This window comes from Triplophysa dalaica, chromosome 16, assembly GCF_015846415.1.
Source record: "Triplophysa dalaica isolate WHDGS20190420 chromosome 16, ASM1584641v1, whole genome shotgun sequence".
NCBI classification, from domain to species: domain Eukaryota; kingdom Metazoa; phylum Chordata; class Actinopteri; order Cypriniformes; family Nemacheilidae; genus Triplophysa; species Triplophysa dalaica.
Window position 1 is genome coordinate 7,629,833 of NC_079557.1, and position 288,358 is coordinate 7,918,190.

General features: G+C 38.7%; 12 protein-coding genes and 3 non-coding genes across 25 annotated transcripts; 9 read left to right on the top strand and 6 right to left on the bottom strand.

Moving 5' to 3' along the window:
* Nucleotides 1-2,956: 2,956 nt before the first annotated feature.
* Nucleotides 2,957-21,067, bottom strand: bcorl1 (BCL6 corepressor-like 1). The gene is given in 13 exon segments (XM_056769833.1): nt 2,957-4,733; nt 5,052-5,226; nt 6,224-6,301; nt 6,768-6,913; nt 7,011-7,177; nt 7,327-7,593; nt 9,170-9,378; nt 10,849-11,292; nt 11,687-11,822; nt 14,317-14,465; nt 14,468-16,850; nt 16,947-17,028; nt 20,929-21,067. Coding segments are annotated over 12 exon segments (4,473 nt in total). The 5' UTR covers nt 16,953-17,028; nt 20,929-21,067; the 3' UTR covers nt 2,957-4,420.
* A 7,046-nt stretch (nt 21,068-28,113) lies between these two features.
* trnav-uac (transfer RNA valine (anticodon UAC)) lies at nt 28,114-28,186 on the top strand. Its single transcript has one exon. It is a non-coding gene; the product is annotated as a tRNA-Val (tRNA).
* Nucleotides 28,187-30,544: 2,358 nt separating this feature from the next.
* On the top strand, nt 30,545-39,243 carry cstf2 (cleavage stimulation factor, 3' pre-RNA, subunit 2). Of its 4 annotated transcripts, none has more exons than XM_056769872.1 (15): nt 30,545-30,704; nt 31,005-31,083; nt 32,741-32,910; nt 33,036-33,172; nt 33,274-33,393; nt 33,834-33,956; nt 34,474-34,576; nt 34,659-34,721; nt 36,120-36,179; nt 36,860-37,004; nt 37,091-37,248; nt 37,343-37,467; nt 37,553-37,591; nt 37,793-37,919; nt 39,031-39,243. In XM_056769872.1, exons 1-14 carry the CDS (start codon nt 30,623-30,625, stop codon nt 37,913-37,915), a joined length of 1,527 nt encoding a protein of 508 aa, XP_056625850.1. In that variant the 5' UTR covers nt 30,545-30,622; the 3' UTR covers nt 37,916-37,919; nt 39,031-39,243. The 4 variants fall into 4 exon arrangements, with proteins under 4 accessions (XP_056625850.1, XP_056625851.1, XP_056625852.1 ...); XM_056769873.1 differs by lacking the exon at nt 39,031-39,243 and adding an exon at nt 38,030-39,015; XM_056769874.1 differs by lacking the exon at nt 36,120-36,179.
* nox1 (NADPH oxidase 1) lies at nt 39,170-44,204 on the bottom strand. The gene is given in 14 exon segments (XM_056769870.1): nt 39,170-39,945; nt 40,142-40,266; nt 40,361-40,507; nt 40,691-40,853; nt 40,985-41,226; nt 41,314-41,406; nt 41,490-41,533; nt 41,536-41,615; nt 41,696-41,877; nt 41,980-42,131; nt 42,903-42,987; nt 43,082-43,192; nt 43,816-43,911; nt 44,009-44,204. Coding segments are annotated over 14 exon segments (1,692 nt in total). The 5' UTR covers nt 44,054-44,204; the 3' UTR covers nt 39,170-39,818.
* Nucleotides 44,205-44,842: 638 nt separating this feature from the next.
* Nucleotides 44,843-54,251, bottom strand: xkrx (XK related X-linked). The gene is made up of 3 exons (XM_056769458.1): nt 53,490-54,251; nt 46,391-46,656; nt 44,843-46,307 (listed from the first exon to the last, which is right to left on the bottom strand). The coding sequence occupies exons 1-3, from the start codon at nt 53,834-53,836 to the stop codon at nt 45,505-45,507; spliced, it is 1,416 nt and encodes a 471-aa protein (XP_056625436.1). The 5' UTR covers nt 53,837-54,251; the 3' UTR covers nt 44,843-45,504.
* Nucleotides 46,672-62,189, top strand: arl13a (ADP-ribosylation factor-like 13A). 3 transcript variants are annotated; one of them, XM_056769461.1, is made up of 10 exons: nt 46,672-50,764; nt 59,405-59,518; nt 59,606-59,676; nt 59,767-60,016; nt 60,116-60,221; nt 60,403-60,608; nt 60,725-60,821; nt 60,937-61,201; nt 61,279-61,392; nt 61,614-62,189. In XM_056769461.1, exons 2-10 carry the CDS (start codon nt 59,460-59,462, stop codon nt 61,676-61,678), a joined length of 1,233 nt encoding a protein of 410 aa, XP_056625439.1. In that variant the 5' UTR covers nt 46,672-50,764; nt 59,405-59,459; the 3' UTR covers nt 61,679-62,189. The 3 variants fall into 3 exon arrangements, with proteins under 3 accessions (XP_056625439.1, XP_056625438.1, XP_056625437.1); XM_056769460.1 differs by lacking the exon at nt 46,672-50,764 and adding an exon at nt 54,820-55,219; XM_056769459.1 differs by lacking the exon at nt 46,672-50,764 and adding an exon at nt 57,147-58,488.
* Nucleotides 62,190-62,305: 116 nt separating this feature from the next.
* Nucleotides 62,306-65,115, top strand: tmem35 (transmembrane protein 35). The gene is made up of 2 exons (XM_056769462.1): nt 62,306-62,527; nt 63,332-65,115. Exons 1-2 carry the CDS (start codon nt 62,408-62,410, stop codon nt 63,692-63,694), a joined length of 483 nt encoding a protein of 160 aa, XP_056625440.1. The 5' UTR covers nt 62,306-62,407; the 3' UTR covers nt 63,695-65,115.
* An 885-nt stretch (nt 65,116-66,000) lies between these two features.
* Nucleotides 66,001-76,788, top strand: cenpi (centromere protein I). Its single transcript, XM_056769734.1, has 20 exons — nt 66,001-66,257; nt 67,022-67,159; nt 67,279-67,397; nt 67,496-67,603; nt 68,008-68,056; nt 68,165-68,211; nt 68,334-68,423; nt 68,521-68,652; nt 68,960-69,085; nt 70,445-70,565; nt 70,710-70,804; nt 71,017-71,134; nt 71,350-71,414; nt 71,693-71,802; nt 73,041-73,176; nt 73,328-73,452; nt 74,758-74,806; nt 75,278-75,496; nt 75,898-75,939; nt 76,027-76,788. Exons 1-20 carry the CDS (start codon nt 66,095-66,097, stop codon nt 76,168-76,170), a joined length of 2,196 nt encoding a protein of 731 aa, XP_056625712.1. The 5' UTR covers nt 66,001-66,094; the 3' UTR covers nt 76,171-76,788.
* A 514-nt stretch (nt 76,789-77,302) lies between these two features.
* drp2 (dystrophin related protein 2) lies at nt 77,303-184,236 on the top strand. Of its 4 annotated transcripts, none has more exons than XM_056769486.1 (23): nt 77,311-77,829; nt 129,971-130,139; nt 141,115-141,271; nt 144,694-144,814; nt 145,256-145,524; nt 147,800-147,946; nt 149,906-149,984; nt 151,212-151,272; nt 152,482-152,543; nt 152,939-153,013; nt 154,815-155,016; nt 157,200-157,285; nt 159,288-159,445; nt 163,162-163,328; nt 164,366-164,477; nt 165,552-165,688; nt 165,923-165,988; nt 172,242-172,307; nt 174,476-174,616; nt 176,068-176,305; nt 179,276-179,393; nt 179,577-179,710; nt 180,157-184,236. In XM_056769486.1, exons 1-22 carry the CDS (start codon nt 77,673-77,675, stop codon nt 179,669-179,671), a joined length of 2,883 nt encoding a protein of 960 aa, XP_056625464.1. In that variant the 5' UTR covers nt 77,311-77,672; the 3' UTR covers nt 179,672-179,710; nt 180,157-184,236. The 4 variants fall into 4 exon arrangements, with proteins under 4 accessions (XP_056625468.1, XP_056625465.1, XP_056625464.1 ...); XM_056769489.1 differs by lacking the exon at nt 77,311-77,829 and adding an exon at nt 106,308-106,445; XM_056769487.1 differs by lacking the exons at nt 176,068-176,305; nt 179,276-179,393; nt 179,577-179,710; nt 180,157-184,236 and having other exon boundaries at nt 77,304-77,829; nt 174,445-174,610.
* Nucleotides 184,237-184,335: 99 nt separating this feature from the next.
* LOC130437850 (aryl-hydrocarbon-interacting protein-like 1) lies at nt 184,336-191,926 on the bottom strand. The gene is made up of 8 exons (XM_056769491.1): nt 191,795-191,926; nt 190,989-191,168; nt 190,490-190,678; nt 190,062-190,238; nt 189,813-189,954; nt 186,519-187,060; nt 185,769-185,910; nt 184,336-185,168 (listed from the first exon to the last, which is right to left on the bottom strand). The coding sequence occupies exons 1-8, from the start codon at nt 191,888-191,890 to the stop codon at nt 184,489-184,491; spliced, it is 2,148 nt and encodes a 715-aa protein (XP_056625469.1). The 5' UTR covers nt 191,891-191,926; the 3' UTR covers nt 184,336-184,488.
* A 458-nt stretch (nt 191,927-192,384) lies between these two features.
* Nucleotides 192,385-199,020, bottom strand: taf7 (TAF7 RNA polymerase II, TATA box binding protein (TBP)-associated factor). The gene is made up of 13 exons (XM_056769067.1): nt 198,608-199,020; nt 198,438-198,473; nt 198,183-198,259; nt 197,610-197,688; nt 196,867-197,000; nt 196,589-196,712; nt 196,409-196,467; nt 195,897-195,969; nt 195,455-195,565; nt 195,158-195,343; nt 194,013-194,125; nt 193,479-193,538; nt 192,385-193,128 (listed from the first exon to the last, which is right to left on the bottom strand). The coding sequence occupies exons 2-13, from the start codon at nt 198,457-198,459 to the stop codon at nt 193,084-193,086; spliced, it is 1,083 nt and encodes a 360-aa protein (XP_056625045.1). The 5' UTR covers nt 198,460-198,473; nt 198,608-199,020; the 3' UTR covers nt 192,385-193,083.
* Nucleotides 199,021-199,051: 31 nt separating this feature from the next.
* Nucleotides 199,052-199,123, top strand: trnae-uuc (transfer RNA glutamic acid (anticodon UUC)). The gene has a single exon. It is a non-coding gene; the product is annotated as a tRNA-Glu (tRNA).
* An 82-nt stretch (nt 199,124-199,205) lies between these two features.
* On the top strand, nt 199,206-199,277 carry trnae-uuc (transfer RNA glutamic acid (anticodon UUC)). The gene has a single exon. It is a non-coding gene; the product is annotated as a tRNA-Glu (tRNA).
* Nucleotides 199,278-199,806: 529 nt separating this feature from the next.
* elf1 (E74-like ETS transcription factor 1) lies at nt 199,807-239,493 on the top strand. 3 transcript variants are annotated; one of them, XM_056769065.1, is made up of 9 exons: nt 199,807-200,405; nt 227,809-228,149; nt 233,517-233,685; nt 233,883-233,987; nt 234,177-234,329; nt 234,786-234,869; nt 235,460-235,652; nt 235,747-236,097; nt 236,752-239,493. In XM_056769065.1, exons 2-9 carry the CDS (start codon nt 228,078-228,080, stop codon nt 237,542-237,544), a joined length of 1,920 nt encoding a protein of 639 aa, XP_056625043.1. In that variant the 5' UTR covers nt 199,807-200,405; nt 227,809-228,077; the 3' UTR covers nt 237,545-239,493. The 3 variants fall into 3 exon arrangements, with proteins under 3 accessions (XP_056625043.1, XP_056625042.1, XP_056625044.1); XM_056769064.1 differs by lacking the exon at nt 199,807-200,405 and adding an exon at nt 207,735-208,057; XM_056769066.1 differs by lacking the exon at nt 199,807-200,405 and adding an exon at nt 220,114-220,227.
* Nucleotides 239,494-246,258: 6,765 nt separating this feature from the next.
* Nucleotides 246,259-278,332, bottom strand: tnmd (tenomodulin). The gene is made up of 7 exons (XM_056770028.1): nt 278,238-278,332; nt 275,846-275,986; nt 259,935-260,075; nt 257,217-257,324; nt 252,687-252,846; nt 252,047-252,153; nt 246,259-246,590 (listed from the first exon to the last, which is right to left on the bottom strand). Exons 1-7 carry the CDS (start codon nt 278,283-278,285, stop codon nt 246,381-246,383), a joined length of 915 nt encoding a protein of 304 aa, XP_056626006.1. The 5' UTR covers nt 278,286-278,332; the 3' UTR covers nt 246,259-246,380.
* Nucleotides 278,333-288,358: the final 10,026 nt, after the last annotated feature.

Genomic DNA, 288,358 nt, shown 5'->3' on the forward strand with positions numbered 1-288,358 from the left:
GAAATGCTAAAAGGGAAGTTCTTCTGGTGTTTGACAGAAGTAAAACTGCCGGCCCGCCCCTTTGTGAGAGAACTCTTACATAATCTCAGCGTGAACAAAGACGAAAAACCCACTGACCCGTTCAACACAGATCTTGAAGTCAGGGATTTGAAGTCTGTACACTTATAATGTAATCACACTTCTTACTTTAAGACTGTATCGCTCCGTTTTAAGTATTATCTATTGAGATGCAAAGAGGTTCACAATCAAAACTGTGCAGTTTATTTGGCCTAGTAAAGCAGATAGAAAATGGTTCGTCATTTTACAATTAGCCTGTTTTGTTTCCTCGTGGTATTTAAATCACTACAGTTATTGCCATATGGTAACAGAGTTACTTGTGCATGCCTAACTGTCAGTATGTCACGTTGAGACTTGCCCTAGATTTAGACCAATGGCAGTGAAGCTCCAAAAGAGTCGGCCAATAGCAGATAGGAAATCTTGTGGGTTTGGTGAAGGAGTGGCTCTGAAACCAGAGTCCATACATGATGCAATGGCGTTTGTCTCAGAGTAAGAAACAAAGCCATGTGGGGTCATCCTGGTTCATTCTGTCTACATATAATCAAATAATAGCTGTTCTGTCAGCGACCCGAGGTTCAAACTGTTAAAACAGTTACAGGATGATTATATAAATCACATTTCATAGTCATTATTGTATTCTTTTATGATATTGGTTAGGGTTAGTTTTATAATATGATAATGTTTAGAGAGGGAATTGAGTTGGTTCCTGTGTACCTTTAGCTGTAAATTAAAGATTACAGAGTTGTTTGCAAAAGTGTTTTTTGATGGCCTGTGTTGCTGTTAAGGGAACAGTTTACTAAGATGAAATTCTGTCGTCATTAAATCATCTTCTAGTTTACCAAATCTGTATAAATGTGTTCTGTCGAACGCAGAGGAAGATATTTGGAGAAATGCTTGTAACCAAACAGTTCTTGGCACCCATTGACTACCACATTAGGAAAAATTGCTTTATAAATTTCTTTGCTCCGTTAAACACTAAAGAAGATATTTTGAAGAATGTAAAGTCGCTTTGGATAAAAGCGTCTGCCAAATGACTAAATGTAAATGTAAAGCAAATAGTTCTGGGATACTTTTGATCACCATTGAAATTTTCACTACTATGGTAGTCAATGGCCAAGAACTGCTTGGTTGAAAGCATTCTTCCAAATATCTTCATCTGTATCAATCAGAACAAAGAAATGTATACAGATTTGTCAAATGATTTTTATTTTCAAACTCAATCTCTGACTGACTGCTGTCTGTATAAGGCTTCCATTTTAAATGAGTTACAGTTATTGTTAACTCAAGCATGTCTTGAAGAAGCCTACAGTCTGCTTTGGTCTCACTCTGTCCTCAGGGGCAACCTTGACTTGTCTTTCTCACAAGTCTGTCTCACCTCATTGCTGTACAGAGCAGTAATTCCCATTCGCTCTTTTGCATATAAAAGGCCTCCGGCCACTCAGGATTCTCTTCAATCCCAGTGGTTCAATTCAGTGCTGGGCAACCAAACTAACCAACCAACCAGCAAACTAGTGAGACTTGATTCGAGCTAATGCTTGCAGCAATGATTTGGGTTTGAAAACATCAGAATAACTGGTGTATTTTAAGGTATGGAGATTTAGGCCTGAGGATAGGAATTTATAGACATTCCAAAATAACTTACTCATGTTAAGTTCATGGCTGAGATCAACACGAGTGAAACATGGACTGCCAGTAATAAAGTGTCAAAATGCCAAACCATTATCATGTTTTCAACATATTTCTCCACAAGCCAGTGATAACCATTCTTAATACTCTTGGTATGCCAATTGTTTATAAGGAGTTTCATTGATGGACATTCATGGGTTGCTTTATCTTCAATTCACACAATTTGTCCAACTTCACTCCAAAAATAATAATGAAAAAATGCTAAAACTTTGGAATTTATGCATTTGTTTCAATGTTTTTTTTTTTAAATGTTTTATTACACAGATGTGTAACAACTTGAAAATAATCAAAACTTAACTTAAGCATATTGATGAACTCTTTAAGATGTAAATGAGATCTGACATATACTTCTTGTAAAATGTGTATATTTTCCTGTTTATTGTATTGTACTTCATTTATTGTTAAGCACTAGCAGGTTAACACGTGGCACATGGCAATAAAGGTGATTCTGGCATACCATACAGACAGCTGTTATCTGTTGGGTATGCACTAATCGAAGTCTAGAGGGCAGGTTTATTGTTTGATAACTTTGTTACAGTTAAGCATGCATCCGTGTTGCGGAAAAACACACATTTTTTATCTGACCCAACAATTGGTCCTCCTTTGGACTTATGCAGACAACTCCAGTTTCAACATGTTGTCTCGCTTATTTTCCCATGAGCATCATCCGTTTCTCAACTGTAGAGTCTGTAGCTCTTAAAACCCACATCATACTGGTTGAAGGATATTCAACCACTGTAAACTTCCCAAAACTAAAAAAATAAATTGTGACACCACCAGCTGCTGTTGGTCAATTCAATATTTTATTGATCTCTAAATTTTATGATCACTAAATAATTTGACAGAGGAACTAACACGATTAAATGAAATATCCTCTTCAGCTTCAAAGTTGTGCTTTGATTAACTTCAGGGGTCACAGCGCAGTAACAGTAATGTTACTATCTAGTGCCCTCTTGAGGACTTTATTGCTCTCTTAGCGCAGGACAAATGAGACTGTTGGCTGACCTGCTGAGGGTTCTTTTAAATTAATATGTCGTTTCTATTCTGATTAACAGCAATTCGGGTTTTAGTTTTGATCTTTTCCTATGTTGTTCAAGAAGACTGTAATGTATGGATTATTGATTTTTTTATTGTATTGCAGCTGCCTGGTTATTTAAAAGAAATATGCCACTTGATGCCGTGTGATGTTACAGAAACACAACAGATGACAGGCAAGACTTGACAATCATGCTTTATTCTGGTTGATTTCTTTAAAAAAAAGAATCAAATAAACAGCTTTCCTCTTTGAACAGAGATCACTTAAGCAATAAGCCTTCTTCAAAACCAAGTACTTTCTCCATGACTTGCCGTATTTCCATAAGTAGTGAAACTAAACTCTATCTTTACATCTCTCTGTCTCTTCATTTAAATATCATTTATTGGTTTCAGTTCAAACAAAACTTCATTGATTGTCAACACAAAATCTAGCTTAGCACCAGTACAATAAAACTGTACTTTAGCCTGTTAAAATACTGTTCGCAGTGTGGGAAAACAAAACAACCTCAGGATAAAGGGATTATTAATTGTACATTTCAAATAAAGCACCAACCACACAAAGCAATTTTCAATATATCATTTGTCTGATACACACAAAAAGGGCAAATATATTAATGACTATTAAATTAAGCACATACAACGATCAGTGTAAATAAAACACACCACGCGCCACAAAGCACGCCAATATCTGCTACACCAGGAAAAAATGAGGGAAGATCGGAGAGGACTTCCGTATGCCGAGCACTGGAAAGTAGACTCTAGAAACGGCTCTAGAAAAATCGGCCAAAAAAAAGCACTCCACAGGCTTGTTTCTCAGTTTACCACTTCATAGGTGGATAAAACCAGAGTAGCTGGCGATTTCAGAAATGAAGCAATCAGCCGATTTAATGTCTGCTGCCATACAAATGAAACAGAATAAAGAGTGAGAGGCAGGTGTAATGTTCTAGGCAGAGCTGCAGTGCGATGAGAGTTGTGGTGCTGAGGTATGGAGAACTGCGGTGAGGAACATATGCTGTATGTTAGGGGGGCTTCATGAGGCCGAGAGACTCTTGAAGGTTTACGTAGGAACCATCTGGCCCAAAGGCATTCCTGCTGCTGTTAGCTTGACGTAAGCCTCTTAGCTACACGCGTTTAGTTTACCAAGATAAAAAAAGACTTGGATTACCTCCTTCTAAACGGCTCGCACATCAACGACAAACAAACGTAAAAGCATGTTAATGATAAGTTACATCATACGTGTTCACCCTGATGTCAAGATATACATATATTTACTTATACATATAGGTTTGTTAAAAAAACAAAATTATTTAATTGTGAAAAATACCAACAGAAGTAACCTGAAAGTTGCTTCCCAGTGGAGTCCGTCCTCAGCCTGAGGGGAGGCATGGCAAAGCGGCCCCTTAGGACCCTTTTTCTTTTTTGTTACTGAGAGGGAAAGTGGCCTGTTGAAAGAGTGTCTTTGAGAAAATAGGACCGCTGACACTGAAGATACAAATTGCTGGTAGTGGTAACAGGCCATCAGACGCAATGGAAAGGACCCTCACACGACTGGACGGCACCTCGCTGCTCCCTGTTCAAAGACAGGAGGGAGCATGGAGGGACTGTCGTTGGAGGCCTGGGAACGGATGGAGGGCAGGAGTCGCTATCGACTGCATGGCCTGGCGTTGACCTCTGAATTCTCATCTTCATCTTCTCTGAGAAGTTGTATTGTTGAACCCAGCAGTCCTTGTAACTCCGGCACGCATCGCACCAGCTCCACAGTCTCCTCCCCTTCGTCTTCTTCAGCCGGCCGGAGCTCGTCTGGTGCCGCGCACGTCTGACTGACGGAGACCTGCTTCCACAACTCTGCCAGTGGGATGCCCGTCACCTCGAACTGAGGGTACCGAGCCCGGAAAATCCGTGAAGACATTTTAAGCCGCTTTAGCACGTCCGTTAGCAAGAACCAGTTACAAAAACTGTTAAGAGAAACACAGAGTTGAGATATGGAGCCGATAATTTCGCTGGATTGATTTACTTTAAACTTGAAATGCTACCATCATTTACCTCCCCCATCCACTATAAACCTGAATGACTTTTCCCACATCAGAAATGCATGATGAAAACTGGCTGTCAAGCTTTCTTCATGCTAAATAAATATTAGCAAATACATGCTAAAATATCTTAAACTTACGAAACTAACTAGCAGTAATTAAGCGTTCCTTTGGTCTTGTCTATGGTATTGAGTAAACTAAAATGCTATTAGTGTCCCCTTTAAAACAATTGCCGTCACTCACCCCTGCGTCAGTGATACTTGAACGTGATAGCAGGGAAGCAGGGGTTCTGAAGAGAACTCAAAGACAAGACAGTCTGCATCAGCATCTCTATCCTTCACCTGCTCCCTTGAGTTCTCCCCGCAGTCCTCCTCAGGCTGAGACAACAGAAAGTCCCAGCAAGGTTCCTGCTCTGTCTCTGTAAGACAAATTAAGACATTTATTATATCAGAGGTATCACATTTAGGTGGGGGAGGTAATTTACAATTACAATTGTAACATCATATATCATGTCATGCTACATCATGATACAAACAATAAGATATGTATTGTAGGGCTGTGGTGATTTTTTAATGACAATGTCTGTTTGGTCCCATTGGTTGAGCTGCTAACATGTGACCTGTGGAAACATACTGTATCTGATGTTTTTTTTAGGGTTTAGCTTTCACAGCTCCTTTATTAATTTAGTATTTATTTTAAAATGCTGTTTTTATTTCTCAGTGATGGATAATTTAGTTTTTATAAATGTATATTTGGGTTTAATTAAACCTTGAATGTTGTCATTCTGTATGTACAACACAAAAACTGTTAATTGTTTTGGTATCAAATCATGAGATGGGTTTATCATTATACCCCTTATTATAAAAACATTTTTTAGACAATTAATGAATAGGGTTAAATAAAAATGTAAATTTCTTTATTAAATTATATTTCCATTAAATCAATATTATTTGCAACCACTAAAACATAGACAAAAGAGTAGCAAGGGTCTTTAATTGTATATCACATTAGTTTATTTTACATTCACCTTGTGGTTGTTTATGCACAAATCTTCAGGTAATGTTTTTTCAAGTGTGAAAACTCCAGCATCGGTTAGTACCAAGAACCACCCTATACTTACAAACAGTTTATGATTCGCAACTCTGGTGAGCCATTATTAACTTTCATGTTTTACTAATAAATTATTACTAACAAATCCGTCTGAAGTTAGGCACAGGGATTCACCATAGTGTGATTACTATACTACTTATACTGCCTTCTAGTGGACAACTGTCACAAAATACTTGAAATGTTTTCAGCTTGACACTTGATTTAACAAAGCTATCATCAAGAAATTTACAGGAAAAATCATTTGCCTAAATGAACTTTAATTAAAGCTGTAGAAATGTATCAAATAAATCAACCCAATATCTTACCAAACACAGAGCTACTGTGGAAATCCCACTGTACACTTGGATCTTGATCTGTTCGGCCTTCTAAATCAGCGAAGTATTCTGGGTAAAGGTGATACAAAAACAAAGTGTTGAAAAAATGAAACAGGCTTCCCAGATTTGTGATTGATGATTCCTGTGACTTTTCCAGTTGTTTGTGATTCCCATAATAACAATTTTTTAAACCACGCAAACTTAATTGGAAACCATTATCTAACCAATATCGCATCATAATAGAACTAGAAATATATTTATTCACTACAGGAATGACATTCAGGCCTGGAATACACAATTTATTTCATTGCCATGGGAATCCTAAATAAAAACCAACATAAAGTTATGAATCTGACTAAAATCACCTCAGGAAAATAAGGATATTATGTTAATATGTTTGAATAAGATCTTCAAATAATTAAAAGAAGCCAAGCTGAGGAGGACTGGGAATTACTGATGAAGCGTGTTTACAGAGAAGACACAAATAACATGTTTATTAAGATCATCTAATAATGAGAAAATTAAGCAATTTTACCTTTGAGGAAAGCTTTCATTCCGGGACTCTGTGCTAGTTTAACTGCCGTCTGACCAGAGTAGGTTGCCAGCGTAGGATCCGCCCCGTGATTTAACAGCATCCAAACTGCCGGCAGATTATCAGCTGCTACTGCATCATGAATAGGGCTGCGAAAGGTTAAAACAAAATCAATTCACCATCCTCACGTGAGCTTTTGATTCTCTCTGTATCGCACTGAAACATCCTTACTGTAACACTACTCACCGCGTTCCATCCTGTGCACTGCAGTTGACATCTGCACCGTGCTTCAGCAATATCTGTACTATGTGAGTCCAGCCGCGCGCACAGGCCTCGTGCAGTGCCGTGTACCCTGCGTTGTCACGACGGTTCACCTCTCGTATGTCTTTTTCCAAGCAATATAAAACTACATCCTGAAATTGCCAAAAACACACTATTAAACAAACCAAATAATTTAAGTGAATGAGGACTTTGCTGTTCTTACATTGGTTAGATATCTTGAGGAATAAAACAAGACACACATGTACAACTTCGTATAAACAGTGTGGTGTGAAAGCTCTACCTGGTAACCTAGTCTAGCAGCCCTCTGTAACAGCGTCTCTCCCGCATTCTTATTCACGATCAGTCGACGGACTTCTGGAGGCACTGGACGGCTTGGAGTAGATTCAGGGATATTTGATTTCCCGCCGGCTGCTTTCTTACTAGACAGTGGTGAGGTGGACTGCTTAGGAGACGCATAAGGAGTAGAGGGTTTCTTGGCGGTTTGAACATCCTCATCTGGCATGAGTGTCCCTGTGCGTTTGCCCAAGCTGCTTTTCTTAGTCTTGAGCTGAAACAAACACAATCAGAGCGTCATGCATGAAGGATGTGACATTGAGAGGACAAGCAACTGGTCCACGTTCCAGCTCAACAGAAACAGCTGTTTTGGTCACCCAAAATACCACTAGGGGGCAGCAATAGCCTAACTGAAAAATAGATTTGACAGTACAAATCAGTCTTAAAGTAGTGCTTAAATTGAGCGTTTCCAGCCCTTTTTTACTCTCTCAGTTCCATGGATAAAGCTTATGTGCCCTTTAATCCAAACCAGAAATTAAAAACAATTATATTAATTATAAGCATTATTATAAATTTGATCAAATTGGTCAGAAGTAACATTATTCACTTTTAAACTAAAAATCAACTTGATACTGCAGTAGAAAAACACCCTCATCGATTTGATAAATCTCAAACTAATATAATTTCCCCCACAAAAAGTATTATTTTAGACATGCTTTAAAAGGGTGATTTAATGGTGTTTAATGCATTCTGACTTCATGCTTAACTTCGTCAACTTGCCAAAAATCGAGTTGGACATATTACACAGTATCTCTGTGCTTGATACACTCCCCTGAGGTTCGTATAGGTTTCAGAAAGTTTTTTTTACATTAAAAACCGATACGTCGCAATTTTTCTTAGTCCCTTATTGGGCAATTTTCCCGGAAAAGCACGCCCACGGCAAGGCAAAAGAAATAGCCCACCGACGCGTAAATCAACAAGCGAAATGAAGACCCGCTTACCATCACGATCGCATGCACTGCGGGCCTGCAGCTGCGGCGGTTACTCTTGCGATAGTGAGAGAAGTTGAGGTGTGTTTGTTTGTTCACAGCATTTTAGTGATGTAATATATATACGGTGGAGATAACGCTGGATTTGCAGATTGTTTGAAACTGATAGATGAAGCGGTCGCAGCGCTAAAAGATGCCGGACATGTACCGCACGCAATAAGTCGAACTAAGTCATATGCCTGATTTTTGTTGGCAATCGGTGTGAACGTGCATGCTATCAACTATACAAATTTATACTGAATCAACAGTTATGCAGGGATAATTTGATGATGTATTGTGTGCTCTTGATTTAGTTCCTACTAATCCACGCACACCTCCAGGAGGTCTTCTGTTTTCGGAAATAATCGTTTCAGCTGTATCTATCTTGTATGAATGTGATCAAACCAAATAATCTTCGAAGATATGAAGTATGCAATACAACTCTATAGGTACTCAAGATTAATATGAGATTGGCAGAAACTGTGCGTTCAACCGGACCTTTAAGTTTTACATTGGTTTGAATGGGCAACACACTTGATGGGATGAAAATATAAATTAGAACTATGTAAATAAAATCTAACTTAACCCCAAAAAAGACTATTCTGCCAATTGACTCACTATGCCAGTAAATGAGGGATGAGATCTCTTTGGTTACTGACATTCTTCCAAATATCTTCCTTTGTGTTGGGCAGAACAATGCATTGTCAGGTTTGAAACAATCCGTTGTCAGCAACTGATGACAGAATTTTCATTTTTGGGTGAACTATCCCTTTAAGCCACATTTAAAATCGCCAGCAGGTTTTAAAAGATGCTTCAGCTCACCTTCTTCTGATCCTCTGTATCACATAAGTGTTTACTTTTGAACTTCCTCTTTCCCGAGGGTTTGTCTTTGGGAGGTGGGGCAGGAGGACTTTCTTGAGGTCGAGTTGATCCTGAGCGTGTGAACAGTGTCCGTCTAGAGCTGATATCTGGGCTGGACACTCCACTTGTCAGCGTTGCACTGAGACAAGGATACACACCAATCTTCTCATCTGAAAAAGCACAGCCCGACTTAACTCATTGGCTAGATCATAATTATTTCAACTTAAACCCTTTGATTAAATCACTCATTAAATAATGGATGGACAAATGGAAAGCTCAAGGGGAATGCCGCAACAAATAATCTGCAACACAAAGACAGAGCTACATACAGCAAAGACAATTTCAAATTTCGAAAACAGTTTTTCTGAATTAACTATTTAAAGGTATGTGTTTAGCTAAACTGATCGTTAAGTTTTATTCTGTGAACTACGAACAATATTTCTCCCAAATACAAATATTTCTATTGCATTTATTTGTAGAAATTGAAAATCAAAGAAACAGGTCAATATAAAGATGCTCTGAATTTTTCAGACCTCAAATACTACAAAGGAAGCAAGTTCATGTTCTAGGAATGTTCGGCAACCAAAAATATTTTGGCCAAAAATAGCAAAAAAAAACATGCGATGAGAAAGAACGACGTGTGATCAGCAACCAGCGCAGGGAGAGAGAGAGAGCTACGGGCGCACTTTATCAATAAAGAAAACATTCAGCGTTTGTGTGGATCATTTTTAAGTGCTTTTTAAGTAAATTCGTCTTTAACAGTCGGTAACTTGTGTACTTCAGACTGGAGCGGGCGGTCGGACAGTAGCCACTCGCAACATCCTTTGACATCATTTCCTGTACTAAATAACTTGTCAACGTATGTTCTGTGCATCCCGGCCACAAATGCACCTTCTGAGAGAACAGTCAGCATTTGTGGGCGCAGTTTGGAGGAGAGACGTCAACTGAAATAGTTGTCAATCAGAATTGCTTGCATGGATGATTTCTTTTCTTTAAATCTTTTTGCAGTGTAGCCTATAATAATCCAACAGTTTTTGTTTATTCATATCTTTATCTTATAATGTTAAATGACACTTTTAATAGTTTTGTTGCAGGGGTACAGAGTAGCATACATTCTTTCAGCTGTCAGTTATAGGCCTTATAAAGGGGACTCCAGAAGGGAGGAGGCTAAATTTTAGCCTACTTATTCTGCTTCATTTTCTTTTAAGTTATACTCTATTATCCTACAAGCAAGACAAAATATAAAAAGCACATTTTGACCATTCAATTTATGCAATAGTGAAAGAATTGGCTAAATAAATAGAAGAAATACGAAAAGCCATGTTCGGTATTCGGCCTTCGTCGAGTGTTTCATTTTTATTCGGCTTCGGCCAAGAATTTTTTAGGTGCATCCCTATCATATTCACTTTTAAGCAGAAAAACAGTAATTTTGCACATGTATTTAGGAAAAAATTCCACCCAAAAAGTCTTTCACATTCCTGAGATTTGATTAAATGAAAATTTGGAATGTTTCATATTTTTTTAGCGACTGTACACAGTTCAGTCCCTATTTTCACTTGCGAATATCAAGTTAATGCAACTCAGTGCTAAACCTCAATATTTATCAAGCCTTAAACATCTTTACTCACTAGTCGTCTCACCGTCTTCCACGCCCAGCTTCTCCTCCTCCCCATCTGCCACCTTTTCCTTCTCTGTTATGTATTCCCCATTCTGATATTTACGATTCTTGCAACGTTTCCTTTTCTTTATTGACGAGGCGTCTCCACCCTCACCGGGCCTGTCCTTGTCCGCATCCACCTCCTCAGGCAGAGGATTGATCCGCGGCCTGCCACGCGGCCGGCGGATTGGTCCAGGGGGTGGTGGGGTAGGAGGTGGTGTAGAGGGAGCATCAACTGGGGGAGGAGTAGGTGGAGCAACGAAGCTCCAGTCTCGGAGCAACGCTTCATCAGTTCGCCTGCGTCCTCGCCTCAGCCGAGGAGAGGTCTCCTCATGGGAGTGTGATTCCTTACTAGGCCAGCCTGTACTGCTGAAAGAACTCGAGTCTCTCTCTACCGGAGGACTTCGACACGGACTGCTAGCAGAATCTGGGAGAAACATCCATGAAAGAATTCTAGTAAACCTCTGATGTTCTGTTAACTATTTAATTTTCTAAAATCATAACTTGGTTACATGAGAAATAAACAAAACTATAGCATTTAATATAAAGTTTTTTATACCTCTTAGATCACAAAACTTCAGGTTAGTTTTAGAGAATCCTCTGCCCATCTGCCATTGGTATGACAAACTTATAGTCCTGCCCCCAAACTAACACCATAGGCTAAATCAATGTTGCTATGCTGAACAGGTCACTTTTTTTGGCAAGTCCAAAACCAATGGCTTACTTATAGTCGGTGCTGCATATTAAACTGGGGTATGTGAACGTATTTAACATTAAACAAAACTACACACTTCACACTTAAATACAAGCTGGGTTAGTACCTATTTTGTTCAAGATGTTGTCCTCTATATTAGCCGGACTGCTTTTCCTTTTGCGAGTCTTTCCTGTGACTTTGGGAGCTGGTTCCGTTTCATCCTGAAGAATACTTCTTCCCACTCCAGTCGATGGATCTTTCTTCTGATGAAGTACAAAACACTGTAACTCATAACGTAACTCAGCATTGTGTCTTTCAATAACATACATATTTATAATTAAGATTAATGGCTAGTTAAGCAAAAAATCTCAGGAAAATCTAATTTCCTATAATCCCATCACTGGCTCATATTCCTAATGCCATCATCTCTCACCGAGCCGTTTCACTGGGTTTAGGCTCGCGGAGCTCATTGCACAGCAGAACTCTCGTCACGAAGTTACTCCCACAATACTGTAAGTTAAACCATTTAAATTTCCTACCAGAACACCATCAAATGTTCTGTTATGTAGCCGAACTACACAGGTTTCATTACTGGAAAACAACCTGATGGTGAAGCGCTAGTAGGAAGCAGACCGAGTTAAAACTGTTTCTGAGGTAAAATGAAAGAATGTTCTGCTTTAATAAAAATGAAACTATGTCGACAGCATCTGTGAAGCCTGTTTCAGAGAAAATTATTTTCACCCGACCCTCAGTTCATAATAACAAACACAGAAATGTGTTTACAGTAAGCGAGTGTAGCCCCGAGACAGCTTTACCGTGGCTCAGTGGTTAGAGCATGGCACTAGCAATGCCAAAGTCATGGGTTCGATCCCAGGGGATTGCACATAGTCAGAAACAAATGTAAAATACAATGCAATGTAAATTGCTTAGGATAAAAGCGTCTGCCAAATGCCTACATTTAAATGTAAAATTTAACATGAGACTAGGGTGATAAAATCGCTTATCAAACTCCTTTTAGAGTAAAATAAAATCCAGCAAATTTAATAATTCAAACAACAATCCCAGAAAGAAAAAACATCAAAATAATTAACTTCTACTAGTCCCACCTTGACAATGACAAGCTTAGCAAAGATTATAAGTGCAGTGGAATATAAAAGTGGCATTCTACCGCGTTTGAATGTTATTACGACATGTAAACATATGAAAGTATCATTTGAAATACGGTAGAACAGCACTTCTATATACCTCTGCGGTGTGCTGGAATGTACAGCATCTGCAAAAATGTAACTATTTTCTCAGTTTCCCATTTATCTCTGCTTTAGTCTCCCAAACCGGAAACTGCCCAGGGTTCTTCTCGTGAACCGGATAAGTAACACGTGCATAGTGCATACAGCCAATTTGTTTTAAACCCGGAGCAATATTTATATTAGACATCACTGGGTTTGAACAATTGAAACTATAACCCATTGTAGGGTCACATATAAACCATTTGATGAGTTTATTTAACCCAATAGTTGGGTTCGTCCCTTTTTGACCCAATGCTTGGTTGAAAATAACCCAGCATTTGTTTGTAGCCTCGTGTTCACTTTTTACTCAAATATAGCAAATAACGTGTTACTCTGTGTTACTTTGATAAATAAAACGTGTGAACATCCTTAATATTTGTTAATCACAGATCTTATTTTTTGCAAGCCTATGGGAAAAATACATGGCGCTAAGACTCTGGTTGGTCAACAAAAATACGTCATCTCTGAGGTCCTCTATTATAGGCAAATCTATGGTTTGTTTTATTATGTTAAAATATAACAGTTCAATTAGTTTATAAGTGAATTTTCTTTAATCAAAACATATTTCAAAATGTAACTCACTCAAAGTGAAATTTGTGTTATGCCATAGGCTTTATGTAAACATAGATAAGTTTACTACTTAAAAAGGGACTGTGCATATTCATTTTGTATTTATAAACATACACATATTTAGGAAATATTTACATGAATTTATTTATATTTTCCAATAATTTAGATTATATATAAATGTTCATAAATGTTTATATTTTTCTGAAATATAGGCACTGTATGTGTATGTTTTTATTCAAAATGAATATGCACAGTTCCCAGACATATTTTATGTAAACACAAACATTTCTCTGGATGCAATAAGACCTTTGACAGCCATAGAAAAAACAGATGTGTGACCCTGGATAAAAACACCAGCCTTGTGGGACATTTTTAGAAACTGAGATTTATACATAATCTGAAAGCTGAATAGTTAAGCTATCTATTGATGTACAGGGTTGATAGGATATGACAATATCTGGCAGAGATACAACCGTTTAAAACTCGGGAGTCTGAGGGTGCAAAAAAATATATATATATTGAGAAACTTGCCTTTAAAGTTGTTTATCAGAGGCACTGTAGCAGGCCATCCACTCACATAAATAAAGTTTTATATATTTAGGGTAGGAAATTGAGAAAATATCTTTGTGGAACATGATCTTTACTATATATCCTAATGACTTTTGGCATAAAAGAAAAATCGATAATTTTGATCCATCCAATGTATTTTTGGCTTTTAAATGCTCCCATGCTACTTAAGACTTGTTTTGTGATCCAGGGTCACCACAATTTTAAGACCACCCACCCATAGTCCGCATCAAGAAAATGTTATTATGATAAGTCATGATGTGCAGCTGAAGCAGATACATAACAAACACTCTTAATAAAAATCCACATCAATTGGAGTCGAAATGAATCTTACCCTTTTATGAGAGGAGCCTTGCTTGACACATGGACTCTCTTTATCTTTCTGCTTCTTAGTTATTGACCCAGTCTTTTGTGTTTCAAGATGCTTCTTCTCCTTGGCTGGCTTTTTGACTTTTTTCTGTTTGACAGCTGATGCCTTTCCTTGGAAGGTATAACTTCTTTGGCTCCATTCATTTTTTTCTCTCCCTCTGCCTGTACAGTCTGAAGGAGGCATAAGGCCTCTTCCTTAACATGTTTCTTTTCCGATGCCTTTTCCTCTTTTACCATTTCATCCTCTAACCGTTGAGCCAATTTCCTCTCCTTCCATTCTCCTTTGACACCTGAAGCACTCTTTTTACTAGGAGTACTGGATTTCATTTTTTGATAACCATCAGATGGCAGATTTTCACTCGGTTTCATTTGTTTCTCTCGTCCTTTTTCTCTGGCCGCAGAAATACTTGTGACCTCCTGTCTACTCAGAGCTGCTGTGGTCTCCATTATGGCCTGTCCGTCTATGGCTCTGAATGTTGGAGAGCCAGCAGTAAGGGTCTGCTGCAATGTTGAGTCCTGAAACCGGTCCGAGCTGGCAACCTCAGGCCTTTTGGATCCCACAGTAGACAGACAACAGTAGTTCCCCCCTGTAAGGGCAGTTGTCTCGAGAGCTTTCTGCTTTACGATTGACTCTAGGTTGGATAAGGGGGATTTGTCTTTCTCCCACTGACCATCTTCTACTTTAGTTGGGTTTAACTTGGAATTATGGAACAAAGATGTCTCACAATTAGGTACATTCTTAGTCTTTGGGGTAGGAGTCTGACTTGGCCTCTGCAATGATCCCCCTTGGGAAACACATGGTGGTTGCCATAATGATTTAACCGGAGATGTGAACAGGGTACCTCCTTTTCCACAAGCTGACTTTCGGTGGGGTTGTGAATTAGCTGTTGCTGACAATGGGTTGGATGAAATACATTGTGCTCCAGGTGAGCGGGTACTGCTTGAGAGCTTGCCAGCTTTATTATACTGCGGACCCTTTCCAGCAATTGGTGTTTTCCTGTCTTTGCAGACAGGCTGCTCCCCTTGGTCAATAATGGATATAGTTTCCTGTTTAGCAAATGTCTGGATGTCTTCAACAAAAGCAGCACTTTTTCCATCTTTGCTACGTAACGTAGATGCTAAAATGGGACTTGCCACTCCTACATACGTACAAGGGAGGTTGTTTATAGACCCGGGTGATGAGACTTTGGTCCAGGATGCCGTTGGTTCCAATGCATGGTGATTTGTTAGTTTTGATTTCTGAGTTGTGCCATTTCTCTGAGTCTCCGGATGTTGGGCATACCTACCGGTCGAATCAAACGATGCCGAATGACCCTTTTTCGAGCCAGTCATGTTTTTCTGATGAGGCTCGACAGAATGATGTTCCGTGGAAACAGTAGGTTTGTTCTGTGCGTCTTTAATGCTTTTTGAACGTTTGGACTTTGCAGACAGATCAAGAGGCACATCTCTTGACTCAATAGGGCAAGACACATTGTGCTCCTCGGGAGTGGACAGAGTTTTGGGTTTTAAATACGCCAATGAGGTCTTTTCAGCACCTCGGTACGTTGAACCTTTTTCGACAAGGTTAAGCAGCCTGCTTTGAGTGGTGATATTCGCTAGAGCTGGGCTGCAGCAGATGGCAGCGGTGGGCGAGATAGTGTACCGGGTTGGTTGAGCCGAGCCTTGTGAGGCCTGCTGTACTGGGAGGGCTATGGCTGGTGCTGCTACAGACGACATTGTGGACATATGTTCAGCTCCACCTTGAAAGCCCTTAGTATTGGACAAAGAGACTTTAGATGCTGCAGACTGGGACTTCTTCTCACCGCCAGGCCCTCTCCCCACTGAGAAGTGATAAGGGTATGTTTTCAGCATGGATGCCGTGCTTGAACAAGGGTTTTGCGCTGTGCAGTCTTTTTGAAACTGGCTAGCTGTAGCTTCTCTTAGCGCTGCGATCTGACCTAACGCTGGAGGCAGGGTGATCTTACAAAGAGGAGATGAAAAGTTGGAGGAGGGAAGAAAAGCAACAGGCTGGCCAGGTTTGAACAGCGTGGAACACTGGAACCCTAACGGTATGCTTATCACAGGTTGGGTGGGTGCTGGTGTGTTAGTCTTTTTATTTGGGTTTACACTACTGCGAATGGAGTTTACAGGCTCCTCTGCGTTGACCGTTTTACCACAGGTCCACTGGTGAGCAGTGTAAATACCAGTACCATCAACTTTGCCTTTGGAAACCTCTGTTCTGTCAGACAACAGTGCGCTCACAGGAGCAATGCTGTGAGGTTGGGAGGTTGGGACTTGGGGACAGTTGCTGGCCTTGCTGGCGTCGGAGCAGCCGTCGTTTGTTTTGCAGTCTGCGGTCGTCCTCAGCTTGTTCTGCTGACTTTGAGGTACATCACCTCTGAGTTCAAGAGGCAGAGTCTGCTGTGGATTCCCCACCATGCTCTCAGACACCTGGGTAGGGGCACTGCTCTCTCTACTCACCGTCCCTCCATCCCCTACATTCATTGGGGAGGGATCCACCTGGGGGAGATAGAGAACAGAGGCTTTGACTTAGGAAGGAAAAATAGAAATAATAACGTAAGAGTCAGAGGGGGAACTATAACAATGAAATGTTACCTGCATAGGCGATTTCTCAACACATTACTCAGTGTGTGTGGATGAGTGATTTTTCACAGAATTTGCCTTTGAGCGTGCAGTGCTGTGGCAAAAAAGACAAATCATTTTTGACAAACTGAGCATTTACATATATTTTTTAGTACAACAACTCTGAAATTTAACCCCAATAGAATTTTACTTTAAAAACTTTGTCAGTGGCCAGGTTTCCATAACCCTGGTGTTATGCGCATTTTAAAGTTTCGCATCAGAAACAAGTGATGGAAATGAAATTAAATCTCTTAATTCCTCAAAATAAAATTTATGCTCGCTTGAGGTGGCTTTTATTTTGTTTTATGCGAATATTGGGAGATGGAAACGCATTAGCTGAAGTTATTCTAAATAGTGTCTTTCTGGTTTCCAGATCTTTTTTATTTACTGTTGGTCACTAGGTTACCAATACCACTGTGATCCGCTCGAGAAACTTGATGTAAACGCACCAATTACGCATGAAGTTTTCCTTCTTTTATTGCAAACTTTAAAAAGATTTGCATCACGTTTGGATGGAAACCCAGCTAGTGAAACTTAAGAAATAAGGAACAAATAATTCATTCATCCGATAACAATTTTACACTGTTTAATCACATTTCAATTATAAGAATTAAAAATACAAATAAATATTACTTTTAAAACAATCAAGCCAATTTTGTGAAAAAATGTTTTGTTCCATTAAAAAGAAACTAAATAAAGCTGAGCAATGCCGTTACGTCTTCGCTTTAAATCACTCTTCCCTTAACATACCTCTTATTAAACAATCTATGTCAAAAGCAACTTCATTAGGTAAATTAAAATGAAGGATACAGATTTCACTCTAATATAGTACACTAATACGAGACATCTTGTAAACACATTCATTAAGTTTCTAAAAAATTTGCTTAGCTGGTTAAACATTTATCTGACATTCCAACAAGATGTACTAACATCAATGACAATTCCTTTTAGTGCAGAACCATGCATGTTAAAACTCATTATTAAATTATTCTGGATCACATTATACTTTCTAAATTAGACCACTTGAAATGATTCAAGCAAACACTTCTAAAATGAAACTTAACAAAAAATAAAAGGATGATTCTGATAATATATTCTTGTTTGACGTGTCTCTTTCCCTGTTATCTGACAAAACTGACACTCTAACCATAAGGCCACACATCTAGTTATTTTGTTACACACAGTGATATGAGCTGGAAACTTCCTGTGAGTAACAGAGGTTTCCTTAGTCAAGATGTCACAATTTCCTTCAGATCATGACCTTTGTAGGAATAGAGATGATACCAACAGCGTTCAGATGCAACCATGTAAAATAATACACTGATCTACTGCTCAGTGTCCCAGTAATTTACATTTTTAATTACACATTTGCAAATGCAAGCTGTCATCCTCTGCCTCTGACACTGGGCGATATAAAGAGATGGATTTCAATTGAATGACCAAACTCACTTAAAGGGATAGTTCACCCAAAAATTTAAATTCTGTCATCATTTACTTTCTTAACCTGTTTAAATGTCTTTGTTCTGCTAAACACAAAGGAATATATTTGGTAGAATGTCAGTAACCGAACAGATATCTCCCCCCATGGACTCCCATAGTATTTATTTTCCCCAGTATGGGAGTAATTGCGGGGAGATCTGCTCAATTACGGACATTCTTCCAAATATCTTCCTTTGTGTTAAGAAGAACAAAGAAATGTATACAGGTTTGGAACAATCTGAGGGTGACTAAATGATGACAGAATTTTCTTTTTTGGGTGAACTTTCATTTTAAAATCTATAGGGCAAGCACCTTCTCTAACGCAAACAGCTGAAGGGACAGTTTCAACTTCAGCAACATTGCAGCAGAGCTCACAATGCTAATAAGATCCCAAACCTAAAGAAGGGGCTGGTTGCGGGCATGGCAGAGATCACAAGTTTTGTGGGTTGAGGATACAGAACTCAGAGTCGTGCAAAAGTTGATGCTTGTTTGTCTCATTACGTCTGTGGGACAAACCACAATACATCAAGAAAACAGCAACAGTGTAGAAATAACAGAACCATAAAAAATCATCTGGTGACTGAACAAACTCTAACTTTGGCTTTACATCTTCAAACTCTAGCTTTACATCTTACGTCCACAGACAGACTGTAACACGCTATAGATGTTTAGTTATAATGAGGTGGTCAAGCTGTGATTTAATCTAATTCCAATGCTGCTGTGATGGGCATAACAAGATAAACAGCTAAACATGTTTATAATAGCCAAATCAATATCGAATCAAATCGAATGCTCTCAACTTAAACTGAGGATGAAGTTTTTGCATTCAATGTGGACGTAGCACTCAAAAACATGTTCTTAATTAGAAGTAAACAATGAAATTATTAATTTTACACAGGCAAAGAAATTAGATACCACATAGATTTAACTTCTATCACAATCGACCAACATCTTCACAACACAAACATCGTTAGCTGCTCGATTCGCATCAGAATGCGGGTGAGCGCAGCAGCAGCACCACATTGTCGATGCAGGTGACAGCTGTATCTAAAATATGAAGGAAAACTGGACATCTTTCTGACTCTAATATAAAGTCCATCTGATTTCTGAACCTGTCTGATGTGTAAGTTCCTGTCTCGTATAGGCCTTAAAAGTCTGATGATTAGAAAGTTTATGAGATGATTCCCTGCTATGCTGCTGCTAAACAACAGATCTGAACAATTACTTCGGTAAATACTTAATCGTAATTCATTCGGATTATTAAATCGGAAGATTAATCGCGTAGAAATTGTATTTTTCTCTTTTGAATGTGGTAACCAGCGCAATGAAAGACGGAAAGGCAGAAATAAGCATTGTATCCTCTCCAGACAAGAGCTCCGCACACTCGCGATCCCCCGGTCAGTCTGACGGAGCTCCGCAGCCCGAAGCTCGTATGCACAAAGGAGACAATTCTACCGTAGATGATGCCGAAATGCCTCCATAAAGCAGTCGATGACCAGCCAATGTTTACATTTTCACGTATCACACTTATTTACATATTATCCCAAAGCATCGTCCAAAAACATAAAAAATGTTTCAACTCTGACCAGCCCCCGTTATAGCTGGAGATACCAAACCCCCCGTATCACACAATACAAGTATCTCAGGTGATACGAAACGCCCCGTCTGCCGAAACAGGAGTAGCCTAAATGATAAATATCGTCACATTTTCAGGGACACAACACGACGTTTAAACCCACAAACAACACGATGTAGGTCCTCTTAGCGGGGATTAGCCGAAATAGAAATTTCCTTCGCAGAAACAAGCGAAGGCTACACGGCTGATACTCCGTGCGGCCACAATGTAGCCAAACTAACCGACACGTTCGCGCGGACGCATCGCGCCGCCCGACAACATTCACTGGCCGAACCGTGTCAAACTCAAGTGACCGTTTATGTTTCACTGGCGCGAGGCGAGCTATGACGTCTTTCCCGAATAACAGCTTTAGAAATGCACGGGGACAGAAATGTCACGCGCACGTTTAGGGGGACGATATCTCCTTCACGAGGAAGCATCGTACTTTGACTGTCCCCGCACGTTTGCCCTCTCGGAGTGTTTGGAAACTAATAGCGTCGGCGAGTTGTGAAAACGTCCCCCTGTTATTATCGTCACTTCTGCAGCATGGCACGAGGAGCGAGCGTTGCAAGGTGTACTAAACTGAAGGAGCGATTTTCAGATCCCTGCGCAGCGAAGTCTCCCCTATAAAGCAACTATAGGTCTGCATTACTCTGCTTGGAAATGTTTCGACCAGCCGCACGACACTAAATGTTTCCGAGACGGTCTGGCATCGGCCCGTGTCAGAGCAGTCCGACGACCAAAATGTTATGACATGCCACAGCCCCGGAACCGACTCCTTGGTCTATCCAACGCTGAATTATTCCAAAAGGTAATTAGCGAGCCGGATAACGATGTCAAATCGAACAAACGTGCACTAACCCGTTTGACCGACATTTGGAGGATGTCTGCGCATCAAGATCAATGCTTTAATCCCTTCTTCCGTTCTTGTCGGTCGCAGTTCACTAATCTCGACGATTTTCGGTTCTGAAAGTCCGGGGGGGTTCGTACCGTATCTCTCTGTCTCTGGTCTGGCGAGAGAGAGAGAGAGAGAGGGGCAGATGGAGCAGCGCTCGAGTGGGAGTTGTAGTCTTCCGACATCCACGCCCTGAACTCCTTCGTTCTGAGAAGGGAGGAGCGAGGACTGCAGGTCCCAGCATGCACCTCGGGAATCCAGCCGCTCGAGGGGAAAGGGGATCGCAACGGTGCGCTAAACTGAAAACCCGTACCCGAGTAACAAAGTGAAAATACACCCTCTCTCAATGAAACCCTTGCGTATCTCGAGCGCAACACGGTAGGGCCAGTGACAAACACGTGTATACTGGCATGATATCGCTATAAAATGCACACATTTAAACTACGGCGGGCAGGCACAAAAAGAGTTGGAGACGACGTCGGTAGACAAACATTGCTGCGGTATTGATACACGGCACGCGGAGTTAAGACCCTAGCTGGCGGGTGCGATGAAAACTATTCCGACAGAGCCACAAGACTGATATGATAGGTCCTATGTGTCCACCACAGCCTTTTGAAAAGATCACCAACAGTCTAAGCACATGGACAGAGATACGACCTTACTACAAACGTGATGGGTTCAAATGTTTATTCCTATTTTAAAGATCTACAATGCTATGCCTGGTTCACCGTGTGCCTGTTTCTTGTACCAATGGTTAATAAAATACAGTTTAGTTACAGTAGAGGCCTGTGACATGCTTGCTATATTTAAATAAAAAACAACCTAGCCAACTGAGAAAAATGTCACATCTGTGTTTTTACGATTATTATGTTTTAGAGAAATTTAATATATTAAACTGTAGACTTCCTCTAACCATTCTTACTTTTCTCAGTTCTTTAGAAACATGCCAGCGACATTCACCGTCAAGTTGTATGTGTACTAAACCAAGCATCAAATGTTGCAAGCTTTCTCTGGAGCCTCAACATACCGTTTGTTTCAAATAGTGGACAGAAATTATACAGTTACTTTTAGGCAGTGGTGTATTGTTTTTTGTAGTTGAGTATACTCCGATTTCCCCAAACAGCTTACTGACCAGTCACAGGTCGACAACCCCTGAGCACCACCACAAATACATTGAGTAGCTGGGGTACTTGCTGTTTTTGTTAATCACTGTCTAACTCAGCCAGTTAAGAGTTTAATTTAGCCTTAGACGGTATTACACAATCCCTAAAGCACAGGTTTTATCAGCTGGAAATTTTCAATGCATTTGTGATCCATTTGAAAACTCAGCTATAAAGTCATTTATTTGTGATGTACTGTTTCTACATAAACACACAGCCTGCTAAAAATAGTATTACATAAATTCTAGTGGTTTCCATTAAAATACCATCATGAACCACACATTTTTCTATTACAAAATTTAAAAAACAAAAAAAATGTGGGCATTAATGATCTTTTGATTCCCATCTGCATCTATTGTGTTTTGGGCAGGGTTCTTTTTTTCTAAAAGAAAATGTAAGGAATATCCTGTGAAAGTGTAATTTTCAGATTTTTATCTACTTTGATTTTGACTGACTAATGCCATGTCAAAGACTTGCAGTAAATCATATTGAAATAAATGGTTAAGATCAAACTTCGATGCTCGTCACTAATAATTGTATTTTTAGCCTAGTTTCCACACTGGGTCACACTTATGAGTGCAAGTTGCGCATACTATTGACATTGATAGTTAACTATAGTAATCAACAATAAACATTTGTGCAGTTTTATCAAGCACCCGTTGCACTCATAGATGGCTGGCAGTGTCTATAGCCTAATTTCACAAGGCTGGCCAGGAGTTCTCTCATCATACAAAACAATTATGAACATTGTAGTATGTTTTCTCTCCCTTTCTCCCTTATTTATTGGTTCACCACACAAAGTAACCTTTGTGAGGTTGGCTAGTTAGATACAATTTAATATGCCAACAATCCCCTTACAGTTATGTTAATGATAAATATGCACATTTTATTAAAGAATAGGCAGTGGTTTGTGGGGGTGAGTTATGGTTAGAAAGTATACACCGGCGAACAGAGAAACACGATTGCGACCCCGAAACACTAGCTAAGTGACTCCATGTACAGCGTAGCAGGAGCCTTGTCAGGCTCATTTTCTGTAACACCGGCTGCAGCGTCACCTGAAGGGGCAGTAGCTTCAGGGGCAGGCTTAGTGAAATAGTGTAGTTTAAGCGCTTGCCTTTCATTATCTTATTCTGTTTCATATATCTTTTCTGACACAAAACTATGTTGTTATGTACAACACTCCATTTAGGCAAATATTATTGTATATTTACGTAAGACGCCTAAAGTGCATCGAGTACCTGTTTATTCGCCTCTGTTATAGGTCAAATTGCTGCCCACAAAAGCACATAGTAACTTTTTTGTGCAGCAGTATTTAAAACAATAAAACAATATAAAATGTTTACAAAATAAATGTTTTAAGCAGTATAAATCCCACTCAAAATATTGCGATGTAACATTATTGTAGTAACAGGATCAATTGGCATGGCATACGCCAAATAAAAAAAATCCCAATTTCGCTGTATACAGAGTTATATGCTTTTAATAAATTCACGTGTAACAGGTCGAGTCTTGCTTAAATAGGACATCTTTTTTGACCATCAAACAAGATTTATAATCGTCATTATTTCTTTATTTAAATATCCTTTGTTTGTTTTATAAATATCACAATTAATTCTGATCATTTTGGTATCCCCTAGTATTAAATAGCTACTGCTAGAATCTTTTATGTTTAGATCTTTTCAAACAATTCAAGATTTTTCTCTTGTTACGCATGTTTAACTAATAAGTCCTTTTATCAACAGTGAGGCACCTACATCTCTATCCTCTATTCCCCTTGTATCATAAAAGACACGATAAAAGCGAAATCAGAACCATCAGCTGTCCAGTAGCCAGGCTTCTTTAATCTCATATCTAATAATCAACCCTTACTTTTTCAGTCTCAGACACTATCGTTAGCTACTCAGCACTCTTTATTACATCCTAATGGTCTTTCTTTTTTTTGTTGCTCCATTCAACCTTATATGAAAACATGAATTTAGGTCTGTTGCCTCCATGTTTATGGGAGTACAGTATCACATTGGATTTTGCTTCAAAATAATTGCCAACACATACACAACACTAAGCAAGTGATAATATATTACGTTTTGAAAAGAAAATTGGCCCTTTCCGTCACCAGTCAAAACACCAGACTTTCCAAAACTTTAAAACAGGATCAATCATTTTTAAGCACCACATGTAGGCCTAGGGGATCAACTTCACTTAGAATGTGCATTTTTGTGATCCAAATAATATTTGTGTAGCCTTTTCTGTGACCATCAAAGAATAACTAACACTATCTTCCTCTTCAAACCCTCATATTTCTGCTTGCCACAGTTTTAAGTTCCATACACGAGTTGCATTACATCAGCACCTTGAATCTATCACATGAATATCTCACGACCTAATCGCTGACAAATCAGTGTCATTTCCCCCTCCATCATTCACATCTAAAAAATCGAGTCTTCTCAGTATCATCATCAGCGTCAGATTATATCATACACTGACTTGCAAAGTTGACCTACAGACGAGCTGGCATTTGAATATGTTTGGCATCAGGTTAGAAATCGACAGACACCGGCATTATTAATCAATCTGTAGTTTTGCTCAATGACGTTTACATACTATTAGTAATTAAATATAACGAGTATTTAGGTCGGACAGTTAATCAAACTGTTTTTCCGCATTGACCCTCGTGAAAAAAACATCCTTTGTAAACAGATGATGAATTTGAACATTTTCTGAGCTGATGACCTATTTTTGTCGTAACTGCTCCAATGCAAACAGACGCTGTAGATTGAGATGACACCACGGCTTCTTACAGCTTTAAAAGACTGGAAAGAGACAGGTTATGACGCAAAAATTAGAGGGCATGAATTGTAAAGGTAACGTATGATTAAAGCAACTGTAGTGTTTACATGGTCACAAATGCAATGTCAACGAAACCAGGACTAACCCATCATTTCACCACTAAGCTAGAGCACTAAGGTTCGCAAGCTCGTAAAAACGAGACGTTTTTAACCTTACCTAAATTTATCTAGATAAATGAGAGATGTCAGCGAGCGGACCCTTCCCGTTACCGCCGAAAGAATCGGCTATGCAAACTGATGGAAGAGCGCTCTTTGGATTCGATATCGTTTGTTATTAGCGGGCCAAGAGAAAACAAAGCGGAATATGGAAATGCACGGAAAGGTCCACTGAGAGTTTCAGTTAGCTCGGAGGAAAATGAAAAGTTTGACTTATTACGATCCCAAATTACAAACGCCATTAGCTTCTTTGAAACAGGCCCGCGATCAGACCGCAAACACACGGGAAGGAACGTCACTGCTTAGGCAACTTAGTTTCAAAGCACAATAAAAAAGAACTGGCAAGGGAAATGACAACAGAGAGGCCGTGAAACTTCGTCAACAGTGCAGACTGAGGTATAATGCGTCTCTGCATGAGTGAGGTCGTGTCGCAAGAGTACGAGAGCACATGAAGTGGGCAGGTTGAGGGGATGCACATATCCAAACTTATTGAATAGTGCATTACGCGGTTAATGCGTATATAAATGCGTGCATAGGAGCAACAGCCCATCACTTTAATTCGCAGGCCTTACAGCATATAATGACATTGCTCTTGTAATCGCGTGGGGGTCAGTTACGAACAACATTGTGCACATATTTTAAAATGTTTGTGAAACTACATTTAGGCAATAAACCGTTTTAGACAGCGCACATATCCTCGTGCTATGTTATTAGGACTTTAATACACTGATGTACAAGTGCAAAGTTTAGAGAGTTGACTGTCGCCCTCCATTGCGTTGTGCAATGCCCCCTTTAATGCCCCCTCGCTCGCCAGTATAGCGCCTTTGTTATTAATCGCATGGAATCGCGCCGCCTTACCTTAACGCCCCCAAACTGCTTTCCTGTGCCTTTGGACTTGACGTATTCTACGAGAGGCAGGGGAAGGTGGCTGTGCCTGTGTTCTTTGTTACCGTCCAAGAATATGATGAAGTGAAGGATTTAACACTGTGAATTTTGGGTTTCTCCCCGCGATCTTCCCTCATCGCCGCAGCAGCTGGAGAGGAAAATCGCGCACCCTGGGTCCTAAAGCCGGCTGTCTCGCACAGGTGACAAGGCTCCGATACCACGTGCACTACACTCTTCTCCCTTCAAAGTCCTATCTGGTCACCACTCACAGACAGGTGAACAGGCTTACCAAGGAAAGGCAATATTTTCCATGAGTTTAATTTTTTCTATTAGTTTAACTTATGATGTTGATTAATACGAACGGTGTTTTTACATTTGTTTGCTTTCATGTGCAACCCTTCATAAATATAATATTCCTGTCAAAAAGTTATTATTGTTGCTAACTTGTTTGTTTGCATGTGTTCTTGTCCTTGCGGTACACATGTAGCCTGACAAACTGCACTGCAGGTTAATTCAACTGTATTGAAAATGTTTCTTAATGTACACATAATATATATTTTTCTTAATATATGTATGCGTACCAAATAAATCAACAGAGTTATTAGTAACTCTAACGATGGCTTAATCAGTTACATGAAAAAATATTAGCATAGTGACTAATGGTCTTTTTCTAGTGCATTGAGATTGCATTATACAGAAGGAAACAAAGAAGAGAGAGCTTTAAACATTACATGGCTCTGTGGTAACAGCGTAATTGCTTATCTTTAAAAAAAGAGAGAGGCATTAAAGGAATAGTTGACTTCAAAAGTTGCCCCCATTCACTTTCCATAGTATTTTTTATTCTACGGAAAGTCAATGGTGGCTAATTTTTAAGTGAACTCCTTAAAAGGCTTCAAACACTGTAACAAACAATGAAATAAATTGCCATGATCCAATGAATGACAAAGGCAGTTTTTAAACTCTGGTCTATACCAAGCTCCTCTGTTTTATATGTCTCCGATAGCACAATACTGTAGCCTACATACAACATATAAGGGACAATAAGAGGCCTCATCAGGTTTTTATTAGATATGGAGGAGACAGAACAACATAAGTCTATGCTGATAGTAAAATAAGGAACTGTGATGGGATTTTAATTAAAAGATTTTCCATGCTTTATGCACCCAATTTGCCTGTAGCAATGAAAAGAATGTATTGAGTTGTTTGCATATTAAGCCCACATTATTATTCCTGAAAAGCACAGTGATATTTCCAATCATGGATCCATCCCATCAGATAGATAGATAGATAGATAGATTATGTTATATAACTGCTATAGAGTCTGGCTTAATCATGCATTGGTTGAATTGATCCATTTGTTTCACACAAAGTAGCTAGAACATTTTGCGGACAGCCAACAGAAAATAACCACAAGGTACCGAAGACTAATAATGCAACAATGGCAATAACAGTCAAAGGCTTAAAATGAAAGCAATGAAAAGCTAATGGCCTTTTTTTACATCAAATTCTTACTGTGGTGACATAAGGTGGTCAGACATGCCTATTTTCTCTTGTGATAGGACAAGATGTTAAAAACCATAAAGAGATCAATAAAAAAATCCTTCATCGCTCACCTTCAAACCCTGTATGACTGTCTTTCTTCGACAGAACACAACAGATGATATTTTGAATGTTACACTACACCGGACGCGGCGCGATACGACCCGACAAAAGACAACAACGCATTAGAACGCACTGTAATGTTAAATTGAACCAAACAACAAAACCATGAAGGCATGGTTTGAATGACATGACGGTGAATAAATCATGACAGAATGTTTATTTTTGGGTGAACTATCCCTTTAGAAGTCTCGTTTTGGTCCAATATTTGCCTAATTATGTTACATTACCTCTCTTTATTAACCATTGTTTTAATTAAGTAACGTTAAAAGTGTGACGTTAGCAACCGTTTTAAGTTGTACTGGCTTCACGAATGATCGTCAAATGTACAGAGACAATACATAGACAATAATAATACCTTACATTTTGAGAGTCGTTTGAAGCAAAAGCAGTGAACAATGAATCTGCCTGCTGTTCTCTATTCAGGGCAGGTCATTCAGCATCTGGTTCCATAGTGTAGTGGTTATCACGTCTGCTTTACACGCAGAAGGTCCTGGGTTCGAGCCCCAGTGGAACCAAGTGTTTTCCTGCAGCCGCGATATGTAGCATTTGGCGTCGTTACAACATCGTGGCAACTAACTGCGGTCATAACGTTTCCTGTCTGGTTTGTCTTACGCCTTCACGAACAGATTTATAACCGAACAGTACAAATAAATGACGATGTATCACCAAACAGTACAAATGAATGACAAGCGCTCGCGGTATTTGCCGATATAGGCTGTCGGTATAAGCAGTTATAGCCTAGATCGATCGACCTTAATACAGTGTGCAAATGGTGTGTAAGCAAATACGTGAAGAGACTCTAAATAAACACATGTGCCATATTTGTGGCATTTGTTGGAATAATGAGGCAGATTGCCACGCTGTTGACCAAATCGTAAATAAATGACCGTTAAGGTTAATGACGGTGAACAGGAGACATACTGGCGGAGGCAAAAATGACGAGGTCAAAATTAACGTTTGTGCGACCCCTACTGTCAACTTTAATTTGTGCACATGCAACAGATATTTCTGGTTAATTACAGCTCAAACAGCAATCAGTGACAGTAGACTGTATAGTTATAACATATTTATTCCGTTATATGTGTTTATCTATCTTCAGCCAAGCTTCTTTTTCAGCAAAGTAAATAACACTGTTTCTGTTTTCAATGTTTTTTTTTTGTATTAACAGCTTTTTTATTTTTGAATGCACATGTTCATGCTTGCTCATATGTGCAACCATGCATCTCTTGCACAATATTGCTATTGAGTAAACATGACCATTAAACAGATGCTGAAAGGGCTGAACTTAAGAAATTGTCATCATATGGATCATATGAAATTCTGAGTAGGGGCAGAAAGCACATTTATTTTTGGGAAATTATATTTGAAGCTGGCTATAATGTCTAAAATAAATTTCTACTTTAATTGAGCAATATCCAGATGAATGTGTGTGGCAACATACAAGAAGGTTAACCTAAATTTGTTCGCTTTTTAGTATATTATGATTATGTCATATATTACATAACATTTCTATTCACCATAGTGATGAGAAAAGAAGGCGTACAACAGCCAATTCCGATATTGTTCGTGTTTTGTACATAATGTAAAGAAATTGAAGAAAATGAGACTGATTTCGTTAAATTGGTTTTATGGTAGGCAGTTAAATGTTGCCTTTTAATAGAATTGTAATATCTTAATTTTATATTACAGTACGAGCTGTCCAAGGTTCTGAATGAACAAATATTTATTGATCTGAAATATGTGTAAACAATAAACAGCACAACAAAAACAACATTACCATCCTCTTCCTTTTAACAGAACAAATATGCCAACCCACACAACCACATTAAAACACATGACAATCAGAGGCTGATAGATTCCTACAAAAGAATAAAGTCAGATTTAAATAATTTAAGTGTCAAAGAAAAACAAGAACACTTGATATAAACATGATTACATAAAATTTTTACATAAAGACAAAGTCGTTAAACAGTTTATTTGTTTAGGACTGGATGCAGAACATGCTGAATGATTGTTTGATATGATATTCATTGAGATGTGAACTTTTCATGCACAGATTAAATTAATGTAGAGTATAAATTATCAAGACTGTTTCGCAGCCTTAAATTACTACGGTAATGCATTTGTCTTACAACATCCAGTGAATAATTGTTCTTGTAAAGCTAGGTTATACACTGCATGTATTCCAAATCATATTACCTGTTCAATTAAATAATTAGAAATTCACATATCCTGAAATCACTATCAAAGTCATATGTTAATGTTACCTATTTAGTTGTCATCAGCAATTACCAAACTAATCTTTCCTTAACTTTAATCAGGTCTGCAATACTGAAAATTAGCTCGTTAAAAGTTCCCTAGTTGACGAGTGAGGGGTTGTATTATTTCCTAAATGTTTCCGTTATGTTGAAATAATTTGCCTTTTTAAATGCTAAAATCTCTACAGACCAAAACCCTGTAAAAGGATGTTACATAATTTATACACATAAATTAAAATAGCAGGAAATGCTAAGCTTCTAAGATTTTTTTTTAAATATATTTTCTTATTTTTAGAGTTGTAAACAAAAATATATAAGTTGTTATTTACTGAAAAAAGATTATTATTTCTTATTGTTACATAACAATGTGTTAAAATACATTGTGCTCCAGGTCGATTGGTATGAACCACCATTGTGCAGAGCACTGAATACTGTGCATTCATTTAAACTTCTAACTCACTCTTGTGTTCTAGAGAAGACAGAAAGTCAAACGAGTTGAGGGTCAGTAAATATCTACAAATTTTAGAGAAACTATTTCACACGTGTTGGGACTCGTATTTTGTCATCTTTGGGATACTTTTATTTTGAAGGACCAATGTTCCGCCGACTTTTATTTCTCCCTACGGTGTCCGGATTCACAGCGGTCTGTGTTGAATCTTTTGTCGTGTTCATTGCGACTGGATTATTAAAGTTATGGCGAGTTTAGCAGCCGCCGCCGCTGCCGCTGCAGCTGCACGGGATCCAGCAGTGGATCGATCTTTGCGTTCAGTCTTCGGTATGAACGAGATGACTCGTTTAGTTTGTGTGTGTTATCCTGTGCTGCATTAGTGGCTAAGCTAAACACAACTCACCTGCAGTAATGTTGTTCTAACGTCATAATTTGGTTCTAGGCAGCCAAATAGTCGCACGGTGGTTTGTACCATTTCACAATAATCGGCTGGTTTAATGCCATATGAACACATGAGTTATAAACTAAGAGAAACTTTGATGCCTCCTTTATTAAGCATGTGGACGGATTAGTATTGAAGTTTGAGAATAATTTGTTTTGTTTCTTATATCTTTGTTTTGTTAACAGTGGGAAACATCCCATATGAGGCAACGGAGGAGCAGTTGAAGGACATCTTCTCGGAGGTCGGACTTGTCGTCAGTTTTAGGTTTGTATGGGCAGAAACATGCTGGTGCTAGGGATGGGCGATACCACCTTTTTTTGATGCGATGCGATGCGATACGATACCGATACTTTTTCTTGAAATTGTATCGATACCGATATCGATACTGATGATGGAGATTATTTTGTATGTATATATATTTAAAATAAAAATATAATTACAATTAAAGAGAAATCACATGCTTGTACTGGCTATTAATAACACATTTACTAAAAAAGTCATTTAAAAAAATAAATACAAGGTTTTAACAACCTTCTTACAAAAATATTGATTAAATAACATAAATCTTAATAAAATAAACAAAAATACCACCAGCAAAAAATTGCATATTTTCACTGCGTCTTATTTTTAAACAGGCCATTTTTCTTAAGCTTTAACATTTTGTTTGTACTGTAGTATACTGTATTTTGAAGGAATAAATATTGATTAGCTAAGAAAACTCTTAATACAGTTAATAAAATTACAAACAATATAAACTGTGCATACATTAACTTAACTTTTACGCTTCCTCTAAGCCATCTTGCAATTCTCTCCCCTGTTTAATGCGGAAGTGTGCAATGCATGCGTGTTGTGTATGTGTAAGTTACGTAGCTAAATAGCACGTCTATGTGACCGCGCTGCGCAGCCGGAGACCGATCCGTGTGTGACGTCAAACTGTCGCGAGAGCTAGTACTTTCATATCATAGTGTCACTGATCGGCATGCACAGAGCTAACAACATTTAGTTACGCTGAAACTATTAATGTAATTAACCAGATAATCGATACTTTTCTGAAAATATCAATACCTAAATAGCATCTTTTGAGTATCGATATATCGATACTGCAGCATCGATGTGCACATCTCTAGCTGGGGCTTTTTGGGCTAACGTTACTGTGACTGTAGTGGGTAAAGTTTCACATATACTTTAGTTAGAAAGTTGAAAAATAATTTCTGTCATCATTTAGGCCTGATGCACACTTTGACTACGGTTGTTTTTTGGATTGGATTCAATTTATTGTCATTGCACATATACAAGTGCAGTGTAACGAAATGGATTTAAGAAGAAAAATACAGCATAACATGAGGAAAGTGGTGAGAAAAACAGATACACATAATACACCATAGACGAGACTTGCAATAGGGTAAAATAATCCAGCTACGGCAAACAGCCATCCGGTCCAGTGCCATTACGGCACCGTTCACAGAACCGCTTGTCAGGCTGGGGAATGTAGCTTGTGAGACTCTATAAAGTGGTAATCTGGAGCATCGTGCCAAACTGAACATTGTCTTCTCAGACATTTGGATTTGACTGGGTGTTTATGTCATCAATCTGTGTTTACTGTATATGTTGACCTTCATCGTTTTGCATAATGTGCTAACTGCTAATGATATTTTCTATAGTACCCCTTAACCTCACCTTTGAATCACACACATCTGTGCATGTAACTACATTCATGCAACTACATGTGTTAGACAGCAGTCACGCCATTTCTGATGCTGACATAACTTTGTCAATTACTTTTTGATTATTGACAATTTTGCATCTGTTTTTAACCCTGAGATTCATCACAGATGACTTATCACAGTTTGTATCAGACTCTACTCACCCTCAACCCTTATTTGAAAACCTAGAGCTGATCTAGAAAAATCCCTTTATGCAGGTTGGTGTATGACAGAGAAACAGGTAAGCCGAAGGGTTATGGCTTCTGTGAGTACCAGGATCAAGAGACTGCGCTCAGTGCCATGCGTAACCTAAACGGCAGAGAATTCAGTGGAAGGGCTCTCCGTGTTGACAACGCTGCCAGTGAGAAGAATAAAGAGGAGCTGAAAAGTAAGTTTCACTTTAGAAGTACACCATCCCTCCCAGAGGATGCTGCGCTTTTGTTTGATCTCTCTACATCTTGAGTTATGGTAATGACTTCAGGGATGTTGAGTGACGCATGCTCCTTTTCACAGGTTTGGGAACTGGTGCTCCAATTATTGAGTCCCCTTATGGAGATGGCTGCATACCAGAAGAAGCCCCGGAGTCAATCAGTAGAGCGGTGGCCAGCCTGCCCCCTGAACAGATGTTTGAGCTAATGAAACAGATGAAGGTGAATCGTTTTTTTCAATCGATAAAAAATGTATTGTTCAGAGATGCTGGATTTGAAATTGTAAACTAAAAGCAATATCATTACTCTTGTTTCTCGTACAGCTTTGTGTGCAGAACAGTCCACAGGAAGCTAGGAACATGCTGTTGCAGAATCCTCAGCTAGCTTATGCCCTGCTGCAGGCACAGGTCGTCATGAGGATTGTGGACCCTGAAATTGCTCTGGTAAGATTATTAAATGCAGCTGATGGAAAGCTAAGTGAAGAATGGAGATTAAAGTTAGAGTTCTCCCAAAAATGAAAATTCTGTTTTCACCCTCTTTTCATTTCAAACCTGTATGATATTTTTCTTCTTCTGCAGAATACAAAGTAAGATAGTTTGAAGAATGTTACGAACCAGCAACCATTCACTTGCATTAGTTTTGTGTTCATACAACAGAAATAAATTGGTGTCGGTGCTGTTCTCTTACCAACTTTCTTCAAATATCTTCTTTTGTGTTCTGCGGAAACAAGAAAGTCATACAGGCTTGTAATGAAAAGAGGGTGAGTTACTTGTGACAAGTATATGTATGGAACAGAATGAGGATTAATGAACCTGCACACACATTTAAACTGTATTTGAGGTTATGTAAGGTAATCAAGTGATAAATGATCTTCTTATCTCAGAAAATGCTTCACCGTCCGGCTGTGGTTCAGCCCGTAAACCCAAATTCTCAGCCTGGGGCAGTGCCTGTTACTAACCAGCCCCTGCCTCAGCCCACTGCCCCCGTCTCTCAACCCCAACAGATGGTAAGCACTACCAGTTTCACCCTTTAAAGTCCACAAGCACGCTTGTTCTTCTTCCTCACTGACTCTTGACTATTCAAAGTCATTGTCATTCATTTCAGAATATTTTTTAAAGTGAAATATTAATGTGGGGTTACGTACAGTTTTATGAAACTGACATACAGTATAAAGGGCTTTCCTGTAGCTTTTGATTTTGTAGGTTTTGATTTTGATATTCACCCCCAAATTAAAAAAGCTGTCATCATTTACTCACTCAAAATCAAAACCTCATTGATACACCCAGATTTTTGCCTTATATCTGTATACAGTATCAGCTTATTTAATGGGTGGTTATGTTATTATCTTGCAGTGTATTGCATCTGAACTCTCTAGTCTGTATCTTATAATTTTTTTAATTGAGTTTGTTGTAAAGGCTCTTTTAAACTACTTGGTAGACATTTCTGTAAACAGAAGCTTGTTGTAGGTATTAAAGGTTCATGGACAGTTCACTGTGCTAATGAATCATCTCTGTGATTCACAGCCAGGCATGCATGTGAACGGAGCTCCTCAAATGATGCAGCCTCCACAGATGGGAGGTGGAGGACCCGGACCAATGCCAGGACAGGGACCAATGGGACCAGCTGGTAAGCTTAGCTGTCTCTACACTGCTTCTGTGAAGGTGTTTCTGTGTCCATAGCTCTTTTCCTCTGGTCCCCTCCCTTACAGGCGGGATGCAGGCTCAGATAGGAATCCAACCAGGAGGTCCTCTGCCCATGGATAGGGGACCAGGTACTCACTTTAGGCAGATAGCAGGATTATTTTATTTAGTAATAGTGTTTGGTTAAATGTGATAGTTGTGGGTGTTTTTTTGCATTCCATAGTACATTTTCCTAATGGCACTGAAACTGCATGATTCCTATTTATCAACTGCATTTCCAAACCTGTCCACAGAGGAGTGCTATTGGCAAACTGATGTTGGGCTTTAGATGATTTGTTGTTTCATTTTCACTCACATCTTCAACTAAAATAACAACTAGGCTGATTAATCCGCTATTATTAGATAATCCACATTAGGCAATAACTGTATTGTCATTCCTTCTCTTTTCAATTCCATAAACTTTCTCCTCATCTGTTTTTAAAGGTTTAGTACATTTTGAGTGAATCCTGTGTAAAATGTCTTATTTCAGCCAGTTGTGCTAACATTTAAAGGTGAAAAATGTGTTTTCACAATTTGCTGCTATATAGTATTATATGTGATAGATGTGTATGCAAATGTCAAATTCAACCACTCCACTCCAGATTTGTGAACGTGTCCGCCATCTTAGAACAGTCAACCTTTCAGTTCCTCAGTTGGTCATCAACTACAATATAAATCAATGAGTTTTCCAACATTCCACAACGTAAAACAGTTTCTGGATTTAGAAACAACAGAGATGGGATAACCTTTCACAGGTGGTTTTTTTTTTACGTATGACTTAATATTCATATACCCATATGCAATCATAACTATAGTTGCAGACACATAGCCAGCTTGCTCTTGACTGTTCCAATTTGGCGGATTACTTGCTTATAGCAGCTCATTGAATTGAGCGATAAGGTAACTTACAAGCTAAACTGGTTTCTTGAACATTCTCACCGGTAGGACTTATAACACAACGTTATTGCCACAGTTGAGCGTACGTTGCTGTGGTTTTAAAAGGTCATGATTCTCAGACAAACATTTTGCTGTTTTTTTTTAAAAAAATCTATTTTTATTTTTGTCTGCATGTTAGTCAGGGTTGAGACCAAGTTTTCAATGACACTTCACCTTTAAATATTAGCATTAAAATACCCATCTTGTTCTTTAGATATCATTATTGACACAATTAAAGAAACATTTTCTTAAAGGAATAGTTCTGATGAAAATAAAAATTGTGTCTTCATTTATTAACCGTCATGTCATTCCAAACCTGTGAATGAATGAGGCTGTGGAACGAAAAAGAAGATATGTTGATATATGTCTATTGTTTGGCCACCACCGTTTTTCACCATTCAGAAGTCATACAGGTTTGGAATGACATAAGGGTGAGTAAATGATGAAACATTTGAACCCATTACCATCAGTACACGAGTCTGTCCCTGGGCAACATCAGTAAGTGCTGCTGTGCACTCAGTTCTCTCTCTTTCTTTCACTCAATGCTGACCTAGGAAACCTTCAGGACTCTCCTATAGGAGCAGCTGGGCAGGCTGCTATCGAGCGGTCTCCAGGTATCTTGGCTGTACTCTGGTCTGCTCAGAGCAGAACTGTCAACACTATCGGCCGTTTAACACTACACTGCAGATCACACAACAATGCTGATCATTTTGCCATCAGTTTTTTTTTGGTGTTTGCAATGAATAATGTGGAACTCACACTTGAGAGATTGTGAAATGCTACAAACATTTGGGGGAGAAAAAAGCCTTAAACCGTCAGTTCAGACGAATTATTTGAAACCTTGTTAAAAGCAAAGTTAGGAAATCATGAATGAAGGACTAGATTTAGCAAGTTTGTGTGTCTAGTAACTTGCCTGGTGAACAAACACTGTCTGCATTCCTTAAGCACTTTAGTTTCTGTTTTATACATTTCTTGTAATGCATCCAAATCTCAAACAATGAAGTTTTGTCACCTGTTCGGATGTGTCAGTTCAGCAGAATAGATCAAAGTATTAATGAGATGTTGAAATCCTCTTCCAGTTATCAGTGTCAGACGAAACAATATTCTTTGTTTGTGAAACTGATATTTCCAATGTTCTCATTTCCTTGACGGTCATGGAATTGCATTGTTGTGACATACCTGAAAATAGGTATTCACAATAGCCTTGCCAAGCCCAAATTCGCAATGTTTGTGTAATACACTTGGATGTTTGTTTTAGTTTTTATAAACTCTTATGCTGTTTTTCTGTGCACAGTGCCAATTGTAGACCCACGTGCACCTATGCGAGGGGCCCCGCCCGGCCCTCAAGGGATCCCACCCAGAGGTCTTCTCGGCGATGGCCCGAACGACCCACGTGGCGGATCATTGGTCAATGTCACTGGAGATGTTGTGGAACCAGGGTAATGCCTTGTGAAATGCCTTATTGTTTTGCCTTTTTATAAACTAGCTTGGATTGCTTTGCATTGAGTGGTTGATTTACCTTTAGGCGTGGTTATATTGGAGGCCCTCCGCAACACCAGGGGCCACCTATGCATATGGCACCCCCAGACATGCGCGGCCCTCATGACATGAGGGGAGGACCAATAATGGGAGAGCAAAGAGGCCCTATGATGGAACCGCGTGGCCCACCCATGGAGGCAAGAGGTATTTGAAGACATATCGTTTTTGTTAACTTGTAGTCAAAAATCCAAAGACAGATCTTTCTTTAAAGCTATGATTTAAAAATCTATTCCTTAAGGTCGTGATCCACGGGCTGTTGATGCTCGAGGTCCGATATCAGGTCAAAGGGTTCCTGGGGCGGCTGGGATGCAAGGTCCTCCCCCCCACGGCATGGGACAGAGTGCACCTCCCGCAGCAAGACCAGTAAGATAAAAGCTGCAGGTTTTTGTGTCGTTGAATTCAATTTGCAGTATTTAATTAATTGAATCCTGTTTGATCTTTGTAACAGGGCCCTACTTCGGATGTATCATCGCAAGACCATGAGAAGGTAGTCTTTTTTTTCCTATATACTATTGAATAGTAGGTGGTGGTGGGCGGTTAGCCACAACGTCACAGCCACACACATCATGATGGGTCAGATCTACATGCATCCCTGCATGCTCACATGAACATGTTATCATGCTGCATGTTGTATGGATTTCTCCACGTTTTCCATGCTAATCTGTCTGTTGTGTGTCTACATTCCCAGGCTGCCTTGATTATGCAGGTCCTGCAGCTGACTCCAGAACAGATTGCCATGCTGCCACCAGAACAAAGACAGAGCATTCTCATACTAAAGGAGCAGATTCAAAAGACAGCAGGCGCACCTTGAGAAAGTAAGTTTATTATGATGTTATGATAGGTTTTGGTGATTAAAAGGAATGTTGTTTTCAGTATTGTTAAAGATAATGACAAGGTAATTGATTGATATGTTGATTTTCTTTAGGGATGCACCGAATGTTCGGTAAACGAAATGGCAAAAAAAGCAAAGCAGAATAAGTGAAATGGACCAATAAAATGCAACTGAACATTACGTGTGATTTGATCAGCCCATTGCGCATTGAGTCCGAAACTTGCGTCAGAAAATCCCACACTTTAAAATGTAAATACGACCTCACGTTGTGTCCATCACGTTTATACACTGCCTCCGACATCTTCGTCCGTCATGAAAAAGTTCGGATCGGGCCAAGTACGGAAAAACATTTTCGGACTGTATGTGCAAATTCCTTTAGAGAATGAAAAGCGTCTTTACTGGTCGATAACTTGTGTACTTCAGACTGGAGCGGGTGGTCTAACAGTAGCCCGCCATTCACGTCTTCTTTTGATATCATTCAGTGGTCGCGTGCGTGCACACCGTTTCCTGTACTAAACAACTTGTCAACATATATGTTCTGTGCATCCAGGCCATGAGTGCACCTTCTCAGAGATCAGTAACAGTAAGCTTTTGTGGGCGGAGTTTGAAGGGGAGATGTGAACTGAAATGGTTGTCAGCCAGAATTGCTTGCATGACTTTTTATCATTTAAATCATTTTGCAGTGTAGCCTATAATAATCCAACAGTTTTCATTTATTCATATTTTTAGCTTATAAAGTGGAAAAACACTTCTTATGAAGATTTTTGTTGTAGGGTAGAGTACAGTACATTCTTTCAGCAGTCATTAGCCTAATATAGGCTGTTCAAGAAGGGAGAGGGCTCTATTTTTATTTTAAATTGTATTGTGTTATATTGAAAAGCAAGACAACATATAAAAAGCACTTTTTGACCATTCAGTTTATGCAATAGTGAAAAAATTGGCTAAACAAATAGAAAGCGAAGAGCCATGTTCGGTATTCGACCAAGTGTTTAATTTTTATTCTCCTTCGGCCGAGAATTTTAATTTCAGTGCATCCCTAATTGTCTATGAGAATGTGAGGAATCTGACTGTACAACTACATTGTGTCATTCCAGGAATGAACACAACCAAATGGGCAACCATCACCCAGCTAGACCAGGATCAGACTCCCACAGCTGTAACTTTTTGTCATTGTCATGTTTTGTTTATATAGTGGTATTTTCATATTTGAAGTAAAACAGTTCTGAATAGCAGTGGTACAAAACAAGTTTATTGCAAAACAAACAATAAATATGTACATTGATTTTGAAATAAACAACTGGACATTTTATCATTGCAGGTGTTTTCTTTCCTGCCCTGATATATACTTCATAAAAAAAATCTAAATGACTTAGAAAAATGTAGAATACAAATGTTTTGTTCTTATGTGATAAGAAGTTTAAGGATTGCACAACTGTACACAATAGATTACTATGAAAACTACTGTCACAACTTCGCAACTAATACAGAAGAAATGTTTTCCTTCCTTTACTTTGTCCCACGTTAATAGAACTGGACATATTTGCACAAAGGAGACATTTTATAGACAATACATTCAGGTGTAATTGTAATTTCCGTGAACCTTGGTGATTCATTCCGTGAACCTTGGTGATTCATTCCTAACCAGGAACTCCAAGCCAACCTAGATAAAAGAGTACAATGATTGGACTTTTGACTCTGCCTTGGAAATTGTGTGTTCAGGCAATAGAATATAACGTCCTTTTTCAGTCAGTCACACAATAGCATTATTGTTTAGATATGAAGATTTGAACCAAGTCAGCTGGTGAAATTGGTCTCAAATCATGGTATTATATTGATACCCTGTGAGTGCACAATCTGAAGCAGTCCTAGAATTAACTTTCTTTCAAAAGTTCTCTTTGTTAAAGTAAAACTTGGTCCTCCGTGGGTCCACGTCGGAATATTTGACACATTTCTTCTCCAAGACCTTAGCTAAGGCTTGTGGGCCACACAAGAATGTTCCGACCTCAGACCTGAAGAAAACGATAAAGTTTTAGTGTAAGCAGAAGTAACTTTTATGGTTAAGTGACAACCCAACAGGGAAGATTCTCAAAAGTGTTCTGGCATTTCTTCAACGTTGTCTTTGCTAAATGTTTTAAAAACTTTGTATATTGTCATTTTTTCACAATGTAATGGGAATTTAGCAAAACATTAGCTGGGAAAACTTACGAGGGGTTATCTTTCCTAACTTCTTCAAATTCCTTATCCCAGTTCGGTCGGCCGTAAAGAGTCTTCTGTTTTAGACCTGTGATGATATCTGTATCCTTATCAAAGTGCACCATCGCATGGTCTGCCTGTAAACACACAGATCAAATGCAATCCATTATCCTCAGTTCTTGTTTAATTCATATAATTGATATCAAACACAACCGGTCAAACTGCACATACGTGGCTCTGATCCCAGCCGGTTAGGTAGAGTTTATAGGTAAGGAAGTCTTTCATTCCCCTCTCTTCCATTTCTTTCTCAAGGACCTGGAGAAGATCTGCGAACCACTCAAAGGCGTGCGTCTCTCTACACAACCAGTAGAAGTAAATCTAAACACAATTCATTAAGAGAGAAAGATCTCAGACTTTATGTGCACGAAGCTGACTTGAATATCTGATGAACAGTAAGTTTATGCACCTACATTTACATTTAGTCATTCAGCAGACGCTTTTATCCAAAGCGACTTATAAATGAGGGTAACATTTGAGTTTCAACATTTGAGAAATTCTTACCCTCTTGGTTCGCAGATTGGGGTTGGAGTCTTTAAATTTGTACCAGATGGATTTGAGAATAGATGCAAATGGCGTGACTCCAATACCAGCACCTACAAGCATGCTGACCTCGTATTTAAACACGTCTTCACTAGCAGTTCCTAATGGGCCATCCACACTAATGCTAAAAAAACAGTAAATGCCCGCATATTAGTTCTCATATTGAACTACGGTGGCATTTTAGGAATTCTGGATTTCCTTAAGTTGTTGTATACTGATGGAAATGTGTATAAATACACGGGAAAGGGTACTAACCTAGGTCCTTGTGCACCCTCTGGTAAATTTTCAACCATCTTGATGAGCTTCTCAGTCCAGTCTCCAGCTAAGCGGATGTGCACACTAAAGAAATCTTCTTCAGGGGCTGATGTCATGGTGAAAGGATGCCACTCTAGCCTGGAGATAGCTGGACAATTCAGAAAGACGTACTGGCCTACCTCCATCTTGAAACCGTCCTTTACCAGCTGTAGTTCTAACACTCTGGATGGGCGGATTACAATCTAAAATGCAAAAAAAGTTTGTCGTTACAAATAAGTTGTTATGCTGAACAAGTTCTTGGTAATCTCAAAAGGGCCTTGGAAATATACCTTTCTATAACTGACAGGCTGCATGAAGCGAATGAAACGTAGTATCCGTTCACAAAGGTAGATTATCATTGGTCCAATTACCCACATCCACGTCTAAAACAGGATTTAGTGAAATTTGTAAGCAGTTCAAAATAAATCTACGTTTCTTTTTTTGTAAACAAGTTCTTAACTCTTACCTGAGGAAACCCTCCTGCAAACTGAGGAATTGGACATTGAGGAATTTTCCCCAGTTCTCTGGTTGATCTTCGCAGAAGGAAGTATTGTGAGGCGGGTCTGTCACTTGCTGACTTCGCACGATGCGACTGCATGACAGCAAATAATATATTCTTAGTAATCCACTAAAAACACATATTAAAACTTAACGGGTAAACAAGAATCTTACCCTGCACCGTGAAAAACTAAGCCGATGAAGAAAATAATGAAGAGGTGGTGTGTGTACCAAAAGACTTCAAAGAAACTTCGGCGGATGACTTCCATAGATGAAGTGATAATGAGAATGAGGGCGAGAGTTATGACGACTCCTGTGAGACCTGCTATAGTGGTAAATACGAATAGAGTTGGAGTCTGAGGAGTAGAGAGAAAGGACAGATCGAATCATTTGAAATTGGATAAATATTCATGTACATTTTAACTCAAACTCTTGACTAAGGCTGTTCAAGGACTCACAGTAGAATGAGACCGAATGGGATTTAGGTAGGTGGTATTTAGGTAGGTGGAGTCCCCAAGCATAGACAGATTTCCAGCAAGAGGTCCATATAGACCCGCTAAACTGTTGCTGTACCTTTCAACATTCAGCAAATGAGCAATAGTATGAACGGCTGTGGGAAAAAGGGTTTGAAGAGGTCACGATCAGTTTTAATGAAACCAAATTCTCGCTGATTCTGTGATCTCGGTTTTTGAAAAGCAAATCATTAGCTACATTAAAGGGATAGTTCACCCAAAAATAAAAATTCTGTCATGAATTACTCACTCTTTTGTTGTCCCAAACCTGTATACATTTCTTTGTTTGTTGAACACAGATAAAAAAAGATATTTGGAAGAATGCTTGTATCCCAACAGCTCTTGGACCCCATTGACTACCATAGTAGGAAAATTTACAATGGTAGTCGAAAGTGCACCAGAGCTGTTTTCTTTCCTACATTCTTCAAAATATCTTCTTTTGTGTTCATCATAACAAATAAATGTATAAAGTAATTTCCCACTGTGATAGTCAATGGGATTCAAGAACTTTATGGTTACAAGCATTCTTCCAAATATCTTTCTCTTTATTCATCAAAACAAAGACATTTATACAGATTTGGAATGAGACAATGATGACACAATTTTTAATTTTGGGTGAACTATCCCTTTAAGACTTTTCCGGTTACGAATTTTACACCAAATCTAGTTTTATCATTAAACCAAACAACATTACTTAAGTGAGTGTCTATATACCTTTATACCCACTGTATAAAATGTGATAACGTGTACAGAAAAAAAGGCTGGCTGCTAACACGTGTCATAACTTTCATGTAAGTGTAACTTAACCTACTTTGTAATATCTACAGTGATTTCCTTATCAAAGTAGGACAGCATTAGGTTTCATTTACCTGTCATGAGGGCAATCATATAAGCAACCAGCTTGTGGAAAGTCAGATTTTTGTCTAGTTGTTTCCTCATTGTTCGTTCACAGCACTAAAACATGAAGATTCATTAAACATCAATATTCTTGCATTTAAAAGGTTTGTGGGACAAGAGGTCAGCAGTCATACATTAGAAGGTAACTCACCATGAAAGAGCCACGGAGCAGAGAAAGCAGGTTGCGGCATACTGGCAGCAGAATAAGCATGCAGTTGAAGTTGAGCACAGCAGCGGGTGCTCTGGCCCAGGGCAATGCGTCCTGATAGAGAATATATAACTTCAGTAGCTTCTTTAGCTTTATTGTATTTTCACATTGAATATTTTTTTTATTCTATTATCTCTTCGATTTATTCATATTTATTGTAGTTCTTTTCTGATTCACATTTTATTTCTTCAATACATCAAATAATAAACTTTAATAAATATAGGTATACAAAGAATTCTACTAACCCTATACCAACAAGTGTCGGTCATAATAAATATAAGTAAATTGCTACGATAAAAAAACGTTTGAAACAAATAAACGGAAAAAAGGTTATGATAGAATAAACGAAGTTTAATCCCTAAGTGAGATAACTCAATAAAAAAAAACATGTTTTTTATTGTGCATCCCAATTAATATCAATCAAACTTTTGTTTTTTTGTTTTGATTTTAGCCATAATAACTAAAAAAAGAAAGCTGGCTTACAACATAAACACTAAGTTATCTCATTTTGGAAACATAAAAAAAAGATATATTGTATTATTATTCATATATTGTTATATATAAATATATTATCCACACGAGTTCTTAACTTGAGAAAATGCATGTCTTATATGAGAAAATAGTAGAATACAAGATATCTTTATCATATCTTCTTTTTTTAATTTTCACAAACTTACCCCTAAAAGTTCACGAGTGTATTCAAATTGTGGTCCCAAATCATAAAAGGTGTAATAGTAAACAAACAGGAAGATGTTGATGCCCATCCACGCCACCTACAAATTCAGGAAGATTGATAACCTGTTATGCACTTATTTAGCCAATACGTTTATAAAACTCGATGGCTAAAAGAAAAGTCAGTTTTTCACTTACCACGATCAAAGCGCTCAATCCATGATTGATGATCCAGTTTCCCATGTTGACGTACAGCGTTTAGTTTCCGAATAACCACGAGCTCCGTACAGATGAGCGATATATTACTCACCTGTCCTTTTTCTGACTCCGCCCCTCTAATGTCACCAGGAAGCGGATGAGAATACATGAAAAAATTCCCACGAGGAAACTATTTTAACGACGTTAGTGTGTGAAGTATTAGATAAGTTTGGTACTTGACGGGAAACTATTATATAAATATTGGGCTTGGCAAAAAAAATGGGTTGTGTCAATTAATCATCGTTTTGCGAACAAGCAGTTCTTTAATACAGAACAGAATGTCAAGATTGGGTCACATTTAACCCCCGTCAACAAAAGAAACATTAAGCATTTGGACAGCTTAAGCTGTAGTTTTAATTCATGTTTTGTGACATTGTTGAGACAATTAATTATAATTCTCATTATTTTACAGCTTGTGGTTTAATATGCTAATACCTCACATTGTAATTCTATAGACATTTTTATTGCATTGCACTAATTTGAACCTTTTCATTATTAGAAGTCTCTATAGTGGACAGCTATAAAAAAAAAATATTGCGTTTGCATATGTTTTGATGGAAATCGCATATCAATCACTAAATCATTCTATACGCGGTCACCTCTTCAGATGTCCACTCAAATGGAGTTAAAATCTTGTTTTCATGCCATAAAAGCAATAAAAACAAAGGAAGTTAATCCTAAATGTGGTTATCATAATTCATACATGACATGGTTAATATGTTGCCGTTACATGAGATTCACTCAAATATCCACAGCATGAATTTTGAAACGAAATGTAAGCATTGCTTTATTCATATATCCCAAATCAGTAGTAAACAGAGACATAACACAAAAACACAGGTAAACATATTCCCATACAAAATAAACATCCAGACCTTTTTTTCAGTTTAAAGTTAAGAGCACGGTTTACTTTAATATTCTATTTAGGCAAAATGTCTCACAATATTAAGGCAAAAGTATTCCAGAGTTCAGTAAGTAAGTTAAAGGCGGCTTTTCCAAATAAAAATAAAACATGGGTCTCGAAGCAAATTCAGAAAAACTTTAAAGGCTTTCCCGCTTTTCAAGTCTTGTTTTCCCCTAAAAGGAGTAGTGAAACGGGAGCCAAAAATAGCTTCTTTCAGTGAGGCACGCTTGGCACATTTCCCACACACCTGGTCTGCAGACTGGCCATGCAACTATTATCAACAGAACACATTCTTTGGACTTCGGATCAGCGCTCCGCAATTAATAAATGATGAGCAACTCTCTATACACAACTGTTACATACCTCCTTGAGGAGCATTCCAAACTACATAAAAGATTCCTGAAGCTTTTAGGACCTAATAAAATCAATCATTTCTTCACAAAGTACAATAGAGCGTCACTATGATACTCCTGAGTCAGGATATGTGCAAATATGCCTAGCATGGAACAAAACAGCGACGGTAACACGCATATCATGCTGCATCCAAAATATCATCCACGATATCCGTCTCTCTTTCCGTTAGATGGCTAGTGTGGTCAGGAGGGGACAGATCCTGAGAAGCAACTTCCGAGTCGGTAGGTGGCAGCGATTCCCTTTTCTTCCAGCAGCACGCACATAGGAGACAGTCCTCGACGTTGTAATGTAAGAGTCTGCGGCATGGATGGCAAAACTGATGGAAGACGAGCATGAAAAGCACAGCTAGGCTATAACACACGATCAGTTGCACCACTAGCAATGGCGTGCAGACGTATTCATAGAAGTCTGTCTTGAAATGGTACCACAAGATGATGAGAGTCACGTTCTCCCCGAAACGCAGGGTGTAGTAAATAGCCAGGCGTCTCCAGCGGGTCTGTTTCTCTACAAGGTCATGGTCTGCGAGGTCCAGCTGCACGGCCGACCAACAGAAAATATTGATGCAGGCGTAGAGAAACGTGACCATGCAGAGGACCACAGTGGTCCCCAGCTTGCTGAAGTTCGTCTCTACGTTCTCGGGCAACGATGCCCTCCTGACCCAGAACTCCACCCAGGGTTGGAAAAAGAAGACCAACAGGTTGATCAGGCCCACTAGGACCACCCAGTGTGTGAACACTGTGCTGAAGAGCACCAGGGTGGTGACCCGTGTGGCGATCTCTAACCCTCTCCAGAGGATCATGCACAGGTAGGCAACGGGTTTCATTCTTATTTTGTAGTCGTCATATTTGATCTGTATGGCCAGCACGCTGCACACTAATGCCCCGTATGTGATGGATATCAAGGATATGATCATCAGAGCGACTGTAAAAATAAAGCGTGTTCGATTTTGTTAAAAAAAGACCAAAATGAAAATGATGAAATTTCCAGGAAATAGTCATACTCACATCGTGCAGGAAGGATGTATTTTTCCTGTATGGTGGCATAGAGCTGTAGTGTAAGCTGAGGGGTGGACCCCAGGAAGGCCTGAATGACAGCTGTGCGTTTGAAGGCATTGCGGTGGACGGCTAACTTGCGTTCGGTGTGTCCGATCTCCCATTCTAAAGCTGGGCCCAAACCTCTCCCGTGCTTTAGCTTGATCTTTCTTGAAATGGTGACATATGGCTCCTCTTTCCTACCTGCCTGACAGTAAACAATCAGAGCTTCAATGCACCTAAAAGTGGAGGGAATCAAAAGGGAAATCAGTCAGACGGGTAAAGAGATTGGAATTAAAGTTGAAAAACGACTTGGAGATAATTTGCCAATTTAAGAAAGCAAGCACATTTGTCCCTTATGAAAACGAACTGTTTTACGACAGTAGCCACAGTTTAACTATGGTATTTGTAGTAAAACCACAGTAACCTCAAATGTTTACATTGTCTTACTATAATACCCATAGTTGAACCATGAGAGTTTTAACTATAGTAGAGGGTCAATTGTCTAGTAAATCATTGCGATTATAACTATTAATTGTCTGTTTTATGCCTTTGGCATTTAATTCTCATAAATTTTTGATAGCCTTTTGAAACCACCATATTGTTATGAATATAAGACCATAATTTATTTTCTATTAGATAATGGAGTCATCATATATTTAAGGTCTAGGCTTTTACATATAATAATTCAGCCGCCAATTATGTGTAAAATGAGTTTGATCAGGAGTGAATTGAAGCCAGCATTCAAATGCTATCAGTCAAACTTCTAGTCTGTTTTTTCACACTTGCGAGACTTCAATAAAATGTTAATTCTATGTTAAAGAAATTTTGATATCCTGATTTTCACATTGAGATGAGCTTGAATACAATTACATTGAATTAAAACAGGTTTTTTATGGAATATATACGTTTATATAAGTGATTGTTGGTACATTTGACCATTATTATCATACTTAAATTACAATATATACACTAAAATATGCAATATGCAGGCACTGTAGCTCCCCCTTGTGTCCTCTACAGAGATGTACAATAATTGCGATGATCTGAAACCATTGCGATGAGACAGCCACAGTTAATAGAAAACAGGGAGATGGTTCACCCAGGAATAAAAAATGATATACATTTTTTACTCTCGTGTTATTTCAAAACGGTATGACTTACTTTCCGTTGCAGAACACAAAAAAGATATTTAGAAGAACCTTGGTAAGCAACTTTGGCCCTAGCCCTGTACTACTACTGACTTCCATTGTGTTCCACAAAAGAAAGAGTCATGTACAGGTTTTCAGGACATTACAGTGAATAAATGATTTTATTTTGGTGTAAACTATCTCTTAAATGGTTATTTGACATATCCTTAGCGGCCACAAGGTGGCACTATAATCTAAGAAATGTAACCATTCCAAAGCAATTTACCAACCTACATTTTTCAGAAACATGAGAAATATGTCAGTCAGATCCGTACCCAATCTCAGACAAACACTTTACAACATTAGAAGATGTTTAGATACCTACGACATTCGTTTGAATAAAGGATTGACTTTAACCTACAGTCAATCTGACTGCATTTCATTAGTTAACAAGGATAATATCTCCCCAGTATCGATAAAGACCTTTTAATAGGGATGCACCGATGTATCGGTCCCCGATGTTGGATTTATTTGATAAATGAATTGCATGGAGGCAATGAGTTGCATGTCAGAATAATCCAACGTTTTTTACGAAGAAAATAATTAAATGGGAACAGCACAGACTTTATTTAAGTTTATTAAAGAAATATTCAATGTTAAGACAAACTTGAGCTACTGTTGTTAATAAAATAAATATTGGAAGATTTGTAGATTGTCATGTTGTCTAGCTGTATTTTTATCTTAACTTGTTCCTCAATTAAAATGTTAAATGGATCCAATTCATGTTCAATACAATTAATTTAATGCAAAAAAAAAACTATCAAGTATTGTAAAGTAATGCAATGCAATCAAGCAATTGACCAATATGGGTATCGGACGATAAAAAAATCATATCGTGCATCCCTATATTTACTACTCTGCAGTAAACTATAGGCAAATGTGTGTTTTTTAAATCAGTCCACATACCGCCATACATTTAATGTGCTGCTTTTTACTTCCTTAAATTCAGAGCTTCTTTTTGTTGAGCTAAAACACCCAAAAAATTGCTTAAAAAGGCTGCATTAAAAACCTAAAATTACATCTCTTTATTACATAACACTTGCTTTTATTATAGGAATGTGTTACTCACAAAATAAAACGCGCATATGACAGTGCCATAGGCAAAGTAACATTCATATGGGCTGTTTACATTGAAAGTGATGAAATCAAATATGCGGTTGGCAAGTCGCTGTACTGTAAGTTTATAGTTGTTGCTAACTCGCCTGCAGTATCAGGTGCTTTACTGAGAACTAAAACGAGTCATTCATCCTGTACTGCCAATATATGTTATCCCTTTACACCCCCAAGAAGAAAATGGGCTTGGAACATGTCAGTGAGTAAACAATAATAGGATTTTCATTTTTCGTGAACTATAACCTTAAATCTAAAGTGTTGTATTTTATGATACAACTGAACATTTGTTTAAGGTTGCATTGGAATCACAGTAAACAATTAAGGGAGCTGTTCCCGGCCATCCCCCTCCTCAGACTCCACGCTCACAGGAGTTACCAGACATTTACAATTGTGTAATGGAAAGCATAAACTCTTACGCTAAGTTTATCTGATAATTTATACAATGGCAGTGGTTTTATTGTTGGCAAATATAACTCAATCAGCAGTTTGTTTCCGAGGTTGCGTCCTCCTGAGGTTGCATTTTATGGGCCATATTGCGGTCTCGTTTAAGCGTAATAAATTGGTATATTACTCCTCGTAAGTTGTAAAATAATATAGTAATCCTTTTTTTGAAGTTTGCAATGTAGTCGTACCAGAAAGGGTAGAATCTGCTCTGACCAAGATCGTTTGTCTGCTGCAATATGCAGTGATTGTCACCAATTGGCAACCGAGCTGTCCAAATACACTAGTGGGTAAAATTATTACATACAGCTCCCTTAAATCCCTTTAAACTTCTTTGAGTGATGATAATGGAAAGTAAATTCAGCTAATATATTGCCATTATAAATGCAACCCAAAGCATTCACAGGAATTATTAAAATAAGGTTATTACAAATATGGCATAATCTGAATTTAATATTGTGAGAACTTTCTGCCATATTAGAAAGCTTGGCCTGTGTTGCACAAAGCAACCAGATCCACTAAAATGCTATTTAAAGCTTCATACATTCTCCTAAGCAACAACTGGGCAACTACGTTTTCAAAGACACGATAACGGTGGCTATTTTGATCTTGATATGTGATACCTACCAACAGATAAAGCTTTTTTTCTATCTATAGCGATCCATCATGCAATCTTTGTGTAAGCAGCCAAACCAAGATGTTATGTAGTAACTATCTGAAAAATTTACTATATGCGGTTTCATTTAAATTACATTTTATGCTGAAAACAATTTACATGAATCCACAGGGTAATTAAAAATTAATTTAAATATGCCAACATTATCATTTGTCAGTTAATAAAGAATCATCATTCAATCTCTCCGTAGAGTCAAGAAACTTTGTGAGATAACACTGGTATAAACAGGATTGAGTTTCGTAAGGAAAATACATTTCCTGTAAATAACCAGAGTTTGACATTGTGTAAGATATTTATAGTGTCGTCACTCACCCTTAACCCTCTTTTCTATTTACAATTTACTGCTATCTTACTGACCTCAGCACAAGGAGTTACATTACATGCTGGGACTCGGAATTCCTCCAGCATATTTAAGACTTGGCAAAAAGAGGGGAAACAGATGTCTTGTTGCATACAGCGTATGCAGTACATCAGTTAAATCATTTTAAAGGGTTCAAATGACACGGCTAACGCGAATATTATTGTTTGTTTAAGATGTATTGTAATGTGTATACACAATTTAATTTTCAAAAACACTGTATTTTCCACATACCGTGCATGTTTGAATCTCCTCTTTGCCCCGGCTCTCTGAAACATGCTAATATTTTACTTAGCTCATCGCTCTGAAAAGCAAGGTGTGCTATGATTGGCCAGTTAACCAGTGCGTAGTGATTGGTCGAATACTGCAAGCGTTTCACAGAAATGTAACCCCTCTTATCCTATTCAGAACATCAGGTTCCAAAGAAATTGTACGGACACTGACAAGAGATAACATGTCATCGGTACTTCCTTATATCAATTCAAGCCTGAATCTGATAAGGAATATAAAGATGATCAAGCCGATACATCAACTTTGCCAGCACGACTTAAGCAGGATTTAAAGCATTGGTAAGGTTTTATAAAAAAATATTATGTTAAATAGTTAAAAACTATAGCTAACTGTTTTACCTTTTATATACAACGTTATAAAGATTATAATATAAACAAATAACCATTTACATCATACAGAGTTTGTGTGAGATAGAAACAAGTTTGCATTAAAGCAGGGAATGGTAACATAATAAATAACGCGAGTGCGTTGGCCCTTCTTGATCAACCAGTGTTACGCCAAGTCTCGTCGCGACTCCACAAAGACAATAAATCCATTATAAACACGACATTTGTTGCCTCTTGTTGGAACATTATTACTGATTATTAGGACTAATGTGGTCTTTCTTTTTGAATCTGAAGCGCCTGTCATTGCGAAGTTTTTATGGTAAGAATGGCCCCACTTTTAAATAAAGCTTTCGTGCATTGCCGGTCTTGATCTCTCCCAGGTTCGTGAAGCAAGCTTCGGTGAAATGCGCTGCACAAACTTGAACATTCGGATTGTACTTTTCTTGAACAGTGTTGTAAATAAAATGTAACCATTCGCTTTTACTCGTCTCATCTTTAGGCAGGGCAAACAACGAGTCTTTCTTTTCGCAACGAAACACACAGCGTCTCCACGATATGGCTGCGGCGGTGACGATACAATGAGATTTACAAGTGCGCCCACCTTAGTTGCATTTAGATTTGGGCGGTCTTACTCAAGTCATGTTACGAAGTGACGTACATTCGCCGGGGTGTGGTTACACGAGGCGTTTCAGGCATGTCTGGGTGAACATTCGCTTTGAGATAGAATGCATCTTCTTTCTGACACTTTAATTTTTGCAATTTTACATGTCTAATACATGCATAGGTAACTTATGACACACCAAAGACACAGAAAAAAACACGTATTCACGCCATATGACCCCTTTAAGTAAAAAAATAAAAACAATTTGTTGTTGAAGCTGAACTTGATCTTTATTTCTCTCTAGCTGCAGACAAAACATGAAGTATCTGTTCTCAGAAAGAACACGTGCCAAGCAAATAAATGTAAACTAGCTCGCACACAACTACTACAAGTGTACATTTACATGTACCGCCCTCATGTTACTACACCTATGAAAGAAAAATCAACTGTTGTGCACAGATGAGAGAATGAATCTGTTGCCCACTCTTTACGACAACTTGACATTGATTTGTGCTGTACAGGTGAGCCAACAGCCTATGAAAATATTTGAATACGTTTCAAAACATGACTGCAGCCTAGATAGTGTATGTCCTTAAATGACCACGCACAAATTCCTAGAGTACGGTGTAGTTTGAACTGAGTGACATCTGAATACAGCGTGTGCTACACCTTTCGATTTCAAATCCAACCTACAAGACTTTGTTTTCCACTCACATTCAATTCCTATTCTCCACAAACTCCACCTTTCGACCTGGACTGTATGTTTGCTCAACAAGACTGAACACATTTTGAAATTCAACACATGGGCGTCAGAAGGAATGGGAGTATCCGAGTGTCTAGTGAGAGACTTTCAAAGCACACACTACCACTGTGGACTTTGAACATTTTTACTCATATCCTCACGGTGTATTCTGAAATGATATACGGCTAAAGAACAAAACTACAACTGGTGGAAACATGTTGTGAAAGAAACTATTACAAGATCTCACTGGCATTTGGGTGGTGTAAACCGACAAATAAAATTCCCCAGTGCTTAAAATGCTCAAAGATTTCATTCATATCAAGTAAGAAAACATTATAGGTCAAAATTATAGGTTGCACATGATCGGTCAACGGTCTGGGTCTCTTGATTACTATTTTTCAGGTGTCAGATTCAGAATAACTTATTTGTTATCTGCATGGGCCAAATCTCCCATTGAATTAATAAGTTACATTTAAATAGTCTTACATTTCCAATCAAATTGTCAATATTGTAAGAAAAACTTAAGAAAATGCACAATGTGTATTTACCCATTCAATTTCGAATGTAAGACTATAGCTGTTTATATATAAGCATTCATAAAAAACGATTGCACTATAGTTAACTATACTAAAATGCTTCCATTTTGCATTTTTATAATTAGCTAAAGGTATTTTTATCATCTTCATAATAAACCAGGAATTATCACTTATTCCTTCATTCTCTTAAGTTAAATGCACTTATTAATGCAAGTGTGCAAAACCTGATTCTTTATATCTTCTTTGTAATAATGAGTGAGAATGTTTAACTAGACTATCTTCAGTGCAACACGGAAATGGCCTTTTGAATAGATTAAACATGGTCAGTGTTACACACTTGTTTACGATCTTTTGCCGTGATATAATGTGCAAACCAAAACATTTCCTTCTTTAAATGTATCGATCCATCTAAAGCCACAGGTTTAAACAGCACTTTAAAAGATTAAAGATCAATTTTATGAATATAATGGTTATATTGGGAACCATATTGGTTTTAATGGGCTCTATGCTGTGGTAACATGTTGGGTTTTGGTGGTCTGACACCGGTTCCCATGTATTTAGTGATTGGGGAACAATACAAAAACCTTAAACACAAGGTTTAGTGTTGGTTTTAACCTATTTCCCCGTTTTGAATTATGAATATTGTACTGTGACTACACCCAGACCAACACCAACACCCACACCCACACGAACACCAACAACCGCACACACACACCCGCCATGTCGGACTGCATCTGTTTGTCAATATTTTGGTCATGTGATCAGCCTGCGATCAACATGTGATCGTCACTGTCATACCTTATGATAGGCCCCATCTGAAGCAGATGCATGAAGAGCACAAGCGGCCGGTCTTTCCCGAGATCTCGGTGCACAAACGTCAGGGTGAGCTGGGTAAGCACCGACGGCACCAGCATGAACGTGATGCTCAGTCCCATCCACACGACGTCGTCAGTCTTGTGGTAAAAGCTGCAGAGCACCGCAGCGCAGATGAACTCCGCGCAGTACAGGACCGTCGTACACACCACGCTAAAGGGTGGCCTGATCCTGCTGTGGTTGATCACCGTCATGAATCCGTTCTCGTTCACTACGGGCGGCTGCGGCGCCACCTCCGTGATGTCGTGGTCGGTCTTGTTGTTGTTTTCCATCTTACATTAGTACTTTTAAGAAGAAGAATATAGATCCCCGTTCATGTCATGCTCCCAACGTGTTTCTGAGCGATCGCCTACATAGTGCGCTTGCGGATCATGCGCGCGCTGCCACATATGCAGCACTTAGAGACAAATCGGTGATGTTGAATCTGACGAGCATAACGGAGCCGAATCAGCGCCGATCCAGCCAGCATCCAAGCGCGCGAACACAGACGAGCTTGTAAAAACTGCTTTAAGTGAGTAAAACACAAGGTAAGGCATCGAATTATTTGGTCGGCTCACGTTGTCGTTGCGCTTTAAAGCACGTATCTGAACACCTCGATGTCGCCGGCAAACCGTCGCGTCGTTTCCATTGTGTGAAGAGTTTTGGCGAAATTAGAAGCGTTGATCAGAAAAGCCAGGTGTGTTCTAACATGCATCGACGGGCTGTCTGGTGTCTCATGGGTCCTAGCGCACACCGGATGTGGGCGTTACATGTTTGTGTGAGGTGGCAGATTAATCGTATATACTCTGTTGTCACTTTTTTTACAAGATGCATAACCTGTTCCGCCTGCTCTTTGAACTAAATACGACATTTTCCATAAAATATTTAAGTCAAGACAAAAGTGATTCAAATGTGTACATACCCTAACCTGTAGATCGCTTGAGGCAGTTTCAGTAAACGCCCTGTTCTGCTTTACATAAAACGACTTTGAAGAAATAAACGAACTTGATACCAGCACACTTTGTTGTCTGTATCTCTGAAAACATCACCCACAACATAGAATAGAATAATGAAATCCAGTTTAGCAGCTCGTCTGGATGACAGTTGTTACATACATAAACAAACAAAGGTATATACACACAATTTTATGCAAAATATAAATCCTCTGAGGTACTTCAGTGGCAGAGTAATAAAGTAGGGGAGGGTTATTGCACCTTTAAGGAGTTTTTATTGCACATTTTAGTTTGGTTGGGAGTGTGTAAGTGGTTATGTATTTACGCATCTACCTGCTTGGGGATAGAAACTGTTATTCAGTCTGTTGGTTTTGGTTTTTATCAGTCTGTAAAAAGGTAAGGGGGAACACATGATGTCCAGGGTGAGCAGGGTCTTTTTAAATGCATTTGGCCTTCTTATGAAGTCGGCCAGTGTAGATGTAATGGGTAATGGCCAGTGACATATCAATGACACGCTCAGCTGTCCTCTCTACCCTCCGCAGGTCCTTCCTGTTCTCTTCTGGACAGCTGGAGTACCATACTGTGCAAATTCGCGGGCTCTCTATTGCGGAACGATATAAGTCGTTCACCAGCTTTTGAAGTAGGCGAGCGTGTTTCAACTTCCTAAGGAAATAAAGTCTTTATCAGGCTTTCTTCCCCTGATGGGAGATGTGTGTGGACCAGGTGAGATCGGACGAGATGTGTAGGCCGAGGAATTTAAAGCTCTCTACCCTCTCTATCTCCTCTACGTGTATTCAGAGGGCGGAGTGTTCTGTACGTTTTGATTTCCTGAAAGTCCAAAATAAGTTCCTTGGTTCTGCTGATGTGTAGGTCCAAGAGCACCAATCTATGATCCAGCCGAAATTGGTTACAGAATATTGGAGCTCAGTGGTAAGAGCATTGCGTTAACAACGCAAGGTTGTGGGTTCGATCCCAGGGGATTGCATATACCTAAGTATAAATGTATAGGTTACTGCAATGTAAGTCGCTTTGGATAAAAGCGTCTGCCAAATGCATAACTGTGAATGTGATCCGACCACGGAAAGATACGAACGTAAAAATCTTACACTGTGCAAATGCAGTCCGAATTATGGGCGTTTTATGTACATTTGCTCTGGAAAATGACACCTGCCACCTGCCTGGTTTCACATTTGTGTAACTCCATTGTAAATAAACCACTGCCTCAATGTCGGCTGTGTGAATTACTAGAAATGCAAGTAGCCAAACTGAATATCACCAACAAGACACATTCAAATTAATCTTTAACACAGACTTTTGACCCATATAGAAACGCAGTAACATCTGCAGGATAAAGCACCTGGAAATTCGTATGATTCTTCTTTCATGTCTAGACTTGAGTACAGAAATTACTTATCTATTAATTTGGATGTGTTTAAAATACGAGGAGACACACTGGTGCTGTTGTTTCTGCTCTGCAGTCCCCACCCCCACAGACTCATTGTCCAAACTGTGCTAGTGTCTACCATTAAACTGACAGCATGATCTGTAAAGGCCCACTGTAGGGATGGGTCAATGTGGTCACTGAGCTATTTCCATTAGTGTCATGGCCAGCTGACAGGGGGCTGTGTTTACGGTTCTGTGTGAGTGTAGTCAGCAGATAAGTAAGCACCTGATTGGTTACGCCAGTAATTACTTAATCAGATCAGACTCGAGAGAAGAAAAGAGGATGTTGCATTTCTTTTGTTTTGGGATGGCCTTACATACAGTTTTTCTCGATTGCTAATGCACAATTCATGAAACAATTCACCATTTTCTCACGACTATAAACACATTCTCAGAACAAAACACCAACTTGCACAAACCCCACACAAAAACGTCCTCATTTTGCGAAGGTTTAAACATGTTGTCATTCCGAAAACACAAACATAATATACTGTAGTGTCAAGATGTAAACTCAAGTAGCACACATTTATCTATCAGTAAACATTCAGTGGCAAAATTAATGACAGATCAATGAGAATCCTCAGGATAATATCAATAGGAGCACAGGTAATTGTGCATCCTAGAATCATCTACTGGGCTTTATTCTATTTACGGTTCAACATAATGTATCAGTACACACTTTATATAAGAGAAATGTCACTATTCTGTATACAGTAAACGGTAGCACACCCTTTTTACCGGTTCTGTATTTTTGCAGTAATACTTTTACGAATTTGGATAAAAGAATCTGCTAAATGCCTGAATATAAATGTTATTTGTGCAGTTGTATACTGTATTGTGTTGCATGATCAGTTTATATTGTTCTTTGGTTTTTGACCTTTTCTTGTCTTTTTCATCTTCATCTACGTTATAGTTTTTTTTTTTTAATTTTCCTAAAGCTCATTCTTGCAATTCTCTCTATGTGCACTCTTTTATGTTGTATATTCTAATAAATGCTAAGCTGTCAAATTATTCTTCAATCCCAATAAGAGGTATAGTAGCAGTGTTTTCAGATCTCACCAGTGTCTAAGACTATGTTGCAGTTTGGGTGATTTTGACGGCTTGTGTGTCATATCTGCAGGAAAAGTTTTTCCAGCAAGTGTGAATGGTTTTGAGAAAAGAGCTTAATTTTGACCTGAAAATAGGATGTTTGGGGAATTGGGTGAGATGTTATGGATTTGTGCTTACTGTTTTGAGAATGCGAGGCATAATTTCAAGAAATGAGAAAATGACAAAAGAAATGTGTTAGAAGAAACTGGATCTTCGATAATTTGATCTCCCGGAGAATTATAAAAATATAAACAGACCCAGGCACAGGGGCATGTCTTAAAGGCATAGTTCAGCTTTTACGCCACCTTCATGTCATTCTAAACCTGCAGAACACAAAAGAAATTTAGAAGAACAATGGTAACTGGACACCGCTTGCCCTCATGACTTCCACTGCATGGACACAAAACCACAAAGACAATTTCTCAAAATATTTACTTTTGTGTTTATAAGTAGAAAAAGTCATATACAGATTTTAAATGATGTGAGGGTGAATAAATGATGGCAGAATTGTTTCTCCTTAAGTGCGACTATCCAGTGTCTCTGGAAATCAAATGCCAGAAGACTAAACAGATAAATATTACTTCAATTAAACTTTAGAGACCTCTGGTGGTAAGAAGTATACCACACACACTTCAGAAGTCTCAATGCTGGTTTAACTCACCTTAGCTCTCTATCGATGTAAATAGCTCATTTTTTAGGTGTTCTCGGGCTCATCTTTTAGTGCCTATGTGACCTAATATTTTTTTCACTATTTAAATTAATCTGGTTTTACCAGATTTACCAGAGTTTGTTTATTGTGCTTGCTTGGTTTGATTTGGTATCACGTGAGAGGGATTGACGCAAGCTTTAATGTGGGTTAAGCCTGAAACTCCACCCTAATATTTATTCACAATGATTCCCTAATCTGAAGAGGTTTAGGGTTAATTTACTGATGTTAATTTGACATGAGATAAAATGCAGACAGGACATTTAAGGTGTGGTTTGTGACTGTCAATGATTGACTCCAGGGATTGACTCCAGGGATTGACTCCAGGGATTGACTCCAGTGGGCAATTGCTGATAAACTCAAAATGTAAAAAAAACACATATGAGGTTATGTCATTTGAAATAAATATGGTATCTGATATGGTCATGGCATGCCATGCCATTTACTGTAACATGCAAACAATTGGGCTGTAAATATTGTTTCCAAGCAGATTTCCTTAGCAGATTTCTTACAATGTACAATGGCACTAGTTTAAAAATAACTACATTTAAAAAATACCTGAGACCACAGCAGGCATCGAGAGATCTTACTTGATCGGTTGAATGGCTTTGGTGACATTTCGTCACTAGCTCCTCCCATATGAGGTGACCGGATTAGAGGAATAAGTAGAGCCAATTAGTTTTAATAGTTGCCCTGTGCAAAATGTCTCTGGAGAAACAAACAACAACACACGCATGGACGTTGACATACAACTGTAAGTAACTATTAGTATTTTGAGAGATGACGTGATTATGTAGCGGAATGTAAGGCAACATACTAAGACCTAATAAAGACTTTTATTGACTGGTATAGGGAGGGCGTTTAAACTCAGATTTACATAATCTGTACAACCCTCAGATTTACATAACCTGTATGTCCTGCATATAAAATGGCAGGAGAACAGCTAAAGTTTTGATATGTAGCAATAACCCTGCTTTAATATGTTAATAACTTGTTTAACATAACTTGTTTTAAAATACAATACATTATTTGAATTGATAAGCAGGCTGTCATCATACATTCTAGTAAAAATGTTAATTTGTTTACGAATAAGAACAATAACCTTGACTCAGGCTATTCTTCAAAGGCTTACGGGGCTGAACAGATGTACAATGAGCTAAACAAAGAGATCACTTACATCTCAGACACCTGTAAATGTAATTAGACTACTGCGTGTCTACACCAGAAAAACAGCTGCTACTTAAGCATGACTGGGAATAGGTGGGTAGTTGGGACAAATCTATGTCAGCAATGTTTGAATTCCTAGTAATCTTTTTGCTATATTTCTGATTGAATTACCAAGCAATCCTTAACTTTGTTCGTTAGCAATTAAATGAAAAACACGTATGCAAAACATGGTCCTGCAAAGTGTCAGAATAATTTTTAATTTAATCCATTTTACTGGTACTTCACTGTATGAAGAAATTTGATTATAATATGTCACAGTTTACTGTATTTTGCTGTCCTGCACCCACTAGTAAATTGATAGTGTCTCGTGTCTGAATAAATTTAGGTTTCGAATGTAGATCACAAACAAGTCCCTAATTCTCAAAGGTTAATGCTTGGACGAGACACAACAGAGGTTAACATGTATCCAAAGGCCATGATGTCACATGACTGTTTGTTCTCAGGTACGAGTTAAGGGGACGATGGTGCTCTCCTTGGTGCTTTCCTTCTCAAATCAACATGTTCAATCTCATGAGCAACTGCTGCAGTTGGGTCTCCAAACTCCAGCAACCTCTGAGGTACAAATCCACAAGTTTTGCCTGTTTTGAACAAAAAACATTAGAAGCCTCTGGTATATAGCTATCCTTTGTTTTCCATTTCATCAGGAAGGTCACAGTGTTAGTGGTTGGCTTGGACAAGGCTGGAAAAACTTCTTGTGTCAGAGGGATGATGAGAGGTGATTTGGCTTGTTATAAATGCGAAACATATTCAGAATGCAAATATATTGCGATACAATGAGTTTCTGATGTTATGCATCTTTGTCCAGTGCCTCCTGGAGAAGTAGGTCCCACTCATGGATGTGTCAGCACTGAGCTGAGAGTGGAGAACTACCTGGTTAACATACTAGACATGGGTGGAGCTCCTGAGCTTCGAGCGTCCTGGAGAGAGCGTTATGGTGAAGCTCATGGGATCATCTTTGTGATCGACTCCAGCGACAGACAACAAATGAAAGATGTCAGAGAAGCTTTGGTGGACTTGCTGAAGCACCCAAGAGTGGCTGGGAAACCTCTTTTAGTGTGAGATGTATTCTCCATGTAAAAAAATAGATTTCCTGATTTTTTTTACTCAATTACTTTTTCACAATTTTTTACTTATTTTGATCATCTTCATAACAGGCTTGCGAATAAGCAGGACAAAATGAACGCTTTGCTGGGAAATGAACTTATTGAGATTCTTTCCCTTGAGAGGCTGGTAAACCAGAGCCGATCCCTCTGTCACATTGTGAGTACTGCGATTCAAAAACCTCTATGACACAAATTAAACATGCATTAACAGAGAAACCTCAATAATTTTCATTTTTTAAATGTTGAGGTATTACAGCATCCTGACTGGATGCTAATAGGTTCATGTATTTTTAATTCTTTATATTTAAGAGTGAAACTGATACTGTCTAAATGTGCAGGAACCATGTTCTGCCTTAATGGACCTGCGTCGCTGGTCAGACAGAAAGACCCTGCGAGGTCTCCGATGGTTACTACGAGCCGTGTGTCTGGACTACCCAGACCTCTGTGCCCGTGTGATGAGGGATGGAAAGCGACCGATAGGCCCAGAGGATAAAGACTGGAAAGGAAAAACAGAGAAGAACTGCAACAAATCTAAAATGGAGAGGTGAGGACTGGGTTTATCTTGACAGAGGATACAGTATAAAAACTATTACTTAGAATCATTTATGCTGTTCTCTCTGCTGTTATTATGCAATGCATAATAATTTATTTTATCTTCAGAGCCCGAACAAGCAAAATAGATATTCGTCAAGAACAGCGCACAGAAAAAGTGACAAAAAATGGGAGGCTGCAACCAATCAGAAATATTCTGAATCAGGTCACACATGCTTGATGTTTATCTCAACCTCATTAATATTACGGAAATGTCAACATCACTTTGTTGTTGTACAGTTACTGTACTTGTTGACTCACATTTTGTGGCCTTATTATAGGAAAACTCTTTTAAAAAGAATCTAAAGAAAAAGAAGAAGGTGACGATTAAGATTAATAAGGGGAGTGCAAGCCAAGGAGCCGTGAAGGAAGAAGAGTTTGAGGAGACTGAAGCAAATGAAGCAAAACAGGACCAAAATGCTCTGAAGGATAAATCCAGCAATATAAACGGGAAACATGGAAAGCTGAAACTCAAAGGCAAAGTGAAAGAGGAGACTTTGGTTTCACCAGAATACCCCCAAAATGAGGTCCCCAAAACCCCTAAAGGTACTGAGATTGAAACGTATGTGTCAAAGAAAACAATTGAGTATTGCAGCCTCTGACCTCTGAAGCATTTATTACAGAAAAAGGGGAAAGAAAAAGGAAGAAGACGGTTAAAGGAAAACGAAAAAACAAGATAAACACAGAGGAAGTTCCAGCTGCGTATATGCAGCCAGTTGATCTTTCAACCACTTTCGGTATGCATTAGTGCACTCAAAACATTTGATCACGGCTGTTTTTGGGGTAAATTTAGGCATTTTTGGAAAAAATGTATTATATTACTTACTATCAATGTCTTTTTATATTTTGATTTAAACAATGAAACTGAGAAATAAAGCATTTGCACAATGTCGATAGCCCTGATCTGTAGAAAAGTAGAAGATTAATGAAAGCATTTCGTTTGCCTTTTCCCTTATAGACCTTTACAGAAAAGCAATTTTGGCTCTCAAAGCCCGACAGGAACAGGAGGTTGCGAGGCGGTGAAGAGAAAGGATCATCATGGCAGATCTCTGCAGCAATGGATGGCTTCCAAACATTTTAAACCATTTATTATTATTGTTTTATTTACTGGGCATGAGCTCAGCCTATATCTAAGCTACAGTAACTGTTTTGTAATGGTTAGAAGTGTGGATTCATGTTTGGTTAAACACGTAAGCAGTATCGTTTTGGCATCCGTGCAGGAATTTCTGGAATGAAAATGAGTTTTTGGTTTTTGGAGAGAAAAAACATGCATGTGTTTTGCATGTCAGTGGCATTCAATTTGATAAATAAACAGAATAGCTTACTATGGTAAATATTAAAAAGTGTTCACCTTGATTTTTGAAGGAATTTTATATCTTTTTTCTAAACAATCTATCCATTTCTTTTTTTAACCAGTTTATACTTTTTATAGGTCTGTGGTTGTTTTATATAGAAAACGAAATGCATGACGGGATCCTTATTCAAGTGCACAAACACAAAATAATTCTCCCCGATATTCCCCTGTAAAGCAATAAAAGATGATTTGTACTGTTCTGTGATGAGTGGTACTGTTTTACTGCACATCGACAGCGCACTCTAGCGGTGCTTTCTGGTACTGTAACGGGATGACAGGCAGCCATATTTGACTCCATTCATTTCAAGCCCTTCCCCCTTCAGCATCTTCGGCAGCAGGACAGAGAAGAAAGCTGGAGTGGGACAGCGGATGCCAGTCGAAGGGATACTTTACCGAAGATGGCTTCGCCCAGGACAATAACCATCGTCGCCCTCTCCTTTGCACTGGGTCTCTTTTTCGTGTTCATGGGCACAATTAAACTCACTCCAAGATTAAGCAAAGATGCATATGGTGAAATGGTGAGTGGTCGTTGTTTTGCAGCACCGATATTCATCATCTGCAGCAACGGAGGAAACGGCATTGTTTTAAGGCGTTTATGACGCTGATTATTCTCTGTAAAAGGTCTTCCGGGATATTTATTATTTTAGATGTAGGCTACACTATGCATCGCATATTCTTAAACGTTTAGTCTTTTTGACTTCATCTTCAATTCCTAAATGAGTTTTAAACCAAAATGTAACATTTTTGTACAATAAGGTCACGCTTGGATCATTAGTGGGATTAGGAAAAATAATTGAATCAGCCGAACAGTGTGCACTGGCTCAACATGGTTTCATTATACCGTAAAAAGGTCGGTTTTTGAATCACTATGCAAAATCTTTACGCATTACATTTACGATCTAGACAAGAAACGAATCATATATATTGTGACTTTAATCCTTAAATGTTGCTTTCTGAAGCATTCTGCGTTTAGGCAATGGCGGCGCTTTCCAGCGAATTCTTTATCTCATCTGCAGGTGCAGCTGCTGCTGTGCTGATGTCATCATGACGTCATAAATTCGAATTTTGAACCGAATTACGCAATTCCTTTTAAATGTTAAATGCACCGTATATGGTATAGATAATGGTGTGATTTCAATGGAGTTTATTATGAGGCCTGGATCTGAGTGCGATAGGGGGTTGTCGTTTTTACACGTAACTTAATATTACTGCATCCAGCTCTGCGTTATGCAGTGCCCAGCACTTGAAAAAGGAATGCAACTGTTCATTGTAATATTACACTTCAATTGACTCTATTTTACATGTCTTTGTTCACTTTTCAGAAAAGAGCGTATAAGAGTTATGCCAAGGCACTTCCTGCACTGAAAAAGATGGGCATTTCTTCTGTTCTTCTACGCAAGATCATCGGTACCCTTGAGGTTGCATGTGGCGTGGTTCTGACCCTCGTACCAGGAAGACCAAAAGACGTGGCAAACTTTATCCTGCTATTGGTCATGCTGGCTGTGCTTTTCTTTCACCAGCTGGTTGGAGATCCCCTAAAACGCTACGCCCATGCCCTGGTATTCGGTATTTTGCTAACTTGCCGGCTGCTTATCGCTCGTCAGGGCGAGGACAGGCCTGAGAGAGAGGAGAGACGAGAGGAGCAGATCAATGCCCAGGAAAAGAACAAGGTCAAAATCTCTTAGCTCCACAATTTTAAACAGAGCACCTGGCAACAGATCCCTATGTGTGTCTCTGGATAGTAGAGAAGGTGCTCGGAAAAACAGACGGTGGTCCCGAAAGGTGATTTCTGTCCTTCAACTTAATATCAGCAGCCCAAAAGTGTGTTCTTCTTTTACTCTTACCTCATGTCCTCTGAGATTGTCGCGTCGCTCGGAGCTGCATCCATAGTGGACAAAAAATGTAATTATAATAATGCGTTCTATTGTCTTTTGTTGTGCCCCTTCGCGCTGCGTCCAATGTAGACACGATGTAAGAAATACCACTTTTAAAGTCCCCATGAAATCAAACATTAAAGTATTTTACACAGTGTTGCAGTGATTATTATAAATGATTTATCCGTCCAAACCATTAATTTTTTTATTTCATTTACAACAACAGTTCACCACATGACATAAGCAACAAAATAGAGGTTGGACGATACTGAGTGTCCAATGGCCAGGCATTTTTAGCCATCAGCTCCAGGCCTAACTCACAACAAACCAATCAAAAAAGTGAAGGCCAAACAAAGCCCCGCCCAACCTTTTTTTCTTATTTCAGAAGCTGTTTCACTCGGATGCATCACGATACGGAAAAAGTTGATCGCAATTTCCGTTTCATGGTGACTTTAAGATTATACTGTGATACAGATAACTACAAATGATTATGTATTTGTTGTTTTACTATTGTTTGGCCTACTGTAGATTGACCCTATTTAAAACTGAATGTTTTGAATACATTAAACGTGATTATCCTACACATTCGTTTGTTAAAACTATAAAAAATAACTCCTACCAATGGTGATCTAATAAGGCTGTTAAATGTCAAGTAAGGAAAGTAAAATGGATTTTATTTGTTAGTTTCACCTCACCCTTTGAATCAGATGGACGTAAGTGTTTAACGTAGCCTGAAACCAATAATTAATATTGTTTATCTGTTATTTATATATTTTTTATATTATTGCTGTATCTGTTGTTTTCTATTTTTAAATGATGAATTTCAGAAGTTGGTCTTTGTTTCTTACCAAATTTGTTTTTCTAGCTGTCCAATAAAAAATGTCCGTTTAACCTAATGGTTTCTTGCTCCTTTTAAAATCTACAACTACATGTTTGTTTCATCTTTATAATACTTTGTTACATTTGCCAAAACTATGGAAATTACAGCAAATATTTTTCTATGTTGTTTTTAATTTTGGTAATCTGTTAGGCTGTATTGGTAATACTTGTCTGATACTGAACAAAGAATATGGATGTGACCTACAGTATACTCGGTTTTCAGGATGCCATGAACTATTTAAAGAACAGAAGGTTTACACATAGGGTCATGTTATACTCTTGACAGTGAGAAAAAAAAATCTCTGATATGTTTGTGCATGCAGATGCTGACAATAAAACATCAGTTTAGTAAACAGGAGTTTTATTGAGTTTCATTAATGCCAGTGTTTTATTTTATGTTATCACATAATTAACATACAGAGCTGTGGATAAAAAAAGAGACTTTAATCCGCATTTCTGTATCGAGACTTTTTAACAGACTTGTGTATACAAGTATTTGCATCTTTTTGCATCCAATATAGCTAATACATGCATCTAACTTATTTGAAATTTAGGAGAAATGTCAGTAGTCAACAAAATTAAACAAAAACGATATGTCTCTAAACATACACATACTGTACATACACTAAAGGGAAATTAATTTATAAAAACCGAAAGCTAGCCACTCGCTTCACTCAAAGATTATAACAATCATGAAGATGCTGCACTCGTGGTACACTGAATTTGAAAAAATGCAACGCGGTTCATGGCCGCTCGAACAAAGATTCGTCATCGGACATTCGCAGAAGTCAAAAGAAGTAAACAAGTCTGCTTTATTGTCAATTCTGCAACATGTACTGTACATACATATAGAAGATTGAATTTGCGTTACTCTCAGACCCATGGTGAATACAAATAACACTATCACAAAATGAAAATTAATAACAAAAATAAAATAAATACAAATTATTATATATATATATATATATGTAAAATACAACTTCACAAGCAGGGCTTGTAACAACATGATATTAAAGTTCCAAAATTTGAGCTTCGAAAAAATAATATTCGCTATGGTTGATAACTGATATAATTGTTGGTCTGTTAAATTTAGCGAGATAATTTATTAGGTAGGATTTGGTCTGCCTAGTGAGGAGACCTTACTGAAAGGGTCTTTGGTATCGCTAATGCCCCCTTCTGGCCACAACCAAGGCCTTCCTGTTAGTACCGGAAGTGATCCAGTGCGCATGTCTAAACGGTCGCGTTTGGTTTGGCGTTTGGTTTGAATGGTGTTTCGAAGAGAGTGAGACGCACACTCGAAAACACAATAAATAATATTATGTAGCACAAATAATGGCCGAATTATCTAACCCGACCGGGTTAGCGCCGGATCAATCCGGAGGAACAGATTCAACCGTATCCACTGCAAGCAACCGGAGTTTACGTTTGGCGGAAAAAGAAAAGAAGAAAGGCGAGGCGAATCCATTTGGGCTTGCTGTGAAGTATCTTTCTCGGGGTGAGTGAAATAGAAAATAACAATACAAAACAAAACAAACTCTCAAAATAAACAACATCCATATGCAGCAGCGTATATTAACCCTAAATACTATTTGATCTTACACTATACAACCACAATATGCCATCTGATGTGGTGGCGACCAAGTTAGCTTATTTGTTGTTATGTTCATATAAAGTAAACAGTGGTAGTTAACTGTTTTTTTACAAACTGTTTTAGCTTTTAACAATTGTTTCACTACTGGGAAAGTCAATTAAAACTAAAACAGTGCGTTTAATGGTTATAATTTGAATCATATTCTTTTATTTGGATACGATTGGTAATGTGTTGAGCTCTGTTGGTGGGATGTTGTCTAATGAAAAGGAACCAATAGATCAGTATAATAAGGATAGGTCACCCAAAAATGCATTTTCTGTTATTATTTACTCTGCCTCTTGTCATTTAAAACCTGTAAGACTTCTCTCAGTAGAACACCAAATAAGGTATTTTGAAGAAGTTTGGTAATCGAACAAACCAATGCAATGCAAGTCAATGGATACCACCATTGTTCGGATACCAACATTCTTTAACATATCTTCCTTTGTGTTCTGCAGATGAATGAAAGCCATTAAGGTTTGATTTTTGGGTTAACTATGCCTTTAAATCCTATAACTCCAAAATCCTTAAAATGGTAAACAGCTGATGGTTCACCGTGGTATTTGTAGTCCGTTAAAATTTGTACAGTTTTTCCAGAATGACTGTAGCCGTTTTTGTGTACTTAACAGTGGAAGCTAGCACAGTGGTTAGAGGGAATGATGAGCTGGAGAGAAGCCTGGTGGTTGTGGAGACGGTTGCCCTCAGTAATGGTCTCCATCCAGATGCCATCGCAATGCTTCTAGATATGGCTTTAAGCCTCAATGCAGGTAAAGTCATTTACTTTTATTCCATAAGTAGAAACATACTCATGGTTTAACATGAACATTGTTGCATAAAACATTTTTGCTGTATTTTACTGAGTAGTTGCTTCAAATTGATTCAACAGGAACTGCCAATTGCACTCGAGTGCTTAAATTTCTGATACCTGCCACAGTTGTGCCACAGGAGGCCATTGTGAGAGGGATGTCGTGGCTCTGTGTTGGGAAAATGCCAATGAACGCACAGGTAAGGAACTGTTGGTTGTCTAGTAACTGGTGACTTAATTCTGTAATATTTACATCACCGAAAATTGATCTGATTCTCTAAATAACCTTATCTTTTAGGTTTTCTTTGTCCGTTGGGTACTCACCGTGTTTGACTTGATTGACTGCAAAGACCACTTGAGGTCAATTTATGGGTTCATTTTCAGCTTTGTGACTGAAGAAAATCTGGTACGTTTGTCTTATCAACTGTTCATTGCTAGTTCCGATTTAAAAGGGGTAGTCCACCCAAAAACAAAAATCTGTCATCATTTAATCACTCTCTAATTGTTCCAAAACTGTATTCATTTCTTTGTTCTGTTGAACACAAAGAAGACATTTCTGGGACATCATTGACTACCATAGCATGAAAAATTATTGTATCATTTTTTTGTTCGTTTGAACACAAAATGAGATCTTTTGAAGAATTTAGGAAAGCAAACCGTTCTAGGACACCTTTGACTACTATTTTAATTTTTCCTACTTTTGTTCCAAATATCTTTAAGTTAAAAAATGTATTGCCATAGAAACTGCTGTATATATTTTTTACTATTTTTGAATTGTTGATTTAATCATTGTGTCATTTTCTCCTTTAGTGCCCGTTCATCTGTCACCTGTTGTATCTTTTAACAATGAGAGAACATGGTAGGTTGTTCACTAAGTGGTTTAATTTGTGTATGTTCGTGAATGCCGCAACATCATATCTACATGTAAAGCTGAACATTATTCTTATTCTGTTTCTTCCTTTCACAGTCCATCCATACAGAGTGAGGAAACTCTTGGACATTCAGGCCAAAATGGTACGAATGTGATTTTTAACAATAGTTTCAAACCATTTGATCCCCTTTATTTTAAATAAAATGGATGTATAAAATTGTGATTTAAAAACATTTAATATGTGAATGACTTTTCACTGTTGTAGGGCAGACAGCCTTTTCTCACACAACTTCTGGCACTCTATAAAGTGTTCCGGCCAGACTTAGTGACAGTCTCTGTTCCATCAAGAGGAAGGGTTAGTATTTATTTATTATTCTGTTCTCTGACAAAACTGGTGTTTCAGGATGTGTTTTCAAAAACTGCAATTTTCTCAACCTTTTTTTCCCTTGAAGACTGGTTTTAAGAATTACAACGCTCCTTGGAAAGTGTCCCTGAGTGCTGTGCAAAGGAAAAACAAGGGTGCAGTTCTGGATGACCAGAGCCTGAGTCTGGATGTGAAAGAGAAGCCATTATCCAGAAAGAGGGTATGATGTCCTCACTGAAATCTTAGGGATGTTGTTCCATTTCAAACTAAAAGTAGTTTTTAATATTAAACATGTCTCTCGGCATAAACATAGAAGCCATGGGAAATGATTTTGCATAAAGACAAGAAAATTAAACAAAGAAATAGAAATACAATCATGACTAAGTCGTAAGACTAAACGTTTTATTTTAATTGCCTTTTAAAATGGCTTTTATGTGGCATAACATAATTGCCGTGAATTTTAGCAGCCTTCACTCAGCTGTGCAGATTCGGCTTAATAAATGATTCTTGCTTTCTGGTGTCCATAGAAACTGCATCACCTTGAGATACCTCCCTTGAGCTCAGTTTTCCACAGCAACTCCAAAGGGAAGGTCTTTGGTCTGCAGGAGCTCCGTTCTTTCAAACAGCTGCTGGAGAACATTGATAATATAGAGGTAATGCACACAAAAGGATCTTCTATTTCACACAACGTTTTACAACATACTGCTCCGTATGAATTCAATAAGATCCAGTGCTGTGCAGGGCATAAGAACGTGACTTTTTTTTATCATTTTCAAGACACGACAGGGTTCGAAATTGAGAGTTCCAGTCAGATAACCATAATGGCTAAAGCTTTGTAGCCTGAAAGTGGCTCTTAAAGTTTAAACAAATGCTGTTTTTTAATTGTATTTTCTACTCCCTATAAAGCCTCATTGATTAAGACTATGAAAACCACATTCAAATTAATATATTTCCGCTAACAAACAGATTAATAGATATTTTGTACATATTATTATTTTTGTGTTCTAGTCTGATTTCTACATTTAAAAGCGGCACATTATTGTGGGTTGGCCACTTGATGGCGCTAAGCTTTTACAAAACTGATTGCAAAAATGGGCCATAATGGTAACTTAAAATGGCAAGCAAATAAGCTTATAATGTTACTTAAAATAATAATAATATTTCTTCACTATCATTTTTTTAGAGCAGTTGAAGTATTCATCAATGTAAATGGATCCTGTTTTTGTTGTCATAACATTTTTAGTTCTTTTCATAAAATTTCAAGTATGTTCAATACTGTTTAATACTATAAGTACCAAACAGTATATGGCCTCGCGAATTGACAAGTCTTAAAATGTTTACGTCATCCAAAAGCACTTAACAAACGTTTTATGTCTAACAAATCCACAGACTTGGAAGATCTTAGTAAATCTCTTTAAAGGCTTGTGGACATATATACTTCATTCTACACAATGTTGAAAAGAGACATTTCGTCAGGGAATGGTAACAACATGTTTAAGGTGATTCTGGAAGTTTGCAAGAGGAAAGGATAGAGGAAGCAGCCTGTGAAATGAGTCTTTTGAAAAAAAATCTGTCATGGCCGTAGGGAAGCATCATTGATTCTTTCTCTCTGTCGCACCCCTATCATTAGAACCAGTCGCTTATTAGATGAATGATGCGTTTGCTCTTTAGTTACAGTAAGACTCAACCATGTCCGTTGTCAATCTGTCACCAAGTTACATTTGTTTATTATTCACTAATTCCCATATTGAGAAGCATATGTTTATAGAGTGATAGAAATTACAGCGTTATACCATCTAGTCATCTGAGAGAATGTTTGAATTGTGTGTGTATCTTAACTGTTCGTAAACTGTGAATTTCAGCACAGGTCTCAAAGGAGCCAAAGAACGGCCGAATCCATTTATTTTGCCTGGAGTTGTTTTGACAGCTCTTTGGTTATGATATAGTGTGTCTGTGTAGCACAAATGCAAATTGGTAGTGTTTCATTGCTTAATGTCTTTAATGTTTTTCAGCTGCCTGCCCAGATGGGTTCTCTTCTCGGATCGGCCCTGTCTCTGCACTACCTCGACTGTGTGCAGGATGAGTCAGCCTTCCTGCGCCTTAACTTTTGGCTTGGGCACTCGTTGCAAGAGGGTAAATTTCTTCTTATGCATTACCAAACATTTTCAGACAAATGATAGCATATTCTCTAGTGTCTCCCTGCTTGTCAACATGCAGTAGATATTTTCTGAGTCACGTGCAGAACCACAACGCGGTTACATTTCATGTTTTGCGCAGAGTTTTTACTGTGTCCTGTGGATGGGAGTTCTGACAACACTTCTGAAGCCTGTCGTTTCCTGAGCACCATCCTCTCCTCACAGCAGTTCCTACAGGTAACACAATCCAGTAGAAGACAAATAATACCCAATAGGAGATTAACATTGGCAGCTTCAAGGTTGGATCTTCAATGTTAGAAATATTTGGCAGTGTATTCCATAAAAGCCTAGCACATCTATCAATCTGTTTTTTTGGCTTGCTTCGTTTGGGTACTTGTGAAATTCTCCAGTTGACATGCTGACACTTACTGTATTTGCGTTTTTCTCAGGAGAGTTTCTCCAGCACAGAGAGTTTTCTTTATAAGTTCCTGAGTTTGTGGGACGGCTGTCTGCTCCGGCCGCAGATTCTGGATCTTCTCAGTGACATTCCCTTAATGCCCAGCTTCTGTGAGTATCCCACGTAGTTCTGGTGGAGTACATTTGGGAGGAAAAAAAGCTACTCGGCTGTTGTATAAATATCAAGTTATTTCAATCATGCTAGTTAGGAACACGTTTAGACTTTTCCCCTGAATGAGAATCAGTTATCACTTCAAATGTTTTGAAAAAAATGTATTGCTTCATGCATAAAGCTGTAATTTAATTATTTCTTCTTTTCTGCGCAGACATGAGGAAGCTCCTTTTCGAGCCACTGAAGCAGCTGTATTTTACCTCCACCGTGTTTTTCAAGGTTGGTATGCATTTTTAATTCCTCCCATTTGCTTTTCTTTGTATGCCTCTCGCTTTCATCCTGGGTGTATCGGACCGAGCATGAGCCAGATTGTGTCAACGAATGCTTAAACAATCCAGCCATGAGTAAATTAGTCTTTCCAGATGAGTCTGCGGCATCTTTAGACCTCCTGTGATGATGTTGGGGTGGTGTTTTGATTAAGCTCGCAGTGGTTGAAAGCAGGTTTGATTTTCTTTTAGCCCTTATCTGAATGTGCCGTTTTACATTGTCTTCCACAGTGTAGTGTCATTGAGTGTCTGAACAACATGCTGGTGAAGTGGCTGACATGGCATTCAGTCAGCGTGGTGAAGGGCGGCTTGGACATCAGCCTCAACAGCAATAGCACCATGTGAGTACCCAGAAGCATTGGAAGGTTTCAATCAAAATATTTAGTCAAAAGTGCAAAATTGTGAATATATATTACTAATAGTTAAAGGACATGTCATTGAAATTAAGCGGCATCTAGCGGCGAGGTTGCAAATTGCAACCAATGGCTCACTCCACCCCTCCCCCTTTTCACTTCTTGATGAATGAGATAACATATTTATGAAACGCGCTCTGTAGAGCAGTTTGTCCGTTTCGGGCTTCTTTAGAAACAACATTGTAAATTCCATGTTAGAGGACCCGTGGTGTATGTAGATAGAAATAACTCATTCTAAGGTAATAAATCACAACACTTCATTATGTAAGGTCTTTAAACACCTCTGAAAGCATAGTTATGTATATTATATTGCATTTCGGTCAGTAGATTCTCCTTAAGCTTACACTTTGGTTGGGGTCGTGTCCACAATTTATGGATTATTTTTTAAGAAAAACCTTAAAACTTTGTTCATTGTTGTTTTTTGGTCAATGTAACCAGGATTATGTGTTAGTTCAATTGATCATTTTGCTTTTTATAAATCAGTCAGATCAAACCCTTCCAGCGTTATGTCCAGCTGACATAAATTCACACAAAGAAATTGTCAGTTCTCTCTTTAATGCACTTTACTGTGTGTTCACTCTGTCAAAAAAGTTGTAGTACAGAAATAATCCCCCAAAATGTGACCACACTTCAGTGATTGAATTTTAAACTCCCAGCCTGAGCTTTACAACTGCACATTTCTTTATATTTTACATGTAAAAGAGATCTATGAACCGCACCTGTGGTCAGGCTCAATCTGAACCTTGCACACATTGAAAGCGCTCTGTGGAATGGGGTGTAATGAAGTGCGTGTTCTTTCCCCCCTTGCCTGCCGTGCATTGCTTCTCCCTCACTGCTGATTTGGTTATTTTTTATTACATTACTGAGGTGCACAGCTGAAGGAGAAATTATGATCAAGGGCAAAACCCTGTTTGACTGCTATGGTGTGCCATGCCTCACTGTGATATACCCATTATTTCTTTTTGCTTTGAGTCTCTGTACTGCAAGAATTGTGTGGCTGCCACAAAGCGTAGCACAAAGACACATCTGGTATATAGTAGGTGATATTTAATTTTAAAGGCAATTGATACTCGTCTAAGAATATAGTGTAAACTACAAGGAGAACTAATTTCATTAACACTCTCAAAAAAGTGTAAGTGAAACGAATTGTGCTTATTTCTTCCTAGGGCTATGTCCCTGTCTGGGTTCATGGACTCTGTCATGGAGCTGGTGCGTTTTGTTGGATTGCTGGCATCTGAGGGACTCCGTCTGGAGAACTGCCATGTGCTACTGCTCAACCAGACACTTGCCTTCTATGAGACGGTACACTCAGCTATGATTAACTTAATTAACGCAATGTTCTTGGCGACATGACATCAGCCGCTATTTCACTAAGATTTGTATGTGTGTCTGATTTGGCTGATATGGTTAAATCTCTTGGTGCTTATGGACGCATTCTTTCTGTCATGTGTAGGTATGTGACATGTTTTTAAAGTTCAGCTTACCCTTGATCATCATGCTCCCGGCGGGTGTTTTCTACCCAGCGCTCTTCGCAACAGACTCAGTCAGTGTGGATCGACTAGGCTACATCATGTACAGGTACGAAATGTGAGCTTTAGTAAGCCTTTTCTTTGTTTTACGCGCCATTCAGAACATTCTCTGCTTTCAAAATGAACGTGATCAGCCTAATGCAAGGCGTCTCAAGAAATGTTTCTGGATGAATGAGCCGGGTGAAAGCAAGTTATTGACTGTGCTCACCTGTTTGCTTCTGGCTGAGCTGAGGAGAAATGCCCGAACCTTCAAATGCTTTATTTTGCCATGACATGCTGCCTGTAAGCAATAGATGAAATGAAGTATGAAGATCCTTTCTTCTGCTTCGGCACACAAGCCTTTGTACTGTGCCATTGGAAAGACTGGATATCAAGCCAGTACTGGTGAATTGGCATTTATTCCAGTGTATTGGAAGATATAGAGAAATCTCACTCTCTTTATATATTTTTTTTTTTTTGCTGCTAGCGTGATATTATTTTTGTATATACAAAGGTGTAGATGATACCACTAGGAAACAATTGTTGCACTTTGGCTATACATACATTTATTTTTCAACAATTATACATGTTGCTACCTGCCAACAAGGCTTCCGTTGTAAACACATTTTTCTTTTGCTTTTTAATAATGTGTGAAAACTAGTGCTCATCACTTAACTCATTCGCCACCAGCCTCTTTAAAAAAATTGCCAGCCTACGCCAGCGTTTTAAAAAAAAATCACCCAAATTGAATGGCTCACAGTACATTTATTGTAAAGAATATATGAACAAAGAATATGTCAAATGAAAGAACATAATCTCAGCTTTCAAACAAAAGATTCTATTCTTCTATCTACATTTGTTCTTTTTTTATCACTCCGTAGATGTGGGTAGGTTTCTTCAAAAATGCACCACTTTGATTAAACAGCTGAGATAATTGTTTTTTGTCAAAGATTCCGCCCAGATTCCACTCAGAACAATCATTAAAAAACGCTCAAACATATACAGTCTAGGTTCTTGGATTATGTACTTTTTCCAAAAGGTGTGTAATAGCGCCACCTGCTGTAAAACAGTACTAACACTGATTGCTGTAGAAACTGGTCTTTGGCGGTGAAGTGTTTTCTTTAAATGAGGAGATAACTTGTCAATGGCGGTGAAAGAGTAAAATTAGATTCTTCAACATATATAATAATATCGTAGAGCATTCTTTTGTAATTGTAAGATCTGCAAAAAGTATCAACCTCAATGAGAATTTCCTTGAATCTGATTCTTTTCAATTTTTGAGTCTCATAATAAGAGACTGTTTTCTTCTTTTGATCAAACTGTATTAACCTAACATGCTCACGTTATAAAAAAAAAAAACATTTCCATTCCTCAGGTACAGGAAGAATCTGACCTTGGCTAAGAGACAAGAGAAGCAGAGAGAGGTAATGGTCATAACACAAACACACAGTAGGCTTTTCATGACTTTGCTTAGGCCCTATTAGGGGTTGGATTTCTAAATAATGTACGCACAGTGGGTAAATTATAAAGTCCCTCAAGCTGTGCTTCAAGAACATATGATGAAGCACCCAGAGGCGGTTTGTGTACTCCTCACAATTTCTGTTTGGGATGAAATGTGTGTTTTATGTTGAATCCAGTAGGGAGTAGGTGGCATTGATATGTGGGTTTGGCCTGACATTTTAATTGATCAAATGGAAGCCCTTCAGTCATGGCCACAGTGCAGCCTATAATAATTGAACCATATTGTGTATGTGCTGAAAGAGTTTATTTAGGGAAAGGACATGTAAAATATACAGGCTGAAGTATATGATATGGCTTAAGAACCCTTGATTGACAGATATTGTTTTACTCCTAAACACCTGGTCATTTTAACATGCATCTACATTACATTACAGCAAACATTTCACATAAGCCGAAATACGTACAAGGAGTTCAATCGAAATCTTCAAGCCATGGTGAACTCCATGTGGAACTCTTCATGGTGCCTTCCTGGCTCGGACCTTGAGATCGACAAGGATCTAATAGCTCTAAGCAAGGTGGCCGAACCTTGGTGCCGCTTCGACCTAATCCACCACCCAGCGCTTTTCAGCTACGCCGTTGAATTTCACCAGAAGGTAAGCACTTGTGACATTGAAAGCCACAAGATCTCACGGTGGTACACTGATGCTTAACTGTCATTTCATTTGGAGCAAAGGAATGACATTTAGCTAATTGGATGAGTATATTACATTACGTGTAAAACTTGTCACTGAAGCGGCTAGCGCTGCCTTCACTTTTTGCTAATAACTTTAGGATTGGGCAAGGAGAAATAAATGTGGTTTTAATGTATAATTTATGAGGGATCCATTAATACAGAATTACATTTTATAATTCATGGAAGCTGTGTGAGACAGGAGTTTTCATCATCTTTAATAATACAAGTACCTTTTTTGGTCCGCCTGTGACAGTAAGCAGTGTTCCACTAAGATTTCAAACAGATGGAGAACAATGAATATTTATGTGTTCTCTTTATCAGTGTTGGCCAGAGATGAAGGATGTAGATCTTGGTTCCATAAAGGTAACGAAGCTGCTTTTTATTAAAGGTACCTGTAATATCTCAACATCCTGCTCTAATATACCAAACGATAACCATATTTGTTTACAGACTGGAAAGTATTGGAACTGGTACATGGAGTTTCTCTTTAATCAAGGCTTTGATGGCCTCAACAACTTTATTCAGACCAACACAGGCCACAGCTCTTCTTCTTTGAGTAGTCAAGATGACCGACAGCCTGCAAGTCAGCCTTGATGCTTCCAGTACGTCCAAATGTCAGGGGGCCTAATCTCGGTTTCAGTTAACGTGTATATATTTCATAATCCCAGTCAGAGACTATGTTACCATCGTAACTGTAAATACTTTGTAAATGTACATTATTTTTCATGAAAACCATTTAGTTCTTTGTGCTTCGTCTAGTGTTGTAGATAATTTTGCCAAATGTTTTTTCTGTGCTCAAAAAACTGAAAGATTTTTTATAATTGTAGAAAAAAAAATCATGGTTAAAGTTTTTAGACCGTTTTGGAGACGTAAACCACACTGGTCAAGAAACACGTCCTGTTAGATTTCTTTATTACTTTCGTGAATTTAACGAAATCTTAAAATGTAATTTCTCTTCAGTTCTAAAAGTTCTGTTGGTAGTGTTACGAAATGGACACGGAAAGGGTTTCTGGACCACTGTTGTTTATGTCTCGCAAAATGGTCTATACACGGCTTTACTTACATTTAAAATACAACATTCATTATTTATTTTATATTGATTTCAAATGGATGCTCATTGTCAAAGTTTAACACACAGCCTTCGCTTTTGTTAGCCAAATGCAGCTTGTATCTGACCAATCTCGGATTAAAACAGCTCCTTTTTCCAATCTAGCATGAGGTAAAGCAGTCTGTTGCCGACGTTTGCCATTTCTCTTTAATTGAAAGATCCATCTGTTTGGCCATTAGACTTCAAGTTCTAAACTTGACGTGTTTGTACTGTAAATACTTGGCTGATAGGTGCAATAACTAAATGTTTTTTTATGATACCACTATAGATTTAAAGAATGCGTTTGGGAATAAAAAAGCCAGATGATTCTACTTATCATTTTAAAAATATACAAGAACTACATCACTACTTAAGTGGTGTCTATTTAGTATTCTCATTTGAATGAACTTCATTGTTAAAACAGTTCGTTTTTTTGGAAAACGTGTATAAACCAGATGCGTAATCAACATGTTTGGAATGGTGTTCTGGTTGTTGCTTACAGACCTCGATCTGGATTTATAACAAATGATACACATCCTATATTTTAATAAAAGAAAACCCCTCGGATTAATTTGCACCTTTTAAAAATAATAAAGCACATCATATATAAAGAAAGCTGTAAACACAGCACAAGTAACTTGGTTTAAATCCCCTATTGAAAAATTCCGCATCCAGGCAATATAAGAGCAAACTTATGTACTGCTTTACATTTTGCGACCTGTCTCGTGAATGTGAGCGCCATCGACTCCGTGACAAATCTTTGCGTTCCAAACGGACTCCGGAGATTCCTCACACCGACGCACAGCATCTCATTCGAGCCGTTCTATTTTCAACCCGATCGCGTCACGGTGCCGTCCAGCAAACTTCATCTGGAGTGAATGAAGAATGCTCGCACGCATCCGGGATTACAACTGATGCTGTCGCGAATTAAAGCGGTAGCGGGACGTAAAACGATGAATCGTTCAAGCGCAAAACTACACAAACGCACGCGACACACCTTTCTCGGCTGATGTCCTGGTTAATTTATGAGATATTTTCCGTTCGTCAACGGCTGGCTGTTCATCACTTCGCTCTCATCCCGTCGCTTTCTATTCGGCTGAGCATTCGCGTTAAATGGAAATCTGAAGTGCTTCACTTTCACGGTTTCTCGCGTTTGGCAGAAAAAGGTAAGCGTTTATTGCACATGACAGGTTTGATGTACGGCGACGGTTAGAGTCGTAGGTTTCTACTTGTTTAAATTTTAAACCCCGCGAAAGATCAAGCCTGCGCTGTGTTGTTGATGCAAACAGGCTTTGATGTGAATTGCAAACATTTAAGATCTCTTGTACAGATTTACATCACATCAGTTTGCCTTATTTAACCGACAACAAACAAGAATCTTTGCAAGTAACGTTGAATTGTTTTGCGGTGTCGGAGACTTGATCAACTGCTTTTAAAGACCATGCAGTTCTTTAAAGGCTCTGTAAGGAATCGCCGCTGGAAATAAATCCGTGTTAGTTTGGTCCTCTAAGTTACTTCGCAATTATTGATTATTCAGCTTCTTTATAGCAAGACTTTGAAGGTAACTTCACAAAACGTGCGTGCTTTTGACGTTTGTATCAATCTTATCCCTACATTTCGAAATCATGCGACAGTTAGCGTGTATGCGAGGTTGACGGTTCGTTTAAGGCTCTGTTGAGGGTTGTCCTTTGATGCTCTTTGAATCGCCGACAGCCCTTTGAGCTGGTGGCTGTTCATGCTGAACAGTATCTGAAAAAAGAGTGTCTAGGCTTATTTGAATGATGTTGAACGCTGATGATGTCCACGGTAGTGAAGGAGTGAAGAGGTGCGACAGTGATCCTGCTGAAGTGATCATGAGCTGATCCTGTTTGTTATGCTCAAGAGTCATTCAGCGTTTATAGCAATTCATGATCGCCCCTCTTTATTCACGTCTGAAAAATGTATCTCTCTTCATTTAAAGTTTTTTTTTGTCACTGTTCTAAATTTTTTCATTTTTACAGATCATGTTTATTCCCACCCTTGTAGTCGTTTTATTCAATGTGTGTTTTATACAATTTTGTATTTTCTGATGGTAAATAATTGACTGAGGAACATCCAGTTGTATAACTACGCTGTTTTGTGCACATTTTGAAATCCTGTGAAAGGAACATTTATTGGTGCAATGTTCAACAACATGTGTTGCTAGACTTCTAAAATTGTAACTTATTTTCTCTGTGATTTGTTTTCCTCGGTTTATTGTCGGCATGCGTTTGGACAGCTTTGTTTATTTGTTCAGACAGAGCCTTGTACACAAAACAGTATCAGGAGAAGTTTACCTTAGAAGTGTGATCTAAAAATGTCAGGAATTAGAGCAGACACATTGAGCATCCTGTGGCACATCAGATTCACAGAGAGAAAAACCTTTATAATCATATTCGAAGTTGATTTTGAAGCTTCTACTTTTAGTGGCATAATCCATAGTGGTTTAAATGAGCTAGATCTGCATTTTCTGGAAGATATGCCAGTTCCTGAAAAGCTTCATTTATTTGCTAAATGCTATATGCTATTGCTGACCATTAGTAGTGTTTGTCAGGTATACATGTTACATTGAATATATTTGGCTTGTAATGTTTTGCCTGTAGTGCTACAGTCTCTCTTTTTGCTTAGGTTTTGATTTGGTATGTGAACCTGTACTAAAGAAAATGCCAAATGTGGCTCTGAGCCTTTGGAGTAGAAAAGTCACATTCTCGGTCATCTGAGTCACTCTGACTGACAGCGGCATCATCGGTGGGCTCATCTTCAACAATGCCCGAAAATAAAGCATTTTTGTGCTGTGTCAAGGTACTGTAAGAAATGTCTCCGTAATAGAACGTCTCAGGAGAGTTGTGGCTGTGATGAGCGCCTTTCTGTGCTTTCCATTGGCCTTGAGACACGTCCTGCTCTCCGCTAGTGAAAAACAGGCCAATCATCTCCATTCTTTTTCATCATTCCATTATCCTCGTATTGGTTGAAATGGATGGCCTGGCAGAGAGAAAGGGCAAAGAAAGAGAATAGAAAAGCAATTTGCTAACTCTATAAATCCAGCCACCTAGGGTACCTGACCCCAGCAGGAGGCCATTATTTAAACTTGGGTAACCAATGCTCTCCTATTATCATTGAATGGGCTAGTGTCTGCTCCTTGTCTGCTGTGGCACATTTATGTGTTTTATTTACTGCCGTGTACTGCATGGCCTCATGCTCAGGGCTTCTGAAAATCAGCTTAGGCATGCCGTAATGTGGATTGATAAGGTGATACGGTGCATACCTCCACTGATTTTAGGATGCTAAATTGCAAAAGTGATGCCATAAGCCTGTGGGTTTGTTTTCCAACTTTTTTGTGCGTGTTCGGACAGAGAGAGAGAGAAAAAGTTAAACGTTTTAGGTTTGATGCAACACAATCACAGGAATTCTAAACGATTTTACGAGGTGGCTAATTTTTATGAATTCATTCTAACATATTTGGTTTAGTACAGTTTGCTTTTGCATCAGTGATGTTAGGTTTAATAATAATAAAAATATCTTGGAAAAAAAAACCTATAGATTAATTGCTAGAGTCTCAAATGAGTAATGGAACACAAAATATCAGGTTATAGGTTTTAGTAAAAACATTTGTAAAATATAGTACATTTATGTAAAATATAAAATAGCTTTTATCTTGGTAATTATTATCGCAATTAATACAAATTACAAATTAAGGGCCACAGACTGCAACCAAACTTTTCCTGCCGGTGCGACAGCGGTTTTTTAATGGTTGCATTGGTGTGACTGCCAAAATAATCAGTATGCAATTTAGCGCATTATGAATATAATTCACAGAAATGTTATACTGCGCAAGCGCTGCATTCAGTAACTAATTTTCGTCTCTCCTCCTTCAACCAATTTGCTTATCTATCAGTTCTCCCATAGAGGTAAGAGGCCCATTTAATGCTATGATGAAGTGGAAGGACAGACAGCACAGACAAGTGAAGAGCTCAATCTTGGAACTGAAATAAATGTATTTTGCCACCTCCAGAATACAAGAAATTCCCCGGCTAAGATACAAAACGGCAAAGATAAGGAAATGTGTTGTGTGTATTTTATGCAGTGTGAAGCTAATGCAGGAAACATGAATTTAAATTTTAAGCAGTATACTATTGTATAAAACATATGAAATTATATATATCACGTTTATTTGTGAGTCGCTATTGATAAAAGCCAAACATGTGTATCAATGCAGCTTTCATGAAGAAAAAGCACTAAAAGCCTTCAGGTCTCGCGGGTTGTTTGAGATATGCACGTGGCAAGGGAGTCAGAGTACTAAGCTGAGTTCTCTTTCATGCCTTAAATGGACCTACAAACACAAAATTACGTAAAAATTCCCATATTAGCAAGAATCCTTGTAAAAGTATTCCGTTTTGTGAACATAAAACGGTTGGAAAACTTGTGTGTTACAGTATAGTGCGCTAGCTCTCAAAGTGGCAGCCGCATAATGAAGATTGAAGTTTATAATGTTCATCAAACATCAAAGGAAGGGCCCAAAAACACTCACTGATATTAAAGGAACTAGAACTGTGTTCTCTTATACGAGTTGTTCACAACAAATAAAGGAAGAAAATAGCATACAGTAATTTAGTTGTTCAAGATGTGCTTTAAAAAGTGTTTAAAGAGAGTTTACATATACAATAACAATTATTAAATCATAAACAATGATTTGTATTAATTTGTAATTGATTTATTAGTGTAATTAACATGTTTGGATGTAGTTTTAGTGATTCCTTTACTTTAATCAACCCAAGATTCTGTTGCTACCAAATTAAGGGCGGTACCACCAGTTCCCTCTCAAATATTAGTTAAAAGCAGCTTTTCTCTTTCCTCTTGAGAAAATTTAAGAAAAGTATAGTCAGTAATTTAATGACAGGGTTCAATAACACAAGATAAGTAAGTGTTTGATTTGCTGACTGCACTTGAATTGGTCAGTCAGTTCGTGAGCTTGTTTACAACCGGTTGTTTAAAGAGAGAGGCATTACTGTATCTGAATTATATACTTGTGCTCTAAAAGATATCATGCATTCAAGAAGGTCTATCTTGCTGACGCTTCTGTGGCTGAGTGAGGAATGACAGTATTTCTTTATCCATCATCCGAGGGGGCATTGATGTATATACCTTTGCTCTCCTGTTTTGTCAGACATGGTGGCACGCCGTGGGAGATTGGAGAAGAATGCAGCGTAAACTCTGAATAAATATTTATAGTTCCTCATTTTTTAAACGTTGACAAGGGCAGGTTGAATTTGATAAGTGTAAATGCAGAACTAAATTTGCTGTGTTTTAATTATACTTCGGCCGGTTTCACAAACAAGGCTTAGCTTAAAACATGACTATGCCTTCATTAAATTAGGATATTTAAGTCACTTTGATTAAAATGCCTTAGATGAAAACATCACATGACCACAACCACATATTTTAAGATGTGTCAGGGCAATTTATTTTCAGTTAAGACAGCTCAAAAATCATTTTTGTCTATACAGCTAGTCTTAAGCCTTGTCTGTGAAACCAGGCATTGATGTAATACTAGAAAGTACCCATTTTGAAACCTGCCGTCTTTGCTCATCGAAACCAGTTATTTTTCAACCGATTTCCTGAGACGAAAATGCCTTTTGGCAAATCATTCTGAAGCAGACTGGCTAAAGGCAGCACAAGAATCTGCATAGACCCAGACCCTCCAGAAGCGATTGTAACTATCTTGTCTTTGGTGTTCTGATGGGTTCATTCACCAACAGCAACTTTCCACCCAATTATACATCAGTGGTTGGGAAAACAGTGTTAGACGGGCAATGGTGGGGCTTTTAGAGCTGGTTTATCAGAGATTGCAGCACTCTCCTCTCTCAGCTGGCTGCATGATATTGTTACGGGCTGTGACTCCAACTCATACCATGACTTACAATCAATAACATTAGTGCATTAGAGCAGCCAACTGCAGTGCATTCCTTTTAATTTCTTCTAATGGCCCCATGCATTTAGCAACGTTCTGTGTTTGCCTGTCTCTGCAGAATATATTTTTTCTGCAAACAAAGTAGGTAGTATTTAAGCCGAGCTATTTAAATACACATATTTTTATTGGGCTTTCTGTATCTAATTGGGTGTTATTGTTTTGAATGGTCAGTCCAGTATTGAGCGTGTTAATGGGTGTAAATTAAACAGCGAAGGTAATGACTGAGTGGAGGTTGTGTGATGCACTCTTTTTGTTTTGTTAAGTCATGTTCACATGAGGTTTGGCTGGAATGTTGAAATATAGATGGTTTCAAGGCAACAACATGAACAAACTTTACTGTGCGTGTACACTTTTGTGGCCCAAACTTAACCTCCGGTACACATCCGCAAAGAATAGAGTCCCTGTAGATTATTTATGATAAAAGAAATGACAAGTAAATTACACTAGCTTGCAAGTTAAAAGTATGTCTTGCCAGTATTAGTTTGGGTTACAAAAAACATTATTTGGCAAAACTTAAATGCGACAAGTTACGATCCATTGAACAAATTGTTTTATTTAATACAATTATTATACAATAAAATATTTATATAAAAGAAGATGAATATGTTACAAATAACACATAAATAGTTCTAGTATTAGCCACTAGCCAGACCGATAACTAAACACAGACCGAAAGTATACTTGGGGCCAGGTGCTTCCAATAAAATCTTGTACAGCTACACGAAATTAATGTAATTTATAGAATTGCTTTTGGTCAAAGTGTAGTTTGTTTGTTTGGGTTGATAACAGAGTAGACTTTAATTGAAGGTGTAGACTTTTCATAATTTTGTATGTTATGAAAAGCTGCTGAATATCTTATTCAAAATCATATGGCAATAAGAACTGTTCTGAGGTGCTTGTTTTTGGTTTTGGATAGGCAGAAAGTTTCTTTGGCAAGTGTCAAGTGCTCAATCTCTTTCAGTCAGTCATGAGTTGTGAATAGATTTGTGATTGAAATGTACCAATCAAAAAGGAGAATTCATCATGAGGAGGTGCACAGAACATGCAGCTGCTCTAGAAACATAGCTAAAAGAGACTTTTTTTTACTTCTAAAGCCGTGAAATACTTGCTCCCAAAGAGAGGATGTTTGGGCTCATGTCGGATGGAGTTTAAAAATCAATAGCTAAATTAATCGACCCAGTACATGGCATGAAGTATCCGACAAGTGCAGAAAGAAAAACTTTAGAAAGTCAGAATAGACTTTGACTCCGAACTTAGTATGGTAATACGCTTTCAACACTCTTCTTAGGCCGATACAGCTCTTAAACCAGGGAATAGATTGTTTATCGAGGTCCACAGACCTAACACTGCTTAATCCAGTTTTATGATTTATCAAGCTGAGAAGGTCAGTCTGTCTGACTGTAATTAATTCTGTCTGACTTTATTTAGGGTCTGCATTGGAGAATGTTCTTCATTAGTGGCACAAACTTTCTTTGGTTCCCAGGCTGGAGTGGGAGGGGAGAGTAGCATTCATTAAAAAGAGATGGTTTTAGATCATTTCTTATCAAGATGTTTATCATTCTTGGATGTGGAAGGCTAATGGTCCCCCACAGGCGAGAAGTAATTCTTTCATCTCTATTTAGCACATGTGAAACCTGTTGTTCCCGAAGTGACTCGCCTGCCAACCTTGAAAACCCAGTAATTTGTTTTTTGCATCAGGTGTGATGCCATATGAAGGGCAAGCATTATTTTAGGAATTAAAGCTCGATTGTATTGAGCTTTACAGTTTCAGTACAGTTATGTCTCTAGCATTTATTCTTTATGTATCAGTACAAGAGAACGTGGGCAGAGTATTGACAGTTTGCCTACAGCAACTGGTTTTTCTTTGTTATTGTTGGGTTATTAATGCAGTCTATTTGCTAGCCATTTCTCAAGGGAGCTGTAAAATTTAAGGCACTGTTCAGATCAGAGGACCACGAACATATTTTATTATGTGTAATTTCATCAGTGTTGCACTACTGGAGAACCAAAAGGAAAAAGATTATAGCTGCAGGTGAGGTTTCTGATATAAATTATGTAGTATTTGAGATTGAAGGTTTTCAGTGAAACCGAGCAGTCTGTATATGATCTGAATCATATTAAACCTTGGTCATACTTCACTTGATCAACTGTTTGAATTGTTAATTATAAAAAATGTAAGTTAACAATAAAATTTATTATTATTAAATGATTAATTGTTTTGTAAAATTGTGTTACTGATAAATAATATTACATGGATACTCCACACCAAAAAGGAAAGGTCTGTCATGAATCACTTCCCCCCCAAGTTGTTCCAAAGCTGTATAAATGTATGCGTTCTGTTGAACAAAGTCTAATTTTACGTTCAAAAGAAAAACTACTATGGTAGTCAATGATGTCCCAGAAATGTAATTTCCTAACATTTTTCCAAATATCTTTCTTCAATATTTAACTTGTTTCATCTGCTTATTTTCAAAATTTTCTTCTGTTTGATCATGACTATTGCTTCATTTTGAGAGCTCTGATAAATGTTAACTGCTGTTAAATGTTATGTTCCTATGGAAACAAAGGTTCAGATGTATTATTTTGGCTAATCTAAACATGAGATAATATGAGATCGCCTAGTCTTTACAGATAGTGTTCTTGTTAAGCAGTTTGTAGCTAGAAGAGAGTTTGACCTTCTCCCTCATCTTACCTAAAGTTTTCGATTCTGGACAGCTTGGAAGCTGTTCAACAGACCAGGTCCAAATGATTCGGCTGTGTGATCATATCAAAGCATGACCTTTTTCTCAGATTGACTTTGACTATTATGAATAACCATGGATGAACGAGGGCGATTTAAACCCAGGCACCTCAACGGCATGCGATAAAGCCTCCCTTTCCCCCTTCGGTTTTGCACCCAATACCTGCTCTGAAACAGAGGAGGTCACAGCACTAATGGCGTAAAGGGCGTGCTGTCTATGACACAGCCTGTAGTGCAGAGTGTAGAGGCTTGAGATTTGAAACAATCTGCTGCCTTCTGTCTGCTGAGACATTGGCATAAGTAAGAGGGCAGGAAGTATATGCTAATCATGCCTTATCCTCTTTATTTTTAGAGCTGATCTCCTCTGAGTGCGCGCTCCCTCTCTCACTCTCTCCTGATCTGTTTCGATGAGGATGCTGTGAGTCACAGGAAGGGAAATATGAATGCAAACCTGTCACTGAGCATAATCTTGAATAGCTATATGAGATTTTCATTGTGAGATTAAACACTGATCTGTACTGTCCTTTGTTAAAGGCTAAACCATACATTTTGAGGGCAAGTGCCTGTGATATGTGTTTGGATGCGACTTGTCCTTGCAAGATTCAATTAAACGGTACTGGGTTAATGGTGCTAACCAAATCTTATTGTTGAGATGATGTGGGCTAAAAGTGCCTGTGCATATTAGATCTCTTCTAATCCTCACTCACATTGTGTGTTTCTTGTTGTTATACATATAGAGCTTTGACGTTGAAACGCCATTTTTATGAAGATGATTGCTGCTTAGACTTCACATCTGTGACAGAGGTGTCAGATTTAAGAGCACTACGTAGTTTAATCCACTCAATGTAATCTTGTTAAAGCTGGCACGATATTTGAGCCTTAGGCAGATTTGTTCACTGCGTCAGTTCTTTTTGGAATGATTGTCTTCCATTGAATTACCAGTAACCATTTTGGATAAAAAGGATGGACAGAAGTCTGCCAAGCTCTGATCTGAAGTTACCAAAGTTTTCCTGACTTTAAATTAGTTTTAATTTGCATGGTGTCAATGTTATGCTAATTTGAACGGTTAAAATTGGTTAGAATAGTTAGAATTGCAAACAGTCGAAGGTTTATTAGGACATGAATAGTATTTTTTTCTGTTTAACCAATGTTTAACATTATTAATTGTATTCAGAACCAGTCTCGGAGTGCATTAAATGAATATTTATGAGAAGTGATTTTATTAAGCTCTGGCAAACATCATCTCTACAATTCACTCTACAAGATTTCACATTGACCGTCCATGACATTGTTCTCAGATACAATTGACAGCATCGGCATACTAAACCAAGGTAGTGAGAGACTCTCCAAGACAATCATGTCCCCATCACAATTATGGCAGTAGGTTCAATATCCATTACATTTCCTCATTCATCATCATCACATTGCCTCCTCGAGCAAGTCTGGTTTAGTAAGTTTTCCCAATTCATTGACATCTCAATTTCTGTTTTATGGCTTGTCAGACCGACGAGACATTTTCGATTCTTGATCTAAATGCAAATGATGGATTTAAATGACATGTTTTCCCAGCGGAGTTGGGTTTTATCTGAGGATCACTGTGATGGACCAATCACTGGGGTGTTTCGAGACTCGAGCTTTAATAGAAGTCAGAGGTGTTACTGCAAAGGCGCTGCTTTGAGTAATACCTTAATGTTTGTTCGTGCCACGTATTTTTGTTCCCGTAGCCCATTTTCCCTGCACCCATCATGTCAGTTTTTTATGCAGCCTCAAAAACATCAAAAGTTATCTCCGGCCGTCAGCCCCATATCTGGCATCTTTCTTACGTTAATACCTTACATTAGGACTTGACAGAAAGCGTTTCATGTTTCCTTTAGAGATTTAAATCAGCCAGGGATGCTTTCATAGTGTATATAGGCACGGCTCCTGTTCAGCTGTAGTGGACACGTACAGATGATTTCGCGTTAGGGAGACCAAGTCTACAGCTTGAATCTTTGTAACAGGCCAGTCGTGTGCCAGAGGGACTAGGCTTTTAGTACCAGCAACATCCAAAGAGGAACAAAGTTTAAAGAGACTTGGGACATCTTTCAAAGACCATGCTCGCAGGAGGCTCTGAACCACATTAATAATGGAGTGTCCCAAGATGGAATCGTGGTGGATTTCGTGGAATCTGCTTGAGCGAGGGAAGGCAATCTTCATGTTTTTAAGACGAAGGAAGGATATGCTGACTCCCATGTGCCATAATTAAATAGATCTACATTGTGGTATTGTTATAAATTAGACCTCAAGTGTATTGTGGTGGATTCTGTAAAACATTCAGGAGATTTGATTTGAATAATTAAAGGCAAAGGAATAGAAATCCATTAACTCCAAATGCCTCTTTTACCTTCATTTATTCGACTTTGGCGGTTGTCACAAATCAGCCTTATTAAATTGGTCATTTTGTATTCCAGTTAGCATGCATAGGCAGTCTATACAATTATCTTTGTGTGTGCTGCTCAATATGGAAGTAAATATGACTGATGAACAGGTGCGTTCTAATAATTAACTCTGCACACAGGCTATGAAAATAACCAACGTGCCCCAATGAACATACATTTAATTGCAATCCATAGATTTCAGACATGGTTTATCATTGTACCCCACCATTGTCTGCTATTGGTCATAATGTGATTTGTATTGAATAAAAGAGGTCCTCGTGACTGACTTTGTTCTCTAACCCCTCAATTATTGTTTCACTGGTAAATGTTGTTATTAGAGAAATCTGACAGTTAAGGTGCTAGTCATTATGCTCCGCTAAAGCCTTTGTGGGCCAGGCCTCAAATTTAAAGAAGCAAAGTGGGTTTTAAAGCCCGCTGATACAGTTTATCCCATTAATCAATACAAATGGACAGTGGTCTCACACCATCGAAATCTTGAATGATTTATGTCAAAAGAATCGCATCTGGATCGTTGAAGTGCCTCTGTAATTGCAACGTCAGAGATCACAGATATCAAGGCAAGCGCTATCGATCGAACGCTGTCAAGCAAATGCGTGAGCTCTCAAACCGAGGTCGGCTCGATATCTGACTAATAAGAACTCAGGCTTTGGAATACGTGTGGGTGATAGGACGAAAAGAAGAGAGTGAAGCGGATTTCTGTTTTACCCCATTAGACGCATGATCCCAAACAACCGTGACCCGCGTTTGACTCGTTTATGTAAATAATTGTTTTCTTTAAGTTTTGAAATACTTGACCTCTTTGACCCTGGTCGCTGGGACTTTGGCCTGCCCTTTATCAAAACCTTTTGCGTATGAAGCAAAAAGGTGGATTTGCGATAAACAATTCCCCCTTGGAGTCTTCTATCTCCTGCTTTGTGAGTAATGAATGTTCAGACTCTGCTGGGTAATTAAACCTGACATCATACCACAATTTGCTCTGCCTGCCTGCTTCCTGCTGGCCTCCATAACCTGGCTGGCCACTTCTCTTGTAGAATCGGCTAATTGTTTCTTTACTGCGGGGAAGTCGTTAGTCTCGCATAGCCAGACTTTTGACTAATGGCATGAAGTCGGTTCCAGTTTGCAGCATATTCTGGCCAAGAACCGCCTACTTGGACAGGAACGGTCTGTCTAATCGTGACTAAAAGACCAGTCACTGTTCGATTGGTTTTTATGTGCTTGAGGTTGGCTTATATGAAATATTTGACATTACAGTAATAAACATTTTGCAATATTTTTAATAAGTATTTGTTAAGGTTTTGTTTCTTTAAATGGATAGTTTACCAAAAATGAAAATTCTGTCATCATTTACTCACCTTCTTGTCATTTCAAACATGTATGACTTTCTTAGTCAGAAAACAAAAGGTTTTTTGAAGAATATTGACAATGGCGCGGTGCTGCTGCGGCACACAGGGAGTAGTTCCATGCCTTGCTCGAGGGTCTTACCTCAGTCGTGATATTAAAGGTGGAAGAGAGCGCTGGTCAATCACTCCCCCCACATACAATCCCTGCTGGTACCGAGACTTGAACCTGCGACCATTGGGTTACAAGTCTGACTCTCTAACCATTAGGCCCCCACAAAGACCAGATTATTTGACAAGAGGGTGAGTAAATGATGACAGGATTTTCGTTTCTGAGTGAACTATGTTGTAAATGTATTTTCCAGGCAGACTGATGCAGAGCAGTTGGATGTTTCATATCAACCAATCAGATTGGAGCTGCATATTCCAGTCACTTCTTGCCATTTTTTGTCTTAAATATTCTGAAGGTTTGTGCACGGACTGTGGGTGGTCCATTGGCCTGCGGACTGAAACTGAGAGTAGGATATTGTTGTTTGTAAAATGAGTGAGTTTTATTACACACACAGAATAAAAGAAGGTTGTTTTTTATGTTTTCTTTGTCCTAAGATGTATGTGCTCTGACTTTAGTTTATCCGATTTCTCCACAGCAGGAGGCGTGCTCCATGTGTGGCACCACACAAAGGCGAAGCGCCACGACTCCTTTGGGGTAGAGGTGTTTTGTGGAGAGTGTTGCTAAGCTCTTGTGTGATACCCTCTTGTTGATGAATCACGCTTTGTTGTCATCAAAGCGTGTTGTCATCTTTGATTCTCATGAAGCTTGAGGGTTGAATGCGGTTTCATTAGCGAGAGAAAGATCTGCGTGCATGCTCATGTTGTATTATGTGTGCATCTCTTCTTGGGGAACTCTTCAAAGGTGGACCGATCTCTTCCAACCTGCAAATATTTGCATTTTCAAACCTGATGGTAATCATTAAACATTTATATTATATACTTCATGCATTTACATACGCATTTAGCAGGTGCTTTTATCAAATGTGACTGTGCATTTAAGATACATTTTATCTGTTTGTGTGTTCCCTGCAAATCAAACCCGTGATCTTGGCATTGCTAGCGCCTTGGCCCATTAACTGAGCAACAGAAACAAAGCACACTAATGCAGCCCACAGATAGATAGCCATAGGAAGCTATCGATCCAAACAAAGGATCCTCATTGGTGGCTATAGATGAATGGGTTGATTAAGATGCTCTGTGCTCGCCAGCATTTATGAGTCCATTAAACTGCACATATCTCTAATGGCATATCATATTCATCAATTTATCTGTCAAATTAAGACACAGCAACAGTTCTTTGTGATGCGAGTCCTTGATAAACAATAAGAATGTTAATTGTGATGGCATCATGTCCTAAAACTATTTATTTTAGTCCGGATAATGTAGTGTGGTCACAAAGCGAATGTAGTGCTAGTGTGTTAATAAAGCAATAAGGGATGAGAAGTACGTTAAAGTAATTTTTCTATTAGTGTTCTTAGTGTATTGGTATAGTAATATAGAATTCATCACACATTTGACTATATAAGTTATTATTTTATTCCTCCATAACATGCTTTTAGATTTAATAGAAAATAGCTGTGTTTGAGGGTCTCACTATTGCTTGGCTATTTGATGGAGGGAAAAAATGCAATATGTGCTTTACCTGTCCAAGCTTGACAGGGAATTGTTCTTATTCAGGCATTTCAGATAAAAGACAGTAAATGCCAATAGCAGAAGAAACTGACTAGTGTAAATGGGATAACCTTGCAACCACACGCTGTGGCTGCTCATGTGCATCACACCTGTAAGGTCTGCAGTGGTCATGAGGTTTCATAGCACTGCTCTGAGGAAGGTGTTGCTTGAGGAAGTGAGAGATGAAGGAATAAGGGGATTGGTAGGAAAGAAAAGCATTCCCGCTGCATGCGGGAGATAGGTGGGTTGTGCTTGAAATGAGATAGATAGGGCCATGAATTGTATATATATTTAAAGAGAAAGAGTGAACCTCTACTGTTTGCATTCACTTGTCCTCTGAGAATATTCAAACATATAAGGGGTTTTTTAGTCTGAGACCACTTTGAAAATATGGATTCAAATCTAGTTCTGAATTGATCTGATTTATACCTGGAAGTTTAGATTTGCACTGTATAAAATGCAAGGTTTTTTGCGTTCAGTAAAAAATTAGACGAACCCAACCGTTGGGTTGCAATTTATTTGCAACTTAAGTTGTTTGGTTTAACCCATTTTAGGGATATATATAAACATTGTATGGGTTTATTTAACGCAAAAGTGGGGTTTGTCCTATTTTGAGCCAACGCTGGGTTGAAAATAACACTGCTTAGGACAAGAGACAGTTATGACAAATATAAAGCAATATTTAAGAATATTATTAAGGTTTAATTGATTAAACAAAAACACAGACACGTAGCTCTTTGGTACCGATTGCATTGCTTTTATTGATGGATACAAGATGCTATTTTCAAATGATACAGAGGTAATTAGTTTTGCACAAATTTGTTCCGTCAATGCCTGCTGAAGTGCATTCTGTCATTCAAAACAAAGGGGACACACCAATGACTATTAAACCAATTATATGATATTCAGATTTCTGTTAAATGTTTCATTGAAATTCTTTTGCTAATAGTATTTAAAATGAAAAAAAAATTGCTATTGGTCTAAGACTTATTGCCTTGAAATACCATAAAAAGCTATATTTAAGATTAAATGAAACTAAATGTTTTTAATCACGTCTTATCAGTTTAAATACAGGGTTAGGGCATTTTAATTTGTGAAGGCATCTCCTTCACTTCTCTAACCAGGGGGAGTGCTCTCTGTAACATGAAAGCAATTTGTTCTGTCTCTGCCTCCATTTCTACCCTGAAATGTTTTTCTGATAGTGCAATGAAATTACTGCGGGGAGAAATAGTTTAATAAGACAGGGTGCAGGTTTTCCACAGGCCCTGATGGCACAATGTCTAGTGTTTTCAGATTACTTTCTATGTGTAGCTTGGAAATAAATGTAAGCGCAGTTTCCTTTTCGTTTGGCTGACAAAAGTACTTTTTATTCCGTCTTTTTGCTCTTGCCCGAAGTTAAGACAAGTTTGAAGCTCTGTTTTCACACACAACCGAAAAGACGGGCAACGGGCGCATATTTTAGCATGATAGACAGCCTTTGAGGGCATGCCTGGTGGTGACGGGAGGAAGACCTCATCATTCCTGTTTCCTGTGATGTAGTGCACAGGCTTTATTGGTCTTTGATTTGAGGTATAGGCTCTCATCAAATATGGATGCTGTTCTATCGCAATATTAAATTGAATTTATGATTGAAAATGGGAAAGTTATTGCCATCCTGCCTCACAAAGTGACAGTCCTTTTACTGCTGATTGAGAGACGACGATTTTAAGGATGATTTAATTACTCTATAATATTTAAAAGCGGTAGAAGTTTCAGCTACCAGAATTGGTCTGTAATTGCCTTTGTGGCCCTCGGCTTTAAAGGCTCAAGAGAAAAATGTTGGATATAGAGAAAAACAGCAGTATAACAGAGTTCATTTCTCCTAATGGATTCTAAAAAATTAAAAAGCTTCCTTAAAAGGTTGTAGCTTTAATGTTCTCTGGGCTGGCATGTGTGGTAGTAACTGACTGTTATATTGCCACATGTGTCAAGAAAGATTGGTTGTGTTCACAACGTAGCAGAACACAGTTGTCAATCCAGCTGCCAGATGGAGATTCTAATGCAGACTTGATGCAGTTTGCCATTTGGTGGTTTTCAAGAACTACTGAATTGTGAACTTGGGTAGTTGACAAATAAACTGTGTCCTACGGTGTGATGGCACAATATTATAAAACAAACTGGAAATAATTTTATTGTACATTAATAATATTAATCATAAAATATAGCATAAGAGAAATGTATCTTCATTGCTAGTTTTATTAAATTAAATTTGTCATTTCATACGTCAATCAAACGCTTCCCGTTGTCATTGGTTATGTCATGATAACAATGTTTCCAGCAATTTGCGGGTTTGTGACATATATCCTTACCTAGAAAAGCGTTCATGTCCCCGGTTACTATCGTGAATCTGTGTTGTGGGATCCATATTATCAGATTCATTAGGTCCCAGTATAATTTATCTTTATCTGTCTTGACCTCCATCTCTGTTGGCACGTAAGCTTTGGTAATGCATTAATGTGGGTTGCCTTCAATATGCCTTCAAAATGTGGGTTGCCGTCGCTATGATGCGTTCGATTGAAATAAGGGACTTTGCAACTCTTTTGTTAAAGAGGATTGCTACTCTCCGTGGCATTCATGCGATGAGTCGTAATGAGCAAAAGTCCAGTCTTCGTAAAGTGGCTTAATAACGGCTAGCTTTAAGAGTTTTGGACATGACCTAGAGTGAGTGAGGAGTTAATAATATTAAGAATGGGCTCAACTGCAACCGGTAATAACTCTTTTAATAGTTTAGTTGGTATGGGATCTAATGAACATGGTGTCAATTTAAATGCTGTGATAAGCTTGTTTAACTGTTCTTGGCCTATGGGTGAAAAATAGGGCAGCTGTTCTAGAGGGGGTGGGGGGGGTAGCTGCTGTTGGTTCATTGGGCAGATTTAAAGGTTTAGCATTAGTTATTTTTTCTATAATGATTTAAATTTTCTCTGTGAAAATTAGCATGAGGTCAGTACTTTAAGATGAGCTGGAATATTCGGATCAGGTGGTTTCTTCTTCAAGATCATCTGTGTTAGGGTGTACCAAGTATTTGGGACAGGTCGGGCAGGTTATCTGTAAATCTATCTTTAATGGTTGGGATGATTGTTCTGCCCTGTCGATAATGCAGAGTGATGCAGCCTTCAATTCCGGTAGTGATCTTGACATCATTACTTTGAGCATCTCTATATCGCTAAGATCGATTCCATGTGATATGACTAGGTCTAGGGTATGATTAAAGTGGTGGGTGGTTTTGTTAATGTTTCGCTTGACCGCAAAATAGGTTAATTAGTCAATGAATGCAACTCCAAAAGCATCATTCGCGTTAGCTAAATGAATGTTGAAATCTCTATCAATGAATGACTTGTCAGCTTGAACCAGTATATTTGACAAATAGTCTGCAAATTCTTTTAGAAAATCAGCGTAGGGGAATTGGGTTATATCCACAGTGGCCAAAATGAGAGATAGAAGTTGCTTTTGTCCTATATCTGACTACAAGAACAAGCGCTTCAAATGACTTAGTGCATCCGCGCCACATATCGGAGCACTGCCCACTAGGCTATCGGCTCCAACGCTAGGTTCTAATTTTAACCTTTTAGTTGACCTCACTATTCGGGGAACAGACACAGTCTCTAAAAGAATGCCAACTCAAATTCTTTGATTACTAATTAAGTCGTGGATAATATGCAGGGGATTTACTAGTCAGATTGTGGGCAGATCTTGTAGATGTTTTCTGATAGCAGCTCTGTTCGGATACTGCTAGGGTGCAGACCGTCAGGACGGAAAAGCCTAGGATGGTGCCAGAAAAGATCCTAATTATTTACAAAGAGCAGTTTCTGTTCATTACACCATGACAATAACTGTTCATTTAAATTGAATAGTCTACAGAACCTTTCATGTCCTTGTCTCGCCGAGGGAGATGTACAGTACGGCGGACTTCCTCGATTAGACTCCTGAAATCACTCTTCAGAATCTCCGACTGCTGCGTCCTGATGTCGTTCCCCCTCGCGTGCAGCACGACAGCTCCGATGTTCCCGTCTACCTTCAGGATTGGGGAATCCTGCGGAGAAACGTCTAGAACATGAGCCCCAGGAATACAATAAGTACTCACCTTTTCCTTAATTGGAGGAAGCGCATACGTTCTGGACGATCGAGTCTCCGCTGCTCACAGCATTGGATTCCATTTCGTGAAGGGTGGGCAAACAATTCCTGAGGTGATCTTGAAGACCAGAGACAGCACTGGGGAAGAAGTCATCGCTCCGGTCCTTGCTCGGGCCCTTTCGAAGTGGGTGTTCCGGTGCTGGAGTGGAGTTCATTTGGGCTGTTCGCGTTCTCGGAGCCTGGGCTCTGTGCAGAGAAACACACGGAGCAGAAGAGGTGGGAGTAGATTGTGCCGAAAACTTACCACAGGCTTGCTAGCATTAAACCGGGATGTTTCCAGCGCAGTTTTCTGCTCTCACAGCCATGCCTGCTTCTCTAATAGATCTTGGATCAGCTTCTCCATAGCCTCCAGTTTCAACTGCACCGACTGTAGCTCGCACATGTGCGGTTATTTTGTCAACTACCCTAATAACTAATCCTATTTTTTTAAGCATTTTAATATACCCATCTTGAATAAAAATAAGTTTTAATGTAAATTTGTGCATGAATATCAAAAGGTGTTTTGAGACAAACCGTCCTTGTGATTATTCAGGCTTCTCATGCTCCCCTACAGGATCATCTCACCATGCTGTCTCTTACTCTGCAGGCGGTGCACTTATTGTCCTTTTGCTGCAAAAACATGCTTGATGAAAGAATGCTGCACTTTGCTCTACAGACCACCCTTGACCTGCACACCCTCGACTCAATCAGAAAATTCATGAGCCTTGTCCACTCTATCAAAAACTATTAGGACAACACTCCAGTGGCTAATGTCCTGTCATTTTTGTCACCGGCTTCACCAAGTCATTCATATACAGAAAGAAATCATATCTAAAGTGAAATTACGGTGTAGAATCGCTGCCTAGTGCACTTGCAATTTACAAAAATAGACAAAGAATTGGCGAGCTGGGCTTTAGGCTTAATATGATACATCTGCTTACTGTGCTGGATTTTCTCTAAGTGCATTTCAGTCTTTTGAATTGCGGTTCGCTGAAATTCTCGACGGAGATAACCAGTGACCCTACGGCGGTGTAAGTGGAAGAGTTAGTTTGACCTTGAAGGCTCTCGCTGACACGCACATTTTCATTGCCAGTTTAGACAGTGTTGGTTTCAGTTCAGCAGGGCAGCTGTTAGCCGTGGGTGTGGGATTCTATGAGAGGAAAATAGCTGGATCTGTGAGTGGGAGAAAGGGCTGTGTTCTGGTTTGATGATTTTAGCATGGACAGGCATAAAGTTTCAATATGGCTGCGATGACCACAGCCCTTTATCCTCCCAAGAGATACTGTGAAAGACATATAAAGCTTCCAAAATGAAACCAAATGCATGATAATAGTCAAGATAAATATTGAAAGGTGGATTAAATATACTGATGCAGTAAATATTTAGTTGTTGTGTCAATAATGCTATAAAGGAGTTGTTCATCCAAAAATGATATTTACACACCATTATCTTGTTCTAATTTTTTTTTGTGTAACACAAAGATCATGTTAATGTGCTTCTAAGTAGTCCATAGCACTTCTGGGCTACAGTCCAAGTCTTCTGAAACCATGTGATAGCTTTATGTAAGGAACCACTTTCAAATTGATAGTTTACCAAAAATTTTAATTCTGTCATCATTCCGCAGAACATAAAAAAAGATATGTTGGTAACCGAACAACCGCGGTACCCATTCACTTCTATTATGGTCACAAAACCAGTGCAAGTCAATGGGTAGCATCTTTGTTCGGATACCAACATTCTTGTAAATATCTTCTTTTATGTTCAGCAGAAAACAAGTCATACAATTTAGAAATGACTAGAGGGGGAGTAAATGATGACAGAATTGTTATTTTTGGGTAAACTATAGTCTTTAATAACCAAAAATCTTGTTCTGCTCTCAGGAGACACGCAAGAACCATGTTTGGTTTAAATCTTTGGTTAAGGGAAGAATTATATGCGTAAATGATACAATTTCCATTTCTAGGTGCGCTATTCCTTTAACAACAGATTGCATAATCCATGACTGTATTAAACGGATTAGATAAACCAAGAGCAGGATGTGAAGAAGCTGTTGTTTTCCAGCCAATCAGCCCCTGTGTCACCAAATGAGCCCTCGGGCGGAAAGATGGCGCACACCAGTGGGTCTTCCAGCTGCCCTGGAGACAGATCAACTTCATAATTGAATGACCTCTCCTTCAGCTCGCTCATTGCACTCTAGGGTTGTAGGTGTGATGGCCTGAGATTGCAGTTTACTCTCTGCTTGGCCAGCCATGTTGACAGAGATAGACAAAAGCGCATCGCATCTGTAAGACAGCCCCCCCATGAGATGAGAAAGTTAAATGAGGCAAAAGCTGGACGTGATTTACACAAGCCTCGACTTCGTAATACATTTCATTTTCCCTCACATTAAGTTTTAAAGGCTTGCACGCTCAGAGCCGTGTCACTTTATTTGTCAATAAAGGCTCGGCACAGTCAGATGAAGGCCCGGGGGAATGAGATGCTGCCGCGAGAGAATGGCTAGCAGTTGTGACAGGTGCTTTCAGTTGGTGTTTGTGTTTACTGCAAATGATATCACGTCTCGCATGTGCAAACGGGGTCAATTACTGTTTTCACTTGGTATGTTGTCGAAATAATTTGAGTCTCTAAATACAGTGCTCATAATGAGGTCATTTTCAGTGATTGGAACTGTTCAGTGGAGAATGAGTCACCCGCTCGAATGAGAGATCCTAGTTCCTGTGTTGTTTTACCAGGGTATGAAAAGAGAGTGAAACTGAAGTGGCGTCCTTCCTCATCTCCAGGCATTGTTTGTGGCTTGGGATTTCAAAGTGGTTTACCGGCACTAGACAATGCGTTTGTGTGAAATTTGCCCTGCAGGATGTGACACTGGTGTAAAAAAACTTTGATGTGCGGCTAAGGGACGCTGGTTTTCAATAGCAATAACAATTAAGATGTACTGAAAATGGCTTTTTAAATCATAAGGGTTCAGCTACTATTTTTACATCATAAGCTTTGAAATGAAAAACTCTGTGATACTGTATGTAAATAGCTGTGTCAAGAATTGTACCTACTCTAAATGGTCTTTTTTATTTCTGTTCTTTGAGTTTCAAACCGTGAATTAATCAATGAAAACACTGACTCAGGTTTATTCTAAAAGGTCTGCCACTGTAAAAAGCTGAATTGTTTCACTATAATTCTTCTGCATTGGATTGGATTAATATCATGGTTGGCTTGGAAGATTGTATTTTTAGGAGCAAGTACAGAGTTTGTCAGCCGTTTAACAAGTGGATGTGGACTGGTCTCAGAGCTGAAGCCGTAGCAGGTGACAGGTAGGAAATCCCTGCCAATTCTGTGCACTTTGGGAGAATGATGACTGGGCATTAGAGAAAGTGCAGAAGTGCCCAAGTTGCCTGAACTTTGGGGATAATATGTGTGTGAATTAGACTCCTGTCTTTCTGATCACACTCTTCAAATCTGTTTCCACTACTGCAATCAGAGTTGTGAATCAGGTGATTTCTCATTGGGTTTTTCTTGATTTTTGATCATATTCATCCTTGTTTAAAGCTCTACAGTTCTTTCAATATATATTTTTACCTCGCTCTTGCAAACTTTCTGCAGGAGAAAAGACTCCGTATCTCAGATCCAATATCAAATGTTATAGATCATGTTGTTGGGCTGTGTCTTAAAATCAATACCTTAATTTAATTATTTTATTTTTTCTTTATATTTTTAAACCTTTGAATTGCATTGCTTGAAATAAATTCTGTCTGCCTTTGAACATCATTCATCTTCCACAAGGATATTTTATCCAAAAATGAAAATTCGGTCATAATTTTTTCTAAATTTGTATTCAATTTGACTGCAATGTCAAGATCCAATAAGAACAGAAACAATCATAAAAGTCTGTATGACTCACGCAGTAATCAATTGCTTACCAATACATACTTTCCCTGAAGCCAATTGTTATTTGCATCTGCGTTTATATTGTATACACTAATGGCAGTAGTAAACAGTAGACATAAAATATGCTGTTTCAGTTATGCACGTTTACCAATCCACCCCTGGTGCTGACATAAGTTGGACTAGATGAATCCAGTGGATCCAGTCTTTGTTTGTTTGTCAAAAAACATTAAAAAGCATGTTTGCAAAGTCAAAGAAAACATGAAATTTTGGCAACAAAAAACACAGAAGTTCTTAGATTGTGTTATATTGAGCATTTTGAATTGCAGTTTGTTTTATAAAAGCAGTGTGGTCTTAAAAAAGAAACCTTTCAAAGTGTAATTTTCAAACAAAAAATATATGTTTATTGAAGGTCTAAAATGTTGTTACATTTTTATCCTTATCCATGCTACACTGCTAAGTGGATGTGTGTGATTTTGAAAATATCTTTCTAAAGCCATGACAGGGGTTCAACAAGTTTTCATTAAAGTTGAGTGTAAGAATGATCACAGGCTCACCATGGAAACTGATAAAGATAACTAAGTATTTAATAAATACTGTTTTGCCTGTACTCCTCTCACTTATGCGTCAGAACATATAGCAATGTGACTCAGAGAAACCCAAATTTCATCTATTCCAGTTCACGGAATCTTTTAGTTCTCTGAAATAGTTCATTACCAATTTATACCTCACCTTCACATTGTGGTAGGGTGACCAAATGAACCATTTCTCTCGGACACGTCCTGGCCAGGATTTTAGGTGCATCATCAAGGTTCTTACATTTTAGTTATATAAAATTAATTTACAATTTTTAAGAGAAATAAATGTATAGTTTCATTCTTACCCTGAAATGTAATGGTTGCGTTTCTTGAATAATAATAGTTTCTGATACAATTTGACATTTCTACATATTCATAAATACTTATCAGAGGGCAGTTTTAGAGTCTCCAGAAAGTGTGTACGGTAGGATTTTAAGTTCAGCAGTGTTAACCTTTTTTAAGAAATCATTTCATTTCTTCAGATTTGAAAATGACAAATGCTTTGGTACCTTGGCTTGTATACTCAACATCTGATATTGTGTCTGTGTTCCCCTCTTTTAATCTTATATAAATTCAGTTAAATGATCTTGTTGAGTTAGTTTAAATTTGACCTTTACTGTTATGCATAGATGTGTGTTGATTCAGTTTTTCTTCTTAAGACATCAGCTCATCATGAAAGACGATGGGCCATGTGTGCTGTCATATAGTCTATGGTTTCAGATGGATGAAGACAGAGTAACCACAACCCCATATCTTTTATACCAGCAAAAAACAATATCTTAACATATTTTATGGATTTTTTAAAACCATTATAGATCTTATTCCAGGCTTTGATTCCTAAACATTTCTTAGATTATATTCAAACATTCTAAAATGTCCAGTAACAGTAATGCAGTATGATATAAATATATTATATAATAATTTTGATTATATAATACTTTTTCCTGTTTAATTGATCTCTCTCTCACGGGCGCAAACACATTCGCTCGCAAACATACTCGAAAACTTAAAGATGGACTTTTGAATAGCTTATTTATGCCCTAATAGTGTCTAAATTGTTTAATTATTTACTAAAGGATTTGGGACTTACCTCCCTAGAGTTTGGGCTTTGAACAAGCATATCAGTTTCGTGCATGTGCTGGTATGGCTTCTTGTTTACCTCGCAAAAGGCAGTATTGACTAGTCCTAGATCAATATCACCCAGAATATGAGCATGATGTATTCTCATCGACCTGTAAGAATGAACAATCTCACGGAGTCGACCAAAACTCCATTAGGGAAAAAGAAAGTGTGATTACAAGCCTGATAATGGGGCAGTAGTACATCACTCTGGATGTAGAAAGTAGCAAGTGTCAGCCTTAAGGGGGGGTTTTACTTCTGAGTCGGACCTATGTCGTAGCCTACGCAGAACCTACGACGTACCATGACCTCTCCAAAAATGTAACAGTGCTACAATGTGACGCGGACCGTAAGCACTGTGATTGGTCTGCTTGAACCCCCTCTCTTCAGGTCAAAAAATAAATTTCTTGTTTTACTGTATTTAACAACTCAAGCCGCAAAATTAACTGTGTACTTGCCGCTATCACTGCTAAATTCTTCCGACAGTGTACACAAAGAACCGCTTCTTCTTCAGCTCTTGTCTTGGTTACAGAAGCAACACGTCTGTGGACACTGTCGTAGAGGCTACAGCGAAGGTCCGATGCTGAAGTAAAAAAACCTTTAGTTCCTAAAGACCATCATAGCATATATCTGCTGGGATCTGATACCGGAAAAAGCAGTTTTTTGCTCTGAGATGTGGCCGTGATTAATGGAGAATTCTGGTGTCATATAGTTTTGGCTTGGAATATTCAATTACTATTTGGCTGTAATAATATGAAAATTTATTAGCTGAACATCCCTTCCTGCATATTCAAGACTGAGTGCACAAGAGATATCGAAAGGATTTCGCTCTTTTACTCGCTGTTTTAAGAAAGCTCTCTAAATTAAAATAATTGATTAAAATGTTATGTTGCTAAGCATCTGTATTATAAAGTAACTTTATAATAGAGTTCAACTCCCATTAAACACTAATGGAAACTGGATTCAAAGATTAAATATCTTAAACTTTAATAACACAGTCTGGTAACGTAATTATTCATTTAACTCCATTAACATTTGCAATTGAGTTTCGTAGCCTTCGGATGAGGACATCAAGGATATCAACATGATCGATTTGCCTATTGTCAATCTCTATGATGGCATAACGACGCATTATCCTCTGCAATATTGTTATGGAGACATCAGAACTTGTAAAGGTTGAGCAAATCTGAGATGATAAAGCCAGCGATCTAATCTTTCATATAATCTTTCATTACCCGGATCTGCCAAGCTTTTCATGTTTTTCTCTTTGTCGGTGCAGTGTAGTGTAGCCCGCCGGGTACAGTGGAGATCGGTGTAAATCTGTACCCTGGCAGGCTGATTCCAGAGGCATTGTTGGAGAATTGTGGATACAGTATGCAGGGCAGGTCACACCTCTGGCTCAGCTCACTTAACCCCCTCTGGGGAGACTCCAGCTGTGTGTGCTAAGCATGAGTTGATACACAGACATCGCATGTGGAGAAGATAAGACTGAGGAGCTTTGCATAGTCGTAGGGTGGACTTTTGGTGTGCCTGTGGCTAAGGCTAAAAAATGCTCTGGATATAAAAGGTCAGTGTCTCTCAAGGTTTGATGGGTAAGAGAGTTATTTTAGTTTTGATTCTGAATGAGTCTCATTACATTACATATCAAGGAATATGTAATGATGTGGGTTATATAGGTCATGTTATGTTCATAAACACTGGTGTAAACGTAAAGCAATGTGGGCTGTCAGTTCCTGTGCGGCAGTTTTGAGGGGGATATCTTGACTGCAGAGGTCTCGTGCTGGTAAACATGCACATACTTTATTTTTCTGGAAGCTGATAACAAAGAAATATGACTCGTCTCCAGAAAATAAACTTGGAATCAAGGATGCAGTCAGACCGGGGGGAATTCTACACCATTATTTTCACAGGGCTTGGGCAGCTTTTCAAAGAACTGTTCTTTTCACATCATAAACAACTTGGACTTTTTGCTAAATGTCATTGGTTTGAAGTTTATTATCTAAAATGTCGCGACGCAGCGTATTCCTATTAACGCCAGCCTCAAAATCTAGATTATAATCATTTAAGGAACAACACCCGGGACCTTTGTGCTTTAATATATTTTCCATTCTCTCTTCCCTGAACGTTTTCTTTTCTACCATTTCAGTTCATTAGCCTCTTAAACTTTTGATGAATTGATTCCAATGTGGTGCTGGATGGTTAAAATAAAGGCCTTGAGAATTAGAGAGACTATGGAAAGACTCTGAAGTAATACAGCCATTGTGTATCAGCACTTTGAAAAATCCTCTCTGTTAGGTGCAGACTTCTCCGACAAAGACAGGAAATGAGTGTCTAAGAGGTTGTGCAGTGATTAAGTGTGGATCGAGGAGAACTGCCTCACTCTGCTGAGAGGCAGATGGTAACCTTGGGGACGCCGATGCGGCTGCGTGTAGGTGAGAGTGGCAGAAAGCTCTACTCGAACTGCACTCTCCATTCTATCAGCCTACTACTCTCTTCCTCTCTAACTGATGCTCGGTTTTATTTTTGCATATCTCTATATCTCCTATGCTGACATAAATACACATTCTGTGTTTATCTGTGGGCTGCTGATGGAAGGGCATTTTACACGCTCACGCTGGGTTGTTCTGCTAATTAATTTACATTTACTTACACCAGGACTGTCATGATAGCAAAACACTGGTAAAATGTTAGGATTCGTGACTCTTTGTAATGGTTTTGTAACAAAAATACTGCAAATAATGAAATCAATCCTTGAAATATCTCTCCACTTTTTTGCACTTGTGGAAGGTTTTTTACATGGAAACGTGAAGCATAATGTAATGCTATTAAAATGTATCTGTAATTGTAATTGAAGAGGTCAGATGCAAACCCATTAAATCAGTCAGACGACTTTTCGTTCAAATGAGCATTTGTTCATCATTCTCCTACACTTCAGACCAGGCAGAGTGTGGTATTTATCAGGTTTTGAAGCAAAATAATTTGAGTAATGTATAATATGTGTGGAGAGCATTCACTCATCACGATCTCTTTTTTGACTGTGGTGGCTTTTAGAGAGGTTTGAATCCGAACTCTTCAATTGTGTTTCTTTTTCACACCCCTTTATGATTTAAAGTAATCTTTTTGTTGAGTTAAAATAAACAAAATCAGTTATTTTGCAGGTAGATAAAAATATCTGTGGTCAAAGTTGTTTACTACTGTAAACGTTTTGGGGTAGTTTCAGACAGGGATTAGGTTAAATCAGGACTAGGCTTAGTTATATTATGACTTTTAGTTTTTACAAACATGCCGTATAAACAAGAAACAAACATTACTGATGTGCATATTGAGACAAAACAATGGCACTGTTATATTTTAAGATATGTTTTTGAGTAAAGACAGCTCTTACCCTGGACAACAAAACCAGTTTTATGGGTACATTTTTCAAAATCAATATTTATACATCATTTGAAAGCTGAATAATTAAGCTTTCTATTGATGTATAGGTTGTTAGGATATGATAACATCTGGCGGAGATATAACGGTTTAAATCTCTGCAATCTGAGGGAGCAAAAGAATCAAAATATTGAGAAAATTGCCTTTGAAGTTGTTAATAAGAGTCACTGTTACTGGTCATCCACTCAGAAAAATAAAGTAATAGATAGATTTAGCATAGGACATTTATAAAATATCTTCATGGAACATAATCTTTACTAAAATCCTAATGATTTTTGCTTAAAAGAAAAATCTATAATTTTGACCCATACAATGTACTTTTGGCGATAATTAAAAATGTTCCCGTGCTACTTAAGACTGGTTTTGGGATCCAGGGTCACATTTATTGTAATGTGGGACTAGCCTTAAACTCCGTCCATGAAACCACCCCATAGTGTAAAGATACCATGTAAAGTCATGTAAAGAAACCAGCAATGTTATGTTTCAAATATACAAGGGGATAGAGAGACTAAAGTTTTCGAATGTAGCTTTCATAATGACCAAATTGTAATTCGGCCTTACATGTAACATTATGCAGCCTATGTAACCTATAGCATTATGTAACCTATTGTAGGAATGTTAGTCACTATAAGAGTAAATACATATCAAATAAAATCGAAGTAAATTCGGATTAATAATTGGTTTCCTCTTTTTTTGTCGATTTGTTTGATTAAAATGAACAATATTATAAAAATCAGCTGGTTTATTATCCAGAATTTCCTTTCCAAGGCCTGATGTAAAAATTGTTATCCTGAAATACCTTGCAAGGTTTTTTCGTTTCTTCATTGTACTTTTGTTTTTACATTGCACTTAGTTTCGGTCTCTGTCTCCACGTGAGACTTCCCGTTGGTGAGAAAGCCTAGATTGGTTCTAAAATACTCTCATTTCAGCCAGAATGAGCAGAGGCAAACATGACAAGTCTTTACAGTTTTGGCTTTAATGTCATTCATGTGGAAAACTGTACAGTGAATGTAGACTGATGCATCAAAAAGGATGCAAAAGCATCATGAAACATGTATCCTTAGGCAAGTATTAGTACACAAACACTTGTCTTTATCTTAGTACACTGTAAGTGCTGAATCTAAAATATATCACTGTAGATCACAGTAAAAAAAAGATCAAGTGCTTTATTGGAGAATGTTGGAGAAACGATAACAGAAACACTATTGTAACAACTAAAAGAAGCAGTTCATAGATTTTTTCCCTCCTGGTGGATGTTAAAATTAATGGTTTCTTGTTGCTTGTCAGTCAAATGCGGGGAAGCAGAAATCTCTCAGGGACTGATTTTTTTCACCCATTTGGTCTGTTTTTCAAGAGCCCCTGCACGTACCGTCTCGCTTCAACACAGATAAGTGACACCACGGCGTACATGACACGGGACAGGGACGTCAGGAAATTTAGAGAGACTTTTACTCTTAGCTGAAACTATAATGTAAATTATTCATGCTGGCTACGTCTCTGAAATAGCTCATCTCGTTGCCTTGGCTAGTAAAACTACCTGCCAGCTGCACATTAAACTTTTATGGCTCTGTTTTGAATTTTTTGCTCACCTATGTACTTTGTGCAGGCTGATTTGTGGGCGAGTTGCTGGCATTTACTTCCTGTCATGGCTGGATGTCTATCCCCTCTACCCCACGCCAACCCGGTTGTCTCATCCGCCCATCAAAGTAGGATTTATGCCCGTTGACGCCCACAAAGGTCAGGCGGCGAAAAGACTTTAGAGATTAAAGAGGAACTCTGCTTTCGTAGCTGCACAGGTGGCAGACCTCAGGCCAGGCCTGAAGCTGTTTGTGGCTCGAGAGCTTGTCCAGGAAGTAATGAAATCTTGGCTCGGCCGACGACGCTCATTGGCATTCGCACTTCGTCTACCCTTCTTTCCTCGCCATCGGCCATGTGTGAGCTCAGCCGGCTGCTGGGATTGTGTGGACGGAGCGTGCTGTCCCCTGATAAGCCAGTCTCCTCTGATTAGCCAAAAGAGCGAAACCGGGAGGTTTGGGCCTACAGCCTCGTGTCATGCACAGAGGTGGGAGAGCTCGGATTCGCTGGCTGCAGTTGCTCAGAGTACGGCTCGATTTTCATATGTGGGTCCTCGCTTGGCGTTCAGCCCAGATCAAACAAGGGCTTTTAGGGAAAGAGCAGATGTTTGTTTGTCTGTTTTCTTTAGCCTCTTATCAAATCTTCTCTCCGGCAGAAAGGTGATGATATGATCCTCTTCTTCCTGTAGGTCCCAGCATACGCAGATTGCCAGGGCTCCCTCTCCTTTCCACTTTGCTCTGCGCAGCATCTGGAGGACGTGTCCGTCCCCCCTGCACACGGCCTCGGACTCCGGGAACCTGCCGCCACGTCAATCACGTCCTCACAGCTGGGTAATTAAATTCAAGTGCAAATTGCAGGCGTCTTCATTTAAAGAAGGGGAAAGCAGATTAAAGACGGATTTTTGTCTGTTAGTCAGTTTATCTAGAGTCCTCTTTGAGGTTTTCCACATTGTGCTCTCTTCTCCAGACCAGCATGCCAGTGAGACTGCTCAAATCTCCAAGGAGTTTTTGTTTGTTTGTTGATCTATCTTGCATCTTTTTGAAGCTGAGAGACTGTAAGAAATATCACTTGTTTAAGAGGTCCCAGCTTGGCTTAATGTCAGGCTCACTTGTGAGTTTTCAAAGTGTGCTCTTTATGAGAATAGACCTTTGTGAATAAGCCAAAAGCCTGGTGTCTATTTAAGTAGATTTCCTTTACCAAGCTTAATACAGAGAACCTTTTTGCAATGCTTGTTTTTCATTCACTTTGTTTATTGTAAAGTTTTGTTTGTTCATGTTTTGGAACATATCAGTGTTTGGAAGCATAAATTCTGTGTCTCTTTAATGGTTTAGGATTATGTCTTTGTATAGACCTTGAGATTCTTGCAGTTTATACAGCTTTGTTTATTATAATAGGAATGATTTGTTTTTGCATTATCATGTGGCATCAAAGTGCATTGGATGAGCTCTATATTAGGCCCTCTATCACATTCGGAAGAAGAGGTTTCAAAAATATTTACATAGTAATATAACTTACTGGGGATGCAGAATATTGAAGAAAAATGCGTTATGGAATAACAAATAATGTGATTTATGATTCAATAGTGCTTAAGTTTATAATGGCAATTTAATATTAAATTAAATAAGCAACACATTTTCTTTCACATAAAAACTGTATTTTGACACACAAAATTGTCACATATTTTTAAATGCAGCAAAAAAATGATGTAAAGCAAAGTTGTGTGTAAAATAACATGAAAAACATGTATCTTACATAAAGATGTTCTCTTACTTTTTCTGGTGCCCTAGTTGCCAGAATATAAAAAATATAGAATATAAAAAATTACAGGTATCTACATGCACATGGGCACAAACATTCATGGACCAGTTTATCTATTATCTGCGTCAATCTTAACTTTTTGAATTATTAAAACGATTAATTTATCTCCTTGTTAAAGGAACAATACAGGGTTTTTAGAAGGATCTATTGACATAAATGCAATATATTATACAAAACATTTTCTTCAGAGGTGTATAAAGACCTTACGTAATGAACCATTATGTTTCTAATAATAAGAATAAGCTATTTATATCTGCATACAAAGCGGTCCTACATACATTGAATTCGCCGCCATGTTTTGTACATCAGCCATAAACGGACAACAAACAACTCTACAACGCTTGTTTCCTCTCTCTTTCCCCTGCAGTATAGTGCGGAAACAGGTCGCAGATGATCCATGATCCATACGGATCGTACTCTACAGTTCGGAACGAATGTGTCTTATCATTGAGGAGAGAGTGTAAAATGACCTTTCTCTACAGATTTAAAGCCAATGTGCTCTCTCTCTTTCCAGGATCTGGACTAGTAAAATATTCAAGCGATTCCAGATAAACAATGGCGCTCAAAACTTCTCCGTCACACAATTAATAATAAAACAACAACATATCTTGGTTCTAACAAACAGAAAAATCAATGTTACTCATATACTTATCCGAATCAAAGCAACTTCATCGGGGGTGATTTTAAGACAATCTTTCTCTCAAACGTCTCTGTGGGAAAATAACTCCATAGATAGCTGTGAGCATATCTGCTAAAAGCCTTAGTACCGCAGGTCCTAGCCGCTTCCTGACTTTTATACTTCTTTTTATCTTTAAAATCCACAAACCTTTTATTTCATGTAATAAGACATCGCTCTTTCTACAGTCTTTCTAATGCCAGTATGATCTCTATTCCCTGCTTTAACATGAGAACGACATCTTTTTGTACTGTGGTGGCCACCGTCGTCTTTGAACTGAGCGATTCACGGCAAATCTATAATTCCACGCTAGTGGCCGCTGTAAATCAAGAACAGTGCCTTTTAAGTTATGACGCGGATCCTTTATCCGGGTCTAAGCCTCCATTTATTTCAAGTGAAGGTACTATTTAAACAGCCATGTATGAGCACTGTTTATTCATATTAAACATTTACACAAAACATTTATAAACTCGCAGTGCACACAGTCTCACGGAATCTCCGACACCAGTATTTTGAATAAATTGGAAAATGAACCACGGTCTGGACATATTGGATTTAGTTTTTTGGAGATTCATATTAAGATTTGTTGTTTGCCTATTGCATGGTTGGATCTGTAAAATGTGGTGTGTGACATCAGGCTTAACAAAGCTGATTAGAAACTATTGCGATATGCATATTGTTGTATGCAAATTAGTGAAATGTCAATCTCGTTGTGCAGCTTTATTACTAACACATTACACACTCAAGAAAATGTCTGCTTCCAGACTGTGCATTAGCCCTGAGTTAATCATTGTACTTTACAATTTCTAATTGCATATGTCGCTTTATATGTTGTATAATAATATATAAAGATAATTCTTATCTCCAGTGGAGAACATAATGGTAAGTTAAAAGTGTGTGTAATTGCTTAAATGGAGAACGCTGGAACACCCACGCAATCAGGCGTGCATGCATAGGACACACATTGCACGAAGACGCTCTAACACACAAACCGCAGACAGAATGCCCACTTTCCTCCTCTGGGTGGTCTCATTTAGATGTACTGACCTTGCATGAGCTGCATCAATCACTCTCTATCTGCCAGTAAATCCTCTCTTATCTTAAGTTTAAACCGAGGCACACATCTGCCCTGTCGGAGACATCGAGGCTGTACGATGGGGCAGGAATAGAAGCCGACTGAGGATGATAGAATGGTTTGTTTATGATTGCTGTATGTCGAAAGCAGGCTTGGGCTCTGGGCGTTTACACTGGAGGAGGCTGAGCAATACTTGACATGTTCAGAGCGGCTTATGGTTTGAAGATTTGTGCCTGTATTTTTTCTGTAAAGTTTCAGAAGGTGGTATTTTGTTACAGCTGTTGAGGCAGGTTTGGCTCTGGAGGTAGAGCTGTGTCATTTTTTCGTCCTTCAAGGCGTTTGAGGGAATAAGCTGCTCTGCTTTGTGTCTGCAGTGCAACTGTGCATGTCATATGTGTTTTCTGAATGTGAATTCTGTCTTTCTCTCTGTCATGATTTCGGTTGTGATAGATTTAAAGGGATAGTTGACACAAAAATTACTAAAAATACTTTTATGTTTCGCTCACCCTCACAGGATTTTTCAGCGTGTATGACTTTCTTCTACAGAACACAAAAGAAGATATTATGAATAACGTTGGTAACCAAACAACATTGGACCCCTATTGGCTTTTATTTTGTGTTCTAAAGGTGTTGAAATTTTTTTTACAGCGTTTTTTTGGGTGTACTATCACTTATTGTAATACAAGTCACATTAGGGTAACATTTTAGTTTTCTATACCGAAACCATTCTCTGTATGTCAAGTCTGTGTTGACACATACAGGTAAAAGGGCATCTGCTCCTCTTATGTTGTTTTCTTTCATCTTCTTTCAAACCTCAAATCTTCTCGTTCACATCACCCTTTCACCTCCTCATACTATTTTTCAGAAGCTGAGGGGTTTTCTGTGTGTGTGCACATCTCGGAAGATGACTTTATATGGCGTCTGTGCTGCCAGTGTGCCCTTCCACACACTGTGTGTGTTTGATATAGAGAGACATAAGGTGGAAGGCTGCAGACCTGAAGATGCCAGAATATTTTCCACGCTTCTGTGTCAGCGTGGGGTTCAGGATCCTGCACTCAATGTGACACTGATAAGCTTTTATCTTGTTTGCTTGTGTGTGGGGATTTGATTTACTTATTTGTTTGCTGTAAAATGTATAGTGGGTGTTTCTGTTGACATAGGAATTCTTTTTTTTTCTTTGTTTGTGAGTGTACAAGGATTGAATGTGTTGGTTCAGTGATTTATCTGTTATGGTCTATTTGTGCTTCTATCTATTCTGTACATGTCTTCGGTCAATGGCCACTAAGCAATTTGCGATAGACTACACACTGCAACAAGAGTGTCTGTGGGTTTGACAGGGTGAAATGAGGCAATACTGGATGGGTTTGTGTGCAATTAAATGTACGTCAGTGGACAGGCATTCTCATAAGATTAAAAGGACGTGACATTTGCTGGGTTTGCGTGCTTTATTTCTGCACAACATTTTCTCCTCTTCTTACAGCAGATTTATTAGCATTTTTTTTCCGAACATCCAAATTGTGCATGACAGTTTTAAAAAGCGGGATTATGAGTACGTCATTCTTGTGCCATTGTTTTCTTTCTGTAAAATACCTTTTTGAAGAATATCTTGATTTATTTTCATACAATGAAAGGAAAATATGCTGCCAAGATCGAAAGTTACAAAAAGACAATTACCAGAAAAGTAGTCCAAATGTCAATTTATTTTACATTATATTCCAAGTACTACATCCGTTTTGTGTGAGAAACTGGCTGAAATCCACAGTTTTAAATGTATATGTTTAACTTATCTGACTGAATTATTGAATCACTGAGTTCCGTCTCTGATTTGTGAATAAACCCTTCAGATCAATTCTGTAGGGGATCAACTGATTTATTTAAAAGATATGAAACGTTTTTTCGTGAATCAGACAGATCTCATGAATGCGCAAAGGAGAGTTTATGGTGAGATTGAGCACTCACAAAAATAAGATCAATATGACTCATGTGCTATTTTAAAGACTTTTCAAGACTTGTTATAATTATCTTTAAAACGTGACAAATGTCAAATGATCAAAACACGATAAGATAAGAGTTGTGGTCTGATTTTTGCTTCGGATTATAATGTAATGACAAGGAGCCTCGGTTGTGTTCATGTCTGTCAAGCGGTGAAGTGTTTGAACATAATTTCATGCATCCATAACTAGGTCTCTTTACTTAATTTTCCACTCTGGCAATCCTGATGATTCTACAGCTGATGTAGACTTACTGGGGCTTTCAAAGAAGGTTTTTGACCCTTCAGCAAGTTTGCAACAAGTAGGTGTTAAAGGGAAAGGCAAGACCGAATTTGCAGTGATACAAATAGGGCTTCTTCTTCGAATGATGTTTGGTAAAGCGATGAATCATTCTTTATTTAACTTAAATTCTCCTTTCTGTGTCAAAATAATTAGATAATCCGCAGCTCTCACACCTCTTCAGTGTATTCGGATGTTGCAGTATAACCGCAGTGCTGTGACAGCCTCTGAAAAGGGTAATTTAGAGTTAGCTGTGGGTTATAGAAATAAAATGTGAAACTGTTGTAAACAACATTATAATGTCTAGACAATTGCGTTTTGCAGTTGTACTGTTTAGTTTTTTTGAGCCGCGTCAGTGGCTCAGCTAATAAGCTTTGCATCCAAATGCACAAAATGTTCTCACGTCTTTAGGTGGGGGTAATACTGCTCAGAAGTAACAAAGACAAAGAGAAACCCAGCTATCAAAGACAGTTCAAAGTTAGGTTTCAAAGAAGGTGTCTGAACTCTTCAAATATTATAAAACTCAAAGAAGGAAACCGTTTACATTTTTAGCAACCTTGATGTTTGGAACATGGAATAATAATGCGTCCAGGCGAGCCGTAAACAGTCTTTTTGTTTCTCGGTGTAGAACTTGCCGTTGTTTTTAGTCTGAAAATGTAAAAACATATTCAGAATAATAAATCCGTCCTTGCGGATTGTCTTTCGGAAATGTGAATAATGTGTAGCAGAGAAGTTTGGAACAGAAAAGTGCAAAGTACTTTATTCCAATTTCATAGCAGAAATGTCGAAATACACTCGGCCATGTTTGTTTATTCATTCTTACTTCACCTCGCTAAGAAGACGGCACAGTTTGCCCCGCACTTCTCTGGTTATATCAAAGTGATTTCAACTGTTCAGCCTTGTATGTGGATTGGGTCAGATATGTGCATCATACTGGGTTTTACAGTGGTCGGTCACAGATAAGGGTTGTAGAGTCTTTCTGCAGGCATATCATTAGAGTCTTATGCTAATTCATTCTACTCAAGACGAGCAAGCACGGGCTCTGCTTCAAGACAAGCCACCACCAAGCCATACTAATTATGATTGAATTAATCCTCTCCACAAAATGCTGTTGCTTGGTGCAAATGCTTCCATATTTTGGCTTGGCCCAGATTTTTACCATGTGCGCAAATTTGTTCTCTCTTTTTTTGGCTGAGCACCTTGTCTTTTCATTAACTTTTCCCCGAGCATCCTTGTCTTTCATTTGTGAGTCTAAAGTGCCAGTGTGCTCTCATCTGAATCAATCAATGTAATTATTCGCTTGATTGAAGCCCTTAATTATTTCTTGCCGTTTTTGTTTCTAGTACAGCTGAATATTTAGAGGACACCCTTGACTGGCGTAAATTGGGATGGAGTTTTTTAGAGAGCCGTGGCACATTTCTGGGAGCTGAAAAATACAGGATGAATAGTGTTGACGTATTAAACGATCCCATTTCATTTCAAAGTCAGCATCATTATGCTTTGCTCATTCTGAAAGACCGAGCGCTTGTAGTGAGAACAGGGCAGTGCTGTCCTGAGGCAATGTGTCAAAACCAATTTCTTTTAAAGGAAAACTTCACACCAAAATAAAGTATTGGTCATAATTTACTCAACCCCATGCTGTTTCTACTTTATTTTTTTCCTCCTTGGTAAAAAAACAAAATGTGATTTTGGCCAGAAAGCATGGCTTCAGAAGACTTTGAATATGACTGTTTTTGAAATTAATAAATATTGATAAATACAAGCATAATTCTTGGTGTATTTTCTATCAAACAACACACTCAAGAAAGACAAAATGACCTGAAATGACCCTTTCTGCAGTGCCTTTCTGAGGTGCAAAAATACCATTTGGAATATGCCCTTATAGTCACAGTGATTCATCAGAATGTTGAAAAACCTTGAAATAATTACTGGTTGCATAGCCGCTTGCTGGTATTTGGGAGTAACAAGAAATAGACCATGTCAAGGGAGAAATTAATCATTGACTGTGCGCAGTGTATTTTCTGTGCATAATCATCAGAAAGAATTATAAATAAGAGCCCACCATGTGCCATATAACTTTATGATGAGGTCACGCCCCCACATGGGGTCACTAGAGATGCAAATGGGGCTGTGGAAACGTCTATTTTTTTATTTTGGTGCTTTTATTCCTTATGACAGCGTACCGTGTAAAGTTGATAGGAAGATATTAGGAGGAGACAGGGGAGCAAGACTGGCGAAGGACCGTAAAAAACAGGAATCAAACCTGGGTTGCCGTGAGCGCACTGGTGCTATGTGTCGATGCATTAACCATCAGGCTACCAACATATATAAATAACTGTTTATATATAATTAAAATTATATAAAATTTTATATACGCATACAAATATTTCCCATATATATGTACAGACATGTATAGTATATGGATAGTGCACAGACATACACTCACCTAAAGGTTTATTAGGAACACCATAATAATACTGTGTTTGAACCCCTTTCGCCTTCAGAACTGCCTTAATTTTACGTGGCATTGATTCAACAAGGTGCTGAAAGCATTCTTTAGAAATGTTGGCCCATATTGATAGGATAGCATCTTGCAGTTGATGGAGATTTGTGGGATGCAAGAAGCTCCCGTTCCACCACATCCCAAAGATGCTCTATTGGGTTGAGATCTGGTGACTGTGGGGGCCATTTTACTACAGTGAACTCATTGTCATGTTCAAGAAACCAATTTGAAATGATTCAAGCTTTGTGACATGGTGCATTATCCTGCTGGAAGTATCCATCAGAGGATGGGTACATGGTGGTCATAAAGGGATGGACATGGTCAGAAACAATGCTCAGGTAGGCCGTGGCATTTAAATGATACCCAATTGGCACTAAGGGGCCTAAAGTGTGCCAAGAAAACATCCCCCACACCATCACCATATTTGCTCCTAATGTGTTATAATATATTATACGTTTATATATTATTATGTTAACACAAACGTTTATGCTGGATACCAATAATCACAATTAATCGCTGAACAGCCCTAAAATAAATGAATAGAAATTGAACACGATGTTATTTTTATCAATGCTATTTAAATAGATTAAACTATAGAACTATATTAAACTAGAGTATTTTTGAGCCTAAGAAATGTTTCATGGTTGAAAAAAATGCCAAAAACCTGTCGTATATATTTGTGTGATTTAGCTGGAGAATCATTGCTAAATGAAAAACTCCCTGTAAATTTATCAATTGCTATAATATTACGTAAATAACCTCTCCATTTCCCACCCGGCTCAGCAGATGGAGTTATAAAATTTAGTGTCTCCCATGAGGGATAATGCCCCACACCTGAATGCTGCTATATAAATAACATAGAGCTCAACCAGTTCACCACTCTGGATAAAAAACAGCCTCACCTCACTCATGGGTTGAACTTTTGCCTGAAGAACTTATGTGGCTCTTGGAAATTGAACAAACAAGTAAATACAGTCTCATAGCGATTTTTAATCCAGCAATCTTTTTGTATTGACAGGTTTGGCTGAAACGTGGGCCCCTGGCAGTTATTTGCGAAGGGCCCACACCCGGATTCAGGGGGGGTTATCATGAATACAGCTCACCTTAAGAATGCAATCATCCTGGTGTTTACTCTTGGGGCTGGTAATTCACTCTGCTTGGCGATGGGGTGATGTAGCAAGAGAGTTTCAGTGTCGCTAAGCTAGCGTAACGGTCCTGCAGTGGAGGGGTGATTTAGCATGCCTGTCACACCACACCCAGAGGGCGAGGTCTATTTTTTGCCACCCTCCTCTGGGCTATAAATAATTTCCATTGTGCTTGTGTGTGATGGCTTCCGTAATGTTGCCAGGCATCATGTCGTGACGGTTCACCGTCAACCTACCCACCTGAGACCCGCAAACAGCGAGAAACGGAAGAGTAGCGTCCAACAGCACCGTTCAAAGGTAACCAGTTCACTAAGGACTTACGCCTGTTCATGTAAACTGTGCTCCTTAAGACAGGTGCGCCTCAGGCCCAGTGATAGAGAATCGAATGTGTTCACCCTTGAGGCACTAGCCTGGATTTTTAGGTATCCTGACGTAGCGTGCTTGAATCGTGAAGCTCTAGGAGACTCACCAGGGGATAGATGAAGGAAGATGCGCAATCATTTGACGAACACAAATGTGCTCAAGTCCCGTTGCCTTTTAATCTTATGTAGCTCTTCTTCTATCGTACTCCACGGGACCCTCATGGTCCATAAAAGCAAGGCTTTTTAAGGAAAGAATGAAGTGGTCCCAATCCTGCCTGAATAATACAGTATAGTTGTCCTTTTGTTGAAAATAGTAAGCCAAAGGAGTCATCATGGTGTTCTTTATCCATCGCACCTGTGCATGCTGTTTGGGCTGATAGCACCAACATTCCCAGTCGCATCCGTAGTTTATAAATAGTTTATAAATAGCACAGCTTTCCTAACTCATGCTGTAGTGCCATTTTCTCTCTCTCTCTTATTGAGTTAAGCAATTAAGTCGTAATGGCTTTAACCTGGGAACCTTCATTGTGAACCTTCCTGTGGTCTTTAATGTGGCTGATTACAATTAATCACTCTGCCTTCCCACCAGGGTTTGCTTTGCAGAATTAGAGCTGAGATGTTGGGCTGTCCGTGCCCTACACAGCACAAAAGGCTATGAGAACACAAAATTGTGTCGCTGCCAAAGTGAGTAAGCCTGATGGTAAAGAGACAGAATAATAGAAGGAGAGAGAGGGCTGGTGTTTTCTCTATAAGTAGCCAGAGAGGCACACGCAGACTGTTCTGGCGTCGCAGTGATCTTCAAAGTCACTCAGATTTACTTGCGGTACAGGCGGGGAATGCTTTGTTGCTCAAAGTTTTCTTCCCCACTTGTCTTTCTCTCTCACGTTCAACACCTTTATAAACCCCAGTATTTTAATGACTTTGTCTTTTTCATTTGCTTTAACAAGAGAACACCGAATGTGGCTTTGCTCAGGATTGGTTTAGATGGATTAGATATCTCGGTGACAAAGGTTACAGCGGGTAATTAAAATTTCCAGTAGCAGTCACAATTCATCACACTGTCATTTTTTTAGGATTTTCCAGGTAGTCTCTCTCTCTTTCTCTTTCTTTTGTTGCGTTTCAATATAAGAAATACAAATGGGAAAGCACGAGCAGGTATCTTTTCCACAGCTTTCCGCAGCTTCATCCATCAATTCGTAGCTCGTTTTTTACCTCAGGCCACGAAAGTTTTCTTTGGCGCTCAGGTAGTTTTGATTCCGATCTGATTCATGAATATGCTGTGAAACCTTTCTTGAAGCTACATTTCTAGGATCTGCTTTTCTTTAGGAATCCCCATACGCAATGTAAACTTAGCCCACAGAGCAATGCATATGCACCTGTCAATTTATAATTTAGACGTAAATGCGCTGAAGGGAAGATGTCAAGTTCCATTTGAACTATTTTGAAAAAGCGCTGTGCTTGTTTTTTTCCCTATTTCTTCCTTTTAGAAGACGCATGAATTTGAAATGAGCGTGTACACGGAATTTGATATTCAGAAGCGGTGTGTATCACAATACGGTCAGTCTCATTAAATCAGGCTGAGCACAGGAGAGATACAGATGAATGAAAAACTCTGAGCCAGCTGAAATGGAGTTGAACGTAAATTGTGAGGCGCAAAGGGTTATATATAATGCTAATTGTTTCCAATTCCCCATTTTTAATCATGAGGATGTCACTGCACATTGGTTGGAATTACACAGCCTGTATCATAAGCCATCATGAGGGAAAGTATGTCATAGTCCTGATTTATGTTGGATTTCTGTGCTCAGTGAGATAGAAGCACTATGTCTCGATTAGGCTTTACGGCGTATAGTCTAAAAGATTGTTTTTACATGAGGACAGTGTGTAAACATCGCCCCAATAAAGATCATAAGCGTGTGCCAATTACAGTTACAAATCATTGTGGAAGCGAACTAGTATTTATCATACGAAGTTATAGTGTTATTGTAAACTTGACTTTACAATTGAGCTCATTTGCTTTTGTGTTGTTGGTAAAGAACAGCGATAAAGCTTGCCAGTATACACTACTCATCTAGTCAATTTATGAGGCTTGTGCACCGACTACGTTTCCCGTTATTCTGTGTGGGAAATGATTTAAATAACAAATAAAGAGTCAGATGTTGCGCATCTTTTGCTCTTCAGTTTGCAGTCTGCACCGACTTACACAAAATAGCCATTGCCATGCATGTGAATGTGTTTTCCGCAGTGCACGTATGGGTGTTAACTGAAGAATGACAGCTTCAAGGTGAGAACCGTGTTATCCATCAAATCTCGATGAGAGTCATGCAGCTTGCTCATACATAACATGTTTATGTATGTTTTTATTTAAAAGTCACAACATGTTTCTCCATCCGTTTCCCTACACCGTATTTATTCTCATTTCTCTCAGCGGACCCTCTCGTAGGCAGCGCGTTCATTTAATTAACTAGTGAAAGCGCTGACACACAATGCCATTTTGCAATCCAAAATATCATTACCTTATCATGACTCTCTAATGTCATTACAATCCACTATGAAAAATAACCCAGCCTTCAGTCTCTTTCAGAAATGATGCTGTTGTTCATTTGATAGGCGTGCAAAGTAATAAAAGTCGTGTTTTTTTATTGGAACCGCACAGTAAGGGACGTGGATTGACTCGCTGTGCTAAAATGTCATGGGAGCGGCACTCTCTCATTTGTTTCCACCCACACTGTGTAGCCCAAAGGCCACCATTCCTTAGAATGAGTTTACATGGCCTACGTCATCACCCACCTTCTCCGGACTGGCAATTGTTGCCAAGTGCAGTATTATTAGAATTATCTATTATTGAATAGACTACAATCATATTTAACTGTGCTTGATGGAGTTTTTTTTAACCTTGTTTTAATGGTTTTCTTGCATGCAAGTTCTTCCTACAAGTTCCCTCAGGCATCTGGTAACCAGCATGAATATAAGTCGCCTATGGAGCAAATTCTATAAATAAACTCAGTTTTAATCCTGGATTTCATAGAACTTAATGTACTATAAATTGCATTGTGCAACAATGTTGTGTGTGTGTGTATGCATTAGTGTGGAGTGAGAGAGAGAGAGAGAGAGAGAGAGAGAGAGAGAGCATGTGTGCTATTATGTGTGTACGCTTCAGTGCTCCTCAGACATATAAATGACTAATGCGCACATGATGAAGTACTATTGTTGCAATATTTTCGGGTGGACATTCGTCCCACTCTGCTTTCACACAACTGCTGAAATTACTGTGGTTTCCATAGATTGAAAGTCATTTTGAAAAAAGAAAAATGTCTATCGTGATTTTTATTCAATTTGCTTGACTGGCAACTTTGCTTTCAAATCTCAGATTCTTGCCCTATAATTGTTTGAAAATGGTGCCAACAACGCTGCCCACTTTTCTGCTTCTCTTTGCACTAAATCAACGTATCTCAAAACGTTTTAACTGTTACAGCGTTTACTTTAATTTAGCTTTCTTTCTTTCGTTCGAAGAGCCAGAAATAATTCTGTAATGAGCCGTACTTTAAAAGCAGACAGTGAGGCCGGACCCCTTCCTTTGCCAGTAAGACCCATTCTAGGTACAAGCCAATTACAGCTGTTGAACGGATGCTTCAAACCTGCTCTACTTGATGCCCTTTTAGGCAAAGCGAGGCTGAGGACCTGAACCTGACTACTGTGAAGTGATTGTTCAGCTTGGTGAATGGAAACGAAACTGGTGTGTTATATCAATCCCCTGCTGTGTCCAAGCGAGACCTCGTCGGATGGAAGGCTTTTTATTTCAGCTCCATGTGACTTATGTGATTGGCACTTTATAAAGCTTTTGTGACAGAGGAGAGAAAGATGTCGCTATCTCTTTGGGTCTTTCTCCTTCTCGGTGTCTTACTTTTCTTTCTGTTTATTTCACACGCAGACTTTTGTTTGTTTCGGTCTTTCTGCAGCTCTGTTTGTCTGAGATTTATGCAAATATCTTAATCAGATTTTTGGTTGATTAGGTTTGGTGTGTGTAAATAAATAAATTGAGTCATTGCTTGTTGAGCAGCAACTCATGTGCTGATATTAACTCATGTGATGATATTAATGTTCGACAAAGATGATGCGTTTTATTGATTGATTCATTTATTGCTTCATTCATTTTGCCAAACTAAAAGAACATTTTGGCAATATTTTGGCTCATGTCAGTACAAAGCCCTATGACTTTCTTTCTTCCATGTAGCACAAAAGGAAAAATTTTAAGAATTGCACTGCTGTGCGTAGTTTTTTTTTATGCTTGGAAATGTGGGTCCCCATTCATTGAAGAGCAACCTCACAATTTCTTCTTTTATGTCCCTAAGAAGAACAAATGTTGAGGTTGTAATTTGTCATGCTGTTTGTGTCTGCCGAGGCCATGAATTAGAGGTGATATGTTTGTCTGAATCCACAAATGAATGTTGTCATATCTGATCAATGTTGATTTTCCTCTTCCTTCTCCTAACAGTTTAGGGAGCCATTCAGCCCAGCTACAACCATTATTACTGCTGTCTGGGTGGGTTTGTGGACTGTACAAATATTCTTGGGGATTTAATAATATATGGTCGCCTATTTATTTAACAACAAGCTGTCAAACCGACTCCATCTCAAAGATTCTCAGTGTCTCATTCAGCAAACAGGAAGTGACACGGCTGACAGGGCAACCCACGTGGATGGGCAGAAGAGGGTGAGACATCACGCAGAAGGCTGTCAGAAGCCTTTTCTCTCACTTTTAATGAGATTCCAAGATTTCAAAATGAGCCATAGTGCTGTGGATCTGCCTCGGCTCTCCTTATGCATGGCGGCATCCATGATTTTGACATACTGTATGCGTGTTTGGGTGCACCTCTGCGTGTGTGCATGCGAGAACATACATCCATCATCTGTATATATGCAAGGATCTGAAAACCAGCAGAGGTGTGAGCTAGCACATTTTTGCAGTGTCACATGCTTGAACTACCCATCGCAATAATAACTTTGTACAATATGGATGTGATTAGCTGCCATCTTTATCAAAGGCTTGTAAATTAGCGATTTGCTGGACCAAGTGTTTTTGCTTTACGGACCAGTGGCTCTTAAAATCAGTCATAGGGGTGTATAATAATCACATTTTTCTGCACGTAGAGGCCAAGGAGGAGCCCGTTTAGTGCCCGTGTATAAATCTCTGTTAATTAGGTTTAAACACAGTACGCAGATTTGCTTTGATGAAATTAGCAGAGAAAGGAACGTGGGATGAAAAGAGAGAATGTTAATACAAACTCAATCTGTGTGAGGCCGCTTCATTGTCGCCTAGAAACAAGATGAGCTTGCTTAAAAGTCTCACTCTCAGATTTGCAAACCTTTGACTGTTACAAGAATTAGGAAATACACTATATTTTCTGAAAGGAATAGTTCATCCCAAATCCAAGTTTTGTCATCATTTCCATGACTCGCATGCATTTTTAGTTTGGACACTGAAAAAGTTTATTGAATTTTGTAAGTTCTACAATACCCAGTTGGGTAAAATCAAAACATCAATCGCAATTTACCTTAACAAAGCACCCAAGACTGGTATGATAATTATTTCATTATTCTGTACTTTCATGAGTGACGGCGGCCCCTGTGACTTTGCTGTAATGTTGAAAAATGATCATGCACTTTTTGGGTGAAATACTTTGGCGCTTTTTAAGCAATAAGGTCACGTTAGACTGCTGTAGTATTCTATTCACCCAACCGTATACCTTATACATTTATCCTTTTGTGAAGTCAGATGGGTTTAAAGAATTTAGTAGATGATGACAGAAGGGGTGAAGTAATATTTAAAAAAAAAAGCACTGGCAAAGAAGTCCATATGACCTGTGTTTTATATCAAAATGCCTAATGCAATAAGACTGTTCTGATAGCTTACGCTGCCACATTTTAGTTGCAAGGCATGACGGTCAGAGTCTGGTGGCTTCATTGATATAAAAGGGATAGTTCATTTTTTTTCATCATTCATTTACTCACTCTTATGTCGTTGCAAACCTGTAAGAATTATGTTCTGCAGAACATAAAACATATTTTGAAGAATGTTGTTAACAGTACAGTATTGGCCCCCATTCACTTCAGTAGTATGGACAGAAAACCACTGAGACATTTCTCAAAATACTTTCTTCTGTTCTCCTCAAAAGCAAGAGTTAAATACTGTACAGGTTTTGATTGACTTAAAGTTGATGATGACTTTTTTTTTTGGGGGTGAGCTATCCCTTTAAACCTGCACATTGCGTTTCATGCACCATGTTTATACTGTATGTAAATGCACAAGTCTGGTGACATATTACTAATTCTATGTGTAATTGTCACATGAGCAGACTTTTTATTTTTATGTTTTTATTTTTCTAATTTAGTTTGATCCAGGCCGATATAACATTTTACTTATTCATTCCACACTTTACCGATGATGTGAGATTGTCACAAGGGAATCAATCTGCCAGCTTGTTTAACAGTGTTCGGCAGATTAATCACACTTTAGCTCCTCTCACACTCAATATCTGCAGCACTTTGTAAACTGTTCTTAAATTTCTGTTAGAGTTTACAGGCACACTGGACAAAAAATCACTTAATTGAGGTCCTAAATGGGTTATCTCTAAATGCCTCTGTCTGAGGATGTTAATTTTGCTTCCAGACAGTCTTCCATACAGGCGAGACCTAGTTCATTTGTTGTGTGGCACAGTTTGTGCTGTCATCTGTTCTGCACACATTAATCTCTTTGTACTGTGTTCTATCAGATTTGTTAGATTATTAAGTCTCTGGAAAAGCTCTCTATAGGATGAGGGACAGCCACTGTTCATTAAGCAAATGTAAAACTGATATGAGGCTGATACCAATACTATATACCAATTTTTTCTAGGATCTATCGTCAAACACTACTTATTACCAATTAAGCTTGAGACTGTTCTGTCTCTCCCTTTTATTTCCATGTACTTGACACAGTCTTTCACCTCTGCATAAATAATGTTTTTATTGCTAATTATAGAACTATGTAAATCAGTAACTCCTCATTAGAGATATTTTCGCATGAAGGCAAGAAAATAATATCATCATTGATTCCTGCAAAGGTTAATTCCTTTTTGTACTTTGTAAAAGCTTCCTCTTGAAATTCATTTGCCACACATGATACACCAAATTATCCGATAAAAATAACTCAATAGATCTTGCAAGTATAATAATATAATAATATAACTTATTTATTTATTTATTATAGATGATTATTTGTTCAATCAGACACTCTTTGAAATGAGAATAAATCTCCTTTTAATACGTCTTATTGTAGTTTATGGTTGTAATGCATCTATACTAATTTTAACAAATTTTCATTTTTATTCCAAACTTTGAATCTTAAGTTTAATGTTTTCTTAACATTGGTTGTATATTATATATACTGTATATATTTTCCACATTTGTTTCTGTAGATAATACCAGAATTACCCAGAATTACCCCAGGTTGTATATGTACACTATATAACCGGGACAAATTAAACTCTTGAAACAATTTACCCCCAAAAATACACTAAACCATATTTTACAATTAGATATTGATCCACAAAAGAAAACGGCATGTCATTTTATATGATCCTTAATATGCTTCAGCAATACCTGTTGCAATAACTGTCATGTTTAGTCATCCCACTTTACTTTAATATGTTTTAATAAAGTTTTGTTTCAGTACCCCTCAATAAGAGTTGATTGTCTGCTGTTGAGTGCATTTAGAAATTGCAAGAGCTCAAAAGCACACAACCTTATATTTAGATTTATTGGCAGTGCGGTCACATCAGTTAACAAACCTTAGCTTACAGTCGCGCTGAAACACATCATAAATGGAAAACTGCTTGACACATAACCACGACATGTATACTACACTGAGTTGCTGCTTTAGTTTCCTGAAGTAGGGGACATGCTGCTACATGTCCCCTACGGGTGCTGCTCTCGGATAAAGAGGTGCTTTACTTTAGGGTCTATCCAACCATCCAGACCATTACACGAATCTCAGAATATTATTTCTGTCCCCAACTCCCTTGTTACAGAGCCTCACCTACTTTTCCAGTCTAGCAAATGGTCTCCCACATGGGGTGCGACCACAGGTTCCAATCATTTCGTAGCATGGATAAGTAGTCTGCCAGGGTTTGACTGCTAGACCTTATGTGCTTAAGCCTACTCGTACACAGGAATGAATAAAACATTTGCTTATCGGTTGTTCATCTGATGCACTGGGACGAGAGTGGCACTATGCAAGTGCCAAAAATAATGGCCTGTCATCGTGCTGAGGCAACCATAGCTTGGGATAATGACTGCTAATGCTAATGTGGGTCTAATTTCCAACACGGCTCCCCAGGGTGAAAAACAAGGGCAAAGCCTCCATAAATAAGTGTGCATGTGGCATGTTTTTACACAGAGAAATACTGTTTGTCATTGAGGGGATAATAGGTTGTCGGGAGGGCAAACTATTTTTGCGCTCTGTTGAACAGAATCGTGGGTTTTTCGTTACACGTACTGCCTTGCTAAATATTCAGCCTCCGTTGGCAGATCTTGACCACTGGGCTTTAATCAGTCTGTAGACGTTAGTAATACATAATACATTATCACGCCCAATTTTTAGAGCCCATGTATTCTGTATTCTGAACTGTTGGAAATTTGACAGCTGATGAACACAAAAGATTACAACATTTCAATCCAATGAACTGTGTTTGCAACCCCTACGGTTCATTAGCTTAAACATGACATACTCAACCATGACTATGGTTCATTGGGTTTGGCTTGACAACCAGACCTATACTGTAATTTTGCAGAATTTTCACTTGCAGATTTTTCAATTTACAGAAAAAGACGGCAAATTTACAAGAAAACAAGGAAAATCATTTCACAGTAAAAAAAAATATTTTACGGTATATCTGGCTTCCTAGCTGCCATCAAATTTCAGGGTTTTTTACAGGATTTTCTTTGTCCAGCCAGACGCTATTAAAACAAATACGGGTCAGTTCGAGTTTGTTTAAGTTAGATCTTGCCCATCACAACCATAGGTATGAGGACTCTGGGTAGGCCAGAGGCGACAGTGGCCAACTGCCATGGGCTGAGTGTCAGTTAGACAGGCGGCCGGCCGGCTGTAGCCTGCTGAAATGTGAACATGCCATTTTCCAACCCGGTGGGTGGACAACCCAGGTCGGTGTGATGCGGAATGTTAGAGACAATAGTGCTTTTGATTGCAGGACTTCTACATCAGTATTTGAGTACTCCCTCCAGATCTACAACAGCAGACAGGGTCTCCAAAGCCAACTTGTAGAAAGATCTGTAAGATCCGGCATGCACATACCGGTGTCAGTAGAATAACTTCTGAGGTGGCCTCTACTCTGAGGTAAGAACTATCGCTGTCTTGCCGAAAGCACAGGACTGTGTTGTAGGAATCAGATTGTCAAGGTCTACTTTCTTAATATTACATAGGCTGTCTGTCTGCTTTCCAGACTGTGATCATCTGACATTTACGCTTCTAAGTCATTTGAGATGGGATTGTGCTCCAAGCAAAGTGTTTTATTTTAGTGACATGAAAATGGTAAAGTCAGTCTTTGACAGCAAGGCTAAGCACTTAAAAGCGTGATGGCTCCGCAGTGGTCAGTAGGGAAGATTTTGCTCATAGTGCATCAATAAAAAGATTTGTCTTTGACTTAGCTTTGAATATGTGCTTTGAGCCAACTCGTGTGGATTTGCTGAAGAAGTAATTCTACGGGGGAGTATTTATACATTTTGTTGTGTTTCAGTCTAATTTATGCAAAGCAAAGTTCAGGTGAACTTGCAGCATGAATCAGACTTTCAATTCTTGTATTTAACCCCAAAGAGATTCAATGGAAAACATTGGGTTAGTTAGTTTTTTGTGCTGTGGATATTTTCAGGGTAGGTTGTTTAAGTCCATTTCTGTAGCAATATGTCTTTTTTTACAGTATGAACTAAGTTATTGAATAGGTCCACTGTTATTGCACAGATACTACTAATGTATAGAAATAGTTCCCCTAATAATGGAAATTCTATTATTATTTACTCACCCTTTTGTCATTTTTTGTCACTTTCATTTTTTTTGCATAACACAAAGGATGATTTGAAGAATATTGGTAACCAACCACAGTGCCTATTCACTTCTATTGTATAGACACAAAACAACTGCAAGTCAATGGACACCCTCATTGTTTGATTACTAACATTCTTCAATATATCTTCTTTTGTTTTCTGCAGAATAAGGAAAGTCATACAAGTCTGAAATGACACGAGGGCCATTAAATGAGGAAAGAAGTTTTATTTTTAGGTGAAGTATCTCTTTAAAACAAATCCTAAATATATAAAACAGCACGGCTTGTTGTCATACAATATGAATAAAAGTTAGCACATTTATATCTTGACAATATTAGCTGAGAGGACACAAGGCATATTCATGTTTTGAAGTAGTTCTTTGAAAAAAAACATACAAAGCCAATGCTTGATAAAGCACCCATGTGTATTCTTTGGACTCAAACGCAAGCAGGTTAAAGAGAAAATCACTTACTGCTCTTGCCTGCAGAACCGTTGTAGCTTTATTAGGAGTCAGTGTAAATTTAATTCATACAGTGAAGGCTGGTCATGTTTTATTTTTAGTTCCTTATTCAGTTTTTGAGCTTCATCGGTCTTGAATTTACACATTAGCACCATTCACAGTTTTCACAGGCAATTGTATAATCTGGAGACCTCCTGTGACCTCCCCACATCAGTATTTCACGTGACGCATTCGCACCCGATGATTTCGCACAAATTTACTGATTTATTTTCCAGATGTGATGGCAAGGCTTTGCGTATAGTTTGTATAGCCTATACTTGTATGGTGTTTAATGATATATGACCGTACCTGTTAGCATTTGAGACCAGTGATACCGAACCGGATGAAAGATCACCGGGATCACGGGTCTCAAATGTTACGATAGTTTCCATGATATATAAACAAACGGGAGATTCCCGGTAATTTATGGATATCACCCAGCACCCGAAATAATACCAAAACACTTCAAAGCAGCCTACAGTATTCTCAAACAGTGGATAAAACCTTGAAAAATTGTATATGAGCCCACCAAATCAGAAAGATGGCGATTCGCAAGTGCTTTAGATCACAGACATCCTCTGCAATTAATACAAATGACTAAAGGTCCCTAAGTAATACTAAACTCATGCGAATAGTGCTCAGGGCACATCAAGTGATCTCTAACAAAGCAATAGTGACGCGTAGTACAAAATTATTTTACTCACTCAAGATTGCTTTTCCATTCCTATCAGATCCAATAATGAAGGCACAGCACTGCTTTTTAATTTTAATTCTCCACAAATTCAGTGTCGACCTGTGCCCTGTTCGAAAAGGAATCCTCAGAGAAATGATACGAACAATCGCTCCATGTATTTCCCACATGAGGAACCTATTTAAAAATAAACTTTAACCCTGCATTCCTAATATCGGAATCCGAAGGAAGGTTATGTAGCAACTGTATTCTTCCACAACCAAGGATGGCACAATATTTAGCTATCTTTAACGGCATGTTTGTTTATTGTTTCCCCGCTCTATCTGGCTCTGCGCCACTGGTTCTGTCATGTGCCAACCAGTGGGCGGGGCTAGAGAAGAAGTCGTTAATATTTTTCTGTGGAGGTCGTGTTTCATCCTTTCAATGTCGTCATAGATAGAATCATTCCAGAACCTGGTGTTCGCTGGGCCTGGTGTCAATAACAGATGTTATCTCAGTAACAAGGGCGTTTTCAGTTCTAACACTTACATGATGTTCGCGTGAATATGATTCGCTCTTATATCAGAAGCTTGGCTTAAAACTGTGATTTTAATTCATGCCTCCTTTAAAATTCTGTTTATTACCAAAGCACGTGTTCTTAAAATCATATGGTGTAACAATGCTCCTTGGCAAAAATATTGGTTCGAAGCGGTGAACTGATTCTTATTGAAAATGCTGAACATTTTTCTGTGGGGGTTAGATTTGGGGGTGTGGATAGGGGTACAGAATAAAAATGCCAGGTCAGTTTTCTATGTTAAGTCTATGGCAAGTCTCCTCAAAGATACCAAAATGGGTGTGTTTTTTTTCTCTCTGGAAGATCTAGGATTTTTGTACGCATGCCAGTCCCTCTGCCGCCATGGCAAGACGAATTGGTGCAGGGTCCTGGCAGTGGACAGCAGACCGTGTTCCATCTCCTCGCTTCTCATTGGTGGAAAGGCAGCACTCTGCAAGTCCTAGCCGGAGGCTCATTCCCGTGACTGTTTTTGTTTTGAGCCGATTCAGCACAATTTTTGTCAAACACACAAATCAGTGATTTGCGAGGGCGTGTGCAAGGACTCATAATGGCACCTAACCAATAATCCTGAAGGCGGTCTTGCAAGAAGCCGGTGCTTTAATATACCACAGGTCCTACCTCACTGTGTTCTGAATGTTTTGAGTCAGAACATTATCTGAAGCCCCCGTCCAGATATCTGATGAACCATAAACAACCAGAATTAATCACAGAGGCAGTGGATTATATAGAGAGGAATGAAGGGGAAGGTGAAACATGACATAAAGGGAGAAAAAGGGATTAAAGAAAGATTAGAAAATGAGACTGAATTTACAAAAAGCGCTTTAGGACCGGATGCATTAGAGCTGTGAGAAGGCATTAATTCTACTTCAGCTCCAGGGTGCACGGCCTCCTTTAAGAATGACACAATAACAGAATTTATTCACTTAAATGCATCTCAGGCTCGCTTTGTTTTGGTTATGTGTCACGGCCACATGGGTCCTGACAGCCGGATATTTTTATTGCTGCACAGATGTCAGTGAATGTTATACAGCATTGACCAGCTGACAGTTTGTCGGTCTTGGTCAGTTAGTGCGGGTCCCAAAACAGTGTTTGAGTATTGTTGGTGAAGTTTCCCTATGTAAGAAATGATGGAAAGCAAAGAGAGGCACATGGCAGCAGGTCTAGGAAAACACGAGGGGTTTCATGAATGAGGGAAGGCTTCTCAATCATAAGATTTTTTCCGGACTGATTGCGTCTCTATGTTCTGGACGTGCCCTGAATTTCAGTGTTGCATTAAGTTATAGCAGCATTTCTGACACTCTGGCTGTGTATGTGGGATATAGAGCTTACGTGGCTTTCAGACAGTATTGATATTGTATTATTGGGCATTGTGCTCTATAGGGTATGATTGCATCTGCCTCAGTGGGTGTTTGATTGATTGTTTTTGTGGATTATGTTGTTTTAATTGAGTGGGTGTTGTTGCATGATTATGATAATTTAGGTGGATATGTAAACTGTTGGGTACTGCATATTGTCACTGTCCTTGCGAAACCTTGAATGTCCAAATTAGCTGTTTTTCTGAAAAGGGAAAAAACACATTTTATAAATTATGAAATAAATTGACAAGCATGTTTAAATACTTTACATGGGTTAGACATTTGAAAAACCCAGTGACAAACAAAAAGGGTGACTAAAGTTATGATGTAAAATCACAAAACATGGAGTTACAAGGTTTCAGAAGGAGAGCAGCGACATGTTTTTCTGCCTTCTTGGTGCTTATGTTAATCTTCCCAGTCCCATCTCTCACCTAAGCACAAGTTATAGGGATTTTTCACCCAAAAATTAAAAAATATGTCAATATTTATTCACCCACATGTTTATGACTCTTTCTTTTGTGGAACACAAATATTTAGTTTGGTGTTCTGCAAAAGAAAGAAATTCATACTGGATACTGGATTTGGAATGACATACGAGTCGAGTAAATGATGACATAATTTTCTTATTGAGTGAACTATACCTTTTAATATATCACATCTTTCTCCACCATTGATTGAATTTTTTGTCATTTATGACATTGTGGCTCCCCATCATTGATCGTTTTGCTGGCAAATGTAATATGTTTTTACACGTTTTCTCCGACATAGTACAGCATTTACATGGTTCTGGAACATATCTGAACAAAGTCTCTCAGCTTTTTGTTTTAAATGTTATTTACCAACATTAAACTGTCAATAAAAAAATAGAATAAAAAGTTTTTGTAAAAATGAAATGTGTTTTTAAGCAGAGGCTTTGTTCTTTCTTTTGACATATGAAATGTTTCCATATTCATGCTATTTAGTATTCTTGGGGGCATGAAAGTTTTCAATTTTTTAAAACATCCTCTTAAAATTCATAAGAGCTGCCAACAAAACTACCATAGATTTAGTTTCTTTAGCTGAAATCACTGAAATCATTTTTATGCCAGTCGGTGTGTGTGTTTTCTTTATTGACTGAATGATTGACTTCCAATCCTAAAGCTACCCTGTTAAGCTTTATGATTTCTCTCATTCATTTGTTTTTATGACCAGCCATAAAAACACCTTATTGTGTTTCTTCCGCTAATCTGTTCAATAAAAAATGATAAAAACATGTAGCATGATCGCACATGTATGGGGTTTCCTAAATGATCTTTCACTGTGTGTTGCAGCTGCAGGGCGGCCCTCGTGGCCGGGATGCCACTGTGTACCCTGCCAGTCGGCGGTGGATGCTGAGGGGCAAGAGCTGCCCACCCAGTGCAGGGGGCAGAAGATAAACCACACCGACCACGACATGAATCTCTGTTGGAACGAGATCAAGCGCAAATCCCACAACATCAGGTACCACATCCATGTCACATCATCCCTAGCAGGTCCATATCTTCCCAAGACAATTAACCTTTTTATTGCTGTACAAGTTAGACATGCATGTATTTCTAATGCTCCCAAGAGTCTCAGAGGCTTGAGTGAAGTCATTGATTCAGTCTGGCCAGAGTAAAGCACAACTGTTTTGCATGTCATTTGTATGTCTGTGATTCGCTGAGTTTTGTTTATATACTTAGCCTACTAATTACAGTCTCGACCCCAACTTTTCTCCGGGGACACGTTTAACAGTATGTGATTGGTTCGGACAGCTTCCCTGCAGCACAGGGTAATAGGATCATCCCAGGACGGCCTCGTCAGTATGCCGACATCATCCAGCCCAGAAGGAAGGGTACAGCCATAGAACCATCACATATAATGGAAACGGATGGAATACTAAGTGGGCCTCTACAAAAGACCCTGAGGGATTATATTGCACCAGCGTTTCTATGGCTGTATGAGTTTTTCACTGGGATGTATTTTGACAGACAGATGTCCTGTTTATTTAGTGACATGATGTTTTATCTTTGGCATCTGCAATTTGCATTCTCTTTTTTGTTTAGAAATTAATACTTTTTTTTGCTGACATAAAAATAGTGGATTAAGCTCAAGGTTTTCATCTGTCTATGCATTTTTGTTTTGTGGAGCGTTCACTAGTTTCCGAACTGCTTTTATTTGTTTTACAGTTCATAGCTGATACTGAATCATTGCTTGATTTTGTAGGAAGATTTTGTCTTGCAGAGGAACACTGCATGAATAATTTACTCGAATTTAGCATTTTTGTTATTATTCTTTGACAAAGCGAGATATCATACAGAACTTGCTGGCGGGACAGAACAGAACTGTTTTTGTCTTGGTTTATTAGTGTCCGCTCACTCTACAGTGAATGTGCTGTGACCGGGGGGGTATGTGGCTGGTGGGGTATATGGGTGGACAGCGGCATGCTGGGAATGTGTGATTCTAGATGTGTCTGGATGTTTCTCACCTCTCTGATGGCCCAGCTGTGAGTGGGCGCTGATGGTGTGAGTCATACCCATCCTTAAATATGCTCAGAAAAAATCTCTTTGTCTGTGATAAATTATAGATGATCGACACATTTGAACTCGGTCGACTTTGATTTCAATTTAAAGTTGCGTAATGCTACTGAAGTTAACATTAGGTAAACTCGGGAGGTAGTGCATGATGGGAAAATGACGCTTCTGTAAATACTGTTTGTTCAATCTCATGTTGTCCTGTATGCTGGTCATTTTTAGCGGAGAGGTTTGAAGGTTCTTAACACAACAGTTTATAATCCCACAGTCAAGCTCTACAAAGGGGAAGCAAGCACTAAAAAGCACCCTAAAAAAGGTGTCACGGCTTGTGTTGATCATTTTTTGTCGAGTTGTTCTATAAAATAACTTTGCGTGAGGAACTCATCATCCAGCTCTTAAATAAAATCCAAGTCATGATGTTTGGTCATAAGACGTGTGAGAATAACAGACATTTGATGTTATTGATGTTCAACCCGTGGCATTAAAGGCGTATTTATTCATGATTTGCACTAATGTTTAGTTTCAGGAACATTCGTGAAGTCTTGTGCTTGATGCTTTTTGAGCTTTTTTTGGGCACCCTGTCTTAACCAGGTCAAGACGAACTTCCTGTTTTTTAAAACTGCACAAATCTACAACATGCAACAAAATACGACCAACAGAACATGGATAACCGAATCAAAATGTTAAACGAATATATAAACGGATATATTTATGCATGTAAAATAAGAACCTGAACTGGAAGTGCTTCTGAACCATTGTTTACATATTGCGAAGTCGTCTTTAGAATCTGATGTGAATTGCCATCGTGGCTTGTTAGAACGAAACCAGACATCTTTTCTCATTTATCACAATGTGTCACGTCTGGGATAGAACAGTGTTATATTGAAAAAAGCTCTGTGCCAATTTAAAATTCCTATAAAAAGTAGTATACAGAAGTGCAATAGAGTTTGATTCTGTGTGTTCTGACGCAGGACTGAACAGCAGGGAAGAGCATGGTGACCTTTCTGCAAAGCCTTGTCCTGCTCTTTTCAACAGCAGGCAGCAAAGGCTTGATTGAGCACTAACAGCATGCTAATTACTGTCTCTTCTTTCACCTCTTAAACTGAGAGATTAGAATGTTAAAACCCTGAGCTAATGGGTCTACTGACATGTCATGCTTAACATGTGCATACTTCACGTGTTTGAGCGTAGACTACGAAAAAGTGGAAATTGTGTACCGTTCTGTTTTCTTTGTTTAGTTTTTTTCGAATCGAGATGTTCCTTACCTTGAAGAACTTTCTTGTGAACTATTGATGTGCGCTGTGCGTGGGCAGCAGGTATCTTACATCAGTTACAGACGTCGTTAAGAAACCAGCTGCTGAAATGATCAGAGTTGGGGAAAATAACTTCCCGGAAAAAAATATCCCGGAGTTTTGTGTGCTTTTTTTAAAATCGACTGCAAGTGCAACACAAACAAATGTTATATATTGTTATGAAACATGTTGACATCATTATTATCACCTTGTGGTTGAGTCTCACATTGGTCAGCACAGAGAGGTTGAGACATGCCTGGCTTATTTGGAGCTCGGACTGAATTCTGACATTTCTGCTCATTATGAGGCACCTTCGAAATATGGAGGAGCCAGCTGCAAACACGACCTTTTCATACTGTGCTGAAACCCACACATTTGTGTTTGTGCCAGACACTTGTTTCAATTCTATGCCCTTGTTGAAAGAGCATCAGTTGCATCATAACAAGGGAACGAAGATAAAGAGTCACATAAAGGAGATGGTCAAAGTTTATTCGGACGGGGATGCTGTTGTGTTTCAGGATTTTTGCCTGGGTTTGCAAATAAACCCACTTTTCAGACCCCCTAATGAATGAACGAGTCTAAAGGGATTTCGCAGTGCATGAATTATTTAGTATAGTAAGTCTCCCCGACTGTGTTTAAATCAAATAAAGCTAGTCCGGCGTACTCATCTATCAGCTGGGGGCAGAGCCTATCACTCTCTTTTGCTTGCTAGACACAATGCACTGCTGATACAGTTGCCTTCTTTCTAGGAGCCTGCTTCCGAATCTCTCCGAGTGAATAACAATCACGAATTGACAAACAACCAAGCTGCACAGGCAGACCAGCATGTGTTAAAAGATCAGTCCCTCAGACAAATAAGAAATTGTTGTAAAAGCCAAGTCAAATTTTGCTCGGAGAGACGGCCCGGCACTTAAGCTGCGCTCATCGTTCTTAAGTTGGCTCGAGTCTCACTTTGGGGACGCTAATGGTGGAGTTGGCCAAGACGAGACCACCCGGAACAGACTGGGGATGCTGCAGTTCAGATCTTTATTGAAGTAGCACGGGCCGGCGCTTTCCTGACAGGAGTTGTTAAACTCACACGTCTCCTCATTCCCACCTGAGGCCTGGCCCACAATCTGCCTGGGAAAATGCATTTACACATGTCTCTCATGTTAGCAGAGATAATTTATTCTTTAAGCTGGACTTTATTGGAGTTGAGTGAATATATGAATATGTGAGTGAGGGTGGGTGATGCATAAAGCAGTGTCTTGCAGGAGATGCGTTTTGTCTCGCATGGTTATGTAGGAGTGCTCTGGGGAGACATTGCCTACTTGGCAATATTTAACTGGACAAAAATAAATCAAAACAAATATGATAAAATATGAGCTAGAATAATGAATAATCCATTCAATTTCCTAATATAATGTAATATTGCTTAACAGTGACAGAGGATAGTAGGCAGCGTCTCCTCTGCTGTCCTTACATTTACATGTACGCATTTGGTTGACGTGTAAATTTGCTTGCATTTTATTCATATGTGCATTTTCTGAAAAACATACCAATGACATTGGTGTTCCTAGTGCAATGCAGTATTACAGGGACATGTCATGTTAAAGTGATAGTTCATCTAAAAAACTAAATTTCGCTTTTCGCTAAAAACGCTTTTATCCAAAGCGGCTTACATTACGTTATACTATACAATTGTATTTGAGTATGTGCAATCCCTGGGATCGAACCTATGACTTTGTTGTTGCTAGTAATGGGTACCACTGTTGTTTGGTTACCAACGTTCTTCAAAATATGCGTTTACGCATGTGCACCGGCACATATGGGAGCAGGTTGATAATACAGATGCTGTATTCGTATGCATGTAAATGCTTGTGCATTCTTACTGTGTCTGCTTTACTGTGTCTTATAAACGGAATGTAGGTTAATGAAGGAGGCAAGACAGGCAGGGCTGGATAGTAAGGCTCATTTCCCCCATGGCACTGGGGTATCTCGCGGACAAACCTCCCAACCCTCTTTCTTTTCCATTCAGTGTAACATTTAGACTGATGTTGCTAAGAAGACAAGCCTCACAGAGAGCCGTGGGCTACGCCTTTAAAATGGGAAACGCAAATGGAAATGAAAGGAAGTCACCACACACCTCATTTTTATCTTTAGCATTTAATTATTCTGTGACCGCAAAGCAAGCGTTTCATTGATGGTTATCGTAGCGCCTGACAAAGAGCCAGATTTCAACAAACGTGTTTAATCTGTTTCTGTGTGTCTTTAATTGGTAAAATGAGGCAATTTAATGTTCCTGTAAAAGGAACATCTCGTGTTCTGGTGCAGCTATAATAATCTCAAACTGAATACTCACAGACAGTGAGGTAAGACAGTGGAGGTAACAATGGACTTCAGAACATCACCTCCACCTCTGATTCACATCCTTTCACAGGACCTAAAGTGGAAAAACACCAACTCCATCATCAAGAAAGAACAGCAGAGGATGCACTTCCAGCGGCAGCTAAAAATGTTCAGCCTACCAAGCACTAATGACCAACTATTATGTTGGTCTCTCAACATGTGATTTAGATCGACCACTAGCGGGAAAGGATAAATGTTTGGTGTATCGTAGGGGCAGATGAAATAATATTTATTTGATCTGTTTATGACTCATTCTTTTGAGGTAAACAATAGATCGATAGATGTAAGAAAAGTGAATACTATGCACCAAACTACAGCAAAAGAAGGTGCTAAGGTGATAGTTCACCCGAAAATAAAAATGATGTCATCATTTACTCATTTCAAACCTGGATGACACAGAACAGAAAAGAAGATATTTGAAAAAATGTTCCTGGCACCCTTTGGCATGCATAAATATTGTGCCTATACATTAGGAGTAAATGGGTGCCGGCGTTGTTCGGTTACTAACTTTTTTCAAAATAGGCCTATCTTCTTTTGGGTTCTGCGGCAGAAGGAAAGTCATACAGGTTTGAATGGTGAGTAAATGATGACATCATTTCTTATTTTTGGGGGAACCATCCCTTTAATAATAACATATTACTTGTATGTTATTTTAACACATAATGTATCATTTTGTTTTGATTGCGAGTTAAATAAGTGAAGTATCATTTGTGTATCACACAATCTATTACCTGCCCCTAAACATCACGTCACAGTAAATCTTACAAAATGTGATTTAATAAGTCAGTCGGACCAGGGCCTTCATATCTTAATGGAAAGTTTTTGGCCAGGATAATGTTTATCAAACTTAATGGTGATAACCCAGATTTTGGCTTGCAACAGTCTTTTCCTAGTAAAAGTGACAGACTGTAAAAATGAATTCCCAGAACTGTGAAAAAAATAACACAGATTTTGATTTCTTCATTTTGGATTTTTAAGGAATGGTTTGCTTTTGTTTTGCTATACTGTATGTGAACAGTAGAAAAGTAGCTGTTCTTGTTATTGATTGCTATTCCCCACACTGGCTGTCATGTTTGATGGTTTATATCGAACAAGGATTGTTAGAAAGTTGCCAGATCACTCCATACATCTGTCACCTGTATGCTTCCACTCTCACAAACAGATACTAATGCATTACTCATGTAGTTAGAGTCAGCCATGCGTCCGTACTAAATGTTCTCCACCTTCCACAACTGAACTGTTCCAGATACCAACAGCATGCACCATCTCAACGCTCGAGGCCAAAAGCCATTAAAAGCCCGCCATTAATCTCTATTTGTTAGACAGAGCATGCAGCCCTGCAAGTACGCACCCTGCAGCTTTTTTTAACAAGTCACCTGAGTTGTAAATGACACGTGACTAATTTCTCAAGTATATGTAATATATAAATAACTGCTGCAAGAGACTATTTCAAAATTATTTTCAGTTTTTCTAAATTTACTATTTGTAGGTATGAGATTAGGTAAAATTCATTTTTGTTTCATTCTGTGAACTACTAACAATATTTCTTCATAATGTCAAATAAAAATATTGTTTCTATTTGCATTCATTTTGAAAATATTAATCCTGGAGAAAGAGGTCAAAGTAACAGAAAAGATGATCTGTATTGTTTCAGACCTCAAATATTGCAAATAAAACAAGTTCAGATTCACTTTTTAGAAATACAAGTATTATTTGTACATGTATTTAGGAAAAGTTCAAAAGTTCAGATTTTTTTTCACAGTTTTCATGTGTCTTGTCATGATGTCCATTTATCACATTACTGTTGGAGGACTTTATGTCTCTCCTGAAGTTTGATATTCTTAAAAGTCAACAGACACTGAACTGGAATGGCCACAATACATCTAGAAACGCTGATAAAACTTAATTTCCCCCCAGCAGCATAATAATATTATTATTATAATAATATCCACAGGTCTGCCAAGCTCTAACTGGCTGACAAAATTGATAAATGTGAATGTACAGAGTTTTTTTTATCGTTGACTGGATTTGATTGATCACTAGATGCTCAAAGAAATGAAAGGAATTTCATGTTTTTTTGCAAGAATAGGCTGTGATGTACCTTCGCTGATGGGTGTATTCGAGTGCGCATTGTTCTATTGGGATTTTGTTTCATCTCCTCCGTAAGGTGGATCGCACGATTTGGAGGCTTGTTTGGCTGAAGTATTGTATGATTTGTGGCTTTTGGAGGCATCCCCATAAAGCCTCATAGAGATGAGATGATCGATGGCCTAAATCTAAGAAATCAGAGAGGCTGAGCAGGATGGAGAACGAGGCAGAGAGATGGTGTGCACTGCTCAATATGCCACAGGTGTGAGGTGGTGTGTGCTTGCTGTGGATCAGTGAATTGGAAGGGACTGTAAGGAGCAGATCAAACCACAGGAGACCATAAAGGGGCAAATGTCCCATGTGCTAAGAGCTTTAGATGGAAGTCAAGTGTGTTAAGGAAAGCCGAAACTAAGAGGGGGAGATAGGAAGTTATGCTTATATCCAGTGTAAAAAGCAATCCAATGTTGGTCTTTGCTTTTATATATTTAACTGATAATTATGTTTGTTTTTGTTTTTAGAAGCATACACGTGCCTGTAACAGAGAACCAAAAGCAGCATGTGCCAGTTACACCGAAGCTGAAGGGTAACCATGTGACAAAAGACCTTTTCAAGAGCTCATCCTTTCATTTCTAAGTAAGCCGAGCCTATTGCCGCAGAGTGGAAATGTTACATGAACTCATTAAACCCGCACTGACAGGAGCTTTGTTTGATCTTTGATGTGAAAAGTACAAGAATCTACAGCTGTGACCCTTTGATAGGAGCAGCTGGGTGAGTGGCATTTTCCTGGGTTCGGTTCCTTCACGTGTGTGTGTGCAAGGCACCAATGGTTAAGCTGTGTGCGTGCTTGTTTGTTTTTGCATCTGAGCGATGAAAGAACCTCTAGGCAAGTATAGAGCCGGCAAGCTCTCTAATGAAACGTCTACACACTGGGTGCCTGTATTGAATCTAATAACACATCATTATAAAGAGCACCATGACCAGCCCTTTCCAACAGAATAAAGATCCAGAGTGGAAAAGATGTCTTTGAATGTTTGTTTTACATCTGTTTTAGATGTAATGCAATGTATATACACGATTTAAGGTTAAAAAACACTTTATTTTCACATATCAAGCATGTTTGTATCTCCTCTTTGCACCGCCTCTCTCACGCAAATTTTTTACAAAGGTCAACGCTCTGAAAAGCAAGTTATGCTATGATTGAGAATCACTGGTCTAAATGACATGAATGTATGCATGACTGATCCCTTTAAGATATTTAAAAATGACCAAGATTTATAGTTTTATCATCAAATTTTTGCCTTCTGTTTTCTTTGCTAACATCTCAGACACACTTGATATTTTAATGAAACATAACTAAGACATAACGTCAATACATCTCAAGAGCGTGTGTAAGAGAGATTGCTGAACGATAAAGTTTTTCTCAAGGGAATCTTCACAGTTTTTACAGATTTGCCTGAACGAGGACACATTTGCCTGACAATTGGCCTCTTTCTGTGCATGATTAAAATAACAAGCACATTAGTGTTTTAATGTCCCAGCGGACACTGCTGCCTCAATTACCAGAAAGTGGAAGCTATATTTAACTAACAAGACAAACTCAGAAAATCATCACAGCTCTAAATCCAGGTGTAAAGGCAGTCCCAAACAATCGGATCACTAAAACCACATTTGGATGTAGTCAAATTTTTTTTGCAATCTGTTGTGATGCATCCTAGACTACATCAAAGGCCTATCTACTTGTCTGTCAATCAATCATTCTGCTAAAACAAAGATTTAAACTTGTTGGTTGTCTGATTGTTAAAAAAAGTAACATTTTCATCAGAAAATTTGTTGGTATGCTTGATATCAAGCCTTTGGTTTACTGTTTAGCAGATATTTCATCCTTCCAGTACATGCCCACGCTCCCACTGGAGTGACCCGGGGCTAAGTGTCTTGTTCAAGGGCAACAGCGTGAGCTCATTTATCGCTTGGTGTAAAAGAACATCTTACCCAATTATGAAAATTCAGTCTCACCCTGGTATAAACCTGCGTGGTCTTCTTTCTTTTTCTTTCTCTACAGTCGTTTCTTTGACCTGCCATATAGTAACTAAATGAGTTCTAGGGACCCAGTTATGGTAAGAGGAAAGACTTAGTAGTCAGGCAAGCCCGAAACAGAGGTTTTTGTCTAAAATTCAAACAATATGTGAGTTGCACATCGAAAACGGTGCTGAGAAGCGTCATGCTGTCAAGCTGCAGTTTATCAGCAGGGGTTGACCATCTTGTTAAAACTGGAGGAGAACAGGATATTGCAAAATACAGAAATGGGAGAATACTTTCACGATACCAAAAAATAACACAAATAGGTACATGTACTAAAGCTGCCTTCACGAATTGTTGTGCACGGGCATCATACCACTAACCTGAATGGCCGGAAGCAAAATCTGCCTGGAAGGATGATGAAATTTAATCTAAACAGTATTACTACTTCACTCATAACATCCATAACTCCGCAGTATTGTTGCAATGTAATACAGATATTGAATACTAATACAAATAGTGGATTTTATTTTTCAACCTATTCTAGCATTACCTTTGATAATGTTTTGTAGGATATTAGTTAAGCATGTTGTAACAGCTGATTCTTATCTTTTCGAATAAAAAATGTACAAAGCAAATAGAGCTGAAAATACAACTTGCTGTGGACCACCTGGGGTATTTTTTTAACATCCCACCCACAGAAATCCATCACCAGTAGACACCATTATAGTTTTAAATAAAATGAATACAATTCCCATTACAACCATTTAATCTATCAAATTTTCTATTGCGTTTTGGGCAGAGTTCTATGTTTTTTCAGCAAGGTTGTGTTTGCTACTCTCTAGTTTGATAGGGTTAATGTCAGTTTGGTCATTCTTTAGATTGTAATTTAGGAGATGACACATTTAATTACTCGCACTTATTGTTTGACAGCGGAGCACAAGGATAGAGTCGCTTTTGCAACCTAATAGTCTTGTGTTACCCGCAGCAACAGCCTCATTGTCTGTCAATTAGATGCTCCACATCGCGCATCACAATGAACACGTTTCATGCGTGCTCTAAACACGCAACATTTAAATCAAAGTGCATTGTTTCGGTTCTGGAAGTCGGAACGCCATGCTCGCTCCCACTTGAGACAATGGTCGAATATACTGTATGACGTTAAAACGGGATTTTAATAAATGTATCGATAGTAGAGGTTGGACTATCAATGCACTTTTATGAACAAAAATATTGCAATAGTCTGCTGTATCGATATTTTTGCACAGCCCTAATTTCTACTAAAATCCCCTTTTGTGTGAGGATCAGGGCTTAGAGTATCATAGTTTACAAATATGAAGGTGTACAGAGTTTGTTATTTAGTAAAATATTGTTGAAAGGCACTGTATGTACAGTATAACCCTTATTGTTTTCTCTTATTCCAATGCGTGGCATGATACAGCTGGCAGGAAATAATCCAGTTGTGAGCAACTGGTGCATGCTGGGACACCGAAAGTAATTGAAACACCAGGTTTCTCCTCCTCTCAATCCTCTCTGTGATTCTGGCACAATATGCCTGACTCGAAAACAATTCCATGCAATATGGGCAGGTAGCTTACCTACTTGCTTTATATTTTATTTATCTGCTACTGAAATGTGATTCCTGTTAACAGATACAATTTTGTACCATGAGTTTCTCCATGTAAATGCAGGGCAATGAGTTGAGTTGTGCTTTCCTGTTTCATTACACGCGGGAACATTATGGTGACTCTGTCTTGCGTTATGGTCCGCGGTATGCATTACCCCTCTTTTGATATGCCCGGGTTGGGAATGGGAGGAAGTTAAAAGCCGTGGATCTCGTGGTGTGATCTAAACCTCATGATTTCTGGTGGTCAGGTTGGAGATATTGATTCAGATCTAGCTTCCTGTCAAATCTATGTTTTGATTATCAGAGATTGTCCAGTTTGGTTTATACTAGAGATTGTCGGTTTTGGAGGCAACAGAGAGCATAAGCTCCAACCATAAGCAATGGTAAACATTTGTGCGTTATACCATTAAAAGAACTGCCATTGTTTTGGTGTTGGATCTTAAGGATGTTGTGTCAAAGTTTTGACCAAGTGTTTGTGCCCTGTGGTGGGCTGTCGTTTGCTGTGTTGGCAGGGTACGGCTGGAGGCCTTTTCTGACAACAGCGGGAAGCTCCAGCTGTCACTGCAGGAGATCATCGAATGGCTGACAACTAAAGATGAGGAGCTGTCTGAGCAGCTGCCCATAGGGGGCGACGTCGGGGCAGTGCATCACCAGCGAGAGTTCCACCAGGTGGGGTAAACACAAACGCACAACACACATGTTTGTTTTTATGTTAAGATGACCACTGTTGTTTTTCCGCTGTTGATATTTTATATTCCCTTAAAACTACCCCAGCATTACCAAACCGTGACTAACCTTTCCGGATTTTTTTAGACCTTTTTTAGGTCATCAATTTGTTTTTGACATGTTAGCCATGGGGGAAAAAATTAAGAGACCATTACAGTTTTGCATGTATTCTGGCAATTGTAGTCCAATGTCTGTTGAATTTCAATAGAAACACCCCAGGAATGACAAAATTATCCAACAGAATATAAAAACTGAGAGAATGCAAAGAGCATTAAAGCATTTCAACATATAGGCGTATTTAATTAAAAACTGATCCTAAAATACATGTAAAAACATTAGTACTGTATTTTGTTGTTTAAACGTGAATATGAACTTGTTTCTTTGCAGTAAAGATCTGTTTTTTAAACATTTTGACCAATTTGTCCTGTTTCAGTTTTCTGCAAACAAGTGTAAATAATTTTACAAAAAAATATTTTTTTATGCCAGAAATCTGGTCACTATTTACCAGAATCTAACAAAAGTGCTCATTATAATTAAACACACTCAGAGTTCATTTAGAGAAACTGAAAATAATTTTGGAGTGGTCTCTTAGCTTTGGTACAGTATAAGTGTTGTACACAGACGCTCATGGCTTTTTCTGCTTCCTTTTTTTAAGGAACACAGTTAATCTTGTCATCTATCACAATAACAGAATCAGTTCAATTTTAAAGACTGCAATGTGGCAGCAGGAGTGCAGACAGAATGACATTAAAGATTCGAGCCCACCCACCTGTAAGCTAATAAAGAACCTCTGAATCTATTATCGGATGCAAAAAGAGATCTGAATGAAACACGTTCATAAGAAATGTAAACCCCCCCACAGTTCCCACACTGAACCTCACCAAAAATATAACAAAAGGAACAATGACGTCAACACATAAATACATACACAATAAGTTGTTTAAGATTTTTTTATAATCACACCTACCGCACAGTTAAATTTCAGCTTTTGTCAGGATTCAGGATTTTTCCAAGAAACAAACACACTCTGAGATAAACACACACCTTGTATTTGGTCCTCTACTGCAGGATGCTCTTAGCACCAATTTCCAGTGCTGTCAACTGGAGAGATACGGAGAAAGAGGGACATTGAGAAGGTTGAGGAAAGATAGAAGGAAAGAGTGAGACAGAGAGGGAGAGCGAGCTATTCATACCTCTTTGACACGATGTGAAATCAGCCGCCCAGTTAACAGGCCTGTATTTCACTGTTCCTTCTCTGGCATTCACATCTGTCATCATTTGCTTCTTTGTTGCTTCCTTTTCACATGCGAACTGCTTTTCAATGTGTTATTACTGACATCGCGACGGTTAATATAAAAATAACCATAGCAATGCTTTGACATCTTATGCAGAAAAATGAATGCAAAGAGTTTATCCTTTTTAGTTTTAGCTGCTAAATGAGTTTGGGGAATGACACTGACTCTTGTTTGTGCTTGTTGAGATTCTGCTTTAATACAACATGCTCATAAAAACTCTTGACTATAGAGAGCATCTATAGTGAAGAGAAAGAGTATTATAATCTGATTATGAGTCAAGACACATACCCCCATCTCTGGGATTTACTTGCACCACGCTAAACAGATTTTCATTGTCATTTTCAGTTCATGGTTTAGTATCTGAAGAAAATTGCATAGGACATCCAATTGAATTTTTCGATAGAAATAAACAAAATACTGTTATTGAGCCAGTACATAACCATTGTGTTTATAAAAATTCATTTTGCCACCATGCCTCGCCTAAAATTGTTATTTTGCATTAATTCACAAGTGGTTGTGTGAGACTGTCACACTTATAATAACTAACTTCTGCGGTAAAAGAATAGAATCGACTACTCATTTTAGCTGGGATCTGTATGTGAATGTAATTTGCAGACATATGCAGCATATGTAGTACATGCATGCACCAAACTAATCCTATCCTTATCATTCCATCAGTCACAAACTGTGCTTTTATCATCCATTTCACCTTCACAGTCTTATATGTCCATGTTTCTAACTGAACTACATGGCCATAAAACTTTTCAGACAAAGCGCTGAGCAGATTCGCATATCCGGCTCTGCAGAGAATTACAGCCTTTTAAGAGATTTCAATTATTGATCAAGTGGATTATGTCTGCTGTTAAACCTGGCTCTTTTAAGTTCATCATTTATTATTTAAGTGTGTATAGTTTGACAGTTTTGTATACTGTTGTTTATGCACGGTTTGGCATACATACTGTGTGCAAATGGGAATTTATTGTAACTCTACTTGTGAGTTTGAATGGTTTCCCGTAAACCTAACACTAAGAAGATACCACCAATAGGTTTAAGTGTCTTTTGGGGAATAAAGAGACCAAAATGGAATCACTTCCTACAGCTTTTACTTCAAATGTACTGCATATTTGATACATAATTGATCTTGCGTTCTGATTTTCATCCGCATATCCAAAGACAGAGCTCTCAAGTAAGAAGTTTAGTTGCTATAAAAGTTTTACATTGGGTTGAATGAAAGACAAGTCTCGGTTATTACACAGAATAGCGAGACACTGGCAATAGGACGCGCTTTCCACAGAAACCCTTTATACTTTGGCAGCGTTTGAGCGATTTCAGTTTAGTTTAGAGCTCCTCGGTAGCTAATTCAATTTATAGAAGGTGGGTTTCAAGGGGATGAACAATTTTACTGCGGGGGTAATATTGAGAGCTAAACATCCATGAATTTCCAACCAGCATGTGGGTAGTATTGAAGATAAAATAAACATGAATCTTTTTGTGCTGTAAGAGGATTGATATGTTGGCTCATCTAAATAAATGACTTTAGGGGAAGGGGTATCATTTCCTTGAGATTCTAAATGGCAAGATGAATGGATGAAGTTGTCAGTAACCATTAAGGATTAGTAAAAAACTGGAAGTGGTGCTAGTTATATGGAATATGCTGCACGATGGATATGTACATAACTCATGCCTGGTTTGACCTGCATATCAATGCATTAAAGGTTGAACATATTCATAGTTTAATCAGATAAATAAAAATGAATTTAGAATGCAAATAGCTTTTTTGGCATACTGTAACATTTGAGCTTTTCTAAAATATTTGATTAATTAATCAAAATGTCCTAATTAAAGCAGAATTAAAACAATGCACATTGTAAAAGGTGCTATAGAAATAAAACAGAATAGAATTAAATTTGCACAGAAAACATCATCAGGAATATGGGTACAATGTTACCGTAGTGGTTAATGGATGCAAATACACAGTCTGTGAACTAGTTTAGATTTATGTGTGTCAAAAAGTGTGATGTTTGATCGTGTTGGCATGCGGCACTAGTTAACATCTGGACGTCTGTGCAGGCTTTCATGGAAGATGTCAAATCCAGAGGGCCATACATCTACTCAGTGTTGGAGTCCGCGCAGACCTTTCTGGCACAGCACCCTTTCCAAGAGCCAGAGGAAACACTGCCTGATGGCAAAGGTTTGTTCAGTAATGCAACTTCTGTGGAATAGCTAATCATGGACCATTTACTGTAGATACTTCGATCGATCGAGCTTAAAGGTCCAGTGAATGAAATTTAGCGCCACGTGGAAAATTGCAGCCAATGGCTCACTTCAACCCTCCCTTTCGAAGCACTACGGTGGCTGACACAGGACTTAGATGTTGTCACATGTTTGCTTCTTCGCAGGAAGCGGTAGCGAGGTAACGTATTTACAAAACATGCTCTGTAGCTGGACCTTTAACGGTGCACAGATATTAAACACATTTGATCCACTTTCACTCTTGTGGGCTCTCAACCCGGTGTCAGCATCCACACGATTCATTTGTATCACATAGAGAGGTAAATAATTGAAAAATCAGAGCTATTGTTTCACACTGTTGGCTCATAGCTGTCTTCTCTTCCCTTACTCTCCATCGCAGAGCATTCCCCTCGCCGGCGAATCCTCAATGTCAGTCGCTCTGTGTGGAAGCAGGCTAACGTGGCCAGTGACCTGTGGGAGAAACTGACAGCGCGTTGTGTGGACCGACACCGGCACATGGAGCGAACCCTAGAGAGGCTGCTGCAGATCCAGGCTGCCATGGAAGAGCTGGCAGCGGCACTGGATCAGGCGGAGGGTGTGAGAGATGCTTGGGAGCCTGTGGGTGACCTGTTCATTGATTCGCTGCAGGACCATATAGATGCTACCAAGGTATTATGGGAATCTGGGACCAAAGATGGACTAATCATCCATCTTTGGTGATCCAATCACAAGTGGTCAACTAAAAACAGATCTGTTTTTTTAATCTGTGTCAAATGCGTAAGCATACAATCTGATTGATATATAATGGTTGATTGACAGATGAGGTGGTCCATTACTGTTGTATGGGATGAATCACTGAACTTGGCATTGTTTTACCAGTTGAGCTACAGAAAAGGCTTCAAAGAGCTTATGGGTTGGTCTTGTGTTTCCCTTAAAATCACAGGGCGTTAAATCCCGTAGTAAACTTGCTTTTATAATAAATCTTTGCAGACCCTTTGTTCAAGTAAGCACAATGCAATGCATCAGATTTATTTTTGGTAAAAGCAAATGAAACTTAGAAAAACAGCCAATGAAAACATCAAGTCTCAGTAGTGCTGTATTCATTTCTGCAATATAGAAGACAGGTGGGAATATTTAGGAGAAGAAAAAACGTCTGGATTTGATGTATTTACTCAATTTAGCTTTAAATTTGCAACTTTAAACAATGTGCTTGTGTAATAGCTAAGCTGTAAGGTTCTGTAGCAGGTTTAATGTGCTACATATATATTCGAAACATCATTTTCAGCTCATATATCAATGCATTGTGTGAGGTATGCTGATGGATTTTGAAAGAGGTCTGCATGCTTGGTTTTTATGGGTTATTGGGTGAGTTTTTGATGTATTAGTGGACCGAACACCTTGTTGAGTTATTAATGGACCTCACGTGTATTACTGACTTTTAGATTTTCAGCCAAATTCTAATGGGGACATCGACAGGGCAATAGTGTGCTTATGACATTAATGCCTCTTTTTATTTCCTCTGCAGCGTTTAAGCACCTTTTCATACTTATGAAGCAGTAAATCATTGTACTGTGATGTAAACGTGTGAAATAATTTACTCCTTATGTGAATACTGTCTTTTTTTAATTTCAATTTTTTTCAAATATGCCATTTAATTTCTTCACAGTCACACTGACCCTTTCATTTGAGCGAACTTTAATTAGCACAAATGCATTCGCACTTTAGTTGCTTTCTTGATCTCATCTCTACAATTTTCGTCCCATGTGTTAAATGGTTTTCTTTCAGGTCCAAAGTGATCATAGAGATAGTTGCTGTAACAGTGAACGCTTTGATAGATGAAGAAACTTAATGCTTTACCATATAACCTGCTTTGCTATTCCCAGGAGTTCAGAAAAACACATCTCGCTAACGTGTCCCCTCGTAATCTCACATTGAGCATGTACAGAGCCTGACTCCCTCAGCTGCAGGTCTATTTATTGACAATATGATCATGGTTGTTTCCGTGGAGATAAGTAATGCTATTATAGATATGGAGCAGTTTGCTAGGGATCCATTTATTTGTGCATCAGTGAGTCAGGCAGATTTTCCTTTCTGGCATTCAGGTCGAAACAAACAAGCACTTTCTGTAGGTCTGAAAATGGTATTTCTGTTCTTCTGTCGTTGTAAACATGTCTTTGAAGATAATAAGATGTTTCTGATTGTGGAGTAAGATCGTGCCGGATTGTGAAAAGAAACGGCTTGATTCAAAATTGTACCCAAACATGATATTTGCCAATTTTGACAGTTATTGTAGCTGAACATTTGGAAAAGCCTTTTTCAATTATTAGATGCAAAATACCATTTGGAAACTAGTTCAGTTTGATGAAATGTTATATCCTGTGATAACTGTTATCACAGCTGTATGAGTCTTGTCATGCTGTCAGTCTTTTACATTGCTGTAGGATGACTTTGTTACTCCTGATGTTGTTGCAATTCAACAGACATGTCCGCAATACACCTAGAAATTCTGATTTGATGAAAATCTGGAATGGTCTCTTAATTTTTTCATTTGGTTTATACTGGTTGACACTGACGATTTCCTTCTTTCACTGACATAAAAATTATTTGTTTCCAGTTTTCCATTTTTTTACCCAATTTGTGGAAGTTTCACCCAAATCATTGTCCGCCTTAAGTTCTGTAATGATGCAATACGCTGCCCTTGAGCTCAGGCTGAAGCAGGACTCAATGAACTGACATGTTCGAGCTCTGTGCTGACAGGAGGCGGAGCATTTATGTACATTTCTCCTGCTGTCAGAACATGGCACGTCATGCAGACTTTCGGCATTTCATTCGTTTTCCTGGCTGCATGTCAAGTACCACCGGAACAGAGCGAAAGTTCAGGGCTTATGCTATATCAGAATGCACCGGGGTTGACCTTCTCTCTCATTTTCTCTTTCTGTCGTAGCTATTTAAGGATGAGCTCAGCCAGGTGAAGGAAGGAATGAAACACATAAATGACCTAGCTCACCAGTTGGCCATAGCAGACGTGCACTTGTCCATGGAGAATGCAAGAGTCCTGGAGCACCTCAACAACAGATGGAAACTTCTTCAGGTATTGAATACACACCAGTAACCTCACCTCATCCTTACCTGCACAGCATGCCTGATGGACCCATACGGAGACCATACAGACGCCAATGCTCACTGAATCTGTGCATATGCACAATGAAATATGGCGCTCAGGAGATGGAATATAATGGTTTGGTCGTGCCTGGCTGCGAGCATTGATGGCTCTATTATCATCGGTCACGGGGAGTGGCTTTTGTCTACATGCTCATGGGAAAACAAAGGGCTTTCCAGCGAGAAAAAAGAAGGATGTAAAATTAAATTGGGTGTTTCGATTGCATCTGTTTGTTTTATGTGCGAGATGAGCTTAGGGGAGCCAAAGAGGTGCAGAGGAAATGAGAGAAACATTCTGTGATCGTGGGAATCCATTTTTGAAATACACGTGTGTGGTCTGTGTGTTATAAATGTAATGGAAGACACATGGAGCAGATGTATTTGAGCCTGTGAGTTGTGGTATGCAGGTGATGAGAATTATACTTATTATGCCTTACAGTTTTTGTCTATGAAGGTTGTCAATTGATCCAATTTAATTAATCACATTGATAACATGCAAATTAAGTATAAATTAATGCATATGTCTTCCCCTCATTATGTGCGGTGAAAATAATTCATTATATTATTGTGGCAAACCACAATTGGCAATAGGGATAACATATATTTTAGAGGTCTGCATAACCAGAAAGACGTACACTGAATATTGATTATTAAGAGAAGTTATAAAAATATTTTGATATTGTTGTTTTAGCCTATTTTATTGGTTGTAGGGCTTATTTTAAACCATTTTAAAGTCATATTGAGGCCTCCTAGTGGGTCCTGACCCCTGGTTGAGAACAGTTTTTTGTTAGTGTATTGTTAATTTATTCAAGACTATGACTATCAACATGGGTTTCCCATACTGAAAGTACCCTTCCAAACGATAAAATAACATTCTGTGGACACTTTGGCCTCACACTCAAAGGCTACAGTCACACAAAGTCTAGTATATTAATTTATTTAATATTGTACAATAATATGTTTGATATCGTTGCTGACCTTTTGAAACCTCGGATGTCCAAATTCGCTGTTTTTCAGGAAATGGAAAAAACACTGAACCTATTAAATGATTTAATAATATTGTGTTGTCAAAGTTGACAAGCACTTTTTTAATACTTTTTCTTGGTTAGATATTTGCAAAACCCAGTGACAAACATGAAGGGTGACTAATAACAATGATTTATGGCAAAAAATGTAATCACGAAATATGGAAATACAAGGTTAGGAGGACAGCAGGGATATGCTATTTAAAAACGCCCTTATGTCAAACCGATTATATAACAGAATACTAAAAAAAATTATGAAGAGTGTGCATAAAGTGACACACATAACAATTTTTTCATTTTTTGATACCATTACTATTGTACTTCTACAGGGACATTTGACTTTTTAACCTTTAAAGTAATTTTACAAATTCACCAAACTAAATAAGTCTACTAAACCAACTTAGTGTTTTCATAACATCAGTAATAAGTCTCATTGAGAGAGATGTCTATCTACACAATAGATTTATATTTCTATCTACTCACCCTTAAGATGTCTCACTGAGACAGAAGTAGATACGGAGAGGTGAAAAGTACCCTTCAGTAAGGTTGACTTTTGGTGAGTGACATAAACTAAATCAGATTTACTGTAGGTAGGCAGTACTGCCAAACGTTTCGTGTTGCACCTCATCACCACACTGCATTTTCAGAAAAATCTGTGCTCTTCAAGTTATTTAAATTAAACCAGTCTGTATTCTCCCTTGTGTTCTTCAAAAGCTATTTGAGCGCAACAAACATGTCATATCCTACATGCTTCTTCCGTAGCAAAACGTAATTATGTTTAGAATATCAGAGATGTTACTATGTGATGTAATTCTGCCTGAATCTGTCTCTCTCTCTCTCTCTCTCTCTCTCTCGTTCACACATAGGGCTCTATTGAAGAACGTCTAAAGCAATTGCAAGATGCCCACAGAGATTTTGGCCCCGGATCACAGCATTTTCTTTCCAGTAAGCACAGCAACTCATTTGAAGATGTACGGTCTCCAACTGGAATGTGATGCTGGGCATGAAATGAGGGCTGGTCTGGGAGTGTTGAGAATACCAGAGAGGGACTGCAAGCAGCCGTGTGGGCTTGGCTTGTCTTGCTGTCATCCTGACACCTGGACTGTTGTGTAGAATACCGGAGTAAAAGAGATTCCCCTTATGTTGTCCTGGTAAAGAGAGGTGGATCTCCAAATCACTTTATATTCGTGCTGCAGTAGATTGTAAAGCTGCTTGAAGATACTGATGAAAAGATCCATTTAGCAGTGAGTTCACCTTCAGTTTTAGCTTTGAGGGTCCCAGCACTGTATATGAATTTGAAATGCGGCTTAGAGGACCTTTTTACGTTAAATTTTTTGCCTGACTAAATTTTTTTTATCTATTTAATATTTTAGTCAATAGATATAACGTGGGGTCCAAAGGTCTGAGACCATTAGTGGAAGTGCATTTTCCAATTTAATACACACTTATTAAATTTCTGTCAACATAATAGTTTGAGTGGATATTTTCTTGTTTTGTTCTCTTTTTCATGACAGAATGTGCTGGCATTGACTCCACAAGCTTGAGCTGAACATCCATTTTATTAAAACATGATGCTCCAGAAAGAATGTTCCAGAAAAGGAGATCTGACTTTTTGTACAAGAGATAACATGATCATTGACCTAGAAATAGTGCAACAATTTAACCCCCCTAATCTTTTTCCAGGTTTAAATACATTTTAAAATCTTGATTTTCATTATGGTCTTATACTTTGGTGTAACATATCCGTAATGGTGGCATGTTTGTTTGCTTTTCATTTTGTGATTTCACGAGACAGAATGAAAAATATAAAAGATGAGCTGCTTCGGTCTGCCACCGATGAGACGGAAAGCACATACTTAATGTATAACATGGTAACATTTTCTGATGACTAGTAAGGGCTTCGGTTTAGTTTACTGGGGATGTAAAGATGATGAAACACAGTGAGAATCACTTATTGTATATTATTCACAGATTTGATGATTTGTATATCAGAAGACAGTAGCATTTGACCTCAGGGTTGCACATAAATGGCTCCACTCTAATATTCTAAACACCTTTGAGGTTCTTTTGTTTTATAGCTAAAACTGTATGCTTGAGAGACCTTGAGCTGTGCTCAAATAGCTTGACATGTTCGTTCTGATTGATTTTTCCTCTTTTTATTTGTAACTCCAGGCTCCGTGCAGATACCTTGGGAACGTGCCATATCCCCAAACAAAGTGCCATACTACATCAAGTAAGTCCAGTGTTTAAGCATGAGCAGTCTATGAGCATCAGAAGCAAGACTGATATTGTGAAACCGTGTGATGGAGATGTCAGATCACCAGGTAGAGCAAACTTGATTATTGCTCAATTCTTGCTTTGTGGATTAAAAAAACAGGTCTCAACCACAACATTTGCGAGTGTTGCGACAACATTGTTGAATAGGGAGGGCAGAAGTTGCCATCTTCAGTTACCTAGGTGTAGAAATACTAAAGTTTTCAAGTCACAGATCAATACGCATGCCAGCCCAGGTAATGATGAATGAGCAAACGGCTGGCAAACTTCTTGCTTCAGGCCTTCTCACATATTTATTTGTTCCTATCCTTTATTCATCTGATATGTTTGTTTCATGGCTCCTGCCGTCTGCTGCTGGTGCTGTAGAGGCTGCAGAGGGCAGGCAGATACGAAGACAGGTGGTTATTTTATCTAAAGTATTTGTGTACAAAATGAAGGATTCACTCCGCAGTTGTTGACGAGAACAGAAACATTGAATACAAACTGTCTAACTTGTTTAACATTCGCTACATACAGTAACGTATAGGGCAATAAATATTAGCAAGAGCATCTGTAAAGAACAGTTCACCCAAAAATGTTGGCTTTATTTACTTAAGTCTGTATACATTTCTTTGTTCTGTTGAACACAGAGAAAGATATTTGGAAGATGCTTGTAACCAAACAGTTCTTAACCACCATTGACTTCCATTGTAGGAAAAATAGCTTTTTATAAATTTCAAACACAAAAGAAGATATTTTGAAGAATATATGAAAGCTAACAGTTCTGGGGCACATCCGACTGCCATTGTAACTTTTCCTACTATGGTAGTAAGTGGTGGCCAAGAACTGTTTGGTTCCAAGCTGTCTTTCAAATATCCTTCTCTGTGTTCATCAAAACAAACACATTTATTCATATTTGGAACAACTTGAGGGTGAGTAAATGCAGACAGAATTTAAATTTTTGGGTGAACTGTCCCTCTAATATATGTCAGTTGTAGAAAGTCGAAATAATCTCGATGTTTGCAGAACAGGATTAAGAACTCTGAATAAAAGTGACAACTTTATTTAGCTGCAATGTGTACGTGGTCTGAAACGCCCTCATGTTTCTCTTCCCTCTGCTCTCTTGCATCTCCTTCTATTTCTCTATTTTCGGCTTCCCTAATATGTGCGTTTTTTTACTGTCTTATAGCCATCAGGCTCAGACAACCTGCTGGGACCATCCAAAGATGACTGAATTATACCATGCTTTGGGTAAGGCAATTAAGCACAATTAAACTCTAGGCGTTCTTTGTGTCTTCTTCCCATCAGGGAAGCTTGCCGCGGACACACACGAGAACACGTATACCAACCACAAGACGGTCTCACGCTGAGCTCTATTACTTTACCTAGACCTCTAATTACAGCCCAATATTTCATCTCACCCCGGAGGTGTAGACGGGCGACTCTCTTGTTAACCCAAGGCCAGCTGTGCCAACCATATGATTGCCTTGCCAGCTTTCAATTAATAATGATTAAAGGGCATTTTTTGTCTGTATTCATTTGATATGAAACCGCTTGTCCAAACATTTAGAGTTGGGACCAAACCCCACCAAAGTGACACTTCTCTCTTCTCTTTTTGTTCTCTATTTCTTAATTCTCTCTCACAGCCGAGCTGAACAACATCAAGTTCTCGGCATATCGGACGGCAATGAAACTGCGGCATGTGCAGAAGGCTTTAAGATGTACGTACAGAGAAGCACATCTTGCTGAAAGTCACACCGGTTTGCCCTTTTCCTTTCCTTCTCTCTGAGCGCATAAGTCATTGATTATTCGCAGACGCTGTCGGCGCCGCTGTGCGCCTCTGATCTGTGGTTTTCATTATAGCCCAGTGATTTTCATGCAGCTTAATTAAGCCTAATAATTGGTGGGGTTGTCCTTCTTCGGGGGAGATCTTTAAAAAGTCCAGATGAGGAATTAACCGCTGGTTCCCAGTGACGCGCTTTGATGGGGAGGTCTATCTGCCACTGCATAGACAGGAGCTTTCCCATCTTTCCTTCAACTAAAATCCCTTTAAGGCAGGTCAGTTATCACAACAGCTGTCTTGGCGATGCCCGGGCAGCTGTTTTCTAGGAAAGAGGCACACACGTATAGTTCCTGTCTACTTTTAACGGGTAAAGACATCTCTGTCACTGTTAGTATTATGCTTCACATGCTCCAAATATTAGATACATTAGATGTATAGGATCATAAATTGGGGTTGTTTTGCTCATATAACCAAAAAAATGTTCAGGTCTATCAGGTTAAATCAACTTCTACATTGTAGATTAAAAATGTGACCCATTCTGTGAAAACCAAGTCCTGAAATAAAGGATAACAAGCATCGAAGTTTGATTTTTAACCAATAATTTCACTGTGAATTTGATATTTGACATCAGCATTACTATATTAAAGAAATCAAGGTTGTACAGAATGTAATTTATATTATTTAGCCAACTCTAGGATGATTTTAAAGTAAGTAGAGAACAGTAAATCACAAAAAATGGTTTAGGTGGGCTTTTACAGACAGGGTCTCAAATTTGAGTGATGCCATCATTGGCTTTTTTCGATGATAAGTGGGATGTCTAGTTGTATTGCTCCTATTGACGGTTTCATCGGATGTATGCGCCTGGCCCGAAGTTAGCTTCTGGTCTATGTTTGGTAATAACAATTTATTTTACATTTAATGTAAATTTAAATAATTTATATAATTTTTTATTGTATATTAATTGTATTAAATTAAATTAAAGCTACTCAACACTTATAGATTCTTTGCGTAGGTCCACCGGAATTATAGTTTGGGCCAGAGAACATTTGTTTATGTTTTTGTTACATGCGCAGTTTAAAGAGAACATTGGTTGTAATATTTCTGTACCCATGCTTTACATTTTTTACAAAAAGTAATTAGCTGACCCCTTGCAATTTATAAAAAGAAATATGAAAGGTAGGCAGGTGAATCCATGAAGAGTACATGTAGAAAGGACACAAGCTACTTGCTGAACCCATCAAAGTCTATAGCATGCTTTTTATATCGGCTCCCAGGACAACATATGTTGCTCTCCATTTCTCATTTCACTTTCTCTCAATCGCCGGTCCTCAATCTCTCTCTTGGTTCGCTCATTCACGTCATTAGACAAATTATTATCCGGGCTCCTATAGAAACTACACTGTTCTGTGCGTCTGGCTGACTGTCATTATTGAGAATGTGTTTTTGAAAAGAACATCGACAAAGGCCTGTTAGAGTCTCTGACTGCCCAGCTAACCCTAAAAGCACCGTAGCCACTCGCCTTCTACATTTCAGCTCATTATGTCATTATCCAATTAGGATGACATCAGCATACACCCTTAACCCCATACTATCTCCGATGCGCTAGAGATGGTCAGAGGAAATGATGTTAGAGCAGTCAAATCCAATTAGTTTACATCGCACACACATAATGTACACCCGTGAGAGTTGGAAACAGAGGAAATGGGCAAATAAGCATCTGGCAATATGTGTGTCTGCAGTGGACCTGCTGAAGCTGAGCAGCGTGGTGGACATGTTCAGAGAACAGGATCTTCTGCAGAGTGACCACGTGATGGATGTGGTGGAGGTCATCCACGCTCTCACCTCCCTGTACGAGAGACTGGAGGAGGAAAGGTCCATACTGATCAACATCCCTCTTTGCGTCGACATGTGCCTCAACTGGCTGCTGAACGTTTACGACAGGTACGACCCTGACCGCAGTGTCACCCATAATCCCTTTCACCTGTATGCAGTGACCCTAACCTTCTGTCAACAAGATCCCTTTATCCTCCACACGTGTCAAGGTTTTTAACCTCTCTGTGGCATTACAGGGAATGATATTTTGCGGGATCCAGTGTAAAATGAATTAGATGACTTAAGCACTAAAAGTCATGTCGGCAGGCAGCCAATCAGACCACAGGAGGAGTTAACAGCCCCACTGCTTGACTCAGAATATCACGTTCTGTGCCAAGCTCTTGACTGAGGACGTCAAACACATTTCATAGCAAATGCTTTTTTTATTGGCAATTTATTTGTAAAAGCAATGTATTTCTTTGTTTTGTTTTTTCAAATATCAATCAGACGTTTGTCTTTAATGTCTAGCGGGATCTTAACTACCTGCTGCTAATGACTGAAAATCAGTGCTCTCACCCTGCAAATAATTGGTTGTAATTGTTTTTTTGTTTTGCTACAAACACTGGATGTGAATAAGAATGAGCAGCATGCATGAGAATGATAATGACATTCTCTCAGTCAAACAAGAAGGCATACAAGGTAGTAAATGTTCCCTTTGGTTGCGAGACAGATTTCTTGTTACACTAAGCGCAGTGCGGTTTGAGTTTCATCTGCTTTCCAGAATATTTTTGGACCTGCGCAGGTGTACGAAAGCAATCTGATTTGATTTGCTGTTGCCAATACAGTGAAGCTCCACTGCTTCCTGAACTGTTCGAAGGTTTTTTGCTATTAGATATACATAAACATGATCTCAAAAAATACAAAAATCATACAGCATAAATAATACCTGCAAAGTGATAAACCTCAAAACTCAGTGCCAAATGAGATATAGTCTTTAACAGAATTTGCTTTTCAAGGACTACAGAGAACGTCTGGAATCGGACTACAGCCCTCTACTTCCAGGATAGATGATGACACTATTCCGAGTGCTTTTAATAACCTCTGCCCAAAGGAATATGCTAAAAAAGGGGCGAGGTCTTCCTTAGAGAAGAGGAAGTGGTATTAGTGGTAGTTTTGATATTTGATATTGATATTTTTTTTTACTTTTCATGGGTATTAAGAAAAATCTATTGTATGGGTGGAAAAAACATACGTCAAACATTCACATAAATGTCTAAGGTTTAAAAAAACAATGACATCATTTTCTTTAGTAAACGCTACGAACAGTTCCCACACACCCAAACAATACACAAGGGTTGAAGCATGAGTGTTTATATCACACTTTATATTATAATAAACAATATATATAATATACATTAGTGAGATGTAGGCCTATGTCAGCACGGTTGTGATTCGCACCATTGAAATCAATGGAAGGTCAATGAGGTATTACCAGCAATTCGAACAGATTGTGCGTGAATCAAACCACCAAACTAGACAGACTGTGTGTGGAACTAGATTGTAATGTACATATACAGCATGTAATATGCAGTGGGGTTCACAAGTCTGAGGCCTGTGAAAGTTTCACATTTTCTTTTTTGTAAATTCTAATTTATTTTATCAGTGACACTGTAATGCAGGATTTACAAGAATTTCAGAATTTCAAGAAATTGTACTTCATCCTTTGTGATGTAACTTAAGCAAAGAGATCGACCTTTTGTAAAAACGACTAAACAGTTTGTATAAACACATACACTAAATACATTGATACAGTGTATATACTGATAATAATATCTGTAGGGTTTTGTTATACTGTTGATATCGCTGCATTTGTATACTATGTGTGTGCAAGCTTGCTGCCCTGTTGCTGTATGTGTTTTATTAGTGTGCAAGCCCCTGGCAGATCCTCATCAGGATTCAGAAGTAGTAGTAGGCAGCTCCTCCAGAACTTCATATATTGACCATATAGCAGCTGTATATTTTTAATGACTGTATATCTTCGATAGTCAGGTGTTCCTGCATTCCAGTTCCTGGATTCTTTATGATTTTTCTAGTGAACGTTTGTCTCTCTCTCAGCTGTTGTAGGTGTGCTGTAGTACATTCTGCATTACAATGTGAAGGGACTTTCAATTCTGTTTGCTTTGTTCACCTCCCTCATACTGCCAGATCGTATGACTTTGAAAGTAAATGAGTGGAAGGATCTCTGAGCTTTTTGAATGTGTTAGCGAGTGTTATCTTTAACTTTGTGAAATGTGTTTTGTTGTTGTATCCAGTGGGCGGAATGGTAAGATGCGGGTGCTCTCCTTCAAGACAGGTCTGGTGATTCTATGCAACGCTGACATCCAGGAGAAATATAAATGTGAGTAAAGAACTAAAATCCTGATGCACCCCGTTGCCTTGTAATTTCCGACTCTGATCCCTTTACTCTCAAATAAACCTTTTTGCATTTTATATTTTCATTAAGACTTGCTTTGTTTATTACGCTGTTTTGTTGTGGGCACTTTTGGCTGCTTTCACTATCCTTGTGGAAATATTTGGTCTTCACAATGCATTAAAAATCTGACACGTACACACATCAACCCCGCAGTGTAGGTGATTTCAGGGTTTAAGTCTCCTTGTGGGGTTGTTTGGTCGTCACTATATGGGCCAAACTTGACCAACACCTTATTTTATCATTATTGGAATATGTGATCCAATAAAACAAAACAAAGCTCTTTGTCACAGTGCAAAATCTCAACCATAGGGTTTGCTCTCATGGGGATACCTTCTCAATTTTCTGATATGTCATAAATCTGTGGCCTACAATTTAATCTGAGGGGGCGTTTTGACCGGGCGGTCATGAGCCAGTAAATAAGAGTCCTGCAGAATGCACTGGAGGGAATGACTCAGGTGTCAACATACATGCTGTCAGAACTCCATCTGTCAACCATCATAAACCCAAAACTTGCCTGCAAGTGGGTTTCAAATTAGTAAAGAGAGGTTTTTTTTAATCAGTTTTTGTTATAAAAGAATCTTTATGATTTCGATAGGAAAGACAACATCTTTTGTTGCAGCCTGTTGATGTGTTTGCGGCAATGGTGCATGCTGGTGTGAATTTGTGTGTTGTGTGCATGTGTATGCACAGTAGGGAAGAGCATGTGCCAGCCACCACAGATATATGCTATTTTTACTGGCACTGCAGAGAACGTTCTCACTCCTGTCAGAATCACTCTGTTCACATGATGACTAGTTTCATGACACGCACACTATCTGAACTGTTCCAGTTCTCTCAGCTAATGTTAGGCTTTTGTCCAATTACATCAGTGCATTTATTAAGAACACACATGCAAATCACACCAGACTCAGAGTTGCAAAAATTATTTTCTCAATCAGTATTTTTCCTTTTTTTAGGGCTGTCAAACTATTAATCGTGATTAATCGCATCCAGAAAAAAAGTTTGTGTTAACATAATATATTTCTGTGTACTGTGCATATTAATTTTGTATTTATAAACACAAAACATACACAAACTTGTCTATATATTTAGGAAATATTTATATGTATTAACTAGGGCTGTCAATAGATGAATCGCGATTAATCACATCCAGATAAATGTTTGTGTTTACTTCATATATGTCTATGTACTGTGAATATTAATTTTGTATTTATAAATACAAACACATACACATGTATACATATTTAGAAAATATTTATGTGGATTTATTTAAATTTACCAATAATTGAAATTATATATAAATGTTTATTCTTTTTTAGGTTTTTCTTAAATATGTGCATGGATGTGTGCATTAATAAATACAAAATTGTTATGCACAGAACACAGATATATATTATGTAAACACAAACTTTTATTCTGGATGTGATTAATCGCGATTAGTCTTTTGACAGCCCAAGTATTAATTTATATTTACCAATAATTGAAATTCTCAATAAACGTTTATTTATTGTTAATTTTTATCTTGTTCTCAAAAGTATACATGCATGTGTATGTGTTCATAAATAACAAATGAATATGCATAGAAAACCAACATATTGCGTAAACACAAACTTTTATTCTGAATGCGATTAATCACGATTTGACAGCCCTCATTGACAGCCCTTCATCTTTAAAACGTTGTAAAAACGTCTTATTTAAGTTGGTTATATATTTTAATGGAATAAAAAAGGATTTTTATCGCACTATACGTTAAGATGCCAGCCATCCTATCTCCTACCTCATCACGTCTCTATGACCTGAAGTTCGTATTTAAATCTTCCACTCCCTCCTCCAGAAGTCTTCATGCTGACACAAAACTCTTCCTTTTTGTCCAGCATCTCCTCCTCATGCATGATTCAGTCAGTTCCTCTGTGTGTGCGTGTCGCAGATCTTTTCCGACAGGTGTGTGGTCCGGGCGGACTGACAGATCAGAAACATCTCAGTCTGCTGTTGCACGAGGCCATTCAGATCCCTCGGCAGCTCGGGGAGGTGGCGGCGTTCGGAGGGAGCAACGTGGAGCCCAGTGTCCGTAGCTGCTTTCGAATGGTAAGACTGTCAGACTTGAACTGTAACTTAAGGTCTGGTGCTTTTTTCGGATTAAATTGAACAAGAACTGCTACTTTTGACTGACAACGTTATATCTTTGTGTGGGTATAGAATTGTTTGAAATAATGAATGAATGATAATACAGAAAAGACAAATAGCTGATTGTGGGCGGTTTGTTCCCTGATTGCAGCACATTTAAACAGTATTTTTGGGATTGTTTGTTAATACGTCTTTGAGTTGTTTCCTGTCAGATGTCATATAGACATCTAGAAGATGTTTTTGATTAGAATGTACGTATGTATCTATGACCTTTAGCAGATGTTTTTATAAAGCAGAGGTTTTCCGGGGCACATATTCATGAACATTATTAGCGCAAAGACTTGCACCTAGTGTCAAATTCTCCTAAATATGGGCGTTTCCCCTTAGAATTACAGAAAAGATCATTGTAAAGAAAAAAGTGATTCATAAAGGATCTCAACCCTTAAAATAGCTCTTAAGGTCCAAAATTTTAGGAGTAGCGAGGAGGACTTTTAAGAGACTTAATAGTTTCTTTAGCAGCAGAGAAAATGGACGAAACATGAAAAGAGAGAAGAAATGTGTTTGCAATGCCTGACAATTTCCATATTACTTTTAGGGTTTATCAGATTTTGTATTTTATTGTTTTGTGTGTCTGTGTGTGTGTTCAACTTTTGATTGTCTTGGTTTTCGTTTTCTTGTAAACCTGCTTTGATGCAATCCAAATTGTAAAAGCGCCATAAAATAAAATTACATTGAAGTGAATGACAGTTAATAAGACACAACGCATTAGATGTTTGTGACCAATCCTATTATAGAGACGCTAAAATATACAAAACAGCGCAGAAATGAGATAGCACAGGAAATAGAAGAAATCACTACATTGACATATTTAGGAACTGGAGAAATGCAGCTAAACACAGCAGGGCAGGCAGCAGATATGATTTGATTCTGTCACAACCATAGTGATCACACAAACAATGACAGCACTTACAGAAATTTATTGTGTCACTGTTCATTTTCTATCAAATACGTCGGCATTAACATCATGGTAAATAAAAAAAAATAAAGAAAGTATATCTTTATATAACATTCAAACTAATGACCCATACTTAAAAGCGCTCTTTTTTTTCCCGTCTCGGTCAACCAAAAAATCAAAGTCTTTAAAAGACTGTGTCATACATAGCAACAGAGTCAGCCCCCCCTCATCAATAAGATAAATGTTTTGGTCTTTTCCTTGCTCAGAGTATCTCTCAGATTGGTCCTGAATCATTTTTAAGCTAACCCTCTTTTGATATGCTGTGTAAAGGATCCCTTTACAAGGGCCCTCTGCTCTCTGTAATGAGCAAATCTTCTTAAATATTTGTACCGAAGGCCCACTTCTCAGTTGTATTCTTTATTGCCTGTCACTTGTATATTGGTTTTCTCTCGCTCTCTCCTAACTGGACTGTGCTGCTCCTTTTTGTTTGGGCTTCAACACACAGAGATTAAAGAGCTGTTGTGTAAATTTATTCAGCCATAAAAGTAATATGCTAATACGCAGATTGAAATACTTGACCAAAGCATTGTTGACTTTGTGACATTGAAAATGAAGACTTTGCGATGCTTGTTCTGGTTATCTGGTTATATCTGCTGTTTTTTAGGCTTTGATTATGTTTGTTGGGTGTTTAACAATGGATGTCATGTTTCTAATTTCAAAAAAGATTTTATTTTTCCCATATTTCAAGTCTATTGTTCAACGCTGTCCCTCTTCTAACAAAACGACTGGATTTCTTCCGGTCTATATAAAGTCCCTCCTTCCAAAATGCTTTGATTGGTAAAACTGACCAGGTGAAGATGTTCCCACCCATACCATATCAGTGAGCTTCCACTTCTCGTGCTGTTGTGAATGGTCGATCACACTGACAGTGCACATGTATTCAGAAGCTTTTGCTTTTAGCAATAAACAGTTACAATGGCGTCATTTTCATTTGATCAGTTAAAAACATGCAAATCGATCGAAGTGTAACGGAGGTCTGCTAGTGCATGTGCAAACATCAATGATTGTTAGAAATCGCACAATTTTTTCCTACTATGGCATTTGAAAGCAGGACTTCAAAGGACGTTTCATAGAAGTGTTTAAGAGGTATTCCACACCACCACACAATATCAGAGTATTACATAGAACCGCTTTCGCAGCCGATATTAAAGTCATGGAAGCTGTTATTTGACCGTTGGTTATCTTAGAATGTGTGTAGCTGAATCCTTATTACCAGCTGTAGGACTGTGATGAAAGTGAAAGTAGTTAAGTGCTTAGATCAGTCAAATGTTTACAATCTCTGATAACCGAACACTACTCCAGCGGCTCTTCCTCTTCTCTAAGGAAGACCTCGCCCCTTTTTTGGCGTATTCCTTTGGGCGGAGGTTATTAAAAGCACTCGGAACAGTGACATCATGTACCCTGAAGTAGGGGGCTGTAGTCCAATCCAGCCGTTTACTGTAGTCCTTGAAAATCTAATTCTGTTAAAGACAATATCTTGCTTGTCACTAAACTCTGAGCTTTATCATTTTGCAGGTATTGTTTATGCTTTAACAGCAACATTACACACTAACTAAAGTTTGAAAAACGGGATCGCGGGGAATGGAACCTTTAAAACATAACAAGTGTTGCTTTCATGTAATTGCATATTGTATATTTTGGCTCACACTATGCTTGGAGAGTTCAGATGTAAGGCCCGCTGAAATCTTCTCAAATCTCATATCTAAATCTGTAATTCTGAAACATTGCAGCGGCTCTTCGGAACGCACCCCCCTGGCATTTCATTATAATTGTGCAATAGGTATCGGGCAAAGGGTTTTTGTCGAATGCCCTTAAGCCTTTTATTCCTGGGTTTGCCAGCCGGTAATTAAATTTTCACCCATTTTGGAGCATGTGTGCAGTTTCAGGCACACGTAATTAAAATCCATTTATTTTCACATTTGTTCCATGTCTGTTTTTTATTACTGCAGGAAATGCATGGCTGTGCCAATCAGCAGTTCCCAATTACCCAATTTATCACCGTCTGGATTAATCACGTCAGACAGATAGAGCGATGCGTCTTGGCTGTTTGTGCTTAGGCATATGTGTGATGAAAAGACTGGTGCGTTTCGTTTGAAGTTATGGACAGGTCTCTGGGGAGACTTTCGGCTCCCTCTGTGGAGGCATTGACTGTGTGGAACCCTTGTTGTTTTTTCAGTAAAACTTCTGGAGTGTTGCAGTCAACTCCACACTACAGAATTTCGCCTCAGACCCTGACTGTAAACACAGTTATACACACACACAGGACACACACAACCTCCGTAGACACCACACTCCTGCGACTGCTAAGCGCTACGCTAGAGATACTCGTGTTAATTATGTAGCTCTGCCTGAGCTTCAGAAAGCGCCCTGGGGAAATCAACCTTTTAATGCATCTCCAATGCGCATATAATGAGAATTTAGTACATTCCAGATTTTTGTGCCATTTTTTCTTATTAGGGTTATTTCCTTTTATTCGTGTTTCCTGCTGTGTCACGGTAACAAGGGGCAGCCTCATTGGGAACGTGTCTCTTTTCTTATAATCACACAGTTGCTAAGGAGTTCCCATCAGACACCAGAACTTTTGGGTACCTAATTGGCCGTGTCACTATGACCAGTTTGGCATCCGCCTTTCTTGTAATGTTATTTTATGGTTTATCTCTAGGCTCCGGGTAAATCTTCCATTGAGGTGTCTCACTTCTTAGAGTGGATGAGTCTGGAGCCCCAGTCAGTAGTTTGGCTTCCTGTTCTCCACCGAGTGACGGTAGCTGAGACAGCCAAGCACCAGGCACGCTGCCACATCTGTAAGCAGTGCCCTATCAAGGGCTTCAGGTGAGGAACTACAATGCTGAGAAATGGCTGGTAGAAATAAATAATATAAAGGTTTGGGTTTTATACGTTATTTTTTATGTAAGTACAATAGATCTGGCTTACCCAGATAGTTCACCCCAAAATAAAAATTCTGTCTTCATTTATTTACCCTCTTGAGGTTCAAAACAATGGGGGATCAATGAGGGTCACTGTTGTTTGGTCTTCTTTCGTATTCTGCACAAGGAAGTGAATAACATGAGTGTGAGAACACGACGAAGACATTGTAATTTTTGGATGAACTGTTCTTTTAAAAGAACTGTTAATGCACGTCTTTTGTGGAACAAAAAAGGAGTTGCACCTTTGGATACAATGACAGTAAATGGTGACTACGACTGTCAAGCATGGTTTTTAGTGAATGTCAACAAATTGCATTCGGTTTCTCAGTTCTAGATATAGTGTTTTTATAGACTGCATTTATGATTTATGGTGCTTTTTTGTCCTTTTTGATGGCTGAAAGCCCTTGATGTACTATCAAACTAAAACTCCGACATTCACCTGAAATTCTGCTTTTGTGTTTCACAAAGTTTTGGGGATCTAGAAAGACTTAAAGGAATAGTTCACCTTTACAATGATAATTCTGTCACTCAATATTTACTCACCTTTTTGTCATTTTAAACTTGTTTGACTTTCTTTCTTCCGCAGAACACGAAAGAAGAAAGTTTTTAACCAACACCCATTCAATTATATATTGCTTTTGTGTCCAAACAACAGAAGTGAGTGGGTGCCAGCGCTGTTCGGTTAACAACTTTCTTCAAAATATCTTCTTTTGTGTTCTGCAGAGGAATGAAAGTCATACATCTTTTAAATGACAAGAGAGTGTGTAAATGATGACAGTATATTCATTTTGGGGTGAAATATCACTGTAACAGTGAAAAGTGGACATATTAGGTAATGCATTATTTTTGGAAGACCCTAAAAAGCTGTCCTTTTCATCAGGTTACAATTAATTTATTGAAACTGTGCACATTCCTCATTTCTTCTCATATTTACTATAACAGATACCGAAGTTTGAAGCAGTTCAATGTAGACATCTGCCAGACGTGTTTTCTCACCGGCCGCACAAGCAAGGGCAAGAAACTACATTACCCCATCATGGAGTACTACACACCGGTATGTAAGCTTGCTATTTTGTTGGAATTTCTCCTTGGCAACTGGCAGCTGTGTGCTTGCTCAAAAGTAGCAAATTCAATCGCTATTGTTCAATACAATACACAAAAAAATATAAGTTGAACTGAATTGATCCTCTGCAATGAAATGCAGCACAAGGCCAGTTGCTTAATGGGTTTCTCATGCTCCATTCTGAGTTTTATTGTTGGTTTTCTTTATTATGCAACGGCTTTCTGTAGCTGCTCAAGATGATAGATTGAGATAGGAAAGCAGATAAATGTTCTGAGGAGGAACTGATGCACTGGCTGTGTTATATCTCTCTGTTTTTTATCTCCATTGGCCAGTGCTAATCTCATCAATTGCATTACTGACAAAACTGTTCACAGATGGAGAGTTTTTTATGATAGCTAAAATGAAATTATGTTTAAGAATGAAAAAAACGTTTCAAATGAGTAAATAACACTTGCAACACATTACCAATGCATGAGCATTGAAGAATAATTATGGTTTATTTAAATAATCCAATCCTATTATGTTTGAGATTGCTCCACTTCAGCTGAGTGACGTTATTATCTTACCCAAATAAATGTAGGAAATTAATCAGCTATATCCATGAAGGTAAAATTACAAATTTCATTTGTGCACACAATAAAGCAAATGGACCTGGGAATTTGGTGCATGCTATTTAAAGTGTGTAACTGGTGTTATGAATATGATGTTACATAATGGAATTTGAGTTAGAAAGTTAGTAAAATATGGACAATATAAAATTCATTTATTCACCCTCATATCATTCAAAACTGTATATGACTGGTCTTTTGTGGAACACAAAAAATAAGATTTTAGAAATGTCTCAGTGGTTCAGTGTCTATACAATGGTATGTTTTTTTTATCAACGTTCTTCAAAATGTCATCTTTAGTGTTTTGGAGATTTGGAATTCAGAGTCAAATTGACTAAACCTAATGAATACGACATGGCAAACTTTTTTACCGATAAAAACAAAAAATGTGTAAAAATGAACAGTGACACTGGCTCTCGTTCTCTGTCTTTGTCTGTCTCTCTCTGAATCATTGCAGACCACCTCAGGCGAGAAGATGCGGGACTTCGCTAAGACGCTAAAGAACAAGTTCCGCTCGAAGCAGTATTTTAGTAAACATCCTCAGAGGGGTTACCTGCCCGTCCAATCCATGCTAGAGGTGGAAAGCTCTGAGACGTGAGTGAGATTTCCTGTCTCCTCTGATGAGAATCTCCTCCCGAGCACCATCATGCTCTTTTTGAAGGTTTATGAACAGAGAACCACGGAACACAACACAGTTTGTTTAAGACAGCAGGGAGGGAGGGATTTTTGACATGACCCACTTCACAACTCCATCCTTGTTTAAACACAAACGTTTGTACATAGCATGCTGCTTTGCTGACAGATGTGTGTGTATGTGTGTTCTGACAGGCCCTGTTCATCTCCCAGGCTGCCTCACGCGGACACACACAGCCGAATCGAGCACTTCGCCAGCAGGTAGGAATTCAATCTCTCACGGACAACGATCGCACCTCACTTTTGCTCTGATACTCTCCCCGAGACTTCTCTGCTCGCTCCCCGGAGCTCCCATTGGCATATTGATCCTCTTTGAATGGACACTGTTCCAAACTGTGGGCTTGTAACAACAGAGAGGGAGGGTTAGAGAAGGAGAGAGAGAGAGACATCAAAAGAGAGAAAGGGTGAGATGGCATGCAGAAGGGTAGACAGGGGTCAGATGCTTTCCTCCAGAAGAATGAAAGCTCCATGTGGAGGGTCTGGAGGGCTGAAGGGAGCTGCCAGCACGGATCAGTCTCTGCTCTGGCCTGACCGTGGTGCACCACACTACACACACTGAAACAGACGCGAGCCAAAACAGAAACTTTCTAGATACAGTGCTGAGGCATAAATACAGTTATTGCGGTTTATAAGGCAAATAATGTCTAAACACTATCAGAAAAATGGTTTCATCAATCAGCATTTCTGGATGTATTGTGGCCATTCTGGTCCAGTCAGTGTCTGTTGAATTTCAACCAAATCAAACCTCAGGAGTGATAAAGTAATCCAACAGCAATATGTATGACTGACAGCATGACAAGACAGATGAAAACTGTGATAAAATCAAGGTTATTACATAAAAACTATTTTTGAACTTTTCCTAAAACGTAAAACTGAATATAAACTTGTTTCCTTCACAGTATATGTAGTCTAAATAAATGTTATTTTGACCTGTTTCTCCAGTTTGTATTTTCTACGCAAAATAGCAAATAGTAAATATATTTTTATTTGAAGTTTGGTGAGAAATATTGTTAGTAGTTCACAGAATGAAACAAAAATGATAACTTTACCTAAACACTGAAAATAATTATATGAATAAAAAATGAAAATAAAGCTGAAATTATTTCTGTGGCTGCATTTCTGTACCTAAATGTTAAGACCCTTTTAATGGGTATTGTCCCATTGGCAGATCGTGTCAATTTTTTGATTATTTAATCCTGACAGTGTAGAATAAACCAAACCAAAAGTATTTTTCCCTCCAAAACTGTATAACAGAAACGGCTTTCTGTTAATTTTTTTATGTTTTCATCTAGTTCACTTAACTGACTACTAGTATGTTTATTTGTAACTAACATAACCATAGTGTTGTTGTGCTGGCTGTTGAGCTGTGGTGAATCTCATAGCCCAATGTGGCTGGTTTGGTTTAACTTCAAGGGATATTGCCCCGTCTAACTGTACTGACACCACCTAACACACACGCAAATAGACAGCATCAGCCCTTAGCTTACCCTTCCATACTGTACTGCCAACTGTCTCCCCTCACTCACTGCTACCTCTTATCTCCACTACAAATAGACCAGAACACACACCTGCATACACTCTTTCTCCTTTTTGTTCCTGTGCACTTTTTTATTTATCTGCATTTTTCTCTGTCATATGCTCGATTTCAACTTCTACCCTCCAATTTCTTATTCTGCTTCCCTCTTCCTTTCTGAGTGGTGGTCATTATTTCCTTTATCTTCATCTTTCTCTGTTCTTTACCTTTTTAATGACCTTACTCTGACTTTCCACTCTCTTTTCCCCCAACACCGGTCTGCATTGGTTGTTCCTGCTCTGAACAATATTCATTGTTTTTTTCAGCTGTCACCAGTTAAAGTGTTTCGCTGGGGTCCGTTTGCCTCTGAATGAATGTGTAAAAAGTTCTGGGATATTCGCCTCATCGAGTTTCAATAGTCTTGACTAATAAACAGATGAAAATGTCTGGATGTTAAAAACGAGGACGGTTTAGCTTGCTGCACATTTTGAACCCATTTTAAGCCCTAGGTATATGCAGGGTTTTATGTAGGATTTACACTGTTTGTGCCCTGGGTTAATAATTAATCTTTAATATTTAGGTTTTTAGATGTCACACTATATTTTGTTAACCCTGAAGAAACATTAAAATGAGCATATTCATGAGATCAATAATATGCTACAATCTGCTTTATTAACAACCTGTCCAACTGTGCACATAGTGTGCCCTCACTTGTTTAAGTCACACTAATAGTCCAAAAAAAACATTTGACATATCTCTTTCACACTGTACAAATCTTATTCACATTTCATGATTGTGTACCAACCCACTCTGGGCATTGCTTTACTAAGGGTTTAATTGCCAAAGCCTGCAGTCTAATGTTAAAACGTTTCCCGGAAAAGTTCACCCAAAGAAGAATATCTTGAAATGTACTATTCTTTTAACTGAAGTGTGTGGATCCAAACTGTCTGATTGAAAAGCATAGAAGAATACATTTTTTAGAAATTCTTTTTAAATATTTATGATTCCTTTGTGGCTTCACCATGTATGCCACGAGCCCTTTAGCTTAGTTCTTTTAGTAAACCAGGTGCCAAATCATAAGTGTGGGTGTTTTATTCTCATTGAATTCTGTATTTTGTATCATGTTTTCATCCGAGCCTTTGATTTCGACGTTGCTTAAGAATCTTCTCAAGAAGTCCATTTGTGTCACTGCTTTTGAGAATGTGCATTCCTAAATTACGCCGCTTGATTTAAATGTCAGCAAAATTCAAAAAGATAAACCGTTCGTGGCTTCAAAAATGCTTTGCACGTCTTAACGGAAGAATTCACATCCCTTTCGCCGCCCAACAGAACATTCATTCACATTTATCTGATTCTTTTATCAGTTCTTTCCTCCAGAAAATATGAATGATTACCAGAATGTGCTAAATTAGGTAGCACATTACTTATATCCTTCATTGTCAAGAACACTCGCTTTAAACTCTAATAGACAATTCAATTATCATCAGATATGTGGTATTTGCACTGAGGTTCTTGGATAGTCTGCAGAAAGAGCATATTCTTGCTGAATGATTGTTTTCAGTAGAAAGAGCAAGTACATTATAAGCTTATCTAGATGGATGGGTTGGCAGTATAAGTCAACTAGCAGATTTGGTTAGACATAAAAAGGAAAGAGACTTTCGTATCAGAGAGTACCACTCCTCTGGATCTAAACACACACTCATTCTCTGTCTATTTCAAGCTTCTCAAAGGAAGAAGTTGTTTGCCGTGTACCTGTGATCCGAGTTTGTGACCTCTCGTTCCGTATCAAACAAGGCAGAGCAAATCACCACAAAGACTGAGAAATATCTATTAAGACAACCACAGAGGCATGTGTGTACATCCACGCTCATGACCTTGCACCCTTAAATCTGTGACCTCATTTTCCGTTCTGTGGTCCGTGGACCGTCTGTCTCCGACACCCTTTGATTGAATCCTGCTGATTGATTGCTGCAACACTACCAATTAAAGGGCATCATAACAGGCAGAAGGGTTAACCAGCACCACAGCTGTCATTGGCTTAAGGACACCCGTTGGGTGAATGGATATTGACTTTCTGCTCTTCCTAGAGGCGCACCCATCCTGCATGTAGACTTTGTATTCTCTGCTGTTCTTAAAATGAATTTGGAATTTTCCTTGCAGCTCTTGCAAGCAACGGGACGTGAATGCACTTAGCGCTTCTCATTACGCTCTTTATAGAGGCTCTTACAGTGCTGCTAATTCACAGGCTGTCCTGGTACGGCAGTGACATCTCCCTCTAGTCTCTCACCTAAGGGTAGACTAAGGGAAAGTGCAGAGCATTGCTAAAAGCAAAGTTTCACCCCTGTGTTGCTAATGGCGAGCACAGGGACTGTTGTGAACTCCCTGTTGTGTTTAAACTGTGTTAAAGCTGTGTCAGGTTAACCTTGTCTGGTACGATACACCCGGAGTTGCACTAGATAAAGATACAATTTCACACAGCCGTGTGTTGTGAATGTGTAAAATTATTAGCATTGCCTCAAGTAGTGCTGTTAGCAGTGGCATAAAATGTCATCATCCATTCTCTTTCAGGTCAGCAGCTGTTAAATCTGGATAGCTTAAAGAGAATCTGATTGAGCCCATTAGTTACATTTTTTTAAATGTGTCTAAATCACTCTACAAAATCCGCTCCGCAGACTTCAGTACTGACATCCGGGTAAAGGAACCGTCAATCCAAATCTCACCATCAACTCAGAGTAGAGTGCCTGTCCACAATTTAAATTTGTGCAAGAGAGGCAAACTCAAACCAGACAACCCTGAACAACAACTTTTAAAAACGCAAATAAAACGTCTAGCAGCAAATTTATAAACCATTATTCCATCGGTGTCCTTCTGAAGCTTTGAATGTCAAAATTTGCTGTTTTTCAGGGAATGGAAAAAACACTGAACTCAATCATAATTACACACAGTGTTAAATAATTACATATTGTGTTGACAAGCACTTTTTAATACTTTGTATTAGTTAGATATTTGCAAAACCCAGTGAAAAACATTAAGGATGACTAATAACAATGATTTATGACCAAAAATTAAAATGACAAGATATGGCAATAAAAGGTTCCAGAAGGACAGCAGCGATTTCCAAAAAGGAAACTTATAAAACTGTAAGGAATAAAATAAGGTTTATTTGAAAACCATGTTACATTTTTGCAACTGAGTTTGTTTTAATTGTTAGAGTTTTTCTTCTTTATCACTGTACTCTTATTCTACTTGTCGTTTGTAGTGTTACATAATTCATTTTTATAAACTTTATTTTAAATGCAATTCTCTCCAGTAGGTCAATAAAGAGCAAATCCAAAATGAACTAAATTAAAGATGAATTTGATTGATAGTAGTGGTGGGCCGTTAACGGCATTAACGTGCTGCGTTAACGTGAGACTCTTGTCGTGCGATAAAAAAAATGTCGCCGTTACTCTATTCTCAAAGTTGGGTTGGGAGCTGGGTCTATACTACGCAAGCTATGATGACTTTCACCTTGATATTTTAGCATGGATGTATTTCTAGCTGAATTGCGTCTGCTAAAATGACTAAATGTAAATGTACTGTAGGAGCTCTTCCAGTCTCAAGTACCACCTAAACGCAAATCATCCCTTATCTAATGCGGAAGTAAATACAAGTACATCTTATTGAACATAATTTATTTTCATCACCAATTATCATAGTAGAACAGCTTTCTCAAGCAGTTTGTGATGCATTTTGGAAACAGGAGATGAGCCCCTGGTCTAATGCGCCACCTGGCTTGAGACACCCGTTCTCAAAGACTTACTTTTAGTCATTATTTGGGTAGCACACATATTCTGAATGCCTTCGGCAGAATTCAAATGAGCCATTTTAATCTAGATTAATCTAGATTACAAAAAAATCTATGCCCACCACTAATTGATAGCATTGTTTATGGAAAAATATGGATATCTTGATAATATAGCTATTGTGATTTATTTGGGCCTTAATAACAGTTTAGTAAACATTAATTAGTGACCACCCTAGTCCCAGATGTCCACCACTATTCTGCTTTTTAAAAGTATTAAGTATTTAAGTATTTTCTTCTATCTAATCTAATATTTTCTCCTACTTTTCATAATATCTTCATGACAACTTGATTGACGGGATGTAAAACTCTGTGGTGCTTTCAAACACTGAACTTTTTGTTTGAGCATCCCATAAATGAGGTTTGGGGTTGAGACTTTTTCTGTATTTTTAGTCATCCTGTTTGAAAACTATATTTTCGCAGTTCTGTGTTATCCTGCTAGCAGTACAAAAATGCATCACCTTTAAATTAGATATCTCTCAATTTAGGCTTTAGGTTTGCACAAGAAGTCTTCCTGTGTTAGATGTGTTTCCGTGATCAGTAAGTAACCTAAAATGGGTTCTAGATCTTGTTTAGATCTGGTGAAGAATTTTCGTGTTTTGTCATGCCACCCGTGGCGGGAAATGAAAACATGCCAGTAGTAAAGATACCCAGGAGAGCTGTTTTTTTGTCATACAAATTCATGTGACAAATGAAGTGAAAGAGAACAGATTCTCCTGTGGCTTTGTCACAGTAACAGAGAGGAGAGGGTGAAGCCGAGAGGCACTGATCCGACAGTCGCATGATAATTCTCCTCCCAGGTTAGTGGCTTCTGAAAAGTCAGGGTAGGATGAGGCTATGTGAATTTTGGGTAGGAGGAACCGCTCTAAGGCGTCTCTCAGGCAGAAGCTGAGATGTCTGGATGAGTCACAGCTGTCTTTTATCATTTCCCCTGCCAGCCGTGTGCTGTTTCTCTGCCTCTGTCTGTTTGAAGACACTGTGTTCACGGCACCTTGCCACAGCAACAAATTACATTACGGCAGATTTGTTTTTATACACTTATCGTGTGCTTGGTAACACAACATTTTCTTTCCTCTCACTTGCTTTTTCTGTTTCAGATTGGCAGAAATGGAGAACCAGAACTGTTCTTTTTTCACCGACAGCCTCTCTCCCGATGAAAGTTTGTGAGTTTCTGCTTCCCCCTACATACCGTACACACACAAATCCATCCACCGCATGTATGTGTGCATGGCCGTGCATATGTGACATGTGTTCGGTGTGGCTGGGCAGTCACATTAATTAAAAAATGATAATGAAAATGACCCGTGGCGATGTGCGCCTTCGCTTTTCCTCGTATAAAGTCTGTGTGATTAAAGAGTGGGGGAGAGAGAGATGGGCTTTTGAAATGCCATTGAACAACACTGTAAGATCTACAGGCTTTGCACAAGCGCATGGCACTGAGTTATGAGCATATATATATGTGAAATAAGGTGAGCCTACACGAAAACACAAAACTCATAAGAATAGGTCATATCATCACAGCACCGAGTCACAGAGGCACATGCTTTTCTCTCTTTTTTCCCACTCGCACACATACTGTACGGTACGGGTCATTTCCAGCGCAGAGGCAGTTAAAGGAATAGTTCAACCTAATGAAAATCGGGTCACCCTCATGACATTCAAACCCATATGGTACACAAACTGTGAATTTAGAAAAATAATTTGAATATTCTATTTCATAAGAACAGTGAATGGGGGCCGGGGCTCTGGAACTCCTAAAGGACATAAAGCACGTTTAAAGTTCCCATAAGCCTTCTGCAGTTTTGATCTGTTTTGTGTGATGAACACGCCCAAAACTAAAAAATTCAACGAACAAATGAAAAAATAATCTATTTGGGGATCCTTTAAAGTCCCCATGAACTGTAAATTGAAATCATTTTTACTTCCGTATTCTGATGCGTTTCCGAGTGATTGGTTGTATAAAAACTTGCATTGCATTTTGAAATGAAACTAGCAGCAGTTGAAGGGCTCTGCCCTCCCCAAGCCGTCAAACTAACGTCAACTGAGACGGATAGCCACTAAAGAGAGGAAGTGCACTTTCAAATTTTGATTAAAGATTATGAGGACAGATGATAAGTTATTTATATCAAACACTGCAAATTTCATAAAATAATAGGAATTGTGATTTTTTATTTCACCAGGACTATAAAGGGAGTCTTACTTTACCCACCCTTATGTGGTTTAAACCTATAAATGACTTTCTTCTGTAGAATAGAGACAAAATTTCTCCACCGAATATTCAGAGTGATATTTGCAGATATTATTTAACTTTCTGACTATAATTGAATCAAATAATGACTTTTAATATTAAACATCAAACTGGTGATTTTCTATAAACAGCGCACAAATGAATTGAATTGTGCTGTTGTCTTTTGACTGACAAGATATATCAACCCTGATCATCAGCTGTTGTTAAACTATCGTCTGATAGTGGAAAATTGCCTTTATCAACCGATAGAGATTATCCTTCTATGTATCGGTGCATCTCTTTAATAAAATATTTTGAGAAATGTGCTTTTGGCCATGGAAGTCAATGGGGTCCAATGTTGATAGGTTACCATAGTCTTCAAAATATCTTCTTCTGTGTTCTGCAGAAGAAAGAAAGTCATAAAGGTTTGGAATGACTTAGTAAATTTACATTTTAAAGAGTTTTCATATGTAACCTGCAGATTGGTAAATACAATTTTTAACTATTCCTTCAAAGGTAAAGAGAGACGGTGAAACAGTTTATGTGTCAAAATCATTCAGTATGTGACAGTGTGCTGTTTCCTTGGCTCATATTTTCCTTCATCCATTTCTCTGTAAGCCGTCTTTGTTTACTGGCCCATTTAATGCAGCACATAAAAGAACAGTCTTGTGCATTAAAACGGAAAGTTAAATATAATGGATATGACTAATGTGAGAGCTGTGATTGTTACTGCTTCCTGTCTGTCCTGTTTTGTCTGCTTTTGTTTCTTGTTTATTGGCTGCGCTTCTAGCTTTTTGTTTCGGATGAAACAGAGAGTACTGAGTTTGTTTGATCTCCACTTGTTCGGCACCCACGCTGCTATTTGTTTTATGCATATTGGCGTGTTTTGCCTTGTGCCCGTGTACTCCGCAGTATGTCACCCATAGTTTATGTAATATATGCATGCATGTGTTCTGTGAAGATATGCCTCTGCTGCATTGTTTGCAGTTGGCTTATGTACCTGCTGCTCGTGTGCACGCTCGGCTCTGTTTGTGTGTGTGTCTGCTGCTGTGTGGCTCGGCTAATGTGCTCAGTGTGCATTGTCTCCTATTTGGGGGGACTCAGGGATGAAGATCACTACCTCCTACGTCACTCCAGCCCCGCCCTCGAGCAGGACTCCCCCCACGGCCACCTGCTGGTCCACCTGGACTGCCAGGACAGAGAGGAGCTGCAGCGCACACTCCACCGTCTGGAGAATGAGAACAGGTGGGGTGTGATGCCAGGAACACACATTCACACTCACATTTGAAGATTAAGTATGCAAATTATTCAGCACTAAATGGCGTACTTACTTTTGCTCGGAGATTAGCGATGGTCTGGGATATATGAGGCTCTTAGACTTATCTCTGTTATATTTAAGGGGTAAATGATTTGTCTGCGTAATTATGACTCTCTGTACTCTTCCTGTTGGTCTTTTAAATGTTGAAGCTCTTCGGAGGATTAAGATAATAGTTTTCAATTGGTTGAGATAAAATGCTGGGAAACTGTGGTCATTAATAATGGTTAGGTTAGGTCCAAAACAGGTGATCTTTTGACAGATGAATGAGATTTTCTATGTAGATCTAAATACAGGCTTTAGAGACAGGAAAAAGTCATTGTTTCATGTCATCCCAGAGGGTTCAGATGTGAGTTATTTATGAGTTTTGTCTTCAGCGTGAATTCTGACCTTTTAGTAAAGCGCTCATATGGTCGTGCTTTGTAATAAGTGAGTAATAGGTCAATAAACCAAGATTAATTGTTATTGTCTTCAGGGTATCTGCAACCTTCAGCTTCTAAATAAATCAAGGTCACCGTCATTATTGGACCAGACAGAGCTGGAGAATCTGCCCTGTTAATCTGCATCGTTTCTGATGTCCCGTTTGCTGATATTTCTATCGTTTTATAAATTTGGCAGATGCTTTTATCCAAAGCGACTTGCAGTGCAGTGCGTTCAAGATAAAACACACATTTATCTGCATCTGTGTGTTCCTTGGGAATCTAAATCAGTATTTTACCAATTGAGCTACAGGAAGGCATTTGCGAAGATAAAGTGACCACGTTATTTACTTAGTTTTTCATAATAAATCTGTATATACTATGAAATTAACACCATGGTAATTTTTTAAATATCTTAGTATTGTTATGTATGTATATAGCTGAGAATATACTGTACATTTTTACTACAGCTGCTGGATTAAGATTATTTAACATGTATTTAATATATAAAATATATAAATAAAAAGAAATGCAAAAAATAGATCAAATAAATGAAGTATAAATGCATGCATTTAAATAAATCCTTTAAGAATCACAGATTCAACATGTTGGCAAACAACATTTAACATGTCTGACAAAACAGTCTTGTGGAAAGTTAGTCTAGGCTTTTAAGGAGAAGAAATAAGACAATACTTTCAAAGAGTAATGCAGCCCAATAATTGTTTTACCTCCATTATTTTGTTTTCATGGTCAATGGTAGCCAAAATTGATATAAAAAATCGATCATAATTAATTGCACAGCCCTTACATTTTCGTACTATAGAATTGAAGAGAAACATCATCATAACTACAAAGTGGGTTCCGTGTGTATCATATTTCCTGAGTGTATAATGATCCAAATGATTATGATGTCATTAATGTGGTGGTGAGGTGAGTAATATCAAGGATGTTGTTATCTGAAGCGTGCTGCAGAGCGAGTACCGGCGGTTGAAATGGAAGCACGAGGAAGCAGCAGCGTCGCCCCAGCTACTGGAATCGGGTCCGGGGTCACCGGCCGGTCAGGAGGACGAGGAACTCCTAGCCGAGGCACGAGTCCTCAGACAGCACAAGACCCGTCTAGAGACGCGCATGCAGATTCTGGAGGATCACAACAAGCAACTAGAGTCCCAGCTACACAGACTCAGAGAATTACTGCTGCAGGTGAGATCATCGAAAATCTGTTATTTACTTTGGAAATGTGGATTACTTTTTTATTTTGGGAACACAGCATGAGTCTCAATACTCTTTTCAGTTCAATGAAAATGTAGAGTCTCAAGGCCCCTGGTGCTCATCCACACATATATGAAAGGGAGCAGTTATTTATTATTTGATTAAACGTTCCTGAGAAAGAAGCTACACAGGTTTATTTGGGTGCACTGTCCCTTTTTATTCAAAGGAATAAAATGCCCACGTGGAGTCCTGTAATATGAGACACAGTAGAGTAGGAACTCTCTATATGAAATATTGGACCATAGCATATGTAAGTCAGGCATTTCTGTGCCTTTAGTCATAGATGTTTATGGCTTTAAAGGAATATCCGGAGTTTACAGCCATCAGACAAAAGACGGGCTTACAAAATCTACAGAACACGGTGCATGAGAGAGATCGAGGGGGAAGAATAGTATTTGAAGCTGGAGGCAAAGAGTAGGCAGATGATTGTGACGGGATGAGAGACTGCATTAAAGACTGCCTTGATGTATCACGTGTACACGGGTAAAAGAGAGGAATAGAGGCAGTGATGCTTACTTATGCAGGTTGTTTAGGGACACCGAGAGTTTTCTCAAGGAGACTCATCCGTATTACCTGACAGATATCACTGAAACTTTCTCCTGCAATATTACTCTGACAGCGCTACACTCTATGAAACGGAAAAGAAACGAAAGTGGTCGTGATCTGATTCTTTGTACGCTTGCCGCCTGTCAAAACATTTGCCCGTTTACAGGGCAGAACATATATGGGAAGCAGGTAACATCACTCGCCACCATTTTGAAACACTGACAGCTGGAGGGTTTCTGTTATCTGAAAGTTAGATATCAAGTTATTTATAAACAGAACATAAACTGTATGAAATCAATTGCTGGCTGAAACAACTACATTGTATCACAGCACAGAGTTTACTGTATAGATGACAGCTTTTCATGTATAAACAAATCAAGTATTATTATGACACGTTACTCACAAACATTAATATTAATGTAACGTATACATTTTGAGTTAATACACAGAAATCTAGAGCACAAACGGTGTTCTCTATTAGTGTGAAGTAAATCAAACCTGATGTTTAATTTCATACACTCTAGATTAAACGCATCCGGAATGAACGTTTGTGTTTACATAATATATGTCTGTTTACTGTGCGTATTTATTTTGTATTAATAAACACATACATGTACACATACAGTCTATTTAAATTGTTAGGAAATATCTGCATGTACAATATACATTTATTTATAATTTACAATCAAATCATTATATATAAACATTTATTGATTTTAATATATTTCTTAAAAATATACATGTGCATGTGTTTGTAAAAATAATATGCACAGTACACAGACATATATTATGTAAACACAAACTTTTATTATGGATGCGATTGATCACATGAATCGTTTAATAGCCCTACTATAAATACAAACAACCAGACCTCTATAATGTATATACAGTTTCTAAAGCAATGGCATTTACTTTTATTTAAAACGGATTGGGGAATGTATATCCTCTGTGTTCAAACAAACCTCTTCTGGACTCGGCCGAGCAGTAGAGGATGTTAAAAAGTACCCATTACTGTGAGTTGAAAAGAGCTGTGGAGCCAGTAAAAGAAGAAGACACAGTAACTTTTGGATAAATTGCTTCTGGTAAATTGCTTAGATGGGAAGGGAGAGTTAGAGCGAAGAGTTATGTATTGGGAGAACACCATTGATGGGGATGAAATCGTACAGGAGGAGTGGGAAGTAATTGACGGTAAGTCATTTCTCAAGCTGACATACACAGAGCTTAAGGAGAAAGATGGACAGGGCAGCGAGTCCTTTTCTCCGAAGGAAGAAAGATGGAAAGCTTGGGCAGAGCTGGATGAGGAAGGTACTCGTGCAGATGGTCCAGAAGTGAGGATATGTTCTGGCAGGAGATGATTGACAGCTTGGATAAAGAGAGAAGGCAAAGGAAAAACACAGAGGCTGCGGCTGTAGGTGGAAAAGAATCAGGAGGAAATCGAGGGGAAGAGAGAAGTCGACTGAGAGACGTGTCATGGGGAAGGAGATTATGGAGATTTTAACTCCTCGTGCTGCAACCGTTGAAAGGCTCTAGGAAAGTACAGTCTTACCTCGGTGGACATCTCTGTAAAGCCATAAAGAGTTTAGTGCTGAATAACTTGAGGCATTCATGCAGACGTCCCCGATTCAACTCATCTGCCTGTGAGATGTGAGAAAGAGGCGAGTCATCTCAATTTCTTATTACTTGGCTTCCCTTAGATAAACGACTGCCTTTCTAAAGTATTGAAAGAGACCAAATCTCTGGGTGATAAACGCCAAAGTTTTGGCAGGGTTTGAAAACATTGCATTTTAGTAGATGTGTTTTCATCATAGAAACTGAAAGCAGCCTTTTCTGTCTGGAGCATGACTGTGGTTTGGAGTACAATTGCGATTTGCTGCGTACTGCACGATGCACATGTGTGTAATGGATGTTGCTGTCTAAGCTGGTGTTTTTAAAGGGAGAGTTTGCCCCAAGCTAAAATTTCTCTCATTATTTATTTATCCTTATGTCATTTCAAACATTTTTGACTTTCTGCAGAGCTCAAAAGAAGATATTTTGAAGAAAGTTGGTAAACAAACCTCAGAGTCACCCACATTGTGTGAACACAAAACCAATGCAAATGAACGGGTACCGGTTAACATCATTCTTCAAAATATCTTCTTTTGTGTTCTGCAGAACAAAACAAAGTCATACAGGTTTGGAATGACAAGAGGGTGAATAAATGATTAAAAAAAACATTTTTGGATGAACTATCACTTTAAGGATGAAACTATAATATCTAGTGACAAACATTTGATTTACACTTTTGTTGAACACCCTAATATCACCTGTTCTCCCTGAAATGTCATTTCTCTTCTAATTCTTTTTCGTGTCTTCTAGCCCAAAGATGAGTCCGAGGCCAATGGCTCAGATCCATCCTCTCTGTCTTCTCCGGTGTCGGGGGGTGGCCACCAGGGGGAGCCGGCCAGTAGAGAGACGACAGACACTGAAGCTGCAGGTATGACCTGGAACAACCTTGCAACACGATGCTCTTTCATCCTGTCATCCTGCCAACCATCTATAATAGGATTTTGAGACATAACTTTTAAATATAGTTTCAGGAAGGCTTTTAGGGTTATGTGTGTCTGTTAGTCTGTGATGAAAGTTGCTGAGGACATTTTTTATGTATATTTTATTGCAGGTGAAGATTTTGATAATGAGCAAGACACTGTGGTGCAGCTGCAGCAGGTTATCGAGCAGCTGAGGAACGTCTTCCCGTCTGAACCAGGTCCATGAAGAAACTGAATATAAACTCAGAGGCTTGATATTGTGAAGGTGCACTTATTGTTTAATTATTTTAGAAACAAATTGATGTCATGAATGTAATAAAACATTATAAGAGAGTCAGTCATGTTACATGAAAGAACCGAAGATGTTTTATGTCATTAATGTATTACTTGGATCCACACAGCTTGAGGCTGCGGATTTGAATGCAAACAAGCACATGAAATGAAGAGATTGAAATCTTTCAGCATATATCAAGAGTTTGTTTCAGTTTTATTGTAGTTTTTAAAATATTTTGAATTAAAAAATATGTAATATTTTAGTTTTCATTTTTTATTTCAGTTTAATTTTTGTGCTGTTGGTATTTTGATTATTTATTTATTTATTTATTTATTTTTAATATTGCCAAATAAATTAAATTTATTTTTATTTTCAATCTAGTGCCTTATCTTAAATTTATTTCGGACTTATGGTATATTTTTCCCATTTGTTTTCAGGTGCCATAATGCTCGTCTGATGGTGGGCAGGGTTGTGAGGCTAAGAGAGACAAATAGGCTGAGAAATGTGTAGGAAGACACACACCCCCTGGCCCACCGTTCTCAATCTGCGGCCACTTGTTGATCCCAAAGAGCTGTGGAATACCTGAGTGCTAACTAAACAAACTAATGATGTTTACATGGTGCCAGAGGCCCGCACTGATCCGGACACTGTGCTAACCCCTGTAGTAATGCAAGATGTGTGGCTTCATCCGTACAGCACAAGAACCACAAACAAGACTTACACCATATGGGAGGGGGGGGGCGCTCCTCCCCTTAAGTACCTCTGTGCCAGCAACTTATGTGTTGTGATTTTTTATTTTTCATTTTAAAATGTAATGTTTTCAGACTCATGCACATATAAACACGCACACACAAACCCCGTGGAAAATCATGCTTAGCAATGCTCGGCCCTTGCTCTGTGAAGCAGAAAAAAGCAGATTCCTGGGAATCGCCGGCACGCCCGGCAAGCTTATTTACACTGTAGAAATGACACATCTTCAACAGAGGCTATCATTTATTGAAGATGCCAAAGTGCCCGTGAGCACTGTGCTCCTACCCTGTTCTGCTCTCCTCTGAGCATCTTTCTTTCGCTCTTTCACACATGCATTCCTCTGTCACATACACAGATACCTACACTGATGAAATTATTTTCTTAATCTAACATTTTTATGTTGTTTAAATATAAGTAAACGTAATATAAGAGATACATTTACTTGTGAAGCATCATTTCATAAAATAGGTATTTTTTATCAGAATTTGCTTTCATTCTCATCTGATAATATTTTTTCAACCCCTTCTTTTATTTTGAGTGTAGGAAATGTGTGCTTTAGAAAAACAAAATTTACTTCCATATTTATTTATTTAAATATTTTATTTATCAAAGGGTTTAAAGGATTCTTATTGAGCTTAAAAACTGTTTGAGCTTAACTTTTATTGAACCCAGAACATAAAAAAGAATCACAATGAAGACAAATCAAAGTCAATAGTGTAGAAAAAGTAATTTTGCTGCACGAGTTAATGCATCTTGTTTTGGTTGAGATGGAAAAACAAGGTAAAAACAAAGACTAAGAAATAGTTTTCAGTGTAGCCATACGTTCACACAGGATTTGCGGCAGAGATGAGCAGATTTCTCTGCAATTGTTTTTTTGGGCACTAAAGGAAAGGCCTCTCGGCGATGGAGATTTATAGTGATGTTGTGTTGTCAGAGCACTTGCTGTTAAATAACAGCTGTCCTCTGTGACCAGAACGGGAAAGTAGATCCCCGAATGATGGCTCATCCAGGTTCAGCGCTCTCTCACCGCTTCAGATGGGAGGAACCTGTTTTACAGCAAGTCACAGTCTTGATTCATTCTGACCCAAACCCCAGATATTATGCCTTAAAACTTCAAAGCTCCCACAAACCGAGCGATGTGCCACTTTGTGAATACCAGCCTTATATCAATTAATTAATTAACAGTGTTTTGTTTACCATTTGTGCTGTTTATAATATCTCAGTATTTCTACAATCTAAAGGAAGGCGATGAAAGTAAGAACGTAGAAGAATTATTTAACATCGGGCTGAGGAAGGAGGACAGCAAATGGATCACGGTCTTTGTCAACACAGAGCGAAAGGCTTATTTTGGAAGCGTGATTTACTGTGGGCTGTCAGATTTATACGAGAGGAGAAGATGCTGGGGGATGTAGAGAGAAGAGAAACAGATAGGCAGAGGGCGAGGGGGAACAGATACGGCGTGAAACACCGCAAATGGGAAAGACAAAAGAGTGTAAATATTCACTGTGATGGGTTGTGGCAAGGCAGCCCCTGAAACAGGAACGAGATTATTGCCTTTGAGAGAGCTCGAGATGTTCTCCATTTGTTTCAGCAAACATGTTGAAGTTATTATCCCCGCCGCAAATGGCAGTTCCTCGTTCTCTCCTTCTCCATCAAAAAACAAAGTGACCCCCTCGCAGTGTAGATTTTGCTTTGAATCCCGAGGCGCCATGGCTGGGATTTTATTTTACATCTGTGTGATGAACTGCTTGTTTGTTGAGATGCAGTTGCTAAGGAACTGTCCCCGAGGACACACATCTCCAAGCTGGTCTTCATAAAGGTGAGGTGGCTTCATAATAGAGATAGGACAAATAAGCATATCGAGGGAGAGAGAGAGAGGGGTTCTTTGCACCGTGTGCCTGCCTCTGTTTAACTTGCGTGAATCTTCATTACGATCAACATCTGGTGTTCACCCATTTATCATTCCAGTGCTTCAGAATCAAATCATCTCACACAGGCGAACACACAAATATGCACACAGCATTGCATTTTATTCTTTCAAATCTCTTTTATTTGCTAATGAGAAATCTGGGAACAGTTTTAATTTTTAAGTCATTTTAATTTTTTCAAGTCATTACACGAAAAGTACCGAACATCAGTTCAAATAGGTTTAGTGGCTGATATAAAAAAATACAGCAAGTTAAAGCTGCAGTCTGTAACTTTTGCCTCTATATGTGACCCTGGATCACAATTTTAGTAAAAACCAAAAATACATTGCATGGGTCAAAATGATCGATTTTTCTTTTATCCCCAAAAATTATTAGTACATTAAGTAAAGATCATGTTCCATGAAGATATTTTGTAAATGAATTTACCTAAATAAATGAAAACATTATTTTTGTGAGTGGATGGCCTGCTACAGCGCATCCGATTAACAACCTCGAAGGCAATTTTCTCAATATTTAGATATTTTGCACCCTCAGATTCCAGAGCTTTAAAGGGCTGTATCTCAGCCAGATATTGTCCTATCCTAATAAATACATCAAAAGAAAGCTTGTTTATTCAGCTTTCAGTTAATTTAGATATCTCAATTTTGGAAAATGTACCCAAAAGACTGGTTTTGTCTTCCAGGTTCACATATCGCCATCGCCGTTTGAATTACAGGTAACTTTGTGTATTTATTTTGTGTGTTGAAGTAAATTGATGCAAAAATCTGACCCAACAGCTACTGTTGCAAATCTGGAAAAGGCAAGGGTCTAGTTTTGAAGGTTGATTTTTTTTTACTTGTCAATAACAGATTATTAATTTATTTTAAAAACAGGTTACAGCTTGCAGCTTTAGGTATTTTATTTTTTAATTTTCAGCACTCTAAAAATGTGTTCAAATCAATGGCCCAGTCCCAAAGAAATATTTTGGCTTGTTGCGTTTAAAATTTTCAAGGTTTAGTGTTAAAGTTTTGTAATGTTTTTTCAAGCGCCTGCTTCCACAAGTGAAACATTTATAAAACCTCAACTGAGCCACTTGTAAACATTCTGATGTTAATACTAGTCACTAGAAAATTTTAAGTTGGGCTCTGATTTTTTTCAAATGAAGTAATATACATCTCCTAGCAAGTGTGAGATAGACTGTATGATCCAATACAAAGCTCATGCATAGTAGCAAATCATGTAGCATTATTTAGTACATTACATATAAGGTCTACTAGACATTACACACCATATGCATTAGAAACACTTAACATAGATATCCAGCATTTAACTCGTATCATATCTACTCTTTAACCACAAGGTGTGCTGAATGTTTGTAGGCTGTTGAAAAACCTGAAGGACATTATTTTATGGTTTATACAGCATTGCTAAGGGCTGCCTGAGCTATATTTGCCATCTGCCTCATTATCGAATGCACTCATTATTTTTGTTTGTATGTAGCAGACATGTCAATACCCCGATGTTTCCGGCTCAGCAGATTTTTTTGTAATATTGTACTACACAACATTTGCTAATTTAACCTTTGAACCCGTGACATCATCACAACCCTCATGACGTGTTCTCTTTAGCTCAAGTGACCTGAATACAAACATTCCACGTGTTGTTTTATGTCTCCTTGCAATGTGTGCTGTGTTTTTGGTTATCGGTATGTAATACAGTTAATTTATATTAACAACACAATTCATGTCTTTTTGTTTCATGTTTTTAATCTGTACAAAATGTGAAGGCGTTTTAAAAATGAATGAGTTACTGGCTGCTTTCTACTTATGTACAAAATAATAAATTTTTATTTGTTATACATCTTGTCTGGTTCGTCTTAAAACGACTGGGGAATAACATGAGGATGAGCAAATAAAGACAGAATTTTCATGGTTTCATTTCTTTCAACATTGACTTGTTCTTTTTCTTTTTTTGTTTGCGTTTGACACTTTGGGTGGATTTCTCAGGCTTTGCAGATGATGTCTCTGTCGATACCCCAACACAAACCTTCTCCATCTTCAATTCACTAGATGTCTTTCTTTTCTCTGTTACAACACCTCCACTCATGTCTGTCTACTCCATCAGTCTTTCTTCCTCTGATGCTACAGTGCGTTCACTTTTGTCTGACTTTGCAGTAGATCCTTCATCTTCATTGGCGGTCTCGTCCTTTCTCTTTGAGATGTAATTGGTCAGTTGAGCTTCTTCACTCCTGCTATCTATTTCTGGTCTTTGTCTGTGCTCTGTATCTCCCTCTGCATTGTTTTGGACCGAGTCCCTATCTTTATCTACAGCTTTATTATCTGTTTTTCCTTTCTCTTCGCTTGGGGTCAGAGAGCTCTCCTCTTTGTTCTGGCTGTTTTTCTTCTCCTGTCCTTCATCTTTATTACCTTCCTCAACCCTTGAGCTCTCCTCTGACCAGCTAAAGCCGTCTGATGTCCGTAGTCCTTCGCCTTTGTTTTGAGGTGAAGCTTCAGCGTTGACCTCTCCAGATGACATCTTGCCCTCCTCCCGTTCTGCTTTTTTCTTCTCTTTGCTGTTGGCCTGCAACTTCTCCTGGGTGCTGGTCCAGTAGTTTTTCTTCTCGCCGATGCATTTCACTCTGAGGTTATCGCACATCATCTTTATCTCCTGCTTAACGATGGGCTTGAACTTGGGATCCAGATGCAGAACCTTATTGAAATCTCGGCGAGCTTCATCCTCGTTGCATAATGCCGAGTGAGCCCGTGCCCGCTGGTATACCGCCTTCAGATTGTCTGCAGGCGAGATGAAAGTAAAAGGGATATAAGACCTTGCCACACTGCATGGAATTCAGAATAAATAATTCATCTAAAAAAACAATGGATTTCACTCTTTGCATCGAGAGATACCAGGGGAAAAATCAATATGGTGAATGATGCAGTTGATTAAACTTCTTGAGTCAGTAAAAAGTGAAAGGTGAGGCATTGAGATGTGTCCATCTGATACATATTGATCAAAAGTGCGATGCACTAGTTAAACATGTAAGAGAGTTGGCAGAAATAGTGATCATTATGCACATTTTTGTTCTTTCAATGTTTTCTTTACAGTTGTTTATAGACTGCTCTGCCAACATGTAAATCAATTGTCTTCACAAAGTCTCTTACTGTGGTATAATATATTCGAGATAAACCCACACCTACATGCATGGCTGGTCACTTGAGATGTCAGACAGAGGTCTATTAATAATCTTCATTAATGATTTGAGACACAGTATATACTGCGGATGTAAATATAATCTGTCTATAATCATTTCTATCATGATATATGTGCTATTACTTGCATGGAAGACTGTAAATGTCTGTCCATTTATGCAGCGAATGAGCGTATAAACTCACCTTTATGTTTCTTCAGCAGTTTAGTGTTAAGTTCCACCACTTCACAGTATTCCCTGAGCTCCAGTTTACATTGACTGAGGTTCAGACAGAGTGGCAGACGAACTTTCTCCAGAGAATCCCAGTCTTCTCCTTTATGTTCCACCTCAAAAACACACGGAGAAGGATGCTCACCCAGCCATATGACTGCTAAAATTCCCATAGGGAATTCCCATAGGGGATTTTAAACTTCCCTGTCAGACTCGCTAAGCAGATTTTGTATCTTCCGGCACATGCAAAAATGTGTTTGTATGTAAAGTGTATCTCAGTTATGCTCGGAAATGTTGAAAGTTGCATGATAATTCCTATGACATTTCTAGTGGTTTTAAGTGCATTTCTACCAAAAATAAGGACATTTCGGGTTGTCTCTAGTATGGTTGCGAAGCGGTTGCTTACTAGGTCAAAGGAGCCCATGTCTCTATGATATTTTCTCTCTAAATGTTTCGGATCGCTACTTAATTGTAAGTCAAGGGGATTGTTTTACCCCTATTGTCGTCCGCCAAGTGCACCTCTTCTAAACCAGCTGCATGCATGAGGTATCATTCATGTCCTCAGCACAAACAACACTGAGCGGGCTATGCACTGAATTTTAATGCTTAAGGTTAGGAGGTGGTTCAAATCGATAACTATGCATCACTAATCTTTTGCATAAACACACAGCTGTGCATTCTACAGTTCAGTGTTATATGCTGCCTTTTCAGTAAACAGGCTCACCTTAGTTTGGAGATGGTCTATATACTCCAGAGCATCCTTGAACTTTGCACTCGCCTCGGCGTAGCGATGCTCTTTTACATTGAAATTGCCTTCATCTTGGAGCAGCATGATTAGCCGTAGCATCTGCTGCCAGTCCTTGCCCTTGGTCAGAGCTGCTGTCCTGCGATCGGACTCTTCACTTTTGATATCATGCTTGTTTTCCTTCGCTGCCGATTTCTTTAATTCCTTCTCTGCTTCAGTGCGCGCTTCAGGAGTTTGAGAATGTTCTCCTGGGCTCTCCTCTTTTACATGCATTACGGCGATGTCCTTCTCTTCCTCCTCCGGTTCATTCTCTTGTTTATGTTTCAGAATGTTCCAGTATCTTTCTTTATCCTCCCAGTTTTTTTCCTTCATTCTCTCAGAGAGAAGATGAAGGTCTCTGTGCACCAGTCTGGACAGTGTGATATCAAGGTTGGCCACCCTCTGGAAGTCTTTTCTGGCCTCCTTCTCACTCCACACGGCTGCATAGGCCTTTGCTCGCTTGTAGTAAGCTTTTACGCAATCTGGATAAAAAGCAGAGAGATATTGTACAATGAGATTATATATACTGTATATTGTTGTTCTTCTGACATATTGAAGCTATTAGAATGCTAAAGCTCCTGAAGCAGCATCCTTTTCTTGTGTTAATAGTCATGTATTTGCTATGTAAATATGCATTAGACTGACATCTTTGCAATGCATCTCTGTTCAGCATCTTGCGCTTTGAGTGCTGTGTTTTTAATATCAAGCTGAAAGAAGTTCAATTTCTAAAATGTCTCTCGAGACATCTCTGCATTCTGTTTCATCTGTTTTTGTAAGAGTGGACCCTGTGTGAATTGCCCTACAAATGGCTGTCTCAACCACAGAATGGATCAAATGCTGATATTTTGTATGATTTCAAGGCCCCCCATTGCCACCAACAATATTTGAGCCCTCCCGCACATTCACAATGTCTTGCCAATAAAATATTCTGGAGTTTGCCATGAATAAAAATATTTAAATTTGTTGTTATAAAAACAACAGAATACTAAGGCTGTGTTCACACTTGACTTCTTTTTTGAAGCTGCTTTCATCTGTTTTACATTATAATACTATTTTTAAACGGCATAGTCTTTTTATGCAGTTAAGATCGTCTTTTGAGGTTGAAGAAACCCGGCCTTCGTCAAGCACCTTTTTCCACACCTTACGGAGACCTCTTGTGATTGGTTGAAAAGGCTCAAGCGTGAAAAAATAAACTGGCGGCCTGTTGGAGCATAGTTTTGTATAAATGAACGTTTAATTTTCACTTTCAAAAACTTCTGATTCCATTTCGAGCGAGACATTTGTATTGCAGTTTTTAAATATTTGATTGGTTATTGCAAAGACGCTCTAGTTTATAATTTAGATAGACTTCCGTTACGCTGCCTATGAAGTCTGTCTCTCTAAGCTGCCTTTGTGCACAAATGCTATTCTTTGAACATTTCCGGCAGCTGTTTGTTACCACAAAAAGTGCCATTGTCAACTTTTTCTTGTCAAGTGTAAACACGGCCTAAGAATATCAAATTTTTGTTGTTTTTGCATATTTGAATGGATGTTCTATTTTCAACTATTTTAATTCATCTTAGAAGTTTGTTGACGCCCCCTAGTTTTTATGTCTATTTTCATATCACTCCTTTGTTTTTCATCATGCATTATAAAACAATGTAAAATTTCAATTCAATATTTTTACACACAGTTTCAGTGACATTAACATAAAAAAAACTTTTGAGCCCAAACTTGACTTACGGTTGACCTCTGCAAAGGATCATGTTCTGTTGAGTAGTTTTAATCTACTCCTTTAATACAATTGATATAGGCTACAATAAAATATTAACATAAATAACGTTTAATATAAATCAAATATAAAACAATTTGTTATAGTACAAACAAAAAGACCGGAAGTTAACTTTGGGCCAGGTGCGTGTGTCAAATGAAACCGTCTATAAAGGAATATTTTCCAAACCCCTTTATTTTTACATCCAACTAAGCATGTTTAATGATATATAGCTTTGTGAAACCTTTTGAAAACCTTCCGATATTGAGTGAATAACAGTTCATTAACCCTTAGAACTCAGATATTCCCATTAAACGTTCATAATGTCAAAAAAAGCATTAGAGCTCTGCCACATCCCCAAAAAGGCCTACACAATCTAATCCTCACTCTGTGCTGAGTGCACTCAAAAGGCTGCTAAGATCCCCTATTGACAGCTCTTTCCCTCTTTCATTTGATCATTCTTCTCACTAAATCTTTCAACCGGGCAACATTTAAACACACTTCCCCCGGCCAACGTCAGCCTCCGGGTAGAACACAGCGGCTCTTCAGAAAGAGGACGTGCTCCTGGGTAACACCCGAGAAGAATGGTACATGGAGCAAGGATGGAAGATTTGAAGTCGATGAGACAACAAGGTGTGGGTGACACACGGGCCGCGACAGAAGGAAATGAATGCTTGGTATTGGAGGGGACAGCGTCCCTGATGAAAGGGAACCGCGGGTGGCTGAATTCGCCGCGCACACTGCATATGCATACGGCTTATTAGGGAAACTACCCACGCTGCTGGAGAGGCGATACATCTGTCACTTTAGTTTTCATGCTTCAAGAAGATTTCACAGAGCAACTTCTGTCCTCTCTGCTCATGCAGTCAGCCGTTTTCCACAGACTAAATAAGCTCTGTGATTAACTAAGGTTTATGATACGTACATGTTTTGTCTATCAAGATCCTTTTGACATAAAATGAACACAATATTAAATTATTTTAGAAGTATAAATACAATCGCTATAAGCAGAATACACCAGTCACCATCACCACCACTAAACCTTCGACAACTCTTTCAGATTTTACTAAAACATGTTTTCTGGTAACTAATCACTCAGTGAACGAATCCCCATTCACGTTTTTTTTATATTTAAGCGCATGTTGCCATATTTGTGCTTAACACACCCAACAATGTTTGAAGTTCCATTTAGCTTGCTCATAATTGCTGTTTTTGAGACTTTAAAAAATCACAAGCAGGTTTGAACTGGTGTGTGTTTATGTCCTAGAATAAAACGTGAAAAATATTTTGAGCTATATTTGTGAACCACAGATCATATTTCAGGCATCTACACAAAGACTGATATGGAACTGTATATGGAAAAATGCTAAATTGCTTCTAGCTTTTTTTTAAATAATACATCTGAATAAAAGGCAAAGATGTAAGCTTTCAAAATTCGGACATCACCTTTTGCCAGGATTGTATATGTATACCATAAAACGCACCTTTGTGTTTCTCCAGGAGCTCTGTGGTGTGTTCTATGACCTCATAATATTCCTCTAACTCTAACATACACTGGCAGTAGTTCAGCACCAGAGGAATGATGAGCCTGCCCAGATTAATGTAGTCTTCGTCTCCTGGCATCTCCTGCACGGGAACACATTCATTTGCATTCATTAAAGTGTTTAGATGTAATGAGAAATTGTTTACTTGATGTTTTACCCTGATGATTTCTCTACGCCCCCTTATTTTACCCTGGATTGCACCGTACGGAGCAGAACCACGGCTTCCTGGTACTTCTCCGCGGCTTCGCGAAACCGGCCCTGCTTGACCAGAGTGTTGCCCAGGTAATGAAGCTTGGGCACGACCTTCAACTTCTCATCCTTCTCCATCATCCACGACTCACGCTGGTAAGAAAACGGGTCGCCCACCTGAGGAAGACAGACAATTGGAGCGTGCTCGTCACGCCTGGCTGAGGATTGAAAACACAGGCTGAGAATAGGGAACAGCATTTCTTTCCCTGCGTGTAGCACTGGATTGCGTATATTTTGTTATGCTCTGCTTGGGTAGCAGTGAGAAATCTGTTGGAGGTGAAGTGGAACTGAAGTGTGGTTGTGTTCAAGGGTGCGTATGTATATGTATACGGTTGTTACACTGCTTGTTTTGAGCACACCTGACCCACCTGGATTAGCTCCATGATGAATATTAAAGGCTGTGGCGTTCTCATTAGCTCATCCAGCTCTGGGAATCCTGTTGAGTGGTAGTGAAACACGTTGCCCACGCCACACATGTGTTTCTGGCCCTCCAAAGGGTCCTTGCCCTGAGCGATCAATCGAATCCCTTTGGAGACGATGGGATAAAGGCCTGTGTGCTGAGGAAACACAGACTTTATTTATTTCTACACCAACGATACAACCGGAGCCTTAAGTCTCATTTGACTTGCAGAATAGATTTCTTTGCTTTCCCGCATTTTGAGAATAACAACAAATGCAAATGTTGATAGAACATGTGGGAGGCCACCAAAGGTCGTCTGGTACACGTAATGAATCAGAGGAATTCTCCTCCTTCCTCTTTAGAAGATGAATTTGGATCCAATATAAGCAGGAGTGATTACACAAGCAGGAAGAGTACACACAGTGGGAGGCAAAACAAAGAGAATTTGTTTTAATTCTAGCACCTACAGTAGCGTCACACCAGAACTCTGCCACTTCTCCGATCCTCATGGAGGTTAACAGCACCTCCCACACCTCCATCTTGAACATCTTCCCCACGAAAATTTCAGTGGGATGCTTGTTTTTGCGACTGTCGTCAATGACTGTTCTTTCAAAGTCGTCCAACAGAGTCTGGAAGTGGAACACCAGCTGTGTGGGTTGAACAAAAGAGGACAAAGAGAATGAGAACAGTGTTAAAGAGATATTTATTCCCGTTTAATTCACACCCTGTCATCTAATGCCAGGATGACAGCTTCATTCTTTCAAATTTCACATTTTTATTTGTGGCCTTTAATGTTGATGGGAAACCAACACAGCCCACAGGACTCTCTTCCAAAAGGACATTTGAAACGTATTGTCATTCTTAAGTATCTTTACGGAGGTACCTTGATGGAATGGGAGCACACGGAATACAGAGCACAGGTGGTAAATGGAGGGATTAATGTTGGCATTGTGATGGAAAATGTTTGTCATCCTCTCCAGGCTGAGGGCCATATGGCTGGACAAGCAAGAGGGGAAAAGTCACCTGGCACAGATACCATGTGCCTCTGCCGCTGTCCAAACCGATGGGTTGCCAAATGTGTTTCGAGCGATTATATGGACCAAATGTTTTGGGTCACAGATGCAACCTTTCTATCATCAATAAAATCAGGCGACAACGATTTCCAATCAACGCAAATGGTTAGACATTAACCCACCAAACAAATGTCCAATAAAACACGTTTATAACAGCAGGTGCTTCATCTGAAATCCCCTCACATCATCCGGTGTCTTACCTTGGTTCCCTTTGGAAAATGTGGCAGCGGTCCTTGACCCCCGTTCAGAATCTTCTTCTTCACTCCGGGATGGTTAAGCAGATACGTCTCTTCCATTCTGAGCTCTAGTGGAAAGAGTGCTTCTGATGTGCACTTTATTGAATCAGTCGGAGAAGTAATGTCCTGTAGCCGGTGAGTGCAGGTCTCTGGCACCGTTAATTAGCAGGCTGAGGAAGAGAGACGAATCACAACCCTAAACCCAGTGCTGCCTGTCTGCTTTCTGACAGATGGCTGGATTAACAGGTTGAGGATAGCCACTTTAATCTGCCTAGGCTAATCCCTCAACCCCCCAGAATCTTTACTCTAATCCCCTGTAAGAAACGAAAGGACAGGCAACCAGAAAGCAGAACTCAATGCGTGGTGGGTGTTGGGATCATTCTGGAAGGCAATAGAAGTCGGTAATCCCCAAAAGTCTTTGCTGGTATGATTGAGCGGAAACTGCACCAGACAGAATGATTCAGAAGTATCTAGTTGTTCTTTCCAGTTTGTTTAACTTCGTAATGAGTGTAGCTCAAATTTCCTGACTCAACTGATCCAAACACTAAACTAAATAGTTTTAAATGTATTTATTTGACTTGATACAGTAGCCACACAAAGTACACATACACAATCTTGCAAACAAGGGTATGACAGAAGCGTGTGAGGTGAGCTATTTAACTCCAGTCCTGAAGGATCGCTGTCCTCCAGAGTTTAGTTCCAACCGTAACCAACACATGTCTGTTATTTTCAAGAAATCTTAAAGATCACAAATACTTTTTTCAGGTGTTAAAACTAAACTTTGCAGGACAGTGGCCCTCCAAGATCCAAATTGATTCAGAACAAAAAGATCTTTCAATGTTTATCATTGAAACACACAACAAATTTAAAGCGATAGTTCACCCAAAAATTAAATTCTGTCTTCACTTACTCACTCTATTGTCCTTTCAACACTGTATGACTCATTCTTCTAAAGAACACAACTCAAGATATTCTAAAGAATGTTGGTAACCGCACAACGACGGTACCCATTGACTTTTATTGGTTTTGTGTGCATACAATGAAAGTGAATGGGTGTCGCAGTTGATGGGCTACCAACATTCTTCAGAATATCTTCAGTTGTGTTCTGCGGAAGAAAGAAAGTCAAAAAGATTAAAAAAATTTGGGGTGAACCGTCTTTTAAAGTTTTTAGTTACAATAGATAATGGCTAAAACTTGTGTTGTGCAGTCGTCTCCGGCTCTTTGTAATCCATTATCTTTGTAACTGTCAGGCATCACTTGTCCATCAGCGAGTCCAGCTGCTCTTGCAGGGAGGCCAGCTGTTGAAAGAGAATAGAGATGATGGATGGCTAGCAGTAGGGGTATAATTGAAGGCTAAGTGAAATATGCTCTACAACACCTCCAACGTTGTTACTTTTTTCCCCTCAGGCAATTTGTCAGTTTAGGTGTAAACAAACAGTGCAGAAGAAAGTGACATTGATCAAGGGCTATAGGTTGGGGTGAATTAAGTAGAAGACATGTAATGCAATAACACCGCTCTACTGCTCAGCAATATTGCATGAGAAAAACTACATTCACCCGTAGCTGTGGGAATATGTAAAAGCAATGCAAAGTAATAAATGTTCTATGCTACATTCATGCAGGCCTTTGGGTTTGTGTGTAATCCAACCTGTTCCATCTCTTGGTCCTCTTGATGAATCATGTCGTTCAAGTGAGACTGCAAGCGATCCTGAAAAAAGAGAGAGAGAGGCTTGATGAAACTGACAGTGCGCCGTTTTGATGCAAGCCGTTTGTGAATGTCTTAGCTGCTTGTAAACAGATCTATTTGATTGGTGGCTGGTGACTAGAGCTCAGATATGAGTGACCTTTCCCTGTCCGTTGTGACTGTAATGACCGCTGACAAATGTGGCCAGCGCCGTCGACACTGCCCGGCTAAAATGACAGTGTTAAGGCACATGTCCGACCCTGTTTCACTGCGTCTAAATCCTCCCGATGGAGCACTTGGCAGAGCAATTCATTTTTATGCTTTATTTTGAGTCATGTAAAAAATAGCTGACTGTGGGAAATGCAATATTTATGCCTTTTTTTAAAACCTTCCTTCTTGGGTTATTTTACAAGACAGCGCAGCACCAAAGATACGTCACCAATACATGATGAAATGATTTTTAATGAATGTTTGTACCTTTAATCGTTTATTACTCACCCGCAAGGCTTGATTTTCCACCTCCATGATCAATTTCTCCTGTTGCTTCTTGCGGGCACGTGTTTCCTGCAGTTTGGATTTCAGATTGTTGATCTGCACCTGGTACTCCATTACTGAAAATCAAATGAGTTTGTGAGCCTTACGCAAGAATCCCGGTTAACACGCGTGAGTAGCGAGCCCTGATGTTGATATCCCTCATTTAGAGCTCTTCTTTACCTTTAAGAGCAAGTTGAACTGTGAACGTTTGTTTAATCTAAGGTATCCAATTATCCGTAAAACCCTTCACACTTCACATACTCCATACACTCAACCCTTCAGACTGCATAAATACTGAACAGCAGCTCGTGCATTTAGCAGTTCAATTCTTGGTTCCAATGGGGAAATATACACATTTCCAGGCTTTGTGGATAATACACAGGATCTGAAGATTGATGTTTCACCAAATCAAGCAAACATTATGTGACTTATAGCTTTACTCACCCTTATTGCTTCACAGATGTACATGATTTTATTTCTTCAGACGGCACATTAATATACACTAAATCTCTGGTTCTGCATGTCTTATGACAAAACATGCGAAAACCCATGTGATATAAAATCAGATTGCCACCATATGGTTGTGTAACATATTGAGAGCTAAATGATTGGATAACATGACAGGATTTTAATATATAACTACTTAAGAAAATAAGTGACATACATCTGGGATGACATCAGGTTGAGTAAATTATGGGCTGTTTTTGGTGGTAAACTATAGCTAAGAAAAATGTCATATTTACCATACATATTCTAATATTAAATTAATTTAGGTTACTCTTAGGTCAAACCCTTTTCCTTAAGGATTATCAGACCATAAAGACATGACGATAAGCAGGCTAATTTTCTGTAAGTTTGGCTCTAGCACTAATGTGCCAATGAAAGCTGACAGGTGACAAGCCTGAAAGATGAAGGTCATGTGTGTCTGTCAATCACTACTATGGGTAAAAACTCCAGACGGCCGGTACATCTGACCTAAATACAGCAGCACGCTCTTCATTACAAAACTAATCTAGGTCAGCTGTTGTTTGTCTGCCGGTCTGCCTCTCTGCGATACTGTATCTGGATTTTAAATTGGGTTCTGCAGTGCTGATTCAGACAGCCCTTACCGATCTGATTGTTCTCATCTCGTCCTCCGTCACTCTCGCTCAGCTTCTCGTGGAGTTGCCTGACCATGTCGTCTTCAGTGTCCATGATGTTGAGGTCTTCATCCTCGTGCCGTTCGCCCTCTTCATCTTCATCCTCGCTGCTGCTGCTGATGTCGTTGAAGATCTCCCGAAGTTCGTCGTGTTGGACTAAATTGGGAAGTACAGCTTGCATTACTCGAGAACGAGGCATTCGAAACATCTTTTTGTATTGTGAGTGCTCATATGATAGACACGGGGATAGTTTATTAGCTTGGTTACCTGAGGAGCCATGACCCTTGTGTCCAGATGTTCCAGGTGAGGATTCCAGGTTGGATAGAGATAAGCTGTTGTCAGGTTCTTTACTCTCATCTTCAGCAATAATCTCCCATCCTAACCACTGGGTCAAGGTTTATATAGCAATAATCCCTTTATGATAACCCAATAATCCCTTCTGGACCAGCTCATTTTGTTACATCACTGTGCCGTCAAGCTCCACAAATTAATACGTGACTCATGCCACCTTTTATCCTCTTATACTTTCATTCTGAACTTCACCAACCACTTGATCAGTGAGCAAGTCTGCCACCTGGTGAAAATGCTCGGTATTACAGAAAATAGAGTCAAGCATGACGCAGGCATGTAAATTGACACGGGCATGTAAATTGGCTTTGAAATTTGCCTCCAGCGAGAGTAAGAAGGAAAAAGAAAACAAAAAGGATACGAACACTGACAGCTTCGGCATCTGTGCTCAAGAGCCTCTTCACCTCTTTTTCCACATCAGGAGACTCGATGTACTGTAAAAATAAATCAGGTTAGAATGCAGCCCCGGGAAAAGCATTCTCAAAAAACAGCACACAAGCATCTAAATGCCCACATATACTAACAGTAGGGAGTGGCTGTGTGCCAGAGAACACATTAGCGATTAAAAAAGGATGCCAAGTCAATAGCCGGCTTCAACTTAAAGAAGATTTATTCAAGAGCCTTCCACTCACTTGCAGTCACTTCAATCATAGCCACAGGCAAATTGCTTTCCTGCATACCTTGGTGGCAAATGAAGATGGAATGTTTTATTTAAATGTAAATCGTAGGTTACCATTAACTCATTGATCTTTTCCTGCAAGAGTAAACATTTTACCAACCCGGGCTGATAGAGCATTTTGGAATCAGAGAAGGAGAGAGATGAAAAGAGAAGACAAACTGGAAAAACAGTTGAGGGAAATCAAATGAGGTTACCTTCTTCTTCGCCGTCTTTCTGAACCGCCTCTTTCTTGTGTTCTTTAGAGGGAGGGTAACTGAGGAGAGACAGATGTAAATGCATATTACATGAGTTTGATCACTCAATTACTCGTAGGCTGTCTTGACACTCATTCCAGATCTATTCTAACAAATACAAATATAGATAGGGGTACTTACTGCCGTGGTTCCAGACAAATTTCTTGTCCCTGTCCTTGTCTTTCTTTTTGCCTTTGGAGTCTGCAGTGCCAGTGGGCTCCTCAAGAGGGGGATAGAGATCTCCATCCAGAGTGCACACAAGCATCTAAAACAAGAAAAAGGAAAAGTAGATACAAGAGCACTTGAAAAATGCATATAGCTATAAAAAATTCAGGTTGCAGTTACTTCGGTGTTGGATTAAAGTTTTATAAGTGGCCCATTTTGCATGTTTCAGAGTGTTTTGAAAGTAGAGAATTTACCTGACAGATATCAGCAGTCTTGTATAAGGTCTTTTTGTCAACAGTCTTCAGTGATTCCAGGATGCAGGGTAAATCGACTAATTTACACGCTAAAGGAACACGGTCCACACGTACAATCCCATGGCGACCATCAGCTAGAATAAAATAGAATAAGGTAACAATTTAAACCAGCTGGGTTGTCACAAGCAGGGTCACATTTTGTAATGAACAACCTTCTTATTGGGAAATTATTTAAAGATAGAAATAGTTGTGGTATGAATGGAATGGAAAGGCTTATTTAGTAAGTACACTTTGTTGTCGGTTTATAATGAGAACATTTTAATTGTTACATTACATGTACATGTGTATGTTGTCCGTAGTTTTTTGTTTTGTTTGAAAATATGAATGATCAGACTTCTATTAAGAGGGCATTCCCCTAAAGCTGCAGAGCCTACAATACATACATACTGTGGATATCAAAATATAAAATAAAAGGCCTGATAAAAGATATCTTTTAAACAGCATATCCAACTGGGCTAAATTGACTAAATACTTATTTATTTTCAAAAAACATATTTTACAGACCTCCGTATGGAAGAAAATATATAGACCGGACCTCTTGGAACTTTAATTGAATACCCATGATTTTAAACCATGTTTTTGCAATAAAAACAAATATTGTGTCAGCTCGGCACATATACGGTGTTATACACAAGTGACTTTGATTCATAAACTGAGAATCAATCTGAACTTTTCCTACTTACCATGTAACTCTATAGTAAGTCTGTCTTTCATGTTCATGCTGCTGGACTGGGCAATCCGTCTGACTGTAGAGGCATATTCCTAAAGGGCAATATATCACTCAATGAATTTTAACATATTTAAAATATCAAAAACAGTTTTTGCATCCCACTAACTTGGCATTGTTGTTCAGTTGCTACTTACTTGACAGTGGACTGAGTCTTCCCACAATTACACTTTACATAAAGTAATATGTATATTCAATACTGTGTTACAATATGATAGTGTAGTGTGCATGGAGTGATTCTGTCATGCTGTATAACTTCACAATATGTTTGTTATCGTATCCTAATATTTCTTAACACCTTAAGACTGTAGCTGGTTATTTATTGCAACATATTATATGTTATGCTGCCATTGGCCTTACAAAAATTGAAATACTCATTATCATAAATGCAGAACTATGGGGCTGTCATCACACCACATAATACTTTCAACTCCTCCATTATTTAAATGAATGTCTGTACTGAAAGTGTGCATTGGGCAGAATATTAAGTTTTATTTCAGAAATCAAATTAAACGATAGTGATACAGACCTGAGGAAGCCGCAGAAGAAACTGACTCTCCAGTTCATGAGGAGCATCTTCTTTGTTTTTGGAGCCAACCTTTCCAACTGAAACAAAATTGTTTTGTAATGGATCTATAGTCAATAATGTCATGGTAATAAAATGCGACTGATTACCATAAGTGGTGTTTATATAAAATACTTACACAATAAAGTAACTAACATGCTTTAATTATTAATGCAAGAGAGACATAACGTGAATACATGTGTGCTGCACTAATGTTACCTTTTTTTGTTTTGGATGTCATTTTGGCTCGTAATTCTGTACGAAGAAAACAAAACGAAACAGCTGAGCTTTTTTTTTTAGTGACAAGAAAGCATGTTAAATTAGTATAAACGTAAATAAGAAACGAATAGACGTAACGTTAAAACAAAGAATGTAGATAAAATACTCACCGACCACGGAGATGCTAATAGGCTAACGTTACAGATGCTATCTCATATGTAAAAGCGTTGAGCTTAAAACAAACTTAAGCAGAACTTGTAATAAGAACTTGAAGCAGAATAAACATGTTATAATATATTACATACAAACACACAGATATTGTGAGTGAGACACTAACTAAATGCTGCAAATAGGTACTTCCTCGGTGAATTTTTGCGGACGATTTCTTCTTTGGCTTAGAGCATGTTTGACCTCTGCTGTTGTAAACCTGCAACTACAACATTTGAAAACCTGTAAAGACAACGATGTTACACGTGGTGTTTAGAGTCGAATTTAAATTTACTATAAAATGCTCTCAGTTGTTACGTTTTAGACAAACTGTTTAAATCATAAAGAGATAAAAATATACGTTTACTGTTTGGATCTGTACAGTACATTCCACATCTTAAACCATCTCCCATATGGTCTAGCGGTTAGGATTCCTGGTTTTCACCCAGGCGGCCCGGGTTCGACTCCCGGTATGGGAAGTGATATTTTTAATGATACAGATTATCAACTAATCGTATGTCAATACACGTGTATACAGTGTTTTCGTTAAACAGGCAAGTGTCCCATATGGTCTAGCGGTTAGGATTCCTGGTTTTCACCCAGGCGGCCCGGGTTCGACTCCCGGTATGGGAAGCAAAGATTTTGACGTTTAGAAACGTGACAGTCAACAACTCTGTACACAACTCTGAGGGATTTCCCTCATATAAGCGATTTATTCTAGGATTGTGTCATCTGTAAATTATATGTTTACAACAACTACAATATACATTCAAAGGTAATAAAGAGTTAAATGAAAAAAACGGAGTTAAATAAAATGTGCTGCCGTACAGTCAGCTCTAGAATAAACCCTCCTTGGGAATAACTCGGAAAATACTTACGTTGTACCAGAACTTTTTTGTCTCTAAAAGCCTGAGAGAAAAATGATTTATACACAACATACCTTCCTCACAAACAACACTAAAGATAAATAGCCACCCTTAAATTCCCCAAACAGGCTTTTTCCGACAATGGGCGGGGCAGTTATTGCCTTCAAGGGGTCGTGTGAATTTATTTCCCATCAAATTTACGTTTAGTAAACATTAGGGGTTGTCCTTGTGAGTAGGCTACTCCCAACGGGCACTCACAACGATATTCAGAAAATGTTTACTTTCACAGCAGATCGGAACATTTTAGATAGTTAACCGACAAAGTAAATACGTTACACATCTATTTTAATCATCTAAAGTCTAACGTTGCCTCCACTGTTCGCACGAAACAACGTGTTTTGATTGGTCGACTGGGCGCCAAGGTCGGGATTCTGTCCACAAACTGAAACGCGAGTCTTGCCCTCTCAGCCCGGGCAGCTTCGTTGGTTCAAATCGTGGCGTGTGGTAGTTTGACGCTCGTTCCCTCATAGCGTGGATGGGGTGTATATACCGACCTCCGGGCCAATCGCTTTCGAGGGAAAATGTGAGCGCAAGGAATTCCCCACGCAGTGAAAACAGTGTAACCTTATGTTAGGCAGGCAGGAGTACGCGACAGAGCTCGCGTTTCTGGAGTTTCGGGAACGATGAGCTTTCGGTAGTTTTCCCCGTTTGTCAAAGAGAATAAAGTCATTGATGACATCTTAAAGTGAATCGAAAAGGAGGACCGAGGTGGTGACAGATCGCATTGGTTTCATTGAGATGATCGCACTGTATCCATCTCCGTTTACCCCGTGTTAAACTTTAAACAGCTGAAGTCACCATCTGCACCACTGTTATGGCACGTTAAAATAGAAAGGTAAGTGTTTGTAAAGTGGCATCTAACGTGCTTGAAAATGTTTGCACTTGAGAATGATCGTTGTTGTTATTTCTTGTAGGGGCGCGTGATGATGTGCTTTAAACGACTCTCATAGGTGAATACGTCGATATGATAATAAGATACATTGTTTCACCTGGAAAAGTATTACAGTGGATAGTAAGCAGAGTTCGTTGTGTCTCTCTCCCATAGCTGAGCACCGAGTTGCTCCAGGATGATTGAGGGCATGTGACCAGAATGACTTGTTTAGTGTAAGAGCTTCTTTTGTAAGGCTGACATTGGCTGTATCGAGACACAGTACGGGTTTCACATGAGTGTGAACAATCACTTATCCAGTTCTCTGTGCTTGAGCTCTTGGTGCATCTTTGTATATCTTTGTGTACCGAAACTGTTTTCGTCCAGTCCAAACACTCGTTTGTCAGACTCTGGATGTTTATATGTTAGGGTGGTGTGTCATTACAATTTAGCAGTGAGACTGTGACTGTAACAGAGTATCAAACCTGATGTTTCATATGATATCATTTGTGGTGTTGTCGTCATTTTTTTTAACGTGTTTTCTACCTTGATGTCTCACCCCTTTCCGACTGCCTAACCCAGATGTTTACATATTTGGGGGTACGAAACTCTCCTTTGGGATGTCCATGTTGGAGCAGTGCTTCAGGATACCGGCCATTGGGAGGTGCAGGGTTAGGGAGGGCTTGTGTTCTCCTCCTTTGGGAGTTTGTGGAATTAGTCTGTCGGTTCATCCAGAAATGTTATCAGCTGATTCTGATACCACACAGAAATGTTAAAGCCCCCTTCCCGCCCTCTGCACACCCCAGTGGCGTTTAGATAGCTGGAAATTCCAGTCTTCTGAAACTAATTATCCTGACTGAGAGTCCCTATGTACCCCATAGTTGGTAATATCCTTATTCTAGCAGAATCTTTTCTTATGAAAAACCTCTTAAAGTACTCCCCCGTATTTCTTCCCATGACTACGCCTCAGAACTCTTGCCCGATGACTGTGTTGTGCCTTTGAACTGGTTTGCCAGAAGACGCAAAGGGGCTCCCAGACTCTCACTGCATCTCCGCAGATGAGGCACATGGCGGAGATATCCCAGAACAAGAGGTATGTGGGTCGCCCTTTCCAGGGACATCCCTATATGCGACTATGATTGTGAATCCCATTAGCTCACGTTGAAATATACATGAAATGCTTAATGTTAACATGGAACATGTGGAGAAGTTCAAACTAATTCATTTCACTCCACTCTTTGTAAACTCTGACTCCGTCTTGGCCTGATGGTATAGAAAAATCACAGGAGATATGGCTTAATGGGCTGGCTATTGATTTGTCTCCACATTTGAAGACATCAGTCTTTATAAACTCTGTATCCAGGAACTGCATCACCAGGGCATCATCAGCTGAGAGCTCTGTGCAACATGAGCCGTCGTCTTGCAGACAGATTACAGGCATCAGCAAAGATATTTGGAGTGCGCTAGAAAAAGATCCATGAGATGACACATCGTTTTTCAGCAACTATGACATCACTATTTAATATCAGAGAGTGTACAACGTGTGTGAAGAACAACGAATTGAGTCACTGTCTATTGAGTAATTCTTCAAAGCTTCTACGTAAATCTTTTAAATATGGCTGTCAGTTCTGAAACAATGACAAGCAAAAACCAGATGTTTTGTATTTGTATTGGGCCAAAGTGAGTCAAGTCCATATGTTTCCACAAGGTGGTGTTGTCCATATACAAGCGACAACAATATGAGAGGTGAAATAGACACGAAGCAGGATGTTGTCATATTAGTCATGTTTAATGGTTCAATCTGTACTATAATTTTGTTCTTTGTGCTTCATTCAATTACAAATTGCTTGGGACAAATAGTAATTTGTAACATTTAAAGAGAAATAGCTATGATTCCCAATTTCCCACCCATTTTAACTATTAGGTTGCCAAAATCAGTTACTTTGTTGTGTTCGTTTTTATTGATGCATTTTCATGCATCATTACGCCACCCTCCTAGATTTGGAAAGTAATCTTAGCCGTCTGTTTGAAATATGTTAGCTTGTAGATTAATAGATTTGGTTTATTTAGTGTAATGTCATGGTTGTGTAGCTTTGCTGCTCAGATGGCAGTAGCCAAATATGTGGGAGTCTCATTAAGGGAGACATTATGAAGATACAAGGTCAAACTCTTTTGACTTAGCTTTGGCTGTCTTTGTTTTGACTAAAAAAAGACCAAAAGGAATTTTTGCAGACACGTTGTTGCTGTTGGGTGATAGGAATGACGTTGTTGTGTATGAGGTGGTGGAATTGCTTTTAAACCAAGCAACTCGAAAGACTAAAGCGAGACAGTTTTGTAAAAAGGCATGAGATCATGTAGTATTTTTGTGATTATCCATTTGTCTCTTCAGTGCCCTAAAGTTACAAGAGTAAACAGGCCCTATTGTTTCAATAGTCATCAGGGTACAATGTAACATTCTCATTAAGAGTTACTGTGTGAGAATGAATGACGCTGGATGTTAAGTAAATGTTCTTGATAGTGTTTGAGCTTTAGATGGTCCATAAGGGACCAGATGTGACTAATTTGTGCTGCTATTTACACTTCATGTATAAAAAATCTAACATGTTAAGTATCACGGCACATTAAATACAGTTCTGTTCGCACTGAGTGACTGCAGATCAGTCAGTTCAGTAAAGCCTTCATTCATAGAATAAAACCAAATTAAAGCATTAGCAGACATTATTTATGCTTCTTTACTTATTTACTTTTCCTCTAAAGGTGATTTCAAAACAATTGGACGTTCCTCCCTCAGGCATAGATGTAAATTATTTAAATGGATGGAGACATTAGGTATTCATCTAGCATAATACTTTCCAGTGTCGGTGTCCTCCGACGGAAAACATGCCGTTTGACCATTTAAGCTCTGAAACAGACTCCAGCACCATCAGCAGCAGCTCAGTTTTTTCATATATTTATTTCACAATAATGTGAGTGAAAGACATTGCTGGTGAGCTTTTTGATTTTTAATGAAAACCGATTAGAAGTTAGGCTATGTAAACAGTGTTGAGGGTGTGCTTATAGAATGTGTTTTCGTCCACTTCTCTGGTCAATACTGTCAGTCTATATGTGTTTGATTTGGGCGGTCTGGAATGTTGGCCTTGCTCTTTGTGTAATGTTTAATTGGTTGAGGTTTTGTGAGGAGGCGCGTATAGCAAAAAGTGGTAACTTTCTTGTTCAGGCTGACATCTTTTAACTTGAAGTGAGTAAATTATGACAGATTCGCTAAATAGGACTAGGTGTTATTATCACAATATTTCAGCACAGTTGAATTCCCTAATAGGACATTTCTGACACCTTATGAATGACAAGGGGAAGCAGTCAAGGATATGAATAGAGGAAAGGAGGTGTAAGGGTCTTAGGGATCCTCTTTGTTTGGGGAATATATGATTATGGAAATATATATATTAAAATATCAATATTTTGAAATAAAAATGACAATAAAGATGTAAAGCTACTTTTATTTCTCACATATGAGCCTTCAAGTTCAGTTCAGTTCAGGTTAATACATTAACCTTGCAATGTTAATCTAAACTGCTGGAGGCATTTTTAGTGGGAGTGTCTTTATTTACCTGTTTCAAACTGTGGCCAGTTTATCACATAGAGTCGGTCATGGAAGCAATGACTCAGCATTTCAAATGTAGTAACGGAATTTCCTTCAGAAACTCCCATAATCACATGGCACATACACATCTTTTGGGCCCGAGAATGTTTTAGTATATCTTTTCGTGATCTGTCATTATTAGATATTAATATTTCTTAAGGTTGACCAGATCCAATTTTTTGGGTTTCCAATTTTAGGTCACCATTTAGTGTGAATTGTGGCGTGGCATTTTTTTATTTGTCTGTGAAGTGTAGAATGTAATGAACTGAACTTTGGTCACCTAGGAGTTTAGAAGGGCATGTTTATAGTGAGACTGTTGTTACGGCAAATTTCCTAGCAAAACCTTTTTTATGGTTGTACGAGAATGTTAACCTTCAAGTTAAAAGATCTCAAAATCAAAAAAACATCTTCATCTTGACTTAAACTGGTTCTTTTGTCTGGATATAATTTTGAGATGGCTCTAAGAGGATGGTACAGAGGCCCTTACACAAAGAAAATATATTTTCCTATATATTACCTGACTGTCAATATATTAAAAACGTGAAAACATTTAGAATAGTAATCATATATTACAGTATTGCAATATTTGGAGTTATTGTCACTTTTAATATGTTGAAAAATATAAGCAATTGGTTCCAATATATGGAAAAGTATTATTTAATACATTGCATTATAGTTTCCAGTATATTCCCGTATATTTTGTTTCGTATTGTGGGAGGCCTCTCCTTTGTGCTCAAAGGCTCTTGAATCATTCAGCACCTGACCTCAGATTGTCACAAACAACGTGACCAGCCCTGAGAAGTGCTTTGTCTTTGTCGATTATCTCAAGGTTTTGTCTATTTTTGGACCATTTATCCCAATGTTTTCCATCTCAAAGTCTTGAACTGTAATAAGGGCAATATGAATTTTTGTTGCGTCACTGGGAAAAAGTACATTTTCAAATTCTATGAATGAACTAAAAAGGTTTCTGTTGAGATAATTACAAGTCAGTTGGCCAGGGTACTTTGACTGGAATGTGATGTCAGCGTACATTAGTTTAAAACAACACAGCCAGGAGACAGGCCACATGGATAGTTCTTATGTCAGCAATACATTTACAGTAAATGTAAAGGAATGAATAAAAACACCCATTCCGGACATGGGCATAACCAAAATATGATATCTAGGATGTTTTAAACTGAACACGCAGCACAAAATAAGGCCTTCTTGTGGCCCGAATGTGTTTAGCTTGGACTCAGTCATGCAGTTCTAGTAAAAGCAAGTGGGCTGGTTTTATTTTTAGGCTATAAAGGAAAGGTGTGTCTTTGAACTTTGTCAGCAGAGGCACGTGATTTAGGTCTGGTTCCTATGAGGGCAAACCAATTCTACACACATTAATTCAAAAGGCCAAGTGTATTATTGTTGTTTGCACATAACACATTATCCAAATGTTGTTTCTCTGTACATTGTTTGTTTGTATATGTTGCCATTTTATTGTAACAGTGAAACATTGATTGTATGTGGATGAAGTTTAAGGATTATGGGGGGGTTTCCCAGACAGGGATTAGTTTAAACCAGGACTAGGCCTTAAATTAAATAAGGATATTTAAATTGTTTTAAAAATACTTTACAAAAAACATTACTATTTTGCATCTTGAGAAAAAACAATCGCACTGATATATTTTAAGATATGTCAGTGTAAGTTGTTTTCAGTCAAGACACCTCTCACATTTAAATTAGTCTGGGACTGGCCTTAAACCCTGTCTGGGAAACGGGCCCTATATGTTTGGGCATTTGTGCTGGCAAAATAAAACATTGTGTTACGCATTAATGCTAGTTTTTTTATTGAGCCAAATGTGACCCGTTTCACAGGTATGATTAGAAATACAACTTTATATAATGTATGTAAACAAAGCATTTAGTGCAATTTCCAGAGAAAGGTGAAAGCAAATGTTTTATGCAAACAACTTATGCGTTTATCAGGATAATGTGGAGCTGGTTGAACTCGTTTGTTGTGTCCCACTTGTGTTGAAGTCATAGATGTGTTTATTTGCGTTCTCTAATGCCATACGCATCTGCTCTCAGCATACACTTTTTGACATTGTATTAAATAGATCATCCAGAAATGTATTCTCTAGAAATCCTCTTTTAATCAATAAATGACAGTATGCAACGTTTAATAAACTGGTGGCTTTATATTCCTAAGCAAGTGTAGAACACGCCCACGACAATGAACGTTGCCCAAGAGGCCTGACAACTCTGTCACTTCTCAACAGTTCATTGGTGCAGTTAATGTTTTCTTAGAAAAGGACAGGTAGTTGCTGGTAATATCAAAAAAACTGGCGCTGTAGCTTGAGAAGTGTTAACTAAAATAACTTCATCAGAGCGTATTCTTACTCTACTCCCCTAAATGGTGCTTTGATAAAACCTTCAGCCACAGCATGCCACGGACCCCGACTTCCTGTTTGTCAGACAGATTGTCTCCGATAAAAAAAGTGTAACAGTCTCCTTATTCTCGAAGATACTTTGTTAGCAAAGTAGAACCGCAATTGGCCATAAGGGTCAGGACAGCAAAAGGGGTGTTTGGTGTTGTGGTTAGTTTAGTAGAGGTCAGGAATTAGCAAGAGGTCGGGAACCAGATATTATAATAAATAGGCTAGTCGATCACGACTCACAATATGAAAATATTGTTTAGTAATGTTAAAAAATCAGGTTGAATATAATTTTATTCTTAGCCGATCCTGTGATGACAAAAATTGCATGCATGATGAAAATCTACAGTGTGAGAGCTTTTCGTGAACCGGCATAAGTAGTACTTCTGTTGACATATTTCCTGAAACAGGAAGTTGAGCCATGATATAAAAAAAGATGTACTCGAACATGATTGGCTAGTTGTTATTGCTAGTCAGAACCAAAAGTAGGTCGTATTAGGCAGAAGGACAGTGTTATTTTATTGGAAAAAAAGAGTTATCATCTGTATCTTTGCTCCGTGGTCTTAGAATAACAACTGTAAATATGTCTCCTTTTTTTACCTAAATAATAACATTAAAATATTGTGACGCACTTAAACCAGATATCAGTGGAACCTTAAGGCAGAGTTTTACCCCAATTCTGCATTCTCTCTTTGAAAGAGGTGACCGTAAATAAAACTTTGGTTGAGGGCTCATATGAATTAGGGTTTCTTCTCATTGTTCTTTTCAGGAGTGCAGTCAGGTGGGGCGGGCCCTCCCGGTTTTAAAATGTATGGCCTCTTTCATCCCTCTTATCAAACATAAAGCCTGCGTTATGGGGCGTTTTATAGCCCGGGGGAAACTCCCAATTCATTCTCTCGAATGTTCAAATGTTTATTATCAGTTAAATTATTTATTTTTTACCTTTTCGTAAAATATCTAATTTATTCTACATTTCAACTTAATTCTTGCCACGTCTACATTATTTTACAATGAAAACCCTTACACTCTCACCCAGTCTTGTGTTACTCCTCTCGCATAGCTCAAGGTGTAGCCCGATTGTTACTTTGTCCAGGTCTCCCCCTCCCCCACAGCTCTCTCCATCCAATCGAAACTGGAGCCCAAGCTCACCTGAACTCATTTGCGTATTTGGCCCGCCCTTGCTGCCGATTGGCCCTTTCTTAAGTTCTGTTTTAGAGCTCATCTGTCAGTGGTTGCTCGGGGGATGTGACTCACAGTGAGAGGAGAGCTTTGCGTTTCAGTACTTCTCTTTTTTAAAGATTTCAACCCTCAGCCATTGCCCTCCCAAACCGTGTTCTTCTTTTCGCTCTATCTACCATTGAAGTGAGTGGGAGAGGCATAGGGCAGGTCAGTGTTCAGCACCTTGAACATGCCATTTTGTTTGCTGTAGACACACCCTTGGATTTTTTTTCTCCCGTCAACGTAATCGTTCTCTTTTTCAAAGAATTTTTATCCACATTTTTTTCTGATATCTCGACATGTTTTCCATCATGACCATGAAGCTTGCCAGGAAACCCCATACTTTTGAGGTTAGTGGCGATTTTATTATGTAATAGCAAGCAGGTTTGGATCTTTCGTTGATTTGTGACGCAAAATGTTCTTCTAAAAGCAAGATTCTTATTTTTTTTTAAATACTGACGACTTTGTAACGTGCGCATGCTTATATTGTGTTTATGAAAGTGCATTTGCTGATTTTCAGGTCAAAGTTTGAGTAAAGAAATTCGGACTAATTGATTCGTACAAATCATTTTTTACATTTAATTTAGTTTTACTAAATTCATTTTCGCGCAATAATTTTAATCACTCCTGTGAAAAACAGATTATGGCGTAGGTAACTTAATTTTACATGAGAGACCATTTACACTTGTACACATATCATGAAGCATGTTTATTATATAGTGTGTGGTGTTACAGAGTATTAAAGTCACATGTTTTGTAAAGAATCATCACCTTATATGGGTACCGAGAGTGATGTAGGCAATCATGTTTTGCAAGCCTATGGACCAAGCCCATACAATGTTTGCAGTGTTAAAATAAACATTTTTGCTCACCACATCTTCATCAGTTTTGGCCCTATACCCACACATTCGCCAAACATGCACCGTGCATGCTTTATATAATTTAAGCATTCCATTGTGCCCTTTGTTCATGTAAGTCATAGTTTTTGCTGGTAGTGTGTCATCAATTCCGTTACGTGGGCTTGTGTAGATTTCGGTTTGATTTTTACAGTGGCTTATCGGGCCTCATCGTTACTGTGGAACTTGGTCTGAATGTTGCTCATCCTGTTGTGCTAACACCCCACAGAATGTCATTGAGACTCAGAAGAGAATGACAAACAAATCTCGTAACGATCCCTGAACACCTACATTTCAATCTTTATTTAAAAAAATACAATCCTCTCTGATTGGAACGTCTGAACTTTGCCTAATTTTACCACGTGTTATGAAGCCTGACATGGTGCTTTCTATAGTAACTTGTGTCATCTCCTTGGCATGCGTTGAAATAGTCAGCAGGCAACTGGTTCCTAGCCTTTAAAAAACAAACAGAAAATTGTAGTTTTTAACAAGATGGGTGAAGAGAACTTCGTAAAGTTAGGAATGTTAGGAAAGTTCAATAAATATATATTATTTCCACTCTTCAAGTCATGTTTCTTTTTTTGGTAATATGTGAAGTAATATTTTGCAATTTTTGTATAATATGAATTAATTTAGGCTTTTATGTGTTAATACTATTAAAATGTTACTAAACGTAAAGTTCATGCTTAAGGCAACATTTTCTATAAAATGCCCATTTAGTTAAATTCAGATGTTAAAACGGTTTTGGTTGCACTCAGAAAGCTTGTTATTCTTGGGAATTTTCCCCACCCAATGTCATATGACCCCAGGTGTTCAGGACAATATCAGATTTTGCTCTTGCTTTAGTGGCCTTGTTATCTTGTCAGACCCCCTGTTAGGCAGAATATACGAACTCCACTCAAACCATTCTGCCACCCCCCCTCCCACCCAGCCGTCTCTGATTTGTATTGTAAATGAGTCGGAGCACCTGGAATTGGCTAGTAGTCAGGCATAGGCCCCTCTGCTGAGAATTGCTTTGTTTGGGGCTTCTCTTCAAGGCTGAGTTTCTGTCAATGTTGGCAGTGTGGCCGGTAGTGTCAGGTTGGCTTCTTCCATAAAACGACATCAACAAGTCCATGCCTGTAATTGGATCATTAGGTCTCGCGGAGCAGGAGGGGTGGCTTAAACTGCTCTAGCTGGTCTTGCATAGAGAACAAAAAAGGGCTGGGCTTAGTCTGAGAACGAATATTTGTCTATTTCTGTCATAGCATTGTGTGCCTGATTTACTAGCATTGGTGCTTTGAGGGTTGCTTAGGCTCATATTGCAGGCTATGGCTTGAAAATCATGTTGACATGCTAGATTAAGGAACTTGCTGGATTGGTGGCAATGTTGGATGTGTTGCCAACATCTACTGAGTTTGGATGCAATTCTAATGGATGTTGGTCCCAAGTTAAAACTTCTTAACTAGCTTAACCATCTTTATGGCAGTAACCCCGCTGTGGTCATCAAGCTTCGTTAGAAAAACCAGACTGGTTGACCAAATTCTTTTGAGGGTGAACAACATGACTATACTGGGCCGTTAGCCATGCCATGACCAAACCAACTTGCACCAATGTAGGTGTTAGCCTGAGCTGTTCTTTTCTAAAATGTTTCATTCAAAGTGAAATGAGATCATCATATATGATGACAAACATGTTGCTGTTGGGTATCTTTAAAAAAATCTGAATGCTGCTGTGTTTTACTGAAATAGTTCAGGCAATCATTCCTTTGTCTATATGTTGTTGGCTGCCCAGACAGATTTGCATCATGTTTTCATACTGCTCTCCCCATTTCCATTGAGCAACACACATTCTGAGTGTCGAAACGGTCTGATTCCTGAAACAAGCTCAGACTGGCAAACCTCAATTCTCAGGTATAGTGAGATATACTGGAGGATGATACTCTGTCGTAGATAAAGACAAAATGAAAACAGTCTTTGAGTCTGCTTAACAAAACGAATAGCTAAAATAAAAAATAAAAGCAATTGTCACATAAAAAAGTAAAAGAAGTAAAAAGTAGAGCCTATATGTTTTTGACCCATTCAGGCAGATAGAGATAATGTTAATTATAATAATGTCAAAGTTTTGTCATACGTAACTGCATGATTTTGGAATGACAGCGGAAACAAATGGTCAGTCAGTTTAGCCGAACGTAACACATGTTCTGAGTATAATATGCAGAGTGGCCTGCAGTAGGGTTGCAGTAGGGACTTTATTTTGGGGCTGGTCATTGATCACCTATGGTTCCGATGTGGTACCGATATTACGGGTATTAGATTCTAATACCGTACCGAAGCCAAAATTTTTGTATCGAGCCAACACTAGCCTACAGTCTCTTTTTGGAATTGCTCCTTTGTTGAAGAAGTTGACGACTCCCACCTACCGGGCTACACCCGTTTTGTTTTTGTCTTAAAATCTAGTGGGTGATTTTCCAGTTTACTAATCTCAAACTGCCCACTAAATGGTACTTTCTGTTGCCCAGGAAGCTCTGGCTTGAATATGGGGATGTCCATTTGCATTTTAAGGCATACATTATCATGTATTATATTAGGTCTTAACCTAACCTTTATAACTTATCCTAAAAATAATATCATTTAGTTTGACCAGGTTAGTTGAGATCGCTTTTCAGATCCACACTGACCATAGATATATAAACAAGTCCATATGGTACATTTTCGTTGCCCCTTTTGATTTACGGCCTGTTTTTTATACATGATTTGATCAAGTCAATATGATAAAACTTAATATCACTTTGCTTATTATAATGGTCGTATCTTAACAGAGAGGATCTACACGTCACATGTTAGCAGATGAATGATATGTCAACCCACTTCCCATGTAAACCACACTGCTTATATGCTTCTGCTTGTGCACTCAAATTATTAGTCACAAAAACATCACACAGCCAAGTGTCTCATGACAGAGTGGTTCAAAAACAACCTAAACCACCTAAAAAAGAAAAAGATAAAAATTTTGAAAGCATTACAATCCTATGAAACAATCGATGGCAAACATTGTGCTTTCCAGACCACATTACTATTTTCAAAGCAGTTGCAAGTTCCTCTTTTGATAGGAAAGGGCCTGTCTGTTTTAAAACACCTCTCTTGTGTGCTTAATATCCCCAGAGAGTCAAGTTTGTCAGCCGCCTGGCATTCTTATTTAATAGGAATTCGGGCAGTTTTTCCACATGCAGACTCAAAAGGACATTTACCCATTTCCAGCAAGCAATTAAATATTTACTGCTGACACTAGTTGAGTGTTGAGTAGCGAAGTCTTTGTGTTAAGCACAAGCCAGAGTATGAAGAGTTTACTATGTAGCGCTTTAGCCACACAGGTGTTTATTTGTATGCGCACTAAAGAGTGCTTAAGAGATACGCCTCATGAGGCCTAGGGGTTACCTCCCGTAACTACATCACAGGGACAACTCCTGTATCCATATTCCAGTCTGCCTTGTAACCAATGTGTCTGTCATGTGACTGTTATTAAGTATGACAATTCCTAGGTCTTCCTAGGAACCGCTTCAGGCAATACCGTGGCATATTCTGTGCTTGCAGATCAGACTGACAAAAACAGAGAGCAAAATGTTTCACAGGTTATAAGATGCAAATAAAAGGGAAGGCTTTTTAGGAGCTAATGCAACACGTGTGGTGAGAGCTATGCGAGTATCTAGCATTTTAGAGAAATGCAGCAGGCTTTGAAAAGATGTGGGTGGCTGTGTTTAACAGAACATTAAACCACAAGTCGCACACTCTAAAAAAGACATGCTAATGAAAACATGTGAATTTCTGACGGCTTAAAGATCGGGTAACACACGCAGTTTACGCCAATCTCATGTTAATCTTGAGTACATTTTAGTACCCGACCGATATGTTTTTGGGGGAGGGGCCGATAATGATATAAGGGAGTAAAACAGTCCGATATCGATATATCGGCAAATACATCTTTGTGTATTATAGCACAGTACCAGTCAAAAGGTTGGACACACGAACTGGAAGTGCTGTAGAACACAGTATATAGGCTATAAAAAACTGAATATACATAAACAAAATTATTTGCAATGATCAATCAAATTATGTGATCAAACACTTATAATGACATGACAAAGATATGTAAAGGAGGCGGGGTATTTAACTATTTAACAATACACGTTTTGGTCCAAATTACATGATGAGTCTTTTCTTATTGATTTATCAAAATGTGACTAATTCGGCAGAAGTCATAGGACCCACTCCACTAATGTAGCAAATGAATATGATAAGCTTATTGTGAGAGTAAAAGACAAGGACATAGTTTATTTACTTTATAGCATTCCATCTTACCAACAAGGTAACAACTTACCAATGAATCACCATTCAACAGACTTACGCCACGAGCCGTTGGACTGCAGAAAGATACTGCTCCATTACTGACTGTACTGACGAACTATACTGATGAGACCGAAGTGATAAGCATGAGTGATGTATAGCAGTTTTAAAGGACAGGGTTAATGTTATAATGGACTTACATTAAAAGGGAAACTTACGGGGTCATTGTTTATTCATTTTACAGTAAGTTTAGTATTTCACAGACAAGTTAGCAACTTACCGTTAAGACACTGTGTTTCAGTGGATCACAAGTGGACGAGGGAGACGCATAACCGTTTACACCTGGTGCTTTAATCGGTCTCAATCATCCACTTTCGATCACTTATGTCCTGATTTATTTGAGGGGAGTGTTCATGGGCATGTTAATGTATGGGTTTCTTCGGATATTTTGATCGAATGGACAAAATAAGCATACACAATTTACATATGTACGCGATTGGAGATGGCAGGAAAACATACAGAAAGCAACGTTTTTCATTTCATTTTCATGTTCTGTGAAAAATGTTTACAAAGGTGGCATATCTGCGGAGTATACACCGATGCCGATATATATCGCCCGATAAAATCAGCAAACCGATAAATCGGTCGGGCTCAAGTATCTATACAGTTGTATTGCATAAATTGTGTCTTTGAAGAATATTTATTTTGATCAAATTTATAAAAGATTGATACAGCTGATGCAGCTATCAGTTTCAAACAATCTCCAAATCCAGCGTTATATCCACTGTTTATATAACATCCATCACTGAAATGCCGTGAACAAACAAACTCACAACTTCTCTCACTATCGCAAGAGTAACGAGCTGCAGCTGTAGGCCCTCAGTGCAGCCAATCTTGACACAGCACAGCCAATCTTGATAAGCGGGTATTCCTATCGCTCGTTGGTTGGCGTGTGGACTCGCTTTTCCGGGAGAATTGCCCAATAAAAGGGCAGTGTTAAGTGTAAAGAAGTCAGAATGCATGAAATAGCATGTTACCCGATCTTTAATGTGAGACATTGTTGCTTTTGAAATAAGTGATGTGAAGATGCGCTGCATTACATAGGCAAAGAATGCAGAATGAAAATGTTTGTCATTTGGGAAGTAAATGTTCATAAAATACACCTCAAGTCATTTTGGCTTCAGTTGACTCAATTTGAATAATTTGAAGGATAATGTGTGATAGAAACTACAACAATACATATTTGAAAACACGTTTTAAACTTAGTAAACTGTGTTCAGTTTAGTTGAATCCAAGTTTATTTCTATAGTTCTTTTCACAGTTCTGCATTGTTGCAAAACAGCAGACAACACATTGTGAAACAAATTGTAAGGATGTTGTTTATCTTTTCTTTGTGATTCCTTAAACCCTATCATCATTTAGTGTGAATCCATCAGTCATCTTTTAAAGAAGTATATTGAGGCAACATTTGAGTAACATTTAGATCTCTATAGCTAATGCTGATGGAAAATTGTGATGCGGTTTCAGTGGACAATTAATGCATCCAAGAACTCAACATATTCAAGTCTTTAGGAAACACCATTACATCAATAACAGGAACATCTACTCACAAGTTCTGTAGTTATATCACATCCTATGGGCCAAGCTGAGTAATATCTGGCAAACATTTTTTGCAAGCTGATTAAAATGAATATTAAAATGCTTGTGGTTTGAATGTGATTTGTACTGGTATCATATATGCAGATCATTGAATTTTTAGAGCATTGAACACACACATGTCAGCACTGAATACCTGGTTTTTACTGACAATGTCTAGGGATGCACCGATACTACTTTTTCCTTTCCGATCCGATTTCGATATCTGAATTCTGCGTATCGGCCGATTCCGATTCTGATCCGATACTAGCACTGTTTTTCATGATCAAAGTAGACTTGCATATTTTAACTTTTATTGCCAGAGATGAATAGTTAAGCATGTTTACTTTCAAGTACATTTTAAACTATCTGTACTTTATCAGAGTACTTTGGACAAAAAATGCTTTCCTACAGTATGAATCACATCATACTTATTCCACTACAGTCCATAAATAAATTGTTTTTTTTTTTACTTTAAATCCATGAGTACATTAAAATCTACCATTTTCCTTTACTTAAGTATTTTTACTTAAAAGTATGATTTTTTTATGTAATTAAGTGCTGTATTAAACTTAAAAATACAAACAAAACAAAAATGTGGTCTCATAAAGCACAGATACTTACAAAATATTTAACAAATAAATCTCTGTTTATTACACAAAGCTATCACATTATAAAAGTGTCCAAACTCGCTCATGCACATCCTGGACACAAAATGATGCGCTTAATGCATTCGCTTCTACGTTATTTAAAGTCATGCGCATTGGACGCAGAATGATGCGCTTAAAGCACCCGCTTCACTCACGAGCATCCCGGATAGAGACGATCCTGTTGTCGCGGGGATCTTTGCTTCCCAAGTTCAAAACAGTTATAACACAAAGAGAATATATATGTTATGTGTTTAAATCATAGAAAATTGAATCCATCCTAAAGTTTAAAGTTATGTATGAATGACGCATAACATAGACCGCTTCCAGTGCTTGAATCTAATAACATTACACTCAGCGAGTACCGTCTCCGGCAAAATGTGTTTTAAACAAAACCACCCTCTATTATCTAGTGATTATTAAGAATATTGAAAACATTGGAACGAGAAAGATCCTGACTGTTCCCGGACACACGCATGCTGGATTGAGATTGACAGATTACCGCACCAGCGGAGGTCAGAGTTTTATAATTATGCTATATTGGTTTATTCCTCGCATAAAGCTATCGAAATACATGACATCGAAAACAGTGCATGACAACGTTTATGGTAATTTCCTGATAGTTAGTCCTTTATGAAGCTTTATAGTAACATCCACGGGTATCGCAACGGATCGGACTGAAGAGAACCCGTCAGTCCGATACCCGATCCAGCAAAAAAGACCCGGATCGGCCTCAATTCCGATCCAGAGTATCGGATCGGTGCATCCCTAACAATGTCGCTAGCCCCCATTATCTCCCTTCTCTTGTTGTGCTAAGTGTTTGCAACATTACTCTAATGGAGAGTTACATGGGATTTCTACAATTATGAAATATTTTTCTTGTCTCATGACCTTGTTGCATTGCACATAGGCTTTTATATTTTATAATGGTCCTGTCAGAGCTATTAATCCAGCCTAACAAGATTAAAAGTGATAGTTTACCCCAAAATGAAAATGATGTCACCATTTCTCACCCTCTTGTCATTTTAAACCTGTATGACTTTCATTCTTCTGGAGAATGTTGTTAACCGAACAGCAATGGTGCCCAAGCACTTGCATTGGTTTTGTACTGTCTTTACAATAGAAGTGAATGGGTGCCGGCGATCTTCGGTTACCAACTTTCTTCAAAATATATTTTTTGTGTTCTGCAGAAGAAAGAAAGTCATACAGGTTTAAAATGACAAGTGGGTGAGTAAATGATGACAGTATCTTAATTTTGAGACCACTATAATTTAAAGACAATGTTGTGATAAAGTGATTTGTAATACAATACGAAACCGGGGTCTTATGTGAGACTAAAATTGATGTTAAGATAAGGGAGGTGAAATGACACGCCATGTATTGTTAAATATTTGTAGAAGATTAAAATCGCTTTGTTAATTCTAGTCATTTAATCTAGAGCGTTTTTCATTTTTAGGACAAACCCATTCTCAATATGATTACAATTCATACATTGCCTTCTGGTTTATTTTTTATGTTGTTGTGGTTAACGTTACATAATGTGAGAACAGATGTTCTTGTTACGGTTTGTGAAAACGTAATGATATAAATACACTAGATTGTTTTAATATGGCATCTATAACATACAGTAATTAAAATCCTTGATTACCGGCTTCATTTCAATAGACCAATGATTAAAACTTGTTGTTTACTGTCACTTAAGCGTTTCTGCAAAATACGAGATCTTTCATTTGACGAAAATGATATTTCAATCATTGATTTAAGTAGCAAGCCTATATTATTTGCATATATCTTGTTTTCAACTTTTTTTCAGCCTCATTGTATCTGTGTTATATCACTCAACATGCTATAGGTCACATCCCGACCGGTTTCTTAGCAACAGCCACTCCTTGTTTACATTTTCACTGTGGATCTCATTTAGTGTTCACAGTCCTCAAGAGAAATTCTGTCTATTCCTACACACAAATTAGCGCCATGCACTTTGTTATTTGTGCCTTGCCACCACAAGCCTAAATCCTTTAGTATCAAATTGCCCTTCTGAATGTAATAAATGATACGATTTACGAGCTGGTGAGATGAACATTATTCCAGTCGTGTTTCTTGAAAGAGGGTTTCTTGTGAAAGTTCTCGCCTCACTCCAGAATATTGTCACTATCCTCTATCTGTAGATGTGAGACGATGGCTACTTTAACTTCTTTGTTTACAGCCTTATATGTTATGCTCGGGTTTTCTCATCTCGTTTGCTATCATGAACAAACGGTGGCTCCACAAAGACCAGCATTCCTTTTCAAATATTGACCTGAATAAAACCCCCTCCGCCATCTGCAGCCTCCCCACGAATGGCGTCAACAAAATGGCAGGATGTAATCTTCCCTCCATCGCTTATTTCTGACAGTCCTCAGATCTAGTTTCTGTATTGCGTTTAGTTTTCCTCTCTTGTTTCTTGTATTCAAACTATGAAAATGGAAGGACGGGGGAGGGTAGTGTTACTTTATTGTGGCGTGTTTTTATTGCCACTGTGTTTGCCTTGCGCTGTTTTTGTCTGTGCAGGTGACACCTAAGCCAACATTTACATCAGCCCATTTCCAACCCGTTCAAAAATGTTTGGCAGCAAACAGACATTGTGTCAGGAGTACATGCGTGTAATTTAGAAAATGACGGAGGGTCCGTTCACAGCTGACTGTACGTGTGGATTTCATAACATCGCTGTTTTGATCCCGCGCCTGAAATTGCAGCTTCTGCAGCAGCAGTCGCAGCTTTGGATCATTGCTTGAGTAATTACGTGCAATTAGATTGCAGTCTGTAGTCGATGAACAGAGAGGTTCGCCTGTACACACTCCCCTCTGGGTTTTATTAGCCAGCGTGGATCTGAAAGCTGTCTAAACATATCACTTACAATACTATAGACTCATGAAGCTCCCGCAGTATAATAACAGCAGGGCTCTTCGTATATCGGCCCATTCACAGTCAATGGACTCCACATGGACAATACCACAGAGAGCTTGTGTACATGCTGTTTTCGAGCTTGTACGTTGTATGTTTGGTAGTTTAATAAACTCTGGCCCATATGGAGAACAAAAGTGAACCGTGTGGTCGGATTAGGAGTTTAATCTTAGCTTCGGGCGCACGCATATACACTATATTTGATCAGTTTTGTTACGTTCTCTGAGCTTATACTGTGTGCGGTATTGGTTTAGATTGAAGTGTGAAGCGATATGAAGGTAGTTTATGGAGACATAAGCAACTACCTTTCTTGTTGCAACCACTCTACCATAATTCTATTGTGACTGGAAACGAGAACTAACGTGCATATAGCACATGGCCCCTGCAGCTCAAAGGCAAACGTTACATAAGATACGATAAATGTAATGAAAATCAGGTTTTGTGGATCAGTTGTGTCAGCTATAAAGTATTTTATGATTCGTTTCAAGGAGTGCCATTTGGGCAGCAAGGAATACGTCTCAAGTTTTCAAGTTTTATTTGTGTCTGTTGGAATTGATAAATACAGAGACAGATACAATTTACTTGCTCTAATAACCTGCTTATTAAGGTATATATTAAAGAACATTGTATTAATGTATCTAACAATTAGGTGTGAATCAAGTGCAGTTAATCTGGGAATTATTCTGAATTGCTTGAGGTTATCATAACATAAACCATTTAAACGCTTCTGATCTGAAGTATTTGTGGTTGCATTACTGATATTTAAAATTTTCAGTGTCATTACGTTCCGAAGGGTTAAGAAACAACACTGTTTTGGGTAGTAAATTTAGCAGGTAAAACTGCAGCTTGCCCATGTGGACACCTTGTGTAGTTTATGTCCAGGCCTGTTTGGAATGCTTATCGACTTTAACAGCCAGTTTCTTTGTAACCTCAGCTTGTAGATGTTTAGCTGTGATTTCAGGCGTTCGTTTTCATTCTCATGCATGGTTGTCTTTCCCTTGGCCTGAATTGACATGATTGCACTGCACCTGCTTTCATGTAAACGAAAGCTCAAAACTGAACTTTGAATTTTACTGCTTGGGTGCGAAACCTTGCGACGACACTTTTTTATCAGCTCTATAATGTTTTTAGCTACCGTCAGTGGCTGATTAGGGTTCTTAGGATTTCGTTTTTGATTGTGCGGGTGCGTGGCATTCTTGTTTTGCTGCTGCGTTCAGGGTGCATTTTTCCTCTTCTTCTACAGACATATGCTGTGACATGTCGGTATTGGTATGAGTGTAAACACATCAGGGATGGGTGAGTCAAGATGGCGGGGTTGCCCTATTTAACAACTGTGCTTATGTCGCCATAGACTCAATCCTGTTACATACAGTCCCGGGAAAGAAGGAACGACACCACTTTATTGTACAAACTGAAACCAAGTTAAAACGGGACTATTATTCGATGTGCATGTTGATCATTGAGCAGTCAAGTAAGTTTGTTTCTGACTCACGCTTGAGATGTTGAGAGACTTTTCTATAGATGTTTTTCTAGGAGTTATCAAGATGTATTAAACCAAACATAATAAAGTGTTTAATATGTCACCAATTAAACAGGTTCTTGAAATAGTCAGATGACGAGAGTCAGAGGGCGTTGCTTACACTTTTTATTGGGTTGAACTTCAGAAGGCATCTAGAAGACAAAACATTTTGTCTTCCTACCGAAATACATGAAATGTTTTTCAAATTACAAATGGAGCTGGTGGCAGCACAGATACAGTTCAAAAGTTCTTAAAAATTAGATACTGGGAAGCCCAGCCAGCATTTTATAATCATATCCATAACACATCATTTTCCAAATATTGAAATATATCTTGGTGACATTTTGTCTCTTTTTTTTGTCGATGGTGGAGGACCCTAGTCTTTTTAGCCCCTGTGGCAATTTCCTGTCCTGTTTTCACAACTCTGACGTGTCTTCCTATCTGTGGTGTGCGGCCTGTTGCCACATAGTAGAAACAGAACGCAGGGAAGAGCACTTTTAACATTTTGTACCACACCATGCGCCTTTAAAGAAGACCATCAGAAGTTGCTCGCTGCTGGTAAGACTTGACTAATCTACCTACATTATAAAGCATTTTAAAGATCAGCATCTCTTGCCCGTCGCTATTTGTGCTAATGCATCTTTACACTGATCCACATAGAGGAAGTAGGTAACTGTTTAGTAGCATGAGATGTCAGAGAGTGAGATGTATGATAGAGGAAGTGAGTAAGGGTGCATCAAGTTCTGTTCCTCTGTTTTCTTAGTGTTCAACCTCAGTACCCCCACTGTTCAGCTTGTGTTCATTTAGTATTTTAAAATAGAATATTAATACAGAGAATTTATCTAAACGTTTCTTTTTGTTTTATATTGTAGGAAGTGTATAAAGTATTGTTAGGGTTTAATTGTGATGGTTTATAGTTTTAGTTCATACAATTCTGATCATGTTGATATCGGCTCATTGTGCGGTGATATCTGATGAGATTTTTATTTCGAAGATGTTTTAAGATACAAGAATTCTGAGAGACAGACTTTTTTTGTTTTTCTCAGAAGTTAACCACTGAAGGGTGGCATGATTTGATCAAAAGGGGGTTTTGTGTGAAAGCAGTGTCTTTGTAAAATGCCGTAATGTGTTTATGAGTAGACCATGTCATGTTTTTATCGATTGGTATTTATACAGCTGGAAAATGTTTATTCAGTTTTTTGGTATGGATTATTGTTAATTCAAATGAATACGTGTATCACTAAAATGTGTTGAGCACATTAAAAATGAGAAATACAGAGTATAAGAGGAAGGGGAAGAAGTTTCCACTCTCAAAATGAGAGAGAAGTGTTCGCTTCTTTGTGGTCTAACAGTCAGGAAGTAGCAGAAACCCACTGCTCGATGATGCATTTCCTGTCACTGCAAGATTCACAGGTCAGTTAGTGGCTGTTCTGTTTCCTTTTGCGTTTATCAGTCTTCATTTTAGGGTTCCTTCTACCAAGGCTTGTGTAAAATGGCGCAGATTGTAGAATAATATTTCGAAGGCACTAAACCTTTATATTACTAACAAGATACAAGCTAAACTAAAAACTACGGTTGTTAAACTATGAGAGACTGAATGGCTGTTAAATTGGAAAACCATTTAATTATTCTCAAAGAAGTCAACTTTCAGAGACGAATAAAACTCTAGTGATGATAAACAAGCATCTTTACACCCTATTGAATTTAGTGGCAGGGATCTTGCCGTTTTTATGCGTTTTGAATATTCATTTACACGAAAGTGCCGTTTTGGTGGACTGAAAACGCTAACTTGAAAGGGGTCTCAAAGTGCAAGTTTTTGAGAACGACGGCATTATGGTGTCCGACTGTTTTCCAAAAACGATACCATCATACACACTATACCACTACAACCAGCGAAGACATAGTAGTTATATGCACATTACAATAAACACACATAAGTGTATTAAAAGGGCTTTTAGATTTAAACCAGGTATGCGCATGAGCGCAGGCATGTAGCATTTCTTTACAGCACAACATCGGCATCCACTGGCCTGTCATGTGAAATGCATCATTTTTAATCGTATCCCGTATCCATGTAAATGCAGATAGTTTTGATAATGCTGTCGTGTGTACGTGAACCGTTTAAAAATGCAAAGAAAAAAACTTTCAGTTTTTTTATCTCAGTCTCTTCTTCCCAGCCCTTAATGTTCGGAGAGCTGAGCTACAGGCTCACAGATAACAGCTCCTGTCTCAGGTGGGTGTGGGGCCTTGACTTAGAGCCTTTTCGACGCCTTGGGGCTTCGTGGAAAAGTACTTGCAATCGAGCAGATTAAATTTGTTGCAACCTCTGCAAAGGTAGCAGAAGCTTTCTTCTCGGTCTGTTTTTAGTACGACAGAGGCGGTTCCCTGTTTCGTTGTTGATGTCATTGTTAGATCTTGAAGCAATGCGTTTGTTTACAATATCTTGTGCAATACATTAAAGGACCAATATAAAAACAGCAATCTATTATTAAATATGCAAGGGAATTTGGGGACAAACTACTCAACAAATTGACGACCATGGCCCATGCCTGCATAGAGCATTCTGCCAGCTGCAGTGGTAAAGTTTTTATTGTAATAAGAAGCAGAAGTGGCTTCCAGAGTTTTCTCAATTTTGATATTTCTCTTGTTTTGTTTAATTAGCATAGATACGTTTTCACAGGCATTTGACCTATCATCTTGACGCATAGTACTCTCTTCTCCACTTCTGTAAAGGCGTGTGTAATGGCGTTACTTTCACATCACTTTTTCATTCCAAGAAATGTCAGAATAGACAGCTTGACATTGTAAAGGAGCAGGCTATTAGCTTCCTTCAGGGCTGTTTAGACTTTGCAACCTCATTGTTATGATATTATACCATTGAGGGTGAATAGATGACAGTCGCACAAGTTTATCCAACCCCTGACAGCCCCACGTTCATTATCACAGCCTTACAGTACTTTGTTGAAGCACCACATCCTCCCAGGAACTGGCCTTAAACCGGCATGTTCGAGTCATGCAGATGACCTTGTTGAAAGAAGCTTTGTCCTCCATATTGATTGAAAGGGTGCTGTAAGCATGAATCCACCGCCAGTGTTTCTCTTCCCCTTGACAAGTGGGAACAAGGCTTCAAATGCTTCAGCACAATAACTCACTAGAGGTGTTTTTTAAGCGTTTTGGATGGTGTGTGGAGCATTGAGGTGCATGTTTGGGTGAAATGATTGAGACCTGGCGTGTTCTGAAATGCCAGGAATGCCTGTCCTCCTTCCTGACCAAGCTGGAGAAGTGCTCCAAATTCCTCCCTTTTTTATCCAAGTCTATCTCTCTCTGAAAGGTTTAAGAATCCCAAGCTATTTTGAGAGGGGCTCAAGAGGAGTTTTCTTAAATACTTTGACATCACTATTGCCATGACATCACTCCCCGCAGAGTATAACAGGGAAGCGTTTCGCCATTGCTAAAGCCTCCATTTTTGTCCATCTTGGTTACATCATCGAAATGTGTCAGATTATATATATAGAATACATTTGTAAGCCTGCCAATTAGCAATCAATATTTTATGCATATGTTTGATGAGTATTTTCATGTTCGAATTTGCGCTATCTTTCATTAAATTCCATCGTCAGGGCGACTCAGGGCTAAGTCATTGACTTGGCTTAAATTACCTCCTTTCATGGTCAACATTGAGCTCAGCTGAGGACTCTTTAGCGAGGGGAGGGGGTTGACAGGGTCATGGGGTAAGATCATTCATCCTTCTAAACCAGAGGTTCCCAAACTTTGTTCCAAGACCCAACAGAATATTTTTAAATGGAAATGGGGAAGTAAATACACATCAGTTATCTTTTAATAGAGTAGTATTTAAATGTCTCTGTTATTGTGAATGAAATATAAGTCAACATGCAGTCAAGTGACCACCAGCAATCGAATTGACTGCAAGTGTGACCTTAAAGGAATCCTTCACCTTCAAAATGATTTTTTTTATTTACTCACCCTCTTGACATTTAAACCTGTATGACTTTCTTTCTTCAACTACACAAATTAAGATATTTTGAAAAATGTTGGTAACAGAAAACCGTTGGTCCAATTGACTTGCATTGGTTTGTGTCCATACAAACGAATTCAATGGGGACCAACAATTTTTGGTTATCAACATTTTTCAAAATATCTTATTTTGTGTTCTGCAGATAAAAGAAAATCACGCACTTTTTAAATTACAAATGATGACAGAATTTGGTTGGTGAACTATTCCTTTAACCCCTGAAAACACGTTCTTGCAGTCAGCTTCAGACTTTATATTTACTTTTTGACAGCATGGCATGGGCTGTTTGCCACCTGTATCAGATGCGGCATTTAGAAAATTAGAAACTTTGATGGATGATAACATGACAGCATTTTTTATGTATTTTGAGACGCCTTAAAGTTTAGCCATGCATACTGATCATGTATCCCTGGCAGACCTCAACCGTGGAGTGGTTCCATGAAAGCCCCACCCTGCTGACTGTTTGCTTATTGAAGTCTTGAGTACTGAGTAACTACAACACGCTGGCCACCCCTCCTTCTCGGCCTCTCTGGATGACGTGTGGCCGGCCGTCTACGGCCCCTGCTTAGGCCCGTTTGTTTGTGTATGTGATAGAACAAGGCAGCTGTTGTCATGTTTTCTGCTGTTATACATTAGCCGCCGTTGTGGTGACAGAGATCCTTCGCCACGTGCCCTGGCTAGTTACCGCTGGGAGTCCTGTAGAGGGATGATGGGAATTAGCGTGGAAAGCAGCGTGATACGCACAATCACAGATTTGCACAATTTTGCTCCCCACCAGGCTCATCTTTGTTTGCGAAACGCTCCCATCAATCCACTATTACGCTTTCATTTGCCAGCACATCACCGTCAAATGACTTCATTACTCAAAAGCAAGGGCGTGGGGCTCTCAGTGAGATTGTCTAATAGAATTTCAAGCTGCGAGCTTTGGCTGTTGCATCCGCAAATGCAGCTGCCATTTTTATGTTTGAGGTACAGAGGGCTTTTTGAAAAAGAAAGAAGAACTGAAAATAAGATGCGAGGCGATTTTGAGCCTCATGGTTAAGGGTGAGGCAGAACTTTGAAATTATGCTCTCGATCGCCCCTGTTTGTGACCCTAAACTAACGCTATGGAGACCTTAAGGGTGACCGTACAAGGGGCATCCTGATAATCTGATCATTTATATTCTTTTTTTAGAAAAATACAGTACACTGTTAAAGTCTTAGACACATTCGATGCTTCCTTCTTTGTTTTTATATTGTTTTATATCTTTTTGCTTCAGTGTTTTAGTAGGAAATAGCAATACAGAACTCCCAAAATTAAAGGCACATTTACCCAAAAATAAAAATTCTGTCATCATTCACTCACCCTCGATTTATTCCAAATCTGTATGCATTTCTTTGTTCTGATGAACACAGAGAAAGATATTTGGAAGAATGCTTGTAAGCAAACAGTTATTGGTTACAATGGTTCCAGTGAATACCATTGTATCCAAGAAGTGTTTGTTTACAATCATTCTTCCAAATACTTTTCTCTGTGTTCATCAGAACAAAGACATTTATTCCGATTTGAGGGGAAGTAAACTTGAGGTTGATTCATTTCGGGAGAACTGTTTCTTTAAATGTAACATTCAACAAAAACAAAAAGACAAGCTCTGAACATCGAAATTAATGTACTGATAATTGTTTTACTCGCTTTTGAAAAATGCTGTAAAATAAGGACGTTTCCAAGAATAATGCAACGAGAAGACATTTAACTTTTAGCAAAGAGCTGTATTTGTTTTCTTTATATCCTTTTTTGCATACTGCTCGTGTTAGCAGAGGTGGCGATCATATCACACTGTCAATCCTCCTTCCTACACTGACTGAAACCTCCTAGCCTTCAGAGAAATGCGAATGTTAAAACCATCCATCTATTGTGTGTTTACATCGAGAAACGCTGGGAAAGTATCACTGCGAGATGGAAGATCACGTTGTCTTTATTAATGGCTGTGCCGGTCACTGTAGCTGTACAGTAATGAAAACAGATCGTACCACAACAAAATGTGAACTCCCAAATATATTCCCAAATATATATTTTTAGGTTAAATATAGGGAGCATATGCGAGCCAAGCACTCCATCAGGACAATTGCGTAAGAAGGATATTGTGTTCTCGTGAGACCAATCGGATCTAGCGAGACACATCGGATCTCACATGATCTCACGCCACCCCTAGTGTATGTGTGTATATATATATATATATATAACAAATATTAACATAAATATACGTGAATGTGTATTTAAATACAATTAACATTGTGTATAAATATTACATTTATATAATTTTTCTCATATTTCTTAAATATAAACATGTCTAGGCCTATGTTTGTGAATTTATATATACATTTATATATACAGTTTATAAATGCATATAAATATACACCCCTCATACACATATATTATATAAACACAAACATTTATTTTGGAATCTGATAATTGCGGTTAAACGATTTAACTGCACTGTTCCTTTTAATCCTAGATTAATTTTGTTATAATAACTCTGTTTGGACCATACTGTCTTCACTAACATTTACGCATTTGACAGACGCTTTTATCCAAAGCGACTTATATTGTAAAGTGCATTACATTTGTTTCTGACTATGTGCAATCCCCTGGGATCGAACCCATGACCTTGGCGCCATGCTCTAACCAGTGAGCCACATGAAAGCTTATTACAGATAATGGCAAAGAATGTTTGAAATATATTTATATTTCCAACTTACACACTTAGGCAAATCTGTTTTCACAACCACTTACATTGCGTTATAATCTAGTTTCAATGAACAAATGTCGTCCAGACACTCTCAGAGACGAGAGAATGGGAACAGGGTGCTCCAGATGTTGGCCGCATGCTGTGGGAGAAGGAGGCAGGGCACTGGGACTCTGGGGGAGCCCGTCTGGTTAACGATAATAATAGGCTGGCCTTCTCTGTTTTGGCATACCCCATCCTGTTTCTCTCTTCCCAGGGGAGATGCTGCACAAGGCCACATGTTGAGGACAAGACTCCGGCAGCTAAAGGGGTCTTAGTGACAGCTAAAACTAAGCCTTAACAGAACATTTGTTTGACCTTTCTCCCACCCACTCTCCCACACAGACCGCCAAGCTATCTCTCTCATTCTCTTTAACTGCCTCCCATTATACCCCACCCCCCCTCCAGACACCATTCAACATAGTATGCACTTGTTGACACACACACACTCTCCTTTCAAAGCAAACAAGCTCCACCCTGCCAAAGAGGAGACACGCCGCCCCACTGCCATTTTACACCCCCCTTCAATGGTTGAGCCAAACCTCCCCACCTTTCCCCGCTGCATTCATTTAATCTTTAACCAGACACCCACCCCGTGACCCATCCTCTTCCTCCTAGTCGCCTGAGGGCCGAGGGTACGTTCTCTGACAACACCATGTGACTGCTTTTAGGGTTCCTCGCGAGTGATATAGTGGAGTGGTTAGGGACTTTGGAATAAGGGCTTGTTCTGGGCTCCTATGATCATGTGACTGATAGTCCAAGCCTGTTTACAGTACCCCTTTGATCAGGCTGGGTGATCTCATATCCTGTGGTGATCCATGCCCCCCTTCCTCCACACTAGCACCACCACAAACAACCACTTGTTGTCTTACTTGTCGATGCAAAACTTTAATAAATTCTTTCTTTATAAGCCTGCTTGTTTGCGGCACATGTATGAACTATATAAAATGTTGCAATTTGCCGTAAATAAAACATAACCTCTATCATTAACGGATTGATGCAATAGTTGTGATTTCCTAGGGTAAATGACAGTAAGGAGACAGTGCTGCTGGAAAGCAACTCGCATATTTCCACTTAGCCATTTTTATTCTGCCTGGCCAGACTTCTTTCGAGTCTAAGTATGAGACAGCTCCTGGCAGTCTGAGACTGGTTAGCCGAATGTCTCCCCCGGAGTGAGCGAACGCTTCACAGAGTCAGAAAATTAGCCCCTCGCCTCAGGTCCCAGCGGTATCGTCTCGTCTGGCCATCACAGCCCTGATGATGTGACGCAGCCCATTTTGCTCAGTCACAGTTCCCTAATGTTCCTTTTCCTCTTTGTTTTTCTCTCTTTTCCCCTTGAAGGTTTAGATGACCCAGACGCAGCTGGAGCAGGACTGTTCCCCAGAGCAACAAGAACCCGTGTCTCCACTGCTCTATTGAGTCCAAAGCCACACTCTCCATCTCTTCGGCTGGAATAAAGTCAGGAGTTGCAGGACCAAGAGTTTTTGCCGTCAGAGTGTTCCCTGTGTCGAGGGGTGTGGTGCGGAGCAAGGCGGTCCGGGGAGTGTACTGAGGGATAGGAACCCTCTTCCTGGCAGCCTGTGTCCTACCCTATCTCTCCTTACAACACCATGACCACTGTGATCCAGTCTAGCGAGCTTGTCTTTGAGTTCGCCAGCAATGGGATGGATGAAATCAATCAGGTACATCACAACCAAGTTTGTTGTTTTCTTTGTGCAAGGAATATATCTGACATCTGGTGACCTAAAAGCCCCCAAATATTTTGATTCCAGAAATCGTTGTTATTAGGCATGAAAACTTGTGGTTTCTCTGTGTTTAGATAGTATATGCGCAGGCTGGGTTTAAAAAGGGAGATTGGGGTGTTTTGAGGGGTGAGCGGAGGTCAGTGCCTTTGATGAAGGGTGTGAAGAGAGGGGAGGGTGGAAAATGAAGAGAGCGAGGAGAGGGTTCGGAGATGGATGTGTGGGTTGCTGGCAGGGTTTAGATGGAAAGACTGAGATGCTGGAATTGCACGTCAGTCTGTGTGTTTGTACTACTGTGAGAGTTGGTGGAGCTGGGAATACCGGTACCATTAGTGGCAAAGGACTCACGCTTAAAGGACTAGTTCACACAAAAATTACACTTATTTTAGTACTTTTATTCTTCGTTAGTAAACGGATTGTTTAGCTAGAAATGACAGTTTTTTTATTTACTGAACCTTGTGTCATTTAACATGTATGACTTTGTTTGGTACATTTTTGAAGAATTCAGAGTCTCTTCTTTCATACAGCGGAAATGGTTAGGGCCAAACAACAAGTTTACCACAAGTTAACCAAATCGATGTTATAATCCAAATAATCTGATTGCTTTGTTTGAGGAACAGAACAAATGATGAATGATTCATATTTACCACTTGTATTGTACTTTATTGGTGTTTAGTCATTTTTGACCTTGACTGACGGAAAAAGATTTAGATCCACATGAGGGTGAGGACTTTTGTGTTTTTATGAAGGAACTGTTCACCCAAAAATAAAAATGATGTCATCATTACCTCACCCTCAAGTTGTTTTAAATCTTTATAAATTACTTTGTTCAGTTGAATGCAGAAAAATGTATTTGGAACCAAACATTTCTTGGCCACCATTGAGTACCATAGTAGGAAAAATTACAATGGCAGTCAAAAGTGCCCCAGAACTGTTTGCTTTCCTGCATTCTGCAAAATATCTTTATATTCTTTTTGTGTTCAACAGAACAAATCAATTTAAAACACAACATAATTTTTGGGTAAACTTTAAAATGTGTAGCTGTGTTCATTGTGTTTGCAATTTGTCTGCTTCTGAATTTGTTCAATGTCTGTCCGACCTCAGTTGATTTCGGTATCCAAATCTTCATCCTACCTGCGTGTCTGTGTGTTTGTTTCATCATGTGAATAGATCAGGCGTGACCAGTACTTCTACTGTGTCCCATGCCTTTTCTCTTACAGGCTGAAAGAAAACGGAAAGCCAGTTTCAGGCCTAACCTGCCCGACCTGTTGCAAGGCAGTGTGGGAGCCGTTCCACCCAGAAATCTACCATTGTGTTGAAACGACACTGGCTTCTTAGTCAATACCAAAAACCCACCTACTCTATTACAGCAGTCACAGAAATATTCCTTACCAAATCGCCCCAAAGTAAAAAATATCCTTCTGACTCTTACTGCAAACAATACAGCTGCCTTTTTGACAGACTATGAAAGATAAACCTTGGTGCTTTACAAATGTGAATCTTGTGTATTTTGCGTTTTTCACACACAGCCGTTGTGGAGGAGGAAGATTTAATCTGTTCTTTCTTTTACTGTAATGATTAGCTGTGTTGGATTGAATTCTGCAGTCAATAATTAGCTTCATAAATCAAGTCATCTTGTAACGGGAGTAAAACGCTATTAATCCAATGTGTTTGGATATTGCACGCAACAGCAACTGTGTAATAAATCCAGCAACAATACTATTTTCAGAGATAGTGTTAAAGTATTGATGCTTTCATTTTAGTAGGTGCAAGTATTGATAACTTTATTTTTGCTAATGCTGTCATTTTAAAATATATGTAATGTATTCGTTACATTTAAAGCTCCAACCCGTAACCTTTTTGGTACACAATACTCATCATTATAATTATGATTTATAATTTTAATGGAATAGTGTATGACATTTAGTGACATCTAGTGATGAGGTTGGGAATAGGAAACCAACGGCTCACTCCACCTGCCTTTTGAAGCATGATGGCTGACACAGAATTAAGATGTCGTCACGTTTTAGCTTCTTTGCCGAAGCAGATAACATATTTACGAACTGCGCACTGTAGCAGTTTGTCTGTTTAGGTAGATAGAAATAGCTCATTCTAAGGTAATGAAAACTTAAAGCTTCATTATGTAAGATCTTACACCACTATCTATACACCACTGACGACATAGTTTTGTATTATATTGCATTTCTGTCAATAGATTCTAAAAAAAATTTAACATTGCATATATATGCACATAGATATACATTTTGATATTTCCATAAACTCTCTCTCTCACTCTCTCTATATCAAAACATTGGATTTATGTCAAATACATTTATGTCAGACTGTGAAATATTGCTCACAATCTTGTTCTGTTGGTGACATTGTGCGCAGTCATATCTTGTGTTGTTCTTACAAGTTACTTGACGCAAGTGCTTTGCATTGCTTCGCAAGGCCCAACAATGTAATGCACTCGGCCAAAACGTAGTTCCACATAACTACTGTTTATATTAAGCATCAAATGTGGTCTGATAGCCGTCATTGTTTGGCATCACGCAGCTTTCAGTATTGACAGACAAATTGTTGTTCTCATGCCGAGAAGTGAGATAAGTGAATTACTTAAAAACACAAAATTCGCCTCCGACTTTGCAAGTAGAGTCTTGTGTTGCATCAACAGCATAGTCTATCATTGTAAATAGCATCTAGTAAAGCAGAAGAAAGTAAAAACAGCGGAACATCCCACATGCTCTCAGGTGCATTCTCCCTATAAGAACACGGAACTGGGCTATGCAAATGCTTTATATGATATTTCCCTATTATAAATGTTGTTGTATACTGTCAAAAAAAAATGATGTTGCAGGTACTGTGCTTTCTGTGTATAGTGTATAGCCTCAGTTCAGACGCATTCTACTATTTTGCATCTACCTGTGTGAGAGAGGCTGTGTAAAATGTAAATGTAAACTGATCACAGGTTCTTTGCATAATCCATGATATACCAATGATGACTGCATTACCACAGGATAGGAAGCTCTGAGGATAGCAGGGAAAGTTTAGACAGATGCAGAGAGCAGGAATGCGTCTCCTGCTTACTCAGCAGACAGGGCGAGTGGGTCTCTCATGTATATCTATCCAGCCCAGTTAAAATGCTTCTCGAAGTAAACTGATGACTGGGATACTTCAAAAGTACTTCATTACTGTCTATAGCTACTCTTGTGTGCAGATCTTTCATTTACTGTCACGAATATAGTACTTAAAAATTATACATTGAACTGCAACTTTTATTTGATGTATTGCTTGATTAAACAAAAAAGTTGCTCTGGTAATGCACAGTTGTAGATAGAACTCTCCAGTAATTTTTTTTGCAGTACTTTGTATTACACAGTACCGAATGAATCTGACCTTGAACTAAGATCTGGAGAGTCTCTGGGGAAAGTGCCATAACAACAGCGAATAGTCTGAGAATAATGGAACAAAACAGAAATTCCTGCCAATGGACGATGTAACTCGCTCATGTGTTTCACAATTGTTTATATAGCATAGCAACATGTTTTTGAAATACTTTTTTACAATGTTTAGTTATTATTACTATTATATTATTTTATAATGACTGCTGACTTTAGACATGCTGCATTATTTTGTTTTCTTATCATCGATCACAGTTAAACAGATGTAAAGGGAATGCCCTCCGCTCTGCTGCCATCTTCTGGTATTTATGAAAATAGACATTACTAAGGTTGCTAAGCAAAAATGTTCCTTGTTCACCAAAGTGAACAAAACAGCTCTTATTGTGTGAAACAAGCTTTAAATACAAACTAAATGTGGATAATTTACCAACTTTTACTCTTCAACACTTCTAGTCTACTCACATTTGACATACATTGGAATACAGTGTAAATGTAAGCAGTCTTGAAACATTAAGCCGCCAGAGTGTCAGTCTAAAGGTCACAAGTCTTTGGTTAGACCGCTGTTTCTTCTGAATTAGTTCTACTGTGTCAGTGTTCACTCATATCTGATACCTTTTGCCTTGTTTGCACGTATCGTCTGCCAAAGAGCTAATGAGAGCTGCTATTCAGCTAATGAGATTCTGTTGCACGCTTTCTTGTGCACACAGTCACACCTCACTTGGTGAAGGGTATAGAAAAACTACAGAAATATAATTTATGTGGAAATTAAGTCTGTTCTGTTCTTTTTTTGTCAAATGGTGCAAACCTGACAATGTTACATAAATGCTTTAAGTTTTTTTGTCTTATGCCTCATCTCCATCATGAGGTCCAGGCACCCTTTCGTGACAACAAACAATAAATATCCTTTCAAATAATGGTGTGTTTATAATGAGGCTGGGTAAAAAAAAGAGTTCCTCTCGTTTTATCTTGTTGATCTTTTACAAGTGTTAAAGTTGCATTTAATGCAGTGTTAATCTCTTTTCTGATTGGCTTAGACACGTGACGGCAGCAGGATATGAAAGCGTGTTTTGTTGTTGTGAAGAGGAAAGTGTGAGCGAGATGAATAAATTGTTTCCTTCACATGTACTGACCGAGATGCTTTTTCATTTCATATAATATAATAAAACTGCAATTTATTGTGATACCACTGCAAAATTCATGAACGTATTCACAGCTTATTATTATAGTGTTAGCAGCTCTTATATTATTCTATTTTTATATTAATAAGCAAAGCAAAAACTGAATCTCGAAGCCCCCCAGACTGCTCACAAACATGAAAGGCGGACAGAAAAACGAAAGAGACGTATTAGTACATGTTGTTGTGTCTATGGTGGGGGTGAAGAGCGGTCTCCTGTGGCTTTATAGTCCAGTACCAGCTATTTCCTCTCTTCCCCCATGTGCTGTTCCACGTTAATCTCCACCCTCGCTCAGGAATGCTACAGTGGAAATGAGGAAGCCCTAACTGGTGTTCCTGGCATGGACCTCATATCTCTGGGAACAAACAGGATAGTGTACACAATTTGTTACTGGAACTAGGATACATTCTTCTGTGGCTGTATTGTTACGTCATCTGCTCACAAGGCATCACATGATCTCACACAAGCCTGTCTGAGGCCCATGAATATTGTCTGTACAACTGACTGAACTGGCTGAGGTTAAAGCCATTATAAATGGACCATTAGACGCAGCATGTGAGAATGATAGCTAGGACAATTGTGTATAAGAGGCTTTCATCTACAACGAAGTGGCAAATTTATGTTCTACAGCAATTATAGTGCACTTTACAACTTTTCAGTTTAAGGCACCACGTCGTGGTGAATGTATTTCGATCAATGGCGCATGAACCTCTTCGTTTGTTTGCCTACAGCTGGATGACCCATCAGTGTTCCCAGCCGTGATCGTGGAGCAGGTGCCCGCTGCTGACCTCATGCAGGTGTACTCTGGATTGGAGGCAGATGAGGTGACGAATGGCATCATGGTGGACAACATTCAGGATGTGGTGGAGGAAAACATCATGGGAGATGTGGGGCTGTCTGGTGAGTCCGACTGTATAAGTTCAGCCAATCAGATTCGAGGAGCAGCTCATTTGTAGGAATGCTATTTATTTAATGCGTTATTTACAGTATCATTTAGATTTTATGAAACCCATGATCATAGTTTTTTAATGAGGTTTTTTTCATGAAATACTGGTAAAATGTATTTACTAAGTGCTTGTTGTGTTTGTCCATAATAGAGACCCCAGTCTCAGGCGGGGAGGACAATATGGAAACCATTGTTGCAGCTGAGGCCCTGCTGAACATGGAATCTCCTAATAACATCCTGGATGAGAAGCGCATGAGTATGTTATGACTCACTGGCTGTTTACACGCTAATGTTTATTCAGCAGTACTTGTGGGAATACTTTCTGAAAATACAGTGTACCGTCTTGTCATGTTAGCACGTCCTGATGCCATTTCTTGTAGAAGAAGTTTTTGAGAAGGCTGCATTGTAAACAAATTCACATTCTTTGACCTCCGCTGCTCCGTAGTTCACGCATATGGGAATATGCTGGAATCAGACCTGACCTACATTTCCCTGCGCCCGGAGCATCTTTCAAATGGCATGGATGTTGCTATGGACGAGGAGACGTCATCGATGGATGAAGTCCCTCAGAGGAACTCAAAGCCTGCCAGAAAGAAAGGTACCATAATCCTCCAGAAGGGGGCGGTGTGCACCTCAGTGTTGCCTGTCTCCTTTTCTGTATCATTTACAGTTATACATTTGGCAGACACTTTTATCCAAAAACTCTTACATTGGATTATCCTATACATTTGTTTCTAAGTATGTGCAACCACCTTTGATCAAAACTAAAATTATTATAACACCTTTTAGATATTTTTGCGTTCTATTACAACGTGATATAATGTAAATAAGTTGCTTTACTACTTGCTGAATATTACATCATCTGAAATACTTCATAAAGTCTGATAAAGTTTATACTTATTCAGTGTGTCCTGCCCAGTTTTTATGTTGTTTCTACCCTTCTAGACAAAATAAAATAGATTTTTAAGAATATTCCAGAGTAAACAACATGTATTTGATGCTCTGACAGTGTCAGAAATTCTTAACCATTTCCATTATTGCAATCTTCCCGCAGTGCGCAAACCAAGATCAGTGCGGCCCTGCTCCCCCATCACCAATCCATCTTTCCCACTGAAGAAAAAAAGCAAAGAGGGCAAAGGTAAGCGTGAAGAGAGGAGAAGAAGTTGTAAGGTAGCGGATCTCTCTCCCGTATGCGGTGTACGCCGCTCGCCGGGGCTTTGCGGAAGGAGAGAGGCAGGACCGGGCTGCTTAATTGATGAGGTGCTCTCAAAGTGCTGTGTTTGTGAGGGAAATAAAAGTGATAGTTGGCTGGAGGGCACATCGATGCTGTCCTGATAGAGGCCCTTATACATGCGTACCATTCCCAGCTCGGAGAGGAGACCGGCCGCATACATATACATCACCCTGACACTCCGGTCTGGTCTCTCTCCAACCCCGGTTGCCGGGGAAGCTGTTTTTAACCACTTCTGGCCAAAGCACACGACAAACAAGAATAATCTACTGCCAAGCTCCTCTAATTAATTTCCAGCCCGGCTCAGGCTACCTCGAACTCGGAATTGATTTATTAAGGTTATGAGAACGAATACAATAATTGCACCTCTGCCAATTCCGGTTATTAAATAAAACCTGAGGAATCGGATGTGAAATATGAAAGGCGGTTAAGCGTTTTATAAGTCTTAACTTTTAATGAGTCGATGGAGGAATAAAAAAACACCTTTATTCTTATAGGTAACACTATCTACCTGTGGGAGTTCCTTCTGGCCTTACTGCAAGACAAAAACACCTGTCCCAAATACATCAAGTGGACGCAAAGAGAGAAAGGGATTTTTAAGCTGGTCGACTCCAAGGCGGTGTCCAAGCTGTGGGGCAAGCACAAAAACAAGCCTGATATGAACTATGAGACCATGGGCAGAGCGCTGAGGTGAGCCAACGTCTAAACATACATCACCCAAGGGGACCAATCATAGTCAGAGAAACTGCTTTTCTTGAACTCCTATTTCCGTTTTCTCTTTTAGGTACTATTACCAGAGGGGCATACTGGCCAAGGTGGAAGGACAAAGGCTTGTTTACCAGTTTAAGGAGATGCCTCAAGACTTGGTCATTATTGATGAGGACGACAGCCAAGGGGGCGACCCCAGTCCCGGGTACGCAGGGCACCGCTCCTCTCCTCACGGACGGGGGATGGGGCGTGGAACATCACGTGCGCAGGGGAAAAACTCAGGAAACATGCAGGCCAAGTCGGTGAAAAGAGAAATCAGCCCTAATCTGACCAGCAACGGAAGACAAGCAGAACAGCTGCTGCAGACTGTTCACGTTCTTCAGCCGAATCAGGGAGCTGCAGTCCCTGCGCCTACACACTCCGTAAGGTGAGAGGCACGCTGTGCGTCTGCACAAACACCTGGTATACACCTCAGATGTGTGCAGGAGGTGTAGAGATGTATTTACGTGTGAACTCATGCTTTGAAGCCTACTGCCAACAATGGAAGCTGCCTTTTTAGGCAACATCCTTTATTACATTAAGCCTTGTAAGTGACCTTTAAAATGCACAGCAAGTCCCGTTAATTCCATTAGTTTGACGTTAACCTGTTGATGGGTTAATCATTTTTTTTACCCTTTAAGCTATCTTGACTTATCTCAAATTATGGCTTTAATGTAAAATGTTGTGCACTTTAAATTGACGAAAATATTTTATTCTCTCTTTGGTCAGTTTACCCCGCCAGCCTTTGAAAAAAAAGTTACCAGCAACAGCGTTTTTTTTTACATTTTCACTAAATTTTGATGGCTCACATTACATTTTCTGTAATTAATTTATGGACAAACAATAAAAAAGTTTGATTCCCATCTTGGGTGTCCTTTGCAAGTCCCACTCCCCTGTCTCTATCCAGAGCTTTTCAGTCTGTTCTCCACTGTCCTTTCAAATTAAAGGCAAAAAGCTCCTAAAATACATCTTTAAAAAAATACTATATTTGTGCCAACATGATGTAAATACTGACATCTAAAGTGTTGTTTCTATCTTTCAGGACTATTAATATGCCCGGCTCTGTTCCCATGGTCCTCACGTCAGGACATCAAGGAGGAGGCCCAGTCACCCTGCAGACCCTACCCCTGTCCTCCGTTATGAGCACTGGGGATTCTTCCACCCACGCTTCCCCGCCTCGGGTCATTCTTCACACCGTGCCTTCCTCCAGCCCTGGGGGTAAAGATGTGCTCACCATCCAGACTGCCTCTCTCACTACAGACAGCATCCAGCACCAGCAGCTCCTTGTCTCCACGCTGAGCTCATCCAGTAGTGGAGTCATCAGCACCACGCCACAGCAAACCAGCTGTTTTAACGGCATTACCCGCCTGGTCACCCTCAATGGCAACGGTCAGCCTGTAGTGGCTCAGCAGCCCGGCACAGTCATCGCCACCGTCCTGAAGCAGAGTGAGCTTCAAGGCCTGCAACTGAAAGAGGAGATGCTAGACCCCCAGTACCTCCAGTGTCTGGTCAACAGCCACCCCAACTTGATCCCGTACTGCAAAGAGGAGTTCGAGGAGGGAGCAGGGGAGCTGAGCTACAGGACTGTGATCATCAACAGTGCAGGTCAGGAGCTGAGCCAGACCCACAACGGACACTTGGATGTTGGTCTGCTCGCCAGCAGCCCCAGTGAGGGTCTCACCCCTGTGGATGAGCTGGAAGTGAGGGGAGAAGTCGCCCTGCACCCAGACCGTGAGGCTAAAGAGTTCTCTCAAGATCTGCAGGAACTGCCGGTTACCATGCAGATGTCCGCTTCCCACTTCATCCAGGTAAAAACAGAGCCGGCTGAGACCTAAAGCATCAGCGGTGGAATATGGACACGATCGGCCAACATGTTGGATTTTTTTTCAGTGGAGCAGATGATAATTTATTGCTCTTGATTGTTAGAATCGCCGCTGACCTGAAGACTGTCGTTTACTCAATGTTGTTGTGAAATTTTACTTTTGATACTGAACGTTAAGGGATACCGACCGTGATGTCATAAAAGCTCTTTTTGGACTGCTCTCTGTCCCCCCTTTGAACCCCACCAAGAGAGCAGCCATTCTCCAACCAGGGAAATTCCCACCGTATGTGCCAGTTGAGATGTTTTCATCTCTCCTTATCTCCACAGATAAATCCAAAGAGTAAATCCAGCAGAGGGACCAAAGGAGTTGGTGGATAGCCAAAATAAAACCAACAACAAACCGTTGACTTCAGGATAAAAACAGTTCCTTGGGATTTACAAGATGGAGATGCCTTTGTTTCTCTTTCATGTAGCCATCTCATTGGACTTCAAACCCCAGAAGTATGCCTTTTGGAATAGGACAGAAGGAGTGCCTCATGGGAAGGCCGATGGTGGTTAATGCTTTGTTTTTGGAAGTGATGGGTTCAGGGAGGATTATATGATACACTGTTTTTCAAACAGAATTAGGACATTATCTCATTCCCTTTCCAATAATACCATCATGCTCAAATTCAATGTAATGCTTTTTTTACGGAAGTGCGCATTGTCTGTCCAAAGAAGACAGTTCAAGTAGACTTTGTTTGTGTGTATATAATAACAGACTAGAGAATATATTGACAAATTCCAAAATCATCTGCTAAAGTATTTCCCCGATTATAATCTTGTTCATACAAAACGTAACGCAGTATATATACATATATAAATATAAATATAATATACAACCGAGATTCAATTTATGGCCACAAATTTATTTATTTTCTGAATTTTTAAATTCTGTATAAAAGTCTTTTTAAACGAATGCAAAAATGAGGGAAATTATGCATTGTGTGTAGTGCTAATTTAACCCATATCATAAAACTAGTATGGCTATCGGAAGCTGTATTTTTCAATTCAGAGCATTCCATGTAATCTGCACACCTTTCATATTTTATCTATTTTTCAATATACTGGGATACAAATGTAGCTTGTGAGATTAAGCTCTTTGCTGTTCTTGTTCACTGTGACATGTTTAAAGCCATTTTTACAGAGCGTATGTGCTGTAAATGCCTTTGGTTTCTGCCTTTCGAGCTGTCATACTTTTACCCTTTTTTACATTATTGATGCTTTTCTTTACACACCAGTTTTTCAGGACAAAGTTTTACACAGATTTTGTCTCATACGCAGCTGGTGTTGCCTGTGACATTTAGATAGATGCTTCTAGACTTGTTAAATGTATTTATTTGTAGTTGATGTAGTCTTCTGTGTTTGGCCTCCACTCCTTGCTCACCTCATTTATATTCAATGAATCTAGAGCGCACTTTCTCAATAGCTACATTTCCACTAGCAGAACGTGTGGTCGTTGCCACCTTGTTTATCACAAACTAAATTTGAGCTAAATTGACTGAAGTCAGGTGTGCAGCAGGCCTCTGCCACCAATTCTGTTCATCTGGAACCAGAGCTCAGCGAAATATTGACAGTGCTGCGCTGACAATCGTGGCTACAACTTGTATTATGCAATACTACGTCAACAGGACAATCCGTGATCTTTTTCGTATAAGAAAATTGTTCCGCTGCACTGCACTATTGCCAGCGTGTGACCTGTTTGGGGAAAATCCGCAGGTCGACCACAGGTTTTGACGTTTTTAAGGGTAAACGTATGCCAGTGCTTTACCTATTATTTTTCCTTGGCCTATTCTTTGAGCTTTTCTTTTTTGTTGTTTTAAATGTTCTTGTAGTAGAATAGATTTTTTTTCTAAAAAAAATGAAAGTGAGACAACCAAAGGAGAAGAAATATAATAAAAACACATTTTGCCTTAACAGAAACGTGTGATCTCCTGTTCCCTTTTGCATTGAAAACGACATCTCAGGATTGCACATTAACTGAGAAAAAGAAGGTTGTTGCCACCACCGTTCCATTGTTTAAAACAGCTTCTGTTCCCGGTTCATCCCCACAAGCACTTCTTCTGTTAATATGAATTAACAGAGGTCAGATGCACTTGCAGGTATCTCACAACATCTTGCTGTGAATCAAATCTGCTGCAGGGAGCTCTGCTTCTAACCATATGCGCTCTTATTCAACTCGACTCTTCCATCTGGAGACTATATGCCGTTGCCGCGGCAACTTCGTGCGAGGACAGAACGAGAATCTGTTAACTACAGGAAATAAAACGGCGAAAGAGTAATTGAACAATCAAAGATGAGAAGCTAACGGATGCCCTCGTTAGAGTGGGTGAGAGAGGGTTTCGGCATTTTAACTGCGTCCGCTCTTCTCTTACGTGTAATGAATTCAATTTGATCTTGTGGGCAATTGTAAACAACTATAATGTGGGATGTACGTCCTGCACACCGCAAGCGGACACAAAACGGTTTTCACATCTGCAGCTTTGTGTAAGTCATGACTTGGGGTGAGGATAGAAATGATTGTGTTATTACTCAGTGGCATGGATTTGGAGAGGTGTTCTCTGGTCGTAGGCTACACTCTGGGATGTGTGTGTGTGGAGGGCATGTGTGTCTGCCAATGGAGCCATCTGGCAGCTGGTACATGCTGGAGCTCTTACCCCGAAGTCTACCATTCACACACAGCTGCAGATTACACAGCACTCTGAACCCTACAGGCAACACAGAAAATAAAACAATAACATCCAGGAAAACACAATACTAGAGCTGTTAAATGCAACTGTAGACACAAGTATGAACTGAGCTAAATGGTAACATGATGTGGTTATTTATTAAAAAGTGTTGACAGGGTTTGAACATGTCTTGAGCTTTTCTATAAATATTGCATCACGTGTATCATGCGTAAAATTCCCCCTGCCCATCAACATGGATATAATTAAAATGTAACATAAAGGGACATCTGATTTCAGTGAAAAGTCGGTTTTTGAATAGGCAGCCTCTGTCTAGAAGGTGGTTGATTTGGATAGGTGCTAATTTTAGCCTGCTAGCACTGAAATTATAATCCCACCCTCTATGCGATTGGCCATCCAAAACCTCGCCTCTTTCAAACACATGAATTTATTTCATAAATCCACGTAACGAAGTACAAACTTTACAGACTAAATCCATTAAATTCTTCTCAAAGCATGTACATACCTGTCCAAAAGAAAGAGAGTAACCGTGGTAAAAACTGAACCAAATAAATCGATGATCTCATGATTCAAAAACTGACTTTTGTTTTGTAGATTTACTTGTTGTTGTTGAATGTACAGGAAAGTTTGATTGTTGCTGATTGTCTGCCATTCTCCCTACATTGACACAGCAGACGTGAGGGCGCTGATGACATATAATGGCTTCTCTGAGTGAACAGGAAAATATTTGGCTGAAAATGGACACATGACATGTCACAGCATTCGGTCAGAACGTTTTGATTGGGCGAACGTCTTTTGGTCCTACGCCTTTCATAGACTATACATAATTTTAAAAATTTGACCACTAAACTTCTTGATTGCCATCAGGATGTAAAGACATTTCCAACCAACATGTCAAAAAAATGTTCTGGACAGGATCACCTACCCTGCCTTTAAAATAAAGTGCTACCAAAGGTTGCAAAACCAAAAGGGTTCTTATAAGATCCATTTCTTTATTTCTTTTTATAGTCAGAAGAACCTTCTACTACAAGAACCTTTTGTGAAACACAAAGTTTCTTCAGCTGCATTATTCGGTGGTCCTTTAAAATGTTTTTTTTTTTAATCTACTGTGAAGCAACTCTTTAATACTATTCAATATTTTAGTTTTTGCGCAGAAATAATACAGAAGACTCAATTTTGACCTTTTGTGACAATATACCTCAATTCTGCACATGTTATTCATGTGCACAATTGACTCTTTATATAGCTCACAAATCAGGAAAGGGCTATAAGACCATATCAAAATGTTTTCAAGTTCCAGTGGCTACAGTGCAAAGTATTATTAAAAAATACAAGACGTTCCGCACTGTGAAAAATCTCGGAGTACGTGGTCGGAAGCCAAAAGTGACACCTGTGCTGGCCAGGAGGATAGAGAGGTAAAAAAGAATCCAAGGATCACCACTAAGGCCATCCTGATGAATCTGGGCTCTGCTGGTGGCAACATCTCAAGGCAGACAGTCCAACGGACACTGCACACCGCTGGGTTCTACGGACGCAGACCAAGGAGGACACCACTTCTCCAGATAAGGCACACAAAAGCCCGCTTGGCCTATGCAAATGCTCATCTGGACAAAGAAGAAGACTTCTGGTCTTCTGTTTTATGGTCCGATGAAACAAAGATTGAATTGTTTGGCCACAATGATGTAGCCTTTATTTGGCGTAAAAAAGGAGAAGCTACAACCCTAAGAACACCATCCCCACTGTCAAACATGGTGGTGGGAATCTAATGTTTTGGGGGTGTTTTTCAGCCGGTGGACCAGGGAACCTAATCACAGTAAAAGGCACCATGAAAAAGGAGCAATACATCAGAATTCTCAACAACAACATCAGGCAGTCTGCAGAGAAACTTGGCCTTGGGCACCAGTGGACATTTCAGCACGACAACGACCCAAAACATACGGCAAAAGTGGTGAAGAAATGGTTAGTAGACAAAGACATCAACGTTTTGCAGTGGCCCAGCCAGAGTCCTGACTTAAATCCAATAGAGAATCTATGGAGGGAGCTAAAGATCAGGGTGATGGCAAGGAGACCCTCCAACCTGAAAGAGTTGGAGCTCATCGCTAAAGATGAATGGGCAAAAATACCAGTGGAGACATGCAAAAAGCTGGTCAGCAATTATAGGAAGCGTTTGATTGCTGTAATAGTCAATAAAGGCTTTTCTATTGATTATTGAGAAGGGTATGAATAATTTTGGACATGACACTTTTTGTTAAAATGTAAATAAAAGCTGAGAATTTTTTTTCCCCACAATGATGATTCTTGTACATTGTCTTATTATCTTTTGGGAGAAGCCTGTGTTATTTCCGGTTCAAAAAAACTTGCTGGTTCAATAAAAGTAACTTTAAATCAGAATTTGCCAGGGTATGAATAATTTTGGGCTGGACTGTATATATATATATATAGAGCGAGAGAGAGAGAGTAAGTTTTCATATGGAAAGTTACTGAGATAAAAGCTAACTTTGTAGGCTAGTTGAAGGAAATTACAGTGTGTGGGGTAACTTAATACAAGTTTCTTATATTTTTTTGCCATGTGACACTTACATTTTAAAAGTACAAATGCTTTGTGTGGTCTCTTAGATGAATAAGAGCTCAACTACACACATGCAATTAAAAGATATTTCAAGTTCTAAAGAAAATGGTGTCAAATATAACCTGTGAAGATGAAGTACAGTAGCATGCACTGCAGGAGACTCCGACTGTGTTACCTAACATGTAAACTACCTATTGAAAGTGATAAATCATAAAAATATATTCTTACATATCCTTTTAATTCCTGAAAACCTATTTTTAAGGATGTATAATCCCCAAACTGCTAAACGGCTGCAACCTTTTATAGTTTAAAGAGAAGAATGCAAGAAAAATAGGCCTATTGAAATTTGTAGACAGCTGTGATTCAGCAGTCATTCCAGGTCTTTAAATCAACACAGCAGCAAAAATGAGCTCTAGGAACGGTCTATTTTTAAAGCAAGACGACAAGAAGCTGGGGGCCAATGACATGCTTGAAGAGAGCGAGTGTTTATGGCATCATGGCCTCTCTCTAGTATGGAGTGGCGGGGTGGCTGAGGGATGGTGGTCATTAGAAATCTGCCTCCAGCGAGGAGCAGCGCTAAGATTACTCACACACCAGGATGCTGCTTCACACACGCACGCGCACACAAAGAAGACCAAACAATGCTTTCATTTCTCTGCTGAACTAAAACTAATGACATCCATTCCAATTATGTCCTTTGTTCCTCACTTTATATTAACATCAAATGTTTAAAGCGCTCGTTTCACAGCGAGCGTTTATGGAAGTTAAAAGCAATATTCTGACATAGCTATTAAACTTCTAACCCTGTATCCCTCCGCCGCTTGAATTGATAAAAATTTCAGCTTTGAAAAATGAAACGATCAACACTGCTTTATTTCCCATGTCATATCAACCAGATGCATAACACTACTACCATATGCACACAGAAACACTGGAGGGCAGTAGTGACACATCTCAGTCACAGCGTTACTCTCCCCTAGAAGGCCGTAGACTGTTTTCAAGCAGAATACACAGGCAACCTGCTCCAAGTATACAAGTAAAATACTGGGAAGTAAAACAAACAGCTCGGAGGTAAATTACAATGCACTTTTGATGTGCTAACAAAAGGAATTAATTCACATGCCTACCTGTGTGCAATGTGCAGTCTCTCCACCTCCTTTCGCAGATTTTTTGCCCTCAGACTAATGTGACTTATGCAGTCAATGTTGCTGCAGGCTTACAGTTCTTTCAATCTTTTACATTTTAGCAGTGCTTGAGCTTGAATGAAATTTTCTTAGGATTGTTTATCTGCAGTACATCTAAATGTGGATGTAAATTGTTAAAGCTACATACTGCTGCTGAAGTCTTACTAATATTGAATTTAATATCTGAACATGGAGTGTAAGGTTATTATTGTAACATTTAAAAATACACCTTTATTTAACCGCTATTTGTGTTTTTGTTGTGGATAAACAATATATAAAATGCATAATTCCTGTGTCCCAAGGCTGGTTTTACAATAACGGATATTTTACAACTTATTTAGAGATACGTTTTAAGACTTTATGTAACCCTCGGTATGACAGCCCCGCTGATGTTTGAGGTCACTTTCTGACAGCGTCGCATCAAGATGAGTGCTGGTGTCTCAAAGGACTTTCAGGCATTGTGATAAAAAAACAGGATTGGATGTAATATGCTTTCCACAAGATGTTTTCAGTTTTTGCTTTGATCCATTTACCCCGGGTCTCTAGTAAATTAGTTCTCAGTATTTGCAGACGAAAGAAGTGTTTCAAGAAAAGAGATGGCTGATGAAGATTGCATTTAGAAGAAAACTGACCGTAGAAGTGAAACAGATAAACATCAAGGTGAGTTTTAACTTCCTGCATCTTTGATTTGTGGCTTCATGGCGGTTGTTTGTCACAGACGTGGCATCTTTTGTTTTGAGATGAAAGCCCAGTGTTCTGCTCTTTTTGTTGCTTTCTCAGAATTGATGTATTGGTGTGCTGCCAGTAATGCCTTTTTCATTGTGCCTTTTGAGAATATCGAAAAATATACATGACGCTAATCTGGTTTTGTATTGTCTTGAATCTTAGCTGGTAGGACACGGCACTGGAGATGGATTAATTATCATTTGGATGTAAATGTGATCCCAAATTACATTTCACGACAGTAAAATTTGTAATAGATCCCAAATGCTCACTCCTGATAACCACTTTGTAATTTTTGAGTGTTAAAGTGTGTAATATGAGTAACTAGAAATCACTTTATTTTCTGAATAAAAGTGCTTCTTATTTTATACCTTTATGTCTTTGTCTACAGATTTGCAGCAACCAATGAATCTGCAGAAGAGATATTTACTTACTGCTTGTCACTGCTCCTCATCCATTTTATGACATCGTGTCTTTTTAGATAATTTAGCATCTGTTATCACGCAGCAACAAGTTAGTAACAGACCTTGAAACTTTTATTCAGAAGTAACAAAAAATTGCATTAAGACCGAGATGAAAAGATGAAATTCATAAAGTCAATAGGGCCTCAATGTTGTCTGGTTACCAACGTTCTTCAAATGATCTTATTTTGTGTTCTACAGAAAGAAGAACGTTATACAGATTGAAGAAAGATTTTCATATTTGGGTATTCTATGCTTTACTATTAAAATTAAATTTTAAAATATAAACATGCAATTTACTGTACATTTACTTATATTACTGGATTACCAATGCCCCTGATCAAGGGCCCTCAAAAAGGGTCATGTCATTTACAGCTTTAGTAAAAAAACACACAAAAGGGAACTGAGCCACGGTAACTACATGTTCACCCATGTTTCTAAAGGCCCAAATGGATTAATCAGATCAAAGTTACAGTCCATAGCATTCTGTTCAAGTTTCTGTTCTGCATTTTAAAGAAGATAAAGAAAAGTGCAAGATTACATTTATAAGTTCATACAGAATCAGCAATCTTACAAAATGCAGCAATGTATAGAAGATAATTATATATGGGTAATTGGCATGGCATGCATTAGGACTGTATTCAGTATGCTATAATCTAACACACACTAATCTTATATAACCATAATATATTGATTCTGTTATTGTATACATGCAGTTTTAATGACAATATTAATAGAAATCCTTCATAGAATGTTTGTACTACTATGTTTGGCAATTTGTCAGACTATAAGATATCAAATGCTTTACTGTAGCTCAGTGGTAAGTGGTAAGAGCATGGCGCTAAAAAACGCCAAGATCGTAGGTTCGATCCCCGGGATTGCATATTGCACATACTTAAAAACAAATGTGTAGGATAATGCACTGTAAGTCACTTTGGATAAAAGCGTCTGCCAAATACATAAATGTAAATGAGCTAGCAGAGTTGGAACAGCACAAATTGTGAAAACAAATCAAAAAAATTGGACACGGCATGCAGACCCGTATACATTTAAATGAATACTGAGAAACATATATGTTTTAGACAAAGAATACACATTTTTAGCATGTGTTTAGCATTTCACACAAATGAAGCTGGTCTACGCATACCCCTGAGCAGCATAGCATCACAGGTTCAGACCGTCTTCCTCAAACACGTCCCAGCATTCTTGCTATCCACCAGTTGCAAGGCATGACAATCTGACAGATGACCCGTCCTCCCTGGTAAAAGTAGGGATACGGTGAAAAGCCACCCAGGGGCTCGTAGTATCGCCGGCAGTAACGGTACCCGCGACGACAGTACTGGCAGCAGTAACCCTGCTCATCCAGGCTGTTGTCCAGCTCCAACCCAATTTCTCTCTGCGAACACAGTGAGTCAACAGGGTCAGAACACCGGCCAAACAATAGCTGCAATCTCACCGCGGGGCTCATGACTGATGGGTTGATTTTAGCAATAAAAAGCCTCAGCTCGAAAGGGAAATGAAGAGTGATTATGGGGCGTAGACGCGCAATGAAAAAAAACCTGTCATGCTCAGATGTGTCACAAGGATCAGAGTGGCATTTAAAGTAGATGTTCTTGATATGCCAAGCTGGGGTATCAGATGTGATGTAACGCCCTTGACCTTTCCATTATGCCGCAGGTGGCATCGTTCTGCTTTAGCATCTCTGATTCGAGTCTCTCAGCCTGCCTGCCTGACCCTTCTCAATCAGAGCGAGTTTGACACCGATAGCCGCTGAGATAATTATACGCTATTTCTTTCATCGCAGCCCTCCCATTCCCATATAGGCACAGCTTAGGCGCCTCGGTCCGAGCGGCAAGCCCTGGCCTCATTTGAGCATAGAAATGAGAACTCTCCCCCATGCACTTGTCTGCCCTCCTTTGACTTTGGCATAAAGCGAATGGCACGTCTCTACAGCAATTAACATGGTAATGATCGGCCAAAAAGGATCGGTTTATTTGCTCTCCCAGCCAGGGTGTGAATTGGTGTAAGGGCTAAATGAAAGCGGAGTGAAAGGTAAATTGGGTAGAATTAATGGCCCTTGGACCTCTCTATTGTGATCGTGTACGCCTGCCCTCTCCATATTACCCAGGGCTGAGTGCCATGCCTTTGATCCGCCGGCGCAGCGAGATGGGCTCTGAGAAGTACCACTTAACTTTGTATCTCCCGTAACTGTTGGAGCAGATAGAACAGTCGACTTGCACTGTTTCATCTGACTGCGTTTCAATCTCTCCTAGCTGAGGACGCGGAGACAATATGACGTTATCTGCCTGATTAAAGAACACTGCCGTGGGTCTCGTCACATCAGTGGATCTGCATGCGATTGACAGATGAAGCTGTAGCGCTCTAGGTGTCTGGCAATGGTTCAGATTTTCTGTCGGGAAGTGACGCACATAGGGCGGAAATGTTGTGTTGCGTTGTGTTGCTCGAGACTTGAAACCCATCATATCATTTGGTCATAAACAGGTATTCATAAATGTTTTATTCATCTTTTCAGGTTTGAGATAAAACAGTGAACACATTGTCTGTGCCTGTGTGTGTGAAGACTCATAATGACATGCATTTCTACTTAGGAGTCCCATCCCTCATTATGTTCTCCATAAACGTACCATGTATGAGTTTTCATGAGCTCACTATGTGATGATGAATGGTCTGAGAATGGCATTCTCCTAATGATTGGACTGCTGCGGGAGAAAGCAGGATGATGTCTGTACCGTTTGATTTATTACTCTCACAAATGTATGAAGACAATTACTGATCCATAATGTTTGGCAGGTTCAGGGTCAAGAGTGTTGAGACAACAATTCATTTTTTGGAAACGGCACAAAGCCTGTCAGCGTGGCTCTGTTTGCTTTATCAGGCTTTCACAGAAAACCCCCTGCCGGCATGAAAGGGGGATGTTATTTGGGCAAATAAGCGATTTTTTGCCAGTGAAATGATGTGTGATTAGGATAAAACAAACAGAGTATGAATACTATTGTTCCGCCGAGGCAAATTTATCAAGCTGATGATACCGCTGAAACAAGTGTGTGTTAATAACTTGCATGCTTGAGAATGAATGTGCCAGTGTACTGTATGTTGGACTGACAAGGAATGATGAATTGTGGGAAACGTTGTCAGTCATGCATAAACAAGTACGAATAATTAAGAGAAGTTCCCTATAGACGACTATAGCGTTTTGTGTTAGCTTCACACTCCTGTCATGTTTTCTGTTGTGTTTAACATTACAGACAGCCCACAGATTGTACGTGATGTAGTTGCATTTAATGCGAGACGTATGAAATCCGCTCATTTATTATGGCAGGTCACATCATACAGTTGATTCTTAACTTGACACCCTGCGGAGTTATTTCACAGACCACGATTACTGAGAGGATAAATCATCTCTCAGAGATAATCAAGAAGCAGATATATGCTATTTCCCAACAGAGTTGTATTAAATATATATTTACAGTATGTTGAGTATACAGCCCTCCACACATTTAACTTTCAATTATTTGGACAGGCGGATTTACCAGCAGACCTGAGGAAGATTTTGCTTCATTTAAGTGTCTGTGTCAAGTTTAAAGTGAAGTTCTTTTAACTTGTCTCATGAATGAGAAGTGGTTGCAGCAGTACATCTGCTGCCACCGAAATCATTAAAGTGATAGTTCACCCTAAAATGAAAATTCTTCATAGAGTCACTCTCCTCTATGACTTACATTCTTCCGCAGAACGCAAAGGAAGATATTTTGAAGAATGTTGGTACCCGAACAATGGTAGTACTCATTCACTTGTAGTCAATGGGTACCACCGTTGTTCGTTTGCAAATAAATTTTCATTTTTAGGAGAACTGTTCCGTCAATGTTTACAAACCTATTATATATATTTTAGGTCAAATGTATATGTAACACCAGCAATATTGTAATTCTCCAATAACATATATTGACACCTTTAATTGTATCTTTAAATGTGTTTTTTTCTCACACACACACTTCTCTCTTCACAACAACAAAACATGTTGTCTTATTCTGCTCCTGTCACAAGAGATGAACTCTCGATCAAATGCGTCACAATTTTTATATTGCTTTCAAAACAGTAGCCAAAATAATACAGTGCATTATATTATTACATGAGGTTGATTGTGTAGAGATGCTTGGTATGTTTAAAACAATCAAAAGCATTAACTATGTGACCAATCCGTATTTGCCTGGCTGGTTATATAAACCAGTTGTTTATGTCACGAATCACATGGTGACACACATCTCCCCTTCCTTTCATCGCTATGAGCAATGGAGTGTGGTTTGCCTTCAGGGCTCCCACTGTTGTAATTCTGTTTAACGGAAGTCAGAGTATTAGCTGTGGCTGCAGTAGCGGCTAAAATAGTTATATTATGAGTTTTGCATACATTACTGTTAGTTACGCATTGGATTATCGTGCTGGTGAGAGCTGTTACTATGGCGTTTCCCCTGTCTATCCTCTGTTCTCGGAACCACGCTGCTGCTTCTGGGGGACGAGTGACCTCAGTGTTCAATGTCATTGGGAGTTCGGTTATTTAATTTTTCGTAGATATGTGTTATTACTGTCACTACATTAGTGTTTATTGAACTGCTCCCTGGCAATGCAGCTATGGTGCCGTAGGTCATTTTTGCAATCTTATGACCTTTGATTAGTTTCGAGCCATACCACTCACATTTCTGACTTCTACTTGTGTATATTGGTGCGGCATCATTGTCATGATACATCAAATGTATTGAGCAATGTTATGCTGCGATGGTGGCAAGGGTCATTTTGTAATATTATGACTTCTGATTAGTATGGCCGTGGTGACAGTATCATTTATTTGTGTATTTTGTTGTAATTCATTTACCTTATTTAGCATTCCTTACTTGTTTTGTTTGGCTGTATTGAAATTGTTTTGATTTTCCTGAGTTTCTTTTTTGTTGTTTGTCTCATTGATTCATTTTGGTTTAATGGGTTTTGTTTCTTTTTTTTGCAGGAGCTGTGCGCGTCTGGAGGTGGACTGGTCCTTTATTGTACCAAGGGTTGCTGTGTCACTGTTGCCGTGCTATAATTTGCGTTGTAGTCTTGTGACTTTGATGGGTGTGGCCTTTCTTTGCCCAGTCAGTGTTATCGTACTAGCCCGTTCCTCATATATATATATATATATATATACTCCACAGTTCCTTGTTTGATTTATTTATTTTAGTGATTGTGTTTTGTTTTCTTTGACTTATGTCCTTACTATATTCCTCTTGGGCTTTTAATGACCAAATTATTTTATTCTGAATAAATTATTTTGGGAACTCGTTCCTCTTGCTCTGTCTTTTTAAGTGTTACACACATATGTGTCCTTATTTGGGTTGTTTTACCCTTTAGTTTGGGGTCGCTTAGACACTTATAGGCGCCGCATCCACTGTCCACTGTTTCATCCACTGTTTTTTAGGGAATGCTGCCTATGTGTCTCTCCAGTCAACATGCTCCTGATTCAATCGTTGCTTGACCGTGCTGTGTATCTTCAAGTTCTTCAAGGTTAATCAGTGATCTGTAAGCCAGAATACTTTCAGCTTGCACGCAATGGCACGCCGTCTACCATCAACAACTGCATCGCAAGCCTGAGATCCAACTGGACCCAATCATCATAAGCTCGTCCTCCCAATCTAGGTCAAGGACCATGATGCGATTTCTCAGTGCGGCCGGATGACAGTTTTTCAGTTTGAAAGATAACCAGAGCCATGCCTGTGCACGTCGCATCCGCTTGCCAGGACTCAGGAAAGGTCAACCTCGTATATCTCAGGCCTTCAGTGACAGGAACTTTGATGATTATTTATAAAAAGTGCACAACAGGAATAGACCTGTAGAAAAAAATGAATTCCCCACCACCCCGGCAGACGCTGGCCAGTGGGGCAGCCAACTGGGTCGGGTCTGGGATCCTTTGAAAGGTCTGGGATGTCTGGCTTCCCAGCAGCATCTACATGAGTCCAGATTCCAATTACCCGGAGCTACATCCCCTCTGACGTTCACAAAAGCCTTTGTTATCGCTCTGCCCACAAACACAGCCCACCCACGCTTAGCCTTGGAATTGGCTGGATTGGTATGTATTAACCAGCTGATAGAAAGAGAGGATTTCAAATAAGAAAGGTGGTTTCATCTGGGTTTGCTTTAATTATACGGAGCGTTGCGGCTGCTGTCGCTGGAGGAGGTAGGCAGGCAAGACATTCTCTGGGCCTCTGCAGATAAATGTGCCTTTTTTCCTTAAAGTTTTTCTTTTTTGTCTGTGCTCAGAGGCTAGAAGTCGCAAGCTAGTTAAGGGAGGTATATACTGTAGTCACGGTGTGCGAAGCGTGAGCGTTTTCATCCGCGCTACCGCGTGTGAATTCAGGATAATTAATCATTGAACATATGCTTCACATCAAGAAAGAAATAAAGGACAATCTTTTAGCCGCTTGATTCTTCATGCTTTGATAATTAAAGCATGATTAATATATTTATCTATTCATTAATGAGCGACCTTGGGAGGCCGACTTTGTACATCAGTCGCTACATAAAATCGGAAAAAGGGAGGCAGGAAAAATTCTTGCAAGGGCTTGAGGGAAACTTGCTTCCTTTGAAGGCAAAATATCCCTCTCCATTAGCTGCAAGCCATTAAGGGAGTCATAAGTGAACTGGCCTGATTTAAGTAGATATATAGAGCAATTTCAATGCCCTGTGGTCCATATAGTCTGTTTTAAGCTAGGAAAGGGAACTTCGATTAATGAACGATTTATATGAAGAAAGAGCAAAGCATGACTGTCTAGCTCAACCATAGTCTGAACATTACTTCTTGCTCATACTTACGTAGTCGTTTACTGGTAACTGGTCCATGACATCCCTGGTCTGACGTGGTCCTCTCGCCTTCAGCTCTGGCGTCTCCTCCACATCTTCTACATCGTGGAACTCAACATCTTAGTCAAAGATAAAGATCGGTTCAGTCATCAGTGCACATGCTGTTAAATATGCTGCTGAAAAAATGATATTGTGATCTTTAAAAATGATCTCTTTGATCTTTCTTGAGAATAAAACCCTCTGACGCTATAATGCCCTAAGAAAGGGTAAAATCAGTTTTTAGAAGTTTGTTGTGGTAAGCACTTATGGAACAACTTTTCTTTAAACATGCCGTTTCTTGTCCTAAGTTAATAATTGCTTTCAACATTTGTGTATTTGCTTGAGCATTAACTGCAAAATTCTGTGAATTTACATTCATGCATTTGGAAGATGCTTTTATTCAAAGCGACTTATACCGTTCGAGAGTGTGTGCAATCCCTGGGATCAAACCCATGACTCTGTCATTGCTAGCGCCATGCTCTAACCACTGAGCTACTTTGAACTGTTTTCATTATTGTCAGACTAGTGAAGTAAAAGCAAAAGAAAGGGCTTGACTCTTCCAGAAAGCTATAAAGAAGAAACATAATTTCTATGGTTAATAAGAGTTGAACACCTCTGAGAGGAGATGGGTGGATCCAGTGGATGGGTAACTCTTGGCAAATCTCCCAGATCTTTGAGTTGAGCAGAAACGTTCGATTGGAGATGGGTTCCTCAGCGGGGATCCATATCTGTGAGTCCACCACCTGCATATCTCCCTCGCTCTCCTCATCCACCTGTGAATACAACGTAGAAGTCTCTTTCATACGGTCCAACCAAGATAAAGCTAGAAACGCTGCCTATTTCTGTAACTTCGATTCGTTTTACTCTCTCTCCACAGGGATCTAGGAAACTAACTGCTGACCACAGCTAAAATATTTCATTTGACCTCTCTTAAAGACCATAGCTGTTCTTTCCTGTGAAACAGACTTATTTCTTCCCTAGTTTGCCCTTTTCTGCCGGCACTAGAGGTGTTGCATTTTAATTCAGGCAGCATGGTTAAAAAAAGCCTGACTTTAAAATGACTTTAAAGTCTATGTGCTAGCCTATTGGCCTATGTTTTAGACAAAACAAATTGCAACGTTCCGCATCCCCTCATTACTGATGTTTATACAACTAATATTAATATGCCTTATTTGGTGGCTCTGCAGTTCATGAGCTGTAAAGTAAACTATTATTGCTTAATGATGGCGACTGGATGTCAGTTCGATTTTAATTGAGATCTAGAAATGAGCTTTCGAAAATGTAATCACGTGAAGTATGTGTTTGTTGAGCTTGTAGTTATGTGTAAATACAAATACAAACAAACTCTCCTCCCATTCCCTTGTTAATTAGGGGAGAGACCATAGAAACGGCTCACATGACAAATATTTTTACAAGGTGATTTTCTCCCCGTCTGTGGCGTAATTGCACATTAGTTAAGCTTGATGGAGAATCCTGGGCCCATTGTCTGAACTACAGTCATTTGTATTAAGTTCCTCGCTGTCTCTTCTCCACTTAACCTTTTCTTCCCGCTTCCTTTTATTGGAAGTCATTTTTACTGCCATTTCCTGTTTGTTGGGAAGTGTAGCAGATCCAGTTCCATCCCATTAAAAGCTTCCCTCAGATACTCCTCTCTTTGAGACGGTCAGTTCTTGTACATCACGCTAAACTAATGATGACTGGAAAGACAGCCTGCATGAGTCGAGCAATGAAGGCTGCTATTTTAGTTTAAAATAAGACGAAGACAGTGGTGCAAATAGAGCGCTTTAATTGGTGATCTAAACTGCTTCAAAATGCCTTTTATACAAGTTAACAAAGGTTGCTGATCTTGTCAACTTATACTGCAATTGAAGAGAAATTCATTTTGGGTTTTCTTAAAGGGATATACCAGCCATAAATGCTGAAAAATACATTTTATGTCATCAATTGGTCATCCTTCATTTGTTCCAAACCTGTATACATTTCTTGACTCATTTATACATTTGTTGAACACAAAGAAAGATGTTATGTTATGTTACTCTAAAGCATGTGTCTAAAGCATGTCCGAGCGGCCCCCTGGAACTGCAAGGGGTCCGCTAACTACTGTTTTCTCACATGCAACTTTTTGTCAAAAATGTAGAGCAAGGGTACAGGAAAATTACAACCAATATTGTCTTTAAGCTGCACACACGCACATCAGCACGGCTCATTGAAGCTCCCACGCAATGCAATTTTAATCTGTGTGCAGACCATAACATCCATACAGGCAGCAGAAGCAAGATAGCAAGAAGCAATGGAAGAACCGTTACATCTGCATCATAAAAAAACGGTGGGTTAGAAAAAGTGCATTCTCATATATTTCTGAACTTCTGTTAACACAGTGTAAATCGCTAATTTGACACAAATGAGACCACACCGCTTCTGCGCTGTAAACACTGATAAGTTGCCCCAAAAATAACACAGACTTGCATGATGGCTACTAGTCTGATTTCATGCTCTGCAGAAAAAAACTGTTTTCGTGTAACAACCGCGACAATGCTGATCCACGAGAAAGAAAACGGAGCTCGCAATTATAAAATAGCGGTTCTGAGAAGCGGATGAAAAAAAAAGAATTACACTTAATAAAATGGCTTGCTTTTACAAGAGAATGCATAACATCTGCACTGATTTCTTTCGCATGCACAGACAACCTCTACATCCACTAGAATAGTCTTTGTAACATTAACCGGGGTCAGTCATATCATTGAGGCTTCATTTAGTTAACAATGAAAATAATACACAAAAGTATGTATGTGATAACATACATAATAATGTTAATGAAATGTCTTAACATAATATTGCTGTGACAATAGGGTTGTTTCTATAACTCTGCTTACACATTAAGTATAAGGTATGCTCCATGCACCTCTCATCTCAGGGGTCCTTGCCCCGAAAATCTACTCTAATGTGTTAGATTGGTGAAATACAACAGTGATATTCTGAAAAGTAAGAGCTTTCTTTAGATAAATGGCTTATCTTTTGTGACTTTGTGTGATATAATATGAAATTGAGCGGAGGGTGTAGGGGGTTTGAGAAGATAGACCTTATTATATTCCTTTCTGTAACATAATGTTAAATCAATGGGACTAGTATGAAAGCCGAGGTGCATAGCTTTCGAAAGATACCATGTATGTCTAGTTTGGTGATCCACAACATATAGATTTGACGATGCAATATTAGACCCGTGGGGTTGGCAGAGTTTAAGAGGATTTATTTAAAGGGACATCTAAAGGTGAGGAGATGGAGAGCCGTTGAAAGTAAAAATGAAACACACATCTAAACAAAGTCATTGAAATAAGTGATGCTTTTTAAACTTGTGCAATTAATTCATGTCTAAAAGTAAAATTGTTCCTAGGAAGAAAGTACAACAAACAGAGATAAGAGCAAGCCCACGTTTCTACTAAATCTGAACCGTTGTGCTGTGAGATGGCCGTCGTGATTTCATCGGACACATTCGGACGGTTGGAGACCAGCAGGAAGTTCAGGAATTACTTTCATCATTTCCCAGCCCGAACAAATTGAAAATGGTAAACAAACTGCCAGCACAAAATTTCTGCTTGTCACCTGGTTGTGCTTGCGGGCTGCTTTATTTTCTTATCAGTGGCATGCAGTTTCTCCTCAGCCAGCATTGTTTTGTGGTGAAGCACGTCGAGGCAGCTTTCGCTGGGACCACAGTCGCATGCCCCGCGGCTCAGGTGCACTTGGTGCTAATAATGTGGGTTTTAACCTCTGCTTCCTTTACATGCTCACAACCTTGGCGGAAATGGCCTGCTCTCTCCTGGTCTGACACACACACACACACGCACACACACACACACACACACACACACACACACAATATTTGGTTTTAATAGCAACCTGATTTATCTCAGTCGTCCATGCCTGCATCTGTATAATCAAAGATTTAGAGAAAGCAGGAATGTAAATAAAGACAGTTAGCACTCCTGCTCTATTTCGTTCACTTCCAGTGTCTCCCCAAAGCGTGCTTTTACACTGTTTAGTCTGGTTTAGGCAATAAATGAGAGATCATTTATAAGAATGTTCTTCGGGTTAGCTACGCCTTTGCTTGCACCATCTTGCTCCACGTGTCCCTGTTCCCCCGCTGAAAAACCAGGCGTATCTCTCTCTCACTTTCTGTCTACCCTTCCCTCTTCCTGTCTCTCTCTAGCCTCACTGCTTCAGCCCTGGCCAACTCTGATTGATTTCACATCTGTCAAAAAAAGCTTGGGCGAAAAATCTAATTAGGTTTCACAATGAGCAAAAAGGGAGAGATGGCAGCGACATATGGCGTTTGCTTCGCAATTAGTATCTGTAAACACGGATTAGACATTAAAACGATGAAGAAGAGAACGGCCAGGCTGTTTCTGCCTATAATACCTTCTGTTCCAAAAGTCAAAGAGGGTGTTGTGGACTTGGATGACAATAGATCAATGCACTTTTAATGCAATTCGGAAAAGGTGCGCAACACTTTTTGGCACTCCTGAAAGAGAGTTTAGCGCATTTAAAACCAACTGCCATTCTCTGTGACACCCATAAATTGGACGCTTGATTGATAGAATTTCGCCCATCACTCTTTCCGAGCATCACAGACAACCATTAGAGTAAAGGAGAACAGAGATGAATCACTTCAGCCCTGAGTCAAGTGAAATTTACGGAGCAAACATCTTCAAATACCATTTTAATGGCTTACCTTTCCCAAGGACCTCTCTCTCTCCTTAAGGCTGTTTGGGCTGAGGCTTCAGAAGAGATGATTAAAAATTAATATTAGTTCAGGATTGACGGCAAACACCATTTGATGTGTGCCACAAAGGGGTTATAGGATTGTGGACTTTCCGATGGATTCACGGCCACAGGAGACCCAAGTTTATACTTTTGTGAAAAATGCTGGAGGGAAGATGAGATGAGGGTGGGTCGGGGTTTTGTTGGGGCAGGGGAGGGGGTGTGGGGTGGTTAGCTGAATGAAGGAGAAATAGTGATGGTTGGAGTAAGTTTCATTTTAGTCAACCTTACATCTTTCTTCCGATGTGCTCTGTTGCAGAATGATTTTTATTTGTCTTGTTTTACTGAAACGAGTCAGCGAAAGATATGCTTGGAGAGATTAGAATACCTCTACATCGATAGTCATTGTGCCCACATCAGCCAACTTGGGTATTTCCTTGGTCTGAGCTCTGATGTAGCATCTTTGGTGCTTGGCAAAGCGGATTCCCATCATGCCCTTGAAAACACAAATTTGTATTATTTACATTTACGCATTTGGCAGTGTCCCCCCCCCCCCAAATGACAGTGCTCTCTGTATTTCAGTTTGTGTGTTTTTTTCACCAACCAACACAGAAACAAATTTTTATAGCATTTGTATATATTTTTGTATGCTTTTTATTGCACAGTTGGTTACACTTTACAATAGGGTTCCATTTCTCACTTGATATGCACTAATAATGAACTTGATATTATAAATTTATTTCAACATTTTCTGTTTTCTTAATAAACTGGCTAATGCACAGTGAACTAACATGAATGAAAAATGAACAATTGTATAAACTAACAACATCAAACAAATGCAGTAGAAGTATATTGCGCATTGTTAGCTAATGTTAGCTAATGCTAACCAATAGGACCTCAAATGTTACCAAATGTTGATATCACAAAACAGCACAAATATCATTAATGTGTTACTTAACCTAAGCACTGGGAATCATTTTCCAGCCAAAGAAAGATTTCTCTTTACAGTCTTTAGCCAACAGAGAGGTGTAGCCTGCTCTTAAAGCTATGATTATATGTAGGCAAAGACCATTGATTTACAGCACTTATGCTCTGTGTTGCGTACCTAATCTGTGTGGTGAAGTGAAGAGCTTCTTTTCTTGAAAGCCGATGGTCTGCCATACACAATTCGTTACTTTACGCTTGAGTAGAGAAACCCACAGTTTAGCAGAAACGTCTAAAGAAAGGTCTGGGTTTCTCACTACGTGAAAGTATTCTTCCAGGAAAATAAACCCTATCACATTGCAGACTCTTCACTCAGAAGGATAAAAACAATATCTCACTTGCATTTGCCCTCATTTTTGTTGTTGTATGCAGTTGTTGTATAGCGCAGGTCTGAAATGGTTTCGTTGTATTAATAGAAGCGTCTTTGGAAAATCTGTCTCACCGCAGCATAAAACATTTTATCTCCCATCCTCTCATTACCTCCGTTAAACTGTGTTCTAACAGAATACTCCGATTGCCATTTTCACCTAAGCTCATCGTTTAGAAAAACAGCCGTATGTTATGAGAGGAGTGGAAAAGTGCATTGTTTGTGCCTAAAATGATTGGGACAAATTGCTCTTCAATTTCTGGTAATGGCTTGCTTTTACACGCAAGATGGACCTTATCTCCTGATGAAATGCATTTATTGCTGAGCCTGGTCAACTGGAAAATGGAGAGACTCTTCATTAGACGGATAAAAATAGGAAAGGGATGTTATTTAAGAAAGAGTGTTGAAGTACAGGTTTGCCATTAGCCGGACAGCTTTCGGGCTGAACAATTATTCGTTTGGAAGCACCCAATGATGTAATTGGCAGAGGGGGCAGGGTGCCGTCGTTGGCACATTACTTGAATGTGGGCACAACTGTTCCTCCACCTCAGGTATTGTCATGGGAGGCAACAAATGCTTCTTCCCGGATGCTGGTGAAGTCAACGGCTGGAGCTAAACCGATTTGGCAATGAAGAATCGCTATTAACGACATTACTACATCTAAGATCAGACTTAATCTGTGTCTGGGAAACTGACCCTTGCAGTATACGATTTCTGTGTTAGGAAATCATAAACAGACTTTGACTTTGTTAAAAAGTAACAAGGGCTCTTTATGGATCACTCTTAGCATCAAATGGATGTCAAGACGGCTCATCTTGTCTGTTTAGGACAAACAAAGCATTGCTATTCATCATGCTGATGGACCGAGACAGTGATTATTGACTAAATCACTTTAGACATTCCTCTCAGCAGCTTTGTAACCGGTCTTGTAACTACAACATTTGAGATAAATATGCTATTCACGTTTTCAGAAATGCTTGGCTTTAATTTCCCAAATTCCTGAATACCTTTTGCATTTCTTTCTTTCTCTTACTCTCTCCTTCTCTCTCTATTAATATATATTTATTCTCTTTTCCCCTTGTGTTGAAGGATACTTCATAGCTTTTGGTTTATAACACAGTCTCCTTGGTTTTCCCTCTAAGCTGCTGTTGTGGATTTCTCATCATTTTTCGTTTCTAGAGGATGCTCGGGGTGGCTGTCTGAAACAATAGAGAAAGGCATCTGCTTGTGTTTCTCTCGGCATTATCACTGCATTTCCATTCACAGGATGTAGCCTAAGGGAGACGGTTTGTAGTTTTAGTGTGTGTAATGACTTGCAACATCCCTCCTTCAGAAAAATCAATCCCAAAGTCTGAGCCAACCATCAGTAGAAGTTACAGGAAGTGCACAAGAAAGCTTGATGCTCGAACTCCCTTTTCATTTGAATCAGCATGTGATTTAAAAGATTTTAACTATTCGCTTGTTTTGTAGTTTCCCATGGCAATGCATCGAATGAAACTAATCTCTTTTGTAGCTCTGCTCCACCGACCACAGTAATTTAGGAAGATGAGGCCAGCAACAAGTGCATGAATGTTGATGTGAGACGTCATTGCAGCAGATTCTTTCGCTTAGCGCAGTGATTTTCAAGAGATTCAGTATCAACATTCTGACACAGAAAATACTCTCTGTTTTGATAGTAGTTCTTCGGCTGAGCTGCGGATTATGTGAATATATTTATATGAAAATATTTGGGAGACGTTTGTGAAACCCCCTTACGTTCTTGAAGTCATGGACCTCATAGACCTCATCTGTACCGTTCCCCATCTTGAATGTCTCGAAGAGCTGGGCAGGATGGATTTCCATCATGCTTTCAGTTTCCTTTTCATCCAGTACAGCTTTATATTGATGGTCATACACCTGTTGAGAGACAAACAACACAACAAACTACATTTACAGCGTGCTACCATGGCATGTAACAATCTGCAATTTTTTGTGTAAAAGTGAAAGATTTTAGACATAAGTTGTAGTCTTAAAATTGTATGTATATTCCTGTAGACTTTACGTCTTGGTTTTGAACAGTATTATTGAGTTTTTCACTCAATCATTTTTTGAGAGTTCTGTGGTTTTGAGCCCATGCAATGGAAGTCGATGGAGACCAATGAATGATATTTGGTTAGCAACATTCATCAAAATGTTTTCTTTTGTGTTCTGAAGAAGTCATATAGATTTAAAATCACATGAGGGTGAGTAAACAATTCTTTTGTGTGAAACATCCATTTAATATGTAGTAACTTATTAGACACAATAGAATGTTTTTGCTCTTTTGATGTATAAAGTAAATGTAAATAGTTTCAAACTGTTGTTTTTAGCCTGTTTTCACATTTAAAACTGAAAATGATTCTGCTATCTTTCAAATAAATGCCAATGGTATTGATCTATTGTTATGTACTCAATGGCCTTCATGCATTTTTAAACGGGGTGCCTGGAAAACGTTGAATGCATTGCACTTTCTCAAACGATGAAGTTTTTTATTTTTAAATGCTTCATATTGGTTCGCTCAATGCAACACAATGATACTTTTCCTCAGTTACCTGAAACAGCGAGACGCACAATATGATTCTGTCCTTATTCCTCATTAAGAATCATGCCTGTGTCAAAGCCAGTCAGTGCACACGGTTGTTTAGACTGACAGCCAGCATGACTACAGCTTCTGTTAATGAATAGGATCTGGCAGTCGCCTTCAGTCAGTATGTAAGTATGCTTCAAGTAGACTCAACAAATGTCTGATTCGTCTGATTGTCTGAGGTCTTGGAAGCCTTAAACGCTGCCATACCCGGGAGCGGTGCTGTTTATCTCGTCTTTTTCCTAAATGCTGTTTTTGGGCATGCATGGGTGGATCTCTTCTGTCTACAAAAATGATTCATGCCCACCAGCCAAAAACCTTGCTATTAATATTTATGTGTGTGTTGTGTTATGATGAGAAATTACATTGCTGAGCTCACCCTCATCTGTCTCAGTAGCAACTCTGAGTAATATGTTATGCTTAGACATACGATGAAAGATGCACGCGCACACACGAACAAATACAATACTGCATTAAGATTAATGTCACAAATCAACACTTTTTCTGATTATTAAAGTGTTTTATACAGTGTAGCACAGAGCAGTAAACACATCATTTAATAGTAACTTGTTTGTCTGCGTTGCTGTGGAGATTTGTAATGTATTGAAATGAGATTGAATGTAACTTTTGCATGACTCCGAATTGGTATTCATCTGTATACAGGAAGGAAGTCATTTAAGAACAGATGATAGCAGAACTGATTAGCCCACCACGCGTTCTTAGGTGAATGTAATATTAAAGCAACAGGCCATGAGAGGATATGCATTAAAGTGATTTTGCAACAGATAATGGAAGTTCTTCAATGTTCAATAAACAGTTAAATGTATCAGTCATTATTGGAATAAAAAAAATTCTCCATGCTATATAGTTCATTAGTCTAACTGCAGGCTGTGTGCTGTTGCTAGGTAACGCATCAACTTGGTGCATTAGTTAAAATGTGTTTGTAGTCATTGTAAAACTGATTAAATGCCAATTTCTAGTATAGAAATCTAAACCTTTTGTAAAGTATTGTTATATTTTTGGAGTTCAAAGAACTCATTTTGCTAATGCAGTTCTGTCTTGATTTTTAGGAACCCGAGAACATTCAAAGCTACTGAAGAGCTCCTTCAAATGAAATCTTTGATTTCAATTGATGCTGCTTTGCTGTATTAGGACAAACCCTAAAGACTTTTTCCTGACCAATATTAACCCAACTTAAGCTTGTACTCTCATTGCTTTCATGGTGAGTACCTGTGTTTTTTTCATACATATAAGAAATCATCTGTATGTACAAAAACATTATGATAAAGAAAGTAAATTAGTTCCAAGGTAGTACAATAAAACAGGTGCACTAATTCAAGGAGAAAAGCATGGAGACGTATTCATTAAAGTTCATATATCTATTATGAGGCTACCTTGAACGTTTGTTTTTTCAAACATCGGGGCTCAATGGTCCTAGGACCATCATGCTTGGTTTAAATATTTCCTGGCTGGTTTAAATATATATCGTTTTTTAATGAAGTTTTCCCCCGAAAATCATAATTTACTGCATTAAGTGAAGTGAAAGTAATAACCCTTAATAACCCTTATCATATAGAAACATATATATTTACAATACAAAAATAAAAATGTAAGCGTTCAACTTCAAAAGATGATTAAAACCTCACCCCCTCATGGTCGTTTTCATGTTTATATGGCAGGCTCAATGATTACAAGACTACACCTCTATCTATTCAATCTATCTGGAATTAAATTAAAATGATTTAAATTAAATCAAATTATCCTGTCTCAATATAACACCTGACTGGGAGAGGGTGTGGTCAAATCTCAGTTTAACATTTAAAAATCTGGCACACCGTCTTATCCACTTTAAAGTTATCCATAGAGCATTCATTACCCCCTATAAGAGGTTTTAAATGAAGTAACAAGCAACATATTATTGCCATATCTGCAATAGTACATTATCAGGTACCTTTCCCCATATGTTTTGACAATGCCCAATTGTTTCTACTATGTGGACCTATGTTAATTCTACTTTATCTTCTCTATTACATATTGACTATGATGCAAATCCAAGTTTATGTTTTCTTAGTGATGATTCTGATCTTGACGTATGTCTGATAAACAAGAAAATGCTGTTTGTTGGTTTCACATCTGCTAAAAAAGCAATAATACAGAATTGGTTCACACCAACTATGTGTAAAAAAAACATATTGGATTCATAATCTTATAAATATAGTTTCCTTTGAATATACAACAGCACGGCTTAATAAGGCTAAACCTATTACTATTGATACCTGGCACAATTTTCGGTCCGATATACTAGTATATGTGAATAAATTATAGTCACTTATTTTGTCTTTCTTCTTTCATCACAAAGGAGGAAGCAGGTCTGTTGCCCACTTTCTCTGTCTGGATGTTTTCTTATTTTTTATCTTTTTTTATTGATTTATAATGTTGTTGGAATTTTTGTTATTGTTGTTGGTTTTGTGAGTGCATTTCGTTGTATTTTGAACCAATAAAAAATGTTGATCACAAAAATTAAAAAAAATTGTTAACATAAGCTACAAACTGTAAGCAATATCGTTTTTCAGCATTAAGTAATCTTAGGTCATGTTAGTTAATGCCAATACAATTGTTCATGTTAGTTCACTGTGCATTGACTAATGTTAACTTGTCTTTAAAAAGTATTAGTAACTGCCACAAATGATATTAACAAATTAATCCATTTTAAAGAAGTATTGTTAATTTATGTTAATAAATACATTTACAAATGTTAACAAATACAATCTTATTGTAAAATGTCACACAACAAACTATATTGTCCACATATGTCTGTATCTTTTTCACAATATTGATTTACTTAGTTGGTATCAAAACAAAAGAAAAGAGCTGTATTACTGGACATGGAAAATGTAATTTTGTGTCCCTGAGAGATCACAAAAATGTACTGTCAGGTTCAAGGTCTGCTCAAGATATATTGTTAAAAGCTTCCCAAGTGCCTAGACCTTGAGCTCTCGATTTCAGCCGAAACTCATTACTTTCATAAAGAAGGCATTTGAGAATTTTGAGTTTTGGTTTACATTATTGCAGGTATGTCTTGCGACCACCACAGGACAAGAGTTTATTCAGACACTATATGCATTCTCAACTGAATTAGATTACTTCCCGTTGATGCCACCTGGCTTTAATAGACTTTGAGCTCTTATGACGGATAACATATGGAGCTCTCTTGTTTACTTCTTTTCATCTCCTAGATGTCTCTAAGGTGGTCCTCACCCTGCATACAGTAGCTCTCCGGAGACCCACCCTGAGGAGAATTAATAACAGACAAGAAAGCCAATGAAGTCTGAGAGTGGTTTACATCATCAAGCCCTACCGGTCCCCTGAGGGTTCCCGTTAAAGGTTGTCCAGACACTGTCACAGGTGAGTAGAGAAGAGAGGAGAGAGGCTCGTATGCTCATGACAGCGTGTCCCCGTGTTGTCCTTCAGGGCCTTGAGATATGACCGCCCGTCAGAGCGCAACATGATGGCTGTCATTCAGAACTGAGACAATGGCTTTGCTTGTTTCGCTCCCCTGCTAAGACAGGACCTGACAGATACCAGGGTCACCCTCATTGTCATATTAGGGCGAGCTATCCTTGCTCAGCAGTTAGTACACTACAGCATGTGAGTGAGTTGTTTTTTCACAGTGTGTGAATACCCATATTCCACACAGAATTGTTATTTTATTTCTGTTTGTTACGGTTTCGTGTTCTAGGAGTGAGAAATCCATCAGACAGATGGATGCTGACAGATGCCACCCAAAGAAATATACACTAACTGGCTTTTACTTGGCGGCCGTATCGGTACAGCTGTAGGTTTGAAAGCGAAAGCTTCAGCTCTGGTTTGCTTGCAACAAGCCATCAGAAACCTGTTTTGTGAATTATCTGCATGGTTTGCAGTCCTCTTCCAACTGCCTCTCTTCAGCAACCTCGCTCTCCACACACTCCCTGCGAATGATGATTTAACAACTACTATTCACATGGGTAGTCACATGAGCAGAGCAAATTCCTCCCCGGGGTTGAGCTCCCTGCTGAAATGTTGTTATGAGAAGGTTTTTTTCCTCCTCCTACTTTCCTATCTCTTTTCCCACATTTTCTTGTGAAAAGTAGTACATTTTTCCTACGGATCGAAAGCGAACACAGCTGCGACTGTCACAACAACCCCCGGAGCAACACTGCTACTCGTTCTCGTACAACTTCCCATACTGACGTTGGTTTCTTTTGCCATCAAAAAATTAAAGACGCACTCCGTGCGATCGGCAGCCTGCCTTTTATCTCACAGAAAAGATGAAGAGACACTAGTGCGTGAGCAGTAATGAAAGCCAAACAAGGTTAATTCTTGAAAAGATGAGACGCCCTGAAGGAAAGAAGCAAAGGCTATTGCTGTAAAATGAAGATCCCTCAGGAAATAACTTTCCTGGATCGGTATGAGACAGCGTAAATGGCTTTCACATGTGGCCAGCGCATGTCAAAAGCCACGGTGTGAGCTACCATGCGGGTATTATTCTAGGAATTAAATGATACTCTCATTTCGGCGCGCACTAAAGATAACAATTCGCCCATTGATGGGCTCTTCATTACAGTCCTGATCTGGCCTGACTTCATTTTATCTGCTTTGAATGGCCCAGATAACAGCGGGTTCATTTCCATCGTGCGTCCAAGTCTGTGAAATGCAAATGGTGCTCCTGATCCATTTATTTGTCCTTTCAAAAGCCCCAGACATCAGGTATTACCGCAGACCACTCACAGTGTTTGTATTTGGTGTGGGCACAAAGACAAATATAACTTTTTGCTGTTTTGAGACAAAGGAATTATGGAAGTAGACACTGATGACAAGACTTGACAAGCTGTATGGCCATTACAGTTAAGATAAATGGAAGGAGAATGCGTTCAGGGCTGCCAGATGCCTTTAGTGCAGCATCTGGAGGTGTCCAATGAAGACGGGCGGGTGCTTTCTAACAGACGCCGGTTTTGAAAATGGGATAACCATGGTCACTAGCTAGTACAGTATTACTGGATGATATTTATTCCTTAAGGAATTTGTGCTTTTTCTACATAAATTGTATTTGTTTGGATTATCATTTGTCATTTTAAAAAAGCTTCACAAGGCAGTGGGTCTTCATCTATCTATATTTGTTTCCGAAGTCAGCCGAGGTCTCAATAGCTTCATGACCTAGGCTAGCGGCACAGCTTAAACATAAAGGTCTTATTTGCTAAAATGAAAGACAAAGCATAAAAGACACATCTGAAAGTACACTACATCTGATGAGATTTTAGAATACAGGCTTGTTATTCTGGTACGTTTAATTGGAACTATATATATGTAGGAACCTCCAAAGAGAAGGCCAACGGCATCTAGGCCTCTTTGAGTTCTTATTATAGCTCTGTCAAGAGTAAGAATTGAAATCAACATTTGTTTTGCCAAAAAGCCATTGCTAGAAAAAGTAATAGTGTCCCGTGCAGACATTTCGTCTGTGCAACAGAAAGCATATGAATCACTACTTCTCCATGATTAGCAATTGTAATGTGCCAGACAAATATAAACAATGAAAAGCGCCCGCACTCAACATAATACAAATCACATTAGAGCAAACAGAGTGATGCAATAACGCAGAGCATATTTCTCAACGTTTGCCCTGATGCGGGCAATACAAACGTAATTACATGCCATAATTCACGTTCTAGAAGAAAGACAGTGTGAATTGTTTAATTGACTTAAATGCCTCTTTATAGCTCCTTAAATAGAACTGTACTCCGTGTGGAATTTTAAATGCATAATTGCAAGGCATTATGAAGGAGTTTCACCAACCGTTAGCTTGAGAGTTACAAGCTTATTCTCTGTATTTATACACCAAAGGTTTACTAAGAATTCCTTCACAGGCAAGGGTCCCCGTACGTCTGATTCACCTCTCCCCTCCCGTAGCGAGGGGGACGTATTGACCCACTTTCACCGCCTTGATCCCCTGCGTCTTTCTTTCGTTTACCACGTATGACCACCTTGCTGTGGTCGACTCGCATCCGCAGCTGCTTTTAATTTGCCGGGGCACCGTAGTCCCTTTCTTCAGAGCCAACGCATACATGACTAATCGCACCAGCCATTTTAAACAACTTGAGCTCCCGCTGGCGATAAATCATTTTGATCTGAGCTACTGTGCGGGTAATAGAGCTATGTTCAGGAGGGGGGAACCGCGGAGCATTGGGAGCAATTGCGCTTTCTCCCTAGTCAGCATGCAATCGTAAGGCAAGCTCAGGGACTGGGACGTCATGGTTTGATTTTCAACACTTTGTTTGCTTTCATGATGTGTTGAAAATCAACAAATAGCCCGGTGGCATTCAAAATCCACCTTTCCTAGGGTTTGTTTCATGTTTTTGGGTTAACTCACACTAACCTGGGATAACTTTGACAATAAAGGGATTACAAAATGGTTTTAATATGTTACGCTTAGTTGTGGAGGTGTGCAGGTTTAACATTAGACATAGAGATATTTGTATTTGAATCTCTTCCTTTTCAGAGACATTGCTTTCACTTGCAAACAGTCGCTTCCAACAGTCGTCTCGAAGGAAATAACTAAAGTATTTTTTAACAGGACGAAAGAACACTTTCAGGACATTGGGTGATGTAACGCTCCCAAGCTTCAGCTTGCAACTGTGATTGATATCTCTGTGCTGAAGGGGGGACGCGACTGAAGTGAAGTTTATAAATAAATCTAAGAGGTGACAAAAGATCTTCCTAAGCATTTTGGTGACTCTCTTGTTCTTTGTTTTCTCTCATTGCTTTGCAGGGACGCTTGGGTTTGGGTGACTTACTATCCATGCAAAAAAAAACACATGGATTTCTGTAGTTGATTGTTCGTCTGAATGCCTGTGCAGTGTAAGAATGGAGGCCAATCTTCTGTCATAATAGGACACGGGATAGCGCATGAAATATTCATCAAAACTGCTCATAATCCTGGCACACTCTGGTCCTTCTTTGTGAATGTAAAACATATTTCACACGGCCAAATATAGAGCTAAATGCCCATTGAAGGACCGTCAGACCCGTCCAGCCACAAAGGATGTCACCTCTACCGCAAAAAGAGACAGAGAGAGAGAGGACGCGTTGACCCTGATTGTTACTCAGACTCACTCAAAATGATTAAATTGACTGAAGACATTCAATACTCCTGTGGCTAAGTGGCATTCATATGCAGGCTGCGAGAGTAAACGCTCTTGTGTTTTCAAGCTTTCAGACGCCCAGGATAATTTGATGAACAGCATTAACCGCTAATGAGAACAGAAATATAGCTTGGCTGAAGAGAACTATTAGAGAGCTGTTTTCATTTAAAACCACCCACTGGTGTCCAGAAACTAAAGGTTTTCTGAGAGAACGGCCATTTTAGTTCGATAATTGTTATGAAAATTGAATGAAAAATAACCAGCAGATGTGTTTACCGGACTACTACCTCACACTAAACTCAACAATTTCGGGTATAGAGAATAGAAAATGGCAATCGGACAACATCATTTCCCGCCTAAAAGTATTTATTTTGCAAACTTTAATTTGTTCAAAACGTATCTCTTAGGAAACCTTGGCTTGAAAGTAGAATATTACTTATCTGACACGCCATCCTGCAATGTGGCAAACAGGGAGACCCAAGGCAGGCAATGAGACAAGAAAGAGCCCTGGAAACGCTCGGCCATGCTCTTAAAGTGTTTTTTCAGGCATTACTGCTGCCTCGAAGCCCCAGTGATGGGAGTCATAATGCATCGCACGCATAGTAACAATGTTTTACTCTCTGAGCTCTTGCCTTGGGTGAATCGAAGGGCAGCAGTTTATTTTGGTCTCCAAAGCTTAGCTGAAGATTATGGGGAGTGAGGCGTTATGCAGACATAGTTCTACATAAAGAAAGAAAAGCTTGCCAAGTTCTCCTAGATACTCGCTCAGGCTTAAAATGTAAATGAGCCAAAAGTTCATAGGCTCATAGGCTTCTAGCTTATTATTGTAAAGGATACCAATCTAAAGCCTGCAACAGAGTGTCTTAAGGTATTAGTTACAAATTATTGTCTAAAACTCTTCATTTAGCCAACAGATGAGCCAACGTAACCTCAAAGGAACAATACTTTTTTGCTATTAATAGTATTTGAGATCATATAACCACAGGAAGAAAGAAGAATGGCCTCTCATTACCATATTGTGTAATGATATGATGTAAAGCTCAGTAAAATAAATACGCTAAGATCAGGTACAATACATTAACTCATTCGCCCCCAGCCTCTTTAAAAAAGTTGCCAGCCTACACCAGTGTTTTTTTAACATTTTCACCCAAATTTAATAGCTAACAGTAAATTTTCTGTAAAGAATGTATGGACAAACAATCTGTCAAATGAAAGAACAGAGTCTTAGCTGTTAAACAAAAGAAACCGTATTCTTCTATCTTCATTTTTTCGTTTTTTATCACTCCGTAGATTTGGGTAGGTTTCTTCAAAAATCCATCATTTTGATTAAACAGCTGAGATAATTATCGTTTTTTGTCAAAGATTCCGCTCAGATTCCACTCAGAACAATCATTAAAAACCGCTAAGACATATACGTTCTAGGTTCTGGGATTCTGTAGTTTTTCCCAGTGATGTGTAATAGCACCACATGCTGTACAACAGTACAAACACTGATTGCCGTAAAAACTTCTTTTGCAGGGAAGCGTTTTTTTTTAAACGACGAGATAACTCGTCAATGGTGGTGAAGGAGATAATGCATTTCTCTATCATATGTGTCTGTGTATGTTTCATAATCGAAGCCTGCAGGTTTTCATATATGTTTCCATATGTTGGTACTCTTGCTCTACAGAGTAACGTTTTTTTCTCACTGTTAGGCAGCTTCTGCGTCTGCAGCTAGTTTTTTTCTGGTATCATGCAGAGCCAGTAGGTTTAGTGCTTGGAGGATTGTGTCAACACAAAGTTCTAAACGCAAAGATGGCTTTGATCTTAAAAGAAGCAAAATGGTGTTAACCTTTGGTGTGTAAATGAATACACAAACTCTTCTCCCGACTGCGGATTTGAAGTGGATAAGGAGGCAGAAAGCTCTCTGAATGTCACTTTAACACGAAACATGTAATGTTTTATACATGCGTGAGGCTACTTTTCTAATTCCCAAATGATTCCCAATGTTTCATCCTTTTGCCTCATTAAACCCTTTAAATGGCATGCCCAGTTATTAAATGATGAAGAGTTTCAAAGCATATTTATAGCATTAGGAAAATAAGATAATACTCTCAGCCCAGCTTTTTGGAGAGCTGTATTCAGTCGTAACCTTGGTGTGATGAATACATCTGTGTTTGCTGCAAATAGCGACACTGTGTACGTTTTTTTAAATTATTTTCATTTTAGAGCTAAATTGACTTGATTTTGCCGTGTGGAGTCAATGCCTCTTTAAAAGCAAAATTATAGACCCAGGTACAGTGAATCGACACCTTCACTGAGTTTATTGTTGTTCCAGACTCTGGCTGTGTGTTTAGTAGATAAATGAACTCTGCTTTGAGGATGAAAATTATTTCACATTCCAGCAACTAAATATCCACAAGGTGCTTTATATGCTACTCCAAAAAAAAAGTTTCCAATAAGAAATTTCTGTAGTGATATTGAAAGGGAAAGATTGACACAACGTTTTATTTAATGCATTTTGAAAGGTTATTATGATGGTCTCAGACAGACATATATGGATTACTGTATGAAAAGAGATGATTTATCAATACTGTGTATGTGTGCTTTTTGGTTTTCTCAACTTGATTTGTTTGCTACTCCTTGTTTTACACTACATTAACATTGATTCGTTTCGCAGATACTTTTATCCAAAGTGACTTAAAGTGCAAATGAGAGATTATTTAACATTTTGAGCTAACAATACGTGAAAACTGCAAATTTATGTTTACAAATAGGACTCGAGCTGAAATAAGGAAAGATGAACAACACAGAAGACACTGTAGGGTTTTTAACATGAAACGCCTTTTGCTCAATTGAGTTTTGTGTCTCTATGATGGTTGTTGCTCTTAATGGCTAGTATCTGTTTAGTGTGGGAAAAATTGGCAGTTTATTTATTAAATATTAATAACGAATGAAAAATTAAGTTCATTGATGTTTAAAAGAAAATAGGTGCTTGTTCTCTATTTCATTGAAAATATGTCCGGTTGCCTCATATGCAACATTTGTTGAAGAGATAAATTATGCACTGATCAATTTCAAGGTGGTTGTTTGTGAGATTGTGTCAAATAAAAAAGACTAGCCATGTGTTGTTTTATTAAAACGCTGCTAAGATTCTCATCTTTGATGTATTGAGGTGGGGTTTTTTGAGTGCCATGCAAAATGCTTTCATTTTCATGTCGATAATTTAAAAGACATAACTCTTTCATGCATTGCTTCTATCTATCTATCTATCTATCTATCTATCTATCTATCTATCTATCTATCTATCTATCTATCTATCTATCTATCTATCTATCTATCTATCTATCTATCTATCTATCTATCTATCTATCTATCTATCTATCTATCTATCTATCTATCTATCATCTATCTATCTATCTATCTATCTATCTATCTATCTATCTATCTATCTATCTATCTATCTATCTATCTATCGTTGTCAATCATATAATAAAGGTAGATTTATTGTAGTTATGTCGAGAACAATGGCTTGTGGTTAAAAAATGGGTTAAGATTGTAACAAAGCCTGTTTAATGCCAAGTTACATTGTGACACTTTACTCCATATAGGTTAAAGCAGACTGTATGCTTTCTCATAAACAATAACTGAAAAGTTTGCACCTTGTTTTTACAGTATTAAATCGTATTTGAAAAATAAACCTGAGATACATGCACACGTGACAACTGTACCCAATCTCCTTTATATTTCAGACACCCATCTAATGTCGAGATGGGATCTTCTCAATTACTGCACTCCATCCACATCTCAATGACTGTGAATTTCTATATCTCTCTGACAGATTTAACCCTTAATCTATTTGAAATAATGAGGCACATCCTGTAGATCTAGGTGGTGTTAAGAGCAGTTTCAGGTGAATTAATCTGAGGAAATCTGTTCTCTTCCTCAGGTGTGAGAGAGTGACAGGACTACTTCTCAGTACCTGGTGTAGAACAGGATTTGCAAGCTCCATTACAATCTAAATTGTGCAAGGGAAAGGAAAGAGCTATAACTTTGTACTTTTGGAAACATTACCAATTCTTCTGTAGCATTTCTTGCATATTTATTTTAAATCATTGTGTATTTATGATTATGGCTGTAGACATTTCTCAGACGGAAAGTGCAAACATGCTTTATAGCACTTTCATTCATATACCCACTTTAAAGTGATAGTTCACTCAAAAATTTAAATTCTGTCATCATTTACTCACCCTCTTGATATTTCAAACCTGCATGACTTTCTTTCTTCCGAAGAAGAGAAAAGAAGATATTTCGAAAAAAATGTGTAAACCGGCACCCATTCACTTGCATTGGTTTTGTATCGATACAATAGAAGTGAATGGGTGCCGGTGCTGTCGGGTTACCAACTTTCTTCAAAATATCTTCTGTGTTCTGCAGAAGATTTTTAGGGACGCCAACTAAGGCAAAAGACAATTGCATTAGGCAGGGTAGTTACATTTTGAAGTGAAGCTGTTAGAGATGGCATCAGCTAATGCGTATGCTAAAAGGATTTCTTTAAAATTCTATTCTGCCTTATGGATGTGAATTTGCAGTGAAAAAAAAGTAGATCTATTTAGTATAGAGACTTATTGTGTTTGTCAAGCCTCGGTATATAGGTTCCTCCTTCATAGGATTCAAGAGAAATGCTGGAGACCACCAGAGAACGTATCAAAAAAGATGAGACGACAGAAGTGATAGGAACTCTTCTAATGCCTCCTCGACCACTTTTTGAAAGGCATTCAAAATCCACCCCAGAGCCCCTGACTGGATGGAACTGATTCTGTTTTGTTCCCTCGCCGCTCCTTTACAAGGGAACAGTTTGTTTCATCCAGGTGGAGGTGAGAGGCTGTTGCAGGCTTGTAAGTGAGTAAATGAATTTGATGAGTGAAATAAAGGAAGATTGCACACCAAAAGCGCCGCATCTCTGCAGGGGGTTACAAAAGCAGCTGCTCAGATTGGCCTGTCTGCCTCATTACTGTAGCCATTCTCCCTCAACATATCAAGACCCTGAGGAATTTGCACTCAAATGTTTGAAAAGAGAAGTGGGCGATCAAAAATATGGGCTTTTCTTGGAACGTTTTTTGAAGAACACAAACCAGCATGGCTTGCCGAAGTCTATTCGTCTTTCCTGCGAGGAGAACAACACGACAGTCTAAAAAAGGCCATTTGCTGGACACAACCAGTAAACAAACCTGCACGGGGGGGCCATCATTGCCCAGCACCTGCCACTATAACCGGAGAGCAGGTGCAGCTGTGTTCATTAAGATAGAGTTCCGGACACACAAGTCCTTAAGAGGCGGTCGGGGGCACATTTTGCGAGGCTGCCTTGCAAACACAACGTGGCAACAAGGTGAGTGAGGTAATTTCAGCTTGAATAATGGGGGCACGTCTGGTGAGGCTGACATACGTGTGGCAAAGGCAATTTCACAGCTCCTATCCACTGCTGCGCGTGTGATCTATTGAAGATGTCGTCTGACATTGCGGTCAATACGACAGACACCGGTGGTGCAGACCTGATAAGCTAGACTGAAAAACATAGACTGTCAGCCGTACATGTGCGGTTTCAACCAGTCTGTCAAATTACAGTTGCCTGCTGCGACAGTGGACATTTTAAAAGGTCATAAAATAGATGACATCAGCTTAACATGGCAATTTGGGTATACCAGGCTCAGATCAGAACTAAAAAATTGATTTGAAATATTTTGGAATCATACTTTTGTGTATTTTTTCAATAGAAAACATGTAAGGGGATGTCACAATTTACCGGTTCTCCTGATATTAAGAACCAATTATCAATACTGTGTTAATTCTACACAGATCATAATAATCATAATAATAATTCTAAGTAATTGAGGTTCCTTTTAAATTTGCGATTCATTGACCAAAAATTAGTCAAAGCCCAATTGAACAAAATTAAAGATGGATATGACTGACGAAGCATGAGTGTATAATGCATTATAAAGAGTTATTAAAGGGTACAATGCATTATAATTCTTCATAATGTGTGTTGTAATGTATTATATGTGGTTGTAAAGAATTATAAACAATGTCAAATGTGTAGTGCAACAATATAATATATTAACTGTAATAACAATTGCTTATAAGATATTACAATGCATAAAAAGGTGCATTGCAATGCTTTAAAACTACTATTATAATGCATTATAGATACATGCTTCAAGGAAAGTATTTCCAAAATGTTTTTTCCTTTAGAAATGTTTCAATAGATATCATGATAATATTGCCTTTAAAATTTCTTTTAGCTATGATAACCTTGTAGTGATAATGTGATACCGTGGCAGTCATATGTTGTGTAGTAGATGGTAAAGAGAAGGGCATCTTTAAGGCGAGTCGATCCATTGTATTGTGAATTGAAAAGCAATTGCTGTTACTCATACTATCATTTTGAATTCTGTTTATTAGCTGACATGGCAGGTATTAAATCACAGAGGAACTGAAGAGAACCATAATTAGGACATGCTAAACATGAAGGCACTGTTGGGAGCCAAGAGAGGAATTGGACAACACGGTGACAACCACACACCGTACCCCTTTTACACTTAAACACATACTGTAGTAGCACGGAGAATGATGCCAATTGCTTCATCTTCCCTGGGCTTCTGTAACAACATATGTTTGTAAGTAATTAAAAGAAGTTCCCAAGCGATTGTCATGTCATATTGAAATACAATATGGTGCGCAAATTACCTTTCCATGGCACTTTATGTAAACCTAGGCACAAGAGACCACTTTGACTGTCCCTGCCGCCACACGGATGGACTGACAAATACAATTTCCTGCTGTATTGATGTATTGAACTGCAACTAGTTTGTCTGGAGCTATACCTTTAAAAGCATAGAAATAATTGATGATCCCTTACCTAGCACAATAAGAAAAGCGATAAACACTTACTACCTACAAGTCTAAATAAAGGGAGGCGGGCCTTATGAAATATGCAATGTTGCTTTGAAATATTCATAACTAAGCTGCAAAATTGGGATGCCTGAAGCAGCAATAGTTGCACATTCAGGTTTCATTTCGGTGTCAGCACTTGCAGCTGTGTAAACACACACACACACGTCCACACACACCGCTGGCCTAATATTTCCCCCATACTGCCGTTAAAAAAGCCCCCCTAATGGTTAGTCCTATCATTGTGTTTAAAGTACTATTATAGTCCTCTTTGCTAGACATCAGCGTTTGTACGAGTCTTGGCTTAGCCGACCACAGCAGTTCACGAATGTGCGCACTTATTCTCAATCTCTACGGCCCCAGACTTCCAGTGTCATTAAACCCATTACATGTCCTGTGAGAATCATATCTCCTTTGATGACTTTTCAAGCAGTACCGTGAAATATCTGATGCAGAAATTAGGCTGTCTAAGTGTAGCTTCAGCAAATGTGCCAAAAGAATTGGCTGTTAAATTGTTAAAACAGCACTATCCTCAGGGAGACTTTATGCATAATATAGTATAGCAAAGCGTAAGGTTTATTTGTTTGTTTTGTTGACTGGACAGCATTCCCAATTACTTACGCTCTGTCCATTTCCGCACATCGGCAAAACTTGTGAAACTATGAATAATATCTATGTTTTGCAGTTCTGATTATTTCTGCAAACTTATTACAAAAACTCTTATCTATCCATTCTGCTGTTTTTTCTTCAACCCTGTGATGTTATTGTTCATCCCAAGGAAATCAAGATTGGATTCAGTCCATGCCAAGAATGCCCAATAATGTGTGCAGATGTCTCTGTATCTTTCATTTCCATTGCACAATTGTAATTCTAATCATTTCTTAATTAATCCAAAATCATGCACCATCCTAAATAATATCTCCAAGCCTCCACAATAGTTTTTTAATTCCTCTTACCTTTGTAGGGCTTGCTCTCCATATATATCTCAGACTGAAGATGCAAAGGGCCAATATCAGGAACACCACGCCCATAGTAACAGCAACACACAGGTATCTGGGATACCTGACCTTTTTCTCCTTTTCTTTCCCCAGCTCAACCTGGATAAAACCCAGACAGTATTCTACTTTTTGCATTTTTATATATTAGGAATTTTCACACATACGCCACAGTGCTCAGCTGAGAAAGAAATAACCACGTGGGCATCTTCAGTACGTCTGAGATGGAAAAAAAGGTCACATTTATTAAAATCGTCCCAAATTAAAATTTTGCCTGTTGGAATAAATTCCCGGAGCTTAAGGCCACAAATTAATAAAGAGAGGCTTTTGCTCCAGCTGAGCTCCATGTGGAAGAGTTTAAAAGCTCAATATTCACAGTGGTGTGTGCCACTATCTCTTAGCACACGGCCAATCAGAATTAAGAATGTAGAGGAACTAGCTTCAATTAGCACTGTCTCTTGCTGATAGAAGAGCTTATATGGCAGAGAACGCTGACGTGACTATGAGTGTATTTTATCTAACAAAATAAATACTCACCCAATTTGAAATTCTAAGCATGATTTATTTCCTGTTTGACCAATGAATATTAGTTTTGTTTTATTGTGATTTAGGAGATGGTCGGGTGAATTCTTGTAATTGCAGAATACCTTTAGCTTATACACAAATCTTGATTTTGTCAATCGTGACATTCTTAAGGTAAAAAAGTTCATAAGATAGTTAAATTGTATTTTGACCGCTGTCCCAAACTCAGACCATGTTCTAGTTTTAATTTCTCATTTCATTATGTGGTCTAATTCTTGCTTTATGGAATTTTTTAAAGATGAAATCCAGAATTGATTTGGGGTTAATGTATGGAATTAGTTTCCGATAACAACATATAAAATGTTTTGGTCTTTCAGCAACTCCAGACTCTGCCAGGGATCATATTTACATTATCCTATAGATGGTTTCAGCAGCAACAACATATCCAAACATTATGTGGTCTACGCAACGAATCAATAACTGTTGAGTAGTTTTAATTTAATACAATTAATATACAATAAAATATAAATTAAAATGAATAGGAATTAAATATAAAATACAATTGTTATATTACTAGCCAGACCGAAAACCAAAGACAGACCAGAAACTTAACTTCAGGCCAGACTTGTGCGTCCCATGATACCGTCTATACTTACTCAAGAGTCAATTGAAAAAAGTAGCACAAATATAAATATTTATTTATGCTTCAAGAAATGGTCATAAATGCCCCGTTAAAATCATCAAGGCACAAGTCTTATTACTGCACATTGTAGGAAACAGGAGGACAAACAATTAAAGAAGCGCCAAATTCCTCTAAAGAAGAATTTCCCCCTGAATGAAGCAAAAAATGTCAATAGGGCTGGTGCTGCAATCCAGAGGTTGCATAAACTGTGGAAACTTGACTGGAGGACAAAGTTCCATCTGCTCAGAATATAAATGGTTCTGAAAATATACAGACGGCTGCCAGCAAAACCTTATTAAACGGGTTTAAGGTTAAGAATCAGCAAGGCAGCTCTGCTGTAGCTCGAGTGAATATGAGTCTACGGTGATGAAGGGAGCCGGAGCCCCCTGCTGATGAGAGAGAGTGCAAGAAGGGCGAAAAGAGAAAGAAAGAGAGAGATAGAGGCAGATGGGGAGAGAGGGCAGAAGGGAAGCAGAAATAGATATTTACACAAGAGAAGAAAATATAGACGGTAAAATAGAGGTGTCGGTAGAGAATGGAATAGGCACAATACACCGAAATAAAGAAAGTATGATTTTTATTCATTGATGTTTTCGTTTCAAAAGAAATTTCACTCTTTTTCACACACGCTTAGATCATCACTGCTATAGGTTGAACGAATACAATACTTTCATTGTTTTTTGAAAGAAGCCCACCCATTTAATTTTTGGCACAGCAGACACATTATTGCATATACAAAGCTGGTAAAATTATCTTGATTATTTAATTGTAAATCATGTGGAATAATTGGCACTATATCAAACGTCTAACCTCACAGAGTGTGGCGCACAGCTGGAGAAAAAGCACTTGAGTGTAAGATAAAAAACGGAACACTTTAAAAACGTGTAGTCACACATAATAATTTTTTTTACCATACCTGACAGTCACATATCACAACCCCTGACACAAGCTATTTAACACAATTAAAAAATGAACTGAAGATTCACTTCACCGATTATTTTCTGTGTTTTGGAAGCAGCAAAATCATTTTCTATATATAAATAAAATAAATGAATACCATTATTTCTGCAAATTGTCTTACCACTTCATTAGAAGCTTACTTTCCAAATTAATGTTGATATTCTAATCAAAGAATTCATAAAAACTCACATCTTTGCAAAGCATTTGTTGACTGCTGAAATAAAGGTTGCTCTCCATAACTGCAGCTGGACCAAAGACAACCTCCCTCGGAAACCTTCACCCACACAGAGTAGAAAACTTTCTCGCTGGGAGTCAAAGAGTCAAACTTTCACTCCATTGGTAATTTGGGATGAATTTCAAGAGGGAGTGTTTCTCTTTCAAATGGGATGGAATAACTTAAACCTTTACTACTGTGGTTCATTCTGTATAGTAGATGTACTTAAGACCATCATCTGGCTATGAACTGAGATTAAACTGCTGTGATTTGCTGTAAGGGGATATATCTGTGTTATTCTTTCTTCTATTGTGGTTCAACATTGACAAGCATTACAATAAAGGGTAGTTCACCCAAAAAATAAAATTCTGTCATCATTTACACTTTTTTTGTGCAAAACAAAAAAAGATATGTTCAAAGAATGTTGGTAACTGGACAACTGCCATACCCTTTCACATCTTTTGTATGGACACAAATCTAATGCAAGTCAATACCAATAATATTTGGTTACCAACATTCTTCCGAATATCTTTTGAGTTTTGCGGAATAATAAAGTCATAAAGGTTTGAAATGACAAGGGGGTGAGTGAATGATGACAGAATTGTTTGATTCCCTTAACCTTAGCAGGCAACACATACAGCACACATCTGAAAAATATCTGGGATGGTTTCAGGTTAACAGATGAGAAGAAAAACAGAGTTAAGCCAAGCAAGAGAATTCACTTTTGGCACTTTTGCACTTTCGACTTTGCAAGACTACATTTAGTATTCTGAATAATATTCCTTCTCAAATAACATCAAATAAAAGTAAAAATAGCAAAAGCTTTTAGTTTTCTTCAAGACATGTATCCTAGATCACATCCCAATATTGACTAACAAATCAACATGAAAAACAAAACTATACACAGTGTCTGAGTACAGAAGTGCTTTTATTGAGTCATAGCTTTAAGGTCTGTACTGGAAGCTGTGGATAACGGATAAAAGCCGTGATATTTATAACCTATAGCTTTAGTTGTAAAATTTCTCAAAGGCATAGGCGACCTAAATCACTGTGAAGAGAACATAAAAATGACCACTTGCCTTCACCACGAGCGATATTCTCAAGAGTAACCCACTACAGAATACTTTTTTTCACAGAAATCGCTGTTGACCTCAATAAAAGACGTGAGCAGAGATCTGAGGCATGTGCATACCTTATCTCACTGCAGGTTTGATCCAGGACATTGACTTCTGTGGAAAGATGATCCTGGGTGGGAAGAGCAAAAACAAAGACTGGTATGGGCCTCTTTTTAAAAATATTTCATTTTTACTTAAATATTTTACAAGGTCATCTCACGAAGATACTTATGAATATATCACATGGTTTAAGTTTAACCATGTCAGTAAAGTGAAGGGCATTTTAAGATCATTGAAATGTTAAGAGACTAATGCTTTGGGCAACATTTGTGTCATTGAGCCAGAATAATTGTGGCCCTTTTTTAATTTTGCTCATCTGGAAAATGTATAATAAGTATTGAATTTAATCCAAGCTGTTAAACATTTAACATTGTAACAGTAAATGATTCACATTTTTTACATGTTACATGCTCTCTGATTTGCAAGTCTCTTTGAATAAAGATGTTAAATAGTTTAATGTAATTTTTTAATGTGTACATAATAGAATAGGTATATACATAACAGATCCTTTAATGCTTTAGCTTTACTTTAAAGGGAAGAAAATTCTGTCATGAATGAAGATTTGTTCCAAACCTGTAAAAATGTCTTTGTTTTGTTGAAAACAGACTTTGGAAAAATGTAAGCAACTGAGATTTCTCAGGACAAATTGAAAAGGTAGTCAAAGGCAACCTAGAACTGTTTGCTTTCCTACATTCTTCAAAATATCTTTGACGAAACAATAATACAAAAACGTTACAATCATTTTTCCTACGATGGTAGTCAATGATGTCCCAGAAATGTCATTTGCTAACATTTTTCCAAATATCTTCCTTTTTACTCATCAAAACAAAGAACTTTATACAGGTTTGGAACAACTTGGGGGGACCAGGATACCGTATCTCCTTAAATTTCCTGACAACTAGGTTGTCTAAATTTGACTAAAATCATTATGGAATCTGTCAAAAAATAGGCTAAAATATACTGATTCAAGAGAAAATCCCTCCCAACAACATTCCAGTCAGCAGAAGGATTTTTTCCAAACCATTACGATAAAACAAACACCAGCACAGAATGAAAACTCTCTTTGGTAGAAGAAAAAAGCAAAGAAAACAGCCAGAGAGGATGAAATTGAAAACGAAGTATTTTAACAGATCCCTACTGTAGAAGTTCAATCGTACAACAGTTCAACGTGCTGCTATATGTAGAACATAAATCAAACAGTGGTATGACATACCAATTATTTCTTATTGCAAAAAAGGAGGATTTACTATAAATTTCTCATTTCCAATCAGGCAAACAGGCAGAACTGTGAACACTGTGAAGAGGAGGTTGTCACCTTGGTACACTGTAATGATATTCTTCAGTTTCATCAAGCCTATCGTCACAATATTCACGGTTATTTGTGCACCGTTATGTGAACCGCAGGCTTGTGTTGTTAATTAATGGGAACACAGACATAACCACGCCGGATTTCTGAGAAATCCTTCAGCTTCTTGCCACGTGTGCCAACACATTACTCGTTGCCAGACTTTTGCGAAACTTCGCCGAAGTATTCATGAAATTATTTAACAACGCTAACTTTATTACAAGAACTCTGCCGACATCGATTGTTATTTTTATTGAAAAAAAATTAGTTAAATGAAATCACACATTGATTTCTCACATCTTACTGTAAAGCGAGTTTCATTTGCTCACGATGAAACTGTGCTCTCCTACTCAACATCATCAAAGACAACAGCCTTCTTTTCTCATCTTCTCTTTTCTATTGCCAAGGTCTCTTCTGTCAAAGATCCACAGAAGACACCCACGCATACTGCCAATGGAGCTCACCATCATATCCTCCTCTTTCTAAGGTCTCGCCTGATGTCACCTGGTCATGAGAGAAGTGCAAAGACACACAGATGAAGCGCTCGTCCATGCCCAACAAAACTGAACTCATTAACCTTAGGATATCATTTCTTTTGTTTCTGTTCTGTACAGTATGAAGGGGAAACATAGATTTTCGATTTAATCCACTAATAACACTTACAAAAGTGATGAGAAATATATTTGTTTTCTTTTGTGATTAAAGTAGATAACAATTTAGCCCACACACAAGGCTGAACATTACAATCTTATTTCAGATCGAAGGGACTTCAAGGCAAAATTTACTGCACCGCCTTTCACTGACCTAATAAATAAAGACATTCATTACATGACTTTTTATTGAATTAATCAGGTCTAACTGGCATTGAGGCACAATAATCTAATTAAAAGAGTTTTTGAATTACTTTTCTATATTCCTTATTTCTATAAAGCAATAGGCCCGAGAGATAAGAGTAGAGTGCAAGTACAGGTACAGCCTGTCCCCAAGGTCTGTTAATTGTATTAGATTTCTAATGCAAGTAAAGTAAGTCAATGAATGTAATAGTGATTTAGTCTTAAAGGAGAATCTTTGAATGCGAACGCTTAAAAGTGAATAAATAGATTCCAGAAGTACAGTGTTGCAAATCTTCATATTGGCACGTTCCTCTCCCGCTCTTCACCTTGAGGGAGGAAAGCTGTGCACTGTGGGATTTTTGCAATTTCTTGCATGGTGGGATAGGTGTATTTACTTTGGTAATTGTATTCCTTTCCCAATTCATAATGTGATTAAATATTAATACCATTCAGAGCACCAGAAATAGCAAATCTCAGAAATTATCTAGGCAGCCATAACGCAAAACAATTTACTGAGAAATAAAAGTCTTCTTTAATGTTTGAAAAATTCAACCGTTTCAAAGACCTGGATAGAAGGAACTGCTTTTGTCTGTGTATCATCTAGCGTCGCGAATGTGCCAAATCACGTAAAGTGGAAAGAAAATAGCAGCCTTGACATTTCATCAGCTCCAAAGGCCCTTGGTGAGCAATCGCAAACTATTCACTGTTAATGTTTTACTAAATGTAAGTGAGTTGCTTTCCCCAAACTCAACTTAATAAAAAGATGTCATTGCCAATAGATATAAGTGCTAATTGTATTTGCAAAAACACAAAGTGTATAGGCCATGGGCCAATTCTAATGTATTCTCAATGCAGGATTAGACCAGAGACTAAGCTACTCATTAAATCATGTTAATGCAGGCATTACAGCAGGTATTACTTTTTTTCTTTCAAAAAAGATGATTATATTAACTTTTACTGCAATACACTCTTTTAATTTAATACCACATGAGAATGAGTGGAGGGTAATTTGGTCTTTTTAATTAGGGATGTAGTTGAAAATAGAAAATGGACTTTGTTGAGTTTTATCACACCTGCCTCTTAATTTACGAAATGTCTAAAAAGTTAACACTGTCTAACTATTTAGACAGCAAAATTGTTCTCAATGTCACTTTTTGGTAATCTGTTAGCCGAGCCGCCCAAAATAATAATAACTGAATGAGCCACATTTACATTGATAATGTTAATAAATCTATAAATTATTTAGTGTCTTTGCACATATCGTAAGGAAGTTTAAAATGTTCTTACAGCTATAAAAACTGCATATATATGCATGCTGTACCGCACTGATGCAAGCCTTAATATTAAATATGTCTTTTCTACATAACCAATGTACAAAGGTCACTGCGAATGTCCAAGCGCGTGTAGTTAAGCTCCTCATGCCGAGCACGGCGGGATCCAGGACGAAATCCAAACCCTCCCGGCCTTCACTATCAATACCCCGCCCTGCCCTTAGGCCAGGCACCAGATTTTTCATGTCAGCTGGCAAACACCTTCGTCTCATAAGTAGGTGTTTGACTTTCACAAGTCTCTCTCCATCCTGGCAAATGGACTCCTTTGCCAAGGTTGCCATAGCCTTGGGCTGTGTGTATGTCAGTTATAGATGCAGATTTCCTTTCGTTTCACATGGTAGAAATTCCCAGTGGGCTTCAAACTACTCTAGTGAATGTCTTATACAACTTATTTTTTTCAGGGCAGAAAATATCCTCCTATCTCCTAATTACCTCAATTTACATAATTACTCCTCTGGTAAAGACTCCTAATAGTGACATTGGGAAAAGGCGATTTCACATTTAAATCTATCCTTAACTGTGAGAAATGCTATTGATAGTTCATTTGACTAATTATGAGCTGGCATGAACTTCTGAAGTTAGCAAAAATCACCTTTGCCTTCACAGCAAAAGAAAAGATGGTAATATATTTCACATATATAAACATGTAAATACTAGCCAAGCTGTTTAAACGGTCTGTTCTTATACTCGAGTGTATATTTAACATCCTTTAAATTTGAACAGTTTTTTTGTGAAAAATATCTACATTTTTAAACTATATATGGCCTCAGACTTCACTTAAAAGGTTTAAGTCAAGCTTCAGGCTTTACTTACTCGTAAGTAAAAAAGGACACAACTGTCAGGCAGAGATATTTCTTTAAACATCCAAGTTGGATTTTAATTTGAAATAACTGCAAGGCATTGCTTTTAGCGTGCCAAGGGTGGCTAAAGATGCTGTCTAGTTAGACCATCCAATAGGTCGTGAGAAGTACAGTACATCTACTACTGCAAAAGAGGGAATTTTGGCTTGTTGTGCTAATTTCAGAAACGGAAATAGCTTTCAGTAGAACATTTGAGATTTCTGACATGCACAGGGGCACCGGAATAAAAATTTAAATGTATATATATATTACTTTTACTTTACTATTAGATTTGATAATATTGCTTTATAATTTGGCAGCTGTTTGGCACAGGAAGACAAGGAAATCCTCAAGTGATCATTGAAACTTCAGAAGTGGCATGTTGCAAGTGGAAATAAAGTGGATGGAGGACAGAATTCATCACTTCCCAATAGGTTGCTTTTGATTTCACGCTCTCTCTCTGCTGTTCTGGATTTCATTTCATGGTTTTATCAGACCCTTAAGATTAAGAATCCCCACCAATATATGGCCTTCAAACTATAACCGGCTTTAACCTCACAATGTCCTTGCATACAGATAAAGTATAGCACAATGATGCCATCTAAAACATAAAAGTAACCATGTAAAGCATGTCTCATACATAAATTGATAGAGTTTTGTGTGTATTCGTATTCGGAAGCATTCTAGAAATACAACAAAACACAACATTACTGTCAATTTATAGAAAAAGATGCAAAACCAATATTATTTTATTTTAAACGCTGTTCTTTTCTTTAAAGTGGTGGCCTACATGCTCTAATACCATTTAGCTTGGTGCTCACGCAGGCGACAAGAGTTTGAATCCGATTCGCGACATTGAACAATCCTGTTCCACATCATTTCCTGCCCTTTTTGTACAAAACTCTGGATGAAAATGGCAAAAAGGCTATTTCAAATAAATAAGAAGTATGTGATGCAGACACAAAGCATAATAAATCGCAATGGGGCAATAAAAGAAAACAGAGGCCAAACACTACAAGCTTTTCCAAGCTGTGCATGTTGATGTTGATTTCTCCCATATTTGCGGTCTTTTAAATAAAACATGTAGGTTGTCAGATATAAAAAGGCCTAATCCCTTTGGAACATCACTAAAGATATCTAAATAACAACAGAATGATTTGCACAGAAATATTTTGCAGATATTTTAACCTAAGGTGACCTATTTCAAAATAAATGTCTCTGGATTTCAACCTCCTTTTCAATGAAAAATGGCTTCATTTAAACACATTTGCACACACAATTTATCTGAAGATATTCCTGCCCTTGATCTCGAGCCATCGATTCCATTCAAAAAGCAATCATGACCTCCACATGAAATAAAGGTCACTGTTTACAGTATGAGGAAATCTTGTGAATATATTAAGTATTCAGATATTTACTGTAAAATCAGGAAAGATGCTTTGGAAGCAGAAAGTAAACATAGATAGTATAACGTAATTAAACAAAAGATTAAATCTGGGACTAAAGAAAAATCCCTTGTGTACTACTATTCATTTAGATATTTATTTTTACATTTCGCAACAAAACAGTCAAATATGTCGACTGCACAGTGCCAAAATAACAATTAATGAAGCGTAAATGTTTATTAACGTCCCACTGTATTTGTCCTTCTGAACTGCAGAAGAGGTTAAGGATCTGTCAATCTTTCATCCGGTTGTTCATCACCCAATGATCAGACTCGTTCTCAAAGTCAATGAAGTCAACCACAACCTAAATGCCCTTCCAGAGAAGCTGCTGATTATCTGTAAGATGTATTAGGCTACTTGGCTGTTGGGCGCTTCTTAAAATATTCTGCATCATACAGTATGAGCTATTGTAAGATCATTAAATCATGACTTAGTCCTCGTTTCTGTAATAAATTGTCTTAGGTGCGACTGTGGTGCTAAAATCTTAATTTTCAATTTGCTGACTGCAGTGGATTTGGTAATTGAGTCTTTTAAAGCGAGTTATCATGGTGCCAAATTGTGGCCTGTAATTTTTTCTTTGAGAGACTTCTGACGGGACTATATCTTTAATGAAACGTTATTATTTTCTCAGCTTACGTATACAAAATCGTAAACTGATCGGAATTACATCAAATTTTGACATTTTCTATGCAATAAACAAAATGGATTTCTTCACCACACAATGAAAAGATGTAGCTATCAACTTTGTGCCAATGCACACAGATCAAATAAAAAAGAAGCAGCAATAGAACCGAAAACAAATCAAGTATAACAAACATCATTTGCATCGTACTGGATATATAATTCTCTTCAAAAACCAATATATTCACCTGCACTGCATTCGTCTGTATAGCTTCTACATTATACCAGACCTATTCATTATTCATTGTGTTGGCAGTAACAGCAGATTTGAGTGCACGCTCTGAATCATCCACATGATAGACACATTTATAGAACTTTATAATTTACACCTGTTATGTGGACACCAGTCAAGGTGACGTGAGTGAAGATTGGACACCAGCTTGCCAAATTAAATTTGCCTTCTTTATTATCACTACAAACAGAATATCTGCATAAGCACAAAAGATCCCCTTTTTTGGAAGATTGAAGTTTAATTGCAAAGTTTGTCGACGTAATTAAAAAAGGGGTATGTGCGTGAAAGTCACTTTGTACGTCAATTGTGCAAAAACTTTTACAATTCTGTGGGGCTTTGTATATTTAGCAATTTCTGATTTCAAATGTTGAAGCATAACAACGCTTCAATGTTAGTAGCAATGAGGTCTTATTTAGAGGTTTTTGATTAGAGTTGATTAACAACTCTGTATAAATACAAGAATATGGAAATGGCATAACATTTCATTCCAATTCATCAGACGAGGTAGACAATGCAGGGCTGGGGTTCTGCCAAGTCCATGAGAGCTCATTTATTTGATGGCTTTGCTGTTTGATTGCCCTTATGTAACTTCCTAACCTAATTTACATAACACACTACATTAGTCTTGGACACAGGAGCTCTGAGTATGTGCATAATTAGCCGTGTATCAGTCCATTTTGACTTCCATTTCAGCTAATCACTCGGAGCTGGTCGTGAAGGATTTTCTGCGATGGAACAGGAACTGCTATGTGTACATGCTGTAATAGACCACCACGGTGGATGCTCTTGGATCGAAAAGATTTCTAAAGCATAGAACAGTTTGCGTTTAAGGACTTTATCTGAAACATACTGTATTCTGGAACTATTGTTCTCTATTCTTTATTCGCACAATGTAATGAGACACAAACACAGCTGTCATTCAATTTAAATAATCTTGTCAGCTGAGAAAAAAACATATACTTTAAAGTCCATAATTTAACTCTACATTGTTAGCGCTTTAGTTTCGAGTAGCCACTTCTTTAGACTGACTGCAGCAGGACTGAACTTACTGTATTCAGCCCCGGTATTCAGTTTTTCTGTATTTGCAATTTTAGGTGTATAGGAAAAGGTTCTTTCTTATCCTACTAACTGACGAATTCTCACAAATTTCTAATATAAAATATTCTTTCTGTTTGCATTTATTTGCAGAAAATGAAAACTGGAGAAAGAGTTTTTAGACCTCATATACTGCAAAGAAAACAAGTTAATATATTCACCATTAGGCAATACTACAGTAATTTTTCTACATGTATACGGTAAAGTAAAAAAAGTATTACAGTGTTCAAGTGTTTTGTCATGCTGTCAGTCTTTTACATTGCTGTTGGATGACTTCATGTCACTCCTGAGGTTTGATTTTGTTGAAATTGAACAGACACTAGACTGGAATAGCCACAAAACATCCAAAGATGCTGATCAACAAAATAATTAAGACCAGTTTAGTATGAGAACGAATCGTGTCTATCCAACAGAAAACACTAGAAACAGATGTGGATGGTCAGGAGAGGTGATTTACCCTCACTTGCCTTAAATTGGAATAGAAACAGATGGAACATTCGTGGACCATCCGTAGCCACCAAACCTATTAAATCACCTCTTGCTGCAGATGCTATAACGCTACCTGTGGCACTGATATAAATGACTTTTATTGAATGCCTCCTTTAGTTTGTTTCCCTAATTTTCAGTTTCTCTCATACAATTTTTGGTCCTAAATTTTTTTTGTTCGTTTGATTTTTGCATTATGTTCAGGTGATGGCATCCTTTCAATTGGCTGTGACCAGCATATGCAACCGACCTGCTCAAGGCATTGTAAATATCTAGTCTGTTCCAAAACTGATAAAGCCAGTCCACAGCTTCTGTTTACACCAGACTTAAGCACTGACATATGGTTTGGAAATGAACATCTGCTGTAGCAAGTGTTAATCCAGCAGACAGCCTATTTGACATCCAGGAATCTCCGATATGAGGTACCTTCTCCCATTTACCCTGTGATCCAGCACACTGGTTTTTAATAATAATGTGTTTAACGTCTTAGCAATGCAACATTAAATCTATTTATCTGGACTAAAACGTCAAGCAGGCTTTTGTAGAAGCCATATCTCACTGATGACAAGAGCTGAATCTTTAATCCTGGCACTCACAGTTCTCGGCAGATGTGCTCCTACTCATCTATTAAATC

What these genes read in the sequence shown, in the direction of transcription:
- tmem35 (XM_056769462.1), top strand. Translation starts at nt 62,408, where the DNA reads ATGGCTTCGCCCAGGACAATAACCATCGTCGCCCTCTCCTTTGCACTG. An exon ending in AAGATGCATATGGTGAAATG is followed by an intron (nt 62,528 to 63,331) that starts GTGAGTGGTCGT and finishes TTCACTTTTCAG; the next exon opens with AAAAGAGCGTATAAGAGTTA.
- drp2 (XM_056769486.1), top strand. Translation starts at nt 77,673, where the DNA reads ATGTCCTGGTTAATTTATGAGATATTTTCCGTTCGTCAACGGCTGGCT. An exon ending in TGTGCAGAAGGCTTTAAGAT is followed by an intron (nt 153,014 to 154,814) that starts GTACGTACAGAG and finishes GTGTGTCTGCAG; the next exon opens with TGGACCTGCTGAAGCTGAGC. An exon ending in CATCCAGGAGAAATATAAAT is followed by an intron (nt 157,286 to 159,287) that starts GTGAGTAAAGAA and finishes TGCGTGTCGCAG; the next exon opens with ATCTTTTCCGACAGGTGTGT.
- cstf2 (XM_056769872.1), top strand. Translation starts at nt 30,623, where the DNA reads ATGGCGAGTTTAGCAGCCGCCGCCGCTGCCGCTGCAGCTGCACGGGAT. An exon ending in AGCTAATGAAACAGATGAAG is followed by an intron (nt 33,173 to 33,273) that starts GTGAATCGTTTT and finishes TTTCTCGTACAG; the next exon opens with CTTTGTGTGCAGAACAGTCC. An exon ending in GGGACCAATGGGACCAGCTG is followed by an intron (nt 34,577 to 34,658) that starts GTAAGCTTAGCT and finishes CCTCCCTTACAG; the next exon opens with GCGGGATGCAGGCTCAGATA.
- cenpi (XM_056769734.1), top strand. Translation starts at nt 66,095, where the DNA reads ATGGCCGAATTATCTAACCCGACCGGGTTAGCGCCGGATCAATCCGGA. An exon ending in CTGTTCCATCAAGAGGAAGG is followed by an intron (nt 68,424 to 68,520) that starts GTTAGTATTTAT and finishes TTTCCCTTGAAG; the next exon opens with ACTGGTTTTAAGAATTACAA. An exon ending in CCTCCACCGTGTTTTTCAAG is followed by an intron (nt 71,415 to 71,692) that starts GTTGGTATGCAT and finishes TGTCTTCCACAG; the next exon opens with TGTAGTGTCATTGAGTGTCT.
- xkrx (XM_056769458.1), bottom strand. Translation starts at nt 53,836, where the DNA reads ATGGAAAACAACAACAAGACCGACCACGACATCACGGAGGTGGCGCCG. An exon ending in CAGATGGGGCCTATCATAAG is followed by an intron (nt 46,657 to 53,489) that starts GTATGACAGTGA and finishes CTCCACTTTTAG; the next exon opens with GTGCATTGAAGCTCTGATTG. An exon ending in ATACATCCTTCCTGCACGAT is followed by an intron (nt 46,308 to 46,390) that starts GTGAGTATGACT and finishes TTATTTTTACAG; the next exon opens with TCGCTCTGATGATCATATCC.
- arl13a (XM_056769459.1), top strand. Translation starts at nt 58,469, where the DNA reads ATGGACGTTGACATACAACT. An exon ending in AACAAATCTAAAATGGAGAG is followed by an intron (nt 60,609 to 60,724) that starts GTGAGGACTGGG and finishes TTTTATCTTCAG; the next exon opens with AGCCCGAACAAGCAAAATAG. An exon ending in TCAGAAATATTCTGAATCAG is followed by an intron (nt 60,822 to 60,936) that starts GTCACACATGCT and finishes GCCTTATTATAG; the next exon opens with GAAAACTCTTTTAAAAAGAA.
- tnmd (XM_056770028.1), bottom strand. Translation starts at nt 278,285, where the DNA reads ATGGAGAGCAACCTTTATTTCAGCAGTCAACAAATGCTTTGCAAAGAT. An exon ending in GGAGAGCAAGCCCTACAAAG is followed by an intron (nt 260,076 to 275,845) that starts GTAAGAGGAATT and finishes GTCTCTCAACAG; the next exon opens with GTGTATGACCATCAATATAA. An exon ending in AGTTACCAGTAAACGACTAC is followed by an intron (nt 246,591 to 252,046) that starts GTAAGTATGAGC and finishes CTGTGTTCGCAG; the next exon opens with AGAGAAATTGGGTTGGAGCT.
- LOC130437850 (XM_056769491.1), bottom strand. Translation starts at nt 191,890, where the DNA reads ATGGAAGAGACGTATCTGCTTAACCATCCCGGAGTGAAGAAGAAGATT. An exon ending in TCATCATGGAGCTAATCCAG is followed by an intron (nt 190,239 to 190,489) that starts GTGGGTCAGGTG and finishes TGTCTTCCTCAG; the next exon opens with GTGGGCGACCCGTTTTCTTA. An exon ending in ACTGCTGAAGAAACATAAAG is followed by an intron (nt 185,169 to 185,768) that starts GTGAGTTTATAC and finishes TCTCGCCTGCAG; the next exon opens with ACAATCTGAAGGCGGTATAC.
- elf1 (XM_056769065.1), top strand. Translation starts at nt 228,078, where the DNA reads ATGACCACTGTGATCCAGTCTAGCGAGCTTGTCTTTGAGTTCGCCAGC. An exon ending in GGGAGATGTGGGGCTGTCTG is followed by an intron (nt 233,686 to 233,882) that starts GTGAGTCCGACT and finishes TGTCCATAATAG; the next exon opens with AGACCCCAGTCTCAGGCGGG. An exon ending in AAAAAGCAAAGAGGGCAAAG is followed by an intron (nt 234,870 to 235,459) that starts GTAAGCGTGAAG and finishes TTATTCTTATAG; the next exon opens with GTAACACTATCTACCTGTGG.
- taf7 (XM_056769067.1), bottom strand. Translation starts at nt 198,459, where the DNA reads ATGACATCCAAAACAAAAAAAG. An exon ending in AGATGAGAACAATCAGATCG is followed by an intron (nt 194,126 to 195,157) that starts GTAAGGGCTGTC and finishes TTTGATTTTCAG; the next exon opens with TAATGGAGTACCAGGTGCAG. An exon ending in TGGAAAATCAAGCCTTGCGG is followed by an intron (nt 193,539 to 194,012) that starts GTGAGTAATAAA and finishes CTCTTTTTTCAG; the next exon opens with GATCGCTTGCAGTCTCACTT.